The 281,745-nt window shown below is 38.2% G+C and overlaps 1 protein-coding gene across 1 annotated transcript; it reads right to left on the bottom strand.

Moving 5' to 3' along the window:
* Positions 1-42,542: 42,542 nt before the first annotated feature.
* Positions 42,543-266,825, bottom strand: SLC9A9 (solute carrier family 9 member A9). Its single transcript, XM_075031727.1, has 16 exons — positions 266,417-266,825; positions 256,843-257,045; positions 252,685-252,762; positions 251,997-252,073; positions 214,116-214,231; positions 205,413-205,518; positions 178,161-178,299; positions 177,202-177,307; positions 166,019-166,107; positions 146,651-146,764; positions 144,681-144,792; positions 138,987-139,140; positions 110,450-110,498; positions 104,707-104,786; positions 51,012-51,117; positions 42,543-49,347 (listed from the first exon to the last, which is right to left on the bottom strand). Exons 1-16 carry the CDS (start codon positions 266,589-266,591, stop codon positions 49,117-49,119), a joined length of 1,935 nt encoding a protein of 644 aa, XP_074887828.1. The 5' UTR covers positions 266,592-266,825; the 3' UTR covers positions 42,543-49,116.
* Between the last annotated feature and the right edge of the window lie 14,920 nt (positions 266,826-281,745).

Below are 281,745 nucleotides of genomic sequence, written 5' to 3'. Positions count from 1 at the left end.
ATCAGAGCTCCTGAGCAAGATCTTATGAAAATGTGCACGTGTTCTAAAATAAAAAAACCCATGGAATAACATTTCAGCAATATTCATTATGTTGCACACATTTAAAGTAAAAAATAAGTTTATCTGTTTTGTTTGGATTCACTGCTATCAAATCAGTTCTGTTAATTTGTTTAAATAAGAGCTCTTGGCTGTCATGACATCCATGATTCTTCACATAAGTAAGTTATCAGTTCTGCAAAGAGAATGCGTAGACTCTGTACAATACAGACTGTTTTAACTTAGAATGTTGGAAAATTGCCTTGTATTTCTTTTTCTTTGGGGCTTGGGATTCCCTGCATCATGAGATCGTGAAAGGATCACAAGAATGGGCCTGCATTATTGAGTGTTTAGTGTTTGGATCAATGCAAATCCAACGAGAATCAGTGTGAAACATAAGGTGTCCTGTCTTCCCTTGATGCATGAAGAGCCAATGTTCCTCAGACACATCAATACCATGAAAGCTATGAAAAGAAATAAATCATAATATAAATGGCCTTGAAAATGGGAGAACTAGAATTAGAGAATCATCTGCTTCTGCAGTGAAACACAAAGCTGTAAAATGCATATAAAAATATATGGCATATTCCTTTGCAGAAGAAAATTCTGTATGTAAGGGACCCATTTACACCCACTGATGTGGGTGAGATCACTGGTGTCCACTTCAGTGTCTGATACAGGAATATGCTTGTTACGAACAGGGTGGTGAGAAGGGAATTGAGGTCGAGCAGTAGGTTACCATCTCTTTGTTCCTATCAGAGAAGTTGGTGAGTAGCCAGGACAGCCTGCGGGTCTTTCAGTATGAGGTACCACAAACTTGTGTCTAGATATAATGGCGTTATTCTGATGGGGTTTGAATGAAAATAGGACTTTCCTGCTGAAAAACAAGATGAAAATCGGATTGGAGGAACTCCCCAAATGAAAAATTATTAACAAAGCAATCTGAGCAAGGAAGGCTGGTAGAAGCTGCTGAGCAACCTGTTTCTAACAGCATTAGTGGAAGCTGAAGTTGCTAACTGGAAGGGGTCCTGCAGGTACAATTTTAAGGACTCTGAAGATGCTAGTAAGCTTTAAGTGGGATTTTCAAGAATACCTTCACATGTCATTTTCATTGGAATGGGACTATTATGCAGGAGTCAGTGGGGTTATATTTCAGAGTGCCTCCTAAAATCATGGTCTCATCAATTCATATTGAGAGGGGCCTCAGGAGGTTTCTGCTCCAACCTCCTGCTCAAAACAAGGTCAGCTTACGAGATCAAACTAGGTTCTCCAGGCCTTATCCTAGTGGGTCTTGGAAACCTTCAAGGACAGAGACTGCACAATCTCCCTCAGCAACCTGTTGCCGTGCTTGATGGTCCTCGTGGTAAATCATGATGCTTCAGCAAAACTGGCCCCAAATCACTGATTATGTTACATAAATTTCTTGTCCCTTAATTTTGTGGTCTGCCTATGACTACTGATGTGGGTCATGTCCTCACTTCCCCTGCAATAGATGTTGGCTGCAGCTCAGCTGTTGCGAAGGGTCAGCAACAAAATGGTTAATAAGTAGTGATCTCAGTGGAAAAATGTGAATTCACAATTAGAATGCTGCATCCAGCAATATCCCTTGTTTTACCCAGGAGTGATAAAGCGGAGAGTAGAGGGAAGCGAAATTCACTTAGAAGAAAGGAAAGGAATACGAAGTGGAGTCTATCAGAAGTTGCTCTTCTCTGCTATAAGAAGAAATAAATAATGTTAAGGAAAATGGAAAGAAACAGATGATACCATGCAGCGAAGTCAGGAGAGGATGAATAAAGGCATTTGCATGTTAAAACCAGAGAGGATAGAAACCTGAAGGATATAAGATAAAATGCGCTGATGCTGTGTGCTGTAACTATTTGCAATAAATTGTGATATGCAGAAAGAATTCCTCACTACCAACACAGTCTTAGATTCACTGGTTTTGCTTATAATTTCAAGATGAATTTCAAACAGGAATAGTTTTCGTAATTATTTTGGTTACTTTTGGTGTTCCGATTTGTTTTGGGTATAGATAGAATAGCTGACCTTTTGTCTAAATACTCCTTTCTTCAGACCTCTATGCATAAATTCCTAAGAAGTCCCCTAGTCTGCTAAATTCTTGGCACCTTCTTATTTTCCATCTGCCAGATGGTTCCTTCTCCCACCAGTCAGGATTATCAGTAATTATCTGTTTCAAGCCATGTGTGTGTCTCATAACAGTTTATCATGGGGGACATAAAATGGAAAAGGGACATATTTAGTGTTTATGTAACTTCCACAATCACTTCTGGCAGCTTTCAGTATTGGCTTATTTGCCACTGGTGGTTCTTATGGATGCTTGCTATACCAGCCTGGGACCAGCCCTTCAGATCTTACATTATTTGATCCATTTACTAAAATCAGGCACCTTACACACTCAGTAAGTAGGTGTTTTTAGGTGTACTAACTTAGTTGGTCGAGTGGTGACCTGTTTTGTTCTTCAGGACACCCTTATATCTGCTTGCCCTCTCTTCTCCCAAGTAACAAGCAATAGGACAAGAGGAAATGGTCTCAAGTTGCCCCAGGTGAGGTTTAGGTTGGATATTAGGAAAAATTTCTTCACCAAAATGGTTATCAAGCATTGGAACAGGCTGCCCAGGGAAGTGGTTGAGTCACCATCCCTGGAGGTATTTAAAAGATGTGTAGATGTGGCACTTGGGGACATGGTTTAGTGGTGGACTTGGCAGTGCTGGGTTAATGGTTGGACTCGATGATCTTAAAGGTCTTTTCCAACCTAAAAGATTCTATGACATCAGACCCTGCCAATGCCATACTGGGGTGGTTGGAGACATCCAGGGTCTTTCAACCCATAAAGCAATGAAAAAGCTCTGACTGCCAGAGCAAAGCTTGGGGTTGAAGCATGCATTACATACCTCCATGGCGTTATGTGCTTTTCACCTGCTTTGCTGGCTATAGCTCCAGTTCCAGCTAAAAGCATCAGAGCTGGCAGTGGTAAAGGATATCTGTTTCAAAGAGGTTTTGGTACAACGGTAAAGAGTAAGTGGTGGTAAACACTGATTTGTGCTTCTCTGCTCCACTATGGGAATGAGCACAAAGCAGCCAGTGCTTAACATCTGGTCCCTAATTGCACGTTCTTTCATGCTGAGCAGAGGTAAAAATATACAGTATAAAAGTGTAATGTTGTGGCTACTACCCAGAGGATATATGCTGTGTTGTTTTAACCCAGGAGACATCACCACAGGGCACCACTCACACACCCATGAGCCCTCTCCATTTTATTTTGCTTTAAATAGAAAATGTTGTATCTGATAGCACACCAGAGACGTAACCACTGACTTTTGAGAGGCAGTGTACTGCAGGTGCTAATTAGGAATGCTGACACCTGATGTAGAAAAGGGACACCTGAACATATTTGAGGGGATGTGCTGCTAAACCCTTTCATCTCCCAGACAGGTAACAGTTTCTTGGGAATACAGGATAAAAGTGGAAGTCTTCCCTGCCCTCCCGGGTTGCATGGGGCTGAGCTGCGGATGCCCCTGTCCCCACCCCCTTTATTTCTATCTGTATTTGTACCTGTGTCGTGCCGGGTGCGGGCAGCTGCCTGCCCGGCCCAGCCGTCTCCCAGGTGCCCCTTGTTTTGGGCTGGCCATGTGCAATCAGCCTCACAGGCAGCAGCTGGCTGAGGTGGGGGCAGGCAGGGGTGGGTGCTGGGGGAAAGGAGGTCTCCTGAGGGCAGGCTTCAGGGCTGATAAATGCAGGAGAGGTGCCTTTCCTCCTAGTAGGAGGGGAGTGGTTCTGTGGGGTGGTGTGGGTTTGCCTGAGGTAACTCTGAGGGGAAGGAGTGTTGCAGGTCTTAGGTGCGTATGGCTGCTTTGTTGTATTCCCCAGAACTGCTTCGAGTCTGCAGGAAGGAGGCTGAGCAAAAGTGCTTGAGGCCTTGCTGTGCCCCGACTAATGGAGGGAGGTGGTGGGGCCACCGCGCTAGGGCACTATGTAAAAGGTGCACTTCAGGATAAAGAGTCAGCAAAGCACATTGAAGAGTGTTGACTCGGACTGAGGATGCTCCTGAGTGCAGCGAAGCAAGAAATGAGAGTCAGGAGTGATGCAGGTGGCTGTGCGCCATGCAGGAGAGGCAGCTGGATGAGGAGCACCTCGTGAGGCACCTTGGGACTGATGGAGGTGAGCTGTTGCGGGGTGGCTGTGCTGTTGTGGTGGGGAGGATGAGCAGAGGGTGGGGGTGGCCGCAGTGCTGGGACACTGCTTTGGTGAGGTTTGTGGGTAAAGGTGGGGTGTGTTCAGGAACGCCATCTGCTAAACTGTGCTGAGGAGATGAGCACCAGTGGTCTGCTTGTCCTGGTGGCAACAGGGCTCTGGGAACGTTGTTTTGGGCTGGTAATGGGAGGGACTGTAGCTTGAAGAAAACTCATCTGAGGTGGTGTTAAAGATGAGTTAATATGGCATAAACCCCATGCTTTAGTCAAGTGAGCTCTGAAGGGGGGATGAGATGTGCGGGGAAGGGCTTTGCCCACTGGGAGCCCAGGGCAGTTGAATGGTGCTCGGTCAGGCTGTGGCTGTTGGTGATGCTGTGGGGGGTGAGCTGGCAGTCTGGTGGTGGGAGGCTGCTAGCAGGTGGCCGAGTGGTTGCTGCTGCTGGGGAGCCCCAAGTGTATTTTGGGGAACAGCTTGGAGCATGTGAAAGGCTCCTGTGATGGCTGTGGGCTGTTGTCTGTGGCCGAATGGCAGGAGGGCGTTTGTCTGGGGTGTCGCCGTGTGGGGTTCACACACTGTGGGCGCTCCACTGCTGTGTGAGCATTTGGCTCCTGTCTGTGCCGTGGCACGCTGGCACACCGCTGTGGGCTCCATGGTACTGCCATGTCCTGCCTGGTACCGTGACTATGCCCTCCTGCTGCCCTCTGGACACCTGAGTACTCCTGCTTATGTCCATCTCTTCAGGGACGTGCGACAGCTCAAGTAAATCTTCTACAGGTAAGGAGAGGTTTTGGAGTTGGTTGTTTCTCGCATGCGTATGTACGGACTGACAGAAAAATCTCTATGCATTTCTTTGCCATTTTTAAGTCTTGTTGGGGCTCAATGTGGAGTCTTTTAGAGTATCTAGTGGCAGTCCTGTCCCATGCCTGGGGTAGCAGATGAATTGCGGAAAGTATCTGTGTCTCTTCATTCCTCTTCTCCCTGATGGCCATGTGCCCTGACCTCTCATACCTCTTGCACAAGCGAGCTCTTGTCTTCTCACTTCTGTCTCATTCAGAACCTGTAGGTGATCGGGCTCCCTGTTGCTTAATTAGTCATTTCATAGAGAAAAGCACTTACCCAAATAACTCATTGAGTGGTAACCAGCTGTTTATCTTTGTCATTTCTATCCGAAAGAAGAATTATTTTGAAGTTTAACACTTCACAATTGCTGGCTTTCACTGTGGCAGAGCCCATAAACTATACTTAGAAGGATTCCTTTAATCATATCAAGAAATCAATGGACTTTTTCCTCGCTGCAGGCTTCACGCCTTGGTACAGTGTCTAGTAATGGCTCCTCATTTTCTCTTATGAGTCTCTACATAGGAGAAGCGGAGAAAATGCATGTGTGTGGACTCACAGCTGAAGTCCTATTGACTGCTCTGGCCACCATGAATGTGTGTCCCTATAATCTGTAATTCCTGGCTGAAACAATAAATTAGGCTTAAATTGTTATCACATGTAAACCTTGGATTTTCTTCGCTTAAGTGTACAGGCAACACAGGTAACAGCCTTCTGGGTAGCTGGTGAATTTATCCCTGTGGGAAGGTGAAAAGGAAAAAAATGAAAAATCTAAACATAATTTTAGAGAAAGAGGAGCTAACTGCACAGACAGATGATGGATTTAAAATGGTTTGTTTTAAAAAAAAAATCCCTCAATTATAGAACAAAAGTACTAACTAAATAGTCAAGACAATTATCTTGAGTGTTCCCAGCAGTTCTTCTGCATTAGGTTACTGAACCTAGATCAAGATGCCCACTCTTCTTATTTCTTCTCTGACTCATTTGTGAAGGGCTCCTTAATGTTGTCATTGGAGGCTGTTACTGCCTGGGCCTGAGCATTCTGCTTCCCATCTTATGCAGGTGGGCTCAGAGAGAAATGGAGTATCCCGTGATATCCAGATGGTGAATAAGCTCCCTGTACCCACGCTGGCTATGAGAGAGTGCACCAGTGTCCTGTGGCACAAGGCTGTGCCGGGTGCTCTGGGAATCGATGAACAAGTGGGGCAGTGAGGAGATGATAACATGTCTGACAGAATAGACCATGCTATTGTCTAAAAAGTTATTTTGACATACGGTTATTCTGACATGAATGTTAAATACCTCATTATACAAAGCTATTACTGTTTCTAACTCAGCTCTCTGGTACTTCAGTAAAAGCAGTGTATGCTTTGCATCTATTGGACTGTAATAGTGACAAAAATGCAGCACACTGGCATCCTTATGGGTGTGCAGAACACTTTATTTTCCAGGCCACTGGATACATCACTGATGTATTTCTACTTCCCTCCATTGTCCATGTACTTAGCCATAAAATCTTGTTAACTCTTTTAGTGGTGGTGTGACCTGGGAGAAGCACCTCAGGGCTTGTGTGTGACATGTCTTCTTAACCTGAATGAAGCTTCTCCGCAAAGAGAGGTCATGGTGAGGGTGGAGGAGCTCATGTTGCTCCTAGACAACCCTGAGGGTTTGTGACAACCCCAGGTGGTGGCAGGTAGGACCTAGAGCAGCCACGAGCAGCCTGCAGGGCATTGTGCATGGCAGGGGGCCTGTGTCCAACAGCTCCTGATTTCTGTCCCACTGCCCTGAGAATGATCAAGGGTTTTGAGCCAACAGCTGTGAGACAGAAGCCTTAAAAATACAGTGAATCAGTTAAGAACATATTTTATAAGGTCTTTGGAAATGGTCCAGCCATGTTGCTAAGTGCATATACATTTGCATTCCAACTCTCTGGGCCTGGCCTATGTAATAAACATATACAGGGACAGGTGCTGTGGTAGAAGAGGTTGTTCAGTGGCTGGAGAGGCAGGAGATGGTTAGGCACAGGGGGCAGTTTAGCTCATTGATTTTAACATACTCTTAATTTAAAATCTATACTTAGGAAAAAAAATGTTATTGCGTTAAGATTAGAATATAGTCTTAACTCATGGATATTTAATTCTCACATAATCCCCTCTTAAGTAAAAAGAGTAACTGTAGTTAAGGTAATTTAGAAAGGAGGAAGCCTTTTCTATGCTGATGTAAGGCATTAGGGAACAAGTGGTGCATGGGCCGGCCACACAAAAGATGTGGTGTTTGAGGAATGGAAATGAAGATCACTTTCATTTATGTACATAATGGCAAGACCTTATCAGGCTGCAGAATCAAAATAAATTTCTGAAGGCTAGGACTCAGAGCTGAGGTATGGGTAGGACTGAGTTTGGATTTACAACAGAGGCTAGATAAAGAGGTGGCAAATATGCTTTTTTGTATAGACGTTCCTTCTTGTTTTAATGAAGCATGTTGCATAGTAACAACATTTCTTCTCTTCTGTTAAGCTGAGCAGTCTTTGAAGTATATACTCCCCCTCCCTACAGTGGAATTGAAATCCCTAATAATTGCTTTCAAATGTATTTGAATTCTAATGTAGCCTTGCCTTCCTTCTTGGGTTTGGCTTTCTTCAGCGTCATTGGCACTTCATCTTGCCCTAGATACCCCTGTAAGTTGCATGCTTTGCTCTGCAGCTTAGTATAGAGCAGTATGTGCCCCAGTGCTTGCACCAGTCTGGAACTGTGCCATATCCTAGCAACATCTCTGGTGGGTAATTGTTTCACAGTCTCTCATGTAGAGTTTCACTGCAATCTGTGCTCATGCAGTGAGGGTAGTGTTTATAAATTTCCCCATAATGGAGCTTTTGGGGTCAGAGGGACACTTACGGTCCTAGCATAAATGCAGTATGAGGTCATGCACTGAAACTAAGCTGCTTTACATGAAAGTAAGGAGAGATTTTTGCCCTGTATTTCCAGCAATATTTTAATTATTTTTCTCTTTATAAAAGCAATTGGTTTCCTGAATGCTCTTATTATGTCTAAGGCATTGAGGCAATTGGTGTTGCTGATCTGGGACTCTTGCTTTCTTATCTGTTGCTTCATCATGATTTCACTGTAGTGATAGAAAGTCAATTTTTGTCAGAAAGTCAATACAGTGAATCTGGGAAGAGCTACAACTGCTTGGGAGTGGATGCATCAAGCTAAACAGTTGGTCTATCAAGTTCACTTGCAATATTTGTTTCAGTAATGGATTGTAGTCTGTGATCCAGTTAAGTGATAGCCTCACCAGTCACCTCAGTACTAGCTCAGACTGGGTCTGGTAGTTAGTGCTAGAAAAATCTCTTCTGACCGCTGAGAAAATATTGTGCTAGAGTCCCTGAAGGAAAAGCAGGAAGTCAGGCTTCAGATGGGAGATGCAGCCCAGTCCTTATTCCCCCCATACCATTTTGACTGTTCATATGCCTGATACGTGGGTGGGGTTGGCTTTTGGTATCAGAATATGCTTACTGAAGTGCTACCCTGAGGGTAGCGTGACCTGAGGGGTCATGTCTCTTCACTCTTTTTTCACTGTTAAAAACTTGAAAAAGAGCCTTTAATATGCAGATTGATTGAATGAAATGAGTAAAAAGGGTACTTACATTATCACCATGAATCAGTATTAGGATTTGATTGTGTATTATGTTTTTAAATATATTCAGCACACAATGCCTTGCATTTCAGTGTATGAAATGATAGGCAGGGCATCAGCTGTAATGGGCCATGAACTGACTCATTTGACAATGCATCTGATTTTTACTGAGTGCATCTATTTCAATGGCAAGTTTAGTTCTTCTGATGGGAAGCAGAAATGTTCAGTAGGTAATATAACAAAATCAGCTGGCTACTTGATGGGGCTGAGAAAAGAATGGCCGCCTTAGTTCAGTGAAGGATGAATATTTCTAAACAAAGCTCATCAGATTCATAATGATGCTAAATCCAAGACTAGCTAGCTAGCTGGGAATTTTTTTCTGAAAAGCATTACTGGATATTCTAGATAACTCCTGATGTACTGGCTCTGAATGTATGGCTCTGATATGGTACCTTGGTTTAGTACAAAGGTGATGATCAAATGTGTTAGTGGAGTATGTTTAAAAGAATAAATTAAGCTAATTTAAAAAGCTCTTAGGATTAACATGTTTCCATAGGAAAACCTCTGCTCTCTGGGATCAGTTTGTCACAGATACTGTCCCAAAGGTAAAGTTCTTCAACAGGAGGCTCTTGAAGTTATAACTTTAGAATAGTGAATGTTGAAGAGGATAGATACCTATTAATAGGCTATATTATGATACTTTAATTGATTTCCTCTCCTTTTAAAATCATGTAACTTGAATCTGGTCATGTGCAAATCTTTAAATCAAGAATTTTCCTATGGATAATGAAGTTCAAATATTGTGTAATCATTACCCTTCTTAGAGAAGCAGTGGCTTATGGACTCTGTGGCTTACAGCTTTCTAGCATGAACACTTTTTAGAAAGGGTAGTACTTCTTCCAAATTGTTTTGAATTTGCAGGGTTCAAGGTGGCAGTGTGATAGTGCTACCCCCCCCCCCCCCGGTCCAGTGTTATAGATAGCTAAGGTTATTTGAATTGTTTTAGAAGACAGTAAGGGAAAGGAAAAGTGAGATTATGGAACACAACTGTGGGATAAAGCTGTTTCTGACTGACTGTGAGGTACTAAACATCTATGGCAGACTAATGAACAATGCAAGACCAAGTTTCTGTGAAATCAAATGATCTTTAGTGTGTCTTGAGTGCCAGCTACAGGAACACATGTCGTCTTCTAAGAATCAGCAACCATCTGCTCAGTTCATGTTCTTTGTGTGACACACCGCCCCCAACAAAAGCATTTGGTGATGGAGAGCAAAGGAGTTACATAGTCAAATATGTAGATCAGCTTCAAAAGAGGGAAGCCCAGTATAGTGTTATGCTAGTGCTTTGCAGACAACTGTATTTGTGCATAATGTACCCTCATCAGTATGTGGGGCATATGCTGTGTTTCTGGATGCTGAACCAGCAACACAGTTGTCTGTCCATCTCTTTAAATCTTCCATGATTATAACTCTCATTATAGTCACTCATTGGTGTAAATGAGAGGGAGGGTGTAATAAACTTGCATAATTTGTTTTCTACTTATCGTCAAGTTGTCCCAACTGTAAATAACATGAATTAAATCATGTCAGTAATCTAGTCAATGTACACTAAATCAAATCTAACATATGTTTCAGAATTAGGCTACAGATCAAATCAGAATGCATTATTTAGGTAGTTTATAACACACATACTGAACATCACAATTCTTTTGCTTACTGAAAAACATGAAAAACAATGTTAATTTTGGGTTCAATATATAATTTTAAATTTTGTATGTTTTCTGTTTTCTAAATCTAGTAGTACAGATAGCAGTATTTCAGGTGATCCAGTTTTTATTTTTGTCCCTAGATTTAATCTTTATCCTGTTTATTTGCTTTAAGATTTGATTCTGCTGCTTTTTGTACCACAAGATTTTGGGCCAAAGTCACCTAAACTTCAGTAACTGTTTTCTTCCTTTGTAAAACCCAATGACCTAAGACTTCTTTATACACTCTTGGGATTGTTGAATAAAAGAGTCTGTATTTATTTTTGCAAATGTAGTCACTGTTACTCATGCCATATATATTTGTGGATGAAAAGCAATGTGAATAATAATAATTTAAGCAATACCCGTCATTCCAACAGTATCTGAACCTATCAAGGTATCTCAAGTGGACAACACCAGTCTTTTTGCAGAACTTAAGAAATTGCCAATAATTTCCTTGACTAGAAAGATTGTTTTGAACAACACCTGGATAAACATCTGCTGATGTACTAAATAGGACAATAAATCTTCAGGCAAAGGTTTCATTGATATTTGACTTGCAATGGACTAGGTACTCTGTCAACTACTGTCACAAATTGACTTCTTTGTAATAGGCACATGAGATGCTTAGTATCTGTTCAGAGCAGATATGTAACTAAGTCTCTTTTGCTGAAATACTCTGTTAAATCTGGAGGAGGAAAATAATTTTGGGGTTGAACTTGTGTCACCAGAAGGCCCAGGTATTTTTAGTTATTCAAATCATTTAGCCATCTCAATTTTTATTGGAAAAGAACAATAATACATAGGTGTTTGAATAGGACTTCTACTGCTGAATTCTGCTCTTAAAGCTGTTGAGTAATAACTACACAACTGGCTTGACTTTTGGAAATGACCTTTCCAACAATCCATCCCGCAGAAGTAGCATGCAATGTATGAACTTATGCATTATATAGCAGTAGCTTATTAAATACTGCTTAATCTATGTGTACCTGGCCAAGTTTAAGTCTTTTGGCTGTAATTTCAAAAAAGAGGTCTGAAGTCAGGAAACATGGGCTTTCTGATTTTAGATACTTGGAATTCTAAAAGGTAGAAGAATTTAGTTTTTAGGAGGGAAATGCAAATGAGTGTGTTAGAGTAGAACTAGAGCAGAAAGCTTTCACAGTGCCTGACATGGGTGCTCTGGAGAGGTAGTGCTCACTGCTTTCCTACAGGAAATAACTCATCTGCAGTAGCTTCCAGAATAATCCTTCAGCCCTTTTCTGATGGACTTTATGCAAAGTTCAGTTTCTCATTGCAAAGAGCTACTTGGGGGGGCGGGAGGAAGGGCTTGAGTTTTGGGTTCCATCACTGTAATAAGAAATAAATTGGATGCAAGGAGGATTTGTGCTGGTCGTTATGACTTGGTGCTGTCAGATGATGCTGTGTTGTGACTAATGCCTTTTTCCCATTTTATTGTTACTGAAATCAATGGCAAAACTCCATTTATGTTTAAGAGCACAAGACAAGATCTAGACTAAGTGACAGAAGCAGATGACTAATAGTAATGAAAGCAATCGGGAAAGAACAGCCCTGTCAAAGGGCATATTCAGAGTTGATTTAGAGCAGTAAGTGAAGATCATTCAGTGTCTGACTCAAGATAAAGGCAATGGCCATTGAAGGCATATCCACTGTGCACAGAGGGAAAGAGTGTCTTCGTATATTTTAATAGAGGAGAAAAAGTATTTTAATTCCAGATGGTGGTTATGGAAATGATGTTTTAATTGGTAAGCAGGAATATTTCCCTTTGCCCATATTTATTTTTGAGATTAAACTTTTGCTTGTGCAAACAGTGTCCACAAGCTGGTACACAGCAATGGACATCTGTGCTTTTTCAAATCATTAGCACTAGATTAGTAATTTTGGCTCAAATTTTGAGTACTGAGCACTAGCTTCCAATACCTGATTTGAGTGGATCCATATTAGGGTTGGGTACTATCCCTTCTCTGGCCAATTTTCATTGACCAATTTTGAGTCTGTCTTTCCCTGCAGCAGCTTCGCTTTTCATGGGAAAGCTCTGCCAGATGTGCCTTCCTCTGGGGTCTCTTGTCCCTGGCAAGGGGCTGCCTGAGACCTGCAGAGCAGCTCAGCAACCTGCGCTCCTGGCTTGCACACTGTGCAGAGGGATTGCCTCGTAGGTTAGAGATGAGCTATTTAATGACTTGCTCTGAACTTGGCCTCACCTTAATGTAATACCAAACACTACTCTGACCATATGCAGTGGCTGTAGTCTTTTTTTTTCCTTCTGAAAATGTGTACTTGTGGACAAGTGATTGGTGTAGCCATGAAGCTGGGCTGCAAGTGTGGAGGAAAATAAAGCTGGGATGTGAGCAAGTTAACTATTTGCCATCAGCCTTTGGTTGTGTCTCACTTAGGATCTAAGGCAAGTAGGAAGTTCAAGCTGCTGCCTTCCTTGGTGTGACGCTACTGTGTTCAAGGAGTATAGGAAGATACTGTAAGTGTGGGACTGTTGGGTAACCTGATTAGTGTCTCTAACTAGCATGGAGAGTCATGTCTTCTGTTTGATTTATAGGGATGAATGGTCAGAATCCAAACTGCTCTTCTGTGACAGTGTTGTGCAGAAGGAGTTCAGATTTTCTGAATCGCTACTTTTAGCTTGGTTGGCCAAATGCATCCAATGGCTAAATTAGATGTGATGCCAGGATCCCTGATATGATTCCCAGTATTTATATCTGTCCAGTTTGTGAGCTGCCTGGGCACTGCTCTCTGCAGCACTGAATCAGCAAGAAAGTTACATTAAGAGTTGTATGAAGAAAATGAAGTTGTAGAGTGGACAGTTGAAGAGGAAACTTCTGCTTAAACATCAAAGCAGTGAAGAGACTGACATTAGAAAGCTAGAGATGTCAGCAGATGTTGAGGTAAATCTGCAACCCAGCTTACCACTAGCACAGATCTTGGATTTGTTTATTTAAAAACAGTGGTTTTAAACTCTATCTGTGGATCTGAACATGTTTTCCAGTGGAGATATGGACCTCTGACCAGTAGATTTATTGGTACTGACTATGTCTAAAAAGCATGACCTTAGTTTCTTTTGTTGGAGTCCTTAGAAGCAGTCTCTGGACCTCGAGGGTTCTCTACTTAGTATTAGTGAATCACTCTAAATTAGGAGAATCGCTGACTTGCAAGAGAACTTGGTAGAAATAGGCAGAGAGATGTAAACTTAATTTCTGGCTGCTGGTTCATTAGAAGAAACTATCCTGTATCTTGGAGACAAAAAGGGTGAAGCTGGTAAATGACACTGTGGTGCAGAGACCAGCACTGGTGTTCCTAAGGTACTTGGAGCTGTTGTGGGTTAAATGTACTGTGGCAGAGGTTCTTGCACATGTGTTTCTTGAAATCCAGTTGTCTTTTTCCAGCACTTCTCTCTGTATCAGAAAAATGGTGTGTGAAATCCTGTCTCAGTGGGAGGCAGGGACCCAAATTGTGCAGTGAAGACTGCAGTGGTGTCATAATCTTGCTCTGTGAAGCTGTCTTTTGTCACCTGAAAACCAGCAATGTTATTAAGCTGAAGGTGTTGGTGTGACTCCTGGGTTAGGCTGGTGTTATTGCAATGAGCTCAGCAGTGCTGCATTCAGAAAGAAATGGACTATGTGGGCATTTTGCAGGGACATGAGGCTTTCAGCAGCCTGACTGACATGTAGTCTCATCATGACGTTTTTGAAATCATGCAGTATTTTACACCGATATCATAGTGGCTTCCTAGAGAATGCAGAAACATACTGGGGATGGGGGGACTGGAACTACGTGACATGGCACTTGGTCACCTCTGCAGTTCATGGCCTCTGCAGTAACCCTACATTTCCCACAGCTCCAGCTGTTCTTCCTTCCTGTTTGTGGCTCCTTGCCCCACTAGCTGTGTTGGTAAGACTGTTGTGATGTTGTGCTATGAACTAGATCAGTGAGTGAAGAGCCGAGTTAAAAATAATCTGCTTTTAACCTAGATTATGTCACAAATCTTGTGATCATCAATCACATGGCCAGCAGACAGGGATGTGCACCTCAGAGGTGTGGGTGTAGGGAAGAAGGACTGAGTGCCCAGCAGGCAGAGGCAGGGGTGGCAACCTATCAAGCAGGCTTGATGCTGAAACCCTGAATACTGTAAAATGAGATGTTAAGGTGCCCCACATGTTTAAATGTGGGCTGCTACAGTACTGCATTCAGATGCCTTGCATCAGGCATGCAGTGTAGGTGGTGTAGCACTTAAGATGAGGATGGGTGGCCCTAAAATGGGGCTATGCAGCACCCAGGTTGTATGTGAAGGTGTGTAACTACTCCACAGTGGGTGTGAAGGGCTGTGCGAGATGGGTGGTGCTTCAGCAGGCTGGGTAGGGAGGTGCCACCACTACCCCCTGGAAATAGTAGGGCTGAGCTGTGCCTCGCCTCCTTGTCTCTCCTGGGAGCCACATCAGATGTGCATGTTGAGCAGATGCAATTTTTATTCCTGGGGTACTGAGTGGTGTTTACAGTCTGTATTTGGTGAGATAGCCAAGCTGTTGGAGTGCCCATGGGGGTAGTAAGGAGGTGCAGGTTGATCCCTTTCTTCGTTGTAGATTTTCCTAGCTATCAGTCTAAAGTAGACTTTGGAGGGGTTCTGTCATGGTGTTCTCTATCTCAAGTCTAGTTCTTAGAGCTGGGACAAGGCTCAGAAAAGAATGCATTAATTGTGACACCAGGGGGAGGGTGGCCAAGAAAGACCTTGGCTTTGTAGCCTGCTAATTGGAGCATTCAGATTGAAGTGGTCATTGGCTCCTGCTTCAAGGACAGCGTTTGGCACTCAGTAAAATGTAATCATCCTCCCAGGATTGAAGCAGCCGCATCTTCCAGATTGCTTTTCCTGAAGGTGTTCTTGCCCCAGCATCTGTAACATTGCTCTGAGTTTGCTAGTGCTCTGCAACTTGTAAGTGGTTAGTGGATCATGGGAAGGCTGGCAAGGCAGGCTAATAAAAGGCTTTTCTGTGTTAATGGTTAAAATTTGGAAGTCATCTGCAACAGGGCTTCAGATTGACCAAAAGGCAAGAACAATTAAGGTACCAATCTTTTATTTGGAGCATTTAGTCCTGGGATTTGTGGGCACAATCACTTAGCCGGACATAGATGCAGCTGAAACTAATGACATGTACAGCTCTGCCGAGTGTCATATGATGAAGCAGTTGTAAAATATTTCTCTAAGAACCACATTTAAAAGATGGAATATTTAATATTTGGCAAATAATGTGTGGTGGTAATCTATTTACTGTGTAAAGGCAGTATGTACATTATTGAAAACTGATGAAAGAAACCAATCTACAGATGCTGTCTGGAAATACCTTAAATTGTGCTTTAATACTGCAGAAATTAGTGGGCTTTCGGTCTTCCTGGCTTTTGACCTTTTGTAAGTTATATTTGGCTGCTTTTATTTGTTCAGGTTTTAAAAATGCAATGTTAAAATCAAATGCAAAAGTTCAGCTCTGTTCAGAGGCACATGTAAGAGGAATAATGGCTGTTATCCAGAATCATTTAGCATGTGTCTACACAGTGCAGTGCTTAACGAGGTAGGTCCCAGAAACAGCATAACTGCATTAACACTGTGCTCTGCCTCTGCAAACATACCCTCCTTCTCAGCAGAGCTAATTAGCCTAAATAGAAGGCTGCAATGATGTGTTTATACTGTTTCTGGGATTGGGGAGGTCTGACTACATTTTTCAGTATAAACCTAGCCATCTTTTCCTTGAGTCTCTCTAAAATTAATTTTCCCATCTGCAGTGCCTTATACTTTCTATTACTGATATCTTCCTCACTTTCTTCAGTTGACAAGTTTTAACACAAGCTGGAGAAGATGTTTGTGGGTAATGTCAGTAGGAACAATGCTGGTCTTGAAAGTCTCTCTAGACTGTTTAAGCTCTTGGAATAAATTAATGCATTGTGTACAAATGCTGATTTTTTTTTAAGGGTACTTCGTAAATGTGATTACTCAGCCTTGTTTTTATAGCTCAAGAGTTTCTGTACTATTAAAACAGCCCTATTCAAGCTTAGTTTTGCACAGCTGTTCTGTTCTGGCCAGACTGCAAAATGCTGTGGTTCATATTTTGTTTTTTATGCTTTTGAAGACACTGGCATGATATTACATCAACGTCCTACCATAGCTGATTTGAGCCTTACCTGTAGAAAACTTTCTTCTGAAAACTCTTCTGTATTCTTCTACTAGAGAAGAAAACCATGCAAATGTTTTGGGAAGAGGATGAGGTATTTCCTTATTGTGAAATGGTTCGATAGAATCTGTAGACTAGTTTATGTACAATGTTTATCCATATTATTTGTGACTCTACTTGTTCTCCTTGTGCTGCCTGTAACTAGGAATACTCACCTGTAAAATCAGTTGTCTTTCCCACACAGAATATTGCAGCTTACCCAGGTTTTGTATTTTAAGGAAACAATTAATGCTCCTTGTCAAGATAAGTCTGTTGCTGTTGGCTTTTTATGGAAACTTGTTTCATTCGTGAATCCATCTCTGTATATTTGGTTTGTTGTCTTGGCTTATTTCTCTTCAGATGCAGATCCCATAACACAGCTCAGTTGTGGTTGTCACACCTGTGCTCAGAATAAGACAGTGTTGAAGGGAGAGTTTTGCTTTCAGGTTATTGTGAACAGCACTGCTCCTTGTTAAACCTACCAAAAGGCACAAAACTGAGGGGCTGTCGTGGGACTCTGCTGACACAGTATATCCCAGAGCAGTTAGTGGAGTGGCTGCTTGAGTCTGTTGCCAAGTATGAGGTGTGATATTGTGGTGATTTCAGTTCATCTCAGGCTTGTGTTTATTGAAAGTAACTACAGGCTGAGGCTATTCACTGGCCTCTTTCAAGTAAGATGCTGATGACTGCAGATACTGACTGGCAAGAATCCATCCTTACAGTTGATGTCCTTGTTTTCACTGTCAAAGAGAAATCATGTAGCAGTGTCTGCAACAGCTGTCCCACCTTAATATTCCCTATTTTATATTCCTGAGACACGTAAGTATTCAGGGCTGTGAACCTGTCACTTTTCTGGAGTCCTAAATGAACTGTAAAAGGATTTGAATACCTCAGTTGTTGAAATCTAGCAGACACCATTGTTAATGGAGACCTATCTAACTGTCCATGTTCATTGTCCTTGTTTTCCTGCTTAATGCCTTGTTGCTAAAGACACAGCTGTGATCTTTCTCAGTGATCTTTAGTTGCTTACTTTGGTTTCATGCATGTTGACTAGATTTTCTTTTTCTTTCCTGTGCCTGCCTCAGGGAGAGGTAACTTGCATTGCTATTTCTGTTGCCACTGGATTTAAGACAACACCTGACTGAATTGGTCTATGCTTGCTGTGTATCTGTCTGGCTTATGGCTGTCCCTCTAATCTAGGGACTTGGCTGAGAAGTTGCTTCCTGATAAACCAGAGTTGTTACTGATGGTTGTCTGCTGGCAGAGGTCTGTTATCTTTGCTGGCTGTTTTTCACTGACAACAGCTTCCTTCCTTGCTTCCAAAACTCATTACTGTTTTTTTACTTGGAATGTTCTGGGGAGGCTGATATTTATTTATTTGATTTATTCTTTCAATTCACATGAAACTGATAGCTTCAATTAACAGGCATCCATCTGTGCTCTCGGCACCCTGATTGTAATTAAAATTAAGCATATTTGCATTGTCCATAGCAATATATAGAACCAAATTTTTCAAAACACTTCTGGAAGTGTCTAGGTGTGGGGCTTCTCTCTCCTGCTGGCTTCCCTTAGTTTGTGGCATTGGAGTGCAACCATTGCTGTAAATTAAGTATGTATTTTAACAGCTTTGCCTGCTGCTTCTCTTCAAAGCTTAGCAATTTTTTATGATAACAATACTTCACAATGCATACTAGAGTTTACACCCTCTACCCAACGCTGCAAAGTCCATGAGCTCCTGTGAAGCAGCAAGCTGTTGGGAAAGCAAAATAGAGTAACAACATAAATGCAAAAGTTTTGTGCTAGTTTATCCAACAGGCTGTGCCATTAAAGATTGTGGTGATAGTTTGCTGGAGGCCTACCAAAGGGGGCTGTTTCTGGAGCTTGTGGGTTCCAGCCTGCAGCACAACTTCAGTATTAGTGGTACATGATTAGGCTTCATTTGGCCAGTTGACCCCAGTATGGAGGCTGACTGGTATGACTAACTTGTAGAACAGTTGTTTTCCTTCTCTTCAGTGTCTCAAGTTCTAATGGCCTTTGTCTAATCATGAAAAGGAAATGCTTTTCATTAGCTTATTCTCATCTCTCCACTCTCACCCCAAAAGCTAGAAAAGGCTTTTCAGAAACTATTGTTAAATATAAGGGATTATAATTTTTTTCTTTGTTGCCAGCTTGCTCCACCAGTGTTAGCTCATTTCACTGAACTGCTTACCTTTTTACCAGGAGGCATCTTGGCAATGAAGGTGTGGGAAGATGATGGGGTTGTTAGTATGGTGTAGAGTGTAATAACCTCACATCAGAAGCATACTACCTATATCCTGAGGTGCGTTTTAAAGGAAGTGCAGTCTTGAGTGAAAGTTTACCCTCCTTCAATCCAACAGAGGACAGGTTGCAGTACAGAAGGCTGGAGGGGTAATTTCAGGACACTGGTAACCTGTATGTAAAACTGCTGCCTTGGCCTCGAGGCTGGCGTAGTTCACCCAGGAACTGTATAACCAACTTGTATTGTGACATTGCAGACACCACAAAATAAGCAGTCTGTTTAATAATGCTTAATGGTGAATTTTTATCTTGAAGGTCCATGTACTGGTGAATTACTGATAAGGGTAGTAGAATTTATGCTGACAAGCAGATCCCAAGGATTGGGTTTTCTTGTACTGTAGGCTATTGAGATCTCTTTTGAGTTTTTCAGTTATTAGTTTTTCCCTGTCTTTAACATATGTTACCAGACAGAGTATGTCATAACCCAGGTGCCCTCAGCATTATTCACACCAAAGCTTTCTTCTGACAGCCTTGGAACAGTGTGCCTGCTATGCCTTGTATCCATTAGCATTTCTGCTGTCAAGAGTAAGAGATTTTGAGAGTAACAAAAGAGGAGACTGAGGAGGGGGGGGGGAAATGCATTAAATACCTCAGATATGAGCATGTTTCTAAGCTCTTACTGCTTTGAAATGATTATTTAACATGGTGAAAATATTTCTGTTGACATCCTTTAAGCGGGAGCATAGGTTTTTAACAAAGTGTACCGCACAACTTAAGGACAAATATTTTGAAGTTGCTGTTTTGCTAGGAGTGTGTCAAAAGCAGGATGGTAATACAATCTTGGAAATTCAATTTCTTTGTCCAGTTACTTTTTAAAATCATTATGCTTCTGACTTGAAGATCTGGCATCCTTAGTGTATTGATTTTCATATTTTAAAGTATAGATTAGGTAATACTTACATAGCAGTACTAGTAGGTCTGGCATCTTGCAGTTATACAGTTATTCAGATGCAAGATACAAAATTTATAGGTTGAAATGATGTATTTTATTGGAATGGCTGATGCAGTTGGAAAAAGTCAAAGCTTTTGGGCACAAGATCCCCACATTAGGCTTGACAAAATTAGTGCAAACTTCAAGCTAAGGACATTAGCTGAAGAGCTATTGCACTTGCTGTAACCTCCCTCTGTTAATCAACAGAGTAACTTGAGAGAAATGTATGGGTGATTGCAGGTGTGTAAAAGTGGTTTTTTTTTCTGTAAAACTAGTCATGTGACTGTTTTGAAGGGCTGTGAATGTATTCTGGAGGCAGGCATAATTGCTAGAAAAAAGACTTCAGGTAAGTGGATTTTCAGCTTTTTCTTTTTTTTTAGCACCATAGGCTACGTTGAGGATAAGACTGCCTCAGGATAGTTCAACAAAAACAAATTGTTGGCCAAACCTGGGATTCACTGTAAAATAGTCTGTTTAATTTGCCATGGCTCAGAGGGCTCTTGAAGAGACATCTATGTTTTGTACCTTCTGGGAAAATTGCTTTGCAGCCACATCTGAGCCTGTGAATAAGAGCAGGATAAGCACTGCAAGTTGTAATCCCACATTAAATTGTCAGTCATAGTCAATCTTTTTTTACAATGAATTAAGCTGTAGAGTTGTTGGAACGTGGGGCTAATTCCAAAGGGGGAAGCGTTTGGTTGTAAAATAGGATGTATGGTGGGTATAAGGCTTGGGGTCTGATCTGTTAATCCCACTCACAAGAGGAGAGTTTGGAGACAGAAATCGCTTGTTTCAGCATGGGCTTGGAGGGCCTGCTCATTATCAGGGGCTTCTGCCTTTGTAGTTATTTCTCCACCACTGCAGTGAAAACTTTTCTTTTAAGTAGATGCAGTCTGACATGAAGGCTGATAACACCAGAGCTAGAAGTAAGTTTAAAAAAAAAAAATTGTCATTGAGTGTTGATTTATGCTAGACAAATATTGAAATTGGAAGAATACCTGGTTTTGTTTCTTGTGTGAGCCCATTTAAAAGCACGAGAAGAAATATGCTCAAGTATTTAACCAATGTAATCTAAAAATAAACTGGAAAATTTAAAATACTCTTTCCTGATTAAAAAAACAACAAAGCACAGTAGCCTGACACCAGTGTTAGTGATAATTATTAATGCAAACAATTGGTGCTAGATGAAATAGATATGACACTTCCAAATGGAATATTCTCCAGTCCAAACCTAACCCTATGCCTATTTTTGTGTATGCAACTGATTCAAGCTATGTCCTTATGTATTTTTCCACCCTGTTGTACATTATTAGTGCTCAGCTGACTGAAGGCTATTATTCTGTGCTTATAAGGGATTGCAACAGAAGAGTCCCTCTGAGAAACTGGTACTTGAGAAGGCTGATGCAGCCCCTGCAGCAGCCGTATGAGACAATTCCCTTTTGGAGCTGGATCAGACCCTTTGCAGATCATCCTGTGTAGGGTTGCCTGTTCCAGAACCCTGTGTCTGGAGACTCCTGGGAACATGAACTTAGGTCACCCAATATATCTGAGCTCTGGAATCCAGACCCAGTCACTCAAAACCATAAAATTGTTAGCAAGCAGTTATTCACCCAGTGTGAAGTGTCACAGGGGAATCTCTGTATTTGAACTTGTGTTTTGCATTTGTGCATTTTACTCTGTGGAAATATGTAAAACAAGAGAAAGGCAGCCTAGAGGGACAGGTGGAGAGAAGATGGGTAAGGGGAATGAAACAGTGTGGAAGCAACATCAGCGAAGGGAAGAGGCTGAGGGCTGCAGTATTAATAGAATGGGAATTGCTGACTGACCATGAAGTCTTGTGAACAACAGACTTTTACTCCCCATAAACTATTGTAGCTTGCAGTGCACCAATACACTCTCTCCCTTCTCTTTTCTTACCTTCTGTCAATTCTTTGCTTTGTGGCTTATTCTGGATCACTTTAAGGTCCTCCATAAAAGCAGATATTGTGCTGCTGGGTTGAGCAGATGAACTTGCATTATTCTGGATGAATTTTTAAGTCTAATTTATTATTTTTGAGATCATAAGTCTACAGTGTTCCCTTACAGTAGAATAAAGATGTTCAGATAAGAACAGTGTGATTTACTATGCCAATAAATTGTTGATGGGAGGCAACTAAAGAAATAACGTGGGATTTTTCTGCCAATTGGGGTTTAAAACAAAAGAGTTGCAAATACTATCCCTTTATGATACAAAAAGGCACTTCTTCCAGGTTTGTTAGAACAAAGAATATGGATGTGGAATATTCCCCAGACTATTTAAGTCTTGGTTGTGTTTCATTGGAGACCAGGTGGGTACCATTAGCACCATTTTGTCATTCATATCAGTCAACCACGGGAAGGAGAATGCAATGCAGGGAGAAAACTGACAATCCTGTGCTTTCATGTTGCTAACAGACTTTTGGTGTTATGTTTCAGTACATTATCTGTATCGGTCCTACCTCCCTGCTGTGCTACAGAGTCTGCCTCAAAGACGACCTGGCCTTATGGCCACTGTTAAAAGCACTGGGATTAAGGAGGTAGGGTGAAGAGGCTTCCACAAGGCATGTCTAAGTACTTAATACCACAATCCATCCCATGTTCCTTTCTCACTTTCAGTCTTCATTCAAGTATTTTTAAACATGATGAAGGGCATGTTTCTTTGTTTTATCTAATTAAATAAGGTAGTTACATTAAAATTGGCATACAGTAAGTTGGCAAAGTGGTTATTGCTTACAATAACAGAGCCTGGGCACTGAGCACAGCTCCACATCCTTTCCTGAAAAGAAAACCCACTCTTGAACCAGAGAAAGTGAGCTGAATTTGCAAAAATGTTACCTTTTATTCCTTGCTGGACCCTCTGAGATTGCTCCCAAATCAATTCACTCTGCAGAACAATGGAGCCATTGTCTCCAGGCTGGCCACAGTCATTTGCACAGCTTGGCTCAATTAATATTTTGTCAGAATGTTTTTTGCATTGCCAATCTTCTAGGATAACCCCCACCCCCCCAACTTGGAGCTAATTAGTAATTCATAAGAGGAAGTGCTTCTTTTCTTTTCCTCTCCCCCAAAGAGTAATTTTCCCTGCTAACAGATAGCTCTTGGCACTATGAGAAGAACAGGCCTCAAAAATGTTTTTCATATAGTAAAGATGCAGCAGGAGGAATGGACTGTTTTCTGGAGGTTCTCTTGGGTTTATTTGCATGTCAAACATCAAATATACCATAAAAACTGTTATTTAACTGACTGCTTATGTTTCTCAGAACACTTTTTTCTCTGCTCTTTACTGTGTTATGTCAAAATTGGATATAATTATAGCTCTACTATAAAACCAATGGTTCACAAGACCATGCTCTGTCATGCTTGCCATGTGTTAGTTTATTATCTAAAGTTCCTCTTCTTTGCTTCCCTTCCTTCTTCCTCCACCCACACCATGGCACCCCTGCTGATTCTTTTGTGGAGGCTGCTGCTGTCTGAGCCCTTTAGATGAGCTTTGAGAAAAGCTTTGTGAGTGTCCTGGTTTCAGCTGGGATAGTTAACTGTCTTCCTAGTGGCTGGTATGGTGCTATGTTTTGAGTTCAGTATGTGAAGAATGTTGATAATACTGCTGTTTTCAGTTGTTGCTAAACAGTGTTTAGTCTAAAGTCAAGGATTTTTCAGCTTCTCATGCCCAGCCAGCGAGAAAGCTGGAGGGGCACAAGAAGTTGGCACAGGACACAGCCAGGGCACCTGACCCAAACTGGCCAACAGTGTATTCCATACCATGGGATGTCCCATCTAGTATAGGGACTGGGAGGTGGGGGTGGGGAATCGCCGCTCGGGGACTGGCTGGGTGTTGATCGGCGGGTGGTGAGCAATTGCACTGCGCATCATTTGTACATTCCAATCCTTTTATTACTACTGTTGTCATTTTATTAGTGTTATCATTATCATTATTAGTTTCTTCTTTTCTGTTCTATTAAACCATTCTTATCTCACTCATGAGTTTTACTTTTTCTGATTTTTCTCCCCCATCCCACTGGGTGGGGGGAGTGACTGAGCGGCTGTGTGGTGCTTAGTTGCTGGCTGGGGTTAAACCATGACAGTGAGCAATGTGGTGGCCTCCTTCAGGCTGTGTCTCTCCTGAAGATGGTGAAATGTAAATTAGCTATCTTTGTACAACCCAAGATTCATTCCTGTTTTATAGCTAAAAATGGCTCAACTAAAAATCTAATTTTTGACATAGTCTACGGGAAATGCTTAATTATACACCAATGAGGAGGAAGTAGTGAAGGGGGAAACAACAAGAAGCCGAAATAACATACAACCAAATGTATGCTATGAAAAACCACAAGAACTGAAGCAGGCAATATAATAATTTATTTAAAACTGTATAGGTTTTTCCTTTCCTTGGAGGAAGAGAGCCACTGTGCATTAATGTTGCCCTGAACAAAAGCCCTTTCATCTTCTGGGGATGATTTTTGTGTTCGGTGGTATTAAAATAACTCTAATTCAAATTAAGGCTGTCTTGAAATCACCTAAAGATATGGTTGTCCCTAATTTCTGATAAATTATTCTCCACATACTGCTTTTTCATCACTTGGGCATTGTGTTCTGTTATAAACTGCATCATTTTATTCATGGGGAGTCTGGCTGCCATCTCATGTCAGAGTAATTCAGTAAGGTTGCTCTTGATTTTGTCAGCGTAAGTCAGATAAGTCATGTTTGCTTCCTGTATTAAAAATTCCAGCTTATGGTGTTAATTTCTGATGATAATGAAATGGAAATAGCGGTAAACCTAAGCAGAAACTCCTACATTTGCTGTGGAACTTCTCATAATTGTTTCTTGGCTATTGGAGTTCTTGGATCCCTGGAATTTGTTTATTTGTGAAATACGGAGCTTGCTTAAGTAGAAGAATGAATCCTGGAACCCATAGAAGACCTCATCAAATTGGGTGAAACTGAACATGTATGAATTATAAGGGTTTTGTGGCTGGCTGTCATCTCTAGAATTTTTAATTAGTGGATTGATGGACAAGATCTGTGTTACTGTCTAGTTTTTAGTGTAGTATTCTCTTTCAATGAATGTGAGACTTCTATTAACTTGACTGATTTCAATTTAGCATGATTTACTGAGTAAAGGTTCTTGTAAAACACTTAGGAAACAGAACTTTACTGAAATAGCTGTTTGTTTGAACACAACAAAAGGCAATGATGCAGCTACTCCAGAAAATATTTCCCTGAAAGCAGTTTTGGGTTTGCTTTTGCAAATTTTTCTTCAGCACAGCTGAAAGGCAGTGTCAAAATGTGCTTGACTGTTTCAAGTTTGATTTTGATAGGATCAAACTTTAGCTGTACATGGTTGTGAATTATCAGAAAGAGTTAGGAGGTTGAAATAATTATGGTATTGAGAAGGGGTGAACACAAAGTGACTGAGAATGTGATACTTCTATCGCTGATGGGAACTAATATTGGCACAGGAGATTTCTTCTAAAGAACTATATAAGGTGTATATATTGCTTTGATGGCTTCAAAATCGTGATAACTTTTTTCAGTGTAAAGCTTGTCCTGTGGCATTTGAGAAGGTTGAACATAAATTATTGTATGCTCTGAAGAGCTGGAACTCTTTAAGGATCATGTTTAAGCAACTAGAGAGACTTGAAGTCTTAGCCCTGGCATCAAGACCTGGAACAATTGGAGCAGGGTTATCTTTGGTCAGCAGTTTGTGGAGTTACACTTTTGGGCAGAAACCATGTATGGCTTCTGCCCAGGCTCTGCCCATAAGGCAGTGTGTAAGATCCTGTAATTATGATCTGATGAATACAACGACCATCCACCAAAAATCTTGTCCAACCTGCAGATGTCCCTTGTGCAAAATATAGCAAATAATTTGTTTTGCACCTATTACATCTTATTCAAGGGGATCAGTGTGTCTTACAGTAGCTCTGTATACTAATTCTCCTGTCTGCTAGTAAATGCATTTCATGGTAGAATACATGGAGACAGAAATTGCATAAGGTCACATAAGAAAAAAGTCAGACACAGAAGTCAATTCTCCTGTTTTATCTGTTTTTTAATTTTCTAAGCATGACTTTCAATTATGCATAATAGTCAAGAATTTCTCCCCAATGAATGCCCAGTCATGTGAGGCACTGTGCTTTCAGGTGAGGTTCTTCAGTAGCTTTATTGCCAATATTGGCATTTGTGGGAGGTTTTTGAGCAGTTACACAGGCACGTACATAATCTTGTGAGACTGTATGTTTATAAGGAACAGGAATGCATAAATCTTCCAGTAGTTTTCAGGCACAGTTATTAAACTGTTACCTGTTCTTCCAGTCCAAGTGATCAACTGTGGCATTAACGTCATGTGGGAAGTTGCAGCAATGTGTCCAGGGTCAGCAGCTCAGTTTCTCTGAGGAAAAGCCAGATGCAGACTTTAAGGTACTAGTAGGAGTATACCTTTACTGCAGTCCAAGTTAGAACTGATCCCTGTGAAGATTCAAGGATAATATAATAGCTGTGTTAAAGCTCCCCTCTGAAAGCAGCCATACTTTGGGGGCATGGTCTGAGCTACTGAGTGCACACTGGGGATCCTGAATGGGCTTGTGCAGGCCCTGATGGATACCAGGAATCTGCAGTCTCACTGCTACGGATAACAGAGCTGTCTAGCTCAAAGCTAGTTTGAGTGTTTTCTCATGTACCGCAGATACAGTTCTTGACTGCATTGCAGATATACAGTATATATGACTTTATGTATGTACATGTTTACTCACCCTGAAACGGAGAAACACAAAGACAGTATGCGGCATTATCCCTACTGTACAAAATCTTCCAATGGCAATAAGCTGATTTCCAGGGAAGAACTGTGCCTTATTTGCCCCAAACCAATAACATTTTCCAACTGCTTGGTAGGATATCTTACAGTTTTGGCATTAACTTTCATCATCTTGAAGATGAGTATATGCTTATGCACTGCAAAAAGAGTTGAGGAAGCTGTCTGTGACTTGCCCTTCTTTGTGTCCTGTGATACCAATGTAGTATGTGTGAGTTTCTCACTTTGGTTAATGTTGGGTGAACTAGATTCACTTCAAGTAAAAATTGAAGAGCATGGTGTATGCTCAAACTATCAATGACCTTAAAAAATTGTAAAAAGGCTTCCTTTATTATGACCTTCTTTAGCTCTTTGAGGATGTAATTGCAATTTCTATTTATTTTCAATGAAGTGTTCAAGTATGTGAAACTAGTAATAAGCAGTGCCATAAACAATACAGCAATCTGTAACAAAAAGAACTGCTATGTGCACTCCCAGCAACCACGGGGGAAAAAATAGCAATTTAGCCAAATGTTCAGAGCAAATAATCTTGTGCCTTTTCCTGTCTTTTTGAAGTTTCTGTGAGCATACTGCAGAGCCAGACTTAAAGTTCGACATGACTCTAATTAGTGGTTGAGAAAAGAAGGTGTATTTGTGTGTCAGCTGGAAAAACGTGCCTTCAAGGACTCAGTTCTGTTGATCTTGGATCTGATTTCAAATTGGCCGACTTGCAAAACAGCCCTTTAAACTTAGATACTGCTTCAGAACGACTGCTGTCAAAACAGAAGAAAAAATAAACAAGGAAGTCCTATATTTCTAACCCTGCAGTGCATGCAAAAAGCAGCTCTAGGAGCAGCATGGCTGACTGTTATAAATGATGTGCCGTAGGCATCCAACTGTGTAGATGTAAGGCTTCTTCCTCTGGAAATGCATGTGCATCCCTTTGTTTGCTGAGGCATTATCCAAACTCAAATATACAGTACTTTCTTGGGAATTGAACTGCATTTTAAATGCTCTAGAGGCTTCATCAAACAGTCTGGAAGAAATGCAGTTGGCTGCTATATACATTTGAAAATACAGGACCAATCACACCTTTTTCAAACAGGGTCATTTGGGATAGAGATGGGAGAGGTAATGCTTGTCTGTAGGAAATGGTGAGATTTCTGTTGTGTAATCTCCCAAGCTGCCCTATGCAATGTCATCCAGCTGTTCCAGCAACAAATCCAATTTTTTCAGATGTATCTCTACATTTATGAGATGACTTGAGCTTGAAGAGTTTTAATCTACTGCTGTTTTGGGCTTAGCTTTTGCAAAAATTTATTTACCTGCTTAGTTGTTCTACAGTTATGAAGAGTCTGTAGGATTCAGAGAGCAGAGTGGTTTATAGACTGATGCTAGGAAGAGCTGCTCAAAAACTGGAAGTTTCGTATAAAACCCAAATTTAAAAATTGAAAGGTGAACCTGCCAATGTTTAGATTAAGACTTTGTGCATGTACTTTTCAACTCAATGGGAAACAAGTAAACACTTTGGTAGCAACTGATTTTTTTTTCGACATGAAGCAAAGTAGAGTTTTGAATTATTTTACCCTTCCCTCCCCACTGGAACAGGTTCTTAGAAATATTATTTCAGACAAGTTGAAGACTCATTTTGAAAATGTAAAAACAAAGTATCTTGGTATTTCCCAAGAGAATAACTTAATCTGAAAATGTCAAAATTAAGTACTTAAAACCTCTTCAAGAATCCCCATCTACACTTTTGTTTAAAACTTGTTTGTTGAATTTGACATGGATTTGTGAACATTTTTGTTCCCTCAGAACTCCATTTCTCTGAGTTTGGTAATGTATGGAGAACAAATCCTCTATTACAATGTGTTATTTGACTGTAGGCAAATCATGCTCTCCTTGTCTCCAGTGTTTGTGAGGGGACACTGTGCAGACTCCTGTATTCAGTTATTCTTTCATCTAACAAGGCAAGCTCAAGCCTTGGACAAAAGCAGACCTTGTGGATTAGGTCTGCGGGGTTTCATGAAGCTGCACGTAGTGTTTGGAAGCAGCAGAGCTGGAGAAGCAGTCTGACTGATGCTGCAAAACAGAGCTGTTATTCAGAGCAATCCTGCATCTGTGAGTTAAGCTGCAAATTGCTATTGCTAAGCCTGATCTTCTCCAAGTATATACATACATGTCAACAAATTAGAGCAGGAGTACAAGTAGCCTGGCACTCCTGGCTTGGTTTACTCCCGAAGAAATGACCCATCCTCACAGCTGAATTTCTCTTGGCTGCAGAGAAGCAGGACATGAGTTTAATATTCTGGATAATAAATAGAATACTGAATTAAAATCAGGATGATGCACCAGACAGGGAATCATTTGTGCTGCTCTGCTTGACTCTCTCTGGGCTTTTTGCCTAGCTGGCCACCGCCCAGGGAGTGCAAACTGCTGCTGTTCGCTCCAGGACACCAGCAACTGAGGGAAACTGAGGGAATTAAGTCCTACTTCCCATTCCTGATGATGAGAGGCACTTACTGAGTGCAGCAGGGGAGATGACGGTCTGTCTAAGGAAAGCAGCTTGCCAGGGCTCCAGAGGGAATGGCAGCTGCTCAGGGAGGAGGAGCAAAGCATTGGGACGCAGTGGCGCATAAGGCCAAGCCTACAGCTGTAACAAAATGTTATTTTAGAAATCCTGAGCTGATTCAAATAACAGCCTGACTGAACAACTTCAGCATGTAATACCACCATGATGAAGGCACTGCGAGAGACCTGCCTGAAGCACGGGGGCAGTTAGAGGTCAGCAACTAAGGAAGTGAAATGGAGCAGCCTGGGGAGAGGTTCCCAGGCTTGATCAGAGACCCCATGGAAAGGGCAGGACTGTGGCAGCATTGGGTGCCCACCTGAGACAAGGTAGCCTGTACCCAGAGAGAGAAACTGGGTGGGCATCAGGCAGAGGAGGCTGCTCTGTGGGTATGTGGGTACAGCACAGCAGAGTAATGCTGCACGTGAGGTTGTTATAGGGCACTTTAGATGTGTCTAATGGTAAATACATCCACAAGGAAAAGACTGTGAAAATGAAAGCAGGGGGGAAAAAGTCAGGAAGGCTGTTAATATCCAATATGATGTAGCCTAAAGTGAAAGGGGAGGAATGGAGCCTGGAGGGGAAAATGGAGAAATTGGAATATTCCAGCATAGTGGGCAAAAGGGATTTGGAGGCTGAAATTATCTTGTGACCAGAAAGTACACTTGTGGGAGCTGCTTCTACTACAAATGATGCTGACAATCATTGAAAAAATAATAAGATTTCTCTGTGCTCTAAGTTTCTCCCCTTTGTAGGATGGGGACATTAACAATCTTCAATCTAATGTTGGGTGTGTGTGCCAGTTATTCATGTGTGGGAGGGCCCAGAGACCCCCCCCAGTCAGGGTCTAAGTCTTGTTATACCAAGTGTTGTAAACAGCAGAAGAGCCCAGACAACTTTAAAAATAATCTGCAATTTAAGTGTATTTATGTGTCACTGTAGGGAAGCTGTTTATAAGAGTCCCAGCAATATGTTATGGCTTAAAAAGGAGGACATAGGTGGGAAGTGAAGAATAACTGTGAAATGGCAAGAATCAAATAAATTAAGCTCACAGAATAGTAGCTCTTAGTCATAGAGAGAAAATAGTGGGAACAGATTTTCCAATATCTGGCAGAACTGAGAATAGAGTCTTTCCTGACCTTTCAGTGCAGATAAAGATTAAAAATAAATAAGACTTGGGATACTTAAGAGAAAGGGGCACCGAATTAAAATGGATTATGCTGCTTGTGCAGTGAGACTAGAGGTGATTATAAGTTCTTAGTCTAACTTCTGTGGCTAGATAAGGTGCGTACTGTTAATTTTGTGATTTGGAATCATGGTGTTAAAAGGATTATTTGGTGTCCTGCATGCATTTAGCTGGCCCAAATGTGTGTGTGTGGGTGTTTTTGTTTCGTTTCTTTTTTTTCCTAAATGAATAGTGTAGGCAGAGTGCATTCAATCCTGATCTGGTTAGAAGGACGGTTGTTAAATGGGAAGTGGTTTATTGATTACCTTTTTCACAGGCCGTGATAGCTTACCTTTATCATTTTAAGAGATTTTTATTTTGCCCTTTCACTTAGTGCAAGGTCACAGAACAATTGATTAGGTGTTTCGTACAATTTGCAGTTAAAGGGATGGAAACCATGGGTGAGGAAGTAGAATGGTTGCAGTGCTTGTTTTACTTCTTCCCCCTGCTCTCCTCCCCTCCCCCAAACGATTACCTGCTGCATTTGCAAGGAAAATGACTAACCAGGTTTGTCAATCTACAGATTTCTGCTTGATCAGAGGCTCAGTTGGATCCAATAGTTCTTTCTCCATCAGGTGCCAAAGACAGAATGGGATTCTTCTAGTTACCCACATCCTCCCTCCCCCTTCACTAAGACAGTAGCAAATCCATGTTACATGCTTTTATCAAAAAGTGTAATAGAGCATTTAGGGTGCAGTGCATGGTTATTGTTTATTCTTAGTTACTTTTAATCCTTTATAAGGCTCTCATCTAGCATGTGACATAGTTTTTTCTAAGTTGTAAACCAGTGTGATTTGACTATTGTCTGAAAATATAATTTCAAATTTTTTATAAAAAACCCACAACACACCACAAACCAACACCCAACAAACAATGCAGTGTTCTCATATGCAAAGATGCTGTATTGTGATGTTAGATACTAATTTGCAGTCACTATAATCTGCCTCATAATGTAGCAGCAATTTTTCCAGGAGGGATAGAGAGGTGCTGATGTAATTTGAGGGATGTCAAAGCTAGTGGGGATTTTCACGCAATATGGGCAGTGGTTTGGCTTTTGGGTTGGAAGTGCGGTAGCAGCAGCCCTGTGACAACAGCACTGTTTGACACTTTTGCTATGACAAAGTTCCCTAGCAACCGTGGCGCGCTTGCAGGGATGCTGTCCGCCTGCCTCGAAATGCTGCCTTCCGCATGCTGCCAAGGGCTGGGGGCAGAAAATGGCCCGACTCCAATCTGGACTGTGAGCTGCTATCCAGTTCAGGCAGTCTTGCAAATGGCAGGCACACTGAAAAACTGCTTCTGTGTGCCTTGATTTTCAGAGCTATAGTGCTCTCTAGGATGAAATACTTTGTGACAGATATTAGCCAGTGTTTGACTGGTATTGTCCAGAATGTATCATACTGGTTAAAGATTACTATAGGAAACACTGTTCTCAGTACTGGGGACAAGAATAAAATATAGACTGCACAGACGTTTCCTTTTTTTATGAAGAAGGGTTTGTGATTAGAATAATCTGTCATACAGCAGCTGCAAAAAGACAACCAAACCCCTGCAGTCTAGTATCTAAGATCATTTTATTTTAAGGAAATGCTGTAAGGAACAAACTGTCCTTAACCTTATTTTCATAATGAAAATAGAGAGAAATCTAATGAAGCCTTCTGTGATTAGTGATGCTCAGGCACTTAAGGCACTCTGCTGCAAGCAGTAGCCCAAACCTTTCTGTGCAACCTCACTAGATAAGAGATTGCTCCTTGCTCTCTCTTAGGGAATGTTTCCTGTTAACAAGCCCTATCTACAAGTGTGCAGAGGGTTAATTAATCCTGTGCTTAATGAGTTCTTAGTTTCTGAGAATTCCTCTGGCTGAGGTTGAGAACTATTGTCATATTTCATAGGCAAACCATTTACTGTTATCTCTGGCTTGCTGAAAGACTGCAATTGCTTTACCTTTGTAGGTGCTGGTAGTGAAACAGAGGGGTGCCTGATAGGTATGGGAGTTCCCTGAGAAAATTGTACTATAAAACACATGCTGTGCAACTTCTCATGGAATTTTCTTAATTGTTGTAGCCTTGTTCTTTAAAGCTGCCCAGCTTCAGGAAAACTAATTGTGTATAATGAGGGCTACCTGTGCCATGGAGCCATTTTCAGAGGAAATGTGGGAGGAGGAGGTGGTGATTCCCCTACAGCTAGTAAAAAATGAAGATGCATGATTACTTCCTCAGTTTATATGGGAACTGGGCTTCATATTTGAGAAAAGACAAGCTTATTAGTATTGCAGTAACCCATGGTCAATAGAGGTATTACTTCATCTTGCTAACTACACTTCAAGATGTGGGGAAGGCTTAATCTGTTTCTTGTCAAGCCTACCTAATTGTACCACTAATAAGAATCAGCATTTGAGGTGTATTGGCTTTCATGCCTCAGTGAGAGCTGGGGATGCACAGTACTGGACAGGATGAAACCTTTTGGTTGTCTTTAGCTGAAGTAAATCAGGAGTAAAAATCCACAGATATGTTGGCATGGTTATGGTGAAAGAGGAGAGATTGGGCCCTTATGTTTATTTTTTAATGGGGATACTGGCTATTGCAGTGGATGTCTGCATGTGTGAATGATAATGACAAATGAATAGGGAAATGAATGGAGAAGAATGTCTGGGAAATAGTCAGGAAATGGCAGTTGATATTAACTGAAAGGAAAATGAGCTGTGTACAGCACTTACACAGCAAGGGATGAAAAGGAGAAGAGTGATGTAGTTAATATGGCTTCTCTCATCATATTTAATTTTTTTGATGAGGATGAAAGCCTGCAAATAAGCTGGAGGCAGCAGACTTTCTTGTCTAATCCCCAAGTACTTTTCACTTTTCCAGTGTAACTAGGGGAACCTGGCATTAGTCATTACTTCAGGTGATTGGGGAGCAGGAGGGATTTATGGTTGAGAAGTGAAGGGTTTAGAAGTCGGTCACAATTCATCTAATCATAGCCACTGAACTGACTTTAATTTGAGAGCATTTGGTGTGTTGTTGGCAAGCTTTCCATCTATCATAAACAAAGACACCAAACTAACGAAAATACTTGCCCAACCCCCTTACCTCCTACACAAAAACATTAAAAAGGCAAGTGGCAAAGAATTGTCTGATGCTGAATTAATACTGGCAGGGGTGGGAGAGCATCTATTGATCTGCTTCACATAGGCATTTCTATAACTCACATGGCTGTGTTAAGATGAAATAGCAGGTACAGGAAAGTGGTTTGATAGTGGGCAAGAAGGAATCTGCCTCTAATAATTATACACATGGGCAAAGCAACTTTTAAAGCAAATCAAAGTGAAGAGTTTGGTCCAAATTCAACTCTGCTACAACTCTACCAAGGGCAGTAGTGTTACATGAAGGATGGATTTGTCTTTCAGACCTTCACAAAAGGGATGTTATTGAGGCTGATGAAATGAATTGACAATGTAGTGGGTCTCAGGAGGGGATATTCAGAGCAGTAAAAGCCCTGGCCCTTTTTGCCAGGCAGGTACTGCAGATGGTGCAAAGGGCTCTGTGTTCCCCACAGTGCCACAGGGAGGGATCTTTCTTTTTGTGAAAGGGAAAGGCAGTGATGAGAGAGATAGAGCGCAGCCTACCTGCCTATAGGAGTAGTCATTAACATGAGAGGAAATAATCAGGCCTTTGTCTGAGGGGGTGGAAACAGCCAGCAGCCTTGCTGAACAAATGAAATTGTTCAGTCAGGTTATGTGCATCTCTTCACCAGGGCAGGAAAGGGAAGCAGTTGGAAAGACAGGGAGAAGCTCATGTGGTAGTGCTATTCTCTGTTTTATTTACAGTTCATCGTGCTTTCAACTCTGGGTTCTTTGGAAACAGCTAAAGCTAAGCAGTACTAGACTTCCCCAGACAAATAATCTTCCACAAAATGACCGTGTGAAGTGATTCTTTTGATTCAGTAAGTGGCACTGTTCTCCTTGACTCAATCCTGTAGCACCATGAGGCCAGGGGACACTGTGCTGTCTGCCATTTATATCAGCAGTAATCACGAGTTTCTGGGTTCTTGAAAGATACCCGTCCCTCTTTCTGAAAAAATGTAAGAAATGTATTCATGTGGAGGGTCAGCTTCTCCAGCAACAAAAATGTAGGTTGTTCTAAATGAGACTTGTCCCTTGCTTTATCCAAGCCTGTGAATGTTTAAGGGCTGAAAGTACCACTTCTCTGCCTAAATTTTTACTTTTAAAAGTGGAAGTGAAGAGAAAGGCATTCTTTGGTTTATGCTCCAATCTCTTTCCCAGCTTAAGTGAACTTGGCTCAGGCCATTTAAAAAAGCGGAAAAAGTAAACTCATTTTCTGTGAGAACATTGAAGTCTTCAAGTTTCTGAAAGGTGTAAATGCCAAGAAGAGAAAGGCTTCATTTTCATAATGATGAGCAACATGCTGGGAGCAACAGATTGAAATTAAGGGAAGAAAAATTTAGGCTTTATATCATGAAACACTGTCTTTCAGTAGAGCCTATCTGCCATTGGCACATTCTGAGAGATGCAGAGCATGCCAGCAACTGGCTCTCTTAAAAGTGGAAAAAGCTGAAATGCTGAGCTGTGTAGCCACTGGTCCTGGCAGTAGCTGGGAGTTAGCTGGTGATGGCATGAAGGTCTGAGACTTGCATGTTCAGTGAGACTTAGGTTGTCATTTTATTTATGTGCCTTGTGCTCAGTGCTGGCATGCGCGGCAGAGACTTGGGTCATTTCCATGCTCCCCTGCATGAGTGATGAAGTGCTTTCCAAGCTATGGGCATGTGTAGGCATCTATGACTTTAGGTTTAAGAAACAGCCTGAAAAGCTATTGACTAGTTGTGAAATAATTTGTTTTCATTTTTAATGTTAGTATATTTTCCTTTGGCACTGGAAAGCTGAAATACCTAGAGGAGATCTGGAGTCTTAAACTGGTGATTAGGTGCATTGCCTTGTGGCAGAAACAAGGCTACAGAGATGAGGGAAACAGTCAAAACCAGAGTTGCAATAGGAGACTCGAACTGTGATTTTCAAACTTGGGTTAGAGACTATTTAGGTCTTGGTTCTTGGTGTAGGCACTGGCCCCTCCCAGGATTGGTAGTGCAGGGCCTGTTCTGCCCAAAGTGCGACTGTAATGTTGTGTGCAGAGCTCTTGTGATGAGACTAAGCAGTAGTGCCTGGTGCAATCTGCTCCCACCAGATGGGTCAGCTTTTATTTGCAGTGTTCAGTCTTGGCTCTCTGCTAGTCCTAATGTAAACCCATGATAATGCCTATCTGTCTGAACATAGACTCCCCACCCCATCTGCAGGTTGTCATGCAATGGGGTAAAGCAACACATTTTTGTTGCAGTAAATGGGACCCCTTGGTAATCTAATTGTTGCTGATTTGCATGTGATTTGCTTCTGGCAAACACGATTTGCTTTGTTGAAATAAGACTAGATCAATTCAAGTTGTGAATTTCCCTCATTAATTTTTTGAGTGGTGGGGGGGATAGGAGGGAATTAAACCACACAAAACACCACCCCCACCCCCCCACCCCCCCCGCCCAAGCACCCAACAGTGGATATTATCCTATTCAAGAGGCAATTCAAGACCATTCAAGACTCATTCTACATGCCCCCCCCCGTGTTGAAGGCCAGGAAACAAAGCAGGAATACACTAAACTGCATGTTCTCGGTGGTTATGGTTCAGTGGGCAAGAAAATACTGGTGAATAAATCCTGCCTCAGAAATGTTCTCCCTTAACTGCTCTTATGAACTTTTCAGCTGTGTAACAACAGTGCCTTCAAGTCCCTTGTCCTCCTACTTCTTGGGGTACTATTGACTTTTGGTTCATCTTCCAGTTCAGCAGAAAAGATGACTCCAGAGGTGCTCTCCCAGCTTTGTCTCCCTGTATCACAGCATGACTGGGTACAGCTAAGGGCAAGTGCAGCCTTCCCCATGGCTGGGTTGCTTGGTAGCACTGGCAAGGAGGCCAGATGGATGCACAGTGGCATGTGGTTGGGATACCTGTCCTGGTAAACCTTCTAAGCTACATTCCCCAAAATAAGGTGAAGAGGAGGCTCTGTTTATTCATCTGCTCCCCAGATGCAAAGGGAGGTGGTGCTTTAAGGTAAAAGGCAGACAGGATATTTTTGATGGTATCCCCTTTAAGTTCAAAGATCAGCAAAATTATTTGATATTTGCCTTTTGAGGCTTTTAAATTCCTGAATTCAGACTGGTCCCCCTCCTTAAAAAAATAAAAAATAAATAAAAAAAACCAAAACCAAAAACGCAAACTACTTCCTAGTCAGAAGGAGTTATTCTCTTGGAAAAACAAATAGTTCTGGCCATGTGTAAGAAAAATTGGCTGCACTGTCCACATGTATGCTCTGTTCAGTGCTTCAGATTGCTGTAAAACCAACTTTAGGTATTTGAATTCAAGCCATTGATGCAAGACAGGGAAAAGCAGCACCACAAAAAGGGAAGTGTTTACAGGGCAATTGCCACTGTGTGTGGCAAGACCCTTTCTTAGCACAAGAACACTGCTGGGACTAACTTCTCAGTTAGGATTAAGCTTTTTTGCACATAATGATAAACCTGTAGCTGTACTTGTGCACAGATCAAGATTTCAGCAGGTAGATCTTAATTTAAGATCACACTGGGTCCCCATAACCTTCCCCTCTCCCAAGGTGAACCATACCCACTTTGCTTGCATCTGAGAAAGCCCTGTGATACATAAGTTTTAATCACCCTATTGTGAACATTGCCAGCAACATCTGTCTTATCAGTGCTGGAAATAAAGGCAAGAGGCACATGGGAGATAGCTGCCTAGGTCCTGGGTGGCCCAGCTCTGGTGGCAGATGAGTGGGTTTCCCACTGCTGACATGCTGGGCAGGTGGCAGAGCCGCAGTCTGCAAGTGCCGCTGCTCCTTCCCCTCCTCTGGCACCCAGGACCCAGTGCTGGTGGGAGCCCCTCTGTGACCTGGGCCTCCTCTCCTCTGAGTGTTAGAAATGACTGTGCTGGCTCCTTTTGCCTCCCTGAAATGGACTGCCATTTCAAGTTTTAAAACTTCCCAATTGCTCTAATTCATTTAAAGTAGAAAAAAATTGCAGAAAATGGAAAATTGATGCTTCTCAGTTACTGCTACCCTCTCAGCTTCCTCTCAAGCAATAACAGAATTAGATTTTATGGAAAGAAGCAATTATTCCATTGTTTTGAAACTAAATATTGTAGTTTGAATTATGTTAGCAAATTGAGAAAAGTCCAAGGGAAAAACTTTGAAAAAAATTAAAGCATTTTCTTCTAAATGTAGAAGTCCAGACTTTATATTAGCAGAAGTGATTTTACCAGGGAAAGGATTCATATACTTTGTCTCTTAAAGTTTGTTTTCCTTTTCATACAAACTTTCTTATTACATGTATTCTTTTTTTTCCTGGACTTTTCATAAACAAAACACCAAACCAAAAAAACCCCCCAAAACCAACTTTGCAAGCATGGGGAACTTGCTAAGTTCTTCCAAATGTATGATTCTTATTGTAAAGGTTTCCTTTTGACATAGAGATGTGACACTTGAAAATGTATCAATTTTCTCTGTAAGGGGATAAAATGAATGTTTGCCAGGTGGACAGCTTATATGAATGACTTATGATTTTATTTTTTAACAGAAATCTGCCAGCTATGTGCAGCTGGGTGTTTAATTCATACTGTGTAATTTATGCAAGAAATTTCTCTTTGTGTTCATAAATTCTTTTTTTAACATAATCTTAATTTCAGGCTTAACTCCAGTTTAACAGATGGTTTTGCCCATGAACATATTAATAGACAGTTGTCCTTCCTTTAATGAGCGTGAGTTTCCTGGCTTTGTCGTCATGTTCCCATTTAAACCTCTGGGGGTTTTGAGGCCTTCTCATGGAAAAAGAATATTGTTGTGGGATGGAGCTTATTTGGGTGAAGCCGACAGGGAGCCAGTGAAGAGAGGAAGTAAGCTGGTTTGAGAGTACTGGAGTTCATGTGATAAATGACATTTACTACCCTGTCACTGCTGGAGAAGAGAGATACTTCTCCTTTCTTATCTGGAAGCCCTGTGCATGTCCTGCCTCCCCAGTGGGGGCTGTTGGCCATAGTGGTTGGGATCTGGCCTGGAAGTGGCTTAAAAAGACTTTAGCCAAGGTTCAAGGAGACATGGTGTTTTTATAATGGCTAATCCTGGGAGAGACAGAAAATCCTTGTATCTGAAATATTTTCCCCTTTCTGAGCTAGAATGAAAACCTGAAATTTCTTATCAGGACCTGAACCAGTATTGTTTCATAATTTTCATCTTTTTAAATTTACTTTTGAGTTTGGGTGTAGTATACAATGTCAAATAATATCCCTCTATACTAATACTTAATGCAGTAAGGATATAAATGTGCAAAACTTTAACCAAAACAAAGCAACAATCAAAATGATTAATAATAACTTCTGTTCCATGGAGCTTTTAGTAAAATCAGCACAGTATTGTGCAGTGTTTGATTTTGATGTAAAGATGCCTTTTTTTTCAATTGCAAAACATCTGAGCAGTATTTTTGATCAGTTCTACAGCAAGTGCCCTGCAACATTGAGAGCCAATTTAACTATGCCTGAGTCAGTCTGAATTCTGTAGCTTATGGACAACACTGCAGTGGAACAGTAAAGGTAAAGACTGTCCCAAGGGGAAATGATATAATAAGGTGCAGAAAATGGACCATCAATGAATGTCAGACCAGAGGACTCTGACTTTGTCCTGTAAACACTTGTGCTGGCTTTGCAAGCTCTCTGCATTGTTGAGACAAGAAGGAATTTTTTATATATGGATGGAAAAAAAGGACATGACAGATTTCTGAGGGCAAGAGGGTTTATGGCCACCTTCAAAGGGGTGATGCTAGCTGACCTTCACCTTCATATGCATACAGCATTTTTCAAATGTTGTGAGGCAGATCTGCCCCTTCTGAAGACACCAGGAAGGACAGTGGGCCAGTGCAGGACAGTTTGCCATCTACAGGGAAGCATAAAACTGTGACAGGCACTAGGGATAAGCACTGGGATAAGTGATTTGTTTCTCCAATCTTCAGTGGCAGTGGCTTCTTGTCAAATGTGTTTACCTTGGATGAAAATGCAGAAATATAAGTCCCTGCAGGAGGAAAGTGGGAAGGATGTATTTCTTGTCTGCCTGGGATGGCTGTTGTCCATGCAGGTGTGGGCAGGGTCTGGCCGGGCTCCTGCACTGTTGGGAGCTGGTGGAGCAGGTCATCCTTTGGAGAGGCCTTCAACAGAAGCCTGCTCTAGGGAAGCTCCAATGCCTTATCCCCAGCACAGTTACAGGCAACTGGTACCTGTAATGTCTGGGATACTGGGGCAGAGTTTGAGGCATGATTTGTCAAGCAGGTGGAAATGGGCCAAAAGTCAGGAATAAGGGCTGGGAGCTGTACTTTCAGGGGGGTAGATTTAATGCATTTTCTTCATGTGACTATGGCTTGAAACTGTTTAAATTATATTGTAGCCGTAGCTTAACTTGCTAATTACTTGGAGATATTAATTTCTAGATAATAAAAAAACATCTTCAAGGACTGTGTGAGGTAGGTGATGTATTAGTGAAGTTGGCCAGTTTATCTTTAGTTAGAAAATCTTATAAGCCTTAGTTTCAGAGCTTGGGCTTCTACTTAATATTACAGAGCTGCATTATGGCAAATTCATGTAAACCAGAGAATTGTTTCACTGTGGTGCAAAATGAAAGCATTAGAGCTTCAATCCTCAGTTTACATATGAAGGAGAAACCTCATAGATCTTAAGAACTGTTTTTCCCTGTATGCAGTGTATTCCAGCATAAATTGCAGAGCTCATCTGTGTTTGTAGCTGCTTGTGGAGCATATTCTCTTCATGTTTTCAGAATTTGGAAGAACAGATGGTAAAAGCTTAGTCTAAATAAACTGAGTCCCAGTGAGGCTCTCAACATGAGTAAATCCTGGATGTTAAAACCACAAAGAATCAAAGAGTTTCAGTCATTGCTTAGCTCTAACTACTACATCTCTAGCCTTGCACTGCTGTGTCCTGAAGTGATGCCTTTCTGTACAGGAAGTTTCTGAGAAAATCCCCATCAACTAAGGCTGTTATGAGCAAGAGACCAAATGGTACAGAAGGCATATGCTGGAGTGGCCATGGAAAAATAAACTGCAACACACACTGGGCTTTTGCACAAATACTAGCTCTCCTGAGAAGTCATGCAGACTGTTCCACATTGCCTTGGCTGGGAGCTTGAGAGGCTGAACAAAAGATGAGGTCACCACTCCTCATGCTTCCCCAGGTCTTAGCCTGGTCCTCCCTGGGTGGCCTCAACTTTGACAAAGGAGGAAAAAAAAACCAACCCCAACCCCCAAAAACCAAATCCAGCAGCTAATGGCCTGAAGTGGGTCAGTCCTGTTTAGGTCTCCAAAGTATTCCTTACACAGTAGCTGAGTCATGCTGCAATGGAAATAAGTTTCATTCTTGGAGTAGGGAGCTTATTGTGCTGATTTGAGTAAGGTGCATTTTATGCTGCAGTTTTGTCTTACAAGCCCTGCTGGGAGCAATGAGCATTTTGGCACTTCCTATGGGCTAATTCCAGTGCAACTGTAAGGTTGCAATAGGTTTCAGTATGAGCTGCTGGGTATTCATCACTTCCAAAAATTAGAATTTATTTTTTTAAATTAGGAGCCCATGAATTTTAGGAGCTTAAGTTTAGAGTCACTTTAAAGATCATGGCTCAGTTTAACATTAAGCAAACCTTTGGACAACCTTGGACTCTTAAAAAAAAATGAATTTAGTAGTGAAGATGACCTGGGGATTATTATATGCTGCTCCAACCTATCCTTGGTCAGGTTCCTGTAGGAAGTAAAGGGGAAAGTGGTGAAGGGGAGGCTGTGCACTGCTGGCAGCATATGGATTACCCCTGCCCCAATCATCAAGGCTGGAGCAGTGTGATTGCACAGACTGTTTGCTGGCTCAGGTCACCCACTTAGCATGGTGGTTAGTGCAGCAGATTGAGGGATACCAAAATAATTTTCAAAGTAACGAGAAGTCACTGACAGGTCTAGAAATCATCTGGAAAGCCCTAAGGACAGAATTGATTTCTTACTTACCCATTACATACTGCATTGAAATTTTTTTAAAGAAAAGCACCTAATGAAAGTCTTTGAGGTAATTCAGATAATACTCATGATACAACCATTTCTAAATCTTTCCAAGAGCCACATTAAATAGCTGTGGCTATTTTTAAGCACACCAATGAATCTGTTTCTGCTTTTCTTCAATAAACCTTGTTAATCAGGCTTTAAATCGTTTCAGAAAATGGAGCCAAGTGTTTGTGGAATAAACCAGATTTCCTCAGACTTCTGATTAAGGTGGGACATAAAACTGACTTAAAAGTATATTATTATTACTTTGTTCATGCCAATGCATTTAAAGTTTGTTTTGGGCTGTATATTAATGGTAAACATTAAGTGTGTCACTATTTGTTCACTGTGGATATGCATGAGCATAAAGGAATATTCCAAATTACTTTATAGGTGTATATACAGAAGGTGAAAACTTCTGTAAAATGGCCATAATAGTGTTATTCCTTGGGAAGTTTAGTTGGAATACCTGACTTTGGGTACAAACATATGCAAATAGTGTTCCTTATCTGTTTGGTTTTTTTTGAAGTGAAAATTAATTGTTGGCAGAGGTGGCTTACAGTTACCCTCCCAGTGCACCTGAACTACTCTAGGAGTCAAGGAATCTTCATCCATGTTCCTGCCTGTATACTGAAATCCTTTCCCAGTGCTTTAAAATTTCAGTTAAGGGGTAGACCATTGCATTCTCCAATGAACCAGGTCAGTGTGAAACCCTGCCAGATGCTGGCATATGGGGGGGGGGCTTGTGCAGAGGGGGAGGATGTTTGTTCTGAGCCAGATTTAGGGAGTTTGAGTGTCCATGGCAGATTTTCCATTACTGGTGTTCAGGCCTGTAAATATCAGGGTTTCAATGTTTGCAGACAGATCCTTGCAGCAAACAAAACAGTCAAGAAACAGAACAGAGATAATTTTTTTTGCATAGGCCTGATGGTTCTTTCAGCAGAAACTAGAGTACTTGTCTCAAGCACCCACTTCACATTAGCTTCCATTGAAAAGGTGCTCTAGTCACTTCTCAAATCAACAGTGGCAGCAGGGCTCTCAGTACCAGGAAGCAAATGTGCCCGCACCAAATATCTCGACTCTGGTATTGGCTCTTTGCACATCAGGTGAAGAACCCTGTTTTGGGACAATACTGGCACCCCCCAGCAGTAGGTGTAAGCTAGTGTGCCCTAGTTTTTGAAGGTTAAGCTGCTTTGTCCTTACTATAAGAGAAGAACATGCAGACAGATTGCTTGTATGATGTTGCTGACTAGCTCTGAAACCATGTCATGTCTGCCTCACTGAGAATGGTTTCTGTAGCCTTTCTTAAGGGTTTTTGCTCCTGTTGGTTCCTGTAGTTAAAAATGTATGAGCACTTGCTCTTAACTAGCTATAGTGAAGTGCCTAAAGGATAGTGCAATGTATTTGACCCACCTGTCTTTGGGTGTGATCTCTACTTGGGGTAGAAGTCCTACAGTTCACACACTCTTGCATCATACTGGTTTCTTCTTGAAGAACTATTCAAATTGTGTTGGGTGTGCATATTGTGTGAAGGGGAAAAGGACTTGTTACAATTCTGCTAGCCCAAGGGATGGTGAAAGTAATGTTTTCATCTGAAAGGGTAAACCAGAGAAGGTGAAAGAGACAACTTGGTGGAAAAAAAATGAATAGCTGGTATAGGAGGGAGAGATGAAATAAGGAAGACTGAAGAACTTCTATCTTCAGTTGTTTTTCCACACTTCTGCAAATATCAGGCTTGTGTTGCTTTTATTGCTTTGTTAACAGTGCTGTTGAAGGATTAGCCTTTCACCTTGGGTCTTTTTTCTTCATTTTCTTTAAACTTGGTCAACCTTCAGCTGGCAGCAGTGGTTCCCTGTAGGCCTGTGGAATGCCTAAGTTTTTACAGTGCAGTAGCAGTGTCAGGGATACAGCTCTAGCAAAGTTTTTAGGAGTGTTCTTCAAGCTAATTCTTGGTTTCTCACACTACTGGCAAATACTTAATTTGGGTTTTATTCTGCAGTTGCTATGAATATTTTTCTGATCTTCTTCAATTTTAATATCTCTCGGCACTGATTCTTCCCCCCCTTGCTCCCCCTTTCCGTCCTTCGTCATTTGTTTCCTTTTCTCTCATATTTTCACTTCCAGTCAGGCATGTATTCTAAAGTACTGGGTTATATTTAGAAGGTACTGTACCTCTGGAATAAGAAATCTCATTAAGCTTACAGGATATTATCCTATTTCAACTCACTTGTGTGTAACTTGTCCTAGGCCTGCATAATGCCTAATACCATGGCATAAGGTTATTTCTTTTAGTGTTTAGATTGTTGGGTGTAGTGCGCTCTCTAGTTTCAAATCCTTACTGAATGATATACCAGTATTTTCTTTATGTCCATCTGCCTTTGCTGTGGCATACCAGAGACAGACAGCTATGTGGTAAAAATGATGTAGAACAGTAGCTGGAAAACACTCCTGGGTATTCTCTACTGCTTTTCGCACCAGAATTTCAAGCTCTGCCGGGTCCTCAGAAGGATGATGTTAATTTGACTTGCTCAGATTTGGCATCCTCTGAGGCCTGAAATGGTATTTGTTGTTCTGTACCTCAGATCAGATTTTTATAAGGGAATAATGGTGACCAGTGACACTGAATTTGGCAGGGAAAACGTTGCCTCTGCCCTGACACTGGCAAAAAAAGGTTTATTTGTGAGCAGAATCATTTGTTACATGTATTGTGCAGCAGAGCTTGTGTAGCTCTTGCTGCCTCCTGGTGTGGAGAGGGAAGACTGCCCAGAGCCAGGGTGGGTGGCTGTGGGAGGAAGCCAATGTGGTTGTTAACAGTGGGAAAGCTGGAAGGGTGTAAATGGAAACATGAAGGCTGTGGGTTTTTCCTGCAGAATTCCATGGAAGTATGGGACAGTCTTGGCTGGTGGCTTTTCTAGAAGTGCAGCTGCAATGGGCTGATGCTGATGGTGCTAAGGGGCTACTAGGAACAGAGCTGAAGTTGGAGATGGAGATTGGACACCTTGGGCTAACTGTAGGAAAGTCCCTTTGCTTTTCATATAGCGAAGATAAACATGGGCCATTGATTGGCACCACATTGCTGACAGACGTTATATTTTGCTTTTTGAAGTATTTGTGCTTCTTAACACACACCAGGATGTCCAGTAGGTTGTTTTGAATCTGGAAGTGACTAGCACCACTAGGCTTTTGAAGGGGATATTTGCTTGGCTGGTGGCCATCATTGCACTAGGCTAATCACTTGAAAGGGACAAATAAAGACAAGTGCTGCATTGGCAGAAAAGTTTTCTTTCATACTGTTCAGAAACTTGCACTCCAGTATGTGATTATGATGTAAAAAATGTATGTGTTAAAGCCAAACAAAACCCCAAAACAGCAATAAACAAACCAGTATTCAAGGAAAAACATGTTCAGGTGTTTTGTCTAACTCTCCTGAACAGTAATGCCTACCATAAAAACTAACCATTGAGTTAAAGGAAGGAGGGGATTTCATGATCTGAAAATTGACTGGTATTGGGACCAAGGCTGTGGGTTAAACTAACATTTGCTTAGGAAATTTAGATCAACTGGAGAATTTTCAAGTTCTGAAAGACTGTTTATAAAATAAAAATGTTGACAAGGCTTTTACAGTTCATTGAGTAGAACTCATGTCTGTTGGGATTATATTGCCAGAGATGTGCATGTGTGTGTTAAGTTATTTAAAATGCTCAGAACTGGTTTGCTTTAAAATGTTGAAAAGGGCTATTTTCCATTTTGCTAGAAGGAAGTAGGGGAAAAACAACTTTGTCCTTAGAAGTAGTTTGCAATTGCTAAAGTGGGTATACAGGATATTTTCTTTGTTCTCTGAAGTCCATAATTGAGAATTCTTTGTCTACAGATATTAATCTCTGTAGAAACAAAGAATTTAAGGCACATGTGTAATGTTCATGTGCATCTGAAATACTTATGTATATCGCTGCATTTATGTTGTACTCAAATGTACACAGCAATTGGGATATTACAGGGTCAGTATTACTTGATGGCTGATAGCAAAATACAGACCAGCTTTCAAAAGGAAATAAAGACCTATTGTACAGACTGTCCTCAGCCCAGCAAGGCACATAAATTGCTAGGTGGAAAGGGTGTGAACTGCTCTTGTGACTTCAATGCAGTTAGTTTAGCGGCTTAAGTTATGCGTGGAGTTAATCAGTTTGAAGATAGCCCTAATATGGTTACTATGGAAAAGTTTGAGCTTTTAACAGAGCAACATAAATGTTTGCTTCCAATGCCCCCTGCTTTCAGTGAGGTTACTAAATGTTGCACTTCTCTGTGAAAGTTATCATAGTGACCTGATATTTTTAGTACAGTGTCTTTTTGGACTGGCTCTGTTGTATAGCCAGGATTTATTCTGCTGCTTCCAACCTTCACCAAACACTCTGCAGTTCAGTATGAAGTTTCAGTTATTACTTCTGAAACCTGAAAGGTTTAGCAATATTGCAGATTTCCATCTTTCCTAATATTTTGGCCTTCATACTGACTATGCAGTCACTACTTTTTGACAATGTATTTTACATTTCATTTTCCAAGCAGTGTTTTATTAGATTAACTCAGATGGGAAGAATAGCTTCACATTTATCATGAGTGACTTGCATGCTCAGTCAAACACTGTGATATTGAGTAGTTTAAATCTCCAGTGTATGAACTGTAAACTAACATTAAAGGCCTCTCTTAACATCCATTACTCTGTTTAAACAGTTGTGAAGAATTACTAGTTGCTGGTAATTTCTCCTTGAATACAAATATATCATCTGTTCTAATGTTGTTTTAACTCTCTTTTCATGACACACAGATCAAGAATATCTTAAAATTAGGAAATGGCAAGGCTGAATAGCGTAATGGATAATTGAGACTTTTATTGCTGTTTAGTAGAAGTTTCAGGTTTGCTTGCAGCTCAAATTACTAATTTTCCTAAAAGCCAATGATCCTTTGGTTACTGAGCATGGTCCCAGAGGATAAATACCCATCCTTCTGGGACCACTGATTCAGCCTCTTCATAGTCTTAGCATAAAAATCTGACCTGTGAAGATGTGAAGTATGCACTCCTCTGTTGCAAGGGATGACTTTCTTTCTTTACTGAGTACAGTAGTCCTTTAAGGCATCCAGGCAGAACAGTGTGGAGAGTATTCACTACAGACTTTTTTTTGATAAACAGAGAATTTCAGGCCCCAGAGCTTTCCATTTATCACATTGCACAAGTGTGAGAAATTTGGACATAGGCACAATAAATAAATCAGTAAAAACCCCACAGAGTATGCTGCAGGATACATTTCAGAGTAGAATCTAAGAGCAGAACTGTTGAAGAGCTTGTCATTTCCAGTTCATGTAGCAGTTGTGAAAAACAGCTTTGCATCTTCATAATACTTTAGCAGTTCATTGATTCCACCCCCCCAATAATCTAAGGACTAGGATCTGTGCTTCCCGAGTTGCTTAGGAAGCCTGGTGACATGAACTCAATACTTTTGAAGACTGAAATTGGAAACTCTGGCTACTGAAATCAGGATTATTAGCACTCATCCATGATAAAACCTTCTCACTGTGTTGCCACATATTCATCTCACTGCAGTGTGTCCCTACCTGCTTATCCTGCCTCCTGTTATCTTTGCTGTCTGCCACTGCATGCTGTAGGGTGCACAGTACTAGGCCATAAAACCTTACCTCCTCATCCATTCTCCATCCCTTCTTGCAACCTGCTGCACATCTTTTTTCCACCTCATGCAGCTAAACAAGGCAAATTTGTTTTAAACCACATGGGGATTAAGATCCTTTGCAGTATCTTGATTAGTGTTTAGGGGAAAATAAAATGCCAGTTTAAGCTTCTGATCTTTCATAACAGCATATAGAACTCCAGTGTTCAAATTTATGCTTAAAACAGCTGTTCTGGAGTCACATGTAACCAGAAATTAATTAGCCTGGAAAAGAATGACTGAAACTTAAATATAATCAAGTTTGTATTTCAGCTTCCATCTGTGGTGAAATCAAGACCTATTCAGCTTTATGATAGTTCATGGAGATGGCTTGATTTTTATTCTTGCAGATTACAAATCTCTTGCATTCTTGTTGTCTTTGTATATTAAGCATGACCTTACTTAAAAACTTCTCATGGTTCAACTTTCTTAGTAGGAACATTATCATGCACAGTTGAAACTTCTGTGGTGAGAAAAGGCATGTGCTCTAACAACAAAAGCCTGGCTTTATCCCTGTACTTGCACTGCTTAGCTGATATGTGCAAAAGCTGGTCTGTGCTAATGCTTGATAATAGTATATGGCAGCTAGCTGTATGTAGGGTTGACCAGTTGTTTATCCAGTTACTGCGTTTATGCAGATGCAATTAATGCTTTCATACCTGAACTCTCCTCTTGGTTTTTTTATATCTAACCACCACTGTCCTCATCACTAGTGTGATATTGAGTGCCCAGCCTAACTAGAGAGATGTAGAAATTTATCCTTGGAGTAGCCAGTCTTAAGTTATAGCTGTATTGCAGAAATAGTTGATTAGAAACAACTCATTTCCCTTGAACCATAAAAAAAAATGAAAGAGTTGACTACCTAAATCAAAGCATACATTTAGAATGATTTTGCAAAACAACAAAACTTTTCCCAGCATGTAAGCTTTGTGTGCTGCGAAGCTGTAATGATGAATGTCTTCTGGAATAACTGCTGTTTAAATAGTGGTCATACCCATTCAGTGCAGCAAGAAAAGGGGGTCTGTTGCTGATTTCGTAGACTTCAATGTCTCCTACTATCAATGTTCTGTTTGGCAACCTGGTGCAACCCTGTACGGACTAGGCTATAAGTGCATTTAGAAAGCAAATAGTGGGCTGATATCAGGGAAAGTCTATACTGTGAGCATGAAGGAGCTTGATCTATCAGGACTGACAGGCTGTAATGCATGTTTTAAGTATTTTTACATCATGTACTTATTGGACAAAGAATCTTCTGCTGCTTCCTTATAAATATAATAGCTACTGGAGTAGTAGCTATCTGTGGATCTGTTCAGAACCAGCTGTATAAAAAGTGCTGTCATTATGTGAGCATGAGTATGTTAGGAAGCTATTTCTCTCTCTATTCCAGCTGACTAAAGACTATAAGCAACATTGAAAGGCCTGTGTACATGTGAGGGACATGGTCCAGTCAAATGCTGAGGGAACACATGACTGTAATGGATTTACAGTGGGCTGGCAGTGCCCTACATTTTTTTTCTTAATAAAAACTGCTGCAGTCAGAAAACCTGCATATTGTTGTAGGTATATGGATGGTGGTAAACTCTTTCCTGGGGGGAAGCAGGCATTTAGTTGGTAAAATCTAAGTTTTCTTTGATTTTTTGTGCTTAGTACATTTTCTAGCCTCTTGTTCACATAATGGTATATTATTTTTTTGTTTTAGTCTTATTTCTTGTGATTAACATTACACTGTTTGTGCCAATGAATTCATCTGTGTTTGATCTGCAGTGTGTTCAAGCTGGAGTTTGTACCCTCCTAATCCTAGGTCTCCTTCATGAATATCTTCCTTGCCTGTAGCCTGGGTGGAGCCTGTTCTGTCCTGCACTGGCACTGGTATGTGAGCAGATGATTCATAGTTTTCAGTCAATTCGTCATTATCTATGATATAATCTGTGTCATCATCCTTCGGTTGATCCTGTATTCAAACAAAGAAAAAGATCAGTGGAAGGGGGGGTCTTGAGGAGGATTTTTGTTAAAGCTCAAGTGAACAAGTCTGATGCAATTCCACTCTCATTTTATTTCATTATTTGCTTATTTTTTAGGTGTTAATTTACCATCTTGATGTTGATTAAAGCAAATAGTTGCTTACCATGTTCTTCTCTTGAGCAGTGTTGGGAAACATAACCTACCCTTCAGATCTTTAAGATAATTTCAGTGCTTTAAATATCACTGATGGGTAGCCAATACTTTCAGCGTCTGGCTGAATTATTTAGAACATGACTCGTATTTGAAGCTCACAGTATTAGTGGACATTCTTGAAAATGTAGCACTGTAGCTTCTGAGACCTCTTCTCTGCAACCCTGAAGAAACTTTATAATTCTTAGCCTTAAAAGTAACAAGCTTTGGAAAAGGGCCTTTATCAAAGTGTTTCATTGAGTATAGCAGGTTGTATTGGTTTTATGTGGCAAGGTTTTGGTAGCGGGGGGGGTTACAGGGGTGGCTTCTGTAAGAAGCTGCTGGAAGCTTCCCCTGTGTTCGAGAGAGAGAGCGAGCCCATACCAGTTGGCTCTGAGACGGACCCGCCGCTGGCCAAGGCCGAGCCAATCAGTGATAGTGGTAACGCCTCTGTGATAACATTTTTAAGAAGGAAAAAAGTTGGGAGAGTGAGAAACAGCCGCGGGAGAGAGGAGTGAGAACATGTAAGAGAAACAAGCCTGCGGACACCAAGGTCAGTGAAGAAGGAGGGGGAGGAGATGCTCCAGGTGCCGGAGCGGAGATTCCCCTGCAGCCCGTGGTGAAGACCCTGGTGAGGCAGGCTGTCCCCCTGCAGTCCAGGGAGGTCCACGGTGGAGCAGATCTCCACCTGCAGCCCGTGGAGGACCCCACGCCGGAGCAGGTGGGTTCCCGAAGGAGGCTGTGACCCCGTGGGAACCCCGCGCTGGAGCAGGTTCCTGGCAGGACCTGCGGATCTGCGGAGAGAGGAGCCCGTGGAGCAGGTTTTCTGGCAGGACTTGTGACCCCGTGGGGGACCCGCGCTGGAGCAGTCTGCTCCTGAAGGACTGCACACCGTGGAAAGGACCCATGCTGGAGCAGTTCGTGAAGAACTGCAGCCCGTGGGAATGGCCCACGTTGGAGAAGTTCATGGAGGACTGACCCCGTGGGTGGGACCCCACGCTGGAGCGGGGGAAGAGTGTGATCAGCCCTCACCCTGAGGAGGTGAAGCGGCAGAAAATAACATGTGATGACCGTAAACCCCATCCCTGTCCCCCTTGTGCCGCTGGGGGGGTTTGGTGGAGAAATCCGGGAGTGAAGTTGTGCCCGGGAAGAAGGGAGGGGTGGTGGGAAGGTGTTCTGAGATTTCGTTTTATTTCTCATTACCTTACTCTGGCTGATTTGTAATAAATTGAGTTAATTTTCCCTAAGCTGAGTCTGTTTTGCCCGTGATGGTAATTAGTGAATGATCTCTCCTGTCCTTATCTCGACCCGCAAGTTTTTGTTATATTTTTCTCTCCCCTGTCCAGCTGAGGATGGGGGAGTGATAGAACGGCTCTGGTGGGCACCTGGCGTTTAGCCAGGGTCAACCCATCACACAGGTCTTGGATTACACCTTAAATACAATTAACTGAGCTAGGTACTTACGCCATATGCACTGGGGCTGGTCAGAAGCTTGGCAACAGGATTGCACCATGCAGGTAATGTTGTTGTGAGAGGTGGACCAGTGTGGGTTAAAATAGGTTTTAGGTATCTGTGAGGTTTGTTAAAGAATATTTCCCATACAGATATTGATACTAAGATTCTTCTCTATTACACAAAGCAATTTCATTTTAAAGCACAAGGGAATCACCTAACTGAATGGAAATGTAGAAAATACCATCTCTTTACTCACCCATTACTGCATACATTTATCTGTCATCAGTCTTGTCTGACATTTTTCAGTAACAACAAAAAACCCCAAGCCCTGCCCTCCCAACCCCCAAAACAAAACCCAAAACACTTGATGCTCAAACTCTGTCTTTTGAAGGATGCCAGAAAGTGTGAAGGGATTGTCTTGTGGGATGCATAAATGCAGCAGGAGTTGGAAGAGAGGAACTGTGTTCTAGATTATCCTGTTTACTATTGTCACACTTACAGCAGACAGATGACCTCTTATACAATTTCAACAGGAAACAATTTAAGATGCAACTGTATCAGCTACTTTATGTAAGAACAGTGGTGAACATTTTCTTAAATACATGTACTCAGCCTTTTGTGAAATCAGTGCATTTCTTCAATAGGCAAAGTATATTTCATCAAATATTAAGTTTCTTTGTTGCTGGGAGTATATATAGGTTGTTCTCTGTAACACTTTATTTTCAGCATTCAATGCATTTGTTTTACACTTCATACATCAATGTTCCTTTGTATAAAATTATGTAAATAAGTTAGGAACAGGCTTTATGCTATTGTCTCACACCTGTCTTTCCAAACTCTTCATCCAAAAGTGCTTTATTGAGATGAAAGAAAAACCTGCTCATCTTGAGCAATCATTATCATCCTCGTATATGTCAATAACAGCTCTCCCATGAGTCCCTCAAGTTGACTTATCTTTGCTACTTTTACTCGCAAAGTAATTTTCAGTGTTCTTTGGGAAGCAGGTCTGTCAGCTATTTTTGCTGCTAAGGAAAATTCGCTTTATTGATTGTCATCCCACTTTCTCACCCCTGCTCCTTTTTCTTGCTTGTTCTCTCTCCCTCACTCTTTCTCTCTGCCTCCTTAAAGAAGAAAGGACAAACGTAAAACTAAGTAGTGATTCAAGCTCTACAGCAATATTGTAGAAATACTGAGCAAGTAACAGTGTGTCAAATGTAACCACTCCAGTGCCTCCTTTTCTTTCATTATTGGTTGTTTAGGGTATTGCTGCTTTGTACACAAAGTACAAAATCTGTATCCTGAAGAAACTGTTAATGTAAAACACCCTTATGATCTCAGTTACAGATTGACAGGCTAAATAACTTGCTCTGCTGTTCTCTATACTACAGCCATGGAAGTTGTTCTATAGCATCTGGGTTTCTTGTGTGTTTGTATTTTTTGAAAATTAAATTGCATCTGTCCAGAAGCTTGTGTGATTCCTTCATCCAAGGCCATATACTGAGTTAGTGTGAAAAATTGAGTCTACTTCAAAAAAGATTGTAAGATTTTAATGTAAATTTTTATCAGAACCATGATCAAGGTGGGAATCTTGTCAGATCAAATTGTGCAGGGAAGGTGTAGATCCTCTTCCTCCTATAAGATTAAAATCAAACCAAACAATCCTGTTCTGATCACCTCCCAACCTTATTTGGAACCTCTGAAGTGCCAAGCAGTTAAAAGCTATTATTAAAAGGCAATGTATGAAAGCCATCAGAGTTGTTTTGTTTTCAGCACTTCAGGAAAAACCTAATTAAATGGCCAAAAATGGAAGTAGAAGCATAATTCTAGGTTTTTAATCTTTGGAAATATTGGCTTTGTTAGTACAAACAACTTGAATTATTTCAATGGAGTTGCCGGACCTAGCATGAAAAATACAGGCTTGTAATGGAAGTCTCTTTTGATTATACTGAGCTCTGTCTGCTCTGTTCTTTTATTCTCTTCCAGAATAAGTAACCGAAGCTGAATATTACTCTACATTTCCTCCTTAATCTGATGATGTCTGAGCTAGACCTTAATTCTAAGCAGCCTCATAACTTTATAATGAGCTTTTATATCTCTCAGTAAAAGCTTGAGTCCTGTTTTCCTCTGATGTTTTCATGAAGCCCAGCACCACATCAGACAGGAATAGGGGGTGCATGCTGAAACAGGTTATCTACTTGGCTGCCACAGCAGTCTTCAGTCTTTTGAGCCACCACAGCTTTTAGCATAAACTTTTGTGTCTGGTGTGTTTAACTGGTTGCTACGTGTGTATGCTGAAGTTTTGAAGTTGAGTAGTGGCTTAGTTTGGGGCTGCAACAGGTTCTCTAACTCCCCTTCCTGTTGCATTTGCTCCAACACATTCATTGCATATTGTCCATACTTCTGCTTTAAACTGCATCTCAAGAGGCTTTAAAGTGAAGACAACTTTCTTGTGCTTGTTGTGATGCTTCTGAATCTGTAATAAATCATTTATCTCTTCGTTCCTTATTTAACTAGTTATTATTCAGCCCGCTAAAGGAACTTAAATTGCACTGGCCTATTTTTCATTGTTTTAATGACCTATGCCATAAACGTTTCCTCTTATTGTTGACAGAATTGCTTTATAGTATTACAGACATAATCACATCATTCACTGCAGCATGAAAGAGGAATTCTAATCCATGTGCAGTGCTGGCATTTCAAAAATATATCAGACATGGGCCTATAGCATTTTAGGGCTGGAAGGAAGTCTTATCACACTCCAGATGCATTTCCCAGCATCTCCAGGGAGAAATAATTTAAATAGTGTAATAGAAAAAGGTAGATTTTCCACTAAGGCTGCTTTAAAAATTGGAAGAAACTAAGTGCAAACCTCTTAGCGTAACTCAAATTACTGCCGAACAAATTCATGCCTGTCTAATTCAGGGATAGGGAAAAGATAACAGGAAAACATTATATGCATCAACCCACTTCTAGATTTGCACTTCAGTCCTGCACGGGCAGAACAGCCCACCTGCATGTGTCAAATTCTACACTGTACAATATACTGTGTTAAAACATTATTAATATGATCAAGGTGATAATTTCGAAGTTGGGAAACTGAATTCAGCATACCTGTATATGCACATGTGTGGAATTTTAACCTATATACAGTGCTGGCACATTAGCATGCCTTACTTTCGTAACCAAATACCAATTTTTCCATTGATTCCCTGTATCTCCAGGTTTCCACTCTCAGTTTACATGCCCAGAAATGTTTAGCCTGGGTTCCCTCATTGCTATTTGAACATCTCTTTGCCCAGGCAGTTCCAGTCTTCCCTTGCCACTAGCCAGGCACAGTTCCTCTCCCTTCCTGTCCCACTGACACCAGACTCAACATCTAAATCTGTTTACCCCTTCCTGATTTAGCTTCTGTCTCTGCAGAGTTTGACTCATGATATCCTTTTCTGTACTGCCCAGCAACAAGCAAAGAAGGCAATGCCACTGCAGACAAGACAGTCAGCAAGTGTCTGAACAATGTAGCCTGAAGTTGAACCACAGGCAGGTTGTCTGTTGGGACTGATGAGGCTGAGCAATTCAAATAGGGCCTACAGGGAGGGTACAGCATGCTCAATAGCAACAGGACCTTCAGAATTTAGCTTTTGAAATTGAAGAGTGGGTGTTTTTTTTAAAGTCTATGAATAGCCAATTTTTCAAAGTTTCACAATGTGATCTAGTTTAGAGTGGAATTTCAAAGAAATGGCAAAAGGCATCTCCAGGGTGGAATATGAAGTTTTTGCTTTAAGTATGGTGCATTTAAAAATAATCTCATGAGGATTTATCAGGAACAAAACCATGGAATTGCATGATTTCTATGTTGTTGGTGTTTTTTTTTCCCCCAAAGCACTATGCCTGAAACAAACATCTATTATGGAAAATTTCCTCTATATAGTTACCGCTTCACAAACATACAGGTAACTTAAACCAGACTTTTCAAGTGAGAAGTCTCAGGTAATCTTGATGAAACACTACTGCCCCTAGCCATGTAGCAGAACATTTAGGATTTCCATTATGCAGAAAATTCTGAGATAGCAAAATAGTTTTTGTGGCATATCAGGATGAAAAAGCAGAATATCAAAATTTCTGTTCTTGCAGCAAATAAGCATCACATGAGCACACTTTGTTAAATTGACATGTTCTGATGAAATTTTGAGAATGTTGGTAAAAACCACTATCTTTTTGATAAAATGGCATTAGCATGTTCAAATAAGAAAAAAATATTCTGGTAGAAATGTTGTGGCTGTTTTGACTCAGACTTAAAGGAAGCTCACTTTGCTTTTGTTGGAGGAACAAAGTCCTAGTCTGTGGCTCTACTAAAAAGCATAATAGTAAGAGAAATAACTTGTAGTTTCGGGGGGCAGGTGCAGAATGAGGTATGACAAAAACCAACCACAAACAAACCACAAAAACAAAAACCCCAGAAATAGCCCCTCCCTGCCCCGCCAAGCAGAAGATGGGGCCACAGAAGTACATATGGCAGCTCTGCTTTAGCTCTGTAAAGCCCTGCATTTGATTTAGAAGGTGTTTTGCCTTTTGCCTCATTGCATAACAGGGGCTCTGTAACTCAAGCTAATCTTACCCTCCCCAAAGGCAAATATGCTCACAATATAATTACTATTAAAAAGCCCCGAAGTACAGGGATTATGGTGATGCTAGTCAATTACAAAAAGTGATTTTTCTAGAGACTATATTCTTATATCAAACTGTGCTATAAATACACATTTGTTAGAAGTATGTTACTTAATATTCTATTGCTAGGTGCTGTATTTCTGCTGTAAGTGTAAGTTGATAGAGGTAAATGTCACCACTCCCAGAATCCATCCTTTGTGCAAGGTTTTTAAATTTCTTAAGGCTTGCAGGCTTTTATTTTAAAGTGTCCCTTTTGTGAATATTTTTATATAAGTCTGAGTTGTAAATCAGTGATGTCACAAGTTTAATATTACTCTTTTTTCTATTTATGAAGAAACATACATAAGAAAGGTATATAAAAAAAGATATCAATTCTGTTCATTCAATCTATTTTCTGTAGTAAGGACAAATGATGTTTTGTTCCTTGGCAGAGTTTTGTGGTTTTTTTGTTTTTGTTTTTGTTTTTTTTAAGAGAATGATTTTGGTATTAACTATGTGATAGCCTAAAGAGCAAACATTTCCATTTCAGTAGTGTTTGAGTGGGAGCAGGCAAATCATGAAACTCTGATTATTTGGTTAAGTTCTGCACGTGGCTAACTCCTGCTAACAGCTGACTGAGATTATTTGGTTACTTTATACAACAGCTTGTGTGCATGACTGAGCTGGTGAGGCACAGAGACATCTCCAGCTCTTAAGTGCATGCACAGCAGATTAAAATCACCTAAAGGAGATATTTTTTTTTTGGGGGGGGTCTTCTGACTCTTGCAAGACAGCATGATGTTTTCTCATGTCCTGCAGAGTTTTCTCCACTAGATGAGGAGTTATCAGTGTAGACTGGCTGAAAAGTGCAGGGTATGATTATATTAATTCTAATTGTTAGAATAACAGATATCTTTTTGAAAAGACTATGAGATCTACAGTGACGTAACATGTAAAGATATGCACTGTGGAGAAAATTGAGAAGGAATCACTAAATCTAGTACAAATGATACTTTAAGAGCTGTTACTAGTGAATTCTGCTCTAGTTCTTTTTGACTCTTTCTTCTTTTTATAGGTGGTTAAAAAAAAAAAAAATCCCACTACTATTATAACAACTGAGGATAAATGGAATTATACCGTAGTCCTGCAAAGTCAAATAATCAGGTCTGTATTTTATTTTAAGAGTCATTCTTTTTGTCTTCATCTTTCTCATGTCTGAGAACAGGGAAGGTGGATGAAAATCAGTGGTAATAAAAACTAGTTCAGTGCATCCTTACAAGAAAGTCTGTCTGTCAGATTCTAGAGCCAGATGTAGTGTCAGACCCGAGGAATTGACTCTGGCTTTTATGCAGAAATGTGTGTGTAAAAAACAAACAAACAAAAAACCAAAAAAACCCAAAAATAACCCAAACAAAACCACCCCCCCAAAAAAAACCCCACCCCCCCAAAACCCCACCCCCAAACAAACAAAAAAAACCCCACAAAACAAAAACAACCCCCCCACACCCCCCCCACCCCATTGCTGCTTTCAACTCTGAAACTGGAAGCATTGCGGAGATGTGGGCAAAAAGGAGGGAGTTAATAGAATTGATCTGAGTCAGGTCTTTTTATACAGAAGTAGCTGCAGACTAAGAAGTGGCTTGTTCTGTAAACAGAAATGGGTAAAATGGGATATTTGCAGACCATGGTTTTCTAGTTGTGAGCTCACTGAAGCAGAGAGGAAAATTGAGACATCTTAGTCAAGTTATTTGAAGTATATTATATCCCAAATATAACAACTCCGTGCAAAGAAAAAATCTGAGATGTAAATGGAGGCTTGCTTATGTAATTGATAAGTGGGTAATGCAGTACTCTTGAAAATAGGATAGGGCATGCAAAAGGATAGAAGAATATTCATATAAGATTCAAAAGGAATATATGAACAGGCACTAATGTCAGACAAATTAACATTAGAAGGAGCTTTGGAACACACAGACTATGTGAGGCAGCTAAAGAGAAGAAGAAACCTTTCTGACATAAGTTGTATAATAACAAGGAAATGATTCTCATGTAATAAACCCCCCCCAACCAACCAAAATACAACCAACTAAAAAAAAAATATGCACCAACAGTGACATAGGAGTCAGCTACACACACAATGAAGAGATAAGACTGTGTTGCACTAGTGACATCGGCATTGATGATATGCATGTGACTTCAGAAAAAGGTGTGATTCAGTTGATGTCATCGGTAGGATTTATCTTCCCTATCTTCAGACACCTTATAGTAGGTTATCTGAAAGAAATCTAATCTACTTGTCGTTCTTTTTCATCAGTAAAGAGGAATGGCCAAATCCCAAGGCAGTTAGTCTTATTCTGCAGTGCTGGAGTTAAATGGAATGAATTGAAACTAGAATGACTTACTTTCCTTTTTATTAACTATAAAAGAGTCTGAACAACTAGATTAGACTTAGGTGGCTAATAATTAAGTATCTGAAGTTTCGTGAAACAAATTTCACTTCAGGACATAAGAAAGTAGAACCCCTGAGGCAAAATATAAGAAACCAAACACAATATTCTCCATACCAAGGAAACTAGGAGTGTATGAAAGGCATCTGTTTTCACAATTAGGAAATACTATAACAAATGCATTTAGAACAAAAAAAGATAAAAATAATATAAATTTCTGTGTAATAAATATAGCATCAAAGCCAGCAGCGGAATCAAAACCTAAAATTATTCAGCTTGTGAAAACCTGAATGACTGTGGAATTCAGAAAAAGAAATTTCACCTCAGATAACTTGAAGATTTCCTGATGCATTTGAAGGCACAGAAAATTTCTCAGGACATTGCAAAACTGGTCTACATGTGGCTTGGCAATAGGGTTTCTTTTCCTGCAGAAAGCAAACTTCTGCATGTGGTACATCGTCAGCATGATTACAAAACTGGAGATACCATTGGCATGAGTAAGCTAAATTATTGCATTAGAAAGGATGAATGCTGGTGTGACCTGGCTGTGCATAGACACTTAAGGCCTTAAAAAGACACTGATGCCAGCTGCCTCAGGCGAGATCACTTTCAAGCTCTTCACATGAGGCACATTCATTGTATAAAATGCTTCAGCCCTGGTACTGGTAAAGGGAATGAAAGCAGAAGAGCAAGCAAGTTAGCAGGGATTTCTGCACTCCGTCTGGAAGAGTGTTTCATGAGAATGTCCTTGGCATCATCCTCTGCCTGAAAGGTATTCCAGAAAACAGATGTGTGAAGAATAAGGACTGGTAGTGGTTATGTGCCTTGCTAACAACAATCTAATACCAGTAGCACCACAAATCTAATAATTTGCAAGATGCAGGGAGAGTAAACCTTAAAGATTAAATGCAGTGAAGTACAAGTACCAGTTGGTTTTGATCAAATGAATACTTCAATCACATCACAGAATAAAAGAGAAAAGGTCTGATCCAAATAAAGTGAAAGCTATAAAGCTTTTAAAAACCTCTCATCAATAAATTATATCAGGTACAATGAACTTGTACCCACTAAGGTACCAAGAATAGCAATGGTTGTAGTGTCTCTACCCTGGGAGAGGAGAACTTGGGGACCAGAAGGGTGGTGGAAGGAGTGGGCAGCAAGAGAGTAATGTGAACAAGACTTTCTAAACAAGGGCATCACTCTGCTCAAATTAAAATAGTACAGTGAAAGCAAGGCAATAAAATGTCTGCTTAAAGAACTTTGTAAGCAACAACTGGAATAATATTCTTGCTATGGCCCTCTGGTGATATGGAGTGAGAGCTAAAGTCAGTGCACCAAAATAGGAAAACAATTATTTGGGATTTTTTTCAGGAAGTCAGATATTTTATCATTATATAGCTATAGCTGCACAATAACAGTTAAAATAGTTCACAGATCTGTGGAGGCTGTTTTTGACAAATCTCCAGCTTCTGCATTGCCAAGATTCAGAGGATGCTATCACAGTTACAAAGGTACAACTTGAAAGGGAAATATGATCCCCTATGAGAAAATCCTGTAAAGTACTACTTTTCTTGTGCATTTTATTGAAGGATAAGCTATGAATGTGGAGGAACGCTTCGAGGAACAATGTCCTGTATTCTGATGCTTGCTTGTGTTTGTGAAGATGCTAACAAAAACAGAGAAATAAAAGTGATAATTCATTGTATCTCTTAGAAAACCCAGGATGATCTGTATAAAAATAACAGAAACTCTCTTCCCCTATCAGAAGGCTATGGAATAAAAAGTAAATTAGGAGATGGGCATCATGCCAGAAGGAAGAGAAAAGAAGCTTCAAAGAAAATTAAAATTCTGAAAAAGTTTTTTGAGGATTGGTTGGTATAGTAATGAAGATAGACCAGAGAGCTATTCTCTTGGCCCAGTATGAGTGTACAAACAGAACTGTGATCAGGGATGTGTGTATTCTTATGGAACATAAAAAGCAGTGTACCAAGGTGACCTGTGCTGGGTGAAGCCCATGACAAAGCAGACAGTTACAGGAGAACATACAATGTATTTGTGAAAATATTATTGCCTATTTGTACAGTTGTGAGAAACCATACTCATTCCAGATATGAAAGTAGATTCAAAATCTGTGTGACAAGATCAGGACATGGTTTAGCACTTTTGCGGGAGAGTATTGTACTTGGTCATGTGTTGTACTGATGGCCAGTTAGGTGATGAGTAAGAGGGCACTGGGAGTGACTTTAAAAAAAAAAAAGGCAGTCTTTTAATATCCCTATGCTGACCTGAGCTGATGAGAGCAGGATAGTCTTTGTAAAGCCTTGTTAATAGAAAGCTTGTTTAGTTTAATATATCCTCTGAGAATCTCTAGTCCTGTGAGCAGATTGGTCCAAAGATTACGTCTTCAGATTCTCCAGCTGCTTATTCCAATGTGTAACCCATGTTATATGCACAATTAGCTAGCTGGATGAAGCTGGAAGTCTCTAATAGGTTTGTGAAGAAAGCACACTAAGAAGTGGAGGGCTCAGTGTCGAGGAAGGGAAGACTTATTGCACAGCAATAGGTTCTGCTGTAATCCAAAAAAAGCAGCCTTCTGGCAAGCCAGGTCTTTGCTTTTGTAAAGATATTTTAAAACAGAAAGACCACTTAGAAAACCCTTCTGATATAATGTTTCCCAAGAGGTATGTAAATTTCAGTGCAAAGAACAATTGAGGGTAAGGAACTATGGCAGATATCCTAGCAAAAAAAAGAAATTACTGAACAAGGATAATAGCAGCTTTTATACTCCTTGGAGTGAAAGAATTGTGAGGTATTTATCCTAGTATTACATTTTAGGATTCTGAATAGGTAAAACAGGATATTTTGTTTAGGAACAGTGGCAGATTAAAATAACAGTACATAAGATATGTATTAAGAGATCAAACTGCATTTGATCAGCAGAGAAGCTTATCAAATATAAAACAGATACAGGAAAAAAAATAGCACTGGATTTCCAGTTGTGATAGTTCATCTATCCCATCCTCAGCAAGTTTGCAGACGATACCAGGTTGGGAGGCAGGGTTGATCTGCTTGAGGGTAGGGAGGCTCTACAGAGAGATCTGGACAGGCTGGATCGATGGGCTGAGGCCAATTGTATGAAGTTCAACAAGGCCAAGTGCTGGGTCCTGCACTTTGGTCAGAGCAACCCCATGCAGTGCTACAGGCTTGGGGCTGGAAAACTGCCCAGCAGAAAAAGACCTGGGTGTGCTGGTTGACAGCCGGCTGAATATGAGCCAGCAGTGTGCCCAGGTGGCCAAGAAGGCCAACGGCATCCTGGCCTGTATCAGAAATAGTGTGGCCAGCAGGAGCAGGGAAGGGATCGTCCCCCTGTACTCGGCACTGGTGAGGCCACACCTCAAGTGCTGTGTTCAGTTTTGGGCCCCTCACTACAGGAAAGACATGGAGGTGCTGGAGCGTGTCCAGAGAAGGGCAACCAAGCTGGTGAGGGGCCTGGAGCACAAGTCTTATGAGGAGCAGCTGAGGGAGCTGGGGCTGTTTAGTCTGGAGAAGAGGAGGCTGAGGGGAGACCTCATCGCTCTCTACAACTACCTGAAAGGGGGGTTGTGGTGAAGTGGGTGCTGGTCTCTTCTGTCAGGTGGCTGGAGATAGGACAAGAGGAAATGGCCTCAAGTTGTGGCAAGGGAGATTTAAGTTAGATATTAGGAAAAATTTCTTTGCTGAAGGGGTTGTCAGGCATTGGACCAGGCTGCCCAGGGAAGTGGTGGTGTCACCATCCCTGGAGGAATTCAAAAAGCATGTAGACAAGGCACTTCAGGACATGGTTTAGTAGGTATGGTTGATGGTTGGACTCTATCTTGAAGGTCTTTTCCAACCTAAATGATTCTATGAATCTATTCTATGATCTCACTGCTTCTATCACCATACATATCTGGAGTGGGATAACCAGTGTGTCTTTGCACAAAAGGCTTTCCTGTGAGTCTGTGAATGCTAGAAAAAACTATGAGTGAGGACAGCGTGCTGTGATGGAGAAAGTTTGAGACACATGGGGTGGGAGGGGTAGGCAAGGTGGGAACAAGACAGACTTCTGCAAGTGTGAAAAGTGACTTTTATGGCTTTGGTAGAAATACAGTTGGGCAAAGGTGGAAAAATAAGATTATTTTTGCTAAAGTGAAGATTTGAAGGGGATAGAGTTTTGCAAAGCTATGGTATTCCAGATGAGAAGCTGCAATGAGAAATGCTAAGCTTTTCTTCTGTTTTACTATATTTTTAAAGGCATGTGGGAACTTAATAAATTAGGCAAATGGAAAGATGTATAATTTTACAGCAGGTATTCACGGCACAGCAATCATTGCCTGAAGAAATTGTGGAGCCTGTGATAGAGGGAAGTGTAATCTGATTCTGTAAAACAATTACAGTTGTGCAAGCAAAGGCAACAGGGGGTGCCAGACCTTAGGCCTCTGGGAAAGGTAAGGGAATTCCCCCACTCTTTTCTGTACAACCCCCAAGGTGTACGTGGAGGGTTTTGTTTTTTCCATCTGCTGCTGGAACATCAGCATGATGGTAAATAATGGATCTGCCACAGTACAAGAAAATCTGTGCCCTTGTAATGTGGCCATTGCTTTGTTTGGCTAAAGTATAAAATGCTTTTGTAATTCTTTTTAATGGATTATTTTGATGTTATTTAGATGTTGCAGGTATTCGTCAGGCATCAGTTTCAGAGAGGTTAAGCCAGTCTCTTAAAGCTTGTCTACCTCATGTCTGACAGTTCATTATGTTTCTAGTGAAAGATTCTGGAAACAGATTATGAAAAAATTTTTGTTTTAATTTGGTATCATTCCCTTCTACTTACTGGCGTAATACACTGCGCACATATACCAATGGTGGCACTGACCCAAATACAGGTGATAATAGAGGTGGGGAAAAGTACAGTGCAGCATGAATGAGCATGAGGTTTTCGCATTCTCAGTGTTTCATTACAGATGGAGAGGTCAGCTATTGGGGTTTCAGTCACGAGTTGCTCATAATACAAAAACTAGCTACACTGTGCATGAGCAAGTGTAGCTGTTCTGTGAATGTGATTTGGTTAAGAAACACATTCATTGAGATCACTGCTTTTCTTTCTTCCCCATCTCTGACAACTCCTGCCTTCCACTCTGAATCCAGATGTGATTTCAAAACTGCCACTCAGATTTCACTCTAATGGCTCATTTCCAAATACCTTCACATTTTAATTGATTTATACCTAGATTTGTATTCAAAAGCCTAACTCTATGCAAGCTTATGCTCACTTCATTTCCTTTTTTTCACAGCTATTTTTTTCCCCTGCATAAAACTGATGTAGTCACTTTTTTGTAGCAGTGGTATGGCCTGTTCTGATTCAGTGAGCGTTAAAATTATTGCTTGGCTGTTGATGACAGTTTGGTTGGATGACAGCATTTGGATAGCTGAGCCCATTGATCTGTTTTACTCCTGTGAGAGAGCATAAGAGGGAATTCGGTCACTTTGGAAGGCAATTGACTTCTCCAAGTTCTTCCAAAATTTTGTTGCATGTAGAGGAGACCTGTTTTCAGCAGTGCAGTTAACTCCCCCCAGCATGTTTACCTAGCTCTGCAGTCTGCTGTGGCAAGGAGGCAAAGCATGGTCCTTCAGCTTTCCGGATTTGTTAGCAGCCTTGCTTGCTTTTGTTTCCAGTAATGCCTATGACTAAGACCTGGCAGATACCAAAATGACTTCTAAGCCTGAGAGAGGAGCGTGCATAGCCTGGCCCTATAAATAACCAATCTTCTGCAATGGCATGGCTAGAGCTAATTCAGTAACAACCAGAGCACTCCAGTGTAGAGGACAGAAGATCAAGCAAAGAACAGAAATCTTGTCTGGACATGCGTGTTTCTCAAAGTGTGAAAGAGCTTTGAGCAGCAGTAGGTATGACATGCCTCCTGCTTTCCATATTGAGCTAAGGCAATGGACCAGACTCACTGTGTGTGAACTGCAAGAGTCCTGTAAGGTGTTTCGTATTCAGATTTTCACTTCCACATAGGTTAGTTTGATTTGCCCTTCTAACTGAGGTGGTGTCAGTTACGTGTGGTCTAAGGGCTGAGTTGTTCATGTTGAACTATAATAAGCTTTTGTCTAGAGCTTCACCATTAAGAATCCCAAGGCAAGGCATTCCTTGCCATGTCAGCCAGTGACTGAGGTCACGTAGTCCTCCAGGCTCCTGTCAGAGGCATGCAGTACTGTCGCAGGCACCTGAATTAGCAAGGCTTTCCAGTATGCTGGTACGGACCACTACATCTAGATTTCTGTCTTGATTAATAATACAAATTGAAGGTCACCTAATATTTATTAGGAGGATGATAACCTCTAATAGTTTTTTGAATCAAAATCCATGATGGTACCTTAAAAAAAACCAAAATCCAAACTCACCAAAACAAAAAACCCCTTACCTCAGCCAGACCCAAAACACTCCCCCCAAAACTGTAGAAAGTGTGGAAATGTAAAACATACTGCTAAACTCACTGGGTATCTTAGCAGTAGCAGTCATATTTTTGAGTACTTAATGAATTTTATGTAATACTGCAGTATAGAAATGGCTGTCATCAAGGTACTCTCTTAGAAGATACGGAGCTTGCAGTGCTGTACCAGGAAATGAGCTGCCTGAAAAGTTGAAGGCAAATTCCTCTAGAAAAAAAATGAAAAAGTAGTAGGGAAAAGGGTCAAATGTTTTGGTTTTGCCAAAATTGGAAATTGTAACTATCTTGCACTAGACTTTAAAATAACTTCTTGAAAATTTAACTAAAGTAGACTACATTTATTTTCACCCTGTTTACTGTGGAATCTGGGGACTAAGTATCAAATGGGCTTAATATTGCAAATTGTCAAAAATTATATATATAAAAAAAAGACCAGCCCAGTGTTAGTGAATCATAATTAGTTTAAAATCACATATAAATTTAAAAAAGAAACTTCTTTTCTGGTGTTTGGTACTAGAAATCTTTTCCAAACTCTGTAATATAGCTCTTGGAGATAGACCATTTTAGGCTGTATTTGGAACTTTTTTCCTGTGGCTTTCAAGGAAGAGAACTAACACAGTGACAATAACATCTCTTTGACATATATAAGGCTGTTGAGAATGTTTTTATGGAAAATAGATCTTGTCAGACAAATCTAATTCTATCCTTGGATGAAATTACAAGTTTTATAAAAATGACCTGCACTTAACATGCTTTGTTAAGGCATTTGGAATGGCTTTATGATAAAAAATTAGCTTGCTACAGTATCAATAAGATATGCATTAAATTGATTAAGAATTGGCTGGTTGATAGACCTGAAATAGTAATTGCCAGTGGAGAACTGCTATGAATTGGTGAATGTTTCAATGCAGGTTTTAGAGGGGTCAATAAAAAAATCTAATATTCAGTAATTTCACCGCTATGAAGTTGCTGATGATAAAATATGTGGATGGTGCAGACTAAATCATGATAAGGGCAAAACAGTCATGTAGACATACCTTGATTGTCTGGTAAGCTGGTATTGCTCAAATATATTTCCTCTAATTGCATTCCTGAAAACAAATAAGCAAGGAGGGCCAAACTTCCCTGCAGTGCTTGTGAGTTGTAGTGCCAAGACTTTTCATGAGCTCTGAGGAAAGCGATGCATGCAAACAGTGAGTAGAGAATAAAACTAGTGTGTCAATGCTTCTGTATTAGATAGTAGTGAGACCAGTGCTGGAATACCATGCCCAATGTGGTGGTCCATGTTTTAATGTGGTTTTCAAAAAGTTGGGAAGGATGTAAGAAAGAAAGAGCACCCTCATTCTTTCCTCAAAATACTAAAAATAAAGGAAAAGGTAAAATAATGACTTAATGAACCCTCTAACTACCTTTTCATGAAAAAATACATAATACTGGAATGTTTATTTTTAAAAAATAAATTAATGCAGGAAATAAGCTAAATCTGTGCTAAGACACAAAACAGATGTTTTAAGAGTGACTAACTAGTGAAAACTATTCTTAAGGGAAGTAATGAACTCTTCATTGATGATATTTTCTGGTCTGAAATGGATACCTTCCTGATACCTGGTATCCTTTAGCTTGCACAAGTTTCTGAAATGAATACAGGATGAAATTTAAGAGTCTAATGTCCAGGAGTTCAGACCTGATAATGTAAAAGGTCCTGTGCAGCCTAAAATTTAAGCTTTATGAATTCAGTTAGTTAACACCTTAGAAGCCCTTTGACACTAGGGAAGTCATAGAAGTGCTCACTCAAGTTAATTCCCTCTGGAAGGAGAATTGGCTTAGTATCTGAAAAATATTTAAGCTTTAAATTGTGGGGGGGGTGTGGGGGTGTATTTTCTTAATTTCTTATAACCTGGGACAACTGGACACATGTTTGTACAACTACATTTGTTAAATGTTGTCTTTCTAGTTACTTAGCTCTGCTTCATTTAGCTTGCTAACATTCTATGGAAGCACATCATCTAAGCTCCTCTTTGTTCTCTACCAGTGGAATAAATATTTCATTAACTTTGTGTGTGAACCTGTAATTCTTGAATGAGTTTTACAATACTCTATTGGCTTTGTACTCAATTATAATCACTAGCTTCAAGTTTGTCAACAACAGACTGCAGAGGACACTTAACTCATTTAGCATCTTGAGAAAATTGCTGTGTGCAAGGTATTTAGATTTAAAGTAATTTTGATTTTTTTAAACTTTTGTCCCCAACATACCTGAATACAATTGCAGTAATGGACTATTCTCTCCTATTCTGGAAAAACATCTCCAAATCACATCAAAGATCTCATGGAAATTGACACCAGTTCAAAGATTTGTCTACCTCTGCAGAACTGTTGTTAGTATACTGTGGCAAGGCATTTGATGGTGCATAGGGAAAGCACTATCCCAGCCAGGATATGAATAGTGATGGACAGCTTTCACAGGGTCAAATGTTTATTTTGCTGCAGGTGTCACACACAATAGGTGTCCCAGGCAATAGATACCTTCAGTACCGTCACAGAAGCAGACTTAAAGCTGTGTTAACTAGACTCAATCTTCATGAACATCATGATAACAAATGTCTGTGACTGGTGAAGAGTAGTAAAATTACCAGGTTGTGGCAGTATCTACAATACCAGTTTTGTGTGTGGCCCTATATCACCCTGGATAGCTGGGACCGTCCTCTCTCCAAGCTGTGTCTGTCTTCAACCCTGTGCTATCCTGTTCCCATCCTAGTGTTTTGCACAGCCTCTGCTTCTCCTGGAGAAGGGCTGGTTTTCCCTCCTTTTTGCCCGGCCAGTGGTGCTATTTCCTCTGCTCCCCAAGGAGCCAGAACAAACCTGTGTGTGTGGGATCAGCGGAGCATCTCTGGCCCTAGGAAAACAGCAGCAAAGAAGGAAGCTGTGTTGGGGCAGGGTGTTCCCAGTGCCCCTGCCCATGACCATTTCTCTCTGAGGGACAGATGCTCATCCTCTGGGGAGTCAGTGAGATGCAAGAGAGAGATACTAGGTATGGTCTCCAGAAACCCGATTAGCTCCTTATTCAGAAGGCTTAATAGTGTGGCAGTAGCTGGTAGCTAGTGTGTGATGATTTGTGGGTATCAGCATTGTGAATGACTTGAATGAGGTTGCCTCTCCTTAGTTTCACTTCAGCAGCCCAAAGGAACACCTGTAGGGGGCAACTTCCTTTCATCCATTTGGATCACTGGTACTGCCATAATTTACATGAGAGATTATGACACCTTTACTAAAAAAATATTTTTTGCCTCTCTAGCTAATAATTTTCTTCCATAGCACCATTGGAGCAGCTTCCTCTGCTATTTTTGGCATACACACCTCTAAATTGCAGACAAGAGCTCTCTGTGTCTGCCCCTTCCTGAATTATGATTTTCTATATCTGAGTGTGATGGTGGGTGTTGTTCTGGATTCTGTCATAGTAGTTTTTGACTATTGCACATCCAGGAAAGCTGTTTTTGATCAGAAGGAGGAACTCAAACTACAATTTCTGTGAGATGCTATATTAACATTTGTAATGGAAATATCTTTGATTTCTCAGATGAAAATGTTTCTGGGTTGATGGCTGACACTTCAATGAAAAGTCAGAATTTTCCAAGGGCACTTTCATTCAGTTGAAAGCTGCTTTTTTCTGTGGAAAACAGTTTTGAGGGAAAATATTTGAACAGCACAGTTAAGGCCCAACTATATATACAAATACAGCTTTGTCTGACCTGGGATAGTTAAGGACAGAGGATTACAATTATTTTGGGTTGAGGATGGCTATATAAGTCTGACCTCAGTACTAAGCAAAGTCTTTGAACACCTTTTGAAGGAAAAGAGTAATCCAAGGACATAAAGGTACATGGAAAATTGGATAAAATGCAATGTGTTTTAGCCAAAGCTGATTGTGCCAGACTAGACCAGTATTTATCTTTGATAAGGTAACTGATTTGCTAGACAAGGTTGAAGTAACAGATCAAATATATAGGTAGGTTTAAGTAAAGCATATTAGGTACACTGCCTCATGGGAAAATATTATTGAAGAGAGACAAAAGGGAATAGTATGCATTAGAAGATAAGAAATTAATTTCCTGTTTAGCCAGCTTGGGTCATCTTAAAAAAGGGCATTTAAGAATGGAGAGAGACTATATGGGGTGTGCCTCAGGCCCTAGTCTTGGGAACAGTCCTGTTACACAGAAGTGAGGTTGATGCATGAAGTAGTGTTCTTAAGCAGATTTCATAAACAGGTGCAAAACAAAACCAGGATGATATCTCCAATACTGAGGAGGATTAGATTATTTGAGCAAAGAGATAGTCCTGAGGACAGCAATAATAGAAAGGGAAGAAAATTAATAGTATAAAATATAGTCAAGCACCTAGTGACTAATAAAATGAGAACAGACTGCAAAACACTCATTTAATATATTTTTCTCCTTAGCTGGCAAGTCCTTATTTTTATATAACCAATAACATTACCTTATATGGCAAGGAGAGCTGCTTAGAAGTTGCAGTGCAAAAGCAGCATGGCTTTGAGTGTCAGTAAACAGATGCAATTTTCTCAAGAATTGCTTAGATAAATTACTTAGGCACAAGGAGATTTGTCATACCTCAAGAACAGCTTTTCAGGATGTTTCTTGTAATTTATAGATTTGGTTATGTGAAGACACCACTTGAATAACATGGACTTAGTTTTGTTTGCAACCCTGTGGATGTGTGTGCACATATATTCACAAATTCTCTTCTTTTCAGAGGAGATCATCAAGCATTAGAGTGGAGAAATGGAATTAATTTGATCCATCAGGCTTGTGACACATTTTTAAAAGCAAAAGCATGTAAAAAAAAAAGTGTCAGTTTGTTTAAAAGCATTTGATAATGTTTTCCTATGTTTCAAGTTTGGTTCTTGCTTAAATGTTTGGCTTTAATCTTATTTTATTCTGACAAATTTGTCAAGTGTTTAATTACTAGCAGTTGTTTGCATACTTTTCACTAGAAACTATACTGATAAGTTATAGTCATACTTTACACTTCTGTCAGGCACCATATTTCAGTACTTCACAAATATTACCTGAACTTTACAAAAATATATCATCTTCTGAGTTCAGGAGATGGAAATCCTAGCTCAGCCAATGATTTGCCCTGTAAATGCATTTTTCAGTTTATCATTCTGTAAAGGATTACTAATGTGATATTTGACCTACTTGACAGGTATGTTGTAATCTGCTCTGTTTCTGAGAATTTATTAGTGCAGCTCTCTGGTTCTGATTTAAAGTATCTTTAAAATATCTTCAAAAAGTTACCATTTGAAAAGCAGAGGCTTTTGTTATCCATAGTTCAAATTCTAGATAAGCAGACAGTTCTTACTAAGTACTGTGGCCTGTAATGTTAACTATTTCTAAGTCACACTGTGACTGTCCAAAAAATGAGATTTTTTTTTTAAGGGGCTATGTTTTAAAATCTTGGTGTTAGTTATTTTTGAGACTGAAAGAGATTTGAAACAGGAAGAAATGAAGATCAAAAGGAATTTAAAATAGGGTGACTTTTTATAAAAACAAAAGGTTCTCTAGCATTGGAGTGACTTAGTTCCCATTTGAATGACAAGTTTTTAATATCATCATCAGTTATGCTGATGCATCAGTTATGCATCAGATTTACAAAGCAGACAGGTAAAATAATGCAGGTAGTGTAACACTTTGGCAGTCTTAATCTGAGACAGCATTTGAAAGGAAAATGTGTTTAGATGACAGAGTCATTTGCAGACTATGACTTTTGTCTTTATCTGTGGTAATGCCATCAAGCTAAATAAACTTAACTTACTCATCTCATTTTACTCAACTCTTTAAATTCACTTTACTCATCTGACTTTTGCCATCATGGGTCTCAAAGAGCTTAATCCTAAACCAATGTATTGAGAAGACAGTAAGTGGTGCTTTCTATTAAAACCTCTAAAAAATGTTACTGGCAGAAGTATTATCTGATTAGATCCTTTTCATGAGGTCACTTCTGACAGCAAATTAAGCTGTGTGTCATAAGATTACATTGTCACTTAAAGAAAATCCCCCTTCCTTTCGAACTGTGTGGTCTTGTGTATTTGTGTGATGGTATAAAAGAAATGGAACAATACTAGAGGTTTGAAATTAGCAGTAGTAGATGAGTACCTAAAGGGAAGGGATGGGAAACGAATCATACTGCAATTTCAACTCCAGTTTGTCACAATTACTTCAGTTTCCTTATTGTAAGAGTTCATCCATTGTGGTCATTGAGCCTGCTTGTTCTTAAATAATATAAGTGATACTTGGATACCTACGCTATTATTTTAATGTTTCATCCAGTGTTGGCAACAGGTTGTGTGTACACACTGAGGAATGGTATTTGATACATAATCTGTTTTAGCATTAGGAAAAAAATAATCTGAGCCTTCAGTAAAAGCTAGACATCTTTAGCTTTGAATCTTTGGCCTGTTTGCAACTGTCCGTATTGTATTTTGTTTCCTAGCATTGTGTTCATGTGCTTATGCAGTGGACAAAAAGAAGCATCTTTCATGTGCCTTACAGCCATAAAAATAAAAGCAGCCAGCCAGATGTCCAACATATAACATTGCATTAAGGATACTTTAGAAGTTAACCTTCTAAACTGTTTTGCTCTTTTCTATAAGAATGGATCTACAGTATGTGGAGTTTATAGGCTTCCACATTTTTTTATGGATCATGGAAAAGATTCATTAATCTTAGTTAATGTGGGTTTATGTATATACCACCAAGGTTTTATGCAGCAGTTTTCTTCCAATGTCTGAACCTTCCTAATCAATACTCTTTGGAGGATTGTGTACAAGACACTTTTTTGGACCTACTAGAAACTCTATGAGCCTTCTCAACTTTTAATTTGCTTGTGTCCTAAGGAACAAAGTCCTGAGTTACTGTAAAATACCTGATTTGATTCTTCATCCTCTTTACTCACTGACTCATGAATTAATTCATGCACGTTTGTTTAGGTTAATGGTATTATTGCAGATGTGTAGACACAAATCATTACACGCAGCATATGAATCTGTCATCTAAACGTATTTTCCTTTCAAATGCTGTCTCCTTAAGACTGCCAAGGTGCTATACTGCCTGCCTTATTTTTCCTCTATCTACTTTGCAAATAGTTTTATGGGATGCCTAGACAAAGATTTACCAGTTATGTGTTATATTTTTTTTTCATGTTGCAAATGATTTCTCTTTGCCTACCAGGGCAAAAATGAAAAAGGGAAAATTGATCATTAATTAGCAATTGTAAATGACAAATTCTAGAAAAGTGCGTTTAAAAAAAACCTTAAAATGAAAGGGCTGACCCTTAAAATTCAAACTTCCTCCAGCCAAGTTACTGTCTAGTGAGGCTGTCTAGTAGGAGGAGAAATTGACTTCCTAAAAATCTGTAGACTATGGTCAATAATTGTAAGTTGGTGGCTTTCACTATTTTTGCTAGTAAGGTAATGAAACCAGTACTGCAATAATACTAGAAACTATGGAAATAAACTGTTGTGTTAAACTGTTGGAGGCAGTTATTGGAGTAATATGACCCTGTGCTAATACTGAGACATGATGATATTTTGGTGTCCTGTGGTAAACAGTTTGGTGACCTCCCATGATTTCCAAGATGACAGGTCTGCCACATTAAAAAGAAAACTCAATCTGACTTTTATATGGTTCACAAGGCAGTGAAGTGTGTTGGAAAGTATATGACATGAGAAACTAAAACGTCTATGTTCTTCCAGTCTTCTACTGACTTTTTTCTGATATTTGACATGCCACTTAACTTTTCCTATCTTGCTTTTTTTTTGGTCTCTGATATTAGTGGTGAAGAGTCATCTCATCAAGCACTTTGAAATCTATGGGTGAAAAATTTGTCACATATGATTCATAGGTATCCTTTTTCAAAGGTACTTGTGGAGTTCAAGGGCTGAACTGGGGCAGGGGGAATTGAGCCACTCTTGCTGCCAAACATACTTGTTCCAAGTCAGAGCTGAGCATAGGGGGGTGGTGGTGTACTGTAACAACGTATGGCTGTCCTTCACCGTGTTTGTGAATATTAGTTACGATAAAAATAAGTTGCACTCTCTCTGTGTAATTCCCTCCATGATTTTTTATTTCTAGTTATTTCTCTCATAGTATCAGGCTGATTGTCACTTACAGTAAAGCACTCTGACAATGTGAGAAAGGTGCCTGAGAAGTGCATGTTTCCACTCCTGTCACTCTGGAACACTGATGTATTCTCCTGTGAACCTTGTCAGGTGAGCAAACTGAAAGGAGCCTGTGACATATGAAGTGGAAGGAATTTAAGACACAGAAAGGTTTAATAGCAGAGCGCTGTCTTGACCTCACAGTTTTGACAAAGAAACTCTTACAACATTATCTTATCTTGAGAGGCAAGCAGAAGGCTTTTTTTCTGAAAGAAAAGATGACAGCAGATTATCTTTTTATGGCTGCAGTAACATTGTCTGAATGGGTGAATCAGGCTCCTGTGTTTGTTTAAGGATGAGACAGAACTCTGAACAGACCTAGCATTGTTCTGAGATGCTGTGTGTCAGGTAGTTTTATTTGCGTGCATCTCAGTTCCATCACTGAGGAAACTGAGACAACTCATTCAGTCTTTAGCCATAATCTGCTGAGCTACATCAAGTTCTGTCCCTAGCACCAACAATGTGCAGAAAATATCCTTCAGTTCCCTTGAAGAATTGAGACTGGGAGGTACCAACTTCCAGGTAGTGTTTGTGGCTCTGCTTATATGAAGTCATTCTGTTTTACTCTATATTGCACGGTCTTTACCTGCAGTGTTTGAATTTCAGTTAAGGTCTAGCAGTAGGTCCCTGTGGGTGTGTATGTGGGATAGCATTTATGGGATGGCCTAACAAAGGGTGAAAAATTCAAATACACAATACCAGTACTAAGATTATTTTGATTTTCTTACTGGCTGTATAGTGCTACCTAAAAGCACTCAGACTAGACAGTGTGTTGTAATCTAAATAGTATGTGTTATAAAACACTTCATGATCAAATGAAATATTATTTCAAGGAAATTAATATCTACACAGTGGTAAAAAATGAGCTCTGTAGTACTTGTAACAAGTGCTGGTTAAGTTTTACTTCATGGTACTCCTGTGACAATAGGAAAGTAGTTAAATAATTTGAACTCACATAGACATTTCCATTTTGATAATTTCTTTCAATAACCAACAGATGATTGTTTTAGGAAAGATTTGTGATTCACTTTCCTCTCTCCTCCATTTCTGGACCTGCCCTGATGATCTTGTCTCTCAGATGCCAAGATAAACTCTTGTACATACGCATTTGGGCTTACAGCATAAAAATTAATGGGAGCTTGGAGGGATTTGGAGGTAGTAAAAAGGGATGAAGAATAGTGTAATTGGATGAATTTTGCATTTGGGTGTCTGTCAGGTAAGCTAGATGGAGAGGTTGGGGGAGGAGGCTCAGAATCGGGAGGTGAGCGAAGTCCTGCAATGGGAAGGTGGATGGAAAAAGGACTAACATGTGCACTGATCACTGAAACATGAACAAGAGAGGTTTGAGGAAAAAAATGGGTTTTGTGGAAAAACATTAATTTGTATCATAATGAATGCTGCATACACAAACGGCTGAATGACAATAGTAGAGAGATTTTCTAACTTTTGAAGCTGTAACACTGCAGCTTTAAGAGAAGAGCAAAGTGTTTTGGTGTGCTGCTGTTAGTAAGAGTGAGATCTTGTTACAGGGTTGCTGACTCATCCACTAGATTTCAGACTTGGTGATGATTAGTCATGCTAAATCCCAGGGGTGTTAGTGTACATAGTCTGTCCTCCCTTTTTTTCCCAGTTCCTTTTGGACTTTCTTTTCTGTTTCCCCAGATTTTCTGATTGACATAATTTTCATGGATTTACCACACCCCATCATTCATCTCTCACTCGGTATTAAGAGTTGTTGTTCTCCTTCTGTTTGTCAGCATCCTAGCTCATATTATCTACCTATTGAATTTTCCAGAAAGCATGTTCTTTATGTTGTGTTGCCCCTCATGCTTCCGTTCAGTGTACTTAGAAAAATACTTAACACAAACTTTAAGTAGTTTAACTTAAAACTCTGCTGCTGTTATGTCACAGACGCCTGTCTCTACCACGTTCTCTACAAAATCAAACAAATCCTACCCCTAAATGCCCAAGTAAGATGCAATGATTGTTAATTATCAATGTTTGAATATCCCAATTTATTCTGCTGTCGTATACTGTCTGATAATTTCCTTCTTTATCTTTCTCTATCTGTATTTCTGTATGGCATTATATCTTGCAGATTGTTGTCCTGTGGGTGTGGGGGAGCTTTCTGTTTGGTTTCTGTGCAGTGTGGATCACAGTGGAGCCTCCAGTTTGTTACTGAAGGTTCTAAGAACAAATAGTATAGAAAAATAGTATAGAAATAACAATAAAAACATGAACATATGATTTTGCATTTATATTGTGCAGGAGTTTTCTATCACAACGTTTATGCACACACTCTCCTTCACACCCCACCCCCAAATTTTAGGTATAAAATAAGATTTAAAACTAAAATGATGCCCATTTGTATGGTTTTACATTCTTCAGTTAATCAAAATTAAAACTAGAAAAAGTAAAAAAAATCAAACCCTAAGAAATAATAAAGAAACAATATGTTTTTATTGCTTTTCATTTTGTCTTTCAGCTTGCTCTTATTCAGTACCATTTTACCCAATGTAGGAGTGATTTCTTCAAAATAAGTTTCCCTTTTGGCTTTTGGGCATTAATGTAGTGATTTTTCTTTCTACTGCTGAATATTATCAGATACTGAAACTGGCTACAATGAATTATAGAATGTTTCTGTCAATCACAGCTGCTTATCTGAGTTTTACTGGGGCTGAAATTAAAAATTCCTTAGTAGCCTGATATTGGAGCTTGGGTACTTTCTCACAAGGGCCAAATTGTGTTCCCTTCCTCCTTACCCCTCTGCATGCATCAGATCCATGACCAGCTGCAGCAGTTATAATCTCATGTAAAGTGTTGGGGTGAATCTCTACACATTTTACCTTGTGAAATGTGGGGGATGCAATGGTAGGAAGGAGGCGTTAGCTGAGGTTGGGAACTAGCTGAGTTCATCAGCTATTCTTAAGCACTGCAGCAACACTGTTGATGCAGTAGCTGTTGAAAAGTGAAGCTATTGCTGCCCTACAATTCATGAAGGAAGATTCTGACTCAATGCACGTAGACTCTTTTCCTAGGTGTTGCAGGATACTGCTTGCTTCCCCTCTACCTGCCCAACTCCCAGGAGATATTAGAATAACATCATGTTCAGATATCTGTCCCCAAACTACCAACTGCTATTAATAATTAATAGTTTTGTTAGCGAAGGTTGTGTTTACAAGGGCACTATCACTCTAAATCATGAGCAAAATTTAATGAAAACCCTACTGGGAAAGAACAAAAGGAAGCATAAAGGTTTTATAAAGCAATGGTAGGAAATTAATTTGTAGAAAAGAAACTGAAACAAAATGCAGTTGTGAAGTATGGAGAAAGAACCCAACACACTAAACTCACCATTTTCCTTGTCTATATGATAGAGCCATGTAAAGGCAGTATTAATTTTCTATTTAATCTCTGTGTGTTTGTGCATAATATCAAATCTAATTTCTGTCCAACTAAAGTATTGATCTCTGCTTCTTCAGAGAACTCATAAAACAAAGATAAAACATCATTTTTGCAAGTTGTTTCATGCCCTTTCTGTTGTATGTTTAAGTAGGTTGTGTCATATACTTTGTGAAAAATTTGGTTCAAATTGATGAAACATAGTGTAAGCTAAAGTAGTCATATGACTTCTAGCTCAGCACAGTCTTGGTGTTTAGGAACTCTCAGGGAGTTTGCAAAAAAGCAGGACTGCAAAAAATGTAACTGGGGGAAATATTCTGCCTCAGACAGGGTTTCAGACTCCCTTCCCTGTTTGCATTTCTGAGTAAATGAAACATCTTGGGAAAATAAGTAAGCAAAGAACCTCTATGTGTTAATGAAAGTGTGGTAATGCATTAGCACAGCTGAGCACAGTACTTTCTCATGAGACTGTAGGCTGGTGCTGGACATCCCTGAGAGGTGCCTAGCAAATAAAAGGTCTTGGCAACTATCTGTCATGGTCCAAAGACACAAGATAGTTATTGAAAAACACCTGTCTAACAGTCTCTGCGAAGGGAGAATACCTTAGTGTTACAGGCAGAGTTCACTCTATTCTATCCTTTGGAACACTGGTATTTATGGTTTTTTAAATATTTTTTTTTAAATGGAGTAAATCCCTTCCTTATTTGCAACCAACATGATAAAATGTCACCTAGTCTCAGAAGCCTTTAAAAACATTCTCAATCTGGGTAATTAAACTTCATTTATATGATTAAAGGATTAATGAAGTAGCTTTGCTTACAGGCATGGAAAGATGGCAAAAATATTACTGAAAACACAGGAATAGTCTTGGCTTTTGATTCTAAGGACTTAATATAACTATTCGTATAAAACTCTTTGCCAAACAGGTGTAAGAAGTTGTCCAGTTTTTCAGATAAACTTTTGGAGTCCTGTTCACATCAGTGTTTTTGATGAAGGCATAGTGTGCTGATGGGTATTTGAATACACAGAATCCCCATCAGGCTATTCACATATGCATGTGGATGAATCTCTTCATACCAGGAGTCAGTGTGAAACAGATGTTACCTTTGAAAAATTGATTTGTTTGTAAAGCTTATTTATTCTGTTCATGTTATTAAGTTTTGGCATTTCTCCAAAGAACTACTAGAATGCTCAGACTTTTTGCCATGTTTTGCTACTTAATTTGTTAGCTCAGGTCATGTTTATATTCAGAGCTGTACTACTGAAACTTAAATTAGGTAATTCAATCATAAATTAGGTATGTTGAGTATCTAGTGCACTAAAGGTGTCCACTCAAGGTTTTGCACCACTTTAAATAAGTCAGTTTTAAAATATCACCATTGAGCCAGCATGACTTTGAATAAAGATTGGGTGTTAAGTTCTCCAGCCTGCTTAATTGGGTAATGCTGAGAACAGGGGAAGAGAGATTTTTCTTAAGTAACACTAGCAGACCAGCAATCACATTAAACAAACTGTCAGCTGAAAATAGTTAGCAGGCTTATGCAACACAGTCCTCCAAAGATGGGTTGCTTCCCTTTTTCTTATATCCTGTCTAGCCGGTGTGTTTGGGCAGGAATTTCTGTTCTGAACCAGGAATACCCTGTGCCACTGCCTGGGCTGGAAATATCTCTTTTGAGAACAGAAAAACTCACTCATTTTTGTAATCAGCTGTAAACCAAGTGTGGTGGTAGTTACATAATAATTTAAAAAACAATGTTAGTGAAGATTTACATGTAGTTAAAATACAATTTTGTTTACCAGGTCAAGGGGTTCAGTTCCATAGCCCTTGCTGATTATCTATTTTCTCACCAACCCCCCTGACTACTACTCATTTGTGTAGGTGCCACGTAGTGTGCGCAGGACTTACAGAACTGCATCTGCTGAGGTGCTTATCAAAACTGTTTCTGAAACTGATTCTTTGGGGTACTTGGGTGTTGTAACACTCAGCACTGTGCCACCTAACTCCGGGATCCCAAAGTGCCTGCTGGAATCATGAGCTTTGGACTCTATAATAAGACTTAGGCATTGAAAGACTTTGGAGTTCAGATGAGCAAGAAGCTACTGAAGTTGCAGAGGAATGAGATGCCGAGGGAGGGTGGGAAGCACAAGTACCTCTCCCTGTTCAGATCTGTGCTCTGGCAGGCACTCCCATCAGTGGATCTCTAGCTCTTCTTGAGATCTTGAACAGCCTCTGTGAAAATAATGCCTTCTCCCCATAACTGTGGACATTTAATGGCCTGGGGGCTGGAGCACATTTAAAAGACTTGGTTCAGACTTACTCTGCCTGATCCAGAGCTGCAAGTTGAAATGCAGCCAGGACTACATGGCATTCTGTGGTGGGTCTCTTAGTGTCTCATCTATTAATATTCATATATTTGGACCTGGCCTTGAGCCTCAGTTTTTCTCAAATAAGGCACAGATGGGGTTTAGAGTCCATCCTTCTCTCTGCCTCATGAAATATTTAACTACTTAGGCAAGGTAAAGTAGCTGTAATGGGAGAAACTGACAGATCTGCTCTTGAAGGGATTTCCAGAATTTTTTAAACACTGAGATTCAGTCTCTGATGCAAACATACAGCTTTTTTTTGTACCTTACATAGCCAGTGAGTTCTGCTGGGATGGGGAAAAGCTGTACTCGAATGGTCTTGTCATCTTCTGAGCATGCCTAAAGAATAGGAGCAGACATAGGCAAGGGATGCCAGTTTTGTGAGACATGCTCTAGGATGACAGCAGCAGTTATAGTTAGGTTGGTTGCTTTGCCCACTGGTGGAAATACAGACACCTGGGGCAGAAATTTAGCCACCACAAAATGTAGGTGCTTCTGTGGATTGTTCACAAACGAAGAGTATCATGTCTACCATTTAGGTTGATAAGCATCAGCATGTGTAACAGCTTGGAAGCTTCTAACTTGTTTTGGATACTTTTTGGTGAGTTACAGGACTCTCTGGTATGCTGCTTCTCATGCCCTTGTACATTTAGTTGAGTATACTGAAAGTATGTCCTTTAATTCAAAGTTTTTGTTCATTTGGGTTTATCCTGTATATTACACTATAGCTATATGAAACAAGATTAGAGCCTAAATATACCAGGAGCCTAACACGTATTTTATTTTACTTCAGCACTGCAACCATTTGAGAAAATTATTTACACGGGGAAACACAATAATGGAAGTAATTCATATGAGACACCTATGTAAATCGTCAGCATATACTAAAAAGCAACAAGTAATTGATATCCTTGGGTGACAGACTAAAGAGGAAATAGAGAAGTGAGAAATATTCTACTAAATTTAAAAATTATTGTTAGAATTAGAATGTCTGTTTAGGACATCTGCCTGCAAAGTGGAAGAATAATTTATGGAATTTCATTTATACTAGTTAGCCAAGAATAGTATTTATCATGAAAAATGCCAGCTATTCTTTAACCTTGGGTTGGTCCTATCTGCTTCCAAATGCAGCACAGTGCAGTGCTGAGAGATGTACTGCTTTCTGCAGGCTTAGATCCTTATCCAGAAGATTATTGTCTAGTCACACTAAGGATTTCCTGTACTGAAAAGCCAAGTGTGTGAGGCATAGTACTTTTTAACAAAGTGGGCCCTTTTCCAAGTTTATAACCGCTTTTATTTTAGTATCCAGATAGATGCATCCTTGGTGTGTTTGAGGCTGGACACTAAAAAAAGAGGCTGATGGACTCAGTAAGAAAGGTGTTCTTAGCAAATACAGAAAAGAAACATAGCTAAATGAGTATTTTGGAAAAAAATTAGCCTAACAACTAGGGTTTGCCCACATTAGGCAGTTCTGCTGTAGGACTATTTTTGTGTAGTCTAAATGTCATCTTAAAACATTAGGCAAAATAATCATGCCTTACTTGGTATCTCATTAAAGAGGTGGTATAGTGCTCTGCCTATTAAGCAAAAAAATCAGATGTACCTGTCCTCTCAAAATGTTCTTTCTCTATAAGTTGTCTTGGACCATTCCTTCACCAACTAAATGTTATCTGCCTCCTCTGGTTGGGATCCTCCTCCCCAGTAGCTAGAGCTATGGAAGGACAATCACCTTAGTCTACCAGTGGATTAAGCCACTGAGAAAAGCAGTAAAGGAGACAGCTGGTGGCATGGGAGACTTTCAGTGGGAACACACAGACAAGTGGGGAGGGCTATACAACCTGCTAATTTTCTTCCCTGGTGTCTCTGTTAGATTTAGATTCACCTAATATTCTTAATTTCATTGCTGATTTGAGGTAAGGAAATTTATGTGTATTGTCAGGTCACCATTTTAGTTACAGATAAAACAAACGTCCTGTAATCTCAAGTGAACCTCCTCTCCACTAGGCTTTTGCCTTTTTATAACTTCTGTTCCAGGTATTTCTCTCTTCCCCCATGAATCACTTACTAATATGAAGGTAATAACTCATCCCCCCCCCCCCCCCCCGCCCCCCTTTTAGAACTACATTCAAAATCCCTACATTTAATATACTACATTGTAACTCAGCATCAGTAACAGCTGTCTTACTGTTTTTTTCACTTTTCTTTGCATCTAAACCTGTAAATACTTTAAAAATACCCATCATGTTTTGACCTTTGTGATTTACTAAGCTTGAAATTTGATTTTTGGCATTTTTGCTCTATGCTTTTCTATGCCAGCTGAACATTATGATTGCAACAGGTTTGTGGATTTCATAGCAAATTTCTTGTATAGTACTGAATACAAGTTGTTATTGTGGATTAGTTATAATTTACTCTAGCTTTTTGAAAAGCAAGAACTAATGGTACTGCTTGATATCTGCCCAAAGAACAGCAGGAAATGTTCAAGTTTCCACTCTTTAAACATAGTGTTTAGTTGTGACCTGAAACATGTTTACTAATCTGCTCTGCTGAAAGCATGATCTCCATTGAGAAAAAATTCCTTATTGTTGTTAGACAGTTATGACCGTATGAGTAAAGCATGAAGATCTATTTTATTTGTCATTCTAGCTTGCATTTATTATTAGACATTAGATTTAATATTAGGGACTGAATAGTTTGTTCATTAGCCTAGTATAAAATTTTTATCTAGTGTTATGCATTTATCATGTAATTCGATGGTTCTATGAGGAACATTTAAATACTTCTACTTAGTAGAGAGATTAGTACAGTATTTTATCTACAACTTCATAAGAAAATTGAGTTTCTAAAATGGAAAATGATTGCTTGATACTTCATGTGGAATGATACTATTTATCCATCCTCTGTTCTGAAGTTCATGAGATGCACGTCTTTCACACCTATCAAAGCAACAGAAGCTCATTCCTCTGTATATGGCAGATGCTATTGCAGCTACAGACATGTCATCATGGTATGGTGTAAGGACACAGTGTCCTTAAACTTTAAAGAAAAAAGTTTGTCTCCAAGGAAGTCTTAATCTGGTTGGTAAATGTTACTAGATCAACATTGCTGATGGTATTTTGTTTTAGATTGGCAGACACTATTATCTGAAATATGACAAAAGAGGAGATGAAGACATCATTCTGAGATTCTCATTGTGATCTTTGATGAAATTCAGAGCCACACCAGAAACTTCAAGATAAGAGAACTAAATCTAGCCTACGATAAAGATACCTAAAGGTCACACATTATGGATATAATGCCCTACTGGTAAACATAGAATTTTTTGAGACAAGATTCAAAGATAGCAAAATAGAGAAAATTTCATAAAATGCAGATTAAAAGGAGCAAAATATAGGGCTGTTCCACACTTCAGAATTTCGTTTAAGGCTAGGGATGCCAGCTAAGAACCAGGTCTTGGATCTACTCAGTTTATCTATGAAGCCTCTATGTGGCAGCTTGATATGTACATAAATCAGATTCTCAGAGCAGCATTACATAGTTAATATTTTTAGTCATTTGAACAATGTAAGAAGGTGTATTTTAGTCCCATTTTTACCACCTGTAACTGGTGGTATAAAAATATAACTGTTTTCCTCAAATTAGGTTACTGCAAAGGTAAGTAATATCACCCGATAAGAGCTGAAGTGAAAGAAATGCATGGCACCTCTCAAGTAACCATATGTGCTCGTCATGTGCTCATGGTTTTCCAGTAATGGCCAAGGTTGGCACTCCAGCTGCAGAACCAGTGAATCATTCCTCAGAAAACATATACATCAGTTTTTTTTCCCTTACAGGGAAAGAAGGGTGAGAAGAAAAACATAATAATCATCCATGGAAGAGAAAAAAGTCTAACACGAACTTTCAAACAGTAAATCAAATGGTTATGTCAATTTTAGGGAATCTATATATTTTTAGTTGCTGCAAGGTGTTTCTTTGCATAATATTAAAATGTATTTTTTATTGGTGGTGGTTAGCAAAATAAAAATATAGATCTTTTAATATTGGCAGGTGTGTGCATTTTGGAAGGGACAGATGCTATTACATCTCTTCCCAGTAGGTAGTCCTCTGAAACCATCAGGCTTCCACATATAAGTAGGTCAAGGAAGACTTCTTCCAAAATTTCTACTTTTTAGCTGCAAATGAGAAATTATTAATCATTTTCATGTCCAAAAGGCCATATTAAACCTGACCTCAAGCTTATGTACAGTTTTGCTTGACCTTTATTTAGAATCCTTTCTGCTAGAAAATTGCCTTTTGTTGTCACTTAAAATATATTTCACTGTCAATGTTAGTCAGTAGTCAGTATTAAGAGAAGAGCTTTCAATCCAGTATAGAGGTACAGTGGAATCCTGACTTCATTGATGTCAGTGGAAATGTTTCCACCTATTCTGATGGCACTAAGACTTTCTTCCACCTACCTTATTATATCAATTGCTTTCATTACCCCCGCCTCTATTTTTCTTTGGATTACAAAAAAAGCATTTTTTGGCAGAACAGCATATGTGTTTGTATATTTAGAAGCATTCAGTTCTGCCTTTATGCAATGACAGTAACATTTGTGTAACTGTGGTATTTTCATGTCTTCATCACTCTCATCTTTATGAAAGAAACGTTTTTTTTGCTTCTCTTCAGTTGTATAACATCTGCACAAAAGCAGAATTCTCAAACATGCTTCTTTTTCTGTTATTTCTTCTAAATATCAACCTACTTTTTTGTAGCAAGAACAGTGACCCTGCCTGCAGACAGCATGCTGATAGTGTAAGAAATGCTCACTAGCCAGATTTGTGGCTTGCTTCTCTCATGACAGCAAATATGATGAGAAAGTTTTGATAAGAGCTGGAACAATAGCAAAACAGGGATCTATCAAGTTACTGTTTTCTTTCTTTCTACCATTTTTAAACATTCTAGTTTTTTCTCTTCAGACTGTCTACCATAACACAAGCATTTTTCCCATTTCTTGGCAAGTACTGTTATATCCACAACTTGTAAAAAAGAAAAAATCCTCATAAAAAGTGTGAATCATAAAAGTGTCAATCATCTTTGATTGCAAGTTACAGGTGCAATTTATTGTTACTGCATCTGTAGAAATGTCAATAATTGGTACCTTAACTACTGTATATTGTAGTTCATTCAGCTGCAAAAAAGGAACAGTAATATTTGTCGTAGGTGATTTTGAAAGAATAAATATTGTAAGATGCTTTGAGACCTGTGCTGACAGGCTCCACTGATACATGCATTATATACCTTTGGTTTGAAAATTGGGTGCCAAAAATGCCCAAATCTGCATGTATTAAAATGGATGGAAAAGCTCTCCTTGACTTCAGTGGTGCTGATCATGGCCCATGCAACTTCACAGAATTCACACAGTGAAACTGTTGTAAACCTGGGAATAAAAGCCTAAGATCCTCTAACTTACAAACTTCTGTCATATGCTTAAATAGGTGGTAAAGCAGGGGCTTCCTTAAGATTCTTCTTAAAATGTCAGGGGATTTCTAATTCCATATTTTGTGACATTTACCTCCTAAAATTAGAGCCACTTGTAAGGAAAAAAAAATCATAAAATTTGTGTAATATCCTTGGTTTTTATCTCCAAGCAATAATAACAAAATAAAGACATAGCAGCATGAAAGCAAACTTGCATACTGTTTTGACATGTGCATCTCATGGAAGGATTACTAATTGATGAAAATGCCATTCATTACAGGAAGTGATTCATTCTCAGGAGTGGATGATATCTACTGATGCCACATGGCATAGAATCAATGGTGTGGGAACCAGTCATGACCAACATTTAAAGTATTTGGGAGAGATTTCAGTCTTCAAAATAGGTCTCCCACAGAATGAATTGCACTTTTAGCCTGTTGTAAGCACAGAAAAGGAAAAGTTGCTTTTAGGGGAACAGTGGAGTAAAGAAAAATAAGAAATTGCTGGAGGGAAAAAAAAAAGTATCCATATTTTAAATTTTGCTCAAAAGGAAAAACAGTGCCTCTGACCCACTCCACCCTCATGTAGTGGTGCTGGAGAATGAGCAGCGACAGTTACAGGAGTGATCTGGTCTGAGCACTCTAAGTGCTCAGTTGTTTCCTGACAGCTAGAGTAGGTGGGTTTTACTAAAGCCTTGTACTGGGGAGTAGGGTGGTGCTGCCTCTGGGGGCACATAGCCACAGGGCACAGCTGCTGGGGTTTCACTAGCTGCATGTGCTGTGCAGAGAGAGGGTAAAAAAGGGAACGGGTGAGCCTCTGTTCTGCCCTTTTCTTCCTAGATACTTGCCTGAATCTTTCTCTGTGCCCTCAGCAGTGAAAGACCTTACTATGTATCTTACAAAAGTCATGTAGTCTTTTGCCCGTTCTTGCCTCCCAAGACTGGAGACATACCTTACCTCAATATTTGAAAAGCTGTCAGCAGTGTGAGGCAGGACATTGTTTTGTTTATGAAATGCCAGAGTTCATTCTTCTGATTTGTCACTTATCCTCTAGATTCAATGACACACTTAGTACTGCTGTCAGAGGTGCAACTGCAGCTTCTGCAGGCTTCTCCTGCTAGCTGTTATGTTAGCTAACTTGGGCTCTGGTGGCAATGCAACAGCAGGAGCAGTATGGCTTAGCATGGGCCAATTATTAGGGAATTTCAGGACAGGCGTTGCACTGCTAGAAGCAAACAGGCAAGAGTTGTCATAGTCATTAGATTTAGTAAGATACAGAACATGCTGTCATCTTTTGGGAATAAAGAGCAAGTTAAGTTTCATTAATAGGGTGTTTTCAAATGCTTATGAACAACAGAAAATAGGTATCTGTTCACACAATGTTATCAGTTTGCCTTCTCCAGTGACTGTTAGTCACAGCCTGTTGGTATTATAGCTTACAATTTCCTAAGCAGTGGCTGTGCAGTGGTATATCTAAGCGAGGAATGAGAAACCTCAAGAGACTTGCACTTGAATGTGAAGAGCAACATCTTTTAAAAGTCTCTAAACAAAATACAATCTATTAAATGTATTGCAGCAATGAAGTGCTGATTTGCAAATAGAGGATAAGTTAGTGCTTTTGTCAGAAGAAAAAAAAAAAGGCGAAGATTTCAGCTACTTTGGGAGTTTCATAGATTACCAAGAGGCAATTTTGTTAATGGAGCAGTGGGCTGTACTTTTCCTTTTCTTGCTGTATCAAAACAACCATTGCAGGGAAAGACATTTTATTCTCTGCTATGGAGATTTCTCCAGGTACTGGAGAAAATACCACAGCAGGCTTTTCTGAATCACAAGTTTGCTGGCTTGCAATTTTCAGGCTCAAGGTGGAGAGCTACATTTAAATATGTGATTCTGTATTTCTTCCCTTATAGATCAGTTCAAAACACAGCAATTGGTCCTTGTTGGGAAGAACAGGGATAACTACAGTGGTGGTAGACTCTGTGTGTAATTATGGAAATAGCCTTACCACAGTAAATGGAGAGGTTTTAAATATCTCAGTTTAAAGTTTTATTATATTGTATATGGCTTAACTAATATTTATGGAAAGGGTTGTGCTTGGTTTTTGCATATATCTAATTCATGTCATTTAGTACACAATCAAAGTAGTTTAAAAATACAGCTTGTACTATGTATGTACACATGATAAAAACTGCACGTAGCTCTTTAAACATACCTTATGACTGGTTTTAAGTCTGTCGAAAATGCCATGCTAATGGTTTGACTGAGAAAATGGATGATTCCAATAAAACTAATGAATCTATGGAAATAATACCCATCGATTCATGCAGACCTTTAACTTAAAGATTGGAGGTCATCAGAATACTGTTTCTTCTGTGTAGGTGGTGTTATTAAATAATGGTTGACATGCAACAATTTATATCAATCAAAAAAATCCTGTAGTGTGATCAAAAGGAAAGGATCTTGCAGATTTTTAACTAGATTACTAAGGAAGCCTGACTTACAATGTTTATCAAAGTTTCAACTCCAGGTTTTATTAGACTCCCTTCAGACTCTTCAGAGAAAAATTATTGCCCATAGACAATAGTTGAAAGAGTCTTATGGAGGCTGAAAACATCAGGTATGGTATCAAGTAGTTGTGTTGCCATCTCAGTCAGTTTTAGCAGCAATTTATTAAGTAACCTATAGTCAGATATTCTAGGTCCCAAAGGATTCTGAAAAGATGCTGGGTTTTACAAGTATGCTCCTAGAGGATTAGTATTTATTGGAAGCCTACTACAAATACAGAATATTAGACAAGTACTTATAGATGGTAGAATAGCAGCTCAAAACCATCTACTTAGAACAAAGCTCATGGGGTTGTTTTTATTGTCTACAGATATAGGGGGATCCAAAAGGCCCAGTACTTCGTGCCTTGTTGATTTTTCTGATCTTTGGTGTGTGCTATGATTTTTTTTCTTCTTTTCTTGTCTCTGCCCAGCAAAGCCTCATTTCAATTCCCAAATTCCTTTATAGCTACCACGATTGACCAGAGTTTCATCATATGGAGAGCATGTAATCTCCCTTTGTAGATTTACTACAGTTTCCTCTTGTTCTGTCATGTATACCACAGATACATCTTACCAAATAGTAAGATATATTCTGATTTTGCATTTTCTATACTTCTTTTGATACCACAAATAAAAGTTATCTCAATGTCATCAACATTCTGTAAGACTGAGGGTGTGCACATCCTCACTAAAATGTGCACAAAGAAACCTAGATCTTATGAGATAGCAAAACAAATGATTAAGTTTTCATCTGATCTTTTGCTGCTATTTTTTTTTCTGCATTTAGATAAACAGGTCATCTCTCCCAAATGCAATAGCATATTACAGCAGAATGCCTTACCAGTAACCATAGTCTTTGATTTGAAAAAACCAAAACCCTAAACACACAACCCCCACCCCAAACCAAACCCCAAAACAAAACAACTTACACAACACCTAAAAATAAGATTTAGGAAAAAAACCCCAACCCTATTAAAAAGTAATGAGTAGAATTAATAGTTCTAACATGAAGACATCAGGGTCTATTGGAAATTTCAACTTGATTTGAGCTACAGATTTAAGGGTCTTTCAGAATCAGGTGAAGATGAAAGAAAAACATAGGTAGGGAAACTGTAAAATCATGACTGAATACTGACATAAGTGGAGCAAGAACTGGAGAACTGAAGTGGTGCAGTGCTTCACTGAGGATGAAAGAGCTTGAAAGGAAAACCTAAATACTAACTCAAAACTCCTGTGCAGAGCAACACTGAAGAATTTCAATGAAACTGTAATGCTGGTAGTAACATATGGTGATTAGAGTTGAAGATTTATTAGATCACCAGGGAAGAAAGTAGATCCATTTTCAAGCATATGTCTTGGAAAGAATTTGGCCATCCAGTGAAAAGGCTAGTGCTGTGATGAATGCAGAAATATCACTAACCAGTCTTAGAACTGAAGGAAATTTTGGACACATTAAGGTGTGGGTATTTTGGTTACATACTGAAACTCATTAGATGATTAATCTTAAATCAATCAGTGTGAGGAAATAAGCATGTCAAAGAGAAATGTTAAATGTATTCCTTAGCAGGGGAGGAAACCAGTCCCCTCAGCACCTGAGAGAACTGGAGGAAGAGGTTAACTTTAATTCTGTAAATGCCAGCATAGGAAGGATAAAGTGAAATGATGGTTAATGATTTTTCAAAGATTGATCTATCATTCATGACTTTTATGCAGATCTACAAATCATGATTAGCTGTTTATTTCCAACTGACCAATGTCCTCTTCCTTTGGAAATTGCAATAGGAAGGCTCTAGAATAAACTTTCTGCTGAAAAGTGGCTGTTCTCATCTCACACAATGTATCACCTTGTCTTTGTGTTGTTGCATTGGTTGGTCTTGGCTTGTAAATTGCAGGTTAAGTTTGAAGCCATAAGTGTCCTCAGCTTCCCAATTGCTGCAGATTAGCATGGTTTGGCATTTCAGAAAGAGAGAGTTGGGTCATGTATTATTTTAAAATGCCATCATATCTGTAAATAGAGCAAATATAAATGAACAAATACAGCTTTAAATGTAGGCTGCTTCCCCCCCCCAATATATCAGTAATAATTTGCCTTAGATGTTGTTGTGATATATTACTTAATAATGTAGGAATCTTAAGGGGATACTGAGGCTGAGTGAAGTTTTTACTTGTATTCTCATTGACTACATATGTTTTACATGTACACTGATGAAATGTCACTCTCCTTAATATCTGCCTGATCCCCCTGTATTGCCTGTTCTCTATTCTGCTTGTCCCTACAACTTATAAATAGCATATGCTTGTGAGACCATTTTACATCATGTAGCTCTCTACTTGGGTTACAGATCTTGAAGATGGTCCTTCTGCTGTGAAAAGACACATGTGAAGGTTGTGCCCCTACTCTGCGTAGCTCTGTAGGGAAGGATGGTAGTGTACGCTGGGTACCCTGATGTTTTCAGGTTCCTCGTGTTAAGCCTGGGTTTACTCTGCCTTTCGCAGCAGACAGTTGAAAAGCATCTCAGCCTTCAGTAGGAATGGACTGCAAATGCCGTTCTTAGTCATTTCAGTGCCAGAAGAGCTCATTTAAGCTTAGTTTCTATGATTTCTATTGTGTTCTGGGGCAAAAGGGATCAGGAGTAGTTTTTTTCAGCACCTGCATGTAAAGGAGGAGCAAGATCTTGCATACCAGACTGCTCAGGTGTCTACCCTTTCACTTGTCAGCATGCAGGGTACCTGTAACCTTGGCTATTAATCCCAGTTAGTGATAGTTATTGATAAACACTAAAATGTATGCTGGACCAAGCACCCTTCAAGACTAGCTATACTTGCATGGTACTACTATTACATCAGTCTTCACAACCCAGTGAAACAACAGCAAGGAGTCATCAAGGAAAATTCTGCCCTCAGTTACAGCCATGCTAATGCAGAATAACTAACTCCATCTGTGCTGGATTTAGCACTTGGAGCAAGAGTTAAGTTATGTCAGGAGTCATATCAATTCCATTCATTCCAAGGGGCTTATTTTGGATTCACTTTTTCATTGGGTTGTTTTATTGACACAAATACAAGGTGGCAGTGAATGAGTGTGCTATTTTTGCATGTAATTCACCTATATACTTTTCCTGTATGCCATTTTCACAACAACTTGTGTAACTGTAGTTTTAGAATAAAAAAATAAAATAGACAGCATAAACACAGAACAAAGAAGTTACCTCTATGCTCAGATAACACAACTTTTACAAATGCAATTAATGCACAGTCTAAGGGGACTAGCTGAAGTTCTGTGCAGAATCATTATATGCCCCGACCTTCCAAGCTCTCTCTCTACTGTGAAATTTGTTGCTAGAAGCTTTTTCTCTTTCTTCTTTTGCTTCCATTTCCCTCAAATGTGTGCATTCTAGCAGCAGTCATCAAAACTGCAGGTATTAAGACATAGGGTACAGAAATATAAGAATTCAATAATCTCCTGACTGTGTGTGATCGTAGCTCTTTAGAACTAATCTTGAACATTGTTTGATAGTTCAGTCTTGCACACAGTAGCTCTAAAAAATATTCATAGCTGAGGAGCTTACACCCACCTCTGTAAGCAACTAGAATCCAAATTAATGATAATGAGAATTGTTCATACATCACAAGGAAAAAAAGAAGGCAAGAGAAGTCATTTCTCTCCTGAAGCAGCCTGTCTCCTTGACTCTTGTCAGAAGAAGGAACGCATACCTTAGGAAATCAGTCTTCTCTTGTTAATTCCAGCTGAAATGTCTCAAAAAGGTTTCTTGCAAGTGTTTTGACAGAATGTACAGAGAAGGATAAGAGGCCTATTCCTCTGGTATTTCAGCTGGAACTAACATAGGAAGGCTTTTAAAAAGGAATATAGTGAGGGGGCTCCGCAGCCAAAATGGGAGCGTATGCATTAAAATTCAAGTTAAAGTGAAACTTCTACTTCTGAAAAACTTCTGAAGAATTAAAAGCAAAACAAAATAAAAAGCAGGAAAACTTTGCTGAAAAACAGAAGCCTCTTAACAGATCAAAAATATTTAACAAATAGAAATAAGGACTTAGACCTCTTCTCCAGTGTCCAAAAGAAAAAAAAAAGTTCAAAAAGGCTAGTACTGACAGCATATGATATCATAAGAGGGAGTCAGGAAGGGCCCCATGCACATCAAATGCAAAGCAAATAAGCATTTTAATTCAATCTGTCAAAATTAATTAGAAACAAGATTAAAAAACCCCTCACAATCAGATGAAGCATTAGCTTGTTAACGTTAATTCCTGTTCTGTTATTGTTTGTGATAAACTGAGTCATAGCTATTTGCTTTGCAGCTGATGAACTGCTCTACAGAATCTGAATTTTCTTTTTATTTACCTCTGAAAGTTTGAGTAGAAAATATCTATCTGTAGTGACAAGCTCATAGTGCACCTCCCCAGCTGTGGAGAGGGAGGTTTTGGGGGCAAGGTCTTCCTGAGGCTTCTGCTGTAGGAACTCCCCTCCCCATCCTAGGGAACCGCATACTTTTCAGGGAAGAGTTATGGGAGCAGGTTCCGGATGTACCTTATGAGGAGCTCCTGAGAAAGCATTTGTGATGCATTTGGTCTGAGCTTCCAACATGATCTGATCCATGGCTATTTGCCACAGTTTCCTAGCTGTATTTCACAGCATACCTACTTGGTCTTTTCCTGTCATGTGCACTCAGGAGATAGAAGCTCCGGCTTGGCACTGCTCTCAGGTGCAGTGTAGCTTTCAGATTGCAATTACCTTGCACATGGAGGCAAAGCAAGCATATGTCTGCTTGCTAGTGAATGTGTAGCCATTTTTGTTCATTTGCATTGATTGAACCTGCCACTCTGTGCATGAAATCACACCCCATACTTACTTTATGCTTTGTGTAAGGTTTGATCTGACCAATTCAGTAGGGATATTACTGTAAATCCCACTGTGTGATGAAGGGGTGTTGTGCACTCTCAGAACTGCTATGTGCCTGGACTGAGTGTGGTAAGGTTTGGTCCAGGAGGTGTTTATTTTGATCAGACATATCTAATGTTGGGAAATAATTGTAAGTGTGTCATTATTAGAATAGGTAACAAATTATTGTTCTGTACTGTACAAAGGGTGAATACATAGATAGAGGAAGACTGAGAAAGCAGTCCAAGATATAATGCTCATTTTGTAGTTGTACCCATAATGTAAGCATCCATGTATTTATGCTTAAAAACCCCAGGATCTAGCTCTTCTATGTGCAAAAGTAAAAACACCACCATAAATATATGGCTGTCTTGTTGAAGCTGTAGTAACAGAGCCTAAAGCAAAACCGTATAGAGATGTAGATGTATTACTATATAAAATGCTAAAATAAAAATGTAATTTTCAGCTATCCTTTATGTTCTTGGAAATATTGGTGATGATGATGCATAGTCCAATAAAATGAGCAGAGCTGGTATTTTATACTGTTAAGAATAAACCACAAGTCACCTGCATTATTAGCCACAAATCTCCTTAGGTTCCTAATCATATCCCTATGCATGCTAAGCAGCAGCCTGGGCTGGCAAGAGAGGCTCTGAAGAGGCAGACATCTTAGTATCACTGTAATTTAGAGAGGGCTGTGGATATATTTAATTTCTGCCTTATTTCCTAGAGTGACATGATAAGTTAGGTGTCCTTGTACCATCCCTAACTCATTGAGACAGCAGTGAACTCAACCAAAAAATCTCATCTGCCAGGTGAGTTACTGGCCATTTTTTACATAATAGCCTAGGTTTTAAAGCACTGATCTGGGAAGTGAAAGATCAGGATTTTTGGTTCCTCTTAGCCCAAGAGGGTTTGAATCAGCTGTTTCTATTTCTTAAAAGAATATCCTAGCAGGCAAGGTACAGACTAGCCTCTGTTGACGCCATGCTTTCTCTATTGAATCCTGCTGCTGAGGCCGCACTATTGTGTGAGAATGAAAGTGGGGGAAATTACAATTGAAAAATATTCTTATATTCAACATGGATTACATATGTATACATATTTTTTCATATTATTTTTATTTTTTCCTTATTTTTAAGATTTAAGGTATTACTGAATTGAGTATCACAGATAATTAAGCATAAAAACTGTATCTTTATATTGCTGCTTTAAATCTGTGTAGCAACCCGTGGAACAATCGGATCCAAAGTTGCTTTATCTGTGTTTTCATGGACCAAACAAATAGCACTTTTCTGCATAGCATAAAGTATAAGCCTCTAGTTCAGCTAGAAGGACCAAGCCCTAAAGACCGATTGCATCTTTATTCATGCCGGTTCCCACTGATACTGGCCATGATACAAAGTATCAATAGCAGTTTAGCTATGTCTTAGCAGACCATATATGTATTTTTTATGTCTGTGTTTTAATTAAATGTGAATGAACCTGATATGCAGTCATTTGTGCAGCAAGTGTAATCATATTTTATGCATTCAAAACTTTTGGATGCCTGGAGTACATGAAAAGCACTTTATGGGTACTTGCATTATTGCATATTTCATTATAATGTAATTCTATATTAGATATTCTATTTATGCAGAAGCCAAAAATAGTTTGTGCTGTGTAGCAATGCAAATTTCAGTGAATAATCCACAGAGAATTTCAAAGCCTTAACCATTTGTGATATGCAGTATTCTGTATCTTTAATGAGGACTCAACTTTTGAATAAATCATAGTGGGCTTTTTATGAGTAAAAACCATTTCTGTGCTTCCCCATTAAAGAAGCGTCTATCACTACTTATCTTAATCACACTGAAAATATTAGGGCTTATCTTTACTGTTCAAAATTCTTCAAACTGGTTTTAGATGTTCTGTTAACAGTTAAAGTGTAAACCAGGTTTCTGTACTCTAAGGCTGTGCTCCCCCTTCCCACCTGATCACTGGAGAATGAGAAAGCATAAGCAGTTTCATGACCAAGGCTATGCAGGATAGTGCAATAGCTGAGGAAAAATCCACTTTCCCTCTGCTTTCTTCTCAAGGAATCTAACTTAAATCAATGTAGAATGGAGGGAATTTCTTTCCCACTAGTTTGGGGGAACAGTGGACGTGAATAGGGATACTTTGTTTTCCCTAGTGTAACTGACACTCTTAAGATACTGAAGCCAAAGACATGTCTAATGAAAGGCTTGAAGGTTGTATGCATTGACAGCTTCTCTTGTACTGGTGTAAACTTAAGACTAATGGACTATGCTTAGGTTAATGATTTTACACTGGTGTAACAATTGCAGTTCAAGTCATCTCTGAGTTTAGACCACAGGTCCTTAGCGGTGTACCAAACACAAAATGAAACAAGAAAGGAACCTCTTCTTGAACTAAAGCTGGGGCTTTCTATTCTTTAGAATAGGTAGTACAGAGCAGGAGTTTGGCTAATAAGAGTATAATAAATAACATTGTACTGTTTAAAATTTCAAGATTATAGTCAATGTCAGGGAGTTATTTTAAGAAATCCCATATTTCAAAAAGTATTGAGAAATGCTTCATTTTTTTAACTGTTTTCTCCTACTTTTGCAGCCAAAACTAAATATTTAAAGTACCATAATGTGGTGAAGGATCAGTTCAGAAAATCACCAGGCTGCTTTTAGCAGATTGAATAAAACACCCCCTATAAATTGCTAATAAAGAGACAGCAAAATGCTCACAGTCCATCAGCACTGGCTAAGAACTTCACAGAGTTTGGGTGAGATTTTACCATTCATAGCACAACTATGTTCTCAGTACATAATTACGTGGAAGACCAAAAAAAAAACCAAACAACAAACCCCAACAAAAAACCCACCAAAAAACCCCTGTAAAAATTGTCTGCATAAATGATATCTCCTTTTGCAATAATTTAAAAATAAATCTTTAACAATTAAAACTGTTTTCATCAGGTATAATTGCATGAGTTAAAAAAAAATAATTACCAAAATAATCAGACCAAAGTACTTATTCCATTCCTTCATGTAATTAAGTACGCATTTCCTAATCTTCCATGACAGTATTTCTTGCTTTTTGAAATATCAACTCTAGGACATTGAACTCACAGAATTTTGGTGCTATTTTCATGATCTTTTAGGTAAACTATATATACTTTGTCAAAGTTGTTAGTTAACAATCTATCATCATTCCTTTTCCACTGCGCACCTATATGACCAAGTGAGACCAAGCCACAAAGGAAGCATCTACAAATCTTCTGTGCTGCCACCTATTCCTCTACTGTTCACCTTAAGGAATGGCTCCTTTTTCTGAAAGTACAAGTAACAAAGTTCAGAAAATAATTGTGCTGTCCTGTGCTGTCAGAGACCAAACCCTCTAGGTCATAACATTTTCCTATGCCCCTCTGTCACTAAGAATGGAGACTAACAGGTTTTATGGTAATGATGCTGGTATCAGAATAGTAGAACTGGTGCTGTGATTGGAACTGCAGCTGATTTTCTTTATCTGTACATCAAACTGGACTCTGTTTATGACAACTAGATGCATACCGATAAAGTTCTAAAAATAGTCACCAAAATTTCTTCATCTTCTGGGCCTGTAGGAGAAGATTATCTATGTTTGAATGGTGTTTTTACTATGAGTAACTAAGTAGATCACACCGTGCAGAGAAGGTCAGAAGTTCTGTCAAAGAGCCTTCACTGAGAAGCCCACAAACATGTTCAGCTAGAAGGAATGGTGCTAGCCTTACAGAAAAAAACTGCTAGGATGACTTGAACCTACAGAAATCAAGAGGTTCCTGAGTTCTAGGTCTATATTTATGAAAAATAAAAGGCTACAGCCTTGATTTTCAGAGGTGCTTTGCTGATGTTTTAGGCATCTAAATTAAGAGACTATGTTCCTATGGGCACTATAATCTGACTTCCATTGTACCTGAATCTTGTAGTATAGCTTAAGATGAAAGGCAGCCTTTGTTTCCCCTGTTCAGTACTTTTGCATCCTCTAACAATAGTTAAACTGAGCTCATAAGATGTGATGACCTGCTGCAATACTTCATGCAAACTTGTAGTCAGCCCTGAATCAGTACTTTCATTCTTCTGCTTTATCCTCTTCACCTTCCTTTAGCATCCCCTTGAGAAGAAGTGCTGAATTAAGAACTGGTACTAAGATTGGATGATTCACAATATATTTGAATGTGTGATGATGCACATGCTCTAGTGAATCAGGCACCTATTTCAATATCAGAAAATAGAAAATGTCTCTTGAGTTTCTCTGCTGCTAAGAATTGCATTATTTTGAATCACTGATTGCCAGGGAGCTCTTAAAATTAGAGTCAAACAATTCCCCCCCCCCCCCCCCCCCATGTGTTTGCACATTTGCCTCAGCCTTATTGGTGGTTCTGTGTTAGGGTGTGCTAAAGCAGTTTAACTGAACTCAAAACTATCATAGCCAACACAAACTAAGGATACCAACAGTGCTTCTTCCAGAGCAACCATTTGAAATGGGAAGAATGCCAATCTACAGACTAAGCTTCCAAATAAGACCTGTATTGAGGGCCTCATCCACACTCACTGAAGGCACAGGAACATGTCAGTGACTTTAAGGGTTTTGTATCCAGATATTAGCTTTCTGTATAAGAGTTCAATTCAAGAATACTTTCTAATGGAAAATCTTCGATGTGCCCTTTGGCATTCCTGATAATAACCTTAATCACACTGAATTCCTTTAGTCTCACAGCTTTTACAGGAATACCACATTAATAACAGACCCTTACTAGGAAGCATTACTAGTTTCTTGCTTAGGTGATGTTATAATTAACAGTATCTTGCTGTGACAATTGCTGCTGTAAAAGAAGTGCCATTTATAGGTGGTATTACATATGCAGCATATGCTGCATGCACGTCCAAGCATTCTGATATGTGCTAAGTGACTGGAAAGGCAACAGTGGAAGATGTACATGCAGAAGAACATTTAAAAACATTTTAGATGTAATGCAAAGTAGCTTTTTGCACATACAGGGCTGTAAATGAAATAAGAGACTTGAAAGAAGGTTATAAGTTATGCTTGATTAAATATGTGTTACAGGCTTCCGGTACTTATATCATACTTGAGTCTCCTGGGTGCTGTTAAGTATTGTCAGCCAACAAACTATAATTTCTTGCTTGAGTGGACTAATACAAGAGTAGACTTCTGCTTCTTTGTACATTAAGATTACAGTATGCTGTAACAATAAAATAAGAAGGGGAGAAAAAAATAAAGCAAAATAAAAAATTGCCACACAGAATAATGATTAATACTTATCAGCAGAATTAGATGCTAAGATGGCTTGAGCTATAATTTGTTGAGATCAATAAACTGAGTCCATTTACTTCACTAGGCTTTAGATCAACTTCAGACAGTTAAGCAGGTAGAAGTAAGCTGCAGAACTGGAAGGTGTTTCTTTAAATGTAGCAATTTTTCTAGTTGTGTCTTTTGTTCATGCTGGAACATTTGGCTTTTGGTCAACAGCTATTAATATAGCACCTCTGTATAAAATAGGCTTATAAGAGGAATCCTCTGTACTTAGTTCTGTCTTGGTCGCATACGTGATGAATTTCTCTTGTGCTAAATTGTAAATCTTGATGGTATCTAGTTTTAACATGCTATAGCTGTATATGGTGGCTTCATACAGCTGAAATCATTAAAAGAAAAAATGAAAACAGTTCTGTAAGCTGGATTGCCTGACTGAGGCCTTCATTGTATGGAGTGCTATGTGCTCTTCGCGGTACTTCTAGGATTCCACTGGTCTGCTGAATAGCTTCAGAAATGGCCCTTGGTAAATCTGGGAGGAATGGCATGGATATTTCAGCTCTTGGGTGTATTGCAGAGCTTCCTCAGGTTAGCAGGACTGGCCACTCACCCACAGGCAGTGATGAAGCACGTAGTGGTGCTTTGCAGAGAAAGGGGCTGCTTTAATGAATGCCAGCCACTAAAATATACTGAAGGAAATTAGTCGTACCCAGTCAAAAATTTTCAGATGTGTTATTTTTGTGTCTAAAGTGCAGGCTTGCTGAAATAAAAGAAATCACTTTCAGCACTGCTGTAGGCAGAAGCTTTACCTGTTTCCTGCCCCCTTCCCCTTTACTCCCCTGGCTCTGGCAAACGATGTGGAAGGCACATTAACAGCCTCTGCTGAAAGACCTGCAAAAGCCAGTTTTCTTAGGGCTCCAGAGGCTCCAGTTCCACTTCTCTAATTTTTGTCAACTTTCTGACCTACTTGGTGGGCTGCCAGACTCCTATGCAGTTGATAAGCCTCGGAAACATTTCAGAAATACTATTTAAAAAAAAAAAAAAAGTTTTGAGTTTTAAAATGAGCTTTGGAGTTGTTTTGTACTGGAAAGATTAAAATGTTATATTTCTTCTATGAACAATTTTATTTTTCAATTTTAGAACTCCTTGTTGCATGAGGACTGTAGTTTCTAGCTATTGCAGATTTTAATGCATTTTAATATATTTTTACATGAAAGAAAGTGACATAGCTGCATGAAGACCCACGTACTTATATTGGGGCCACTGAGGTCTGTGAAACAGTCTTTATATTCAGTTGTAGTTCTTGTTAACAGAAATTGAGAGAACCCCTTGAACATCACAAACAAAAGGTATGCTACATAAAATGAGCTAGGATGTTAAATAGAAAAGCTGGTGAGATTCTATGCTGAGTTGTCTAGAATAAGCTGTAGGCTAGGTTCTGCCTTAGATGCCATGCAAAACTCTTACGAAAACCAATGACCGTTTGGTGCAAAGAACAGAAAATAGAACCTGGCCCAGCATGTCTCCGATGGATGACAACAAGGATTCAATAACAGCTTACAAAACACTGTGGTTTGTTTGTTTGGTTTTTTTTTTTTTTTTGGACTTTACTGTGAATCTCTTTTCATATTAAAGCACTTCCCCTTTTCTCAGATTGCAACAATAATGACATGCTCTCCTTCTCTACTTGTCCCATGCCTGCACTGTTTAACCATTATTTTGAACACTGCTTTTTTTTTTTTTTAAATCCCATCGTTTCCCCCATGTGTCTCTTTGTATCTTCCTTTAAAGGTAAAAGCACTGCATACTACTATGGAGGCTTTAAAGAAATCAAGAAATTTGATATAATGGCTTTGCTACCACTGAAGTAAAACCTTTGGCAAAAAAAGAGTCCTCTTCCAGAATGACTTAGTTTCTGTATTATTTTACATAGCTAGAAGAGATAAAATTAGATTATGAAAAAGAATCCAATTTTCTAGTGTCTTCCTTTGTCAGTTCCTTTCCTTCCTAACTTCTTTTTTATTTTTTTTGCCTTTTTTTGGTTTTGTTTTAAACATGTAAATAGACCTTTCTGCAATGTACTGAATATTAGCGTCTGGATGAAAAATCTAAATAGTAAAGATTTCAGACTTCATCTCTTTTTGATTATATTTTGTGGAAGCAAAATTCCTGCATTTCCCTTCTTCCTTCAGGATCATGGTGGGAAATGGTGGGTTCAAAGACTTATAGTTTGCAATAAAAATATCAAGACACTATCATAAATAATCGTTACATATGTCTCTCTGTAAAGGAAGGGTGAAAAGGATCATATGTGAAATATTGGAAAAGAACTAGGGATTTTTCATTTAACGCTTGTATTTAACTTTGTATTCATACTTGTGATTTAAATCATGTTTAGTTATCTTTTCTTGTAAAAATACCCGGACATGAATGAGATTTTAAAAGAATTGACATGAGAGAAACTTTACAAATGAGAATGATTTCACTTGCATATTCAGCGTGGCATTGTTTAAGAATTATTTATCCAGGATTCTTTCTGTGAATGGAGGACGAACTGAGGTCACTTACTATTCTGGTTAATCGTTAGCTATGTTTATTTATTAGGTTAATTTGCAGAGTTTCAACACTCTTGTGTCCTTGGAAAGGGTCAGGAAATAGCACCAAATCAGATATACTGATTATTTGTGCTGTAAAAAGAACAATGAGTTTTTCTAGATCGTGTCCTTGAAAACGTGGTGTTGGAATGACTTTTGAATCAAGTTCAGGCAATTGTTGCTAATTATAAAATGCCTTCTGTGGACCCTGTACTGTTCAAGTTTGCAGTGTTTGAGAACGTCTTATGATATAGTCAGCTGCTCTTGTGTCTTGTTCGTGTTATGATATCCACTATAATTCATTTACTAAGATTTCTGCTTTCAGTTTTTATTAGGATCTGCTTGTAACAGCTGCAAAACTGATTTTTGTGCTCTAAGTTCTGGTCCAAAACTAGGACACTGTGCTATTTTGCTGTTGTCACTGAACTGATAAACAATACCAATCAGAATATTAGTAATTAAGAAACTTTTAATTCTCTAGCAGGTAGAAGAAAACAGTGTGCACGTGCATGCTCACAGCCTCTTGTTTTTTTCTTCCAAAGATGTCTGTCTCTGATACGAGAGTGGCAAGTCATACCATAAGGAAAAATCAGCTGAAGACCACAAAACTCTGAATCTTTCTTTGATCATCAGTTCATCCTGGAATGTGCTTTTGCTTTTAGTAGCTTTTCTGTTTTCTCACAGGCACAGAATAGTACTTATCTTACTTCATAGGCAGCCATTATGTCTGTTTTATCAGTGTACAAAGCACAGCAGAAATAAAATGATAGGTGCCCTGATAAGTTAAGGAGGATAAACTTTTGAAGTCTACAAATAATGCAATTCCTTTTGGCTGATTGATTTCAGGTAAGTGCAAAGGACACAAACTTTTTTTTTTTAAACTGAAAGGAATGCATCTGAATGATGGATAACTGCAGTTCAAGTAGAAACACTTTTATAAGTTGCTTTATGGAGAAGTGGCTCACTCTGTCAAAGACTCCTGCTTTTATTCAGTGTAACTGAATGTTAGTTCATTAGATTGATAAGAAATCTGTAAAGAAGTAAAGAAACTCTCCTTCTACAACTCTATTTGTGGCAGTGCGCATGTGAGCTGCTTGAAAAGAAAAGCTCTGTGCAAGTTAGACAGCTACATTGCTATTTGGTAGCTTGGAGCAGTATCAAGGATGCAGCAGACCTGTCATTGCAATACTTATAATACCCATACTAGCCAGCTAACAACAATCATCATATCTCTCTTGCTCCCTCTCACCCTCATGTGTGCCAGAAATAGGCAGCATTGGTGCTCTGGTCATGTTGTTTAGTCTTGGAGGACCACATCACGTGCAATCTTATCCTTACTCCATTGCCGGAAAATTAGACTTGGCTGCAGGTGGGCCCAAGGCCTGTGTCTTGCAATTAAACACTTATTAAGTATTCAAAGAAACTTACCGTGCATTTGAAGTCTTTGTCCCTCTTCCTTCCCTTCTTGCTTGCTTCTATTGTAATATTGCATACATTTTCCTGTTATGCAGTAACTATTTTTTTTCTCAATGCTATTTTCAGTGTGTACCATTAAAGTACATATCCTGCAACATAATGTAAGCTTCTCCTTTTGAAGATGGTGAGTATTTATGGATGGAAACATTTTAGCCCATACATTATGCTCTCTTTTTTTCATCTTTGGTTTCAGTTATTTTTGCACTTTTGTGTTTTAGTGCAGCAATCCTAAATCCTTCCTTCTCCTCTCAGTATACAGTATGAGAAGCCAGGATCACATTGTAGTCTTCCTGACTAATGCTACAGAACAGCCAGTGAGAGCAAAAATGCCCCCGCATGAGGAAGTGAGAATTATGTGAAGAGAAAGAAGCCTTAGTGGACAAAAAGCCTTGTGTAAGATCATGTTAAACCAGGAATGTGTTAAACAGGTGAAGATTGTTTGCAAGATACTTCTATTGTATTAATTTTACCTTCATTTTTAGTGGTAGATTGTAACTTGGAATACAGACCTATGTAGAGGAGGAATTCTAGCTCTAGTCAGGAACACAACGTCTTGGGACTAGGCAGGCAAAATCCAGAGATATTTGCTGGATTAAGCAAGTGAAGCCTTTGGGAACTGAGAAGAGTTAAAAGCAAATTGCTACCAGCTGGGAGCAAAGCTATAATTTTGTTGTGGGATGTGGTGGAAAGGGACAACTTTGCTTGCCATTTGTTTGAGCTCTGCCCTTATATGCAGAGGTTCTTGCCCTTGCAGGATGAAATTTCCACCTATTTACTAATTTGTTAGCTAAACTTGGCTACATCTGCCGTGAAAAAACACAAACAACAATATAAAGCCATATATTATTACAATTTTAAAGCCATGTATATTAGTGCTGGATTATAGATCTTGGTTTTTTTCCCCTGATAAATTCTTGAAATACCTTTGTTTATTCCCTCACTTTTCCACTAGCCTTAAGTAGGATATTACAGCTTCAAACAGTAATGCATTGTAAGCTGTAAAAACAAAGAAATTGAAATAAATTCACTGGAATTTACCCACTGTCAGATACTAAGTATTTTATTTTGCATTTTCCTTGTTTAAATTATTGAGATGCAAATCCAAGAGGATATGTCTAAGTACTTATATGATCTGATCAATAATTTTATTATTCCAATATTAACATTTCTTAGCCTAGAAATTAGAGAACGGTATGTTTTTCTTAGGTGTCAAGACCTGATTCAAAGATAATTGCTTAAAGAGAACAACCCTTATTGAATCCATCAAGGTCCTACTGTTTCTTTCAGAATAAAAATTGATTCTCAAACAGAATTTCAGGTGGTTTTTTTTTTTTTTTGTATAGTTCTACACTAGCGTGGCACGTTACCATTGCCTAAGACCACTAAACTAAGTAGAAATCATTCATAAGGACAGTAAGGAACAGCACAACTTTTTGATTTTCTCAGTGATACTTCCTCACTCTTGCTTCTCCCTTGTGAAATAAGTAGGCATAAGAGATGTTATTGCCAGAAGAGCGGGTAGATTTGTGTTAATGCCTAAGAGCAAATGTCAAACTAGAAATGTCAAAGTCTTGTATGCTTTCGAAGTATATAACCTGATAGATTATTATTTTGCTGTATCCTTTCTTTGAAAACTTTATCATAATCCTCTATGCAATCTTGTATTGGGAACAAATACTGTGCTACATGACAATTTCTTCTAAATTTAGCAGCAAAGCTTTGTAACGTTAGGCAGGCGAAAGCAAAAGAAAGTTTGGGTGGATAATTTCTCTCTCCCTGAAAACAATGTCTTTCAGAAATAGTCATACCAAAGAAATGCTTGGAGTTGTGAGTCACAGCATTAGTGGGCTGAACCATCATTCTGTCCAGGTATAGGGGCATACATTTTCAGGATTAGTCAAATGTAGAAGTATTATTTGTAAATAAAAATATATTTTAGGATATAGGGCTAAAATATCTGAAAATATGAATTCTAAAGAAAAATCATGACTTGACTGGAAGAGAGATTGACTTATGAATAACTTTTGTTCTTGTTGAGAATAGTTTTAAAACTCACTTAAAATATTTTCTTGAAATGCAAAAGAAATGGAAACCAGACTTTCTAGAATAAAGCATCAGGCACCCATATTCAAGATCTCCACCATACAGATAATGTCTGAGAAGTGGTGCTGCTGGTACCTTCTACAGTCCTTTCATTTTGCATGTACTGTTGTCTGACTCTTTCATACCAGCTTCTGTCCCTTGTTTTCTAGCTCTACCCTTGTTGTCTCTTTCATGTCTTTTTTTAACTCATGCCTCTGTCCTGTTCTTGCCTTCCACATTTTTTTGCTTTCTCTCTCTTTTTTTTTTCCTCTTCTTTTTCAGAGCAAATTCCCCCCCCGTCCCCCATCTGTTCCTTCTGACTTACAGTTTCTAAGATATATCACAACCATAGGCTATTCCTTCTGAAAAAGAAGTGGGACTGGATGGTAGTTAAAGCCACTTATGCTGGTACTTAGCATTAACATTTAAACATTATTTTTCCCCTTCACACAGCATTTACCTACTATTTCTAAGTTTTCTTGAAGAATTATCCTAGGGAAACATTTTGATGTTAAGTGCTTTTTGGCCCTTAAAACTGCTCTGGTAGATGAATTAGGGCAATACATTCATTTTTAACCAAAAAGATGTTTTTTCCATCAAAAGTCTCTTTGAAAGATAACTTCACTTGAACTCTCTAAGGAAGCTGTATTCCCAAAGAGTTACATTTTATCAGCTGAAATATTGCATCCTAGTTTGCTGCAGCTGGTATCAGAAAAACAGACATGTAGCCTTAATGTTACTCTTTACTCAGCACTGCAGGGTAATGGACCAATAGATGTGCTATTGAATAATGGAGACTACTGGTAGAGCTTTGCCCGTTCAGCTCCTGAGCCAGCATACATGGAAATTAGCAGACGGGCTTCAATTATATTCATCGTATATCTCTGTTAAACGCTTAGGGCATGATTGTTATTGTGGGATCTCATTGATAGCTACGCAAAGCCTTTGCAAAGTCAGTTTAAAATGACAATAAATTAGAACGGTAGCTTTTACCATCTTCACACAGGCATTAGTGACAGCATGAGTGTTAAAGAGTGTATGTTCTACCTTGGCTTTGGGAGGATGTTCTTTTTAAGAATATTTTAAAAAAAATCACTTAAAATATTTTCTTGAAATGCAAAAGACATGGAAACCAGACTTTCTAGAATAAAGCATCAGACCCCCATATTCAAGATCTCTACTATACACGCCTCAGTAGGAATGTGAATAGAAGCACAAAGGCTCAGGAATCCAGGGAATAGGAAGTATGAGCTCCAGAGAATTCCTGGGAGCTACATTTTCACAATGGGTGCATCTTTCTGTGTTTGTAAAAGGTGTGGGTAAACCAGTGTTGTCTTGTTTTTACTTTCTGTTGGGTAGCTACTGCTTTTGGAATATGTGGGCAGGCAGCAGCCATTGGGCTGCTTCAGTCTTCCAACCTCCAGGTTTCCCAAACACAGATTTTACACCCTGATTAATAATTGGATTAATTTTATCCTGGAATTTAAAAAGGTTAATTTATTTAAACCTATTGTCTCTATACTACTGTAGGGCAGAGCTTCTTAAGTGGTTCTCACTCCCCATAGCCTCAATCAGGAATGTACTACCACTGCACTGCCCAGCTTCTCTAGACTTTCTGTTTCTTTGAACTTACAAAATTTTTTTCTCCTTACTAAAGACAAAAGCGTAGGTTTTTTTAACATGTTTGGTTTTTAAAAGCATAATCATTTTTGGATTCTTAAATATTTTGAAGGTGCCAGTTGTAATGCAACTATCATCTATAGCTTATAACAGAAAAGGATACTTATGGTCAAAGCCATACCATATTCTGAAGAGCCAGGCACTCTCAGCTTTGGTTGTATTTTTATCCAAGTTAGATGCGCTCTGCAAAATAAATGAATAAAGTAGAAAACATTTTTATAACATAAATAAAACATGGAGATCCAATATTAAAAATACATGTCAAACCAAATTACAATTAACTGTGCGGGGGTTTTTTTTTTTAACTTAAAAAGCTTCTTTGGCACACAAATGTCGTCTCTGTGAATTGGTTCAGGAGGAAATTCGCTCATATAGCACACTTCTCATTGCTATATACTCATAGGAAGAGTGCAGCATTTACTTTTATTAATGATTCCAATTTTACTAAGAAGCTGAGAAGCACTATATTCTGCAATCAATAAAATTATATTTCGATTTAATTGCTATTGTGGGATTACTTCAGTTTACTCCTGCAAGATCAGATGCTATCTGTGTATGTCTAACAAAATTTCATTCCCTAAGGGATCGTGATTTTCTAATAATTATGACACTACTTTCCTTTCTGTGCTTCTTTCCAAGGGGAGGGGAACACAACTTGAGTCAACAAGACTCAGAACGCTGTGTTCCATTCTCCAAGCTAATTCGGGGGCACGCTGCACAGGTAGATAGACGGACTGTCCTTTTACTCAGGGTCATAATTCGGAATAATATGCTAGAAACAGTCATCTGTACAAAGACAGCTAGTCGTACTCCAGCCATCACATCAGTACTAGCCGAAGAATTAGCGTCAGGATAGAATTAGGAATGGGATTGCCAGTTCTCTAAGGATATTTCATTATTGTCTTGTTTGTGTTTTGCTGCAAGTTAGATTATTTTTTAGTGGGAATATTTTTCTCTATGCAATTTTAAACCAATTTATCTAATAATTTTTATATTTTAATCCAATAATATATTAAGAATGTAATTTCCTATTATACATAAACATACATGAAAATGGGCTGATGATAATAATGTCAATGGTCTCATCCTCAAAACTGCAAGGTCTAGTGCCAAGCCAGCCTGTACATGGGAACTTTTACATTGATTTCACTGAGTTTTGAATAAGGTTATATGGAGACAGAAATCATATTGTAGCTGTTACAATTTTGCTAATGTCAAAGGTAGTCACAGTGAATTTACAAATGCACCAAATAGGCCAAATATTGTTCTTGTAACCTGTTTCCTTGTTACTGACTTGAGTATTTTAGTAACTCCCCCTAGCAACTGGGGAGGCTGGAGGAGGGAAGAAGATGGTGCTAATCCCTAACCGATCAGCAGAGCATTTTTCTAAGCCTTTAATATCTAATAGTGCATTTTGTCAAAATAGATACAGATTGGGAAAAGGGTTGAAACATATAAGCGGAAGCTTGATGGTAGGTAAAGTCTATGTTGGCTCAGAACAACACGAACACTGAAAGAAAGAGGGTGAAGGACTAAAGTAGACAAGAATGGAGGTGAGAAAGAGGAGGACAGGCATGGAAATAGACATATCATGGAGTGGGCTGCAGCAAGCAGTCAATGAGTGCAACGCGGAGGAAGGCTAGTTAAAAGCATAGAAAGCTCTGTAAATGGCCTGTGTGTCCTTGGTTTGACTACCAGTGTTTCCAGAAGCCATAGTGTTGTTGGTTAACTCCTCATTCCAAACTCATTGTATATCTAGCTTCCTCTTGCGGGAACAAGATTTCTCATATCTCATATGGGAAGATGAATTGTTCCCGTATGAAAGCAGTGGACAAAAAAGCCTACACCAGAGTATAATTCTCCAAGAATTTGCTGGTCCTGACCTGGGCCTGCTTTTATTTCTTGCACTAATGTTTATTGCTGCTTTGCTTTGTCCCTGCTGTGGTGGCCTGTAACTCTGGCTTGTTTGAGCTCTGCGAGTTTGACATGTGTTGCACCTTCTTCCTTTTGTATATATAATCTGTGTTGTGTCACCAGCTTTTGTGTTAACAGGAACCTGGGTAGTTGTCTGTAGTGCAGCTCCTGCATAAAAAGTACAGTCAGAGGATGGCAGGAGATGTCGGTGTGAATGCTTTTGGGCTATTGCACATCCTTGGATCCTATGATCTTAAAGTAACTTTTCACTTTCCCTACAGTTCAGAGAGGCAGAAGTAGGGGAAACAGTCCACCACCTCTTCTGGACAACAATTTTCTCTCAGGGAAGTGAGAATGCCAGTGTTTCTCATCTCTTACTTGGGAATTACCCATATGGAGATTATTTTCATTAGTCACTTGCAATAAATTCACCAACCAGCTGGCAGATGAAACTGATGGGGAAAGTATAAATAATTTCCTTATTATACTAATAAAGATAAAGGGATGGTTAAATAAACTATGAACATTAGTTTGACAGAGATTATATTAATAGGTGTTTTGCAGGCTATTTAGTTTTCTCTGGAGATCAATACTATATCTACAACATTTTTTCCAAAATGCTTGTAGAAAATATATTCTTACACTGTCTCAATAGAGACTAACATAGCAGAATGTCTGAAATATGTAAACCATCTGAATAAAATATGCTATTAGATATCTTTGTTTATGGAAAATTAGCTAAAAAGCCCACTGCCATAAAAGCTTTTGTCTTTTTTTAATAGATCAACTTTGTAACTCTTAGTGTTTAAGTATCCTGCATTCTACTTACCAGAGTTAGCTTTTGGTGTTTATACTCTGAATATATGTGATATGCAGTAAACTGCTTTTGTTTATGTTTATATGTTATTTTCTATACAATAATATATATTATCTGTAGTACGTATTATGTAATTCAATTCTTTCAGAACTGAGTTATAACAGTTCATCAATAAATAAATGGATATGAATATGAGGCTGTTATTTCTTCTGTTTATGCTTATGTTGTGATAATGATTTAATGATAAATACATTTAAGGCAAGGCAGAACTGACACAAAGAAACTGAGAGATGCTTTTGTTGGATGAGGTCACAGTATGGTGAAGTCCAGATGCTAATTATACATTAAAAGGCTCTACACCTTTGCTGGGGAAGAAGCCCTGGGTTCCAGGTCCTAAAACTTGACTTGGAATTTGTTGCTAGCTGACAGCCAGAATTACTGGTTGAGGCAGTCCGGAAGATAGCATAATTAGGAGTCCAGAAACAATGGTGTACATGGAAGTCTTGACTAAATAAATCTAATTCTTTCAGAGAAGAGAAAATTAAATTTGTGGAAGGGAAGAAGGGAGATCGACATGAAGAGGTAGGAAAGGGAAAGGGTTATGCAGCCATATAGCTGCTATTGCCTCTGATAGTGCTCATGAGGTGGCAGGTGTTTAAGGCTTTTTCTGCCTCTAAAAAATCCAGGTCTGTTTACAGATATGGATTCAGAGGTTCCCACATACAGATACCCTGTGTGCCGGTAGTTAGAGTGGTCACAGAGGAGATAGATTCAAATCTCTGCAGCAGACCTTGTGGCTTCCCTGTTCTGGCTGAGTACTCTGGCTGAGAAGGGAGGAGCCTAGAGGCTTATTTTCCACTAATTTTGCTGTCATTTAAACATCTTATTCTTGAGATGTTATTCAGTTCTTATTTCTGGTACAATCCCCTTGAAGTTCCAGTTAACAGCACTGAGAGCTGGCATGTGGTTTAAAGTTCATCTGGGTGAGAGCTTTAACTGGCAGCGGGAGATATTGGCACTTGATATGTTATTTGTCCAGGAATATATGCAAGAAAAACAACTGCTTTCACTGTGAAGACACACTAACATAGGAAGAAAATGAGAAGTAGGTAAACTAAATAAAAACATCATATTAGAAATAAAGGGAAAGAAAAAAGACAACAAAGAGGAATGAGAAAGGGATGAGATGAATGAGAAAATTAAAAGATATAACCTGATGTAAATTGAGTAACTGTGATGGGTCCTGAGTTAAAACAAAGATGGCTATAGAGAATGCAGCAAAGGTCTGAATTAGTAAGACATTGAAATGTCAAATACAAAAAAGTCAGACAAATGAAAATAGAATACTATGGGGGGTGGGAAAGAATAATCAGAGCAGCAAAACTATCTTCCAAGATAGCATTCCTTATAGTAGTAAATTTTTACTTGGACATGATAGGGCATGAAAGGTGTTATATTTATTTACACCTGCTGTGTTGTATTGCTGAGTTTTGTCAACAGAGATAGGTGTTAATTCACATGGCACAGCTGGGCCATTGGATGTGTTATTGTTATTCATAAATATGATTATTTTCATTTTTAATAAAAGGAGAAAATTAGGTGCTTATAGACTTTTGAAGAAATCAGGTTCTCACAAAATGTGCATTCAGTCAATTTTATACTGCATTCAGTGTTCTCTGATCTTTGATAATTAATGAATTCTGCAAAGTAGAAGATTTCTGAAATGATATAACTTTAAAATCCAAAAAAGAGCAGATTAAGATTAAGGTTCTGTGTCCTGGCCTTGGGCAGAGGCATTGCAGGAATTCTGACCAAGACACTTAGGAGAGTGATATTAGCAATTAGTCCCCTCAGAATAAATCAGTATCTTGGCATGGTGCAATGGAGTGTTATGCTAGACCTTTTAATAGCAAGTGAGTTGTAAAATTAAGGATATGGTCAGATATGAATAATTTTATTCTTCTTTTTTCCAAAGAAACATTAGGATACTTAGGCACCTGAATTCAATTCAAATTCAATGAAAGTTGAGACCCTAAATGCCTTCAAATACATGCAAATGTGTAAATGTTAAGAATACTCAGTGTGTAAGATATCATTTAGGCAGAATTTTGATGTAACTTTAATGTATTTTCAAGTGAATACAGTATCTTATTCGTGTCTTGCCGGAACTTATTTTCTACATTTTATATCACTGTTGAGTTATTTCAATTTCAGTTCCAGTTGTGTGGTCTGAAAGACTGCATGGGATGGTATTACCTAGAAACAGCAGCACAGTGTTAGGCACTTTTTTGCTTTGGCAATTTATCAACTTGTAGCATTGCTTCTTCCTAGTCATACTGAATGCAGTATAAAATTGACTGAATGCACATTTTGTGAGAACCTGATTTATTCAAAAGTCTATAGGCATCTAATTTTCTCCTTTTATTAAAAATGAAAATAATCATGTTTATGAATAACAATAACACATCCAATGGCCCACGTACTTACCGTGCTGAAACATGTTACATCTGTGTATTGACTCTCTATAGATTTCTACTGTTCCAGGTAGTGAGGCATTTGAAACAATGCGTATGACAAAAAAGGGTGACAGATGAACAGCTGCAGCTTGTTAAATAGCCTGCTCTAGTTTAAAGTTTTCAAGTTAATAATGTACGTAGGTTTCCATGTGAAAAATACGTGAAAAATATTTTCAGAAACCTGACCTACTAGAACTGAACACTACACATACCCCTTTTTTATTCCAGGGGATTAAACATTGTTCTGAGATGTCTCATTTCCATAAATGCAGCGCTTGGAAGGTGATAAATATTTGGATATATCAAGGCAATACTTCTATTATTTTGTTTATTAGACCTCTCAAGATATCTTTGCATTTATTTATAATTTACTTCAAAACTCTAACATTTTTAGTTACAAAATTTTCATGAGTGCATGCACATTGAAAAAAAACCTCATCTCTTTGTACCTTGTACAATAAAGGTACTTTGCAGTTCCTTTTTATTTTCAACCCACCTGTTTTAAACATTTTCAGCTATAACACTATTTTTGACAAACATGATCTGCCAACAATTGAACAGTTTTTAATTCGGCACGTATGTCTAAAATCCTGACATACCTGGCTTGCAGCTTCTGTTTTCAGATCTTCATCTGGATCTATGCCAACTCTGTTAAAAAAACAAAAAAAAAAAAACAAAAAAAAAACCACCAAAGACATACAGTAATGATCTGATGTATATTAGAGGGCTTTGAGGGTAGAAATGTTTCTCTTGTGCCACTCATTTCCTACTGGGTGAGAAATGCAGAAAGGAGCTGACAAAACATTGAGATAATTTTTTTAATCAAGGAAGTTCTTAAGTTTTTAGGAAACTTGAGATTTTTTTGAACTGCCACTCATAACACCTGAGATTAGATCTTTACCCTGGCTCTGATCCATATCTGGGGAGAGACAATCAAGTCATTAACCTTTGCTATGAAATTCTTAATTACTGGCAGAAGAGAGGGGTTGAGGAGGAACTGGAGTTAGGTATGTGGAGGATAGGACTGCAGGGCTCTGGCATTTCTTGACTGTGCTGCACTATGGGTAGCTTGTAGCATTTGGAAAGGGCTTTACTTGGTGTACAAGGTAGGGGGAAGCAAACTGGAGGGGAGAGGAAACTGCAGTGGGTGATGTGCAAGATGATGAGAACCTGGGTGGTGTTTTACTAATATGGACAGGAAAAAAATAAGATTGGCTGTTAAAAGTGGTGTGGTGGAAGAATTGACATTCTGAATAGAGCTGATGCTCAGTTCTGAGGAGAAATGCAGCAGAAATGTTATGAGTTGAGTGACACAGGCTTGTGCTCATGTTCACACCAAGAAAGGAAGGAGAGCAGTGAGGGATGTTGAAAAATGAACCTTCTTATCACCAGAATTTGAAGCCCACAGCTAGGGTGACCAATAGCCTCTGAATGCCTCACAAGCTCCCATATAGCATCAGGTCCACTGAGCTAATACAGAATTTATTGATGCAAAGAAAATGTACTCTTTCACTAGATATTCATTTAAGGCTACTTTACTGTTTTTCTGACAGTATTCCTTCTTGACTATATTTTTGCTTTTGGTAATAACGCATCAGAATAGTTTTAAAAATAATATTTAATGCTTAATAATAATTAAGCATTCTTTCCTGTAAGTATTATGCATATACTTTTATTCAGTCAGAGACAATGACAGGAACTATATGCAGAGTAGATGCTTTTTATATGTAAATACTGAATGGAAGAGAAAAAAAGACTTTTTTTTCTATCATAGCTCTTGAGTTTCAACAAATCTGAGTCCTTCAGGCATAAATATTTGTATCTTTTTATTAAAAATAACAATCCCGGTGCTGACTCGACGAGGAGGCAGAATGAATAGCTGTTTCTTTCTCTCTTTTTTTTTTTTCCCCCTGTTGTTCTTTAAATTGCTAGAAAAAGATTCTGATGGTACTAACCTGTTCATTACTTTGGAGTAAAGCAAGTTAGGTATTTTCCATTTCATTAAAATGGAAACATTTACATGGGAAAAGAAAAAGAAACATTCCACAGAGGTTTAACCATCTTTCTGACATTGGATTTGTTATTGTCATATACAGAACAGTTGTGTCTAGGGCCTTACCTGTGCTCAGCATTGTAAAACTACACAGTGTGAGACAACCCTGCAGAGTATACAGGATGTGAAGGCTGAAACAATGGCACAAATGCAGGTGTGATGGTCCCAAACTCATAAAACAGGTCAGAATCAGAAAGACAATCCCAGTCTCCTAAATGCAATTACATGCCCTGTTTATTAGACTACACTTATTCAGTAGACGAGTTCACCAACACCACTACTTGGCCAACACAGAAAAGCATCAGCAGTACAATAGTTAAGGGTCTGCACAGTTCTGGAAATAAAAAAAATTCAAAGCGTTTACGCATGATAGGTGCAGCTGAAAAGCGAGGCTACAGCACAAACTTCCCCACACTCAGTTCTCCTTAATGAGCTTGACTTGACCTCAAAGAATCAGTCTCCTGGGACAGAAGTAATTTAGCCTTCATGCAGTTCTGAACTTACTGGAGTTGAGAAACTGCCAGTTCTGACTGATTGCGTGTGTTGGAGTTGTGATGTGTTTATTATAGAATGAGCTAAGACAACAGAAAATACTTCACCCGGGACTAAAAGGACTGTAATAGCAAATGTGAAAAAGGGTAGGCAATGGGGCCAATAGGAGCTGGAGTTTCTGGCTGTGATATCATTTCAGCAACAGCGATATAACTACTAACTAATCACACTGACAACGGGAATCCATCGGCATAGAAAAAAATCTGGATTTACAGAGTTTTGCAGAATTTGTGGTGTGCTTAAGCTTCTCTGCATATATAATTTCTAATCCTTATGGTCACAGAGATAGCTAGTTGGTTTGCCTTGTTTATTCTGCAGACAATAGATTATTATATGGCACATATGAAGATACTCACATGAAATCTTAACAGGAGTATTACATTTAAAGCCAGAAAGAACCAGCAAGAAATATCTAATGAAATCATACTTTGAAAAAAAAAAAGGTTTCTATGCCACGTGAATGCCACAGAGCCACAGATGATGCTTTCCTTTGGTCTAGTCTCTGTTCTTGTTTAAAACACTGGGTCAGATGCCATTGCTGTTTTTCTCATGGAATAGTATCTTGCTACTGGAAATTAGTGTGGATAACACAATCTTACCTATTGATTTAAAGTCCCTTGGGAAAAGGACCAGATGATTCTTTGCGTTCTATGGGAGAGTTTTTTAATGCATTAAAATAGTGATACATTTTTGTAATAAGTTGAACATTAGCAACTTTAAGTATGCACTAAGCAGACTCTATTCAGTCATTTCTGAAACTGAAGCTAATTATTTCATATCCAAACATAGGCTTGGGAGCCTAACATCAGGCACCTAGCATTGAAAATCATGGCCTGCTATAATTAACTCTGATACACTTGACATGAGCTAGAATGCTATTTTTAAGTTGCAAATGTTGAAAAAACAAAGCATAACAAATTATACGAGACAGTCAAGACAACTGAAATTAAGCACAGATATGCACTTCAAGTTTACATCCTTGACTTCCTCAAAAGACCTGCTAGATCTAATGCTATTGTCTCTAGAATTTGCAAACTTAAAATTTGTATAGATTACTATGAAGGCCTCTAAGAAATACTCTGTTGTTAACATTTGTATAAACATCTTTCCCCTTTAACCTTCTCAGTTTTCCATTTCTGTGAGAAGACTTAATGCATGGTCAGAAAAATATTTTCATAGTATTTTTTCTCCCTTCTTGCTGTCAACCTTGTCTCTTTCCTCCTATTATGTTGTTTTACTTCTTGCAGTCTCCCTTTTCCATGTTTCTCTATCCCACTTTCCTGGTTGCTCTCTATTCCTTGTTCATTTCTACTTGGCTCTTCTAAATAGTGTATGCTTTTATTTCTGCCTTTCTATTTTTGCACTTTTTTATTCTATACATAAAACACTTAAGATGACTTCTCTTCCATAAAAACAAATGCAATGACTTTTTAATCAGATCTATATTGCAGCGGAGTTTATTTACTCTATGTATTTAGATAGGCTTTAGAAATGTTTTAGATTCAAATATGCTAGATATGAAGGAGTTAAAAATCCTGAAAGCTGCTCTGTGTTATTCTTTTTAATTTGGGTCTTTTTTTGGAGCCCTGTGTGTGTGTGTTTGTTTTTAAATAATGGCTATATCAAAACCTGGATTCAGAGATTGTTCAAAGTTGCTATATTCAAAATCTGGAAGGGAAGCTTGTGACTTCAGCTCGTCTCTAACAATTAGGCCCAGGCATTGCTAGGGACTGTGCATTAGTCTGCAGAAGTACCCTTTACAGTTGATGGTATTTAAATCCCCATGTGCTATCAACTGCATCATTTTTTTTAGCAACAGTCAGAATGCATTTGGTAATAAGAGGAGGAATTTGTCACTGAATACAAAGCAGTTGATAACATCTTTTCTGATGTGGTTTGAAATGAAAATGGATGGAAAGATAAATCCCAAATTGTCAGGGGAACCAGTAGTAAGAAATACAAAACCAATCCATAGGAATACCAAGTAGTAAATCACTATTCAGGCATTGCAAACTTTTAATTCCCTCACTTCAAATCACCACAAAGTCAACACTGTAGGATAAAATCTTTGCTTTCTACAGTGAAGCCACAGAAAAACGTATAAACTTATGTCTTCGTAAGGATCTAGGCATGCAGAGCAGAACTTTTGGTGTACATACTTAAAAGCGTGATTCTCAGCCCTTCTGCAATTTAAGTGCCAAGAAATCTGTAAATAGAGATATTTCTCTGAAATCTGAATTCTGATTACTGAAATTCTACTTCTGGGCCTGTATAGGCTTTCTGTATTTGCAGAACAGAGCCTGGTTCATGCAAGTTTAATCTCACTCGCAGTCCCACCTAGTCTAGTTTGCACCTACCATATACTCACACTGGTTAGCTGTGCTCCGGGTGAAGCAGCCGAGACTGTACTTGAAAACATGTCCTGAGAGCACATAGTTGATTCCATCCCCTTTTTATTTAATGACTGGTCAATTCAAGTGTCTTGCAAAGAACTGGGAAGCCTGGTTTCATCAGTCGCCTCAAACTGAGGTGATTCCACACCACACCTTTCAGAAGTACCAGAAATAGTGGCCTGAGAATGATACGGGTGGAGGCACCATCCTGATGGCACCTGTCCTGCTGATGCTGCCTTCTTGTACCAAACACCTTTCAACTTCAAGCACTGATGAAGCCCCAAGAAACAGTTGATTATATGTGTATTATTTAATGTAGCTAATGATTTAATAAACAAAACATCAGGCTTGCGAAAATTTTCAAGTGAAATATTTCCTAATGTGAGTAACAATCTTCCCTGATCTAAGTGTATGATGGTGAATGTGTACTTGATAGAATATGATGTCACAGATAAAGGTCAGAATTAGCCATGCCTCCTCTACTTCCTTTTCTAGATCAGTGGGGAAACAAAGGCAATTCAAGAGGTGAAAAGTCTGGCATCTCTTTCTGTTTCTGGCCCCATACTATAAAATGGGGTTAATAATACTTCTTCCACCCCATTGCTCATGTTTTGTGTATTTAACTTGTAAGTGCACATCCTTCATTATCTTTGTACAATATCCAGCTTAGAGCTATGGTTTTGTGTAGAGCGCTAGGAGTGCTGCTGTAAAATAATTAATAGCAATATTGGTTTCTTGCTTGTCAAAGGTTTTACAGGAAGAACTCAGCCTTCTCAGTGCAATTGCATCACCCTTCTACTGGCTGTCTCACTGTAACTAAAACAGTCTTTAAGCCTCAGTTTTTATCTCAAAAACTGCACATACCAAGAAGGGTTTTCTGAGTAAGTGATTTATAACCCAATTTTCATAGATGGCCATTAAACAGCATTTGCAACAGGAGTCTTGAATATTTTTGCATGAATAAATCTGAAGCTTGTAGCTATCCATCATCAGCATATTGCATTCAGTACAGAATTATTAACTGTAAAGACTAGAAACATGAGCAAAATCCAAAAAAGATTGTTTCACCACCTCTAATAAATCATTACAATTGAAATTAAAAAACCTTCAGGATAAATAATGATTACTCAGGCCATTATTCTTGTCCATGTGGCAGTAAGTGTGATGTGTATTCCTAACAAACTGACACCTAAAATCTGCCTTTGCTTCTAGATTGCTATGTTGCTGCTATATATTGCTATTGCTGTGGACTGATGCTGTCAAAACCACCTGCTTTTTTACAGTACAATGTTTTGATTGACATAAATCCCATGAAGAATTACAGTATAAGTATAGATCCTCAAAGTCCAGCTCAAGCTCATTTTTTTTAATAAATAAAAAACACTTTAAGGCAAGAATAATCACTTGGATCCCACAGCAGAAAGAGCAAATCAGTTTAATTTCATGCTGAGAAGGATTAAAATAAATTATTAAGTAAACAATGCTTCCTAAATGGTTATGACAGTTGTTTGCCACGTGGCTAGTGCTTTCTATCTTATATCCACAATGCACTGAAATAGAGCAAAGAGTATGATTTTAAACCTGTAGAATCATGTGAGAAAGAGATGTGTGCCATAGTTTGACTTTTGAACTTGTAATTTCATAAAACTGGTGAGATAATTTTGTTGGGCAATGCCACTGCAAAACATTAGTCCTACGGTCAAGGTCTATGGACCATTTTTGGTGGACATATGGACAATTACTTGGTTGCAGAGTGGGCAATTAAATTAATATAACTGTATAAATGCTTTCCAAGTAAAGAAGGGCTGTGATGCATGAAGATAATGTGTAAATGCAAACAGACAATGTCTGAAGAAGGAACTGTAGTGTTCTATAAGAGATTCACAAGTTATAGTCTCTAGATGTGATCTTAATTATCAAAAAGATTGTGAAATTGTGGATAATGTCACTGCATAAAATTTTACCAATCGCTTCCCTATAGCTGTGCAGCTGTGTGAAGTAAAATGCTAAAATTTAAAAATAGATGATGGCTTACATTTACATCATGCACTTATGCAGATAGTAACTAGAATGATGAACTGGATCTTTAGGTATCTGGTATCTGATTCTCTGTTCTGTTAATCCTATTTTATCTCAATATTGGGGGGCTAAAACAGTTTGGTCACTTTGAAGTAACAATGTACATCTATCTGTATGGTAGAATGCAATGTGAGATGTCTTACAATCATGACAGCGTGGCACTCCAGCTCAGGAGTTCTGAGAAGTGATTTATGTCCCTGTAATGCTTCTGGCACATGCAGTAGGTTATGAATATCATTGTGCTATGTAAATATACCTGTAGTGAGGAATCAGGCCTCTTGCTTACAAATATGAACCAAATTCGACTAAAATTAGCATCATTTAACTTCTGTGGAATTTTCAGAAATCATCATTTGTAGTAGCAGCAGTGCATGTGAATAGAATTGGACTAAAATCAGAGTGAAGGTTGGCAGCAACCAAAATAATGTGAACTTCCATGTGGTGACAATGTAAGAACTGGGACTTGTTTTCAGGTTTAAGGAAAGATCATTGTAGTAGATTCTCAGTCTAGAGTAAGAGGTGTTTGTTAAATTGTTCATTACATTATGACACACAGGCTTGTTACACCGAAAATTAGCAAATCTAGCTGGATGGGAAATGCAAGTTGTGTGTTTATGTCCATAGATGCTGTAATTGCATGAATTACATTGCATTCCATGGCAGGTTGAAAAAATAGCAGCTGCTGGCTCTGCCAAGCCCACTCTGCACACTTACTTTGCCCTAATGGCATACTACTTATAGCTAACTAAGCAGATCTAACTTGCAGCACATTGCTGCAAGTCAGTTCAGGAATTTTTTGCGTACAGGCAGTGGGCTGCATGTGATTCCCACTTTAAAGCTTGATTCTGAAAAATGTAGGGCAAGGCCATTTTACATTCATGCGTATATATGTACATGTGTGCAGTCTTTAGGGTTCCAAACTCATAATTGCTTCCTGCCTCTGATACTAAGTGAGTGCGTGAGAAATTTGATTTCTGTACTTTCTCTAGAACTGTTTTCTTGGACTTCACAAGAGTTGCCCAATTAAATATCTTTGATGTGTGGCCCATAAACAGCTAGTGAAACCCAAGGACCCTTGGCAGCAATGTTAATCATCCACTTGGGACATCAGCTGATCAGCACTAATTTGCTTCTTTTCTGCACTCATGTCTCTTCTGTGAAACTCTCCCTCACTTTACTCCCCCCCCTTCACTTTTGGTTTTCCTATTTGTATATATGCTTATAGTAATATGTTGTAAACGTACCTTTCACTGCACTGTGCTATGTGATCTAGCTATCACCTACTTGGCTGTTTATAGCTCTGCTTTGCTGAGTAACATTTCACTTGCATGTTTTATTTTCCTACTCCTGCTTTAGGGAGAAGAAAATCTTTTCATAAAAAGGTATTTTTAGTAGTTTGAATTTAGATTAATAAACTTCCTGTTTTAAAGTATGTGGAAAACTCTACCACTCTTCCCCCCTTTTTATATCCTTATCTGGAAAACATGTATCTCAAATGCAGTTGTTTTTCTAGGAACCTGGCAATGTTCAGATCCCTCTGGCAGTTCAGCAAAGCTTTGTTCTATTCCCTGTTCCTTAGTAAGGACTGGACTGTATGTCCTGTGCTTGTATGTCAGCCATTCCCCTCACCCTGCCCCAAAAGAGCAGTTTTTCTTCATCCGTCCTTTTTCTAAAATGCCCCCCACGTTTTTTGCATAGAGTCTGAATTGCAGTGTGAGGGGAGGTTTCCAGAAGGCGCTCAGCATGGGCCTAACGGCTCCTATTCAAGCCAATGTCGCTGGTGTCACTGGCTTCAAAAGGAGCAAAGTTAGACCAGCACCGAGTGTTTCCAAAGAGCCTTTCCTTAACGTTTTTGCCATCTCTCAGCACTCCTGACCTATACAGGGATGTGGCGGTCATGTTAATTTTCCAGTGATCATTGTACTGCAATCGCTTATCTGACATAGGTTTCATTAACAGATTGACTGGTTCAATGGCACTTCCTGGTATTGCCGTCATTTGCTATTTTCTCAGTGAAAGAAATAGATAGTTTCATGCAGCTTATTTATGTAAAACCCAAGATCTATAGAACAAGGTAAGCACTTTACTGCCTGCTTTTCAAGCATTTAAATTCTGTCTATAAGCTCCCTCTTGTTTTGAAGAGCAGGAAGTCCAGAACAGTGTCATAAGGTTACATGGCCATAGTCATTTAATAGTCACTGCCCTTCTCAGTTACACTCTTCGCTTATTCAGAAGGTATGTGATTACTGGTAGGCAATCAGACATAGAATTACGGGCAAAGGATGGGAAAGCTTGAAAGGACTGTAATCCTCCTAAATTTTTATTTTTAATCTCAGCTACAGAAAAACCCCAAACACTCAGCAAATCTAAAATTTGGATAACTCCATTGCTACAAGAAGCCTTCTAAAATGAAACCCTTATGCTAACACTAGAATCTTTAATAAAATGTTACAGAATTATTAAAAATTGGGTTTGTTCTAAATTGGAAAAAATCTGTTCAGACTCAATTGAGATGCAGATGCCCCTGGAGAAAGATGTGGTTACAAGGTCACATCACTCAGGAATAGAGAAACTGAACAATAACAACACATGAAAAATAATCTGACTTGAAAAAATTTCTAAAATTGCAAGAGAAGTTTAGACATGAGGAACGTACGTGATAGTAGCTGGGATATACAGTGCAATTATCACTTTCTCAGGTTGTGTTTTGCTATTTAGTTTTCACCTGAGTTTTATGTCTCAGATGAGAAGTGAGACTCCTAGAATAAGAGGATCCCTTGATATCGTTTTATAGCATTGGTGCAGCATTGACTTAGGAGAAAGGATGGGATGTTGTACCTCTTTGGTAGTAATGAGGTTTGTTCTTTTGAGTGCTAAACCAGGAAATCCCAACAGAGTTGAGCTTTTGGAATATTGTTGGATCACAGAATATTGTTGGATAGAGTGGTAAGGCTGTCCCAAGGTGACTGTGATACCTCCCATCCAAACTCTTTACCCTGTTACTGTTTTTGAGGAGAGAAAAAAAAAAAAAAAAGGTATGTTGTGATTTCCCTTACTTTAAGCCAAATGGTCTTGTATTTTGAATAACACTTATTGGGACTGATACCAGCCTACGTGTGTTAAGGACAAGTGATCATGCAGAGAGAAGGAGCTACTGGTGATGGCAGGTGCTTTTTTGCTTCTACTTAAGATGTTGCAAAATGGAGAGGTATAGACGCACAAATGCACCTCAGCATCATCCTTTCAATAAGAGGCAGCACACAAACCACAATATTCATGAGCCTCCACATGCTTTAAGAAATTCAGTATTGTTACCATACCTCTCCCTATGCTGTGAGCAAGTCTATAGATCAAATGCTCTGTACACAATTCTGAAACTGTATTAATAAAAAAACCCCTGGAACATTATTAAAAATGCATTTTCCATTAATGCAAAAAGATAGAAACACCACTGCATTAAAAGAAGTATCATTTTTGCACATAACAAATGTCCTAATTGCTACTTTTATGAACTCTATGGAGATGAATACAGCTTTCAAAAAAAAAAAAAAAAAAGAGTCAGGAATTAGGCCATTTTGTTGGCATCTTACTTAGACTACTAATGAGCTTTGCCAGCCAGGAAAAATGAGAACTGATTTTACAAAAGATCTGTATGAGGAAAAGAAACTGCACTCAGATGTATTTCGACAATTTCCTACAGATGAGGCTAGTTAATTCTTGGCTCAGAAATAACAGTTCCCTCCAGTGAATTATGTCAATGATTTTTAGAGCAGTAAAATGTTTGTTCTGTGAATCACTTTAGGTGTCTGTTCCTTTATTTTCCTTTAACATAAACAGCACAGCTTTGGAAAGAAGCCCAGGCCATTGTAGATGCATTACATTATTGCTAATGTGATTAACCCAAAGTAAAACATTTAATGCTCCTGAAGCGTTAGTCTAAATAATGAGAGGACCAACTCTTAAGTTCCCTGGGCTCACAGCATGGGAAAAACGTATCATGCACTTCATCTTTTGCATTGACATTTGAAATTTATCACACAAAGCTGGTACTGGGAGCAATTCTGTGCATAGCCATTTTAAGTGAAGAGTAATGCTGGTCAAACTAAATGCACACTACAACCAAAACACGCTGAGTAAATGCTTGCTACTGGCTTTGCTGCTGAGAACTGGTGACAAGGTACCTGGCATGAAAGCCATCACTGATCTTTCCGTTTAGGCTGCTCTTTTCACAAGCAGTTTGTAAATCAGCTGCGTTGCTTAAGTTCATATTTAATTCCCAGTTTGAAATATGTTCACCTAAGTTCTGTCTGAAATGCTCAGAACAGCAGGAAATGATAGTAAGGACTTGTGTGGATTGTTTGACCCAAGGCTGTATAAAACAGATATATGGTATATTGGAGACTATACCTTTAAAGATATGCTGTACAGTTGTTTTACCAAAGGGTAAATCAAAATGGCATTTCTGAATTCTTTAAATAGTCTTAACCATGCAGCACAATGGCCTTTAGAGCTGAGGTCACTACATTCATAAGCAGATACATTGCAGCTGGTAATCTGAGTAAGCATTGATAGGATTTTTTAATGTTTCCTCATCTAGAAGTAAATATTGTAGGACAGAGTGCTCAGCTGTAACTTAGCCATATAAAAATAGAAAAAAAAATCTGCTATGAAAATTAAAAAATGCATTTAGTTTATTTTTTAGTTATCTATTTTCAGATCAGATGCATAATCATTAAATTTTGCCAACTCTGTGCATTCATGTTCTTTCTACATTTGAAATGACAAATCAAGCTTGATAAAGGAAGAATCTAAGGAAAAGTCTCAGACTGAGTAAAATGTTACATGCTAAAATGGAAGAGTTTTGCCTAAATTTTCATTGTCTGATATGTGCACTGTCAACAATTATTACCCTTTCAGTTTTAATGGCAGAGAAACACCTATGCACATATGTGTTGAAACACTCACTTTAAAGCCACTTTAAATACAGCAGGATAAACAGTAGTGTCATTTGTGAAGACAAAGTTCTAAAACACTGCTTAATGGAAAATTTAACTTTTCATTTCTTTTAAAACTCTCTGCTTCTCAACAACAAAGAATAAAAAAATACTCAAAGACAGCCATTTTATTTAATTTTGCTACTCTACCATTAAAAAAAACCCTACATAGATTATATGTTCCTGATACAGTAAATATCAATTAAAGTGTAATAGTCTTTTTGATATATCGAGGTGCTGGAAAAGTATGCTCCCCTTCATCATCTAGTGTTTATCTCATTCTACGTTGGTTTTTATTCATGAATTGTTTTATTCCACTATAATCTCGGTCTAATAATTGCACTGTTTAGTTTAGACGTGTAGATTTCAGTTGATTTTAAATTTGCTTTTGTAATATAATCCTTCCTTCAGAAACTTGGCTATCTTTACCAGTTTCAGGCAATATATTTAGATCTCATGTGGCTCTTTCAAAAAATATTTAGACCATTCATATAAATACTTATTGTCTCCAAAATAGATACTGATCTGTAGTCACACTGTTTACAATGCTAGACAATGCAAGAACTATTATTGATATAAATGTGCACGTGTGCATGCTCACAGACTCTCCAACTCTGTACTACAGGGGTTCCAGAGGGGAAAAAATATTTTCTTGTGCTGTTTACAAATTTGGACCAGATGTCATCCCTGACAGTGTAAGTTCTGCTAGTCACACAGTGATCATGGAGCAGTATATAACTTTGATACAGCGTTATTTGGGTTTGGTTTTTATCTTTTTTGGTTTGTACAAGAGATTTACTTGTACAACAGCAGCAACAAAGACAGATACTTTTACCTTAGTTGCTGTATTTATCCAGAACTATAGAAACTGTCTTTATTTCACAGTATGTAAGGTTCCTTTCTAGACTTCAGGAAGTACATTAAATACAAACGTTAGGCTTGTTTTTTTACTCTTGAACTTAGTAGTCTCACATTTTTAAATATGCATGACTTGGTAATAACTTCATTCATTTGGAGAGAATAAGAGCTTAAGTGGAATGTAAATAATCCAGAAGCCCAGGTCTGGTGCCCTAACATAGGTGAAATTCAACTTACATACATACATTTGCGTTATGTCATGTTGTATTCAGAAGAATTTAGGAAATAATCAGGCACTGATTTTGCATTTGCAAATACTTATTCTAGGAAAGCAAAGGTTTCAAATGTCAATGCTAGCTTTTTCCTTTTGTGTCAACAACTCAAATGTGGCTACAAACCTCTTGATTCTGCTAATTCCATCGATCTCAAAAATTCCCTAATTTTCTTTTTTTTTGGTAATGAACTGAATTGGCATTCTTCTCTGGTTTGCTGGGGGCTCTGTCCTAAGCATGTGCTGTTTCAAGATTTTTATGCTGCCTGCACCAGTACTTGCAAGTCTTTTATGAGCACCCTGGAGGAGGGTTAGTCACCCCCTTGTTGAATAGTACATATTAACTGTGACACTGTAGTTAAGGTTGATAAAACACTTTCTTTTTAATTAAAGCCTTCATTTTCTACAAGAGCACTTGGAGACACTCTTCAAAGCTTCTAGGTTTTCGTGGTTTGTTTTGTTTTGTTTTGTTTTTTTTAGTAATTTTTCTTCTTCTTCTTCTAACCATATTCAGCTTGAGCATAAAGCCTGAGGCACCCAGTTGAAGTTGGCTGCCATTGAAAATGAGTGCAGTGGAAAAGGAGTACTGGGAGGATGAGATAGGGAGCGTACTATTGCAGTGTGTTGGGAGGTGTTTGCTGCATTATGGTTCAGAAAGGGATTCCATTCCCATTGTGTTTTTGCCTGCTTGTAAAAATAAGAATAAACTACTGTATGTAGCAACTATGGGCCAACATATGAATTCAAGCAGTGATGACAATGAAAGCAATAGCTTGCATGAGATAACGAAGAGGCAAAGTGAGGAAATAGAGTGAGAAATTGCCTCAATCAGGGAACCCCAAAGCATATTATACTTCTGCCTACAGGCCAAGAAAAGAAATGAAAGTTACTATGACAGCTTGCACCAGCTGAGGATCTGTCCCCGTTTTTCCATTGCCACTCAGCTTCCCTGGGGCTCTAAGTAATTCTCTGTGGCTAGTGACTTCAGGCATATGTGATAGTTCTGTCAGTGTATTCATAAATATGTGATACTTCGACATTGGCTTCAGGCTCCTACCTTACTGAACAGAGCAAGAAAACTTGATAGCTGAAAGGCAAGTCTAATGCTTAAAATTCTACATGCTCTGCACCCTAATGAATCAGTAAATACTGTGACAGTACTTCTTAAATCTAAAGGATTTGCCTTGTGTTCGAGGTATAACATTGGGATCCAGAGAGAGTATAGATATAAGAGTTGAGTTGTAAACCACAAAAGCTGTTTTAATTTTTTAAAAGCCCTATAAAATATAACTTTTCCTCTTGTCAGGAGAGAACAATTATTGACAAAATCATCAATAAATCAGGCTTTTTAAAAAGGATTTTGTGTAGTTTTTTGTTAGGATGATTGCTGACAGTCTGTTTATTTTGGTACAACACAGTGTGGTAGAAAATACCCCAGGGAGCTTGCTATCTAAAAGACAAAACGGGGAAGACAAGAGACACTGTGAAACTCAGAAAAGATTAATTGATTTTACATTCTAAAGGTATCACTGCTCCTTTCTGGGACATGCGTCTTCTTTCTCTTGCTTAAGTGTAGTGCATGTTGAAGTATACATAATAAATTGGATTGAAAGCTGTGACATTTGCTTAATCTAAATTGGAGAACTTGTCACTTGTTTATAATTCAGATTTTCAATGTAAGTGATAGCAAAATGGCACACAGCCATTATGACTTAGATTTCAAAGCGATAGGCAATACAAAGAATTGCTCTGACAGAGAATCCAATACAATGTTTCTTTTTCTAGAATTGCACTGAGCCTCAATAAGAAAGGATGTAGGCTATAGAGTGTGTTTTAGAATTAAGTTGGGCAAATAGATGATTTTATTACTTATCATTGTGAAAGCTTTAAAATAGTATTTCTGAAGATGTGAAAGAAGGAGATAATGCCACTTTTTTTAGTCACTAAACTAAGACATAGCAACTGAACCAGATTTGATAACTCATTTTATGGGCTGAGAAGTTTTCTTAATACTTTCAGAATCAGTGAAAAGTAAAACCATGCCCAAGCGTCGGTTTCAAAAGGAACATAAGCACTGATGAGCCCAAATGGTGCCCATTTAAAATGGGAGCTAGTCACACAAAGCCTGAGATCTTCAGATCAATAAAGGTCAAATCAATGGGAGGTAATGTAGCCCCACTGATTGCAGGAGGAAAGAAAAAAGATCTTTGGTCTTTTTAAAAAGCTTGATCTTAAGTAAATTCAAATATGTGCATATGTAAGGGTCAGTAGGTGAGAAAGCATATGAGCAGTCATTCTCCTGTAGACTACTGAATAGGGTACTGGAAGTCCTGGATTCTGATCTTTACTACACAGAAGATTACTGTATTTTAGTTGATGACTCATTTTACGTGAAACAGAAACACTTATTTGGACAGGAGCTGAAACCTCCCGAGTGAACACACTACCCACTAGTCTACAGAATAATTTTATCTCATTTTCTGGTTCAGTTTATTAAAACTATTTTCTAACTTCTTTGCTTTCCTCATGTTATGGATATGTATGCGTACATGTGCAGAACTGGTGAGGTTTGGGCTAGAATTCATCCAGAAAGGTGGAAGAAATACATGTGAATCGAATGAGGCAGAGGAAGCAAACCATCAAGTCCATGCTGCTAGTTGATGTAGCAGGCAAGAGGGAGAGCAGGGCCTCTTCTGCTGTGTCTAAAATGAAAACTGAGGCTGCCACAGTGTTTGTAGGAATCCCTTTGGCTGGAGATTAGAAAAGCTCAGGGACTGATCAAGGCTCAGGAGATTCAGGCAGACTACCTGAATCTACACTGCGATTCCTGACCAGGCTTAATGTTCATGGATAAGTGAATAGCAAAGGAAACTGGGAAGTTCAAGGTCACAGTGTACAATACCTTGCCTACTTGTAAGTTTAGTTCAGCAAAGCATGGGTTTTTAGAGTTGCTGTTTAGGGTATTTTACATAAACAGCACTTTGTATAGAAACTTCTATAAAACAGCTGTTCTATCTATTTACACAGAAAATATGTTGGATTTCTAAACTCAGAATTTTAGGTATAATTTCAAGATTCTTTTATATGTTATATGTCATTATGTAACAAATGGTGTATCTCTCTGAAGAAGTAAAAAATGCCGAAACTGATAATATATTTTTAAGTGCACTGAAATCAATTACTTGCTGAGATAAGAAGTAATTTTCTCACTTAAATCTCATAGATGTACTGACTGGCAAATCACTGTTGGGTTGTTTCTGCACTGATAATACACTATAAAAAGCCTGTGTTATAGTATAATTAGCTGTTTACTAAATGCTAAAAGCCCATTCTGCTATACAGAGCCTAGGTTATTTAATATCTGCTTTAATTAACCTTTCCCATTCAACTAATTCTGGAATAATTTGATAGGTTTGTTATCAAGTGTGTCAGAGCTTTCCTTCCACTCTATGTTTTAAAAAAGAACAGAAAGTTCAGAATTTCTGGAGGAATGTTTCATGAAAGTTGAAGTCATGCAGTTCTCTTCTGTCACTAAGTTCCTCTGCAAACCTAGATACCGCTGAGTTACACCAATGTATGCTTTTATTTGTTTAGATTTACAAGAATATTTCTATCATAGCCCATACAGTGTATAAGATCATTAAGGCCTAATTCTCTTCCCAGTTAGCAACTTTTTTCTTGTTGGAAGACAAAAGATATGTGGGTTTTTTTTTTTTTTTTCCTACACTTCATGTATAGTTTAAAAATGGAATGTTCTTGCACTGCGTGAAATACTTGCTAGCAGAAAGGAAAACCACAGGAAGGATTAAAAAAACCCAAGAAAGACTGAGAAATTTAGTTTTTTTCAGACTGAAATGATATTTTAAGTCAAAATGAAATGAAAACTTTCATCCTTTCAAAATGAAACATTAATTTCATATTTTCTTGCTGAAGAAATTCCAGTATTCTTTGTCAAGCAAAAAGGGAGAAGAATGAACATATGCACTTTGGAAATTAAGAAAACTAACAAATGTGAAAAACATATTAATTCAATACCCTTCTATTTTTTGGGCCAGCTGACAGTATTACACAGTTCTTAAAATATCACAGTTCAGTGAGTTTCCAGAGCAATTATTTTGAAAAAAGCAACAGTATCTTATCAATAATAGAGTTAAGAGGTATCTTGATCAATACCTATAAAGCAGGGATATAAGATTCATCTCAGTAAATGTGATTGTTATTTTTTCTAGAGCCAGGATTTCATACCACATATTTATCTCAAACTTTTAAAGGCTCAAATTCTTTTTCTCTACCTTCTATTTACCCTCAAACAACACAGTTTTGGCATATGCTTGAAGTCAACTGTGTTTATGCTTGCACCAATTTAATTTTGGTGGACTAGTTAAAGATAGAGGTTCAAATTAATTTGGCATATTTTGGTAGAAAATAATAAATCATCAGTTTTGTTCTAAAGTCCCAGATAATTAATTAAGATGTTCCCTAGCAGTATTTCCAGATAGCTTTGTTTGATTCCTTATTTGTAGTTTGAACAACTTCATCATGTTGACTGCTGCATAGCAGCTAGCTTTTGTATGACAGGGAGATGCATTTTAATGGAAGAAAAAAATGATTGCATGAAATGGAAGAAAACTTTTTTTTTTTTGCATATTCAGATATATCAAAGCAACAGTATTTTAAAAGATAATAGAAGAAATATTTTAATTGACACAAATCCTGCTAGATGGATTCTATTCCAAGCTATAGGTTTATTTATCATTTTCTAGAAACACCTATAAACTATTCTGGGTTTTTGGCACGTGGGAAATTCATCCTATCGTTTATTCCTAGTAAACGGAAAGGCATGTATCTTTCTTACTGCTGTGTAATATTCCCTCTCTCCTGTACCAAATATTCTAGCAATAAAAGTGTATCTTTCATTTCTTCTTTCCTGTGGAGCTAGAAATACAAGGTATGTGAGGTGGGATTTAATTGTCTGCCATGTTAGGAGACTGTGCCCCAAATTAGACCCCTCTGGCCAAAAAAGACCAACAGAGTTGACAGCAGAAGTCAGGTACATGTTGTGTGCAAGTTGCAATTGCAACGCAAAATCTCCCATTCGACAGCTGCCCAGGACTGCCTTTCACAGCTGGAGTCAGAAAGCCCAAGTCCTCTGTATTTTGGTCTTTTATTTTGTTATCAAGCACAAATGTTTATAAACCTTGTTTAGTATCATTTGGGCAAAATGCTATGGTGAATAACTCTGAGAGATCAAATGTGCACCTTATTTTAGCAGAAAAGTACCTTGTAAATAAATGATAGGCATTTCAGGAGATCACTGAGATTCATTACCTGGACAATTTCTCATTTTTGGTTAGAAATGAAAGGAAATTATCCAATTTCTCTTTTTATAAAAACATCTAATACATTTAATGTCTAATTTCATACTGCTTCTTGATTTATAGCATTTACTAGGCTAATCATGCTCTAGCTACTATCATAATAGCTATTATAGTAACCCTTTCAGCATGGGTATGCCCCAAAAAGCATTTTCTTTGCTTACAGATAATTTCATGTGTGATGCTGAACATCTCAGGGTTTGAAGCAGAATGCATTTCCCTAATATGTCTTTATTCAGGAACACCAGACCATTTCCTATTTCTTGTAGATACTACATACATACTATGTAGTATCACAAATCCCGAACTGGTGGCAAAGACCAGCAGGCAAAGGGGAAGTATCACATCTAGCAATATTTTTGTATAAAAAAGATCTTTAACTAGGATCTAGACCAATATTTTAGCTTGTGCTACTACAGGAGATCAAAGTGAACAAAGTGATAAACCAGAATCTGATCTTATGCTCTCTGTGACCCATGTCACAATTAATCAAGAGATTACCATGCAAATTACTCAAATGCTTAATCTTTAATGTGCTTGAACAAACTTGAAATTGCTGATATTTATAGCAGCTAAATGTCTTATAGCTGAAACTAAAATTCTGCCTCTTCCTCTGTCTTCCTGCATCACCCATCTACTAGTGGGCAGAGAGTGACTGACAGCCATGCAGTTTTCAAAGTCAACCCTAAACTACTATTTTTCTGTCATATCTGGAGTACTGTGTGGGAGCAAGGATAGGGGTCATCAGCAAGTGTCTTGAAGATAACACTCCTTTGATAATCATGGGACAGTGTCTTCTCTGAGCCATTGTTTTGGACCGTCCACAAACTCACATAAACTCTTCCTTGTTAGTTTAGTTTTATTTGAATGATTTCCAAGGTGTTCTTTGCAATTGTGAAACTTACCTTTTAAATACCAATGTAGATTTTGTGACCTAAGAGTCTGCACATAAATCAGTAATATCCTAATGCTGAGGAGAGCCTAGGGAGTCAGCAACATGGTTTCTCATGTATATATAATTAGTGTTTGTTAGCACAAGAACATTCAAACTATCATCATTATAAAAGATGCTAGGCAAAATGCTGTCCTTTAGGTGTTCACAGGTGCAGATAGTTGGACAGCTGAGGACAGTAGTAATTTTAAAATAACTGCAGCATTAATGGTTAGACTTATTACATTAAATTACAGGTGTTTCTGGATTTTGGAGGGTTTTGTTAGGATTTAAAAGACTTTCTAGGCAAGGACAGTGTGATCTCTGTTGAAAACGTGTCTGGGTTAAAAGGAACCCAGTGGGCTGAAGAGGCTTGGCTGAAATTGCGCTCTCAACAGAAGTGTTTATTGCAGCATGATTTAAAATACTTACTGTACTATGGTTAAAGAGGAATATGACCCTGGAAACAAAGACTGAGCTTTGTTTATTGGAGCTATTTCTGTCACTGAGAGGGAATACCAATTAGACTGATTATGAGTATTCTAAAACCAAAACAAAATAATAAACAGTACAAAGTGCACAGAAATATAACAGTACTTGAAAACATACTGCCTTTAATTGAACTGTTCATCTCTATGTTGTGGTCACTTGCAAATTACAGTTGAAGATACTTAGGCTGACATTCTGTTTTCAATAGTAAATCAACAGATCCTTCACTTTGACTAAATTGTTTTCCAGGACTCTAGAGGAAATATGACCCAAAGGAATATGGTTATAGAGGAGAAAATGTGCCAAGGCCAGGAGAAAACATTTAATTAAACCTCCTTTTCTAAACTGACTTCCCTTCCTCTTGACAAATGGTGAAAGGAAAAGGTGTTCAAAGGAATACAAGCAAAATAATTAAGGTCAGTAATAATTTATAACTATTGAATTATGGATCATCTGAAGATATGAACACATGCTCCTGGCTGTTGCATTCAGAGTATCTCAAGGACTAATGTTTCAGGAGGGATAATCCTTGTGCACCTATGCGAGGGCGAAAAAGGAAAACTAACATGCATTTACTCGGAGTAAACCTTCCACTTCATTTAGGAATAAACGAGGAGCAGTAGAAATCAAACTCCTACGTGAATCTAGTTCATAACAAATAACTGTAAGGAGATGTACTATCGCATGTTCTTTTCTATGAGCAGAGCAGAATTCAGCAATGGAGTACAATATCCAGATGAGGTTCTTAACCAGGCAACAGGGTCACTCCTCGTTGCCTCAGCTGCCTGCAGCTTCTGCCTAGATCAGCTGTCAGGACACCATGCTTTCCAGCTCCACAGCCACATCTTACCCCAGTAAGATTAGAGAAGGCATCACTCCACTTAGTATTACACAAAACTGTCTAAATCAAACTTTTCAAAGTGACTTAGGAGCTTCACCTCCATTGAATGTCAATGTACTTGAAGTTTCTAAGCCACAGGACTTTGCAATATGGCATAGAACATGTGTTTAAGACTTACTATTATTAGTTTTACAGTTTGGGAATTTACAGAAAATAGTTACTTTATCACTCTGAAAGTTTTATATGGTTAGAAGAGTCTCAAGATTCTCAATACTTGTATTTACAGTAAGAGATAGTGTCTCAGGAGCTGAGGGGGCTCCATCGCCTGCTGGGAAGCAATAAAAAGGCCCCAGTACGGTTTGCTCATAAAGCTCTGGGGCAGGAGGTTGTCAAGCATATGCAAATGCTTTCAGATCAGCTGAAGGCTGAGACCTATGTGACCTTTGCCTGAGTTTGTTGTGCTTGACCACCTTCTTAAAGCTCCAAATACCAGGGACAGGTGCTGCCTGTCCTTTACCCACGCAGCAGAATACTGCAGGTTGTATCCATCCTCAGTATCTGAAAGGTTTCTTCCTCGTTATCAGGTAAAGATGCAAAACCCCAACCTGGATAGTGATGGAAGAAGTCTTACATGAAAGGTGAGCAGTTTCTGGTGATGGCTTGATCACTGAGTACAGTGTTGAGTAACACACAATTCTAGCCTTGTGCCCACAGCACAGCAGATGCTGCAAATAGAGGCTGTTAGGAAAATCATGAGTTTTAACATTGCTTATGTCTTGTTTAGATGACTTCTAATCCAGTTCGTAATTGTCCAAAGACTTCTGTTTAGCAAACACAGTGGGATTAAGCATGGTAATATAAGAGTCCAGTTATATCACCACCTTTCCCATAGATCCCATTCATACAGATTTCTACAAATGTGGTCTTGAAGAAGATAATTTTCTCTTATAACTGATTTGACAAAGGAGAGTAAATAAAGCTATCCAGATGCTACAACCATATGATGGCAAATCGGAAGTTAACTCTGGCAGAACTCAGAAATAGGTAGATTTTTAATAAGAAGGACTTGTATGTCATTATAAAACTGGAAGAAAGTATCAATCTTTCTCTATAACTGGAAAAATATAGTAATGTAGGAAGCACCATCCACCTTGTCTAAAACAGTCTGTTAATCCTTTGATCTGAAGTGCATCCTTCTTTGTTCTTAGGCTGTGGAAAAGGAAGGTTCCTGCTCAGCACTTCCATTATGGAGCCCTGAGGCTCAGTCATATTTTTACCACCATTTCAGTCCTTGAGATTTCTTACCACAACTGTTGCCTTTCTAGATAAGGCAGAACTCACTCTTTCTAAAGCCCCTGATATTGATTTTTTTAAAATTTGAAGTGCCTCTTCTGGGAAGCAGAAAGAGCAACTTTGGAAGCTTAAAGTACAGACCAAATCTGATATAAGCTTCCTATGTGGCAGCAACAAGTGCTACTACTGTGGCATTGTAAACTGTCTTTCTGCAGCACCTCTTTGAACACAGGGAATACTACTACAGAGTTTGGGAATAATGAAAAGAATATTTATGTTACTGAAAGAGCAGCGCTATAATGCTGGCCAAGGCCATGTTGTTACTCTAGTTGCTCTATCATAAAGTTCTGTCTTTCAGCAGTCTATAACCTGTTGATAAAGGGCTGGGGGAAGCGCAGAATCTTACTCTACCAACCAATTTTTTTTTGGTAGACAGCCATGGTCACAAGCAGTCAAGCTACAGCATTTAGCCCCGCTGCTACCTGCATCCCTAATGCGATATTCTGGTAAACATGCACCCTACCTTAGCCTTTGATATTGGAGAAATGGATTAAAGTGTTGGATACTGAAGGAACCAAAATCTTGAATTGTTGAAAGAATAGCTTATCTGTGATCCCTTTATTGTTAAGGGATATACTAGCATTCTCAATAATATTGAACTCTGCTGGCTTGTGACTTTTGGGTGCTGATGTCTGTTGAATGCTCATTTCCTATTGCATTCAGTGGATCTGCAATATGGAAATAGGTGGGAGTTTAGGAGTTAGCAGTGTTTTGATCTTCCATCTTTTACACTGTAACACTGAATAATGTTATAATTTTACGCTTCAGATGTGATGCAGTCAAATAGTTGGCCTTATTTCAAAAGCATTAACAGCTAAGCCAGATTCTCAAAATGTTTTGGATACAGCCCTATCATGTTTTTCCCTTTTTCATTCAGAAAACAGTGCTGTAGCCTTACCACAAGGAAACCCCCACAAAAGAATCCTGTCTGCTTTATGTTTTATGGTGGAACTTCTAAAAGTGGAACAACAAAAACTCAGCATAAAACTTTAAAAACTGTCTTTAAAAAATTTACTTTGCCAAAATACTTATAGATTATATGAGTTGGTAAGAAGTCCTCCAGTAGGTCTTTCTGCAACTTTTAGTCTAAGTTTTTATGTTCTGTTAGTGTTAGTCAATGCAGATTTACTATCAAAATAGATACAGGTAAACCCCTATAAGGAGTCTATATTTGGGTTGGTTGAATGTTTCAGTGTATGAAGAATAAATAGAAGAATGCTTGAGACAGCTCTTTTGACTTTGGTGGCTTCATATCGGTGATAGAGATACATCTATGCATAATCTGTAAATGACTTTTCCTTTACTTCATTGCTGTAGATGTGGATGGGGGTTACTGCATGCTTGACCCTTGTAAGCAGCAGATTTTTCTTCATGCGGATAACAATATTGCTCCCAGTTTACCTGCAATCAACTCCTAGCCAGTCAGCATTGTTTCCCATATAAAACAGTCGAGTCTCCACTCTTTTTATTCTTGTTACATGCATTAGATTGTTTTTTGAGTTATGTTTTTTACTCTTGACTCATTTCTGTTTTGTGTTCTCAGAGATCACTGACTATATGAAGGTATGCTGTATTTATGCTAGTGTAGTGTGAATGAATGACCAGCTGCTGCTCACCATCAGAGACCTTCTGGCTTCATCAATGCAAATAAAGTTTTGGAAGTGTATAACCTTGACATTTTTAGGTTTAGTTTTGCCTAGATGGGCAAAGAGAAATAGCTATCTGCAGTTATGAAGCTGGAATCTGAACAGTAACAAGAATAAGCAGCGCTCTGGAAACCTCTGGAAGTGGATCCGAAAGTTTGGGTCAATTAGAAGCTAGGGAAGGCAATATAGCTGAATATTAGAAGAATAGTTTGTTTTGATTTATTTCATTTACTGGGTTGGTGCTTTCTCATAGAAGAGTGCAATGAGGAGATACTCCTGCTGAGAATGTGAGTTTGGACAGCCTTGGTCGTCCCCCAAAAATACGGTATGCCAGGCCTCTGGCATTAGTATTTACAGGAAGTTGGAGGTTTGGAACTGAAGTTTTATGTGAAATAGAGATGGCATGTTTTTAAGGGCAGCCAGGCACATAGACATAGCCAGTTTCTAAAATACGTATCAAAGGCAATGGCCAGATAGGCACAGTATTGACAGTTATTATTCAACTAGTATTTATTTAGAATATGGAATAAAAATCTCCTTATTCACTGAAGAACTGCTGCAAAGAGATGCACAAAGTCTGGAAATCCCTTGACAAACATTTACACTGGAGGTGATGATAAACAAACAGGACCTAATACCTAGCACAATACTTTTATAGGACATGTTTTATTAACAGCTTTGTATTTTTGCTCTGCCTGTCAGGAGAATCCTTTATCCCCAAACCTCTCATTGCAGATCTACTGTAAAATGTAGCTCTCTTTTTTTTAATCAGAGTATGGGGAATGGAGACATATATCCAAAAGCATTAGCAGGTAATACTCAACATCTCTGAAGGCACATTTATTGAACACCTCAATTTGACTGTGAACTCATACTTAAATGGCTATCTTTGTTTTGTTGTTGATGTATCATGATATTGTTCTCACACACTGATGCAGGTTTATTCATTGTCTGTCAAGAGCAGTATATTGTAGTCCTTTCACATGGGGAGTAAAGGCAATTTTTTTCTAGTTATAGCTCTCAGATAAACCAAAAGACAATGTATTATTTAGGAATGTAGCGCAACCAATTCTGCTCTCAGAATTCAGCTGATAATGCTGTAACAGACTGTGCATATGTCTCTGTGCTCAGAAATGTTATGTTACCATGCCAGACAACTGGGAACATTTAAATAGGACCTGATTTTCAGAAAGCGAACACTGAACACTTCCTGAAACTCAGTTTCAGGTATCTAAAAAAGGAGGCAGATAAAACAAATAAGGCATTTTTGAAAATGTATGCCTCATTCTTTTAAAACAAATTTAAAAAATGTTCAGACTTTGCCAAGAATTTTAAGACTCATTTTGAAGACTACTCTGTATGGGTAAATATACTAGTAAAATAATGAGAATGATCAGTACGTATTTCTTTTAAAACTGTATTTTGACATACAGAGACATGTAGATATAAATTCTGCCATTAGCAGGTCAGATTTCCAAGGCTTTAAGAACCTTTCCTAGATTCAAGCTATAGTAAGTAGGAGCATATGTTTCAATATAACTCTTTTGTTAAATGAAGAGACCTAGAACTGTGAACCTTAATAAAACTGGGTGAACTCCTGGGATCCATTTAAGCTTCTTTTTACAAAGCTCTCAGCACAGCTGGCCTCTGCAACCTTGTGAGATAGTTGAGTGATATTGCTGCATTAAATGGGAGATGGAAATGGAGCCTTTTTCAGTAGCACATGGTTAGTTTTGATAATGTATCTTACAACATGTTTTGGCAACAATTTGCAAGTGTTGTATAAGCCATACGTATTCCTGGAATAAATCAGCTGGTAGTTATCTCTGAGGACACGTCTTCATCTTTTCTCTAAAAATAGTGTGACAGATTATATTTACATTAAGTTGAATTTTAACTGAAAAAAAAGAAAAGCAGATCTGATGCTATTGCTGTGAGGAGAGGTGGAAGATTATGGAAATTGCAGTTATTATGGAAACAAAGATTGATTTTTCAGAAGACTATTACTACCATTATTTAAAAATTGTCATTGTTATGTTCCCTTACAGTCTGTTGATATACGAGGAGTCTTGGTCACTGTTATGAGAATTTCACAATGTAAATTACGGAGAGTGCAATAAATCATTGAAATATGGTATGATATGTAGACAATAATATAAAATAAGAAGGCTGTACAGATACTGTCCTTTACCTTGACTAACACTGTAATGCATTATGGTAGAGCAAATGGTAAATATATTAGCATTAGTTATTTGTAATTTATGTTATTTTTACATATCTTCAACTTAATGGATGATAGACTTATTTATGTCTTAAAACCAAAATGTGGATAAGTTCATCTGTAACATACAAAATAGCACAATCATCTCTAGGATAAGATTGACTTGATCAACCTTGAGGAGTTAAGAGCTGCATCTCCTGAACTATTGATAGGAACTGTAGCCTATTCCACGTAACTAGAGTGGGCACAAGTTAAAATGTATGTGAATAAGATTCAATTCATCCAAATAGTCTCAGAAATCACATGTTTCTCTTTATTATATTCTAAATGCCTCCTGTTCAATTAAATATGCTACCTGCTGGATAATCGTTTTATGATGAAATGGTTAATTGGCAAAAAAGCACACTCAGCTTTAGGCTATTATTTGCTGATTCACTGTATTTTTGACTGTTCCTGTCTCCTGAGAAAGTTACCTATACAGCAACTCATAGGTTACGTAGGGAAATCCAGTGTTGTCACGGTGACCTTAAAGCAGCCATTCATATGTTTTTCATTGACTGTAAGTACTTAATTTTAATGGGAATGACTTTATTTCTGGTTGTTTAGATTAACTGATCTAGCGCTGTGCTTTGAATTTGAGCGATATTGGTAAATCTGGTTCCCTAAAGCACTGGGGAATCACCCAGAAGTGGTCAAACTGCCCTGGGATGGTGCCTGGTATTAAGTTCCCATCAACTGAACAATTAAGGGCTAGTGTAAGACCAGTCTCCCTCTTCTATACTTACAGAAATAGTTGCAGCATTTCACTGGCTTCATCACTTTTTTTCTGTAATTGATGTCATACCAACCCATTCCAATGAGTCTCTTCACAGACAATTGTATAATTTTTGTACTCATAATACAGTTTCCCTTGGCTTTGTGAGCTGAACCCTCTGAACTAGCATGAAAAATACAATCTCTTTCTTCCAATTTTATAAAAAAAAATGTGGGGGTAGAGGCAGCTCATAACTGCCATTCAGGCACAGCTGCAAGCATACTGGGGGTAGTACACCAGCAAAGTGGTATAATTTGGAGCAGTCCCATAACTCTCTCAGCAAACCCATACAAGTATCAACTGACATGAATTACCACCACCTTTAAATAATTACTTAGCAAAATTACTTGAGACTAAAATGACAAATGCTGATAGCTAAGGACGAAATTCCATACTGAGGTGTAATAAATTATAAAGACAGTTAAATATATTCACTAGAAAGAGAAATCAGAGCCTCAAGATACATTTGTAATTAAAGATGTCTATTTAAAGTTTTATCTCAGTTTGGCCACACACTCATAATTTATGAAGCTGTATGTTCTGATGTCAAGAAATTAAGTGGGAATTGTGAACCTAATAGCTTTGTAGTAAGAAAATCTATATCCCAGCTACAAAAACAAATTATTTGATTGGTAAGTCTGCCTGGCAGATCTGCTGGGATTCAGAGGAGATCCCCAAAGAGATGAGCATTTCAGACCAAAAATCACTGTCTGCTTTCAATGTCTTTGGTAAAATCTGTTTGTTGTACAAGTGGGTAAAGAAAGAAACACATGCTTGCATTGAACAGTATAAAAAGTTAGTATGAGAGTCAGCCCCCTCACTTGTGGTCTTGTGGGCCTTCCTACCTCTGGGTACTACTAAGTGGCAGAAGAAATGCCATTGCATCCAATTAAATTGCTTGTGTTAGTGAAAGCACTTGACAATGTTCATTTAAAAACTACCTAGAGGGCTAGACTGGGACAGCCATCTAGTGACCTAAATCCTTAGCCTAGACACATGACTACTGCCCACCTCCTTTTTCCCTTACTGTATTCTCAGAATTGTTCCTTAATCTCCTATTATAGTAATCCAAACCGATTTGGTCCACAAGATCTAATAAGAATATTCCTTCTCACCCACATTTCTGTTGCCATATAGAGTGACTCTATTGCTGACTGACAGTGAAAAAGTGGCAAATCTCAGAAAGATGGCTGATAGTGGCAGAGTGTATCCACAATTTGATTGACATTATAGGTCATAAGAGAGTTGTTATGAAAAAGAGTCAAACTGTTACAGAAATAGAAAGCCCCCACATTGCATATGGATGCCTGCATTTTATGTTTATACAGTATATTTGTCCACTAGTCCTTATTTTGTCTGTAAGCTTTTATCTATGCTCTTTGTTAAAGCTCCAATTTAGGTATCTTCTGCTGGTATTTTATAGCAACAGTCTGATACGAAGGCTTATTAATCAGACATGATTTTGTAAACAAGGAAAGCATATGCTACATAGAGAATAAGTGATAAGGAATTGTGAATTATAAGCCTACCTTGATACTGGGGTTTTCTTTGGTGACCTTACAAACCATGGCAGTGAGTTCTAAATGGATTATGAAGTAACCAGAACTCAGCAATAATATTACACTCTTATTGTTGAAAGCGGGGTTTTGGAAAGCACACTTGGCAGACACTACATTTAAATTAGATACTCTTTATTCCAGCTTCCTATTTCCCTCTCTTTTCTCATTTAACCTCCCTTGTCATTCACTGCTGTCTGTGAATACAAGTGACTATGAAGTAATTTAAAAAATAATATAGTGAAGGAACATATATAAAACAATGAGTAATAAATTAATGGCTGAATGATGCACCAATGCAGGTAGATTTTCTCATATATTCACATTATAATTAGAAATATATTACTTATGACATGTTTGTGTAATAAATACACATTTTTTAGATGAGGGCAAAATATGCCTTTATAGCTCTTTCTTCAACAGTGAGGAGGACACGGCTAATGTTTATTCACAGTGTTTAAAAGGAACAGTAGTGAAACAAACTCTTAGGAAATAAGGATGGGTCTGACCTAGGTCCAAACCCATAACGAACTTGGGAAGAAACTGTTCCTTGTGGTCTGGAACCTCTATCAGGTACTCAAATACTTCTTTTGTGCTTGTAAAACTCTACTAAAAAGCATATAAGTAAGCCTTTGAAAGCTATAGGAATATAGTGATCCATAGTGATTGCATTCTATTTTGATGCTTAATGTTGTAAAGAGAGTACTAACCTGATCTGAAGCCACGTAAGCATTGGTGTTGTGCCCCCACCAAATACCCAGACTGTGAAAAACACAATAAGCAGTGCTGTTGTAAACATCATTTGTTTGGGTTGGGATTCTGTGTCTCGAATAGCCAATGCAAATGCTATTGCACCACGTAAACCTAAAAAAAAAAAGACAAGAATGATGAACTTAATGTGATGGAGAAACAGAACCTTACTCTTTTCAGCCGAAACCCAATTCCAAGGGTAGAGAGAATTTTCAGACCACGACCATGCTATTATAAAATGTTGAATTGTGCTGATTGAAGGGATGGTGTTTCATGCAATGTAAGCAACTTTGCAAAAGTGGACAATGAAGCTACTCTTATATTCACATAATAATCACACATTTGTTTTACATTCACTGAATTCTTTCTTTTGAATAATTGCAAATTAAACAGTAATCTGGACTTTATTCATGTTAAAAAAGAAATCTGTTCCCTCTGTTGTTTTACTGACTTCACTGGGACTACTCATGAAATCAGGTGCAAGTGAGAAAGAGGGTTGGCATTAACATCTGTACCCAAATAGGCTATCCATTTATTGCTTGCAAAAATAGAAAATTTCTTTCAAATCTTTCAATGTGCTAAGAACAGTCAGAAAAATTATGAATTAAAAACAATGAATAGTTTTTAAAAGATGATTTTAAGTATCTAAAAAGGAGATGCAGAATAAATGTAGATTTGTAGCTCTTGCTGTACTTGAAATATTATAATAGTTGCAAAATTATACACCTACAGAGACTGAATAAACAAAAACTTACAAACGTGGAGAAAACAGCTAACAGTGAGTTTAAAAAAAGCTCCATAGGTAGTAATAAGCTAACTAAATAGGTCCTTACAGAGTGACACATTTAAAAAAAGAGGGGGGAAAAAAAGCCCACTAATGCCTCCAGCCCTCAGGTTGCATAATACGAATAATAATCTATATTTTCCAATGCTTTTTATTTATCTGTTTAAATTTACTTTCTTGTTTTCAGAAAAAAAAATCCAGAAAATTAGTGTAGAGAGCAAGGCTATTACATGTACACAGTACACACTGAATCCAAAAAGTACTTTGCAAGTATTGAGATTAAACCTAATAATCAAACCTCTTGTAAGGCATTGATGGTATAGGCAGAATCATTTAATCAACTGCTAAATGCAGCTATTTTTGTAATAGAACTCTAAAGTTCTTTAAGATTACATAGCTAGAATGTGAATTATTTGGTATAGAAGGTGGACAGTTTATCCAGAGAACAACACAAAGCCATTTCTGCAAGGAAGTACCAGACCGTAGTTACGCTAGCTGAAAATGGTCAGTGGCAGCAGGTTTAAAATCTCTGCTTTTATGAAAATAACACTGCAGTCAACAAGTGGGCTTGTCCTTGATTTTGCTTTTATATAAAAGACATCTCTAAGGATGCACATGCTTTACTATTTTCTTATGGGAAAAAAAATATTAGCTCATGTTAAACGTGTATTCGAGGAGGGAATGAACCACTATTGAAATGGTCTTTTTCCAGTTGTTATAGTGGTGATCTAGATGACTAGCCGAGATTAAATGCTTAAATTATTGGTGGCTACATTCTGGTGGAAAACAATGATGCTTTCCGCAACTGCATCACAATGGTATGTGCAATATTAAATCTAGAACATCTCTTTTGGTAAGAGGGAATATTAAAAAGAATTTGTTAATTAATATGTCATTAAGACTCTCTACTTCTTGAGCGCTGGCCTGGATATTTCATCAGTTTAGAGAAATAGTGAGTGCCTTCACTGCATTTTTCATTTATAAAAAGGCTCAACATGGTCTATAAGAGCTAATTAATTTTCAATTAAAAACATGTCTAAAGTAAAATAAATAATCAAACAAAGCATTTGCTTCCAACTTAAAGCAGTGGGAAGCAGAAGGATATAACCTAAAAGGTAAAGACTCAGTGAAAAGCAAGGAACACTATATATATCAAAATACATTCCAGGTAACAACACAAATGAAGGAACGGAATTTTAACAACCTCAGAAGATGGTAGGATACTGAAATAGACTGAAGATAAAGAAGGATAGGTTTTCTCTAACACCTCAGGGAAAAGTACTAACAAAGCACAATGGAATGATTGGCTCCAATGGACATTGGTACCTCAGCTACACCTGGAGAGAGTGGCACAGTAGAAAGAAAATGCTCTGATGAACCACTGGCAGAGATTCTCTTCCCTCAGCTTTCAGAGATGCCGCACTGCCAGCAGCTCCACAATCTGTGCTGTGATCCATTGATCCTCTGAGCTCTATCACAGATTTCCTACTAGATTTTTCTGCTAGCAATGCTAGCCATTAGGGATTCATCTTTATGAGATATTCTTTAATGTGTCAGGGCCTCCAAAGAAAACCACCTCCAGGGTTAAGCTTCAGAGTCCCACAGGATAGGAAAGGTGTGTCCTATTGGGCTGTTATCCATCCTTTGCTCACACTCCACAAACACACACACTCTCTGAAGAGCCTTTGAGGGCAGTAGTGTTTGTGAGTAGTGTAGAGAGAATCTGCTAGGAAAGGAGACTTTCTGTATGTAGATCTGGTGTTTTGGTTTCAACTGTAGTTCTCTGCTCTTTTCTTCCTTGCTTTCTTTTCTCTTTAGCTGATTTCTTTTCATATCTATCTTCTTGGAGAAATTCACTTTGACACTTCCCACCACCATGTATATATAAGTGTGCAGATGTAAATGCCTGCACAGCAGCTACCTGTACACAGGCATTCTTTTTCATTTTTCTTCTGCATTTGTGTTCCACCCTTTCAGACTTCACTGCTGCTGTAATGTCTTATATTAACAGCAACCGCCCCTGTAGCACTGTGTCCCACAAGCCTCTCTCTTGCTGATTTATATGCTGTAGAGAAGAGGAAAGCACAGTAAAAAGTAAATAAAGATATTGGAAAAAGAGTGGAAGGTGCAGTACTGTACCTGTGAAATAGTCCCCTCGTGGTCATGTGGCAGCAATGCCCAAATATCGAATGTTATTCCCATTAATAAGTCCATCTGGATCCATTTAGTTTCCTTCTCTTTTAATTTTATTACCAATTAAAGGCATCACAGCAGGGTATGAACTGAAATGAGGCATTTTTCATGCAGCATAGACCACTAGTGTATAGTAATACCTCCCTTACAATTTAAGACTTCAAAACATTTCTTTTTCACGTGAGCAGAGGCTGCGGGCCTGCTCATTTAACTGATGTTGAACTTAATTTGAGAAGCTCAGGCTTAATTATACAAGGACTAATCTAGTTTTGTTTTACAATGGAATATTATCAGGAGTCATGATTAAACATAGTTGTAAAAGTGAATCCACCCTCCATAATGTAGTGTTAGAGGCAGAAGCAGATGAAGAATGTAATAAATCAAAATGCTACATAATCCACTTCCAAGCCTAACTCTTCCACCTTTTCTCAAATGTATTAATACTCACCAAAAAGTAGAACTTAATGACCTCAGTAGAATTCTTTGCAGAGTAAGGTATACTCAAATGCTAATCAACAATGTACTTGCCTGACCTTAATTGCTTTTTTCAGACTTTGATATTCATGGTGATTATGGCAGTAAAACTCAGTAAAGAAAGCAGTAAATGTTTGGTGCATTTGGTAATGATAAGATGGAAAACAAAACTTGCCCCAAATTCATTGTTTTCTACATCTGAGTGTGTGATGCTGTGGTGAGTGAAGCCCAGTTTTCCCCATGTTTGACTAGGACCTGATGCTATACCAGAATATTGCTGCTGATCTTGTGTAGGCAATAAGCATCTTCCTCCAAACTCAATTTCAATGCCCTGTTTACTCATATCAGAAATGTCTCTCTCTTCTGGCAGTCATTGTCTTCTCTGTTTATCACTATATACAGTATGATCAGTTTATAGTAAATGAGAATGTTATTGGTAACTAAGCATAAATCTTAGTGCATATTAAAAAGTACAATTACGCAGAAAAGCCACATATTGTAAGTGTTCTGTGAAGTGTGAAGCTGCTGGCAGTGTGAGAGGCAGTCAGTCCTTATTGCTCTACTTGCAGATGATGCCATTTACTTTTCTATAATGTTGTGAAGACATTTTTCTCTACAAAATACAGTGTTTCTTTGAAAACAGTTAAAAATTACTTTTCTGAGTATTTTAACATTTACATTTTAGAAGTTTTCAATACTACTATTTTCAGTTCTCAGCTGCCAGATTGTACTGGAAAGCTAATGTGTGAGTTCTCACGTTCACTTGTTGGCTGCAGGCTACTTTCTGCTCCTAGTTCTGTGGAGAATGAAATTTGACTAGAGAAAATGGGGACAGAAAAGTTGGAGAATAAGATCTATTTTAGAAGATTTTTAATTCTGTACTTTATCCGATGGAAAAATAAAAGCAAAAATGGAGCCTGGAAACTAGATAACTAATGATACGAAGCTATTTTTCATGCTGTTGTCTAGTTGGCCACCTGCTAGCTTTACTAGTGTGATCTGCATATACATCTTACATGGCTAACAACTGTAGGTGAGCAGGCAGTCTGAAAGCCAGTTCCTAATGGATGTACGTCATCATCTCTTACTACAATCTAGCTGGTATTAGCTGACATTTTCAGTGGCAGCTTTTAGCAGAAGGATTGAATGGATATAGAAATGAACTACTGTGTTGCTCTCTAGAGACATGGAATCATATAGGCATAAATGAGGCACCCTGATGTGAAGTACTCCTGATGAGGAAGCTTGAAATGTGGTGCATTGTAGTTTACTTGTTATTTGGCTAAATAGATCAGTGTACATTAAGGCTGTTAATCAAGAACTTTGATCCATTAAAATTTGGAATAGTTTTTTTGTACAAAAAGCAGGAAAATGAAGAAAAAAAAAGTGCTGACTTTCCAATTTTAGAAAATCATTTCATAAATGGCATCGGGGGACCTGTATTTCTGTCTTTTACTGAACAAATATTCTTAGCTTATAAGCGAGTTTTTCCTAACTAGTATCAGAAAGTCAAGTGGAGGTATTTCTAGCTTGTGCAAGTCCAAAAATAGAGAATCCAGCTGAGATTTTAACAGTCTAGGGGATGATGCACAAATCAGAGTAGAACATGGCTCCCTCTTCTGGAATTTTTTTTTTTTTTTTTTTAATTCTACAATGTTAAACAGAGTTTAAAAACAACAAAATCTGAATTTGGAAAATAAAGTACTCAAATATCAGCCTGGAATACATATGAAAAGGTCTGTAGAATTAAAGTCTCCTAATCTCAACTGGTAAAACTGTTCCTGAAGTTCAAGGAATTGCCAAAGACTGTGTCTGATTTGAGTATCAGTACTAACACCTGCAAAGTTGGACATTTATTTGCCAGTATATAAGCATACTGTCAGGTATACTACAGGTGCCTTTAAAACAACACAACATAAACCCATGGTATTGCCAAATTGTCATGGAAGTGTAGACAGATGAGGGACAATGGGTTGAAAGACCAGCTTCCTGGGTGGTAGATTTCCAAAAAGTTAATTTAAATAGGTCCAGAGCACAGTGAAGCTGAAGAGAATACATCCATTTGCTTCAGTAGCTTTGAAGGGACTATCTTGAGTTTTAAGATAATGACTTCCGTGTGATAGATGTGGCTTTTTCTAGTGATAGTTGGCTGTCTTTGTCAGTTGTTAAGTGTGGACAGGAAAAATACCAAAATAGCACTTACCTGAAAACATCATCATGTGCTGAAAGTTCCTGGGAATCTTTTGTTTTCGACCCAAATTCAAAAGGAAAGAAAGTGGGTATATGTTGCAAGCTCTTGCTACAAAAACTGCCACCTAAAATGTAAGATGTTGAGGAAAACAGTGGAGGAACTACTGACGAAACTAGAGTTAACTTAAACCCAGTGTTTCTCCAAAGTTATTTTAAAAGTGTAATTAAAATGAATATGAGATTATCTTCCTTCATATTTTACATGTCAGATCCTTCTGGTTCCAATTTCATTATAAAACTATGCAATGGCAGAGATTGTCTTCCCCAGACATCCTGGTTTTATATTCATCATTATATATCCCACTACAGTTACACTGCTTTTACTCATCACATTTGTATCACATGCGACTTCATCTTCAGTCCTTCAGTAAAATGCCTGTCATCAATTGCAGAGATGGCATTATCTCCTTGAGAAGCAATTTGCAAAGAATAAATGTGCTTTTGGACACGATTACTTTCTTATTTCCTGACAATTCATATTGTCTATATCCAGCACACTTTGCTTTTTTTATTTTTCCTGTTTCTTTGGAGATTTTTCAAAAGGAATTCTTTATTACTCCTCTGTGGAACAATCACAAAAGTTGCCTTAATTAGAAACATGAGGCTATTTCAGATTTAAAACAAAGACCATCAGAGCTCCTTATACGTGCTTTTAGCACGATCCATCCTCCCGTCTTGTGACTTTTAGGGCTCAATTACGGCACTCTTAGCCTGAAACATACTGTGGACTGTAGAATAGATGAAGTACGTGAGTGGCAAGGTGTGTACGTATCTCATCTGCTGGGCCAAGAGCTGCTTAAACCTCCTATGGACTTGGGAGAACGTGCATTAGCCGGTGTTGCTGCACATGCCCTGTCCTCAGCTGTCCAGTGCAACCCTGTTGCAGTCAGTTGGCTGTTAGTGAGAGGAAATGAAAGAGCCAGGTCCCTACAGTGCTCTGCCGCACAGTCCCCATCTGGGGTGCTGAGTGCTGCTCTCGTGTTCAATTGGCTTCCCATGCTAGGAGTGCAGGACACAGTATTGCACTTGGCTTGTGGCGGTGGTGGGGTGCAATAGGCTCTGGGGGTCCTCTCTGCCATTTAACCCAACCTGTTGCCAAGGGAGCTGTGATGCAGTTCTTATTCATTTGGAAATTACATATAAAAATTACTGCAAGTAAACAGTATGATCCCAACTTTCAAAGCTGTTACAGTTCATCAAAAAGTTATAAGCAAAGGGCTGCTGCTCTGAGCCAAAAAAATAATTCTGTAAATCGTCAGTGTGAAAAGAATCAATACCGCTGTACAAGTAAGCAACAGATTTGTTGAGAAACCGTGGCCGAATTAAAGACACAGTCTCTTAGGCACGTGATGGTGTAAATAAATCCATGTACACTAGGGATATCAAATACAAAGAAGGAAAGATTTGAGCAATGCAAAACTGTTTTCTTTTTAAGGACTTAATATAATTTCAGTAGCTTTGGGGAAGTTCTGCTTATGGCACATATCTGTCTGGAGGCAGCTCTACAGTTTGTGGATCTGCACTGGTTCTGGACAGGCAAAAAGATTTTGTGTGCCTGCACCTGTCCCCACAGATATGTCCCAATGCACATCCCAATTTCCCACCCCACTTGTAAACCAGTGGCAAAAGTTCCCCAGCTGGTTTAAAGCTATCTGCCTTGCAGCAGATCTGCAAAACAGTGACTGTCTACAGACCATGTGCTTACATGCGTTGAGCCATTAAGATATATGTAATACATATATTAAGATATATGTAATAAATATGATTGACTCTGGACTTGACAAAAAATTGATTTTTAGTATTTAAGGAACTGATTGGTTTGCTTGTTGACTTTTTTTTCCCACATGGAGCACAAATTCTTTATATATATATATATATATTTACATACGTGTACTTAGATATATACTTTAAAGCAAAGGATACAAATGCACCAAATATAAAAAGAGGATTGAAGAGATGATTTTGAAATGTGAATAGTGCGAGTCCCATGTAACAGAAGATGACGTTCTCAGCCAAAAAATTCATGAACTCGAACAACTTAAGAGAGAAAGAACATAATTATGACTCATGTCTGTAACTACTGTTTATCACCAGGTTCCCTTGGAATACAGAACTATTTAGATGAAAGGAACAGAAATTGCACCTATTTCAAGGGTGGATTTTAAAACCATCTAATTTGCTATACAGTACATGTGGTGTCTTTTAGCTTTAAAAATCATAGTTGCTTGCATGTTTTTCTCTGATTTGCGTATGAAAGCTTGACATAGACAACTGATAAAATACATAAACAGCAAGTAAGTTATACAAGCTTCAATGCAAACTGCAAGGAAGCTGGGGGAATTTAACTTCACTCATGTTTACACAGGTGAGCCTGGGAAATGGCTCCTGGTTACACAAGTGGCTATGCATAGTGCAGTACTGGGTATGGGTACACTACTGCCAAGAGAGAAAAAAAAAGTCCCTAAATGGACTTTTAAGAACCTGTGCCTTTACAATACAACACAATCTTTTTTATTACCATGAATATTATCCTGCAGATGAAAACTTATATTGCACTGTATGGACATCAATATCAGTTACTCATTTCAAACCAAACTACTTAAGATAACATTTTAAAGTATTATAAAATAAGCCTAAAATACATGATTATGGTAGGATTTCTTCTGTGAAAAAACAAGCAAAGCCAAAATTCATTTGCCTTGAGGGGATGTTCTTGATTGTATTTGCAGCTGATTATATAAAAACTAATAAAATAATTTTTCATATTTATCCATATCTGGAAAAAAATCAATGATTGCTGCCAAATAACTACAGAGGAGAGCAAAAGAGGTCTTTTCACTTCTGAAGTCACTTTTGGGCTCAGGAGACTATGCTAACAAATCCTGATGCAGAATTAGGGCCAAAGTTTGTCAGTCTGTCTACAACCAGACATACATCACTATCCTGAATGTTACTATGGAGGTATTTTATTCATCCTCAATGGGCTTATGTATTTTTTGTAACATGGTTGTGCTTTTAAAAATAAATATCCAATAACAGTCACTAATATCTAACAAAGGAAAAATGAGAGCTGTCAGAATCATTATTTAAAACAAATTTCAGAAGCAAAATGGCATAAAACCCAGTAGTATATGGCAAGATACTTCAGACCCCAGGGCAGCACCATCAATTATCCCAAGCACACATTCCATAGCCCCCATTTTGTGATGCATTGCTGAACAGCATGAAAACAAACACAAGAAATATTTGCAAGTTATGAGGCTTAAATTACTTCAATTAAATTTAAATGAGAAAAACCAGTTGTCAAAAAACCTGAAATATGGGATCTTGTGACCCGTTGAAATTATTATGATAAATTTTTGCATTTCCATTTTGGGAGCAAAGATGATCCCACTTCTTTTTGGGAATGTCATCCAACACATTTTTCTAATGCTTTAAACAATGTATCACGAGTGTCATGACAGGTTCTACATATATATATAAAATATATATTTGTGTATATATAAAAATCTTTTGAGGGAAGGGTACTGCTATGAGGAGCCACAACTTCATACTTTAGTTGTTTGGATGAGATAAAGGTGGTCCAGAGGTTTTAAAGCTGAATGATTATTTCACTCTCCATTTACAAAATCTCATTCAAGACTTAAAGAAATGTAAAGCTACTATTGATACATTTTAGAAACATAGTTTCTGAAACTAAAGTTTCTTTCTTGTATTTTCCAAACTTTTTGTTGACCTACATTTTTGGAAAGAAAACAGATTTTGCTATATTGTTGCTTTTGCTATATATTCTTTGTCAATAATCTTTAACAGTAAATAAAAAAAAAATTTAAAAATATCAACTTCAGAACTAATTATCGTCATAAAAGAAGTAATATCTGAATGCCTTTGCCTGGAACATGACACTTGTAGATATAACATGAAACTTATTCACCCTCCTCCAGACTTCATTTTTATTCCTCTATTCAGCATAGTGTTTTATTCAATGTTTATTCAGCTTCTGTGTTTTGTTCAACAGTAATACAGAGCCCATGGAGATACTCTATTAAGGACTTAACTGTCAGCACTGTGCAGCATAAATCCCATCAGAACAAAAAAATTTATTCTGAAGAGATCTTCTGGAAACCGTGTTACGAAACAGCTTCCATAGAAGCATTTTCCCAAATTGTCATGCCTTTCACTCAAATGTTTCTGTCACCATTTTATAGATGAGACATCAAGACCTTTTGATGAGAAGCAGAAGAATAGGAGGTTTTAATCTGCAATTTATAATTTCCTGGGACACCCAAGCAGTTCCAAGAGGAGTTGCACCATACACATTAGCCTCTGAAAAACATCCTTCTTTGAGTGGCCATAAGCCAGGTCCATGCTATGGTCCACAGTCTGCTTAAATGCCACTCAAAAATATCCCTTATTTTGAATATATGTACTTGCAATTAGGATTACTTGGGGGGGGGGGGGAAGTTAGGATTAGAATCCTACATACTGAGTCCTTGAAAGTGTTTTGTCTATAACCATAAATTCCATTCCCTTGCCTCCCACACAGATAACTGACCTCTTTCTACTCTAAATGAAATTGGCATTAAATTGCTCATATGCTGCCATTAGTTCCCCGAAGGCTACCAGAAAATTATACTAGAAACCATTTTAATATACACATAGTAATAAGAGATTTTTTTCTGTATAAAACTAAAAACCCTCATTGTGCCATTTCTACCTCTCCACAAAGTCTATAAATCTGCTTATAGCTTTAGAGTAAGAGTTGTAATAAATCACCAGTGTCAACACATTGCAGAGTAGAGTATTAATTACAAAAACACTGGTTCAGAACCAATCTGGGCACTTGGTTTAGGTGTTTAGCTCAGTGAGTTACTGAAACTGGTATTTGCTTTGCTTTGGTTATTTTCTCTGTAAAAAGTGGATATTACAAAAGTTTTATATTAAAAAGTTTGTTAAAGTTGACATAATACTTAGGTATTTAAAAACACATCATTCACCAAATATGCTTGGTGGTTCTATTGCTTTCAGCCATTGTAAGTGCTAAGAGGGCTGTGCAAAAAATCAGTTTTAAGCTAGGACATTCTTCTGGAAAGTACCACTTCCAGTTCAGCTCTCACTGGCAGAAGAAGGAATCAATCCAGGTTATCTACACCTTAAGCCTTGCTGTAACCACTAAGTTTATCTTTTACCGATGTTTTATTTTAACCCAAGTGAAAAATTTTATATGATATAAAAACTGTATTAGTTTTATCTTTTAAGCAAGATAATGAAAGCGCTTTCTTTTTTCTTCTCCTTCCTTCCCTCCACCTTCACAGTTAAGTTCAAGCCAATTAGAGAAACAAGCTATACCAAAATGGGTTTTGCAACTTGATCCCTTTTACAGAACTACTTAAATTTTCACTGAGTGTTAGAGAGATTATCTAGGTAAGTAATTAGTGCACCTGGAAGATGGAACACACTAAGTTCCAATCTCAGCTGCAATAAAAATAGAATTCTTTAAAGAAGCATCAAAAGGAGAAAATGAACATATTCTTTGCACAGTTCCCTTCGGTTGGGGAGATGGAAAATGTAAGATTTCTCAAATCTTAATATTTTAAACAGCATTTTTGATCTCAAGGGAATAAAGTTAGTATGAGAGTACTGGGTAAGAGCAGAATTACAAACAGCATTCTTTCATCTCAAGGGAATAACATTAGTATGGAGGTATTGGGTAAAAGCTGAATTACATCCACAACTTATTTCCACCAAAACTCAGTGAATTTTACTCACTGATGGCAATATTACAATCTTTCACTTAATACCTGCTGAAGGAATGTCATCCACCTCTTGCAGGTACCTGCTAGCCTTCTCCAGTTGTATTGATTTCGCTAGCAACGTGGAGGAATGCTGTCTATCTAGGCGTTACATCTTACAGAGATATATTCTTGCATGATATCAAAATAGGGGGAGTTTCAATAGTCCAACAGCAGCTAGGAAACTAGGATGTAAAACTGATTTTACTTTTTAAGAGAGATTTGAAGGTGACAGAGAGCTATTAAAATCCCAAGCAGTCAATGTTAAATGATGGTTATAAAATTTGTTATATTTGAATAATGCTATCTAATTGGAATACAGCTATCAAAAATGTTCCATGAAGTCAAGGATATTGATAAATCAATAGTTGATGAAAATTGCTTTTCCCTAACTATTTTGAATTAAAAAGTCAGAATTCAGACTACCATAATTTTTCTGAGATTGTAGAAGCTTTTATTATAGCCTAATTACTTTATTTAATCTTTCTCTTTTGATTAGAGGTTTCAAAATCAGAAAAAGGAGGTTTGAATTTGAACCTCTTGCCTGAAATCCTTTATACTGTTATAATGAATCTTCACAGCATAGCGATATAATGCTCATTTCTAGAATAACATGTGTAGATGAAAGAATCAGCAAAAGTAACTCAAATTCATGATGGAATATAAACTTGTTTATGGCACTAATTTTGATCTCCAAGCATATTTGACTGTAAACTTACAAACACACCAGCAGAGAGAGAGAGATTCTTACAAGACCTTTTATGTCCTGGGGCAAAATTCTGGCCTTTTTTATCAGTAGGCTTTGCTACTGAATTCAATGAATTTCACCCCAACAGATTTATGGAAGGCAAACAATAACTTTCTATTTCCCTATAGAGCTGGGAGGTTTAAAAGATTCATAAGGCCTGAGGAAGAACTGGGAAAGTAAAAGGAAAAAGAAATAAGGAAAACAGCAGCACCAATGGAGAGGAAAGGCCAGCAATATTTTGCATTTATACAGTATGGATTATTATTTCTGGCATAATCTACACACCACCACCACCAAAGTTCAGCTTTGGGAGAAGCTGGATAAACTACTGGCACAGAATACACTTCTGACTAGGAAGAGTAAAGAAAAAATGTTGGTCCCATCACCAAGGCAAATCCTTTCTATTATTAAAAATGCCATACGTCTTGAATGGCTTTGCTGGACAAAAGAACTTTAAACCAAAAATGTTGAAAATTAGGCAGCTAATTAAAACTTTTTTTTGTTCTAAACTACTTGGAGCAATGAAAATCAGAGGGAGAATGACTTAAAAAGTAAAACAGTCAGAAATTCTAAAAAATTTTGACCTCAGGTGTGAATGGAAGCTTAGTTTGGTTCGTATTAACAGTGAATCTATCAATGTCATTGATTACAGGATTCAAATTAATCCTTAGAAAGAACTTTGTTATTCGATTTTATCAATTAAATGACAATTAATTGACTCTCTTTGAAATCTAAGACTCAATATACTGATTTCTTAAATGTGTAAGGCATGGAGAGCAGTAGAAACTTGTGGTAGTATAGCCGGATTCAGAGCCTCATGAGAATTTATATGTTGCCTTCAACAGATTTTGGATCTAGCTGTAGAAAAATTAATTATTCTACCATTAGTCTTGCCAAGTTGCCTACAAAAGGGGGTTCCTGCAAACTTTGTTGTTGGGTTTTTGTTTTTTTTTCTTTTTTCAAACGTGGATCAGTTTGTAAGAGAGGAAACCTTTTTAGATCACTATCTCCTTTCGCTGCAGCACAACCAACTTCTGCTATTACACATCAGGCATTAAGTTGTACCTAAAAATAACCCAAGAATCACACCTTAATGGCAGGTATCACCAAAACAGAGAGGACGATGCTGTTGTTCCTACAGCTTGTCATCTAAGCTATTATTTGGTTCACAAACTAGAAACAACCGTTTTCAAAGTGCTTATTTATCTTAAATTCCTGAACTGAGATGTTGCAGGCACAAAGGAAGGAGGAATCATCAGTGTTCTGTTGTATCAAGATAATGTGCTCAGGGATTACTGCAGTTAAAACTCTTTACGTTTACTTTAGCAGTAGTGTATTATTTTGTATTAAGGAAGGATTCTGTTCAAGATGGGGCATAACAGAACACAGCTGGAAAATTGTTTGAAAGGATGTAAGGAACTTTTGACTGGCCAGCAATTAATGGTGTTTAGGGATGAATTTGGAAATTTTGGGGAACATTAATGGCTGTTCCATTTGCTGATAGAGGGATGGTAATGGAGAATGAAGAGGTTATGAACAGCCTGTGCTGTCTAGGATTAAGTCAGTATTCTTATAAGGCTGGAATCAGAGAATAAACTATGTGCAGAAGAAGACGACTAAAAAACCTGAAAAATAATAATAACATCAATAAAACTGAAGTCTAAGTTTGTAACCTATTCTGAACAACTTGAAAGAGACTTCCTTGGAAGGTATCTTTCTGGGGCAGTAAATTGCCAGTCAGGTGGAAGCAGGGACATTATGCACTGACAGTTAAGAGCTATATGGGACAATGGTTAAAAAAATAAGTAAAAGAAAGAAACAATTTGTGGCTTTGCCAAAGCCAATTTCAGCTAACAAAGGAACTTAGGTGCTTTAAAATATGAATGTTCTCCTTCCAGTCAAAGAAAAATAGTAATGTTATCAATGTAATTTGCTAGTCTTTAAAACTGCAATGAACTAATACATCTTTTGTGTTTCTGCATTTATGTTAGAGGAACTGCTGCTGATTTTTCAAAAGTAAAACACAAAATCAATCTCATCTTCCTCTTTTCACCGCTCTCAAGTGGTTTTTTTTCTGTGACTTGTCATCACAGTCCTAACTTCAAGTGATCAATTTCTAAGGAGGACAAAGGCAATTTATTCTGTTTCAATTTGCTGAGAGGAAATATTCTCAAATATTAATTCTTGAAGTGAGTTCATAAAAACAATTTCCTTCCTTGCCAGGTTTTGGGTATTGGAAACAAATTCAGTTAGACTTTGACATATTAGGAACTGGTAACCAATATGAGGGCCTTTCACCTATCAGGAAAAAAAAAAAAAAGGATTCTTATGAAGTCTGTGGTGTCTTTTCTTCATGCTTTCCAGCAAGAATCAAGACTGCAAAAAATTATCTGATGCTTATGAATATAAGACTTCCATTTCACTGCAAATCCAACATACTACAAGACAAATGCTTGCTCTCTTTGCACCTGTTCTATAGAAATTATGTTGCAGCTTCTATTTACCCATATGGATGCTTCCCTTTACAGTCTGTAAAACTACTTCTGTGGAAAAATGCTGTAGAACTGTAAATCAGGAAAGACTCTATTTTACCTTAATCCAGAAAACAGTAGCAGGATTTGCATGTGTTTTTCTGATGACATGCTTGTTTGTTTTTATTCAGTGCCTAATCTAAGATAAAAGAGTGTTTACTACATAACCTTCTGTGCCACAGTTATTTGTTCAGGGTTTTCCCCATATATACTGTTTTGTTATAAGTCTGTTTATAGAGGCTGGAGGGGAATGGACACAAAACCTTAACTCTTTCTAAGGGAGAGCATCCTCTCTCTGAGAACTGTTCTTGTTCTAAGTGGTGTTGAATAGCATGAGATCATGATGACATTAAGCTCCATTTATTATTCTTAAAGACCTGTTGCTGATGAGACAACTTCTAACTACATTACCTTGGCAGAATGCTACCCTATAGTTATATTTGGCAGTATTATTTGCAATTACTCTGCAGATTCTAGTACCAGTTTTTGAAGCAGGATACTGGATTAGTAGGTCCACTGATCTGCTGTTATGTTTAGGGTGGGAATCTGGGGAATTCTTCCGTTTTATTTCTACAATCATCTTTAAACAGCTTCCCTGCCTCTTGATGTAGACTACTCTTCAAGAATTGATGATTCATTTGGACAAAAAGATCGAGAAATGTGAATAGCAACTATGTTTTTGTGTGTCGCATTTTTTTCTTAAGTATTACAGTACATGACTTTTCTCATCTAACAGTCCTCTACAGTTAAAGATATAATCTCTAGTGCAGACTGTATGGAGATGAGATAAATAAGACATAGAATGTGAGGGGGATTTGCCTGAACATTAAGTGGGAAAGGTCCAGTTTCTTAAATACAGCAAATGTCAGATACTTGCTGGTGGCATACTTTTTGAAAACAGTACAAAGGACCATCTTGTGGATAAAGCACAAGAAAGCTGTCATCAAATACAAGTTAGCTTTGAAGTGGCTGCAACCTTGGTACTTCCACTGTGAGTAAATAATTGCCTGTGGTGAAGGGCTACCTAACACCCTGCACTTGTATCTGTGAAATACATCCAAAAATTGCAGATAAAGGATAATTGGAGAAAATGAACTTAGAGGAAATTATCAGTGCTGTTTATATGTGCCTTTTATATAGCACAGAGTGTATGTGTGCACATATATCTATGTGTCTGCATACACTAATAACACCTGCAAAGGCCAATGGAGATGAATATGTAGTATTAAGTACAAACAGAGCAAAGATTAATATGTCAAAACTACAAAAGCTACAGCAGTTGGATGTTGTTAGGGTGCAAAGATTGAAAAGTGAAATCTCACCCTCAAAGTAAGTGTACACAAACCTGAAGTGAGCCCATGGCTATTTGAATTTAAATGATAGTTTCATAATTGATTTCAATGGGGCAGGTTTGCATCTGGCTATAATGTGAGTTTGGTCGAAACCAATAGAATAGAAGCTGTTGGAGAAAGTATTGTAAAGATTTCCAGTGTTTTCAGGTCTACTAAATTGGTAGTGGTCTCTTTGGTGATGTTTTACTAATCCCACAACTGATATCAGTTGGGGGGCGGGGAAAAAAAAAAAGAGATGCACGGTAAAACAAGCAGAAATTAAAAATCCTGAACTAAGATACACCTTCAACTGTACTTAAATCTGAGAGTTCAGGACGCTTTTTATTTTACATAAAATTAAGTATTTGTAGTGAAAAGATACAACTAGTCTTTCTTTAATGTACCTTAAAAATAACTTCTGATAAGAATCTGTAGGAAAGCAGAAGGTGGGTGGACTAAGGAAGTATCATCTGGCACCCCATAGAGAGAGATGTTTTTTCAAGTAAAGTATTAGTCACTACATGACTGTGTGCTTCTGAGGATGCTGAATGCCTGTTTGGAACTCTCAAACACTGGGAACTCTTCTCAAGTTCACTGGAGGCAAAGGGTGGTCAACATCCCCCTAAATTAGTGTGGCTGAAGCAGAATTGAAAGTCAGAAGTTTGAAACAGATGCTCAAACTTGCATGCTATTTTCATTATTTTAGGTGAATGAAAGTAGATAGATACCAAAACACGTGGAAAGACAGGGTGCTTATTTGAATCATAGTCATGATTTAGATTTGAAAGATTTTGACAAAGGGCTTTTTAGGCCTTAATTATTTCCACAGACAGCACCATGAGAGAGAGATGGCTATAGTCAGCTGTTTAGTATTTCTTGCACTGTGCTACCATTTTGTACAAATGTCTTTTTTGAAAGTAGAAAATCCATTAATCATGTAATGGAAACACAGCTGTGCAGTCACTAAAAAGATGGGATGCTGGCAAGTGCTTTAGACTATTATAGTGCCTTATTTATATGTATTTACTTTGTTCTTGCAGCTTATTGTGCGAGAATTTTAGTTTTAGCTCCATACTTCTAAAAAGTTTTGACCAAGGCTTTTGTGCAGTCTTTTAGCTGATCTGGAATTTTGCAGATTATATCCCTAGAAAGAGAACTGCAAGGGATCAGCAGTCATGCAAGAATCATATAAGTTAAAAAGGAGGGATATATAAAACATATTTCAGATTGCAAGAATGGATCTTTGTCAATAGCAGTTTGGTAATGTCAGATATCACACAGCAGCTCAGATTCCTTATGGCCTCCCGTTGCCCCAAGGTTCCCTGGGCAGGGTAAAAGCATTGCCATTTGCAGGGGAAGCAGAGGCCTCAAAACATCAGTAAATCTGCTAGCTCCCAAACCACACAGACTGCTTTGTGACAAAATGCTTGATGCTCTATAAAGATCACAATTTAACCTATCTAACCATGCAAGAAATAGCTAGATTTCTTCACCAAACACAATGTGTCCTCATAGTAAGAACAATAATGAACACATTGACACATAGGCAAGTGTAAGACAACACAGGGTTATAACAAAGGAACCTCTTAACAATACCTTCAACATCAAAAGCTATGTAAACCTATGTGCTTAAAAATTTTACTGCATTCCAATTTAGCAGTATAATGTACTATGCATAGAAATACAAAACAGATGATGTTTTCCAGAGCTTCATTCTATAATTGGAGAATTTATTAATAAATCCTGTACTAAAATCACCTAAGACAATAATGTGAATTGTCAGTGTTTCAGACAAAGAAAAAGTTAGATAAAATTATTACGCTTAGGACATAAGTATGTTCTAAGAAAGAATCTGAGTGTTTTTACTTATCACTATATTTGGAACCTCTCCATTTATAGTATAAGCCAAATCTCATTAAAGTCAAGGGGCTTTGGTTCATGATATGAAACTCTATTAAATTAGATTACCTGTATGAAAAATGAAGAAAGGCTTAAATGAAGAATCCTACTTTTATTTTTTATCTCTGTCACAAATTCTTAGATGAGAGAGTTGTGACTGACTAGAGGTTTAAGGGAATGTTGTAATTGTCAGCTTTTACAAAATGTGAAGTTGAATAAGATATAAACTAAAGGTAATCATATATACTCTAAGTATGTGATGTTAAACTGTACTCTGCTGTTTCAGCACTACATATTGGTGATGCAAGAATATGTTCATAGCCCAGGATTAGATTGATTTTAGTTTCCTTTTTATCCCTATGCATTCCACAGTTGCAATGATGAAAAAGGTGGCAATGATTAGGAGAGCACTTGATCTGACAGCCTACATACTTAGATGGAATTCTCTTCCTAAAACTAGATGTGCTTTACAGAGGTGGGGTACAAGGCTGGATATTTGCATGGATGTAGACTTAAAAACTAGGGATAAGTGTTAGTTACCCACAATAAGCAGAAACGATTCAGAGGTCACTCGTCAAACCTCTTGTGAGAAGACTGGGAGAGACACTATAACATGATCTGCATAGTTATATAAAACAGCTTTTTGATTCTGCAGTAGCTTACATAGCCCCATACAGTTTGACTCCACTGTACAGATGAAGACATACGAGAGTCTCATTTGTGATTCAGGGCACCTTTCAAAGAAACTACAGCATGTGTCTTAGTTTGGAATTTCATTACATATTTCTCCATATGTCAATGAGATTTTGGCCTATAGGTTTTAATTTCAATTGGTATATGTTAGCTGACTGCTGGCATCTGCTACTCTGCTGTAAAGAGTAAACTATAACCTTAACAATCAAAGAACTTTATTAATATTTAAAGAAAATTTTAATGTTTAAACAGATTGTAAAAACTTTAGTGAAGCATTTGGAAACTAGTTTGCATGTGGCATTATGCTCCTTAGCCTACCAGCATCAAAAATGACAGCATTTTTCAACAAGATGAGCTTCTCTGTAGAAATACTGCTTTCACTACCGTTCCAGGTTTCTTCAGGGTATGAATTATATTTAAGCATGTGTATTTTCCAGTTCCTGTGCTTAAGCAAAATGAAGGAAAGTTGTTTTCCTTTGTTTTTTAACAGAAGTTCTCCTTTGCATAGGTCCAAACTACTATTTTTATTCATAGGGGGTGCATGTGTAAGATACTAGAATATGGTATTCCTTACAAAATGCTGATGACAAAGGGACACATGCTTGATGAGAACTAACAAGGCCAGAGTAAATCTGCACATTCTCAGTTAAGGAATCACTGAAGCAGGTATGCAAAAAGAGAGGAAAAATGGAGATTAAAGAATGGAGTATATAACTGAATATTCTAACATGATTTCTGTATGTGTACACCCAATATTTTCTGTATTATAGATATGATAGCAGCTAATTTATGATACAAATCATAAATTATGCAGCTAATTACTGATATACCATAGTTCTAAAGTCTACTGTTATCAGTTTACTTGTAGCAATGTTTCCTAGCTGTTTACAATCCATCATGTAGCTCACAGCTAAAAGAGAAGAAACAATTACAGCATTTCCACATAAATTTAAGGGGAGCCACACGTAAAGGGACTGCAGATTAACATTCTTGTAGTGTGGCTAAGTGATCAGGAACATCAGTCAGATAATGAGGGATTTTGTTAAGAAATTCAGTTTGAAAGACATGGTAGCATAATTCCTTTTGCAGAAATCAAGATTTTCTTGTGTTGTTATGATTCTTCTTGTTAAACCCATAGAGTAAGCAGCTTTAGCTTTCTTTATAGCATTATACTATTCTACAGGGTTCCATAAGATCTTATGGTACATCTGGTCAAACAATGCATCTGGCATGTTTCCAATCTTCAGCTTTTTCTGCTAAACACAGAAAATAGCTGTGTAGAGAACTGGAATTCGTTGTACACTTCCTGTCAATTGCAATCCGTTTTAAAGGTAATAATTATTACAAGCACTATGTATGTGGTACGTATTCAATTAGAGATAAGAAGGCAATTTATAAACGAGGGCAGCCTGTTTGTAACAGACCCAGTGGCTCTGTAGAGATGCATGGAGTTAGCACGCTATGATGGTCCAGCTCAGGAATACATGGCTTGGCCATCATGCCTGTGATGCAGCTAGAGCTCAGGAGGCAGAACTGGCAGTTATGAGGGAAAGCACAGGACAAGCATGAGGGGTTGCATCTCTTCAGGGTACTTAGGCTAGAGCTGTAATGATAGCTAATATCTGGAGACACATGAGCTTTTGGACTTTTAGAAGGGTCTAAGACTGTGACTTCTGTTGTTTTCAATATAAGTTAGGTGTCTCAAAGTTAGCTTAAATTTTGACTTACGATTTCAGGTATCTATTCCTAAAAGCCTTATGCTAAATGCAGCATAAGCCATTCTTCTTTTTTTAACTTGTGCTTATAACCTTTTTATGTCTGTATCATTTTCTTCTCTCAGAAAGTAAAAGAACAGGGACATTTCTATGTCCTCCCTGATCATTTTGAACAGCTACCAAATGAAGGTTTTGCTATAGGCCTTGTCTCTCTCAAAAAAACCCCAACAAACCCAAACAAAAACCAAACCTGGGTGAAATACAAAAAAACATGAGCAAGTTTTTTCCAATGTAGCTAACTTTCAGACTGTTTAAGCAAAACTGTCTAAAACAAGGACAAAAGTACACTAATACTATTCCAATACAAATAAATCTTCCCAAATGCTATGTTTTCTTATTCTTGTTATCAGAAATAGCTGCTTCTTCAGACTTTTCTACTGACCACTGTAATTTGGTCACTTGGACTCTTTCCTGAGCAGCACTGCCTGAAGCCCCAGTATTATTGCTTTTGAGTCTGAACTTGCAGGAGTTCAAGGAAGTTGGAAATTAGGGTTTTTTGGTTCAGCTGCAGAAAGGGAGCCATGAGACAGAAGGAGACAGTGCCAATCAGAGCTAACTTTTATACTCAGTCTCCACTTAAATGGAGGAAAATACTTCATGCATGCAACCTGTTTAATGCTAACTAGGAATTTGGACTTTATTGGATCCTTCAGGCAAGGACCTGCTGTACACTTTTTGAAGAATGCCAGACCTGAGTGCCATGTATTGGTTAAAAAGAATTTCCAGTTTATCCTCGGACAGAGCATTAGCCATCAAATACATTATCTTATATCAGACAGCCAATGGTGCTATATACCTCAGAAGATAATGAAAAAACATTCTAGTATGAAATTTTCCTGCAGGCACTGTGATTGTAGTGTGCTGGAAGAACAGATTCCTCCCGCACAGCAGATATGCAAAGACTGATTAGAATCTGGTACTGGTGGTAATCTTGTTGGAAAGATAACTGCCTTTTCTCTCAGTCTTTCTCTCTGCCAGTCATTTATGTGGAAACATCTGACCTCTTGCAGTGCCTTAAAGGTAATTTTTTCCTAAGTTGAGGTCCTGAACAAATGACAACAACAGCTGCCAATTAGGCTGCTCATTTAAAAAGGATGAGTTACCTTTTGTGGTGGTTGCCGCTTTGCTAATTGTCGAGGATATTTTGCTGTAAGTAGGGTTTTCCTCAGTCTAGAAATACTCTCCAATTTTTTGAAAGTCAAGAGACTGAATTGTAAGAGCCATTATATCCTGACATTTGTGTGGCCTTTTCTTCCTAAAAGTGTAAACTAATTATCTATAAACAATCTAATGTCTGATAACAGAAAATAGTAGGCCAGAGATAAATTTAATATAGGCTGTGTGCTTTAGAAGTAAGTACAGCTCTAATTGTTCGGTCTCTTAAACACTCATACAAATAGAAGAACCAAAGCCACAGGGCGCACGCACGTCCTGTGTGACTGTGGAGGCTTTAAGATAAGGGCACTAAACCCATTTCATTTTGTGCTGTTGCTCCCTATGATTTTAGAGGGCTGCTTCTCCCAAATACAATATGGGTCCTAGGTATCTGGAGTGGGACCCCTCGCAAACAGCAGATTGACGCAGTTTTGGCAGTAGTAGTACATAGCCATCTCTACTCAGCCACTCCCCTTCTCTCACAGAAAGATAAAAACAGTATCTGCAGTTCCCGGCATGTGCTTTTAACAACAAACTCAGGAGAAATCATTCTGCTACTGAAGCAGAATTTGCAGTGTGTTATTTTCTTACAAAAAGATAGCTGATGGCAGAATCCTATAAGGTAGTCATTGTATCACGTACCTAGAGAAAGGAGATTTGTTGCTTCAATTCTGAGTGTAGGTCTCCTTGTAACTTATTCATGAGATGTTTAGGCCAGCAGAAAAGCAGCAGAATGACTAGATCACAGCGATGGTGCTTCATTGGGGTATAGTGAGATAAAAACTGACTTCAACCACCTCTTTGCCTTTAGTCCTGCAATGCTCTTTCTACTAAACATTGTCTGATGCTGTTCAGGAACAACTCCTTTGATTCACTGATTATCCCCCCCCCCCCCCCCCCCCCGCTTTCAGTAGATTTGGACATCTCCATTGCCATACTTTTTAAGTTATAGTCTCCTGTTCCTATTTGCTTCAGAAGTGAGTTTATAATTATGGATGGAACAGCATCAAGTATAAAGTCCATACTGAGGTTATTTGATGACATATCAGGGTCAAGAGACTATAATGATTTGATTTACAGTTTTTAAGGAATTAAATAAATGTTTCATGACTGTTTTGTCAGCCTGTTTCAATTAATATGATTAATTAGCATTAAATTAATATGCTTATAAACACGACCCTTTTACACCAAACTGTCTTTGGAATACAGCTCCATTTATGATCCAGCAATCAGCTGATTGATTCCTAGCCTGTTTCTTTGTTGGAAAATGTATAGCTATATCATAAATGAGCTAAGAACGTTTTGAAAACTTAATGTATTTTCAAGGGATTTCCAGGAAATATTAGCTGCTCCTCTGCAAAATGATGACTTTTAATAATCAGAGATAATCATGTCTGCTTTACAGTGTGGAGATTAATATTTGAAGCAATCACTACTATGTCCATCAGTGAGCAAAGACCAGTCTGAACTTTCAGTCCTTCAGTGTAAGTTAATTAGCTCAAGTAGTCCTAGTAAGACTACATGCTTTGGTAAAGTTACTCAGAAGTTATGCAGTACTGAGTTCTCTTGTTTTACCTTCACCCTCTCCTCAAGCTAATGTAAAACCTTGGACGCAAAGGGCCACTGAAATCTTAATGCCGCATCTTGTGCATACTGCATGCCCAGTGCAGCTGAACAATCAGGCCAGAAGCTTTTGTCTATAAGGCCGGTATTCCCTAATGGGTTTGTTATTGGGATCAGCAAAAAACTGAGTAACTGTTTAACTAGTAAAGTGGTTAGAAAGGCTATTACACCTCATTTGAGAAAGCAACCTTTACAAGCTCATTAGACACAACTATTTCAGAGATGACTGTGTAAACAAGGGTCAGACAGGTGGAATGGAGACAGGCAGGGCAGTGTGTGGCATATCCCCCTGCTGGACGTGCTTTCCTGTGCGTTCTAGTAATTCCCTGGCTCTACTTCCCTAGGAGATGCGTTTCAGAATTCCCCTTCCAGAATTTATAACTTGCTGGCAGTATTTTGTCTGAAAGCAGAATTCTCCATACCCTTGCACACTTAACCAAAGAGAGGTATTGTCCTGTTCCCTGGTTTCTTTGTTGTGGCTTTCCCTGGAGTTAAAGGAACATAACCAGAAAATGATAGAACTCATAAGTATGATGGATAACATTTACAGCCGTTAGAAAAAGTGAGAAGCCTCTTTTAACACTCCACCACTAGGAAACTGTGCTGGTCTTAGCTTGGCATTTGAGTGACACTGATAGAGGGCAGAGAGAAAAAAATAGCAATGAATGTTTTCTCTTCCTACAGAAAACACAGTATTGTCCATGCATCCCTTTCTAGACCTGACCTGTAGGGATTTACAGTCTGCCTACTTTGAACAAACCAGTAATTTCTATTTATCTAGCAACACACTGCCCAGCCACTGACTTACTGGCAACTGTTGTTTGCCTGCAGCATAAAGTGAAGTTTTACTGGCAGCAGTAAATAATTCTAGAGAAAGCTGCACAGAATCAAAAAGCTTTTGATCAGGTCCTAGCAGTTTCGTCTTCCCCTTCGCTAAAGATATATTGGATAAATTAACCTTTAAATGTACGAAACTCAGGAGCACTCTGTTTGACCTAACCTTGTTGCCAGATATGGCAGTGTCAATTTTAATGTTAAAATCACTATCACCATAGTCAGGTCAATGATGATGACTTAAAAATACTGCTATAAAACATCATTCATGTTAAAAAAAAACAATAAAACCACACAGAGAGAATGTTTATAAATGCTTAGTGAGAACTGCAATAATTGGATTGAATGAAACCTCTCTAAAGCCTGCATTTTCACTAAATCTTTGTTATCTTACTTTTCTTATGACAGCGTTAAAATAATCTGTTGTTTGTGACAAGATTCGTGTTACTTTATACTTTCAGATTCTGTAAGTTTCAGATGTTTGAAATCTAATATTTTTCTTTCATGGAATGTTAAACAGCAATTGACTGAATAATAAAGGATACATGAAGACTAATAATTACATGGCATCTTTTAACAGGCATTCTTAATAGAGGTTCTTAAATTCTCATTTAAGAACTGTAGATAAGTTTTCATTTTATATCAGTATCTGAAGAAAATCATACTGGTCTTTTTCTTCCTTATCTATTTTTTTAAAGCAAATGATGAAGTATTATGAGAAATGCAGAACTCAGCATCATATCCAGAAATACCACCTCCATCACTGTGTACTGAATTTTACCATCAAGCTATGAAATTTTAACAGCCACTAAAAAATGTAAAGAAAATTATGCAAAGCAGCAGAGAAAAAGCATGTTTAAAAACAGCTAACAATTTCACAATCTGATTTACAGTTTTAAATCTAATTTCCACGTTTTTTGTTAGCTTTAGCTTCAGCCTTAACTCACTGTTTTGTCAGTGTGCATTACAGTTCACCAGTCCTTATTGAAAGATCTGTCATACTGTAACAAAAGGGAGAGACTGCTTTGGAATAATTCTATAAATGAACTGAAAAGCCCTTGATTTTGGCCAGTAATGAGTAATAAAAATGACTTAGATTGGGAGCAAAGCTGTCTGTCTGAGCAACAATTTTCATTTAAAATGCACTGAAGTCATATATGATTATGAGATTGCCAAGTGTGTGGCTTAGTAAATTGGCTTGAAGAGAATTCTTGGGGGGAGAGAAAGAAGGAGGCAGTGCAGGTCTTGCTGAAACAGCTGCATATGAAAGGGTAATCTTTGGATTAGAAAATAAATTAGAAGAATTCAAATGAATTTAACAACAATTTTTGAACCATATTGTAAGGGAGGCTGAGGATTAAGAGCTTAGGGGGGAAGAGAAAAACAGAATAGAAGGGGTACATAAAACTCATAGCTTTATAGAGAAACACATAATCCCTTTTCTGTGTGTTCAAGGGTAGATTCAGTTTATTTTCACTATTTTGTTCTGCACTGTTGAATGGGAGGGAATAAAAGAGTAAACATGAAGAAAACCAGTATGCATTTAAACCAAATGTTAGTTAATTCTGTAGTTGAAAAGGTTCGTATGTAATTAAAAATACCATGGCTCTTCTTTTTCTCTTTCTCTCTCTGAGGTTATGCATCACCAAATCAGGCAGATGAATCCCTGAAAAACCCTTGTATTCAAATTGTAACATTTATATGCAAGGGTAGTAATGGCATATGCAATTCAGTATTTCTGCAAAATAGAAACAATTCTATAGTAGATATAAATGTTATTCCGTTACGAAACAGTTATCAGAGAAAGGTTCTCTTCTGTGGTGGAATACTTTTCAAAAGCATCAGCCTCTGCTGGTATGAAGAAATGCAACTGAGAAGACTTATCCTGTTCAATAGCTAACCCTTTATTCTGGAAGTACTGACCAGAGACTTTTTTGTGATTTAAAATCTGAAAAAGTCTGACAGTTGAACTGATACTGTGGCCAGTACTTTTTCTATCAAACTGTTTTTGATAGAAAATCGGATTTTTGATTAAATTGAGATGTGCAAGAAGCGATGGCATTTTCCACATAAAATTTCCAATGCCTATAACAGAGGAATTGCTGAAAAAATGTACCAGCTTGCATCATGAAAATTATAGTCTCAGACCATATATTTCCATTTTGTTCTAGGAGATAGATTTTCTACAACCTGGGGTTCTTGGGACATATGAGTCAACATTAAAAGGGAAGAAAACTGTGTTTAAATGACTTCTCACAGGATCTAGGTACTGGCAAGCTAGTCTAAAATTACTCCTTGTGCTGAAAAGTATTTTGAACATTGCAGTGCCATATATCTAGCACTGAGAACAGCCCCAAGTTTTAAAAAATAATTACAATTGTACTAGTCACCTGTTCAAACAAAAAACAGATGACCAAATTTGTCGTCTAAATTCTAGATAACACCATGGAAAAAATTTCACTGTCTTTCTAATTATGTCAACTTTTTAATGAGGCAGAAATGAATTGATGTCATTGCTCAAGTCTGCAGGCCAGACTGCAGTTCATACAGTCCCTTTGCAAAAATCCACGTGGATCCAATCTCTCAGACCACTTCTCTCTTATTTACTAGAGCTCTTCGATTTCCTTAGCTTTGTAGCATTTTTGTATGGAAGCAAGTGTAAACTGTTATCTCCTTACCCTTCATCTCCTCGACTGCCATTTCGGGTCTCTTGGGAAGAATAGATTCTTATATTTTTCACTTATCCAGAGAATTGTTACTCTTTTCCTAGTGAAATCTCCAGTCTTTCCCCTAACAAAGACGTAAGCCTCTTCCTTTGCATTAATGAAATCCTGTCCAGCTATATTCCAGTACCTCTGTCTATTCCTTACACCAGCTGAAGACAAAAAGACAGTTATTTCCATGCCCTACCTGTTTAGTTCTCATTTTGGAATCTGGTGACAGATTGTTGTAGGTATAATGGGCCTGTGTGACTCCACAGAAAAGGACTGCAACAATACCTGAAATTCAAAGAAAAAACAGTTAGCTGCTTCTATTTTCTTACTGAGGTTTGTGAAAAGGCTGCAGGAAAAAAGTTAATTAGATGGTTAACAGCATTTTACAATGCTTTGTAAACAAACAAACTTTAAGATATATTTTATAAGAGCATCTTTCAAACAAATGAGATTTATTTTTCTTTGCTAAAACTCATGAAGGTCTTGAATCTTCCACCTGGTCCATCGTGCATTCGTAGCATTTCCACTGTTGTGTATTTGGCCAAAAACTGTAGAAATTTTGTTTGAATTAATACATGGTAACATCTGAACATAATCTGACTGACAGGCAAGACTAGCATAATTGTAATATATGAAGGACTTCAGATTATTTGAAAATTTTGGCAGAGACTGAATAGGAAAGGAAAAAAATATTTTATTACATTTAAATGGTTTGAGAGCACTTGGTACTGAATGACTGCAACAGGGGAAAGTAATTTCAGTCTGTGCCTGATTGTTAGCTTTATCATAAGCAGTGTGTAACAACGTGCAAGGTGGACAACAAAACAAAAAAAGTTGATGCACTGGTAGGTGCAAGCTGCATTGCCCGAAATGACTATGTCAATGACTATAGCCATGTGGCGCTAATTATACTTCCCAGCCTGTGGAAGGTCTTAAGGAGCAGAGCAGCAGGTTTGTCAGGAACAATAATAATAAATTTGTATTATAGTGATATTTCTTTTTTTTTAATACCTCCTCCCTGGCCCTGCTCCTAACTCACTAGAATCATTGAGTAATGTCACTGTAATGCAGCATTATAATTAAAGTAGCTGATAAGATTGTAACCGTGCTTTCCTGTCAGCTCTGGACACAGATAAAGCAGAAGAAACCCACACAGGGAGAAAATGGAAACCCCAAAATAAGTGTCCACTAGTAACCATATGTAAATGCTCATGGAGTAAGAGAGCTCTGTGCTTTTCTTAAACTTGGGGCATGTCTTCATAGATAATTATTTATGCAACAGCTCAGGGCTTGTTCATGTCCATTCTGATCATCATTCCCCTGAAAAACCCCACACAAATTTCCTGAAGCATGTGGAACATGCAAGTTCTGCTCGGTTTCTAGATGCACAGCACATGAGCAACAACGGGTTTTGCACAAAGCCAGCCTGCAGCGTGATCACTGCATGCCTGTGATCTCTGGGGCTCATGTATAGGCAGTCTTCCACCACCCACCCCACAGTGCTTTAGTTCTTGTGCCTTTCAGCCCTTCTACTCACTGCCTCTTGTCTAAGAGCTACAAAAAGTGCCCTAATTAGCATTTTAGTTCTGCTTCCTCATGGGCTGCTCTGCAAATTGCTAGGTAATTTTTAGCTCTTAGGCTGCTCACATGTACTGAAATAACACTGATGAATCCAAGGAAACATATTGAGGCAACAAAGGAAGCAAAAAGATACCTGTCCAGCTTTAGGAAATATCCATCCTTGCAATGTGACTGTGCAGCAGATTTCTAGGCATTTATTGGGTTAAACTAGCATGAACTGAAACATATAAACCAGTTCTACTGGAAGCAAAGAGCATGAAGTAGAATTGTGAAAATAATCCCAGTCTGTGTCTTCACTCCTGGACTTGAAACAGGGTAAGGCTTTCTCCATGTTCTCCAGGATGGTGTCTCTCCTGAATTTACAAAGGTGTATTGGTTTTGTGTGGCGAGGTTTTGGTAGTGGGGGGGGGGTTACAGGGGTGGCTTCTGTAAGAAGCTGGTGGAAGCTTCCCCTGTGTTTGAGAGAGCCCATACCAGCTGGCTCTAAGATGGATCCACTGCCGGCCAAGGCTGAGCCAATCAGTGATAGTGGTAACGCCTCTGTGATAACATTTTTAAGAAGGAAAAAAAAAAAAGGTTGGGACAGAGAGAAACAGCCGCTAGAGAGAGGAGTGAGAACATGTAAGAGAAACAACCCTGTGGACACCAAGGTCAGTGCAGAAGGAGGGGGAGGAGATGCTCCAGGTGCCAGAGCAGAGATTCCCCCGCAGCCCGTGGGGAAGACCCTGGTGAGGCAGGCTGTCCCCCTGCAGCCCAGGGAGGTCCACGGTGGAGCAGATCTCCACCTGCAGGTCCAGGGAGGACCCCACGCCGGAGCAGGGGGATGCCTGAAGGAGGCTGTGACCCTGTGGGAAGCCGGTGCTGGAGCAGGCTCCTGGCAGGACCTGCGGATCTGTGGAGAGAGGAGCCCACGGAGCAGGTTTTCTGGCAGGACTTGTGACCCCACGGGGGACCCACGCTGGAGCAACCTGTGCCAGAAGGACTGCACACCGTGGAAGGGACCCATGCTGGAGCAGTTCGTGAAGAACTGCAGCCTGTGGGAAGGGCCCACATTGGAGAAGTTCATGGAGGACTGTCTCCTGTGGGTGGGACCCCACGCTGGAGCAGGGGAAGAGTGTGATGAGCCCTCCCCCTGAGGAGGATGAAGCAGCAGAAAATAACGTGTGATGACTGTAAACCCCCATCTCCATCCCCCTGCGCCGCTGGGGGGGTTTGGTAGAGAAATCCGGGAGTGAAGTTGTGCCTGGGAAGAAGGGAGGGGTGGAGGGAAGGTGTTCTGAGATTTGGTTTTTTTTCTCATTACCTTACTCTGGTTGATTTGTAATAAATTGAGTTAATTTTCCCCAAGCTGAGTCTGTTTTGCCCGTGACAGTAATTGGTGAATGATCTCTCCTGTCCTTATCTCAACCCACAAGCTTTTTGTTATATTTTTTCTCTCCCCTGTCCAGCTGAGGATGGGGGAGTGATAGAACGGCTTTGGTGGGCACCTGGCGTCCAGCCAGGGTCAACCCATCACAAAAGGCCAGCAAGAAGAGGCTCAGTAAGGGGGCAGAATCTACAGTGCTGCAGGCTTTAGCACAGCAAACCCAATATAAAACAATCTGCTATTTCAAAAGGATTAATAGAAGCACCTAGGCTTCACACAGTCACAGGAAAAAATGGATGGTAATGTACTGAACTAGTGTCAGGTGAAAGTGCCAGTGCCTCCATAGGTTCTTTAACAGGCTTATCCAAACCTCTAAATGTTTGAATTTTAGCAGCAAGAGGGCCCTGGAGGTAGGTGAAATATCCTCCTCCCCTAAAGCACGGTATAGATAAGGAACCATGGCAAAGTAAAAATTTAGACAATGCTTGAAACTATTTCTGTTGGGGGAGTGTGTGTGTGTAGGGGGGAACAGTACATTGCCACATAAAAGTTAAAATAATTATTAACTTACCATGTCTTTCTCAAGTTTCTGACTCTCTCTGGATTGCTAACCATGAAAATATTGTCCAACAAAAACCAACTTTCTTTACTTGCAAGCCCCTCTTGTTTCTGGGAAGAACAGAGGCCTGGCATCAATATGCCTTTGATGGAACAAAAAAGTATGGAGTAATAAATTTTGAGATGAATTGGGCACACAAGATAACTGCCATCAGAAAGAAAATGAGAAAGCAAATCTTCCCCCCCCCCCCCCCCCCCCAAACCACTGTGGACATTTTCTTTGCTTCTGGGTTCTCTTTATATTGTAAACTTACCTGTACTACTTCTACAGAACACAGTCTCTGTAGCCAAGAGAAATTCCACTGAGCTTTAACTGCTGTGTCTTTGTTTTTTAATATTTATTTTCTTATGTCTGTTTTGATATTTATTTTTTCTAACTACACTAAGACTTTTCTTTACAGTAAATAATGTGGGGACTAGGGAGATTGTCACTGCCTAAATACATTCCAGGAAGTTCATGTTTTTGTGAGGTCTAATTGTTCTCTTAAATGTGTCTAAGTTGTTTTTCTCAGTAACTGTATTTGATTGTGCTGAACTGATCTGGGGAGTTTAAAAATTCTCAAGGCATTAATAATACACATTGGGATGCTCAGACAATGAAATTTCAGTTAAAATATATAGCCAAGCAGTAACATTGCTAAGTATCACTAGCTCCAGGCTCAGTAACAGAAAAGGAGATAAGAGTTTCTGAATCACTTTCTTCTACATGAATAATCATCATGCCAAGTGTTGCATTTTTAAAATTGACTATTAAATTCAACTATGATTATAAATTTTTTTTTGACTGCTAAAAACCTGTTAATTATGGGAAGTGAGAGAACTGAGAGAGTGACATGAGGAATAAAATGGCCTAGCTCTGATTGTACAATAGGAATAAATGATCTGAACCATGCAATCATGCAAGTGGAGAAACCAGACACCCTGTTTCCAGGGAAGACTGAGGGAATGCAGTGGAATATTTCAATTGCTACAATTGAAGACTTAATATGTACCAACCATGCCTCTTGCAATGAATGGTTCATTAAAACTCTTGGATAAAATTGTTTGCAATGCATTTCCATAAAAATGATTACTTAAGAGTAATGACCAATTACATGTTAATGTAACTACAAAGGAAAGTGAAGTACCTAAAGAGGCAAACAGAACTTTTTAGTTAGAAGGAAATAGCAATCTGGATTTCTTTGTAGGACTATTAAACCTAGATTTTGAAGTTACCTGGGTAGCAAAATACTGTAGGAACTGTGTATGGCACGTAAATTAGGTTGTTAAGTTTTTGTAGGGTTTCTTTCATGGAGAAACAGGTAAGACCAACTATGATAATACTGGAATTGTAAACAGAAAGTATTTATTGGATACAGGGAGGCAGATAAAGTGAGATGGTCCTTTTACCAGTCCTTAGTGCTCAGTGCTTTAATGTCAGGGTGTTGGGGACTGTTACGGAGGTACTGCCACAGGGACTCAGCTCCCTTTTTCAGTGCTGTTACATTGTTTCATTTTTAAGTGGCAAATTTAGCAATTACTGAGATACTTAGTACTACAATTGCTAAACAAAATGTTAACCTAAAGTAAACAGAACGTTTTGAGTTGAAATGGGTGATCGGTTGTTAAGTGCAATACAGCTCCCTGTGTTTATTAATAAAGTTACTGATTTTTTCCCCTTAATATAAAGAATGAGAAACCTCACAGTAAAATGTTTATAGTCACTAGTAAACTTTCAGCTGCAGCTCAACCTCTTTGAAGAGGTTTTATAGAAATAAAATCCTTTTTTTTTTTTTTCTCCTTATATAACAGAGAAATAGTGATAGCTTGTTAGCTGTTAATACAATTAGAAAACTTATTCATACATTAGTTTTGCTGAACACTTGTAGTTGAAATTGTTGTTAGGACAAAAGCTAGTAATATCAAAAGATACTATAGGATAAAGGAGTAACATATCTTTAAAAGTATTTTGCTGACAGTGTGAACATTAACATGACAGTGTGAGCATTAATTTGTAAGCATTGATCTAAAAATATTTCCTATATTGTCACTGAAGGAGTTTTTTTTTTTTTAATCATTTCACAAACAGGCAAAAGGAAATGTAACCTTGCTTTTCAATATCTGATTCTAAGAGAAAAACTGAAAAAAGTCTCTCTTCTGTCAGAGAAGGGTGGCATGCGCAGTGTGCTTTTAGTGCAAACCTGGAAGTGACTAGCTACAATTTAAACTTCAGAATTTGCTAATCTGAGAGAATAAAACTAACATTATGTCTCCAGCTGTCAGGTCTTTTAGTGGTGAAAAAAGGAATTTAGAAAAAAGACCCCAAACCTCTACCTTCTAGGGAAACAAGGGAGTGGATAAAATGTATAACTTCATTTGGAAAGATCTGTAGGTAAACTGACAGGTTTTCATCCCAACTTTGAAGCATTCCAGAGCTTCAGGGATGCCTCTCTAATGATGCACAACTTACTGCAAATCCCACAGTAAAACAAGCAACGGGAACTGGTCTTTCATCAAAGGTGGTGAAATATGTAGAAAAGAGAACAATGAGGACTGGGTAATAGAGAAATTATTTAAATCATGTAATGTTTACTTCGGAGTCATATTTATGTCTGAATATCTCCACAGCACCTACTGGGCACATCCCAGTGCAGACTGAGTATATGAGTGGCAAGAAATGAGGCACTGTTTTCTGCATCAAATTGTTGCAGTAATAAGGCTATAAACCCAGTAGCAACTGTATCCCTATTCAGTCTGTTTTCACTGAGGGTATGAAGTGTGACTAATCATTTTCTTGATATTAAAGCCAAGATTTAAGGCTTCTTTCACCAGACCTGCACCAATGCAGAACCAAAGCTGGCACTTTGTTCATGAGCTTTCATCTCTGGAGTTGTCTGAGGTTGATTTTATGTTGAAGTGACAGAAAGCAACAAAAGACAGAGCTAAGGGAATTTTTTAGGCCCTCATCTGAGGACCAATCATTGGTATTGCACCTGGCTGCTTCAAGTGAGACCTGAGCTTCAGTGTTGTACTTTTGTAATCCCAGATGAATCGCTGAATTCAATTTAGATTGGAACTCCTGTGGTGAGACATAACAGGTTTTATTCTAGACATGCTAAGAGAGCTTACCCTGTTTATCCTGAGCCTATTCACTAGCAATAAGACTCCACTACCCTCATTTTATGCAACTGATCATTGATCTCAGCCTAATGCCACGCTAGAATATGTACTTTTCTCTAAAAACAATCACCTTTCTCTTTTTCCCTTACTGTCTTAAAAGGCTTTACCTACAACAGCACCTAAATTAGCCAGACCCAAGCACTGACTCAAGTGTGTGCATAGTCTGATCAAGTGATGCTGTTGAAAGGGCAAATAGGATAACCGAAACTGCAGAGTGTTGGATCTAGCTTATATGTCACCAAAACACATCTAGAGCTTCCTCTAAAGTACAGGATCCACTTGACATTCCCCATCTTAGAATACCACATAAATCATCCAGAGCCATCTCTGAAGTCCTGCAGGCAGGTAATGGATTAGTAAACAAACTATCCCAATCATCATCTGTCTCTGCACAGCAGTGCAAATGCCATCTTCTTATCTACTATGGGTCTGCTTTCCTAATTAGACCCAAATTTCATCCTTTCCTCCTAGGAGTGGCAGAACTACAGTTTAAGAGAGTTGAGTTCATCTTCCTTTTGACCTAGAAGCTAAGCTATCCCTTCTCCCTCCTTACTGGGAGGAGACTGCTTACTTCTCTGTATGACACACCATGGCCCATTACTTATGAATAAAGGAAAGAAAATCACAAATTTTACAATTTAAAGCCCGGAATAACCTCCTTTCATAGAATAATGTCAGCTCAGTGAACTGAAGCCAATCAGGTACCAACCCGCATTGTGCTCACAGTGCTCAGAACTGCAGACAGAAATGTTTTGGTAGATCCCTTCTGAGAGTGATACAAGAAGAACTGGTCACAATATTTTAAAAAAGCAATGAGGTAGATGGTGGATCCAAGACAAATTACAGCAGATAGGAACAGTGAGCAGCTATGAGAATAAATGCACTTTGTCAGCAGTACTAAAGCAAATGGAAGTTGGTGATGTTCTTGCTATGTCCTAAATACAAAGGTAGCAAAAAACTGCCCGAGTGACAGACCAGATCTTTGGACTTGTCCTGAGTACATCAGTCATAATAAGCTGCTTATTTATTTTTTGCAGAAAAGCTTTCTCACTAGCTCTCCTGTGAGCTCCTGAATAAGAAGGCAGGTGTCAGACATATCACAAAATGTTCAGACAAGAATTTCTGAGGGTAAGGAAACAGCAGCAATTTATTATCACAACCTATTTCCTTTATAATGATCAGAAAAAAATAATTTTGGGCTGGGCTCTGAAAAGCAGTAAAAGAACAAAGATGATCCCCTCCAACATTTTTTTCCTTCAAGATCTATTGTCTTTCTTAGCTTCATAGCACGTGTCTTTGGCATGTAAAAATCAGAGGTGGTTGGCTGTAATTTTGATGTTTTTCCACTGATAAATTCTATATGACTTTGAAGTATGTGTTAATTGAATACATACGTGCAAATAAATTCACATACATATATTTGAGTGCATTTTTGCAGGTATATTAATCTCTTTTTATCTGAATATCTACTTAGTTCAAATAGTTGTAGATAGAGAGGGTCTAACTGAGGTGAACACTAAATGACCATATACATCATGGAATCTTTCACAGACTAATGCCTGAGTGATCATTTAAAAATTAGCAAATTTTGTTAATTATAAAGCAAGAGAACAAGCAGTTAATAAATGTAAGATGTACTTTCCTCATTTATTTTGACAAGTGTTTAAATTATTTATGATTTTTTTTTCATAGCCTACTAGTAAATACTCCATAATGAAGTTTGAAAATGAAAGCAACTATATCAACGCTGACCTTACTATCGCACTCTGTTATTACAACTTTGCTCAGCAGTCAGAAATGATACACTTCAGGGCAAATCAGAAAGTGCACAAATTAGATTCTACTGTATATGAATCAATTTATCATGCATATGTCACAGCTTGATGATATAGCTATAAAATTAAGAACCATAACATTAATTTATAATTTACAGTTATCAGTATAACAATAATTGTGTAGTCATCCCAGATTTTTATTTTGATTTGCTGGTTTGATCAAATCCATTCTTCAACCAGGGTCAGGCCCATACATTGTGCGTTATGTATCATGGGATAGATATCTTGAGGTAGAGGAATAAATATTTTACAAAATGTTGACCTGTACCACTCTCCATTTACATTTCATTTAAAAAATCTGCAAGCTGAACAAGTGAGCTCTACCACCTACTATACCTACACAAAAACATTATAGCCTGTTATTTATAAATTATGACATACTTCAATTTTAGACTACAAAAGGCTCATAGTGATTGAAGAACTAGTGTGGAAAGCATTATAAGAATAAAATCTTTTGCAATTACATTACTTGATAGCTACAGGGAAATACTGATGTCTATTGTTAATCCTTTGAAGTTCATTTAGAGGGAATGAACAGAGGAAACACAATAACCAAGGAAAACCAAGATGAATATAAGTGTAAATGTACAATGGATCAAGTTAATTTTTGAAGCAAGTCTACTGAAGTCAAAGACTTCAAACTAGGAATTTAGTTCATTGAATGGAGTGGTCCAGCAGTGTCACTGCATGGTTATGATGCTCTCTTAATTCTAATGATTTCTTCTGAGAATAGACACACTTGACTGTAAAACCAGTGGTGTATGCATTGAGACAGTCAAAGGGCAAAGCAAGTAAGCTGGAAAACACTGGGATAGAGTATGGATTAAGAGCTGAATGTGTTCTGAAGGATTTTCCCTGGGCTCCCCATGCCTTCTGCAACAGGTGCTTTGTACATAACACGCCCATGTGGGAGACTGCACGCAGTAACTGCATTTTACACAGATTTCCTTAGCATGGGTATGAGAAATCAGAGCCACCTCCGAAATCTATACCTCCAACAGAACCTGAGTTGGCTGAAAATTTCTTAACCAACCCAGTAACTCTCCTGCAGAACTGGACGTTAAAAGTCATATTTTGAAAGGAGGGGAGTTGGAGCTATTTCAGATGAGACTGAGAAGATGAAAGCAACATCATAAATGGTTAAACCAGACAATTAAAAATATCCACTCTCAAGTATGATGTTAGCACAGTACTAATAAAGTCAATGCATTTACAAAACACAGCTTTGAACTTCTGAAGCTACAAGAAAGGCTCCATGAGTTTTTTCCACTCTAACAGCTTCTGACAAAAGCCTTTCACAGAAACTAAATGATAAAGATGCAACTGATAAAACTTTCAGGATTAAACTTTGCCTCCTCATAGCAGTGTAATTAAAAAATTTCCACCTGAAACTCAGAACACACCCATGAATAAAAGCTAGTGACAGACCTAAAAGGGCTTGATATATTTTCCTTGGAATTTGTGTGTTGGCAGAGCAATTCTCTTTTACATGCCCATATTAATTCCTTTATTTGTAAGAAATAGCTGAATTTCCCAACATTTTTCATCTTTTCCCCTTAAATTGGAGCTTTACTTTGTTTCCACTCTCTTTCTCTGGCGCTCTCTCTGTCCATTTAAAATTCCTCACCATGGCTACTGGAAAAAACCATCTGTGGTGTTCAATAATTAAGTCTTTTATTTCAGATATTTTATATATATATATATATATATATGAAATCAGTACCTCCAGTAGGAGGTAAGTGATTAACTATCATCCTCCTTTGCTTCCATTTTTATGTAGCAAACATGTCACAGATTTAAGAGCTGTTAAGACACAAAATGGACTTTTATTCCAGCTGGTATCTGATTTTCTCCATGTGATGGAATACCACCCTTTTGTTCCATCCATGTGCCCCTCATTTTATTCATTGGCCTGAAGGTTTTGTCAGTAAGCAGGATGCAAAATTGTATATTTAATAAGCAAAGATGCCAAAAGATGCAAATGTTAATACCCATTTGGAAATAGTTTCATTGTGTGGCTATTATTAAAAAAGTAACATCCTGGCTCCACAGAAGTCAGTAAAAATATAACTGTTGACTTCAAAAGGCTTTTCACAATTATACACTCTACAATAGATTGCTGTCTAGGAAAACTATCCATTTATAGTTTTTGCCTAAACTTCTGTGGACAATTTGATGCAGTCCCTGCGTATGTACTTGATTGTGATTGTACAATTTCTTTCTCAGGGTTAACTAAAACCCAATCAGATCACACGTCTCTCCATCTGTCACTGGGACATGACTGTACCTCTCCTGTTGCAAAAGGTGTTTATGTAGGTGCACTGAACAAGATGCATTTTTTTTTTTTTTTTAAATCCAGAGGTGTCTGCAACCCACTGGCAACACTGAAGATGACCCTGTCCTCTGTTTAGTCATTGATAGTTGGGAAAAAGGAGGCGGGACCCGGACATGCAGTGCATGCAGAGGAGCACGGTCTCTGACAGTCACATGGTACTGTATGTTTGCTTTCTTGTACTTACCGTCATCTTTGGTCCTATAGCTGGGCAGAAAATAGTGGGATTAATAGCGGGACTAATAGGGATGGGACAATGTAGGGAACGTGAGGAAGACTGAGGACTTTAGCCTAATAATAAGTCTTTGTCTGGAAAGACACACTTTGGTGTCTCTACAGATTTGTTCTTAAAGATGAAACCGTCTCCCATATAGCAACTGACTTTTAGAAGCTTTATATATGATGTTATGCCCAAAATAAACACGCCATTTTCCCATACTAGGGGCATGCTATAAAACTGCTTTTATTCAATAAAATGTGACACATACCTGTAAGACCAGCGGCTTCTGCTGATAAGAAGGCACTCCAGGACAGGAGAAAAAACAGACCTGTCTCCAACATTGGAAACTCACACAGCTTTGTAAATTTTGTCAAGTGCTAGAAGATTACTAAGGAAAAATAAAGCTCACTTGTTTTGTAAGCTAAAATTGCCCCCAACCTAATAAAGGATGAAAGCAAGCAAGCTCCCCCCCCCCATACTCATCTATACAAGTTGAATTCAGGAAAAACTGCACAGCTTCTAAATTATCTCAAACAAGGAGGAAAATTCAGCACAGGTTTTAAACAGGTGAATTCTACAAGTCGGCTATTTCAGGTACTTTTGTGGTTTTTGAACTAATGCCTAATTGATTGCATTTGATATTCTTTGCCCAGAAAAAGGGAAAAGAAAGTAATTTTGTCCAGTTTTGTAAACAAACTGGCATTTGTTTACATTTGCATCAATGCAAGAAAGATGAAAATTGCTGCTCTTTCTATAATAGTATTTTACATGAAAAACTGTAAAACACAAGAAAAAATGGAGGGCAACAGATATGCCTTTTATTTCTAGTTTAGGTAAACTGACTGACTTGATTTGTAGTCGCGTTTGTCTTGTATTTTTGTATAATTGCTGCTAGGCTGTAGTTCATAAATAAGTTGCTGTAGTTCATAAATTCATGTTTTAACCTCAAAATACTTCAAAACACTTTCCTAAAAATGTAATTATTTACAAATAGTAAAATAAAGATTAGAGTCTTGCCTAATGTTAAAAAGAAATCTGCATATGAAGTTCTTTGTGGATTCTGACAAGTGACATTTCCTGTCAATTTATGATTTGACTATTTGTTTGCAAAGTCTTTAATCAACAGTGAAAATGTTCAGATTCAAACTAAAGATGGTCAGTCTCAGATATCACACATTTTTCCAACATATATAGATTTTCTCTCTGAAAACAAACCATAAAGGATATTAAAGCTGTGACAACAGCATAAGAGGATCCCATGGCAAATGATCCAGCAAAGATCCCCAGGAAATTTCCCACTGACTGGAAGAAAGCAGCAGCATCAAACACATTAGGATTCTCCTTAGGACTGTAAATGGATATAGAGCTGAAAAGAAAACAAAAGGATGGGGGAGAGGGAGAGAAAAAGGAATAATGAATTCAATCACATTGTTATGATTTTCAAATCAATAATTGAAAATGGACATTTTTAGGGACACAAAATGCAAAACAAGGCTTCTCTGAGCTGATAGCAGATGGAAGAGCAAAGCAGATGGAGACTGGGGGGGAACGGTTTATTTTCAAGGTATCACACTGGAAATCAATAGTCTACTGCCAGTCAGTAAACATTTTTATACTAGAAGTGCCATAAAGAATATCGTTTCCAGGCCAACTAAACATTAAAAGGTGGTAGATGTATAAGAAAACTGCAGGGAAGATAGATAACTTTGAATTATTTATTGGCCATATGTCTTCAGAGCAGTTATATATTCACAAATATTCTTGATAAAAAGTGCAGCTTTATGGCTGAGGCTCAAATGGGTGACACAAATCACAGTAGGTACCAAATCTGCAGCAGCAATCTTGTCATAAACCACCTAGTAGTTCCCTTCTTGGTGTAACCCTTCATAAATAGAGCTGAAACCATATCAAGAGCTCAATAGGAAACCTTGTAGACAGAATTAACATTGTCCCACAGAAAGAAACTGCTGCAGTTGTCAAAGGTCATTTCCTGTATCCAACCCCTGAGTACAGCCATTAGGAGTATTTTTGAATGGGAAATGCCACCACCAAAGGCAAGGCCGTGCACTAAAGCATTTTTGAGAGTTTCAGGGTTGTTATTTGCTACTAGTCAGTTATTGCCCAGGACACTCATAATACCAAGTATGTATGCCTTTTTTCTTGTTGAAATATTAAATTTAACAGATACAAAATAGCTCTAAGCCTCCCAAACTAATTAAGCATTTTAGATCTTTGTGGTTCTGTTGCTTGCAGTACTGTAGGTCTTTTATGTTCATTGTCATAGAAAATGTACTGAGCTTGGCACTGGATTCCAGAAAGCAGCTTGGATTGCTGGAAAATGATTGGTATTTTAAGCATTAAAAATTTAGAATTTTTAAAATGTTTTGAATATTTTAAGCTCTTGCATATTAAGAATGTGATCCCTGCAGTCTGATGTCTTCCATCTGGAGATGAGGCTTAGAGGTGAAGCTCTGTATGGAGGATTTTCTAAACAGTTGCATTCATTTAGGAATCTCCAAATAACATCAAGATGTGTGAAAACAGATTTCATGCTTTCAGTCTGTAAAAAAAGCACAAGGATTCTAAAGGCATATGGTGGGGCACCACTAAATATGAGTGGTGAATACTTACCCGCTACAACAGAAATTACTAAGCACCAAAATCTGTTATCTCCAGTTAGGCTGATTAGCACCACTACAAAACTAGCAAGATTATTTGTAGTGGAAAGTGCTATTAATATAAGTACACAAAATATTGTTCCCAGAGGAAATGCTAATTGACAACATGTTGCTATCTAAATTTTCAGTCTTCTTTCAACTGTGACTCTTGTTAGACACAGGGGTCAGTTATAATTCTTTGCTTTTCTTGCCTTCAGATGATTCTTGAAACATTGTCATCTCTGGCCTACTCAAAATGTATTGTTTTAGACTCCATATGAAACAGAGAACTATGTTAAGCCATAGATACATTCTCTAAACTGACGGAATAGTTCTATCAAAGGAAATCCTACCAGCTATGATACCGTACATTTACAGTCTAATTTACTAAGTGTATTTTGTATACTTAGGGAGGGCTTCGGTTTAGTTATTTAAAGTTGAAGCTATTTCGTAGTGTAACTGGAGCTGTTAGATCTAAAACTTTTAGGTGTGTCTTGACAGCAAAGCAGCCATTTGGTTCTCTGATATTTGCCCCAAATAAGTTTACACAGACTGCAGCTGCTGTTCTGTGTTGCTTACTGAATTATAAATCAGGAAATGATCTTTTGTGCCACTGGTGATGCTGCAAGCATTGAGTGGTGAATTCAGAGTGGTCAGCCTGACTACACCCTAAAATCAAGGAATACTGTTCTATTATATTGATAGGCTCTGCCCACAGAAGGGATGCTCAGTAATAAAAAGTAAACCAAAAAAATCTTGACGTGGAGTGAAAGTTTAGTAGTTAAATGTAAGCTATAGCCATTAACTGACTTTTTATTAAGTATGTTAACCTTAAGGCAAGAAAAGTTGACTTTGTTAAGACCAGTTAGGATTTCAGTTTGCCCTCCAATTTACCAACAGCTTTTGGGTATGGAGAAAACTAGAAGAAACCATCCTATTCTTAATGTAGTTATTTCAGGAACAAATATGGAGTGACTCATTCTCACTGGGAAATTTTTCTACTCAATATGCCCCCCAAGCCCCACGATTTTTTAAAAGCACCATAAGACAACATATGCTCATTATGCTAACTGTGGTTCCTGGTCTAAATCTTTCCAGAACTCAGGTTTCCCTGCAGCTCAAAGAGTATTTAGTTTTATTTTTCATTTTGTGTTATTCTGTACTAGAGCTATTATTTCTTTTTCTGAATACATTTCTTCTTTAACACTAACTTTTAACCCTTTCAAGGATCTAAAATACATACTAATTTATGCAGTAATTTTTCTATGTAAGCTTTATTTCAACAGAACAGGATTTTATTCTGTTTATTCCAGTACTTCCTGCCAAGCCGATTATTTGACCTAAAAACAAACTTGCAAAGTTTAACTCTGGGGAGAACCATAATTAAACTTACAGTGCCTCTACTCTCCCTTTTCCTCAGACAGCAATTCAAGAAACATTTTGGCATGACTTGCCATTTCTGCTATCTGCTCTCTGTGCCTGATACAAAAGTGGTTCATCACAGTTCATTAGCAAGCAGTGTGTGGGAGTTTGATGCTAAATTTGAAACTGTTTTAGTTTTTAAATATTAGAGGCTTTCTAATTGTTGAACTAGTATAAGGAAAAAAAAAAGTGTTTATTTCTGTAAATTTTTATCAGAGGGGGATTAAGCAAATCCTGAAAATAAATGCAGTAGAAAATTGTTTTCAGAGATTGATAAATGAACAGAACTAATGGCAAAGATATGATTTATCTGCCACCCATAATGAGATAAGGTGGAGGGATAGGAAATAAGAGATTTTTGTTGGGTCCTCACTGAATGCTTGACAGACATATCTCACAAACACCTGCCCCTGTGCCTACTATCTACCCATATGTAAGTCTGGTAACCTCTGCCTCCCCTTCAGGTTGAAGTTAGGAATAATAGCTTCCTTGCTGGTTCTTATAAGGATTAGCCAGCACTTTCTATATCAGAAAACTATTTAACAGATCCTTTTTTCTTTCCAATTCTGTGCTTCCTTGACCAAACAACAATGGACAGAGTAAAGTGCTTTCACAGCTTTCAAAAAGGAAATACAGGCAATATTTACTTATACAATAAATTGCAAGTTAGGAAGGTAGCTTTTGCTTGAAACCGAAAGAAGGATTAACAGTTTGTGCCAGTTGTACCACGCTGATCATTCTGCTTCTTCCCTTCTCTCATCTGTTAAGATCATTTCAGGATGAAAGCTCAGCATGATGAAGAATGTTTCTTTCTATGGACTTACATAGGGATATAATACTAAAGGTCTCCATGACAAGCAGAAGTGCTATTGCAATAGAAAGTGTGCTGTCATGTTTCCAGTTACATCTTAATTGATTACTTTTTATATCTTGAGTTATTCTCAAGGAAAATCTCATTTATTCATAAGATCCTTTTCTTCCTGTAAGTTTTCCCAGCCTGTGACTACAGCACAATATATTTTCCTTTTAAAAAAACCTGAAAGCATTTAGGATTAGAGCAAAGATTTTTCAATAAGTCATGGAAGTTTTTTGAGGAAAAATCTGTAGGTGAAGTTAAATCTTGTATCCTACCTTTTGTTCCTATCAAGGCCTGATGTGCCTAGGGCTAGTGTGGCAGCATCAAATAGAAAGATGTTAATCAGTTGTAATTAGTGGAACAACACAAAGATTCTTGGTTTTGATATAAGCCAAAGTGATGCAACACATGTGTCAGAAGAATGTTAGAAAAAGGCAATATGCTGAAGAAAATACACTCAAGCATCAGAAGGAAAATGTGTGCAAACAGCAGAAAATTTCTAATAGAATGATGTGGGATCAGTGATTAGAAATAACCAGTAAACAAACTGTTTTATTCCTTTCTTCCTTCTTCTGTCTTTTTGACTGACATGAAGACAAACAGCTTATTATCTTTGGAGAGAAAGATTTCTTTCCACTTGGTAAGTCAAAGGGTTTCCTCTTGCCCAGTGGCCCCATTCCTATTTGCCACACTATCATGCACCAAATAATACTGCACAGAGGAGAATCAGGAACAATCTAAAGAAAAAAAAATAATACCTGAAAATACAGGAAGGTCAGATATTCCTTAACATACCTTCATTGAATGAAGTGGGATCTCCCTCAGGTGCTAAATAATTATAGAACTACATGGGGATTTCATCAGCTACTAATTAAGAAAAATAAAACAGGGCAGGAAAAAAAAGATTCTAGAGTTAAGGTTATTTTTTAAGAGGGAAAGAAGGTTATTTTTTCCTGACATTATGCTTATACAGAAAAAGGTAGGTCACTATACTATGTTAGAAAACTTGGAGCTTTCAGAGAAGTATATTGAACTGAGTAATTTCTGTTCCCACACAACTTTTTAACTATATAGTTTTCCTGAAAGTGTTGGAAGAAAGCCAAAAAGACAGAACTGTAATTTTCCCAAAATATAAGTGTTTGAACTAGAAGCTAGATGTGAAAGCTTATGCATAGCATCAGACACATACACCTTCTCTTGGCAAGTTTTCGGTTGGTAAAGCCTTCCAGTCTTCTTCATAAAATAGCTCCTTACACAGCAATAGTAAGTAGATGAACTATAAAAATGAAAATAAATGAGACAAGATTGGGATGTGAGTATGCTAAGCCAATAAAGGCACATATGAATTAGAGAAGGTTTGCAGACAATTAAGGGAGACTGAAAAAGAGACATACCAGTGCAGGAAGGCTTTAGGACTTGCAAAAGCAGCCAATTGTAACAGTAGTTTGAGGCAAATATATAGAGATCCTCTAGATGAAAATTTCCAACAACAAACAAACTTATTGTATTTTTCAGATGTGTTTAAAACAGTGATCAGTAAGCAACACAAATGCACCGAAGGTGCATAAAAAGAACATAGATGAGTCTTCCGTACATCCTGTTGTGTAAAGAAATCTGTCTCCTCATAATTTATTCCTGATAATATTTGCAAATATTTAGAGAATTAAGGCTCCAGAAACATGCATTTCACAGAAATATACATATTAAGCTTTCTATTTATATGTGTACAAGAACTGCAAAAAAAAGTTACTGGTGGCTGAGTTACTGCTCAAGTGGCTAGCATTTGAACCTTCATTTTTCTGGATAGCCAAAACTTTATTCTCCCTGGCAATACATCACATCATCGTTTTTATTCCACTCGCAACCTGGTTTCAGCACACTGCGAGCAGTGCTATTGGTTCTAATTCTAGAAAAAAAAGTCTAGCAGTTATTTCAGAAACTATCTTCTATCTGGGATTACACTCTGTTCCTTTTTGTCTGTATCATGGCATATTTGCTTCCTCTCTTTTCTGTCCTTACTTTTGTTCCTTTCTAGGCTTTTCCAGACTTTATAAACTATTATTGGAGATTTTATTTTGATTACTTTAAACCAGACTAACACTTACTGTTGTCGTATATAAGGCTTTTACTATTTATGGAAAACTTTCTCAAAATGGATTTATTATCAGTTCCAAAGGGGCTAGCTGATGGCAGATGTCAAAGCACCAGCCATGCCGGAAAGGTAAAGCTGTCACAGACTTTATGGAAAAATCTAAGTTTTCCCATTTATGAGGAACAGCAACATCTGCACAAAAATAAAAAAAGGAAATCAGGCTCTCTGCTAGATTTTCACTTAACATAAAATATCATAGGCTAGTTTACTGATAGACTCAGGCTCCTTTTTAGGTGACACAAAGCATCCTCAGATCTGATGTAACTGGATAGCTTACTGTGTTTGTCAGCAGTATTACAAAGCAGCTTCAGAATTTGAGTGACTCTGTCCCTTAACTTGGGCAGTCAGAAATCAGTTTAGCTCATCAGGAATCATTTTTGGCAGTTACTGATAAATATTTTCTACACTGGTAACTATTTCTGTTTTCTTCTGTGTTCAGGCCTGAGCTGACACACAGCAGCAGCTTGCAGTGCAGTCAGAGAAAATGAGTAGTTTGTGTTGTTCCAGGTAGACTTTCTCTAATGCAGATCTTAGTTCCCATCTACCCTCAGACATTGAGGACTGCAGAAAATTTGTCATTCTCCTTCCTTCTCTGGCTCCCTAGCCATTACCCTTAGGAAGCCTGCTCTAGCTCCTTAGGGAGCCTTGGAAACCATCTCTTTATCATGGTGATCCTATTCTTACCCTGAAAATTCCACCACCTTTGCCTTAAAAGGACCTGGTAGCTCACTCACCTCGATGGGGCTGAACCCAATATCCTGGTGCCCAGGAAAAACCTCTGCCAGCTCCTCCTGACAGGAGTGCTAGGAGGTGCTGGGAACACCCCCTCCTTCTGGTCCTGATTAGAACTCGGTCACTACAGACCTGTAGTCACTACAGACATATAGAAAGGAGATGCGAGATGATAGTTTTGATGATGAGTAATGACCTAATGGGCCTGCAGGCTGAACAAATTCAAGTCTAAAGTCATATCTGATCTGGTGTGGAGCTTCTCTACCCCTATGCATCTGAGAAATGGTATGTGCTACCCTAATGTATCTCTGTACAAGTATCTTAACTTTTCATTACCTCGTTCTAGGCAAATACTACCCTATTTTTATCTTTGACAGAAAGAAATCCTGATGAACAGCAACCTGGACTTAAAATTCTTTGTAAATGTTTGTATTTATCTGAGGCTTGGTATAGGAATGTTTCATTCTTAAATGACAGCTATTGCTTCTGAATGTCTTATTTTCCTAAATCTATTTGAAAGTATCACAGTCATTTTCTAGTAACAAACCTTTTCCAAAAAGACTGTCTCATATCTTTGAGAGGAATGAAGCACATCAGCAGAAAACAAATGGCTGATAGTGGGTCATCTATGACAGCATTTGCTGCATTCTGTTATGCTATTACCAGTGTCTGACTGTCCTTACTTACGAGCTGATCATATCAAAAGGCACATAATTTACAGATTTCTGTGCCTGCAGCTATGATCCTTTCTCATTTGGATATCAGAAGTGTAATCCAACTCAGTGTTTAATTTCCATTCTTTTCAAATGTTGCATGAAGAGAAATGGTCTGTGTATCTAGAACAGCTTGAAGTCTGTCCTCCCAGTTAGGGAGCTCTTAGTGGTTTCATCAACTGTGAAGATGGATACAGTGCAAAGAAAGTAGAAACAAAGAATCAACCACCAAGGAACAGATGTCTGTCCGTCTGTCTGTCTATCTATCTAAATTATTATTGTATTAATATGAAGAGCTGGATTTCTCCTCTGCCTTGCATCTCTCTGTAATCACTTATGCCTATACAAAACAGAACTTATAAATTAGAACAGTACTGTAAAAAATATGCAGTTTTTCTGCATAGAAAACACGATTGTAAAAGTTACAAACCAGTGATGTATCAAACCACTAATGTCCTGAATTAACAAGAAACAATGAATGAGGGAAAAATTCTCCAGTCAGTATCTGGAGGAAAAAAGAAATAAATTCCTGTATGTTGTTTGAACCAAATCTGCTGCATCATGCTAATTAAACAACCCAGGCAGAGTATATCCAGTGAATAATAGTACCTCATACTTTGTGAAGGCATCTTCGGGCACCCAAGAAGTACAATAATCCCCAAGATACATTTCAGCTAAAACTGTTTCCTGAACAAAAAGTAAATGGTAGAAACCAAAAAGAGAACCTAAAATTTAAAGATATGTATTGTGCCATTAAGGGAATTAGATGTTCTGTATGTGTTAACACTATTACTAACGTTTATCCATGAGCCCGAACTATCTTTTTGTCTCCCTACTCCTGATACCTGAGTTGGGAGCTATCATCCACTCCCAGCTCTCACACTTCTAGACCCAACCATCTGAACTTGTAAAATGATCTAATGATTTATATTTCTCTAATAATAAAATAGTGTGTAGCACTTACTTTCTTCATATATAGCCACATCTTTATCTCCTATCATCTTTGTGTTATTTTTGTTCATTATAGCATTCCTGACCTTTGTATTATCCTTCAATTTCTTGCCTTTGAGCCGCTAGCCTCCAAACTTACTCAGAGCAGAGCTGATAAATATTTATCAGAAACATTTACAAAACCTTCCATTTATGTGACAGTTCTTACCATTAGTCCAGGGTGATGAGACCCTGGAATAAGGATTTTCAGTGAAAATGATACATCTCCTTTGAAAGACAAAAATTGAATTAATGTGTAATTGCAAGTGATCTATGAATGTAGGGGAAAGGGTTTAATGCGCTCTTGGAGGCCTAATTCCATCCACAGCTTGGGTTTATTTGTACAAAAGTGGCAAACGTGATACTATGGGACTTAATTTACTCTATGCACACAAAGTGCAAAGAATAAAACATCAGAGCACCCTAACAAGATGCTGACTGATGTGTCCATAAGATGTAGGGAAGGTGATTACTGGAAGGATGAGTGGTCTTAATTAAACCCCCCTTTCGTACTAGAATTGTTGGGATAACTCCAGGATGAGATAATGAAGCCTTTCAACCACCCTGGTCTTTTACAGTGACTGCACTCTTGCAAATAACTGTGACATTTATCTATGTCAATTGAATTCTACCTCCCTGTTGATAAAACGATGTAGCCTGATGGTTGCCTGCACCGAGCGATACATGTTAGAACACTGCAGCAGATTACCACTAAATGACTATGATTTACTGTCATTCTGCTTGAGTGCTCTAGATGAGAAACTGCCTCAAACTACCATTACAATGATGAGTATTTGAAGTAACTCCACTGATTCAACGCAGTTGTTCCAGATTTACACTAGTGTTACAAAAAAAGTAAAATATGACACAAGCACTTTAAGGAACATTTCAAGGAGCTTGGTTAGCTATGAAAAATCCTTTGCCCTTATGGGCAACTACTAGAGATTCAGCAGAAACAGTTTGCACTAAACCTTTATTGAACCGTAATTTTATTAGAAACTCACAGTCCATGATTTTACTCAGGAAAAGCTTAATACTGAAATAACAGAAAATAATGTATATTTTATGCCAGACAGTGCTCCCTTCATTTAGTGTTTGACTCATCATCATAACATTGCAGCAGAACTCACTAGACCTGTCTGCCGTGTGAAATACCGAGGGATGAATAGCAGCCTTCCATTTGTAATAATAGGTAGTCCTTACGCTTCACAAATGCATAGTCCTACTCACATCCTGCTCCTCTGGGGTTTAAATCAACTTCTCCCTGAGAGTTAGATAGTTGAAGAGTACTACAGTACACTACAATCTTCTCTGAAATCCCCTCAAATGAACCTGAACAAAGGGGTGGAGGGGCAATATTAGATTGCTTAGTTGATCAATGAAAGAACATATACAGCAGGTTCTTATTTAATATTCAAAGAGGTTTTCTCTTCTGTGCCCTCTGCTTATGAAGATCGCGAGACTGATGTGTTCAAGAGTGGTGCGTCCAATTTCTGTTCACAGACGGCATTCCAAATTCACAGGAGGCCTGTCTGTAGGCAGCTCAATACTCCCAGAGACAGCATGAGGAAGCTCTAATTGCCCAGTTCTCCTCATCTTGATGAAGGCAAATAGCTTGTTCTTTCACTGCTTCTCTCCTCTTTGTCAGTAAAACAGGAACAAACCCCATTCTTACTACTGTTCTGTCAAGCCTCAACTGTTCCATGTAACTGCCCTGTTTTAAGTGTAACAGAGGATGTAAATCTTACCTATGAATGTCGAAGAGGAAGGGCAGAGTTGGGAACATGCTACTGGTGATATGCTACAAAGAATTGAAAGCATTAAGCGAGGGAGCAGGAGAAAATGAAAGGAAACTTCAGTTCTTCAGTTCAGATTTCTACCAGATCTCAGTCTCTTAAAAATATATGAACCACATGCTTTCATAAATTTTTCTCAGGCACAACAGAAATAGTTCAGTTTTTCCTCTGTTACCTCCCTGGAATAAACAGTCCATGACACAGAAGTAATTTAAGAAGCTGGACTAAATGATAATCTTTGTTCAAAACAACCTGGAGTTTAGTGAGGAGTCAATGAAGTATGGGTACTCTTTTTTAAGAGATCTGTAAGCTACTGTTTGTGTTTAAAATATTATATCCTAGACAGAGCTAAGTCTGCTGCTAGAGGATGCAGGTAGTCACTGGAGTGGATGGATAGTCTATTGCCAATACTAAAGTGCTGTGCTAAATTTCTGGCCTATCAACACCCTTGGGCTTTTTTACTTCCAGAATGTTTTCTGTTAGAGATTAAGAAAGAAGCCCCCAGTCTCCCTTCACACAACTTCACCATCTTTAGGAACTTGTGAACAGAGCTGTATGCTGAGGGGCCTGATGCTGAATGCAATTGACGAAGATAAACTACATTAAATCCCACAAAAATTACAGTGAAAGGAGTCTGAAAGTCTGTCTAAAGTTTTTTTTCTGTTTCAGTGTTCTTCCTCACTCCTACCTAAGACTCTCTAATGTGTAATAAATAGGAAGAAATGTGATCCTTGGTATGTGTCCACAACATGGTATGTGGTCCCTGTACAGTCTGTCCTTGCAAAACACATTTTATCATAGTCGGAAGGGGTTTGAATAGGAAAATAGTTTTACATTTCATACATATTTTCAACATTGGGAGTACAATTTGTTGATCTTCTACCTAGATTCTTGTGGAGATTGAAAAAAAAAGTTTAATGCTCTGAGAAATATTGGAAACAGATGCAAACAAAATGGGCCACATGATTTCTAATGTACCTGGACCATACATTGGATGACCCTACCTCAGTCCTGACTTAGAACAACATGACCTTGAGGTCAGTGAAGAACTTCCCTCTTTAGCCACGTTTTAATAGGGAAAATCATACACTATTATCTCAGGTAACATAGTATGTTGCAAGTGATATGAAGCAAAATCTTAAGGGAAGGATAGTTCATTTTGAACTATTTTGCGTTAACATTGGAAACTGCCTATGAATTTTTCCTTTGCATTAGACATTAACACTTTTCAAGGACAGGTCACAACTTCCCCCCCGCCCCCAGTGAAGACACACCCTGTGTACTCAGTTTGCTGTCTCTGTGCTTCAGTTAAGAACATAGGGAATGAGATTTTCAAATCTTGGTACCCCTATCAATTTTGTTTTTCATGTGCCCACCAAACAGATAATTTTGGCTTCTTGCTAATCTGGATTTGAGATGAGTCAGTAATCTAAAGAAGAAAATCTTTTTAATCTCCTGAGCTGTTCAATGCCACCTACATTTCATTATTGAAAATATTTTCTATATTTTTCTTATAAAAAAAGGAAAGGCTAGGGAAAAATGACAGGCTTTTTCTGAATGAAATACTATTCCTAATAACAGAGCTTCTCTCACAAATATTAGTTCCACTTCTATTGCTTTATAATAAATGGTTGCAGCTGTTGCCATGGCAATTTTCATTTTTAAAAATGTATCCAAGTGAAGACAAGAAATGCAGCTGTTACCATGAGAAAGTCTAAAATAAATCCAGATGTGAATTGTATGCTCTAATGTTGGCAGTAATAATGTCAGAAACAAAACATGTCACGTGTTTTGTCTTCTTGATATACTGGAGCTGAGGATGGGGATTTAGGAATATTCTGAATTGTAGGTCTCTGGTCTCTGTTCCTGATCCAAATATAGCAAATGAACAGAATGATATTTCACCTTAGGGAAAGGCACTTCACTTGCTAGAAAAGTTGGTCAGCCTTGCATAGAGAATAGCAGTAATATTCCTGTAAGAGCAAGGTAGGCCTGAAGCTCTCCTCATTTACCTTTCTGATAGTATGCTAACATTTTGGTTTTTACACCTTATAAAAAGAAAAATCCAAGCCATGGTAGAAATTTTAAAATTTCAGTCTTACCTATTAATTGTTGCCTTATCACTCTGTAGCCTGAAGTTCTTTAAAATCACTGCTATACCTTTAATGTTAGACACAGAACATTAAAACAAAATTACTGGGCAGCGGTCTACAAAGGCGGTGCAATTCAACAAATCCCAACACATGTACTAATAGTCATCTGCTGGAAAAATGCACTGTTGGGAAGGTATAGTCCATTTAAGTCACTTTAGAGAAAAACCTATTTAAAGAAAGAATTTCTGAGAAGGTGATAGAGGAATAGCTCTGGACTTATTTCAAAGTGAAAAAAAAAGACTTTGGAGTTATATCTCTAGCAAATGCTGGCTGAAAAGCAATTGCCCAAAGCATGAACAAGAAAGGTATTTAGAGACAGACTGTGTAGTCTGACAGAGTATAGGACTTGGGCAGGATGGCAGGTGGGTTGAAAGGTGGCTTTGCATCCATCTTGTACCTTTTCTTCTTGCCTAGGAGCTGCAAAAGACTACTTTAGCTGAAGCTATTCTAAACTGTAGCTGGCTACCCACAGCCTCAATGGTTCATTTCAGCAGCTTGGGGCTGCTGAGAACAACAGAGATGTGGCTGCTGAACCTTGTGGAAATTGTTTTGCTCAAGCGTTAAGTCAGTGGTGATTATGACACCTGCAAACACCCTTTACTCTGGAGCATTACTCAACTTCACTCATGGTAAAATAAAACAAAGAGGAGAAGTCGGCAGTTAGGCAGTGAAGTTGATGTGGATAGAATTTCAGTCCCAAACTCTAAGGCAGTCACAATGGTAAAAATTCTTTTTATCCTTAAAGATTATAGCAAGAAGAGAAACACTAGAACACACACATTCCCTATTTCTGACTTCCATCTTCAGGGACATTTTTCTCAAAACTCTTAGTACAGTCTTTATTTCCCTTTCCCTGGTACCAGAGTTTCAAATGATAAGCCAGCTTTAAGCAGTGCTACGTAAACACATGCCACTCTTGAAGAACAATCTAAAAGCTAATTGGAATCTTGAAAATAATCTAGATAATAAAATCCTACACACACACTCCCCCCGCTTTTCCAAAATATACTCCAAATCACTTAATCAAAGAGACCTTATACCAAACATATTGGATGGGAGTTCTTGCTTTGATAAGAATGTATTATTCATAAATACATATGATAAGGATTTTGGACACATAACTGGCAGCTGGTCGTGAACTATTCCTCAACAGTAAGATGAAAAGAGTTAAGTAAGATCTCCCTTTGTTTAAAATTAATATATCTGCTATTACCTGTGGCCTAGATCCAATGCACTGCGGAAAATCTCACACAAATTGTAGGCAGCCAAACAGACAGTTTTTCCTTCTGGATTTGTAAAGACTCCATTGATTTATGGATAAACATTTTAGTATAACGCACTAATTTCCACCACTTAGTTTTAAAATAGATACTTTTCCTAGACAGGCAGTTCCATGAAGCTTAAACACAGCTATCAATAAAATGAAAATAATTCTGAGTAGCTTGATTACCCTCATAATTACTAGAATGAAGGAGTTTTGCCTCACAAACTTTTGCATTCACCTTACTCTAACAATGCGCAACGAAAACGCTCTCCTAGCTATGGGCTAAGTCCTGCTAACTCTAGAAATAGAATGTAAACCTGCGAACATCCTAAAATGATGGTTTAGAAATACCTTTAACATTACTCTGTAGGAATAGAAATACTGTAATAAAGATGTACACTGTTAAATGGCCCAGGAGGCTGAAATATTTTCTTCAGGAATATTTTAATCTAGCTATAACCCTTTCCCAGTGTGTCTGAGGCAGAGAATAGCAGCCTGCTAGGCATTCTATTATTCTCATCTCTCTCACTGTTGTTTCTGCCTGTGCTTGCTACAGATCAGTAGAAAAATGTAGAAAGGAAGAACTGTTTGATTTCTTCTAAGTGAGTATAATTATGCAATGAATGGGAATACAAAATTAAAATGCTGTACGTTTAAAAATGGTTTCACTTTTGTGAGATTTTGTAATGGAGAAATTACTAAGGGAAAATTGCAAGTATCAGTTTATTCAATGTATTGTTGGGATGCTATTTTATTCAAAGTTTTAATTGCATTTAAACCTTCCTTTTCAAAATCCAAATTCTAATGTCACTAAGTCTCCCCAGAAATGTACTGAAATTTCATTATGAATCCAAATAACATACACATATGCATATTACATTCAGAATATGTAGATTATTACAATTAGCAGTTAGTTAGGGAACATCAAAGTACCAAATACATTAAGAGGAAACTGATAACAAGACTGGATTTTTTTCTTTGGTGCAATGGTCTTTATAGGAGACATTCATAAGTCCCATTTCCCTAAACGCAGTAGAAATGAGCATGCTTTGTCACACTGTCCTCTCTCAGGGCCACTCAGCACAACTGCTGACCTGGGTGTTTCCTGTCTTTCAGCCTAGCTCATACCTGCAGCATGCCAGGCAATGCCCTAATTTTATTCGGGTGTTGTTTTTTCATGGTTTGTGACTTTACCAAAATAACACCATTTAGACTACATTTCCATGTTACATTTGCACTTTTTTGGAAGACTTTTTCTTTTTTTAAAAATTCAGCCATTTTGCAGAACTAGTATAGAGAGAATACATTTGTGCTTATCTTGGACAGAAACCTTACAACCACATAATAACAAAGCTTTCTCACTGTACCACTTTGAAATTCAGACTTGCCACTTGTAAGGGGAGGAAAGAGGAAATTACCCAGCTGTTACTCATGCGCCTTTTGCCCTTGTGAAAATGTGCCAAAATCAAGCAATTTTTTAAGGTTTCTGAAATGTTTAGTTGACAAATCTCAGTAGAGCTCTGATAAACTTCATCAGGTAAAAATCTTCTAAGATCTCATTTGTGTTAGGCATGTGCCATCTAAAACTTAAATATGATTTTTTTCCTGCAATTGGTGCTCCCCAGACTCTGCCATCTACTGTTTCGCCAGCCTTCAGAACTGAACCAGCAGCATCACTCTCTCGTCCTCATTATCTCCTTTGTTTGCCACAATGTAATATGGAGGATAACAAAGAGGAGTGTGTATCAGAAATAAAGACAGGGTATCTCTTGGCTTTAGGGAATGAAGGAGATTGGATTAAGAGTTTAGAGTCCTAGCTTATCTTTAGAAATTATTTCTTTCCATCTCAGATGAGAGACAAAAGGACTGGTGACTGCAGCAGCAGTGGTGCAGGTCATGCAATTCAGGGTAATGGGTAAAGCGAGATAGAGATGGTGACCCTTATCTGTTGAAAAGATAAAGGAGAGAGAAGGAATAAGTTCGAGACCAAAACAAAAGCAGGTGGAAACAATGAGAGAGTGGCGCTTTATAACCATTGGAATAAATTCTAAGAATAGAAATTTGCTGAGTCTCACCATTTAAGTAGCTACAAAATGCAGTAGCTAGAGGTATGCAGTCTCTCCTCCTGGTGTGCTTGGCACTCAAGGAAGGCAGCTGCATGCTACTTATATCAATTATTCTCTTTGGTCAAGTGACAAAAGTAAATTCTGAAAACACTGAAGTTCCTAATCCAGAAGGTGAAACATGCATACTGAAATAATGTCTTGGATATGGAGAGATGGAGGTTTTTGTGTATGAAAAAATAATCTAAAAATTACGTTTGATTAAAATGTTTATAGAAGGTGCCTCTCAACTCCTCTTCTGTAAGACATGAAAATCTTGGGGCATTATGTAAATTTTGAGTACTTGATAACATTTGCATTATTTTGATGTGCTTTATGGATGATTCTGCATGCACACAGAAGTATATATGTACACATATGCATACGCAAAAGAATTTAATGTAGAGTTATGTCAGTTAACTCTAACAGATTTGGTAGCTTAAGTAAGGATTTGAGTCTTAAAAGATCAAGGCTTGCAGCGGGAACCAGTTTACCCGATGTTGCTGTTAGTAAAAAAAAAAAAGCATTTAGAGCAGGTTAGAATAATGAAATACAAATTAAACTGTACAAAGAGCATGTAGCTTCTGGAGAGGTTCACAGAGGGATCACTAGAGACTTCAGTGTTTCCTAGTGCTCCTGGGTAGCCATTGGAAATATGCAGTCCATTCTCCCACAGAGTGAATGGGTTCTTCTTTCATGTAATCACAACTTCATCTCCAAAGAATAAAATAATTTTGATGGGAATTTATCCTGTTGTAACAAAACCTCTGTCTCTTTGAGATAGCTGTACTCTTCAATACTGTATTTCTGGAAAGGATTTGAACAGTGAATAGGTATTGGTGGGTACCCAGTGAATGAAATGGCAAGCTCTCCCTCACCTTTCTGATACATACTCCTCTTCTGTCTTCCCTGCCAAGAAGACTTGAAAAATATGTTGATCTACTGTAAGTACCTGACAGACTCTTATGTACAGTATCTCATCCAGAGAGGATGAAATGAGCCTTCTTTTGGAACACTTCAAGGGAAATAGTATCAATACATTCATTTTAAACTAAAGGGGAGTTGTCTCTGTAAGTAGAATTAGACTCTGTATGTAATTATCTTGCTCTCAGAAAATCTGTCTTATTCACTAGAGGAAGGTTATTTGGATAAGAAAAAACATCTGGAAAAGCTCAAAAAATAAGCTGACTCGTACCGGGGTGTACTTCAGTTCTGAAGAGTTCCCAATAGAAATCTTTGAAATGAAGAAGCTTTGATGCCAATTCAGTCATTAGTATGGAAAATGTAGCTAAATAATTGCCTCTTAGATGTGATTTGCAAGCACTGCAAGCAGTGTTCTTAATTCTGAGCTTGCATTTCATATTTTTAAATGTTATCAGTTTGTTTGTGTATAAGTGGACAGAAATACCTGCAGCTAGTCTGATTTGATTGGATATGACAAGTACAGACATTCCCAGCTGATTTGAGCTTAGCTACATTTTCATACATCCCTGAGGGCAATCTCCGTAACAGTACTCACTGAAATCTATTCTAGCTTAGCAGACTGCAACTGAAGGCTGCCTATTCAAATAAATTGCATAAACAAACCAGAGCCAATTAGATAACTTATAGCTAGAAAGACCTTTAGCATGTGTTAACTAGAAGCGAAGCAGAATTTTAATGTGGAGCTGATATTGGAAAAAGGGATATGAAATATTAAAAAGTGAAAAAAACAGTGATGAGAATTACCTCCTGAAAACATCATGTTCCAAGTCTCCATTTTCATACTGAAATTCCAGCTATAACAAGCTTTACAGAAATTCCATAGCATTTTTCCCCGATTTAAGCACAGCAGTGGTCTGTACAGTAAAGCTTATGGAGAAAAAAGAAAGGAAGTTTTATTAAGCAAGGACACCATCACTTTATGTGGGATTTCCTCTATTCTGGGAAAGAAGCTCTTTTACAGTTCCTGTTAATAGCAAGTTTGGTTAGTTTCCCAGTGCTCACATCTCCTGTTCCAGATGGTCAGTGACGTGAAACACTAATTATCATCAACAAAATAAGCTGGGACTAAACCCTTTCTCAAAGGTAAAAAGAGCAGATGGACAACCATAATTTCATTATTATAGAAATAATAGATGGAAAGGATTCCTCATTCACCTTTTAAAATCACTCACTAGCTTATTGCACAATTAACTCCTTGCTCTATTCATTTATAAGTTACTCTGTTATTTGACTGGTTGAATGGCTGCTTGGTACATAAGCTTTTCTAAGAATATTGGGAATAGTAGCCAAATTCATCTTGTCTAAGGAGAACCAGTAAGTGAAATGTTTGGGTTGAGCTTCCATCTAGCATTTTGCTTTCCTTCAGGTTTTCAGGTAATTCTATTTCATTCCCCTCCACAGTGTTACAGCCATCCTTCCTCAGGAATCTTTGTGGGTATAAAATCACAAATAGTATTTATCTGGAGTGAGGCAATGGCTGACTCCAGAGAACCAGTTAGTCATTTGTCCAGATCTGTAGCTTACAGGCATTGAAATCCCTAAGTCTTTGTCAAGGATTCAAGGTCATGCAAGTCAGTACCATGGAGCAACTCTTCCTATGCCTGTTATAGTCCTTTGCTGGTCTTACTTTGGTCTGTGAGTTCTAGATCAGGTTTTGCAAAGGCAACCACCCATCTAAGCCTGCCACTGTTCAAACTGAGCTTATAGAAGACTCAGTTCCTCCAGTTCTACCAAATTAACTTATGTAAGAACGTCTACAAAGAAAGGGTCTGGGGGCAGCTCCCTGAGTTTCTGGCAGAATCTCATCCCTTTTTTGAATTCAGATTCATTACCTGATTGCAGCACACCACTCTTCAGAACTGGCTGTCCTAATTCCTATACTTTTCACAGTTTCTTTACAGTTCAGGAGCATGTTTTGAAGTACTGCTTAAAGATTTCAAACACAGACATTCCTAACAAAAGAACATAAAACTGTGAAATTGTACCGGAGAAAAATAATCAGGTTTTCCTCTGCATCCCTATGAGTAAACAAGCTTTTCTTCCCTCTAAAGAGTCCTAGCTACAGGTTTATGTATCACTGTCATGATCTGTATTTATACAGTATGCCTTATCTTTGTTTTCACCATGTCTTGTCTCTTCTCACTCTTTTTTCTAGCCATGCCTTCACAATCTCCATTTGTTTCTTTCACTAGTTCAGTTTCTTGCTTTCTGTTTCATCTCTGTTTCACCATCTCTTCCCACCTGTAGAAATCTACATGCCACCTATTTTCTTTAAGCAGGAAAATGTTGCATGTGTTAATCCTTTTTACTTTTTTGTCATCTGTCTGATGGCACAGGTGCTTCTATTTCCCTCTTCCTTGGCGAGAAGCATGTCTCTCTGCACACTTTGTACAGTAGTTGGCAAGGAATGAGGCTTACACATTTTTGAAAAATAAGTATCTAGGCTGAACAGTTTCATGTGTGGGTACACTAAAGCTATTAACTGTATGCGCATAAGGGCCCACTTATGAATAGAAGTGGTTTTTTACACTATTACTTACATACTGCCATGCCTAGGATGCATGAATAACATCTTGTCTGCACTCAGGTACATGTTGGAAATAAATAGAACTTAAATGAGTTTCTTTTTCACTCCAGTTGCTGAAATAGTATGGTAAAAGACACCAAGAAATTGCATGAATACATGGTTTAAAAAATGGCTAGAAATACAAGGGCAATAGAGAAACAAACATTCTTTTTTGATATGTGATGAATACTGAAGCAATTATATTTTTGCTATTTGCTAACAGTGCCTAATAAATCTCAGCAGGAGGTATAGGATACAGGCTGACAGAGTTCACCATGTTCTTAGACTGAATGAACTCCCAGTTACTGACAGATGAGGAGGAAACTGAAACAAAGACAAAGTATTGGCTGATAGAAAAGTCTTTGTTTCTTAATTGTTACACATGATACAAAAGGTTTTGAGACAGTACATATGGAAGCCCACAATGCCACTTTTAAAGGCCACATTCTGACTATAACTGCAGTTTAAGCGAAAAGTATGATATGAGAACATTCAGCTGTCTTTCCTCTCCAAAATTTGTTATTCAATGGGTTCAGGGATCAAAGCGTGGAAAGTCTATACAGAATAATGCTCAAAGAATGGAAGGTCAAAGGATCCAAATTAGAGGCAGTCCATGACAAAAGAAGAAAGCTTAAAATAATCATAAAGGGAGCCTCACATCTACTGAGATATGCATCAAGGAGACACCCATCATAGCTTTCAAAGCCAATATTATTTCCTGCAAATCCCAGCTCCCAACTCCATTATTCAGCAGCACAGTTACAATATCTTTTCATATCCTTTATAGAACTGCTGATTTTAATATAGCATACACAAGGAATCACAATGAGAAATTGTGAAAAGTAGGAAAGTAACACTTGCAGATAATGGATAGTTACCTCACTAGGCCAATCACCCAGTGAAATATAAACTGAATATTTGTACCTATATTTGGTATTTGTCAAATGTCTGTTTCTTCAGTCTCTGATTACATTTTCCTCCTGTGTAAACTACCTTCAGATTCAATGACATAACAGAATTAAAACCACAGAAGTAATAAAAATACAGGCAAACAAATAACTAAAACCAGAAAGCTTTAAAGATTCTTATTAATTTGCTATTTGAGGTCTCTTTGATCAAAAGAGCTTCTTATGTTTTGAAGAGATCTGAACTGAACTAAAATTAGTAATATCATGACTGTACTTACCAGTAAGAATCACCAGTGTGACAGAAGGAATTCTTTTGACTTCCTAAGGCAATTATAGGGATCACTGTCTAAGAAATGTCAACCTTAGAAGGTTCAGCACAAACTGAGCTAAACTCTGGCTTCTGAGTTATTTCCTCTGGAAATGGATACTGTTTTTCAACAAATTTGTCTCAGTTATCTTTACTGTGTTATTATAGAAAGCCCCATACAAAATTCCATGAGAACTTCTGCCAAGAAAGAGTGGTTTGAGCGTGATATGAACTTGTATAAGGTACTACTAGACTAGAATGAAAGTATTTTCTGAGCAGAGAAGAGTTATGCTATGACATGTGTTGGTACATGACCATCCTGGAAATATTTAAGAGGAGCCACGAAACTACTTTTACAAGGGATTTCCTCACTGGGCACAGTAAAGCTGGCCATCGCCTTTATCAATTTGCCCTGACCCTTTTCCCCTCAATACTATGCCTTAGTATCACAAATACATTGAATAATTAGAGTTCCTCCTTTGTACTTTATCCTACTGTAGTGGATAAGCTCTATTTATGCTAAAGAAGGAAAGACAAAAGCAAGAAAATGGGCAATCTCTAACTATTTGTCATAAATCTCAAGCCTTTTAAATTATTAAAAAGGGGTCTGGATTCTATGGACAGTTAATTTATCAAGTACAGATATGTTGTCATATGCTGTAACTAGATCATGAAAAATGGACTTGAAATATATCTACTGTTAGAGAAAAAATATATTCCAAGAACTTTGGAAAATGAAATTTCTTCATCATGGTAAACTGCTTGATAAATCTTTGAACTAATCCATAGAAGCTTATTATGTAGAAAGGGGTTGCAGTGCTCTTCTACCAGCACAGAATGTTGGGGGGCAAAAAAAAAAGGGGAGGGGGGAGAAGGAATGTAACCTATTTATTTCAGATCATCTTACCTGGCCAATAGAAGCTCACTGAATTCCTGAAACAATATTGCATCTGTGAGCATCAGTGGAAATATGCATCTCACCAACAAATACTGTTCTTATCAGCAAGGGGTCTGTGCTGGTTTTGGCTGGGGTAGAGTTAATTTTCTTCACAGTAGCTAGTATGGGGCTATGTTTTAGATATGTGCTGAAAACACCGTTGATAACACAGGAATGTTTTGGTTATTGCTGAGCAGTGCTCACACAGAGCCGAGGCCTTTTCTGCTTCTCCCCCCACCCCACCAGCGAGCAGGCTGGGGGGGCACAAGGAGCTGGGAGGCGACACAGCCGGGACAGCTGACCCCCACTGACCCAAGGGATGATCCAGAGCATACGGCGTCATGCTCAGCATATACAGCTGGGGGAAGAAGGAGGAAGGGGGGGACATTTGGAGTTACAGCATTTGTCTTCCCAAGTAACCGTTAGGGGTGATGGAGCCCTGCTTTCCTGGAGATGGCTGAACACCTGCCTGCCCATGGGAAGCAGTGAATGAATTCCTTGTTTCGGTTTGCTTGTGTGCGCAGCTTTTGCTTTACCTATTAAACTGTCTTTATCTCATCCCATGAGTTTTCTCGCTTTTACCCTTCTGATTTTCTCCCCCATCCCACTGTGAGGGAGGTGAAGTGAGTGGCTGCATTGTGCGTAGTTGCAGGCTGGGGTTAAACCATGACAGGGTCATACAAGAACAGGATCTGTTACGCCTTCAGTTCTTACCTAGTTCTAAGAATTTAGCCTTTTGGCACTGGTCCTAGAATTTTTCAAAGGGAGCCTTACAGCCCGACTGTGTTAAATCTGGGCATTCCATTGCCTAATTTTTGCTAATCGGCATGAATGAACTTTGTGGAATCTGTACAACCAATAGATACTTTACAAAAGAGGCAGATATCTATTTCAAAAGAATCCAGTATTTTTTGTTTACCTTCCTCTTCACCTTTTCCCGAACCTCCTAGGTTATCGCCTCTTCCTTTACATACAATTTAAGGTACTTTACTTAAAAGCGGAAAGCCAAACTTCACAAGAAAACTATGCTTGCAGTATCGCTTTCCTCTCTGCCTAGAAATATCTATACTTGTAAGCCTTCTAAGGCAATTAGCACTTTGACATGGGAGGTCTTCATTTCATATGTCAGCCAGTTTCTGTGTTCTCTGGCTTCACTGCCGTGTGATCCTCAGCCATGCTTTTTATCTCCAGGATTTCCACTTCCTTCATGTATCAAACTGTTCTTGATTGCATATAACAGAGCTAGTAAATCTATTCCTTGCCACATGTCACAGTGTCACATGTCCTGTGTCCTCTGGCTGCCACTCACTTATTTTGATTACTCATGAAAAACACTGCCGAATGTTGATGTCCCTGCTGTCCATGTGACTTCCATATTATCACCTCTTCTAGGAAGGGGATGAAATTCAGGCCCACTGAGCAATGGTACAGAGCCAGCAGAGAAATGAGGTCATGTCTTACACATATTGACGATACAAACACTTCTGACATTGGCTACAATAGAAACATCTCTCGTGTAATGTTCTCTTAGATAATTTGTTAGCTGGGAACACGTATCAGTATTCATTACTGCTTTCCATATCCTGCACTCACTGAGCACTCAGCATGAGAAAGATTAAATAGCTCTGCTAAATATACTGTCTCAATGCTAATGACCTGTTCAGCTACTTTTCAATCACATCTCAAGCTATTCAGTGCTTTTCTTCCATGCTTTCTTCATCAAATTTCTCTGCAAATGTGCAAAAACCATGCTAAGTCCAAACCTACAGCATGTGCGCTCAAAATATATGCGGATGTTTTCTTCAGCGAGTGATGCATCATATCAAGACAGAACAATGAAAAAGGAATGAAAATGAAATGAGGTTGATCTTATTTGCTCAAAAATATCCATAAATTATTATTTTTCACCCAGATTCTACAGTCTTCATCACACACAACTCCAACTGAAGTTACTGGGAAGTTTCTCAATTTTGATCTTTAGAATGTGGACCACAGCTAGTAAGTGCTAAGTACACACAGTTCACTGTATTTGTGAAGTATTATCTATGAACCTAAGCAATGATAAACATTCCTGGGTCTGAAATCTATGAATTAAATAGATCACCTTCAATATTGCGTCCTATAGCATGAATGCCTATGCATATCTGAAGCTGAACAAAGTGCTGCTTTATGATGTTCACAGAAATGGATGGCAGAAGGTTAAATTTATAGCTAAGAGAACAGCCTTATGTATGCTGGAGCATTTGTATGCTAGATTTTGTTGTTAATATTTTTGCAAAAAAGCTGAAGAAGTTGAAAACCCAGGGGTTGGAGAATACAAACAGTGGTAAAAAAAGCTATCATCTGGAACCTTTTATGAAACCAATCCCCAAGAAAGCAAACAAAGTCATTCCACGCAGTATATATTATGATACAGTGATACAAGAAACAAAATCTTAAATTATAGTCTTTCATTCTGGAAGCTACAGAATAAATTCAGGTAAACTTCTTGGTGATGAAGTACAATGTATCTGAAGAACTGAGAATGATTTCTTTCTTAAAAATTGTAATAAAAATATGATTGGAAAGATCTTTTCATAAAAGGTTGCCATAATCTGTTGTCTAAAATTAAATTCCAAATAGTGAAACAATCTCTAATCATAACGACTTTAAGCATATTTAAACACACTCAGAAGGTCAGATATCTTATTTTTCCTACATATGTTTTATTTGTTTGTTTTAACATTAGCATATATAAAATACTTCTACAGATAAAGCTTATGCCGTAAATAGACATAGAAAGCGGACACAGGTGCCAAGTCAATCTCCTGGAAAACAAAGTACGTAGGAAATATTTGTGGCGTTATTAGTCATATAGGTTTTTCTGGGTAAAAGCAGACATGTTTAGTCATCTAATAAGTATTGTTTTGTAGGGCTTTGTTATAATTTTTCTTAAATGTCTTGAATCCTTGGTACAAAACAGGCTCAAAAATTACTAATTTTGAATATTTAAACCATTGTTTTCTTCCAAAATGTTTATTTTCTGTAAGAATTCTTACAGACTTTTTATTAAAAGGAGACTTTTGTCCTAATAATAAAAAGTTATAAGCAACTCTGCAAGTTACTTATATAGGAGAAAATCCTTGTTACATCTATAATACCCTTGCTTATAGAGGCCCCTGTGTATATGAGCTCTCCCAGATGCACAACAGCTTGTCAGCTGTTCTGCAGCCACTACTGCCAATTTGATTCACAGTATCCCTCCTGCATGGGTTATCTTAAAATAGCACAGTAAATGAAATCTTGCAATTATTACAAACACCAAGGTGTTTGGTATTGTAAGATGGCCTATAGGAGAGTTGCTAATTTGGCCTGGAGAACTTGTGTACCTCATTGGTATTTTCTGAGGGCAACTGGCCACAGTGTCTGTACATACTGTTGCAGCAACACACAGCTCATGTGACTTACTAAATCTATATGAAAAATGTAGGGGTAGCTGGTCCTGCTGCTCTCCTTCTTAAACTACATGATAAACAGCACAGGAAAAATAGAGGTTGAAGGGAGAAGCTGAAGGAAAAGAGAGGCATCAATATAAAGCCTTGTTGGCAGACAGCCATACTACCTTGACCTTGCTAAATTGCCACAGCCAGCCATAAGGGCCTTCCCTCTTTTCTCTTCCTCCCATTCCTGCAGTGAGTTGCTCCTGCAGATGTTAACTTGGTTATTCTGTTAGTTGATGAAAGACACTGTATATTCTCTTACTCTATTTTCTCTTTACCATTACATAGTGTACAAAATGACTTATTATTGCTTTTCCAGATTTGTAAACGTTATTCTCACACCTTTTAAAGTAGTCCCTTATTACTGTAATTACGAACATGTTGTGCTTGCACCATCCTGAAAAGTGGTATGTGTTACAGAGAAAAAAACTAGCTGTTGTTTTGTAGTGACAGAAAAATAAAATTCTTCATTTAAACTTGGTTTGGTTTAGTGGGGTGTTAATGCACTTAAGCTGACATTATTAACAGTATATCTTTACTTAAAAGGCTACAGGAAGGAAGATCATGTCAGGTTGCAGAAACATTGTATTTGTGCAGAAGTTGATTATTTAAGCCAGAAATTAATGAAATGTGAAACTAATGATGCTATATATTCTCTTCAGCCTCTACAAATGACTAAACATTTCAGAGAAATCAAAGTATTAGTCACACTGAATATACAGAAAAATACACTACTTTTCCAGTCACAACAGATCCTATGGTAAAAAAGAGTTGTAATCTCCCATGTACAGCAAAGAAAACATGAGCAGCAGATAGCCAGCATTTGCCTCAGGCATCCTTCCTATAGATTTCTGTATCCATGTGCAGGCTGAGGGTCATAACCTAGACTTGAGTACTGGGAAGAGTAGAGGTTAGAAACTCATCGATCATGTACTATCTGATAGTACTTTTCTTTCTAGATTTGCTTTGCAGTTGAGTTGCACCTTTGAAGAGATCCATGTGCTTTGACATCACAGCGACTGAAAACTAGAGAATTAAAATATTCTGCATCTCCTTGAGTTGCTTGTAGTCTAACTGTTCCATAGCCTATAGGAACCTTGCACTAACAGATGAAGAGTCTAAATGAGCTAATAATGTCTAGGCCTTTATTAAACAAAGCCAAGTGAGAAAGAAAAAAATCTGACTTTCTGTCACCTACATGCTTCTTTCCAATTCTAATAGCTGCTTTAATGCTTTTCTACCTGTTCTCTCTACTGAGATTTCTATTCTTTGTTTAGTTTTCCTTTTGCGCATTTTATTATCTGATGTACTAGATGCTCTCCTAAGTGATGCATTCCAACCACAGTCACTGAATGTGACAGCTGTGCTGCATCTAATCATGAAATGCTGTGCTTAGACACTTGACAGTGTTTGAAAATTTTACTCTTGCTCTAAAAACAATGTGAGGAGTTTAGTGTAGGTGAATGTAACTAGACTGATAATTGGAGAATGATAAGTTAAATAGGAATACTATTTTTTTTGTATTATGAAACAATTTTGTTTGGGTTTTTTTTTGCAATTTGACTACTATAAGTTTCTCCATGGGGTTTCAGACAAAATATAAAGCTCATTTTTTAACGACTGTAAACTCTGTAAAAGTCTGTTTTTCTGAAGGATAAGATAAATCCTAGTTCAAGGAACTGTACTTTAAGGAGAAAGGTGGCACTGAATTGAGGCTTACTGTGAAGCATCTTCAAGCATCCTGGAAAACTGACTTTGATTTTGCAGAGTTCTGTTACTTTTAAGATTATCTGAGAGGATTATTTGTATTTCTAGCAAAGCTCTAGGAAGCATATAATACATGTAGAGTGGAGTTAACTTGAGATCCTGTTAATCGTGTACTTAGCAGCTGTGTTTTTAGGACAGCACATACTTGTGTGATTTTTGGCCTATCATTTGTGATATGTTTGAGGATTCCCGAGAATAAAAAAGCTATATATAAATTTAAGATAATATTATCAGCTGAAGCTCTGTTAGATTCAATAGGCAGAATTAGATAAACTGAGCTGCTGTGTACCACTTCGTGGTTTTAATCTTGGAAAATAATAGATTGCAAAAAATAAAAAGAACTTGTCTCCAATTTTCTGGTTGCCCTGTCCTAGGTGCTCATTCAACATCATTTTTTCAAGATATCTTGTTTAGATAAGAAAAGAAATAATATTAAATTAAATTTACACATTTTACAGAATATACTGCTTTCTAGGTTGAAGAAAATGAACTAAAATTGCATTATGGATACACAGTTACCACTAACAATACTGGAATTCTGGTATTTAGCAAACCAAGAACAGAACTACAACTCTGTAATGAAATCTTCAAATGTTATACCTATACTTGCACAAACTATATCAGTGAGAATTATATCAGCAATTAAAGCTCATAATTATCTCACCAAGTAAAGAATGGAGGTGGGTGTACTTACTATGTCAGCACAATAGCCACAGCATCATTTAGGACACTCTCTCCAAACAAGAGTGTGTACAAATCTGTATCCACATGCAGCTCATGGAAAATAGCAAGGACTGTCACTGTATGGAGACAAAGCAATGTGAGTTTGTTATTTTCATATTCCTCTGGCAGTTCAATAAGTAAAGCAGTGTTAGAATATGGGTTTTGAGAGGTCTAGTCCTATATATTACCTAAGTGGATAACAAAAAGTTAAAAGGGATCAACTGCAGTATATAAGATCCTTAAATCTAGCAAGTGTCTGAGTTTTGGTGCTTCAGCTGAGTTAGGAAGAAACTTTCCCTCTCATACAGAGAATCATGCATAAATGAAAAATGTCACAGCATATTTTACTGTGCATAAAGGACTGTGATGTTGTGACCAAGGAGAAATAACGGTGCTGAAAAGACTTGGGTTTTGCTATGGACTTTGTGTGTGATGAGAGTGGCAGTTTACCTATTTCAAGAAGGATATAATAATGCTTATCCATCTGTTATGCATGTTCACTGAGGAACATGCATAATAACCTTATACTCTGTACGATCAAGTCACCCCCCTGTCATGTCAAGTGTAGCATATCTGTATTCATGAAGGTCTCTCATCCAGATCAGGATATCTGATACTTGTAACCCATTTTAAGGTTCCTTCAGCATATCATTAACTTAAGTTTCTTCCTTCTGAGTTATATGCTATATTGGATTTTTAGCTTGCCAGTGTAATAGAAAAAAATAGAGTATGTTGAATTTAAATTGAAGTTGGCAAATCCTTTAGACACACATCCTCAAGGACATTTAGACACTTGGCTCATATTCAGGAGGTTAAGTCCTATAGACATTAAAGGACACTTCAGTTGTTTTATGCCTCAGTTTCCTTACCAGTAAGCAGGGGATCACAATCCTTCCCAAGGTCTACCTAGCACTTCATGATCTCCAAATTAAGAAGGCTACCTATGTTCTGTGTTGATATTATTATTCTCTCTTTATATGGACAAAGCAGAGCTTTCTCTTTTCAAACAGAATTTAATGTAAAGGCCTACAATTATTTGTATAGTTAAAAATTACACAGTAACTCACTGCTTCACTGGTGCTCATTCTAGTACATAATTGTGCAATTGACTCAATCCTCATAGCCCAGGAATCCCAAAGATTAGTAGTGCCTCTGGGATGCCATGTTAACAACTGACATTTCAGAAATGAAAATTATATACTTTTACATTGAGATGACTGCTGATAATTCACACAAAAACATGAACAGGTGATTATGCTTTGTCTTAATAACATTTCTTGGAACTTCGAAATGATTACTGATAAGATTTTCTAAATGGCACTTAAATATCTGTGTAATCTTAAAATCAGTTTACAAATCCAAAACAGATTCTCAGTTCTCCTGTGAGATTTTATGTCAAAGTAATCTCTGTTGATGTGTTATCTTTGAAGAATTTTGGAAGTGTTATTCTACAGAAGGCAATTTAGAAGATGTGTGTAGCGGAACATTTGCTGATATAGCTATATTTAAATTAGCTATTTACATTTAACCATCCTGGTAACCTCACCCATCTACTCCCAGTGCAGTTATAATTTAAACTAGGAAAAGAGTTCTTTCCCCAGAACAGCTCAAAGGTGGAAGAAGAAGTTTTATTGGCAACAGATATTTTCTTGGTTCACCAACATCTATATTCAAGTTTTTGCTCGATTACCAATGCTGCCTTAATATGCTAAATGTGGACCCAATTTAGTCTCCCATTCTTTGATGTTATTGGCATAACAGCAGACTTGTTTTCTAAAACTATTTGCCACTTCCAGCTTTTGCTTATTAGGTAATTAGTTTGGGCTCACATTAATAGTCCCTCCGATAATGATAGAAGGAAAAGAAAATAGTAATCAAAGTCCAACGTTGGTATGCAAGTGTAGCAGGCCAAGCCAATTAGACGGATGCCTACACATTCCTCTCCTTCCTCTTGCCTCCTAAGAAAAGAGCTTTCTCTTCTTGCTTTCTCTCCTGACTCTACCCAAAAAATCTGACTTAAAATCTTTTCAAATGAAAGCAAAATAATAAAGCAAGCACAGTAATGCATCAATTGGCTCTTCTGGGAGAGACTCCCCAGTTCTCAGAAAGTATCTTCCCTTTCAAATGTTTCTCCCATTCCCAATGGAGGTTATTGGGTCTTCTTTACAGTATTGCCTGTCCCTGATTGAAGAATTCAGGTCTCTGCTCTGTCCATATGTTTGTCTGTCCATATGTTGTCACAGCAAGCTTCAGCCATACCACTGCTAACAGATATTTACCTGGTTTGTTTTTAAAGAACTGAAGTGATGCTGGTTCCACAAATCCCAAGGGAGACTAACCTGCTCTTTCCTATTCATATAATTTATAAATGCAGTTATTCCTGAATGTCTAACCTAAATCTTCCCTCCTGCTCTTCACTAGCCTAATGAGACATGAATAATTTGTCACGTTTATTCCTTTTTTCATTCCAGCAACATTTTGCCTATTCAGGAACTCATTTCAGACATCTCGTCCCTAAACTGACTCACTTCTTTCAATCTCCTCCTTTCAGTAATGTTTTCTAGCCCTCTAATCACTTCTAATCAGTCCATATCCTTTTTGAAATACAGTGCCTAAAATCAGATCCAAGTGCTGTAGTTCACACTAGCTGTCAAGAAATAGAGCAAAAAGATGCTGTAGAACACGTTAATAAGTCCTGTTTTCCTTTTTTTGCTATGTATTAGTACTGATGACTCATTTTCATGTTGTAAACTTGAAAACCTTTTCAGTGGTGAATGCTCACTTCTTATCTTCTATCTATGAAGTTGATTATTTCAAAGTGTAGCATTTATCCTTATTGATTTTAAATCACTGCAAGAATCATACCGAGTTCTAATTGTGTCCTTCAAAGTGTTTTCAATCTCCTCGCAGCATAGTATTATACATTAAACAAGCATCCTCTCTTGTATTAGCCAACTCATTAATGAAAACATTAAATAGTATCTGTATAAGAACAGAGACCTGCATAATCTTTAGCACATTCAGCCCATTTAAGAGTTCAATAAAACATTTTCACCTCATTTTGCCAACCACCATGTGCTGGTTTTGGCTGGGGTAGAGTTAATTTTCTTCAAAGTAGCTAGTACGGGGCTATGTTTTGGATTTGTGCTGAAAACAGCGTTGATAACACAGGGATGTTTTCGTTACTGCTGAGCAGTGCTCACACAGAGCCGAGGCCTTTTCTGCTTCTCCCCCCACCCCACCAGCGAGCAGGCTGGGGGAGGGCACAAGGAGCTGGGAGGGGACACAGCCGGGACAGCTGACCCCCACTGACCCAAGGGATAGTCCAGACCATACAACGTCATGTTCAGCATATACAGCTGGGGGAAGAAGGAGGAAAGGGGGGACGTTCGGAGTGATGGCATTTGTCTTCCCAAGTAACCGTTATGGGTGATGGAGCCCTGCTTTCCTGGAGATGGCTGAACACCTGCCTGCCCATGGGAAGTGGGGAATGAATTCCTTGGTTTGCTTTGCCTGTGCATGCGCGGCTTTTGCTTTACCTATTAAACTGTCTTTATCTCATCCCATGAGTTTTCTTGCTTTTACCCTTCTGATTGTCTCCCCCATCCCACTGTGAAGGAGTTGAGTGAGTGGCTGTGTTGTGCGTAGTTGCTGGCTGGGGTTAAAGCACGACACACCATCTAGTAATTTCCTCAAGATCACATTTGCCTTCATTAATTATGAGAATCTATGCATATAGTTCAGAAGGGGCCTATTAAAAGGGATGTGATACTGTTCTATGGAAGAAAGTTAATTTAAATTACTCTCTGGATAGGATAATACTCTAGGAATAATCATTGTCCAAAGTAGTCACATCATGTTTTGTCTGATGGATGACTTTAAAACTTAAGGAATTTAATTTAAAAATTCAGTATTTGCTATCATATACCATAGTAACATGTCTAATATTTGAGAACTTTCATATCTAAGTAAAGATTATAGATACTACATTGCAGTACGTATGGCCTCTCTGGCTTTCTGAAGGCACTTTTGAGGAACAGTAAGTAGGGCTTGGTTTTTGTGTGGTAACTACTCAAAGGCTTGTATAATTCATTAGATACAGTATGTGTTATGAAAATACCAAACTACTTTTCATTAAAGTACACAGCATCTCTTCATCTCTTATTTCAAACTAAGCATACGAGGACACAGATAGAGATAGGTAAAGAACTAGAACTAGAAGGACAGGTAATTGGGGGACAGCAAACAAACATCTTTTGTGTTAGTAGAAAACTGACACAAATAGAAATAACATGTATCAGAGCTCCTGACTCAGAAAAGGTTGTGACCTTCATTAAAAAATACAGTAATGGGAAGCATGAAATAGTGAAACATCTAAGATTTTTGCAGTAATTGTGCCAACAGAAATCTGATTCACTTCTTCGTTGACTTCATGGACTGAGGTAACATCTTTTAGATGCTAAGCTTGAGGTAACATCTTTTAGATGCTAAGCTTAGCATGATTTTGGTTGTACCCAAGTCAGAACAAGTGTCTGTGGAGCTGGTTTGTGAAGGGTATCTTTTGACATACATAGGAACAAGTTCGCTTGTTATTAATTCCCATAAAAAGCATGTATAACTGAAATATAGCAAACTACAACAATTCTTAAGCTAACTGTATCCAATACTTCTTTGCTGTTATGTTTGGAAAGAATAAGGAAGGTCAGAAAATAAATGAGACCATCATATAAAGTACTAGTATTATTGTACCTCAGTCTTCTGACTAGAACTATCAATATCTTTCACAGCTCATGGGCCCAATTCTTTTAGGGGGGCAGTATCAAATGGGAAGAAAATGAGATGAGAGAAATCTCACTTATATTTCCTATAAATTTTTCTCTAAAAATAACAATTCCAATTTTAATTACGGTCTCCTTTCCCTACTAATCAGTCACGCCACTTACAGATTAGTTCAGTGGTGAATAAGAAGAAAGCATAAAAATATTTTAATTAAAAAAAATTTATAAACACTCTTATATAACCAGTGTATAAAATGTATTAACGTGCTGAATTTATAAATTATGCTTCTTGATGCAAAATCCTTTGATTTTATGAGAAACAGAAACTGCTCTTTCTCATAAATATCCAATTTTATCAATAACAAAAGCAGTGCAACTCACATCTCCAGTTCCGCTGTAACCATAGTAACTTCAAATAGACAAGAGCCTTGTAATTATTCATATGACCAAAGGTAAGGGAGTTCATATAGCTCAGGAATAGCTGTGCTTCAGCAAACCTTGTGAAGGTAAATCTGTTTTCTATGCTTGAAATGTCAAAAGTTAAAAAAAAAAAGTGCTAAAGATACATGAAATGTCTTTGGATTGGAAGGTCATTGCACAGAATGTGTTAATAACAACAGCTAAGATAAACTGCCAAAGTTGTACTTTTCAGTTATTTTTTGATGGCGAAGGCAGAGGTCAAATCTTTTCATTCATGTGCCAGTTTTGTTCTGTCATTCACCTTATTCCATTACAACCACTGGTACCCTGAAGCAGCCTATTGCTGGGGCTTGTTGCTGTGTCTGCCTTTCAACCACAGAGGCCAGTCGTTGTCAGAATATCCTTATCCACACTCACATGTGAGGCAGTTTCATTTTGAAGGTCTCTGATGCTCAGAGACCAAGAGCTGGGGGCTCCACTCGCCACACCAGCAACTTTTCCACAGTCTCTTTGCTGCTCTTGATGAGTGATGCGTGTACCAGAACATAGGGAGGAACTGCTCCATCCCCTTTGAAAGGATCACACCAAAAAAATTCCAGAGTCAGGTAATATTAGAAATCAAAAAACAATACTAACACAAGGGAAACCCTTTCAACATTTACAGAGATGAAATAACAGGAAGATAAAAATATAAATACTGGTCTGTCATTTTAAATCAAAGACTAATGAAGGGAGAATTTGGGAATTTTAAAATTCTATAGCTTAGAAATTAAACCTCTCACCTGAAGTCTTGAAATGAGAAGCTTTTTCTGCTGAAATGATAAATTATTGGTGGGAGATATTTCCTGTAAAATGAATGATTCACTTGAAAGTAACCTTGCTTTGTCCCTGAAGTTTCTACCTTTTCTTTCTAGAGACCTGAGAGTTTTTTGAAGCATCCTTATGTATCACAGATATTTAGGGATTACAGTCTATAATGCAACAGTCCCAAGCATATCCAGTCATAAATTCATTTCTTAATCTTAGTTCAAGTGCTAGTTTTCTATATAAGTGAACCTATAGCATATAAGAGCAGTTTTTCTGAACTAATTTTATGCGAAAATCTCTATGTTAAAGATCTTCAAATACCCTTCAAAAATAAAACCTACAGAGTGCTACGACATTATTTCCTTCTTCCTAACAATATCAGCAACTTTTAGCAGGCATATATTTGTTTACTGCCCTGGTAAAAGTCTTCATTTAACATGTAAACATCTACCAGTCATCTTTACGATTACAAATAAGGAACTCAATCAAAACAACTTCTGTCAAGTCAACAGATCAGTTTTTAACATCTTTTGAGACTTAATTGCTTTCCACAGCCAAGGGAAATTAAATCTCTTTTTTAAAATGAGCTTATAATCCTACACAGTGAAGAATTAAATGAAAAATCAGGTAGCAAATCTGACAGGAATTTATTATTTAATCTTAGGACAGTAATTTATTATTCTATCCTATTTCTATAACACTAACAACATTTTACCAGAGATTTCTTTTTTTTAAAAAGCTAGATATTACATATAAAATCATTAGACTGATTATTTTATGCTATAGTATGTATCAGTCCTCCAGGGGAACATGTTTTAACTGATTTTGGAATTCCAATGAGCTTTTTACATGGCTTGAGATTATAATTCACTAGCAAATCCTACAACACAATGAAATATTTTCATCAATGTCTACCATTTAATTAAGCAAAAATTTCATTCAAAATTATCTAAGTCTTTGAGGGACTGAATTTTACATATAAGATTAGTAAAAACATGAAACAGCTTAGAATACTGTGAATAGATAGGAGAGGGAACAAGACAACATTAAAAAATCTCTTGGAGATGCACAGACACTCTATATAAGCAGAAGAGTAACTACAAACAGTATTAATCAATGATAGTTTGTGACACTGAAAGCAGTTTTCTTAACTGCAGTGTTAGCTTTTTAAGCCTATTTAAAAATCTGGGAAAAGTAATCCTTGTCACTTCTTATTCCTTCCAGGGCAGGAGGAGCTTCTCTTTTTTTTCTCAAGATTGTTCCAGATTAATCAGTGGTGGTTTAATACTATTATAATCAAAATCAGTGCATTTGTCTTACATATTTCCCCTCATAAGTGAACACGTTCATTTGTGAAACTAAATAGTGTTGGACTGGAAAATGGGAAAAGAAACTAAGCCAACTGCAATGCTCTTATTCATGGCACAATCAAGAAATGTACTTGGAAGCAACCTTTTGTTCCATAAGCAATTTATTTTCATAGGTTTCCTTTGTGCTTTCAGTTTCTGTTTTTCTCTCTTGCTCTGAGGATAGGCTCCAATCATGTCCTGAATCTTATTAAAGTAGTTGGCTGATTTTATAAGTGGTAGCATATTGGATGCTTGGATTAATTTGGGAACAACAATTTGATACAGCTTTTACAGCAACTTGCAACAACCAGTTTTGTAGAAATAAATTGTTTTACACCGTATTTTTAAACCAATAGAATGACAAATCACAAGCTCAAAGTCGTTTGTTAAATATTGAGGGTTCGTTTAAAAAATGGAACAAATTTGTAGAACAGTGTTGCTTTTTGTCATTTCTTTTAATAGCCAGGAATTTGAAAGATTTATTCATAAGTTTCTCAGAGAAGCTTCTCAAGGCTAGTTAACACTAATGCAGCATGTCATGTGCATCACAAAATGCTTTCTGTTCTACTTCCTGTAACAGCTCAACTGAAAATTTTGCAAAAATCCAAGGTACCCTTGCAGACTTTGTACTTTCTCTCTTTGTAGATAACATATAAAACCATCCTTTTTTCACCTCCTCCTTCACTATTGTCCCATAGATGCAAAAAGCAGTACTTTCTTTTTAATATCAGAGTACTCTTACTAACATTTTCAATGTAACAAACCCCAGGCAAATCTATGAAACCTAGGCTAACTTTGAGGTTAGCCCTGTTTCAGTTAGGAGGTTGGACTAGAAGACCTCCAGATGTCCCTTCAAATCAAAATGATTCTGTAGTTCTGTGATTCCAAAATTCACTGAGTCTGTTTCCCACACTTGGCAATTTACTGTAACTTTAGGCTTTAAATCTCGCATCTGTGAATTCAAGTCAACCTGTTGGTATCTATTTTTTTAGTGTTGTATTTATCATGAAACACTGCATTCAAATTGTAAACTGATACCTTAAATCCAATATTTATATGGCCAAATCTGAAAGCTACGTTCCCCATATAATTTATAAAATTCATGAGCTAAACATAGGTAAACCAGTTACTAAAACAAACACAAGGGATCTCTGGAGCCAGTTTGACTTATGATTATCAGAATATCAGAACAGACATTTAACAGCTATGGGAATAAAAAATCAAGAACAGAGACTTTGAACATTTCTATGGCACATGCAGTTGTTATGTTCTTATTTACTCTTCTGACTTTTGAGAAAGTAATTTATTTTAAACAGTTACCTGGGTCTGTGGCAGACATCAGCGATCCAAAAAATAAACAGTCAGTGAAGTGGAATTCCCATCCTTTCAACTGGCCAATGTGTACCATGGCCTTCACAAAACCATACATTATCAACCTGTCAGGGGAAAGATAAGACAGGTATTCAGACAGAGTATGCAACACTCATGCTTAATTTACAGTACTAAGCAGGTTCTTATTCTCTTCAGCTTCTTTTAAACAAACATATCGTGTGAATACTGAACATAAACTGCTATCATATAAAAATTCTAATTCCTATTCAACTGTTCAAGTATTGTATTGAAATGTCACAGACAATTCCAAAGCAAAGACTTTTCTGAATAATTGTCATCTGCTGGTAGCGGAGGACAATGCTTTTAGCTGTTTATTTTTCAAAAGGAAAGATAATGCAAGCCTAAGAAGACATTATTAAGACTAACTTGTCTAATGTTGTAGAACATTTAAACAAAGGCAGTTCTACTATCAGGTCTGTGGCTTGCTCTAATATTTCTAAATTAATTGTTTTATTCTATTAGCTTTTAAATGTTAGCTGTATTCAAAGTTCCAGATAAGGTCTCCAAGCGAGACAGATATTTAACAACTCAGAATGACAGTGAGGCAATAAAGTCACACTTTAAAATGCACTGTTAAATCCTCGCTAGTTTCAACAGGAAATGTTATCGGTTTATATAACTAGGTAATGCCATCTGAGATGTGTATTCTAACAAGAATCTTGAAATACCTTGAAAAAAGGAATTCACTTGTTAGAACTTCTAGTTGATTTTTAAATTTTTGTACATTTCCAATCTATTTATTAAAAAACTCCATTGCATTCAATACCTTTTCCATAATCACAACACGTAAATTGGTAACTATGCTCTTCTAACTACAGACTTTAAAAAAATCATTTAAACAGGGCTACACGCATTCACATACCTAGCCACGTTTTGCCCTCAACTATACTCCTAAGATGTTTCTGAAGTCACATAAGTACAGAAGATCTGAGTGACAGATAAAGGGCTAATAAACAAACAGCCTGAGAGTTAATTACAAATTGTTTTCAGATACTTTACCACGCTGTGGTTTTTCTGAAGTATAGTAACCTTATTACATTAAGAGGGAAGCAGTTAGTTCACCACAGAATTCCCCAATGGTCCTAAGTATTTGTGTCTGTCTTTACATAAGCTGCCTAGCAAACAGTTAGCCACCAGTTGTTCTAAAACAATTTATGCAGCTGTGGGTCTCCTTGATTGATGAGCTCACTTTCTCTCCATTCCCAAAAAATAATGATTCAAGACCCTGCAGTGAAGTTAGTCTTTTTATCCTGAGCACAAATATGTCTGCTTTAAGGAATGAGTTCTTCAAAAACTGACTGTGGTGCTGCTATCCTGATTTGCAATTGTCTCAAAAGTCAACAGTAATGGAAGTGAACATACACATGCCTTTTAGGAATAATTGCCCAACCTGCTTGCCGTTTTGACCAGAGATACTCTTCTGACTCAGTTAAAAATATTTTAAAATAATAAATAAAATTAAGTTTTGACTATCTGGCAAATTTAGTCATGATAATTCTTTAAATACCCAGTGTAGACATCATCCTGGTCTTTAGCCTTGTTTCTTATACATTGCTAAATATTTTCAATATGTCTCTGCTTACTGTCTGTACAAAGTTGCAGATGAACTGGACAAAATTTGATTCAGGAGTCTTTCATGGACACAGGAGGTCTAAATTTGCCATAAATTTTAGTACAGTTGAAGACTGACAGAACTTGGTCTTAATTCACATATCATTCAATTTTTGCCTGCACTGAAAAGGCAAATAAAACTGAAGATCAGACTAAACAATGGTGCTGATTTAACCACTGAGGTCTTAACCCTCATCCACCAGAGAAAAGAGAACCACAAACTCAGAATATTATACTTTCTTTTTTTAAAAAAATTCATGAACTACTTAATAAGTTTTGGTAATGCTAAAATGGCAAAGGTCCAATTTTTCAAACGTAAACCCAACTAAGTGCAGACATACATTTGGATTATATGCGAAACTGCTGGCTTAAATAAACCACAAGAATCTGTACTTGTACCTCCTCCATCTAACACATATGAAAACATGCAGAGAAATAATTTCCTATTGCAAATTAACTTTTAAAATGCACTGGTTTATCTTTTCTTTAAAAGCTGTATATTTTTAATGAAGGTAATACATTGAAATGATCATTAATCACCGTTTATCAGTGATTTCTTACTAGACACAGCCATACAAAATGCAAACCTCCCTTCACTTTAAATAACTTTAAATAACTTTAAAGTATCTTTAAATAACTTTAAAACAGAAAATTTTATTTCATTTTCAATTATAATTTTCTAGTCATCTCAGAATTTGATTTCTCATTATCTTCTCCAAACTACACAAAAAGTCCATCTAGAGGCTATTTTGAAAACTAGAAATCAAAGGGCAGTTCCGAACAGGAGTAAGTTCTCTGATGTTTGTAAAATTAACAGAACTATAGCAGTTTATACCAGCCAAGAGTTTGCTCTCAGGAAAATAATTTAATATATTCATTGTAATACTGGATATATTTTCACATCCACTAAAATAATTGGAATTTACCTTTACTGTATTTCTCTAGATATATCACAAGCTATGTCATGTGTTTAGTATTTTTTTAAAGTTACATTTTAAATAAAATTGCTTTTGTTATCCTGTACATGACATCAGATCCTGTTCTCAGTTTTACAGATCAGAACTAAGAGAAATTCCAATTCTAAATCACAGGAGTTAATCTGCATTTTAGACTGGTAAAACTGAGATCAGAGTCCAACCCTGTGTATTCCAGCTTGTAACTTTTTATTATTAAAAAATTTCACTGTGACTTTATCATTGTTTTCAGTGACAGAGATTATTCAGGTCACACACTCTAATATATAGTCAAATTTTAAAAATAAAGCTATTTGTCTATGAGAAATGTTAATAACTCTCTTTAGAGTACTAGTTGATGATGTAGTGTGACTTTTCCACTACATATTGAAAAGTTGGATCTCAGCTGGTTACCTGAGCTCTCGATATTAAACATCATCCAGTACTACACAACATAACTGTTCTTAATGGAAATCCAATGAGGAAAGCATACCCCAATGACAGCAGGAGATTAATCCCAAGGAAATACTCTGCACTGATGCCTCTATTGCTATTACAAACTAGAATTGAAAAAAATAGTCTTATTGATTTTTTAGGGCTGGTGTAATTTCATTTGATACATTTAGGTTATTTTTAGCAAGTTTACATCCACCAAGTTTCAGCAAATCTGATTGCTTTATTCATCTTCAACAATCCACTTAATATATGTTAAAAAAAATATATTAAAATATCTGTTAAAAAGTTGTAAATAAGACAAAGTGTCAGTGAGACTGAATTTCCTCCAGAATGTTCCTGTCCCACTAGAATGCAACCCAGTGCTCACTGTTGACATAGAGTAGGCTATTGACTCAAATCAAGTTAACAATATTAGGAGCTCTGAATCTGTTTAGTAGGATGATAGTTCGATCTTTTGGATCCCTGTCTGTGAAATCATCTTTTTTACTTTACTTTTGTACTAATCTAGAATGCTAAATTTTATTTTTTATTCTTTTAGAATATCAGAACTGAGATCTTCAAGGCTGCATAAAGAGAAGCTGAGTTGCAAATCAATGTAACCCTAATTTCCAATGTGGCTTTGAAAATCTTAACTTTAAAATACACCTACAAAGTAATTTTTGTATATTTCATATACTTTTTAAATTCTTGTTTTTGATCTATATTTTAAGTTTTTTTGGAAAGTGGTTGCCCCTTATGGGACCTTTATCTCCAATTTCTATGTGATACTTCTCTGATAACGAATGTTACAAAGTAACTGCTATTTTCTGTATATGTCTGGATTTTGCATGTATACCGTGAACTGTGCACCATTTAGAATATTGTATTAGCCACTTGAGATAGTGTTCTTTTATTTTCCCAAAATGAATCAGCAAGTAGTATTCTATGGAACAAAAAGAATGAGGCACAGATCTATGAAAGGGTTTAGATAGGAGACTTCTACTTACGTTGGAAATCTGAATCCTCAGAGCTGCTGCCTTAGAGTCTTAGTACACTTAATTTTCATCCATAAAGCCTCTTAACTCCCAACAGGTCTTTTTTGGGGGGCTTGTCCAGCACTATATAATGGACGTACTGCTTGTCTAAAGAACCTTTGGGATTCACAAACTAGTGAATGACCTGTCTTGCCAGTGACGTCTGTTAGAGAGATGCTGAGACCTGGCCCTCACAAAACCCAAAGCTGAATGAAAAAGAGGTGGTTCCACTTCGCAGTCCCTTTTCATTCAACTCTAATAGAGCAAGACATGTGAGCCTCAGATTCAAACCCCTCCTTCACCTCATTCACCTTCATTTTTCCTAGATACTATGAGCATGCCAAAGAGAGACTCTAGGTTCCCAGTGCCTAGAAGCTGCTCCACCTTGCTTATCATTTGCCATTATTCATTAAACTAAAGAGCTGGAAAGTGCACGAATGTGAAAGTGTGATGTGGTATCAGGTGATTTGGGTCCTCATCCTGGGTGATGGAAGCCTGAGCTTGAGCCTACACTTTGAAGTCTAATTCTTTTCCCCTCTGTGCCTCTAGCTTTGTATAGGTAACTTGAAGCTGTGGATCCTGCTAGGTGACAAAGCATCCTAAACCATGTCTTTTTTGGCATCTAGGAATATATGACTGTTCAAGGAGCTACATACAATCAATACAGAGCAGAGAGTTGATTTGGGGTTGCCCTGCCTCCTTATCAACTTCCTATTGTCATGAATAAATATGCAAATTCAGCAATTTATTTGTGCACTCAGAAACTAGATGATTAGAAACATTAGAAACAATATATGAACATTTAGAAAGAAATGGCAAGTAAATTGATCAGTAATAAACAGTCGCTGAAGACTTCTAAGTTGGACTTAGCAATGGTTCAGCACTGCAAATAATACTTGTGAATAACTGATTTGGTCATGGATTTGGAACATTAATACAATAGTACAACAGGAGAATGAAACTCAGATTAGCTTTGCGCAGGAGAGCTGACATTTTCTACACCCAAACATATGTTTTATTGAAAGTGTGGGGAAGAGCCCTTCAAGCTAGAGCAGGTATTTTGCCACTTCAACAGGAAAAGAAAAAACTGGTAATGTAATGAAACACAGGAGAATTCAGAATTTTCCAGGTGTCCTGGTTTCAGCTGGGATGGAGTTAACTGTCTTCCTAGTAGCTGGTACAGTGCTATGTTTTGAGTTCAGTATGTGAAGAATGTTGATAACACTGATGTTTTCAGTTGTTGCTCAGTAGTGTTTAGACTATAGTCAAGGATTTTTCAGCTTTTCATGCCCAGCCAGGGCACCTGACCCAAACTGGCCAACGGTGTATTCCATACCATGGGACGTCCCATCTAGTTTAGGAACTGGGAAGGGGGGGGCAGGGAATCGCCGCTTGGGGACTGCCTGGGTGTCGGTCGACGGGTGGTGAGCAATTGCCCTGCACATCATTTGTACATTTCAATCCTTTTATTACTACTGTTGTCATTTTATTAGTGTTATCATTATCATTATTAGTTTCTTCTTTTCTGTTCTATTAAACCATTCTTATCTCAACCCACGAGTTTTACTTCTTTTCCTGATTTTCTCCCCCATCCCACTGGATGGGGGGGTAGTGAGTGAGCGGCTGCGTGGTGCTTAGTTGCTGGCTGGGGTTAAACCATGACACCAGGTAATGCAAGTCTGGCACTTACTGCCTCATCTCTAAAAAATGCTACATACAATGCTGTCATTACACAGTAGAGGAGATACCACATAAATAGTTGACTTGCTGAAGTAAGAATCATCTGTGAAACTGAGCTTTAACTACGTAATTTCCAGTATGAATTGGCAAGTAGACCACATAAAATCTCAGTACAACAATGCAAAATAAACTTTAGGCTGACAAAAAAATTAAAGAAAATAACAGACACTGAAGAACAGAAACAAAATCTCTGCAAGGCTTTAATGATTCTGAGCATTGGGCTGTCCTTACATTTTTGAAGCTGGACTGAATTAAAGCTTGCCTGTGTGAAAAAAGGGGGAAGAATCTCCATATGTAAAAGGACCAGGTTTTTCACTACCACAGTTCTGCTGCTACTAACCTTTTATTGCCATGCATTGAGGAAAGGAGTTTGGAAAGCACATTGTCTGTGTGGGTACTGCTGGAAGTTTCCAGTGAATTTATTTATAAAGCTGCTCTCTAGCTGCTTTGGGATTGGGACATTCTTGAACTAGCTGCTGTTTAAATGTAGAGGGGAAAAAAGGAGCCCTCTCCTAAGGACTTTACAGAGTAATTACTCCACAAGACACTATCTAAATGCTCAGGAAAAGCTTTAGATGCAGCTCAGCAGAAGCCTATTTTTTGCAAGAGTTTCCTTTAGCAACAGCTGGTTTTAAGAAGGGATCTAAAATGAGAGAGTGAAATTGCTTTGGGGGTTTGGGGGAAGCTCTTGTCAGAAAGTTCTAAATATCTAAAACTCTATCCAGCATACTGCTAGTAGAAGAGAGATAATTTGTAGTTTTAAAGTAGGGGCAAGCTGGGTATGTCTGATGCAGAACAGAATGGGGAGGCTGGAGGAAAGATGCAAAGAAAGAAGCTGTCAAGGAACTGGGAGAACATTTTTAACAGAAGCATTGTGAATAGCCACAGATGGGATCAGACCACGTCCATGAAGGAAGAAGATACTGGAGTCATCAAGACAGGAAAGGTGAAAGCCTGGCAAGAGTTTTAGCCATATAGGTGGATGAGAAAGGCCATATAAGAAACACGTCAGTAAGCATCTGACCTGTAACCTGACATCTAAACACATAACAAAAGTCTGTACTATACCTAAATGCAGCTCGTTAAAAACCAACCCAAGTCACCAGCATTTCTGCGAATGCAAGATAAGATGGTGTCCAAAAGAACTGTTGAGAGGGACTATATATGCATGAACAGTGAACAAAGGGGAACAAGATGACAATGACAAGCAAGCTACCTTTGCATAAGGTAGCTTAGGTACATGTGAGATGAGACAATTCAAGTTCAAATAAATCCTACAAATCCCTCATGGTAAAAATATGCCTGAATGGTGCAGTCACGTAAAAAAACTTGTGCTGGGCTTTGCTTTCTAAAAAATCCTGGCCAAATCTTCAGCTTGCAGAAACTGGCACCACAGCACCTATGCCTCTGCGTTAGAGCAAACTGAAAAAACTATGACAATAAATATATATTGGCAGGTTGCTTCATAGGATGCTCCTTCTTTGATAAGTAACTGCATCTTCACATCACATGCAAGGCAATGGGAAAACCTATCAGTTCTAAAAGAATCTACTCTTAATTTAAAGTTGTAGGGGACATAATTAGAATGTAACAGAAACTGCTAAGTGAAGATGTACAATACACATACCGTATCCTCAATACAGCTAGCCCCATCTGCCTGATGATTTTATCAGCAGTTGTATTTTCTTCAGTTTTGTTATCCATTGCAACATCACTGCTGAATCTTACTGCTAAGGGTCTTTATTGTGTTAAAGGTTTAAAAAACATAATTCCAGATTTAAACTGTTTGTGCAGTTACGCTACGTAGCATGAATGAGACTTGTAATGTAAATCTTTCTTGCCAAATATGTTTTCTAATCTGCAGAGAATTTTTCATCTCATGTTCTAACTCCCTAAAGAATCTTACTCTATCTAGACATGATTATCTTGTAGCCTGAAGCCAGTTTAACATAGCTACGGATTGTAATCGTGCAAGCAAAAGACGAAAAAAACCTGAGCTGCATTTCTTTCTTTTCACAAGGAATAGCAATATTAATAAGCCAACAATAGGAAAAGTAGATTATTTTATTCTTGCTTGTGTATGAAGTAACATAGTGATTGACTGATCAATATCACAACAGTAATAAAAAGTCACTAGTCAGAATTTAAAATGTGTGCTGAAAAACAAAAATAGTAGAGATGAAAATGAAATACTCATTCCTTTATTCTGATCTTTCTATTTCTACCATGCCAATATATTCCTATAACTTTTTATATACAGTGGAATGCTGCACATCAAATGTTTTGGCTACAGTGATTCATCATTTCAAACTGCTCTATGTACTATTATATTCTTCTTTTTGTCATCTTTTAAATCAGTTTTGTCACTAGAAAGGGTATTATAAGTTTTTTTCCTTCAATAAATCATTTGCTAATGAATCAAAGCAAGAGAAAAACTCAGTGAAGTGTCTCAGGTAACCATAAACCGATAATAAATTTACCTTTAGCTATTCTATATAAATCACACAAGAATAAAACCCCTTTTGCTGTAGAAATAACTGGAAGAACAGAAAAGAAACTGGCTTTACAAATCCACTGCATACATAGTTACCTGAGGCACAATGACTGTTCAACAGCTGAGTATTAGAAATATACGCATAGCTTTAGCATCCATAGATCTGACAAACAGTTCAACTGAGCACAGCGGTGCTCCTGGCAGGAGATTAGGTGATGTAAGAAGTGCTTTTGCTTAGCATTTCCCAATGAGCAATGGAAAAGATCTACCACCAAAATTTTTTTAGTAGTCACAGATTATCTTCTGTTTGCTTCTTAAAACAGAAATTTTGATGGGAAGGCCTAATGAAGAGAAACACGCTTTACACCTCAGAGGTATGACGTATGTGGGTATTAGCAAGAAAGGCTGCATTTCAGTAACTATGGTACTATAGGTAGCTGGTGCTGGTTTTAGCTGGGATTGAGTTAATTTTCTTCATAGTAGCTAGTACGGGGCTATGTTTTGGATTTGTGCTGAAAACAGCGTTGATAACACAGGGATGTTTTCGTTATTGCTGAGCAGTGCTCACACAGAGCCGAGGCCTTTTCTGCTTCTCCCCCCACGCCACCAGCGAGCAGGCTGGGGGGGCACAAGGAGTTGGGAGGGGACACAGCTGGGACAGCGGACCCCCACTGACCCAAGGGGTGGTCCAGACCATACAACGTCATGCTCAGCACATACAACTGGGGGAAGAAGGAGGAAGAGGGGGACATTTGGAGCGATGGTGTTTGTCTTCCCAAGTAACTGTTACGGGTGACGGAGCCCTGCTTTCCTGGAGATGGCTGAACACCTGCCTGCCCATGGGAAGCAGTGAATGAATTCCTTGTTTCACTTTGCTTGTGTGTGCAGCTTTTGCTTTACCTATTAAACTGCCTTTATCTCATCCCATGAGTTTTCTTGCTTTTACCCTTCTGATTTTCTCCCCCATCCCACTGTGAAGGAGGCGAGTGAGCAGCTGTGTTGTGTGTAGTTGCTGGCTGGGGTTAAACCACAACAGTAGCTTAGCTCATTAGGTATTCATGTGGTGTTGGACTTTTGGGAAAGTGATGGCTGTTCAGAGTTATTCGAACAATCAAGGAAACACATACTGAATGTGGATAAAAAAATCCAGCCCAGGTTTCTGTATCAGTCAGTTTGGTGGCCACTGGTAACAGAAAAAGTGAAGAGATCTGAAACATGCTTTAAAATATTTATCTTGGGTTCTACAACCCACCTTTATTGATACAGGACCGAAACAAGAGACTGTCCTTAAACTGGGAGAGATCAATTGAAACACATGCAAACATATCCAGTCATGGGCTTCAGCAGGGTGTGTGCATGCTAGTTGGTATCAGAGGCCTGTGCTAATCTGTCATCAGTGTATCGCTGAAAGCAAGCTCAGAGGTTACCGTGTTTGCTATATTTGCGCCCAATTGCAAGGCTGTCATGCCCGGGTAAGTTAAGTCCTTTGACTTTAGGAAAGACCAACCATATTTGTGTTTGATTCTTTAGGACTGGCTTGAATGAGACTATGCAGAATGCCCAAGTGGTCAGAAAGCCTGACTGTCTGAGCCTTTGCTTACTTAAAAACAACCTTCTATGGAGTCGTGCTCAAGAAAGTAAAGAATTGCTACATGTCAGTATGAATTTTATTTTGGTTAGTTTTCTGTAGTACATTTGACCAGGGAAAATACCTATTGAGATACAGAGATGCTTTGCTTTAAATTGGAAAAAACATTTTGCCCAAGTTCAAAATTTCAAAATGCAATTGTAGATTTTGCTAAGTAATGCTAACAATGTAGCAAAAGTAAATGAGGAGTGAAAAAAAGGGAGTAAGATGTGGACCTACATGAGCTGAAAGAGGAGTGAAAAAAAGGGAGTAAGATGTGGACCTACATGAGCTGAAAAGTTAGTTGAGGTCACCAGACATAATTGGAAACTGTCAATAAATGGTATTTCATGTTCTTTTTTTAAAAAAACAAACCTCTTTTTTTCAGACTGACTTTCAAATAGCCCTTACTGTACTACAGTTTTACAACATTTTGCATTGAAGACATACAAACCAATTAACCACAGCTCACAACTGCACAGTATTATTTAATGCATTTTTAATATTCCTCTAATGAGCATAACACAGCTTCAGGATCCCCGTGTTCCTGAGCTCCATTTAAATCAGAGCCATTATGTGTTACATACATAAAAACCTAACCTCTTTGCAATGAGAAAGCTCCACTTGATCTTTGAGTGATGACTAAAATCTCACAATTACTTGGGCAAATGAGCCATGAAACACTGTCAACTGTACTGTGTCCAAATCATAGTGCCACTGAATAATTTATTGCACTACAAAGATTTAAACATTGCATCAAGATTTACTTTACTCAGTATTATTAATTGAGAGAACCTCCAATAGATACTGAATAATTGACAATCTTAGACACCTATTTTGAGACAGATATCCTCATGATAGTACAAATAAAATCTAAAAAAATCAGACATAAGATTTTCCAGATACAATAACAGTAGATTATTTTAGAAATGCCAAAATCACCATTGTACAGAAGGTAGTGGAATTCTAAGAATAATATTAGTGACACTAAGAGACTTCCATATGAAAAGAGAAGGGCTGAAAATACCTAGTTTACAGAGGGAAAATAAGATAATGATGGTATTACCTACAGGAGTTAAAAACATTGTAATTAAATGTCAATTCTGAGTTCTTAGATTACACAACTGTTGTCACATACTGAACTAAAACATAAAGTCAGTCAGGGTGTCAGGTAAATCAGATTCACTAATTAATTGGCTAATTCATTCAGTCAACAATGAATTCAGTTCACCAATGAGTTATTTCAATTACTATCATTATTATAGCAATCATAACATGCAAGGTTCTTTCTTTACCTACAACATGTCAATATCCTGAAGAATTTAGCCTGGTCAAAACATTCAAGAGTTTTCTAAGTTCAAGGAAACCTGTTGCAGTCAATTATAAAACTGCCTTCTGTAAGAGAAGTTTCTTTCTAGTTCTCTGCTGAGTGGGTGCTTTGTATTCTGAAATGTGAAGACCCCTAATCCTATCTCATTATCAACAGAAATGTCTGACTTTATTAAAGACTTTGCTAAATCCATGGCTTTAACAACATCTCATTGCATTAAGTATCACAGATTACCTGCGGACCAAGAACAGAAATTTGTATCTGTTTTCTTCACCTTTGAAGCTTCAAATGTGCTAACCTTTAAAATCATTGAGTATCACCTCATTATTATATTGACAGAGGGATATATGAGGATCACTTTGTCTTTCCAACCTCAAGAACATTCCCTGTGTCAAAAAAAACTTTTGTATGAGTTTTCTTCAGAACTCCATGTAACAGCAAAATCCTACTTTCAGAAACAGGTTTCAGGACAGTTGAGAATGTTAGTATAAAAGACCCGTCTAGGGAAAGTCTTCAAACCTCACAGACCTGAATGATTAGAAGGAAGAAAAAGTCTGATCCAGCAGAAATTCAAAAGAAAAGTATTTTGAGTCAAGAAAGTGAGAACCAATAATGTTTTGAACTCTCTCTCCAAGTATAGAAACATTGCTAGATACTAACCTGCTATCAATTTATGCAGAAGACAGACTCATGCTTCTGGTTTATTATTCAAGCTGAACTAATTCATGAATAATTCAGCTATTCTCTAAACTTCAGAATGACCCCCCCCCCCAAGATTCTGAAACAGCAATATTTTTGCCCCACATTTAAAAATACGGTGTAAACATTGAATTTTACATACAAAATATGAAAATATTTTCATTTAATATTTCCCATCAAAATTACATAAAACCCATGATCTTCTTTGCAAGGACCTGTTACAGCAGGTTTTCACTGGAGCACCTGTTGTTCCCTTTAAATGAGCTTGTATTACCATTTAAAGATAATTACAATCAGTTTGTGATTTCAGAATAATGTAAATTAGATTAGAGAATAACCTGCTGTAAAATAGGGCATGAAATGAACTATAGAGAAACATGTTTGAAACCATTTTAGCATTTTTATTGGATTAGCTCAGTCAAATAGTGATACAAGTGCTTAAGAACAAAAAAAAGAGGAATTCATACCCATACCATAAGTGGAGATTGTCAGGCACCCTAGAGGGACATTAAATTTATAGTGCAGTTTTGAAATGTAAAATATATTTTGATGAAACCGTTGAATGTTTTTAGGACAGACAGAGACCTTTCTAAGGCTTGAGAGTTTTCATGTATCTACCTGGACTTGGTTCAATCTCCCATAGAAATAAGGAACACTTAAGAATATCAACCCTGAGTTTCATGTTTCTAAATTAGGGTGTGGTTACCTCTTGGGGTATGGTTCAGTCTTGTGCCAGATTTTCATCCTTTCTAATTGAAATCCAAAAATTAGACCTCTGAAAGTCTGAGAATCACTGTAAGTATGTAGACAGGAAAAGAAACCCATCCAACCTTTAACAAACATAATAAGTTTTGGTTTATTTTTTAAACAGCATCCTTGCTATAGCAAACAAGGATGGAGGAGAATGACAAGATTTCTTGCGTCCAGGCTAGCTCCTGTTTCTAGGGATATAAGAGTATGAATGCGTAATGATGTTTATGGTCAAGTGAAAACCATGATATTTTTTCTTGGAAAAAAAATTAAAACATTAAGTGAATGACAGGCATACACATAGGTCTAATGTGACACGAAACTCGGGTGATAAACTTTCAGAAATAGGAACCTTCTAGGCCAGTAAATAACTTCTCAGGGTGAAAATATTTGTCCTGATATGATTCAGATTAAGTCAGCAAGACACGAGCTTCAAAACACTTATTTAACTTGTGGCAAACAGGTTATCTTCTGCTTATACTGCTATCCTTAATTGGTGTGCTGGATAGAAATGTTTTTTTTAATACATTAAATATAGCAGCAGAGTCCCAAAGAAGCCTACTATTGTGTTATTTTAAAACGCTCTTATTTAACAGGTTTGTGGCTTCTGAAATTGTAATAGTAAAAAATCTGACAACTATCAGTATCCTGTGAGGAAGCTGAGTCTGCAGTTATGAGTCTGCAGTGTTATGCGTTGTACCTTCCCCAACCTGATTATATTACTGTATCATAGAGGTTACATTGTTCAGTAGGTACACAAATATTTTAATCAGATCTTTCACACAGTGTTGTTGGTTCTGCTCCATAAAACATAGCTCTTTCTTCATTACAGGTTTTTTATATATCAAAATGCATCACATATGATTCTGTTCCTTTAATTATGGCTAATTATGATAGTGACAATGTTGTGCTGAAGATCTGACTTTTTCTTCTCTCTGATGTTGCAAAATGTCTATGGCAAAGATGGCTCAGTTAGTTACCATACCTGAGGAGCACTGGGAATGGGGGAAGAGTGAATACTGGGCAACTAGATGGAAATAAGACAACTTGTGTTTCTACATTCCCTGTCTATTCCAGTCCCTACTCCTCTGGCAGCCTCAGGGAATGGTTTATGCCAGTGACTGGCCTGAAAGAAGGTCCCAAAAACTTCTGCCAGTCTGGTTGCCAAATATATCTACCTTCAGCTTCAAGCAGACTTTAAACTAACTTGCTCCAGCCTTTTCACAGAAACTCCCTTGGGGCAAAGACAAATAATAACCAAACATATTGCATGTTAGGCAACTGCTCTTTGTGGAGTGTGAGGGATGGGATTAGAGAAGTCACTCCCTAATCCTCTGCTTTTAAGTATGTTTAAAAGCAACTGACAAGTTCAAGGTAGTGAATGACAATGCAAATGAAAATCTCCTGTCCATGCTACCCAGAATATACTACATATTCAGAGTACACACTGCTTTTTGTCAGATCTGGACCATACTAGAGTGATCCATAAACTTCTGCCTCACAGGCTTTAACCCTGTAAAAAGCCCCGTGTAGAATTTTTGTTTTCTTCTTTTAATGGGGTTCATACTGCATGAACCCCAACCACTCAGCAGTACATTCTGTGGCTCTATCCTATACCCATGCTCCTCACTGACAACAACCAAGGTCCCATTTAAGCTTAGGAATTGCCAGAAAATTTGGTTAGTTACTGCTAGTAGAAGGCAGTAGGTGGAAGTTGTTGCTTATTCCTTCTGGTTTGTGGGATATAAACCTATAGGATCCTGTAGGATATATGATTGAACCTCCAGCATAATCTACAGATGAGTCAAGTTCTACCTCACTCCCTCTCCAGTTTTTCATTTCCCTTCCCCTGAAGGCAGAACAACCTTCTAAAGAATTGTATTTTATTTTACTAGCACTAGGATCTGATTAAGAAGACTTACACAGGCACAAGTCAGATGTATAAAAGAGAGTTTTACCACAGCATTTCTGAACAGTTTCTGGAAGTAACATCTTTAAGACAGATTGACTTGATGCATCTCACGAAGGGCACTTTTCTAAACTCCAAGGCTTGCAAATACCCAGTTACAGGACACACCATTCCCATTACAGGGTCTCCATAATGGTTGTGTGTCTTGTTTAAAAAACAGAATTTCCCATTCTACAGGATGAGGTTTGACAATCTTTAAAATCTAAAGTTACTACTGTAGCTTTTAGTTGAAATGATTAAGTGGAAAATTGCCTTAAATGTTTCCTGGGTGAGGCAAATGAACGATAATTAAATTGATTAAATGGAAATGTAGTTGTGAGGTATTGGCTGCTTTGACATGGGGAATTTACTTTGTAAATATATGAAGAATAAATGTCTTTGATAAAAAAAGATTGAGATATTTGTATAAAAGATTTTAACTTTGGAGCAGCTCTAACACAGTGACAATAGATTACAGGGGATATAATTCTTAATTGTGTATGTAAAAACATCAAACCAGGGGATGACTAATTTTTGTCTAACTCATGTGAATTACATATCAAATTAAACACAAACATGAATAAGGCAAGCATATGGGATTTGGCTAGCTGAAAATAACACTAAAAGCTGTTGCGTCTTCTTTTCTTCACTTGCTCAGATTGAGTATCGCTCCTAAACACTGGTTCCTGTCAATAGGGTTTAAATGCAGAATAACTGTGGACTTATATTGCTACTCACTGGGCATGACTGTCAGTCCCTGACAATGCCCTGAACATATTTTATTGATCTTTGAGTATTTAAAGAGCTTGGAGAAAAAGTCCCCTTTTCTTTTCTAGGCGTGAACAAGTCTGTCAGATGAATCATATAAACATTTGCCTATCGGTAAACCAAATTCATGTGATACAATGCTTTATAAGACACAGTGTTTACTAACATAAATTAACTGATAATAAAAAGGAGGAAAGTAAACTCAACTTCCCTTGCAAGAACAAGCTGATTATTTCATTGCAAGTTACACTTTTTGCTTTTTTTCACCAAGTCTATGACAACTGATTGAACATTTTCCTTCAGCTGAACCAAGGGCTATCAAGGACTGAGCAGAGCTGGAACTTAGGAATAATGAATGATCTGTCCTCACCTCTAGCATGTCCATTGCTCACATGAGCAGTTCGACAGGGTGCCAGTTCTGTGCTGTTCCAGCCACCTCCTTTTCCTATAGGGATCTTTAACCTGGCCAGGTTACAACACTTCCATGCTGGGTGATGGAAACAAAGAGACTATATCAGACCTGAGAACTGCATACTAAGCTTAAACTGACCTTAAATTTCCAAGTTTGTGAAGACAGAACAACACTACTGATTGGTAGAAAAGCAGGTCCAGTTTACTCAGATTCAGGGTAAATTTACAAATGTTTGTCACCGTGTGGTTACTTTTGCATCAGAATGTAGCAGTTGCTCAATAGTGCTTATCACTCCAATAAAGCATGTAGAACAGGGAACGAGAAATACAGCCTACAATCAAAACTGCAGGGGAAGTCTGTGTGAGAAAAACACAATGTAATTATTATGGCTAGTAAGGACATTGGGGCAAATGTCACTATTCCTGCAAAAGTGTGCAATGGGATCTTTTTATATGCATTACTCAGAGTTTTTCAGTTCTTCTAGAAGCATAGTTACCCTTGCATGTTATGCAGGGCAGTATTCTATTAGAGGTGAAAGAAATATTTACTGAACCACTGACACTACTGTATTATGTTTCATACACACCAGCATTGGCTTCAAAAATTCTCACCACAGCCCTCTACTGATGTGGGCCAGGACATGGGTGCAGTTAAGTGGCTATGTGGTAATGCAACGCAATCAGACACGGATTTGACAAAAGGCTGGAAAATATTTTTCCAGCAATAGGACTGATTAGACATTCACAGCTAGAGCTGAAGCACTGTAGAAATGCAAATAGATTTGTTCTCTATAATGGCAGCAATTACTGCTTTGCTTCATCCTATAGCTGGATCAAAGCAGAGAGAAAAGGACTGACATTTCTGCACACTAGAATTGCTCCTTCATTATTTCCATGCTCCCAGGTTTTTATGTATACTGGACAAAGTACCCAAGAATGCACTGCAGAGTAGCTTTTTAGGGATGGAATAATGAGCTATATGGTCTAATAGCTCTTTTCTTGCTCTAATTTCTGTGCCTCCATGATCATCTACTTCATTTCATCACTTCAAAGATCAGAGAAAGATTATAATCCTAAACGAGCAAGACTGAAGAACATTCCCTTCCTGGGAGGGCACTGATATAAATTAATTGATATTACATCACTGAGCATTGCCTACTGTGAACCATGTTAACTGTTGGTTTTGATATTATACAGCAGCTGTAGCCAAATTTGTTTAACACTGTATTGGGTTTGCATGGCAAGGTTTTGGTAGCTGAGGGGCTACAGGGGTGGCATCTGTAAGAAGCTGCTGGAAGCTTCCCCCATGTCTGATAAAGCCGATGCCAGCCGGCTCCAAAATGGATCTGCTGCTGGCCAAGGCCGAGCCTATCAGCGATAGTGGTTGCACTTCTGGGATAACAGATTTAAGAAGGGAAAAAAAAGTTGCTGTGGCACAGAAACTGCAGCCGGAGACAGGACTGAGAACATGTGAGAGAAACAGCCCTGCAGACCCCCAGGTCAGTGAAGAAGGAGGGGGAGGAGATGCTCCAGGCGCCGGAGCGGAGATTCCCCTGCAGCCCCTGGGGAAGACCATGGTGAGGCAGGCTGTCCCCCTGCAGCCCAGGGAGGTCCACGGTGGAGCAGATCTCCACCTGCAGCCCGGGGAGGACCCCATGCCAGAGCAGGGGGATGCCCAAAGGAGGCTGTGACCCTGTGGGAAGCCCACGATGGAGCAGGTTTGCTGGCAGGACTTGTGACCCCGCAGGGGACCCGTGCTGGAGCAGTTCATGAAGAACTGCAGCCCGTGGGAAGGACTCATGTTGGAGAAGTTCGTAGAGGACTGTCTCCCTGTCTCCTGTGGGAGGGACCCCATGCTGGAGCAGGGGAAGTGTGAGGAGTCCTGCCCCTGAGGAGGAAGGAGCGGCAGAGACAATGTTTGATGAACTGACCCCAACCCCCATTCCCCATCCCCCTGTGCAGCTGGCAGGGAGGAGGTAGAGAAAATCAGGAGTAAAGTTAAGCCCGGGAAGAAGGTAAAGGTGGGGGGAAGGTGTTTTAAGATTTGCTTTTATTCCTCATTACCCTACTCTGGTTGATTGGCAATAAATTAAGTTAATTTTCCCCAAGTTGAGTCTGTTTTGCCTGTAACAGTAATTGTTGAGTGATCTCTCTGTCCTTATCTCGACCCATGAGCCTTTTATTTATATTTTCTCTCCCCTGTCCAGCTGAGGAGGGGAGTGATAGAGTGGCTTTGGTGGGCACCTGGCATCCAGCCAGGGTCAACCCACCATAAACATGCAAACACACAAATACAGTTTTACAGAGTATCTATTCAGACTTCACTGTAAGCTGTAAATTGCAGAAATATTTTTTTATTTTTTTAATCTCATATGGACAATCGGCTACTCAAAATGCTTGCCAGTAGCAGTTTGTACCATAGGTTGAACCACAGTTCATGAGATACTGCTCATTTCACATTAGAGAAGTCTTTCTTAAATCAGGACAGGCCTCCACAGATGGGAAAAAATTTTTAGACTGTTCACAAAAGTTAAAAGTGCTTCAGAAATAAGTAAACATTAATTGTTTTAGGCTGCCTGTTGGTATAGCTCCAAGTAATTAACTTAGTATTTCTTGAATTTCTTGACAAAACTTTAAAAATTAGCCTTAAGATCTCTACTTCCTTCAGTTTGGAGTTCTTGCTATGTTAACTTATATATTATACTTTTCATATTACATTTCAGTTTTTTATACACGTGCACACATACAGCCTTCTTTTTCCATAGCGCTTTCTCCTGTACAATAACCACTGGGCTACGTTTTGGAGCATTGAAAGGGTTAGAGACATTACAGAAATACTCACACTTGTCAAAGTCCTACTGACGTCAACAGACATTTGGGCTTACGAGGAAATAATGACAACAATGTTTTTTCTAGTAACTGAATGTACGATAAAAACCAAACAGAATATGAAAGACAAGACAGAAGAGCACAGCAGAGCTGTCTGCAGTTAAGCAACAGCACTAGCAACAAGAGATCAGGGAATAAATCTTGATCCCACATGACTGATGAGGAAGACTCCAGGCTGGAAATGAATGTTAAATACCCGTCCAGTCGCACGAAGCCGCACGGGCTGCAGGGGGGGCGATCACCAGCGCCCGCCAGCATCCCGAGTCCCTTGGTGAACTGCGCTCTGCCACCCTCTGCTGTCCAAAGCCTACACAAGCAGCAGGTAGTCATTTCGCCGAGCTAAAACCTTATTTGAAGCAAATTGTGTTTTCTGGGGCCTAGAACTAAAAAAGTGGGTATCATCTTCCAGTAGCCTTTTACTTCACAAAATGTTACATGAGCTTGGTCCTGGGGTGTTCCCAGCTCCCAGTACAAACCCAGAAAGGGAGCGCTAAGTATAGATTTGGTACATTTGGTTTGCCACATCTTTTTCAAATACTTCAGCTGACTGCAAGTGGGACGAGACACAGTGTCAAAAGGACAAGCAGAATTCTGCAGCAAAGCTTCTGGCCCAGAAGCCAATCTATCGCTACCATGCAGTGTATGACTTTGACCCGGCCTAAGGAGTCCTCTAGGATGGATTGTTCCCAATTTTCCTGCTCTTCCCCATCCTGTTGCAGCTTGAGCCTTAAGAATACCCCAGCCTTGTTTGTCCTAGAAAGACTGTTTCTACCTGCTTTTGCTGATTGAAAATATTTTCAATCAAATTAATTTTAGTGAGTGTTAGAACTTCTAAAGGATAAAAACCAGATCCATTTACATTCACTGAAGCTTGAATCTATTCAGTGGCATAGAAAGCAGAACTGCCTGCAACACCTTGCCAGGAGAAAAAGCTCAGATGAAAGGAGGAGTCACAGCACTAAGGATTTTACATTTCCATTGCACTTTGATGTTCAGCTCTTGCTCCCCTCCCTACCCGAAGCAAGCTAGCACCACGGTGTGTGACTACATGCTTGTAAGTGGTTGAATCTGCCTCCAGGCACTCTCCTCCTAGTCTTCCTTGCTACATTTGAAAGATCATCTGCCTCCCCAGCATCTGTTCATGAGTGATGACGATTATGCTAAAGGAAGAGAAAGGGCATCCCAATGGCAATTTTATTAACTGGAAATCATACATGAGGCTTTCAAAATGGGCTAGCAAGAGGAAATTAAGAATAGGTTAGACTATAATGATCAAGCAGATCAAAGAAGTGAGAGAAAGAGGGGAAAGTAACTCAGATGTCTTTGTAGAGGCAGAAAGCCCTGCAGAAAAGGAGGTATGAAGGCACAAATATCTCAGCACAGCATCTTGGCACTGTACTGTTACACATTCCCTTGAGACAAGGGCTTACATAGTATCACTATGGAAAGAAGAGAGCATTCCAGCAGGGATATTGGCTGAATATCACAGCAGTGTTTCCATCCCCAACATGTTAAAAAACCACAAAAGATAAATAATAAGTCCTAAAACAAGATTTTTATTAAATGACATAGCTTGTATTCTTTGGATTGTTCAGCTTTTAGTTTGCAATTGGGTCATGTTTTCCAGTTTTTCTTCATAACGAGGCATTAAAAAATAACTGAATATAGGTTTTTGAACAACAAGAATATCCTTAATTGTGGCACTTTAATTAAAATATCAAAGATAAAGAGGTTTGCCAATAAAACCAGGTTTGATAACACAGAGGTGTGGCACACCTCTGAAATGTGTTGCCTGGCTTCAGCCATCTGTCCTGGCTGTTACCAAAGGTTTTTGTCCTTGTAACACAATGGATTTAGTTGTTGTCGAAAAGAGATATGTACGCAGAGTTTGAATAATTAATTTTTTCAAAGCAGAAGCCACCCAGAGGCCAGTACCTAATGAACAGAGGAAGAACACAGAGGAGAAATAGCTTTGAATGGTGTGGCTACAGACACCTTGTTTACAGCCCATGACAAGCTAACCTCATGGTGTGGCATTTTTTTCTCCTCAGCCCTTCCTGAGGCTCTTTAATCAGGGGGAATATTATCTGAGAAGCTTTGTGGAAATGTGTCCTTCATAAAGCATTTGTGGGAAATGTGTTAAACTACTACCAGTGTGCTCTACTGATGTGAAAGCAGCCTGGCTGGATGCTCCACAGCTTTCCCAGGTCAACCTAAGGGAAGAACAGCCTTGTTTAAAGAATCTATGAGAAAAATTGGAATTTGTCCTTACATTATATTGAACATTTTTACCTTTAGAACCCAATGCCTGTTTGTCTCTACCCTGCACTGCAAGCCTATGAACTGACAATTCAGCCAGAGAATGAGAGTGAATACTCTGAAGGAACGAAGTCTGAATAGCTTATGAACCTTGGGTGACCATCGCCAGCTGTCCTATTAGGCTGTGTTTTCTCCCGGCCAGACCCTAACACACAAGGACATGTGTTTAAGCCTTACAGATTTTACCAACAGGCACCTCTTCTCAAACACTGAAACCAAAGATACCCTTCTCTCACAATGAGCTTTGATCACCAGTTGATAATGCTCTCCTTGCTACTGTAATAGCACATTGGTTTGTTATCCTGGCTTTGTTACTCTTGTTACTCTTTTTTCCCCCACTCAGTCACTCCACCAGCAGTGGAAAAGCCTTGCTACCTTCTTAGCTCCCAGCCACAGTTAAGAGGTAATAATGCTTCTTTACTACATGCATGACACATGCTTTCAGCCAGACTGTGGTGTGAGGGACACATGAGGGAGTGCTTGTGGACACTTGTGACAGACCTATTCCTAGTTACCTAAATTTCTTGTATTAGTGGAGTACATGAACAGGACCACCTACTGCGTGTCCGATAACAATTGATACTGCCCTATAGTAATGTTAATGCATAGCAGGTCAATATGTCATTAATAGATTAATCTATTCTTTCATTTAAAAAACAAAATTACACATCATCATCCACACCACTGAAGAGACAGTTTTGCGGGGAGAGGAAGTTACTTTATGTTACTTTATGTGTCTTGGCTCACCAGGAAAATATGACAAAATTTATATGCTTACAATTATCATTAGATCTTAATTTTTGACAGGTTTAACTACTACCTTCTCTTCCCATTTATTTTTAAGTGAGTTGTGTGATTGTGAATGCGCCAGTTTGATAGCCCCAAAGACAGAGAGCATCTGTTTGCCTATAAAGGAAATATATTTACAACATTCACTTCCCGAAACTGCTCCCGAAAGAGCGCTTCAGTCACACACTTGAGGGGCTAACAAGAGGATCAGTAATGTAAAACCCCCATCATCTTGCCAAGATTACTAATGAGGCTGCAATTTGCCAGTGAGAGGTTGCAACTGTAATGGGTTTTGCAGTGTATTCCTTTTACTAGAAGGGCATTGTAACAACAAGTTCTGGCTTCTGAGTCACTTCCAGTCCTGCAAGTGTTCCTACAACTAATGTAATTTTGTTAGTGATGTCCTTAAATCATTGTGTCACGATTCCAGTAACTAAGTCCATACATAGAAAACTACGTGAAAATATTTGAAAATCAGGCTGATTATTAACATTCTGACATTTAGGCATACTGGACAACAATTTTAGCTAAAAGACTCCCTCGCATCCGTGACATCCCTGATTTTCTAGTAATAGTTCACCAGAATTGTTTCATTTACTGTGTTATTCAGAGTCCTTGGGTAGATCAGGGTTTGAAGAGTGACATTTGAAGGATGATGCTTGTTTGGTAACTTGTAGTATACCCTTACAATCAGTGCTTGAAGTTGGAGAGAAGAGAAGTGAGTGTCCTGGCTCCTGCAGACTTTGGAAGTTATTCCTGTCACCCAATAAACAAAAGAGCTGGCACTGTCTCTTCCTGATTTGGAACTGGAGCATTGCCTCACTCCAGTTATGCTGAATCTGGATGCCCCAAACTAGGCCCACCATGTGGACAGGTGCCCCAGCACTAGCCTAGAGAAGAGCCCTAAAGAGAAACCAGTCACTTGAAAAAAAAGTTTTGGCTGAGAAGTGAAATGTTTCTTTCCCTCCTTAAAATTCTTCTTTAATCACCTAAAAACTAACACAAAACCTGCCTTCGGATCAGCTTGACATTTCTCCTCCCCGCTCTCCCCGCTCAGCCACGTACGTGAGCTCACAGGCAGTGCCGAGGAAACCCGGGCTCTGAAGTTTTAGCTAAATCTTGCTTTTCTCCCGTCCGTGCCGGACTGCCGGCTGGGGCGCTTCCCGCCCTTCCGAGCCAACCCTTCGCCGCCGCCCCACAACCAGGACGAGCAGCGATGGGGAAGGGAGGAGCGGAGGGGAGGCTGCCACGGCGCGGCATTTAAGGCGTCTCTAGGCGAACAGCATATGAAAAAGACACTCCCCGCTGCCGCACCGCCTCGGCGGGCGCTTTTCTTGCCCGGCTGTCGGGGAGCGGGGCGGAGCGGGGCGGAGCGGGGCGGAGCGGGGCGGAGCGGGGCGGAGCGGGGCGGAGCGGGGCGGAGCGGGGCGGAGCGGGGCGGAGCGGGGCGGAGCCGGCCCGGCGCAGGCAGAGCGCGGCCGCCACCTGCTGGCTGCCGCCGGGCCCTGCCGCCGGGCCCTGTCCGCCGTGGGGGCGGCCTGCCGCCGGGCCCTGGCGCTGGGGGCTGCGGCCGGCGCCGAAGTGAGGTCCGGGTGGTGCCTGTGTGAGGCAGGAGCCAGGCCCCCAGTTCTTGTGAGCACGGCTCCCCAGGCAGCCGTCCCACGCAAGAAACCGTGCATTGTTTGTACTTCTTTTCTCACTGCAGTACTGAATGCTACCGTCGAATACTTCTGTTTGCTGTTTCTCTCACTTTATTTTTATTTTAAAAGTAGTTAAGGTGCTTTTTTTCCCCCTCCTCTCTGACGTGTGTGGAAAGAAACGCTGATGGCCTGTATCTTTAACAGAGAAAAGAGCTTACAAACAGTACAACCACACGTGCTGCATGTTAAACATACGACAAAGTTCAACAGCGAAATGGGACCATTCAGGGCCTTAATAAAACCTTGAGTAAGGCTCTCGCACTGAATGTCTGACTCAGGATCAAACACAAACGTTCCTTTTGGCCACAGCAGAGGGCTGGTTTGGAAAAGTGCCAAAATGGGATTGTGATTTGGACAGGAAACCAGATCCTGAGTCACCCAGCTGCATCTGTAACGCTCTGGCAGTGCTCTGTGATGCTGGCCTCACCGAGGCTGTTCTCTCTTCCACTGTACATTAATTTTTGAGCCACCTGAATGATGATGGCACAAAAGTGCTTTTCAGATCCTCACATTGGTACAGCAAATGGCGTATCACAGCCCAGTGATTAGAGCAGGGCATGGGGCTTTGCAGTTGTCTCCCAGCTCTGTCACTGACACTGTTTACGGTCACATCCCTTAACCTGTCAGCAAGTGAATTTTTCCACATCTAAAGTGAAAGCAATATTCTGCTTCCTAGAAATCAAGCCAAACTTAAAAGGTATTTTAACATCTTTGAATGAGAAGGTCTATGTAGCAGAAAGGTTAGACAGGTAATAATGTTAGGCTATAGCACAAATTGTGGATTTCTGTATGGGCCAAATAAGATAGCATTAATAGGAAGATTACTGAAAGCTGGTTAAATCAAGTCACTCACCATGGAAGGACTTGTGGGTGGAAAAACCACTCTCCTGCTGGGCTCAAAAAGTAATGAACATTGGTTTGAAATCCAGCTGGCACTTGGTTACTAATGCTATTCCTCAGAGATGGATACTGAGATCCGTTCAAAGCTTGACCAGACAAGGCTCGGAGTAACCTGCTCTAACTTGTAAAGTTAGCCTTGCTTTCAGCAGGGGATTGGACCTGAGGTCAATTCCACCCTAAATTATTTGATGACTGTGACAAAATCACTCAGAATGTTGTTTGAAGGGAGAGACACAGAAATCAGCTGTATTCATATCCCAATGAACAATGGAGGACAAGTGCATAAACCGCATGACGTGATTTGCAAGAGGACTGAACAACATCACATAGATTCCACTGCTTTCCTAATTTCATTTTATGATACTTATGTTCCATAGAGATTGCATAAACACACACTCTTTCCCCTCCCAAAATCAAATAAATGAAGATCATTCTCATACCTCATATTTTCATGTGCAGTCTCACTTGGATTAAATCAAATAGGCAAAAAGAACTCTGAAAATAATCCCTATTCCTCAGCAAAATGAGTCTTTCCTTATTTTCACCACTGAGTGGGTTGTAATGATGGGTGGAAGGAAGGTGAACAATTTAAAAAAATACTTTGTTTTTCATTTTCATTCTGAGTAATAGCAATCCTCTCATACAACATAAGCGGGCTACAAAAAGGCATCGACGGTGCAGTATGTAGGTCAGTCAGTGTGCCTATATATGACCTTACATTCTTGTTGCAGAGTTTCACTATTAGTCATTGTCTATTTACAGATCAAGTGTTTTTTAGCGGTGACATCATCCTGCTCAAAATTTGCAGCGTGCATATAAATACCACATAACAGATAAAAGCACCCATGCTCCCAATAAGGGAGAGGTCAAAAAGGAGTGGCGATTGTGGTCTTTTGACATTTCAGTTTTGGTTGCTGCTAAGCTTCAGAGAGAGGGTGGTTAGCTGGGGGGAGGTGATGGTGCAAAGAGCAAGCAAGAGCCCAATGAGTATATTACAGAAATGAAAGTGATTTTTCCTTTTTAAGGTATGGAGCTGGCTATGAACACAGGCTAATTAGCATTTTAACAGCCATCTTCATGCATAAAGTCCTTGCTGCAGCAGGAAGTGAAATAATCCTAGCAATTTTTCTTCAGTTAAGACTTTTTTATTGCAGACTCCATATTTCAAAAAAAAGTGAGGAGAAAGAAAAACTGCCTGGGAAGCTAATTGTAGTCCAAATTCCTACTCAAAGCAGGGTCAGCTATGAGATCAAACCAGAGTGCTCTAGGCTTTAGCCACTTAGGTCTTGAAAACCTCCAAGGATGGAGGTCGCACAGCATCTCTGGACAACCTGTTCCAATGCTTGACTGTCCTCATGGTGAAAATGTTTTTGCTTATATCAAGTCAGACCTTTTTTAAATTACAATTTATGTCTGTCAATTTGTCCTACCACCATGCACTGCTGTGAAAAGCTTGGCTTTGTCTTCTTGATAACCTCCTCTCAAAGCCTCTCTTATCTAGACTAAACAAGCTCAGTGTCTTCAGCGTCTTATTATAGGGCAAATGTCCCAGCCCCTGTCCATCTTGGTGGCCATCCACTGAATTTGCTGCTGTTTATCAACATAGTCAAATGTATAGAGTATGGAGTCAAATGTAATGGCGTTCTTCTCAGACAGAAAGTATTAAGAGGAGAGCCAAGACTAGCGAAACACCTTAGATAGTTCATTGCCATCTTAATACTCAGGAACAACCAAGAGCTGAAGAAAAGGTCTGTATGCTATTTAAATGTCATCTGTCTTTCACTGTGGAGAGCCTGACTATCTCATCAGACCAGCTTTTGTAGGTTCTGTCTCCACTGAGCGTAGCACCTATCCCAGAGCCATCATGAAAGCTGGTGTGTTTACAAAACATTTCAGCCTAATAGCAGTTGTGCTCCACAAAAGATTAATCAGAAGCAAGTGTACTATTTGGTCAACCGGCTCAGAAGAGGGATATATAAAATCGTGGTGGGTGAGTGAACAAAGCATCCTTTGAGTTGGCATATTATGAAATTTTCATGGTAACAGGTAGGAGATCTGTGTCACCTTCTCCCTTTTTGCTCCAAGTCAAGCACACCAGTGAGCTACTACTGCCTGTACACTTCCAAATGTTGGTTAGCGTTTTATCTGTCTAACAGTAAACTGGTCAGTTTGAAGAGACTAAAGGTTGCAGGCAGCTCCATGATACTGAAGTAGAATAGGATTTTCCTCCTCTGTTTTAAATTTCTATTACACCTTTCACCCTGAAGCAGCTCAAAGCACTTTGCAACCAATTTACAAATTCCTGTGTTTATGATAGAGGTCATGTCATTGCCCATCTCGACTCAGAAGGAAGCATGGCATGGCTCACTACCTAGCAAAGCTATACAGTTATGTATGGCCTGAAGCAATGCATAGCATGGGCTGAAGTAGAGATATCTTCCTCAATCATATGCTTTATGTGCTGGTTTGTCATGCAGTGTGGAAGAATGTGGAAGATGGAAAAAGAACAAATACACCAGAGTCAGTATACCTCCTTCTCCTGCTTTTATTCTCTTCTGTAGCCTAGAATTGTTCTGGGAAGAGGGTATGTACTTTAGAGAATGGCAGTGGACTGTCAGGATATGGGGCCTGAAGGGATGTATATTTTCCATTTTACCAGCTCTGTAAAGATGTTTTCCCTGAAAGTTAATATAGAGACTGTGAGAGTAGTCTTGCAAACTTGAGACTTCCAAATGCTGCCAAGGCAGGTGGGTTGCACAGGTGTATGGGTGGTCTACAGCCAGAGAAATAGCAGATGGCAGTCTTTGGAGACCACATTGGGTGTCAATTCTTAAAGGATCCATGAAGATCAGGGAAGAAGACATTAGGAGATCTATCCAAAAGTACTCATTCCTGCAGTAAAAAACTTCAACTTCCAAGGCAAGTGGGAAGAAACTTTGTAAAAAAAAAAATCACCAACCCAACCAACCAACCAACCAAACCCCAAACAAACTCTTCCCTCCAGTGTGGGATTTCTTCTTGGGAAATACCTGGACTCGAGTGTTTTTCCTGTTTTGCAACAAATGCCATTTGCATGTTTTTCAAAGAGTGCATGATTTAAATTTTTTGCTGGATTCCTGGAGAACCTACTGGGTATCAAACCAAATTAAAATTAAACGTCCTTTTGATTTTAGATGAGTCTCCTGGTATTCCAGGTCTGTTTATCTCTGCAGTCCCACACCTTTGACGTTCCCTATAATGCAATTCTTTCAATATCCTTAGTATGCTGAGGGGTTCCTCTGGAAGAATACAAATAATTACAGCGTGCTGTTCACCACATCTGTTTCTGAGAAGAAAAGCTGTGTTTTCTGCATGATCAACTCTGCTGCAGTAAACAATGTCAGATGTTTATTGCGAAATAGCTACAAATTCTGACTGAACTTGCAGCAACACACATAGTTGAATACATCGAAGTACTCTTGGAAGAACTTTCATCACTGCGTGGGTGTTAGTGGTCTAGGAAGCACTATTTTATAACATTGTCTTGATTTAACACAGCTTCTTATCCATAAGTCATGCAAATTAGAGGGGTTTTTTACTACTTTATAGCTTTTAGAACTGCTAGAACTCTCTGAGACTTATGTCTACGAGAAAGCCTCTTCCTGTTTTTACTCCCTTTGCAAAATTCCTACACCCAGGAATCATAGCAGGCATATATTTTCAAGGTTCTCTAAACTCACACTTTACTAACCCATTTTGGATTCACTGAACACCTTTAAACAAAAGTGATAAGCAGGAACTACCCCTTGCAACTGCAGCTGTGAGTTGCAGTTTGCAACTGCGCAGGCTGCAACAGAATTACTTTAGATTTGGACTGACTAAAGAATCAAAGCTACTGCATTGGGGCACTGACCTGCACATTAACAACTAAACACACCAATTCTTTTACGGCTGGGGCTCAGTGTTAGGTTGCCTTCTTTGGAGAACACTGAAGAGACTTTGCTTGATTTTTCAGCTAAATCATGCTTTTTGAGTTTCCTGAAGTCAATGCAAAAAATGGTGCAATACAGCCTCATGACTGAGAGAAAATGCCTGCATGCATTCCAAGATAGGACATGAAAGCAGCCAAAAAACCAAAAAAGGGTACCAACACAGGTACTATACTCTTAGAAAAGTTACACTATATTCAAATGAATGTCTATGTACTAGTTTTGCCTTTATTTCCAGTCATAGGCTGAATATCTGGCTTCGTAAGATTAATAGAAATTAATAAAGCCTGACATCTGAAGTTCAGGGGGTTTTATCACTGAGGAGGGCAAATAATCTATATATAATTTTTCCCTCTTTCTCCCTCAGTTAATCTCTATAGCACCAAGATACTTTAACACTCCCCCTCACCAGTTTCTGTTTGTACCAAAAATCAAGCTTTTATTCTTGCCTGTGGGAAGGTTAAGCATTTGCTATTTACAGGTGGTGTGTGGAGGAAAGATGGACCTGGGATTTTTTTGCGTCATTTGGTGGGAACATGCAGTAGAAAACAGTATTTTAATTAGGAAAAAATTACTACTTTTTCCTTGTACATGAACTAATTCTGAATTAATACAAAAATTATCATCTGGGAAGGCAAGAGCTTAGTTGGTGTAGCAGCAGATAATCCTTGTATAGATATTTGCTTATACCTATGGAGTTTATGGAGACCTCTGTAACAGAAGAGTTTTTTTCTGTTACCCTTAACCTGGCCCCATTTTTCCTTGCAGAAACAATTTCCAAAATCCAGAAGAATCCCATAGTACTGTAGAGTAGATTCAAGCCAAACAACAATTGGTTTTGCTCTGCTGAAGCACATAGCTACAAGTGTTTAGTTTTGTCATGGTTTAACCCCAGTCAGCAACTAAGTACCACGCAGCCACTCACTCACTTCCCCCCCACCCAGTGGGATGGGGGAGAGACTCAGGAGAAGAGAAAGTAAAACTCATGGGTTGAGATAAGAACAGTTTAATAGAACAGAAAGGAAGAAACTAATAATAATAACAACAAGAATAAAATTACAATAATAGTAATAATAAAATAATAAGAATATACAAAACAAGTGATGCACAGTGCAATTGCTCACCACTTGCTGACCGATGCCCAGTTAGTTCCCAAGCAGTGATCCCCCCACAGGCCAGCTCCCCCCTAGTTTATATACTGGGCATGATGTCACATGGTATGGACTCTCCCTTTGGCCAGTTTGGGTCAGCTGTCCTGGCTGTGTCCCCTCCCAACTTCTTTTGCCCCTCCAGCCTTCTTGCTGGCTGAGCATGAGAAGCTAAAAAAATGCTTGACTTTTAGTCTAAACACTACTGGGCAACAACTGAAAACATCAGTGTGTTCTCAACAGTCTTCTCATACTAAATCCAAAACATAACACTATACTAGCTACTAGAAGGAAAATTAACTCTATCCCAGCTGAATCCAGGACAAGTTTCCAAGTTGTAAAGTCTATCCATAGCCCTCAGATGAGAAAGAATAGTCAGATTGTAAACTTAATACTGTTTCACATCAGCAGACCCCATTTGTATATTCTGTTAAGCTTCAGTGAGAAAGTAATACAGAACGCACCCATAACCTAACTAAACATCCCTCCAGCATTTGCCAAACTACCAAAATATCTGTGAAAATAAAAAAAAAAATAATCCCCCGAGTCACGCAATGCTTAATAAACATAACCATCGCATGCTGAACCTCTCACACATGCGCTGCCGCATGCTTAATGAGAGATGGAACCTGTGTCTAATGAGAATATGTCAATATATCAGTATATCAATAGTCCTGTCTCATGTTCCTATGAGGCCAGAGCAAGCTACTTGTTGTTGAGGAGGTTGTAAAACAAGCTAACTTTTCAGGAGAAAATGAATACACCACACACACAAAAAGTCACGCCTTCTTTTTTGTTTTGAAAGACTGTTTTCTACTAAAAATGATTAATGATAAATAGTCTGTTTAAATGGTATGCCAGTGGAAGGAATTTGTCTCCTGATCTTTAGAAGTAGATTTTGATAGGTATACTGATGAGAGAACTAAACTTTGACTGTATAGTTATATCAAGATGCATCATATCCGTGTAAATTGTGTAAAGAAAAGTTGAACATTTCTTGCTACTGCTGCTTATTAGCAACACTGTTATTAATTCAGCCCATACCTTCCTCCTTTAGGAGGCACAAAGAGTGGCTGTTAAAAGTGTGCAGTTAAGAGTGAAGAAAAAACATTTTCATGTGATGATGGAAACTCGATACCACAGACATTTGAATGGAAAATGTCTACTTTCATAGAAAGGTTATGATGGAAAACCCAATCTCATGCCTTTTTTTTTCTTCAAAAATATCTGGAGTAGTATTTGATATTTGTTGATATTTCCTTCTCTCTTATAAATTTATATTTATATATGTGTATGTCTTGTGTATAGAAACAAAAGATTATTCTGGTTTTCAAACAAAAACATTTAAGATTCAGTTTTTGAAAGAAAGAATTTAGAAAATATTATATTATATTATAATCTCAGCTCTTAGTGATAATATGCAACAAACATTTGAATATTCATTTGTAGAATGGTGAGGAATGGCAAGGGCAAGGATTCTTGACTGCCTGTGAAAATCAAGTATGATGACTTATTCCTCACACTTTAATTTAAATGTCAGAAGAGACTTCTTTGTCCAAACTGTTCATCACTGCAGTTAAACACAGAGGTACAAAAGAAATACTTTGATTCTATGTGGATTTTTTAATTAGAAGTTCACTTTTAAGTGATCACCATGAAACAATCTGATATGCTTATTCTAAGCAAGCATCCATATGCTCACAGACTTGCACTGGAATTAATCAGGCCAAACTAACCAACTTTGGCTCTAGTTGGAAAATGGAGAAGTCCTCTCTCTCCAGCCAGAGAAGTCTATGCAAACTAAATAGCTATCACAAACACCTACATCTTTCCCCTTAAAACAGTGATGATCTCAGAATGACTCTTCCTAACACCAGTATTATCAGCTGTTTGTATTTTATAACTTCACTGTCTTGAAACTACAATTACTCTATTTTTTTCTGATCCAAACCTTATTTTTTTCTCTCAGCTTTGTTCAAGCTCACTGCAGCCACAAGGATAGATCAAACTTGGCCTAAGTTGTCTGCAAATATGTTTGCTATTTGACTTGCACACTCAGAGCACTTTAAATTCCAGAAAAATCAAGGCTTGCCAAACATACTAGGCAGGCTGGAAAAATATGAGTAACTGACTGCAAACATGCTGCATTCTGAATATCTAAAATGTGGTTTTGGCATTGCAATTTGAGAGAACCCAAGTGAAACTGAATCAAAAATCACAGATAAGGGCAACTTTATGATGTCAGTGTGTCTGTGCATAGGTATCTTGGCCCTTGCTGGCACTGAGAATGCTGATCTAAGAAGCCAAGATGATTTCAAGTGCAGGGAAAAAACCGCAAATCTTTCTACTCTCCCTGCCACTCAGTACCTCATATGTTGCTCTGATAGGTTGTTACCATAGTGTCAAGATTTTTTCCAAATACTTGAGCACTCTCCCATTATCAAAATTGAAAATACCTATCACAGGCATCAGTTCTGGAAGATGCATCCCATCCGATAACACAGTTTATTAAAAATAAAATCTAAGGGAAGAGAACACTATTCCTTGCAGAAGCTGAAGTTAGGTCCTTCTCCCTGCCTCTTCCTAAAGGGTAAAAAAAAAAAAAAAAAAAAAAAAAGCAAGAGGGGGTGGATGTTCATTTAATTTTTCAGCAGCTCAGTTTTCATGGGCTCTCTGAGTAGCATCAGCTCAGTGCTGCTTCAACTTACAGTCAGTCATCAATACACAGCTAATATCCAGACACATATTGCAAAGATAGAATAACCCCATGCAACAGTCACACAGGAGCACAACTGGCTACATAGCTATGTGCAGAAAACTCCTGGAGTCCTGGAGGATACCAAGTTGAGCATGAGTCAGAAGTGGACTTCATAATTGCAGCTATGAAGGCTAACTGCAAGCCAAGTACCATTCATGGAAGCATAGTGAGCAAGTCAAGAGAAGCCATTAGTCTCTTCTTGGCACTTGTAAGGTGGCATCTGGAATAATGTGCTTAGTTTTGGACCCCCCGTACAAGAAAGACTGACAGGAGACAGTCCAGCAGAGAACCACCAAGGTAATTAGGGGGCTGATATAGGCATGATGTGTGAGAAGAGACAAAGGGCTGAGTTATTTCAGCCTGGAGAGAAGCAGCTTAGCTTTCTCTTGTAACTAGGAGGGGAGTTAAGTGCTGTCTTCAACTAATAGGTGGTTATAGAGAAGATGAAGCCACCTTCTAAGGGGTACATAGTGAAACAATGGGAGGCAATGGTTACAAGGTGAAGCAAGGGAAGTTCCAATTGGATATGCAGAAAAACAATCTTTGTAGTGAGGGCGGTTAAGCCTGGAACAGGTTTCCCAGAGAGCCAGTGGAATTTGCATTCTTGGAGATACTCGGAACTCAGCTGGACAGGGCCCTGAGCAACTGGATTTAAATTTGAAGCTAGTCATGCATTTATTAGGAGGCTGGACTGCAGACATCCAGACATTGCTTCCAACCTAAATTATTCTGAGTCTATGAAACTCAAGAAGTCTGCTACAGCAAGAGACTGCCCACCCTATACCAGAGAAAGCCTCAAAAGAGACTCAACCTGTATGATTTTTCTTGGGAGTCAAGAGCTGTCTCCCTGATCATCCCACGCTATTCTTCAGGAGATGGGAAGCTGGGACCACTGGCAGAGAAAAGATCTGTTGAGAGACTGGATCTTGTATGATCTTATATCATGCAGACCTAGAGTCAGCAGACTCTGTTCACCATGAAGGGGACAACTTCAGCAATTCTGCAAAGTCAATATGTCTTGGAGTGGGGGAATTTCTCCTTTCCCTCATGGGATGTCTCTGCATGGATCCTTGCTAGTCAGACTCGGTGCAAAGGGCATAATTTGGCCTAGCTGGGAGAGCTTGGAAATTACTATAACTTGCATGTATGTTAAGTGGCTGAAGACAGTATTACAGCTAACATGGGCAAGCACTCCTTAGAGCAGTATTTAGTTGAAAACAATTGCACTGCTGCACTGCCTTCACTAAAAAAAAGCAATCCCTCTTACCTCTCCCTCCCCTGCCCTCAGTGGGAATATCTGATTATAGCCTTTTCACCTAAATTCCACACAGGTCCTCTTTCCTGATGCCAGAAGAAAGCATTTCACACAAAAGCAAAGATTTACAAAGAGGAGACAGGCACCATTGTGTCAATGTGTTCCATGGCAACTTTTTAGCAACCTTAAGAGTTTACAACAATCCAAATGATGTTTCTGTTCTTTATTAATGATATTTCCCAGCTGTTTCTGGTTTACAATGAGAGGTCTGGTCCTTTGTTATAGGCTGTACCCTGTCACTACAGCAAGCCCCACAGGAGGAGTTCACAATGGGGTGCTTTGTAATTCACTCAGGCAGGAAGAGCACAGTCCCAATGAGAGGCTGCAGATACACAGAGTTTAAGTCTATGTATACTGATGTACAGTACATGTATATGTGTTGTGTATATATAATAAAAAGTAAGTACATGTTTAATCATACCTATGCACAAAATATTTGTCTACAGCAATACAACCTAGAAGTACCTCAGGGTTTTGTCCTTTCTTTTGTAACGATAGTTCCCTTCAGTAAAGTTTTTATATCATCTTTATTCTTCATGCACTCATTATCTCATTCTTATCCTGACATGTACATTATGCAAACATGCTTCACATTCACATAAGCCCTATTCTGGATATATTACTGCCTCCTCTGCAATGATTTCAGTGGGGGTTGTGGGTTTGTATGGGACACAGTACAAGGCCCAGTGCTGCTCAGTGCTTACTCCTCTACCTTAGGGTTTCTTTTGGATCTTTATCCCTGACTATGGGCTTGAACTTTGAATTGTGAGTAGGAATTGTTTCTAGTAGGAACTTTCTGTAGTAGTTTCTATCTGCAATTATTCTGTTTTAGATAAAATAACATGGATACAGGAATGGCAGTATTTGGACTTTAGGCTAAACTCCATATATTATGTTGCTTTTAACAAGCTTATCAAAGCTGCTCTGGCATTTTCCATTTACAAAGGGCAATGGCACATGTCAGAGCTCATAAACCAAAGGCATGTTTAAGAGCATCACTGGGCTGGACAGCCCTACTGCTTTTCTGAAATCTTACAGAGCTATTAGCAATTGATTTACAGGACAGAAAGGTTCAATGGCTAAGACAAGTGAGAGGAAGCACAGGAAGAGTCCTAATGAGATCCAGAACTACTGTCACCTCAGTAATGTGCTAGCATTCAGCTCAAACTGTTATCAGGATATAGATTTTTTACTGACTTTATAATTCCAACCTTAGAGGTCCTACTAGCCATATAAATGCGTATGAAAAGAAGCAACTCCCAAGAGCTAGGGTCATATGGAGGTGTATATTACTGCAAATAAAGATGGGGGAAAAATATGAGCAATGTAGCTGTCCAAGCTGTGATCTTCATGGATCTATGAGCAGGTATTCACCCCCCAAGTGACAATGCTGTGATACTGATGTTTCTCTTTCACACAGCTAAGTGGTTTTGGAGCTCTGCCACAAGGTGTAGAGCCTCACAAAGAAATGAATAGACAGGTTTAAATGTAGGCACATCAAGCAACCAGGCAGGAAATTATTCTGATTGTTTAATTATGGCATTTTGTGGAATCCTGTATATTCTGGGTCTTTAAAACTCCATGCCTGTTCCCATTAGACAAGAAGGATCCCCAAGATCCAGAGCTTTCTGCCTCACATCTTTTTGCAGAGGAGAACAAGCAATAGGAGAGGTGAGAGGATGAGATGCCATGTCTCAAGGAAAGCAAAATTTCAGAAAGAAAAGCAAGATTAAGCTTTTCCTCTCCAATAACTGAGACACATAGCACACTGTATCCTGGAGTTACAGATTTGTGTCTGAAATTGAAGGTATCCTTTCTCCTTAGCCCATAGATGTTTAGCAGTTTTTCTCACATGAAGGGGAAACAGCCACATACAGAGCTTACACTTCTTTGTATTTCAGCACAGAAGGTGATCATACTTTCATTGTTGCTTTTCACTGTGGAGTCTAAAATTTCCTGACATTTGGACTGACCATTGCTTGCAGAACATTTAATAGCCACAGTGCCTCAGGTATGTTACGATTACTAAGCTACCTGATTATTAGGAAACTAGGATGTCAAGATAGATATGATGACATACCCATAAAAGAACAATTTTAAAATCATTGAACTATAGGTTATAGGTCATGCATGTGTTTTAATATTATCAAAATGACATTAAAGGTTCCATCTCATAATAATGCCAGCAAGGAGCTTATACCTTGATGCAGCACATACATCTTTACTTAAAGGTCCATTATAAAGAAAGGGAAAAGACAGAAATAAAAAATTAGTTGCTTCTATAATTTGAAAGTGCTGTTCATAGGTACAGAATTTGGACCAGTCTTAAATTCAAGTACTCTTACAAAACCTGAAGTGCTTCCATGAATCTTTCCATATCATGCAGAGATGTAAATGGTATGTTTCAGAGTTCTACAGCCCAGGACATCAAGTAAGGCCTACAAGATGCAGGGTGCTTCCTAGTCTAAAACCTGAATACCAGAAAGTTCCATGACTTTCTCCCATTTTGACTCTGCACAATCCCAGCAAGACCAAGGCCTCTCAGCAAGACTTACTTATATGCAACACTGCTCCATCACCTCCACAGACCATACAGACTCAGCTAGCTCAGCTGTTTCTGCACCACACTGCACAGAAATGCCAATGGGATGCCTAATGATGCTAAGGTCAAACTATGAACAGTGCACTGCTTTTCTCAGTAAGGCTCTGTGCAGGTACAGATACCCACTCACAGCAGAATCCAACTCTGGTCATTCGTTTTCACCTGCATCAGGAATTTTCCCAGAACATGAGAATTGAAGTGTATGTGTGATATTCATAAATACTGTGAAACACATGCACTTTTAAGATGCAAAAGGATTTTTAAATGTTTTTTTTTTTTAATTTTGATTGAGCTAACCAAACAGACAAACAAAAGTTTCACATCATGCCAGCCTGGAAATATATCATCCATTTCTGACTAGCGAATCTTTTCTTTAATTAGGCAAATTTTGAAACAAAATTAGAAACTTCACTAAGGAGGTATGGAAATAAAACAGGATTTTTTGCCCCTCTGATTTTTTTCCTTTTTTTCTGCAGAAGCCGTTTAGTTATATCCAGGCTAAATTCACACATAGTTCCAGACTGAGGCGTTTTGCATGATCTTCAACTAAAAAGTTTCACTTAGCCTTTGAAATTACTCCAGTTATTTTACATATATGCCACTAGGTATCTGTTCCTCCCCCTTTTTAGATTTAAAGCCCTTCATTTTCTGTTACAGATCTGCTCTCCTCTAGAAGGAATTCTGGTTAGAAGCATAGAATTTCAATCGAGAGAATGGTTCTATTTGTCAGGACACATGGTTAAAGCTACAGGGTTGTAAAAAGCAGTTCATGCTTACATCAGTCACAGACCAGAAATGAAGGACACGATTTCCTGAATGCCCTGGACATTTCTTGATATCCAAGAGTTTTGCCTTTCCCACTGACCACAGTTCAGCCCCAGCCAGCAACTAAGTAACATGCAGCCACTTGCTCACTCCACTCTTCTCCCAGTGGGATGGGGAGGAGAATCGGGGATAAAAAGTAAAACTTATGGGTTGAGATGAGAACAGTTTAACAACTAAAATAAAATAAAATAAAACAATAATAATAATAATAATTGTAATTGTAATGAAAAGGAACATAACAAAAAGAGAGAGAAATAAAAGCCAAGAAAAGACAAGTGATGCACAATGCAATTGCTCACCACTGGCTCACTGATGCCCAAGCAGCTATCTACCCCTCCTGGCCAGCTCCCCCCAGTTTATATACTGAGCATGACATTCTATGGTATGGAATAGCCCTTTGGCTAGTTTGGGTCAGCTGCCCTGGCTATGCTCCCTCCCAGGTTCTGGTACACCTGCTTGCTGGCAGAGCATGGGAAACTGAAAAATCTTTGACTTAGAATAAGTGCTACTTAGCAAGAACTAGAACATCAATGTGTTATCAACATCATTCTCACACTAAATCCAAAACACAGCACTGTATCAGCTACCAGGAAGAAAATTAACTCTGTCCCAGCCGAAACCAGGACACCATCTCCTGATGGTGTCCTGATAAGGAATTACTTTACCTGTTACACAAGGTATTAAGTATATTGACAATATAGTGTCTGCAATTCTTTTTACAGTTTAGTTTTTAATTGAAAAAAATACCAAGCACTAATAATGACTTCAGCAATAATAGCAGAAGGCATTCACTTACCCTATGACAATGCAGGAGATGGCAGTTCCCAAAAAGGCGTAGGTTAAAATTGATCCTAAGTTACGAAAAAAATGTCTCTGGGGAGGAAAGTTTGAAAAAAAGTCCTTTGTAATACAGTCAGTAAAAGACCTTTCAGACAAAGCTGAAACACTGCATCTAGAAGTGCCATTTGTTACAACCCATACCTCAAATATAAGATGAAACAATATAGGCTACATCAGTTATTCTGGAAAATACAATTTAAGATGATTAATTTTTTGCCTGGTGGAATGCCATCAAAATTCCCCCTTTTATGTATCTGGCCAAATGCTTCAGGATCGTAACAGAAGTTCACATTGAAAGTATCTGATGCAAACAGTATTATAACCCCATTCCTTGAACGAAGAAAGTCCTAATCATGCACTAAAACACAGATAGGCTGCTGCCTACATGCAGTACCACCAGATTCAAAGTCATCTCTTCTGAAAACAGGAATGCCCAAGTGTTATAAACCACACAATCAAATCTTTGCACAGATACGGAAAGGGAGCAGAATGAGGTCTATGCACCTTTAATTTTCTTCCTTTCCTGTCAAGTTCTTCCCATGCAATATAATCATTAACTGACTCTTCTCTGGCACTGGCCTGTTGGATCTACCAAGTAGCAATCACATTCAGTCACTTTTGTAATACAAGAAAGAGACACATACCTTCTTTAAACTATAGCCAGCATGAAATATAATGGGTGGCAGCAAAATGTTGAAGAAGATGGAAGGATCAAATGTCATCTGCCAGAAAGGACAAAAGAGAGGGTAAGGACAAATAAAGTAGCATTTAATTTGATAGGATAGGCTTTAATTGTAACTTCTTATCAGGATTAATCTCAGGATCAGCTTCAATGTCTGCAGGCCAGGACGTTGTTCTGAATTGTTTTCTTACAAGTATTAGTGTGTAGTTCCTTACTGCTTATATATGTAGAATACTACTTGAGAAGTATTCCTTAAAAAAGGAAATCAGTCATGCACTATCTTACAGGGAACACATACAAGCAGTGTTACCTGTCATAGTATCTGCGCTACCAAACACCCAATTTGTCAGTCCCATGGCTTAATTCCTGGTTCAGGCATGGACTTCCTCTTCAGTTTCAGGAAAGACACATCATCAGTATTGTGCCTCAATTCCCCATGTACAGAATGGTGATAAAAGGCCTACACTACCAAAACCAATGTAATATTTCCTTTGAAGCATATCTATTTAGGCACAAACAGAGCTTGCTAATGTTGCTTAATGAACCACTGCCTGTCAGCTAGTATGTGCTTTCTTGAACTACTGCACATGAAAACTGTGCACACTTTGACCATCTTCATTACTTCAGTTGAGTTAACCTAAATGTGATAAAAAATAGATTTTACCTCACATTTTTAGCAGGTAAGGAACATTCATGTGGCTAGGTAATGTAGCTCAGATGCGACATAACTCATTAAACTATAATTGTATAATCACTTCTGCTAACCTGCCAGCACAAGTTTCTGTTGTCCTAAAGTTTCTCAGTAAATCTGTTGACTGCTTCTCTAGCATCATTTCCATTGTAACACATCTAGCAAAATATAATCAGTCCAATCCAGTCAATCAGTTTTGGCCTGACTGCAACAAAACAAGCTCTAGAATCTCCACAGTAACTAGATGTTTCTACTTCCTACCAAAATGTAATTTAGCAAAGCACAAATTGTCCTTTTTGGCAAAAGGACTGCCTATACAGACATGAAATTCACCAATGGCATAAGCCTTTTCTTCCAGATTTTTATTTGAGGGTTTTGTGATCACCTCAATTTTTAGCAGCTCAACTAATTTACCAGCAACATCCTCAGTTCCTTGCTGTTTTTTTTTTATTTCTATACATGTTGACATTGTAAGTCATATTGTCACGACAATGAAACTGTAATTGGCTTCTGGTGACAGTTATCTGTCTCTGTGTTACTGAAGATGCAACATATCACTGTTATGAAATCTAAGAGGCACTGATGCTGTCCTATTGTCTACATATCTTGTATCTGTTTTATAGGCAAAGGGGGTTCCTTATATCCTCAATAAACTAAGGACTAGATTGAGTCATTCTGCAAAGACTAACTGGATTTTCTGCAAAGACATAGCTAAGGTGCTTTTTGCTTTCAGAACTGAAGGTATGCTAGTGGGTTAGTCTCTTCACGGTTCCTGTTCCAAACCACTGGCTGGCACAGCAGGAGACACCACTTGGTCCTCTGTTATCCAGTTCGTTATACTCAAATGCCTGTGTAATGTCAGCCCCGTTCATGTGAAACACACATTTTTGTTTCTACAACAGTTTATAAAATATCTGTTAAAATTTTTAAAGTAATGCTAGAGTGAGGATGATGTTAGGTAAGGCAAAAAGTTCTGAGTCCAGCTGTTGTCGGTACACTGTTCCTATTTGCCTTCAACTTCAGGCACAGAGAGAGACCAAGAACAATGTTCAGTCACTGCAGTTCATTACAAGTAGCTTTCAATAAAATAGTATCCTGTTTAAAACCACAGCATTGCTGGAGAAAAAAATATTTTAATAAGTCCATGTACTGTTTGCTGTTCTGTCAGTGGGCTGTATTATACCAATAATTTTAAAAGCGACAGGATGTAATTAATGCAAAGGCTCGCAGCTCCTTTGTCCAGATAAAGTATATTTTAAGGCTACAGTATTCTACATTAAGTATTTAGCTTCAAAAGAGTAAGACCTGACTAAAAAATTACTTCTATCTTCTTACTAACAGATAGCTTGATTTGATAAACAAGAAGTGACAGCTCAGCCTTTTTTTCCATTCTGCTTACTTTGAATTATAAAGTTGAAAAAAACTAGCTGGCAGATAACATGCCCACAACTTTATCTATGCTGGTAACTTCAATGAAAACACGATAGAAAAAGGATTTTCTTCACTTATGAACTAAAAGCCTCAAATGTTAATTTTGGAATTAATTAAGCAAATACATTAAAATATTTTTTCCATAGGCATCACAAATCCTGACTGCATGTTTTATTATTCAAAACCATGTTCTAAAGAATACATGTTCGTAAGTCATGGCACAGTCTATTCTTTCTGATAAACACACTTAGTAAAATCTTATACTGAGGTCAAAAGGGAATTACAGTTGTACAAAAACCAGAGCTTGGTGTGATCATGTTTTCTGTTTTTTACGTTAGTGCTTTTGCCAGTCAGGAAGGCTGTCAGGCATTGTTATTGTTTCCTAAATACTGTTGAATTCCTCCCCCTTTCCTTTTTTATTTATTTTCTTTGTAAGGGGGGCATTTGCCAGATGATTTTAAAGGAAAAAGGAGTGAAAATCCAGGCAGGCTGAGGCTTCTCCAGTAATATGGAGAAACACATAATTCACAGTCGAGACTTCTAAGAATCTTCCAGCAAAGTGAGACTATGGAAAGAAGATTGGGCAATCCCCTGTCAGGGCAACAAAAACTTCTGTACAAGTTAGTGCTCCTCCTTTCTCATAATACAAGTCAGCTTCAGTATATCAGGTCTGACGGCGATGTTCAAATTTAATGCATTAGTACATATGCCTTGGAAATTAAACACACACTTGGACTAAGACAAACCTCTTGCAACCAACTAGCAGGAAAAAGGATGAAGATTCAGAAAAATCTGACTAGTCTGACTGCCACAGTATCTTCCTGTCTCCACCCACCACAGCTCTAATAGCCCTTAACAGTCTAGTTCTTTCTGAGAATGGCAAGTCTGGCAGTAATGACAGACAGGCACACAATGGTGCTGCATCAGCAAGGAATTTGGGCAGATGGTTAAGTACTAACATCTGCTGAGTTCCCCGGTGTACATTCTAAGCATAACTTAAAAGTTTTTATAATGATAACCACTATAATAAACAGGAACATGTATTACAGTGCTAGATAAACAATAATACTTGGAAAAAAGCAAAATAAGATATTGCAATATTGTAAAAAAAGCAATGGTAAGGGCTTAGAAGCTTCATGTAAATATGTGATGTCTTCGAACATAAAATCCAGGTTTCAAAAAGTCCCTCTGCACTCATGAGTTCTTTAAATTGCTGTAATTTTTTAATAAAGTGAGCGTTACATGAAATAAATATTGCAAGGGTGGGGAGAGAATATACTAACAAAGTAAAATATTTCAATATATACTGGAAAACAGAAAAGGCCATGACATTGTAAAAGACTCTGTAAACTTCCTCCCACACTTCCCATTTTGCATCCAGCCTGAATTGCCACAATGCTGTCTCCCCAAGCTTGGGGATAGCCAGCGAAATCCCTGCTGAGGACCACTGTAGTAGTGAATGAATGTATGAGAACATTGTAATGCACTTAAGCGTTATAAACCCCCCCCACTTATCTGTGGAAGTTTACATACTTACAAGTTTGTATTTTGTAAAATGTTTAGAGTTTGTAGTTACCTCTGCTGTATACAGGAGGTAAACCTCTCTTGCATTATGCTGCCAGAACAAGTCAATTTTAAGACAGAGGACAAATAAAGGTATCAGTGGGGTTTATAAAGTTTTGGCGGTGATGAATCCAAGCTAACAGCTGCATCTGCAAGTGAACTTGGTGTCTGCAGAAGGTGGGACTGTTATCAAAAAGAGTTCTGGCAACTATTCTGCAAGCTTACAGCCAGTTGTATGCTAAATGATGGTCAGGTTTCTACCACACCTTATTTCCCTTCCTGTTCTCCTTCCTCACTTACCCTTCTCACCCTAAATTCAGAATAGCTTCTCTCTCCCTGTGTCACATTTTAGCTTGAAACTTGTTTTCCTCTCTCAAGGGTGTAAATAAAAGAAATATCTTACACAGTTTAGAACAAAAATAAGACCGGTTTTACCTTTTGAAGCATTGCATTGCCCTGGTGACCATTGACATTGTGGTGGCTGATCTCTCTTTTGTATTGATATTCATAGACCTGATTAGTTATATTAATAAGTAGAGTAGGCAGCCCAGATTTCAGCTTTTCACATTCATAAACAGTTCCACTTTCAACATCTGGTGCTTTTGTTGCATATCTTATAATTAATCCCATTACAAGGCCTGGAGAGGAAAAAAAAAAAAAAAATCAAAACAAGCCAAAGAGATTCAGGTACTTTTAACTATCTGATGCTACACAATTACTGATTTGGAGAAAAATGAACTTTATTAAAGCTAGGACACACCTTCTCAGTGTTCCCACGTTCACAGAGGTACACCTCACTCAACACTTCATGGATGACCATATTCTTCCAAAATGGTCATTTCATTAGAATACAGATGTTGGTTTGACATATGCTCAGTTGTACTCTTATTTTTGTGATCCAGTTGCTGGAATCATTCTGATATACTTATTAACTGAGTTGCTCATCCACCGCATTTTCAATAGATATTTAGAGAAGGGGGATGCCTGTATAACCAATGTGCTCTACTAAGCATGTAAAAATCAGCTGTGCTTTTGGTGACTTTACACACTTCATTCATGGGGGCAAAACTCTGACACAGCATTCTTAGGCACATTCTGCTTTCTGTAGAAAACTGTGTGTGGTTTTGAGACTGTATAAACATGGGAAAATAAATGCAGGAAGAACGAAAGGAAGATTAAGACTGGGATTAACTGGTTTGATTATCTACAATTTAGGACTCTTATCTAAGACAGACATTTTGGCTCCCTTTACAGTTAACAGAGAGGAAAATGTACTTCTGCGATTGTCCTCTGGAAGGTACACTTCTTTCTGTTGGCTCTAGTGGGAGCCTGCATGATTACTTCAGGAGAGGTGACTAATATTTAGCTAGATAACATTACTGAGATTATTTCCACCCTCAGAGACTTGGGTTTGGTTTCAAATTTAATTTCCATGCTTCTTTTATGTCCTATGTGCTTTAAGTCCCATGTATATGATGAACAGCTTTACAGTTACTAATTATGAACACATTCATAAAATGCTAAGAATACTCATATTAAATATTGATGGAAGACATCTAAACATCTACATAGATACACTTACTAACGAAAGATAAGAACAAAATTAAATTACAGGAAATAGCTGGTAAGCATCTGAAAAATATGTTAAAGTTTTATCCAGTAATCAGATGCCACGGTGATAAAAGTGATCGTAAATGCCTAGAGCAATAGCATGTCTTTGTTATTGCCACAGTTTCCCATAATAGAGACTCTCTGAACTGCAGATTTCTAGCCTACATGTAAGGCAGCTTCCTGGACTGAAGCTCCAACAGAGTAACAGCTGTAGTGCTTGTCTAGTATGCATATGCATGTACGCTTGTTTTTTATCTATTGTTTAGTATGGTTGGTTTGTTTAAATGGTAGAGGATTTAGATAAGCAGTAGAAAATCCCAAGGCCACTTTCTTAAATTATACAGCATTTGTGAATAAATCAGGTAATAAATGTCGCTGCAGTAAAGACAGAATTCTGTGAAATTTTAGAGGAAAGCATGTACGGGGAAAAAGGCAGCAAGCACTGCATGTGCTAATAGGAAATATGACTTCTACAGTGGTCAGCCCCAGATGTCCAAAATTGTGAGTCAGAACCCAGGAAACCATTAATTAATTAAAACAGTCAGGGTTTTCATCTTATTTTTATTAGATTTCCTCTAGAAAACCACATCTTTAATTTTCAAATTCAATTTCAAGTACATTAAAAATTCAACTTCATTTGATGCTTGGACAAGACTTGATGTTTCCTTCTCATTCTCTGGAATAGAAAACTTCTAGTTTTCTCTTTACCATTTTTGTTCCTATCACTCAATGTTTTAAACCATAGCCTCTGTTGCACTTCAGTTACCAGGTATTACATAATCAGCTCAGATAACAGAAATATTTTGCAGATGTCCAGCAATGCCTGTGCAAGGACACTGGCAGGAAAAGATTATTCAAGAACTAGAGTATTTGGCAACACAGTTTGCTAGAATCAGTATCAGGTCACAGCATGGAATAGGTTTCAAATAGTGAGGAGAAAGAAGTGTTTGGTTAGATGAATGTGCCATTACAACCTGTTCACCCATCCCATCATCTCCTCTTTATCTTCCTTTTCTTTCCTTCTGCACTCTCTCTGTCTGCTTACCAAATTTCCCTGTTATGTCCCTCATTATCTTTCACATGATTCATCTGTGCTTCCCCAACTTCTTGTCTTGCTGCATTTACTGGTCTCTAACATTTACCTGTTCGTTTACAGCACCTGTCATATTCACCTGCCTTTTTCTGGATAGATTTACCTAGACCCTCACACTATGTCTTCCAGAATTATGTAGGACAGTAATCTTTTTTCTACTAGCCTTGTTTCTGTTACACTGGCAACAGTGAGCATCATGCTTATTTGTACAAGTAACGGTCGTCTTGCTGCATACAGAAGACAAGACTTTAAGGAAACAGTGCTATTTTTAACTGAGAGCTCAAAAATCATGAATGAAGAGATAAAAACATGAAAGTGATTTTAAAAATAAGAGTTTAAATCCTACTATTCAGAGTTCTTCGTCTGTTTTTAGCCTTTTGTTGTGGTTTAACCCCAGCCAGCAACTAAACACCACACAGCCGCTCACCCACTCCTCCCCCCCCCTCCCCTCTCTCCTAGGGGGAGAAAATCGGGAAAAGAAGTAAAACTCGTGGGTTGAGATAAGAACGATTTAACAGAACAGAAAGGAAGAAACTAATAATGATAACGATAACACTAATAAAATGACAACAGTAATAATAAAAGGATTGGAATGTACAAATGATGCGCAGGGCAATTGCTCACCACCTCACCGATTGACACCCAGTTAGTCCCCAAGTGGCGATTTCCCCTGCCCTCACTCCTCCCCGTTCCTATACTAGATGTGACGTCCCATGGTATGGAATACCCCGTTGGCCAGTTTGGGTTAGGTGCCCTGGCTGTGTCCTGTGCCAACTTCTTGTGCCCCTCCAGCTTTCTTGCTGGCTGGGCTTGAGAAGCTGAAAAATCCTTTAGACTAAACATTACTTAGCAACAACTGAAAACATCAGTGTTATCAACATTCTTCTCATACTGAACTCAAAACATAGCACTGTACCAGCTACTAGGAAGACAGTTAACTCTATCCCAGCTGAAACCAGGACACCTTTGAAGTTTAACTGTTTACATGGCTTGTACACATAATAGCTTTCAGTATGGCAACATGGAACGGCTCCAGGGAGATCAGTGGAGACCAGCTGACTTTGCCTTTAACATCTCTGTCATACAGCCAGGTGGACTACTGTGTCCTACAACCTTCTGAGACTCCTAGTATGTCTGTTATATTGGCTAATACAGCATATACTTTGAACCAAATTATTTTTGATTGTTTTAAAAATGGAAACAAATGTTCTCAACTATAGTAACGCAGTTGCATTGAATTGTTAAAGGGCAAATTATTTCAACCTGTAGTGTCAAGTTTAGACTAGGAGTAGAAGGCTGTTCTTATTCTGTATTTTGAGAAGATATGTTATCTTCAGCTGTAGTCTCAAACTGCTTTGAGGTCCCTGTAGCTCTCAAGGAAATTCTATAATGTATTGAATTTGAACAAAATGTGGACGGGATCCATAATGATAGGCTAATTCAGAATATTCTCGAATGCTCTATGGAAGGTTCAAAGACAATTGCTATCACTACACTATATTGCAAGAATCAATATAAGTGATGGGATTGTATTCTTCCTTCAGAATTAATATATGTGCCAAAGACCCTATATAAAACCCCCAGTGAATTAAAAATCTGGGAAGAGAGTATTTAATATTTTAGTAGGTGTATCATTTATGGAATGTGCTTTATGCTTTAAATCATTATACAACATTTCTTTCATGATAGAATTCAGGAGCCAGGATCATATTCTAAAAGAAAGAATTCATTTTTAAATAGGCGTATAATGTACTCTCCACTACTCCATCCTCCAAACTGAAATCATGCTTTTGTAATGAAACATTCTTTATAGTTCATTTAAAGAAAAAAAAACCCAACATTTGGGAAATACCATTTGGATGTATCTACTATGAAAAAAGACTGACTTCTAATTTCCTTGCAATCAGTGTTTTGTGGCAGAAAAATTAAACATCAAAATTTTCTCACAAAGTTCTACGGACTTTGGTATGTAAAAACATACCTTTTGTACAAATAGTTCTAGTTTCATAGTGGCATGCACAGAAAGCCTGGCTTTACCCTGTAAGTCTAGGAATTTGGCAGTTAAAACTCCCTGAATATGAGTTGGGAATGATGCTGCATCTACCTGACATCACAAGTATGTATTATACTAAGATACTGGTCAGCATGAATAAAAAAGTTTCAAATAGTATTACATCAGTTAAGGATGTAGGTAATTATAAATGCAAACTCTTGTGCAAGGCAAAACTTGAGTGTACTAGCACAAAGTAGAGAACCTATCTTGTATCCTGGGAGTCCAAATCCAATTATAAATGTTTTCAGCTCAGCTTCCCCTTATTTAAGACATTTTCCTTCAAAACTAGTACCAAGGCTTCATTTAATTCATGTTTTAAGCACATTATTTAAATGCAGGATTGAAACAGAAAAGGGTGTAACATTACAGATTTCTTTTAAAAAGTCTCAATTGTCCTTTGAAGTAAGATCTTGCAGCAAAATCTCACTAACTAGAGCTCAGTCATATTTCAACTGAAGGCAATGCAGGTTTTCCAGCTTCTTCAGTGAAAGCAGGATAAAATCCTTAATCATAGATGAGAGCATTGGAAGGGATTTCTTAAATCATTCATGCCAAACTTCTGAGCTAAACAGGACTGTTCTTTCCCCAAGATTTTATCTAGTCAGCTGTTAAATGCATTCCTTAATAATGACACTCGGGGATGCAGTTTTAGCCGCTACTTGATGTTCCCAAATATTTTAGAATTTCTTCCAAGTTTCTTTGTTTGCCTCAAGAATGCTATTCCTCTCTTCACCTACCCACTACAAAATGTCAGTTTCTGCCTTGATCATGATTTTCCCATGCTTTCCTCAGAATCCTGACAATGTTTGTTCATTATAAGTGTTGTAGTCAGGAAGACAATGAAGTACTCTATTTTACTGAGGGCTAGAGATTCCTCTTTCTGGGACTTGTTACATGCATTGCTGTCTCAGAATTAGGGGAACTCAGAACACACAATCAGAAGGAAACTACCATTATTTCACAGAAGAGGCATAATGGATTTAGGAGGTTTAAGAATCATATTGCCTAATCATTAGACACCTCCACCAAAGCTGAATCAAGAATTCTGATTGTGCCTCACTTCCAAAACGCTCTGCATGGGATCCTCAGAAAAGGCTGAGGAAGGGCTACTGTGAGTCAGCTTTCCCATTGCACACCTGTCAAGAGCTGAACAATTGGAGGAAAAAAAAAAAAAAAAGAAAAAAAAAAGCGGTAGACCTCCAATCCCACCCCTCCAAACCCCTCAAAACTTCAGGAAGCATCTCTAACCACTACAACACAAAGCCATTTCTTGTGAGTGGTTCAATGACTGTGTCCTGTCATTCATCCTTTTCATGTTTGTCTTTCAGTCTGATCAACTAGTCCCACAGAGCACAACTTTGAAGGCAGGTACATCTTCATTCAGCCTCACCTCCACCCTAATGGGTATCACACATTCCCTAAGGGCAACAACTATTCAAGCTGAGAACTATTTCAAGCAAAGTTGCTAATTAACCTAGTAGATAAAAGGCACAGATTGTATTAGTGGGTTGATGGTGGAATTTTTTTTTGTTTGTCTGTTAGTTGTTTTGTTAAAGTTTACTTCTGGCTCCCTACCTGCAGGAGTGCTTTAGCATCTTAATCAGAGGTAACTAGTGGCACCTGTATGTAGCTCTGATACCTAAATTCTGGGGAGGATGAGAAATTTGGATACTTGCACTCAGTTTTTTCTTGTGCTAGCTTTGGGCTATTTCTCTGCTAATGTGGAGGGCCATGACTTATGTATTATGTCGGGAATTTGGCATCTAAGGTTTTATCACTGAGGTATCCAAATAAGCCAGGCCCTGCAGGAGCTGGCTAATAGGCACTCAAGTCTTTTGTTGTCTAGCTGTCTATTGTCTAGTACTGAGAGGCCATCTTCTGGGGTCTGCTGCTAAGAGAGGCTATTAACTGAGAGAAGTGGCATTCAGTTTTCATTACCGTTTGTGTAGATAATCTACCACACTAATTCCAACTATGCTGTCATATAGAAAATTGTGCTGATAAGTTATATAAAGGATGTTTTTTCCTTTCTGGGTGGCACAAGTTACTTTTTCATATCCACCTGCCTGCTTGATATACAGAAATCAAGAAGTAAGTTGAGTTTACTATTTGGGGTCTGTTTGTCAAACCAAGCTCCAGTGTTCTTGTTCTCTGATATACTGGAAAACAAAGGAATGAATAAATAAACAGGTAAGTCTGTATTCTTCTTCACTGTTTGTGAGTAATTTTTCAGTCTGGTGTCAAAACCAATAAACAAAATGTGTGTTTAAATACTTTCAAGCTAAATGCCTCGAAATGTATATAGACATATATATGTACACTTTTTTTGTGTGTGCGAAATAATGTTGAATTCCTGTTGAATTAATTCTTATGAACTGATTTTGGGTTATGCTAAATGCTTTCGGTTTTTTCATTGCAACTGCAGAAAGATTTTTAATTTAAATATAGCTATATTTAGTGTTGAACCATTGCTTTGATAAAAAAAAATTAATACATCTCAGTTTCTAAATGGACAGTTTTCAGTGTGGGCTTTTTTTTTTAGCTGGAACTATTCAGCCTAAACCTGCATTTTCCTACAAAGTTTATGCAAAAAAAAACCCCAAACATCCCCTTTATTTGTTCTATACTTTAAATAGTCTTCAATTTGTGGCTGTTCAGCACTTTGCAGTAACTGTAAAACTTCTTCCTGTTTTTGTATTTCTGTGGTTGTTTCCCCCCCCGGTCTTCCTTATATTTCACTTTCTCTATCCTTTCTGCTGCTATACCCCTAGTGACACACTGTCTTAATAAGTAATACAGACCCATCTACCACACTGTGGGACACCGTCTGCAAATAAGTGGCCATATTCTTCTATCACTTGCAGCAAAATTACTGGTTTCTTGTGCTGCTATTCATATATCTAGCAAATAGTTCAAGGGGCTGGAATAAAGCAAACCGTAGGGCAGAGACTTTTGGTTTGTACAAACAGGTATAAACCAGAACTGTTCTGATAATGAAGACAAAAAATAAGTGAGAGCAGGATTTAGCTCACTGTCAGTGCTTGGTGACATGAAGATTTTCTCCTGAAGCTGCTGCCTGTTGATCTGACACCTCTATCACGACCTCTGAAATTCCACTTTCTTTTCATTATTGCTATTCCACAATGCTAAAGATACCAAACCCCATATCCAAAATTTCTAAGGATAAAAAGGACATCATCAGCTTTTTGGATCATATGAACAAGCTTTTTTCCATGTTTGAAGGCTGCCATAAATAATGCAAGACTAAATAGATAGTTTATTTACAATCATGAGGAATATTTCCTTTGTTCATGAACATTTTAATAATTCAAAAGCTCTGTACTGCTGGAGCACTAATCTTTTAACTTATCAAAAGAATATCATGAGCTGGTTATCCTCGTGATGTGCAGATTATGTGCTGTGCAGGCAGCAAAATAGAACCAAAACACAGATAAAACTCTAAATACTGATTTATTTGTGTAATGTTGTATTCCCCCATATTTCATTTCTATTTTGATAGACTTTTGTCTAAATCTTCAGCAAATGTTGTCAGCTGCACATGGGAAACAGCACAATAGTGTAAAAGAAGCTACTATAGAAGAGTCAGCCACGCAATGGGAAAACCATCGTAATTTACTAGCTGATCATAATGAACATACTGCACAGTGTTTCATGGTTTTCCTTTTGAGAGATGCTAGTAAAAATGCAACAAGCAAATGTATTCTCAGTGATGCTATGTAGCTTGTACCCCGTAAAACTGTTAAACAACAATCTAGGCGATGCCTGACAATGAAAACCATTGCATTTAATGAAGTATTTTGTGATGTGCATTTCAGTCTCAACTGATTCAGTTGAAGTGTGTTTTCTATGTGCAACAGATTTCAGGATTAGAAAAAGGGCATATTATCAAATAAATACTTTTTCACAACTTTAAAATAAACTCAAGGCAGATAAGAATTAAGAGATCCCACAGACCCAGGTGTTAGGGGCTCAGTGACTGGCTTTATACAAGGCTTTCTTGTTTACTTGCTTTCCTTCAAAGTATCAAGTCACCTGTGAAGATAGTAAGTAAGCCAAGAAGATAAAATAGCCTGTGTTCTTGAAATTTCATACAGTTAATTTATCTAAGGAAATAGTTTGAAAGGGATACAAGGAAGACTGTGATCTTCAGCTGCAGTCCGCCTATGGAACTGAGATGACCTTAAAATTCTTGATATAGAAAAAGCAAATGAAACTTTTATCTCAAAATGTAGGGGTCAGTTGCCTTTTTGTTGCAGGCTTGCAGCTGAACCTCTACAGAGTTCTTTGCATGCGGTATGCCATGATAAACAAATATTCTTCCGAATATGCAATTTTAACAAAACCAGTTTTGGGTATTACACTGCTAGGATATGTGATGTGCATAGAATGAGTCTGAGTCAAAACAGGCTGGCATTTAGATACTTAATGATTGAGCTGTTGATTTTTATCTTCCATTTTGACAGTGTTACCCTCCTGTAGGTGTTTTATTGTAACAGAAATGGCAGTCACACGCTTCTCTCAAAGTGAAACAACAGTAAGAGAGAATGACAAGAGAAATCATTATACATGAAGTGTATACCATTAAACTAGTGAATACTTATCAGTGGACAATGCAGAAAGTTCTACATTAAAGTGATACACAATATTGCAAAACTTCATAAAAGAAGATTAGAACTAGACAGGCAAACTGAAATTACAGTACAATGACAGCATTCAGAGAAGACTTGAGAGAGGTATTCCTCATAGCATGTTTTTCAAAGGCACAGAGAAAAAACAAAAGAAAACTCTCAAGATAGTTTAAACTTTATTAGACAACATGGCTGTATCCACAAGGCTCCTTAGTCTAACACCCTCAAATGCTATTAAAAAAAAAAAAAAGCATGGAAAATAAGCAAATTAAACAGTCTCTTTCACTGAGTGCATTTCATTCTTTTGAAAACAGTAAAGTCCCTAACTCTCAAAGTGTCATGCAATGGCCGTCTGCCCATAGAGGAACATAATGTGCACATCGTGAAGATAGCCAGCTCATGACAGTTGCTCCCTTAAGAACTCAGCCTCTCTCTGCTTCATGAGAGATGCTATTACATTATTATTCTTTTACTGTACAGTTATGGAGCTGACGATATTTCATTCAGCACATTTTCTGAGCTTTGTCAGCACTTGATCTCAAGTGCCTGATCATAAATACGCGACTCGTCCCATGTTAAGCTGGCACTTGAATTTATACTCACCATAAAGCATAGCTCCTCCAGTTTCATGCAAAAAGCGGAACCGATGGTTTTTAAACAACCAAATTGTTAATATTGTAAGAATGAGCAGAAAGTTAAAGACTAGCAACTCCACAGCTCCCTGATGATAAAACTGATCTTCATCTTTCACTGATACATATTTCTTCAACTTCTCCATTTCATTCCCCTTATGGAAAATATGTGCAAAATAAAAAGAAAAAAAAAATCGCAGGAAGGAAAGTGTTACCACCTTTGGTACAAAAAGTCCAGATACTACAGAAATTCACAGCGAGCACATCTGTTTCATTTACAGCCTCATGGTAAAGTGCCCCAGCTCAGAATTCAGCTGGATTCTAGTTACAGCTTCCTGTTTCTCTCTTAAAGCTGCCCTGTCTCATTTTTAATGTTAAGGTTGCATCGCTGGACTGCACTTGCTCCAGCTGTAGATGTACAAAGCGCCTCCAAGGCTCGGGCTCTGTCAGTTTCTAAAATTCTGTTGTAAAACTTAATCTGTGTTCATAATGTTTGTTCCTGTAGTTTACAGCATAATCTGAATCCTAAAAATCATATTTTGTCTTGATAGTTTAAGGTGAAAAAAAAATGACGTTAAAAGACTGGCATAGCAACCTTCACCACATTTTGGAAGTTTAAAAATCTTTCCTCTTTCCCAATTTTAAATGTGAGTAACATAGAGTAAAGGTGGCACTTTACTATGGTGCAAAGACAGAAGAAGAAAACAAAACAATGAATAAGGATTTCAAGATGTAGGCTTTGAACTTATATTGATCCTGTGTGAAAACTGAAAGATCTCTGTAAAAGCAAGGGTCCAATTACCTAGAATTAAAAGCACTTAAAAACCCCTATCAAACTGAATAAAATGCAGTGAAATTTACTTTCCATCATTTCTGCTGTTCACATGTTTACATTTACGTTACTCAGGCCAGGAAAACAGTAGAAATTGTCTTACTATTTATAGCTAATACTCATGGAAGCTTTTCTGTCTGAGCCCAAGGCTGCAATACATGTATTATACTGGAGTATTCCAAATAAACTCTCATCTTAATCAGAAAAACCCCCCTGATTCTGCTTCTCATTAAAAAGGGACAATCTTCTCATTATTTTTTTGTCACAATCTCATAAAATGTATTTTTTCAAAACATTTTGGGCCAAACTAATCTGTATAGAACCCATTCAAAGTCAGGTATTTGTCAAAGGTGAATAAAATAGAAATACCTAGATATCCATGCGTTCAGTAATTTCAGGGCTGTAGCTCATAATAAGATGAATGTTCCCAAGAAAGCACTATTGCTTCAATCTACAATGTTTTAAAATAATTTTTGCTTGGTAAACAAACAATTCTTTCTTCTGTGTAAACTAATTACATCACATTTTGGAAGTTTTAATTTTTCTTTCACTTTGTATGGAAAGCAATTTCCTTCTATTTTTTTTAAATGAATGCTTTTTTTTTTTAACCAGATTTTTTTTTTTCAATCTCCATCACTGGCTTTAGTCTGTCCTCTCCACTGTTTCACTATCTTCTCTCCTTTGTGTTTCCCTCATTTTCTCTTTCGTTTTGTAATTTTACCCAATAATTTGCAAACATAGTCAGGATTATTTAAGTCAAAACTGTATTTCTGAACTGATTATCAATGGAGTCTCTGTGAGATGAAAAGTTGGCAAAAAGCAGCTGATACTTCCCAAATTAATGAACCATGCAACTCATTTTCAAGTAAGGATAAAACTTTGATGTTAACCTGTATTTTCTGAGAATTATTCACTACTTTATTCTGAAAGACAAAATAATGTGTAAGGGAATTAGATGTAGCAATTTCATTATACAACTGATGCAACTCTTTTAAAAATGTTAGTTACATAGCCAAGGATTATAACTTTTATAAAGGAGAAAAATAAAAATGAAGACTTGATTTGGATATCATATTCACAGTTTAGAAATGATAGTGACTTTAATGTGAGACTGATCATCCATCTCCAATGTGCAAGTATCAAAAGCAAAACAAAAATAATTTGAAAATAACCACATTCAATATCTATCACAATGAAAAACAAAGATTTATTTATTATGAAAACCAGAGTTCCTTGCTACCCTTGTCAAATAGGTAATTTGCAGGTGCTTATAATAAAATCAATGGAAAAGAAGCACAAAACAGTGAAAGGAGGTCATTTTATACTGAGAAACTCAGTGATTAGACTACTCACCTCAGATTTGGGAGACCAGGTTAAATTCCCTTTTCTATTTGAATTTACCTAAACCTGTATGTCTCACCAGACAACAAGGAGTTCCTCAGTCTTACTGCTAGAACAGTTGCAGTATGAAATATTTGAAATGCGTGTTAAATTTCCCAAAGCTGCATTTCCCCTTTTGCAAAATAGGGTTGTAATTCTGCCCTATCTCACAAGATAATCTGATGCATGTTTGTGAAATGATCACATGCTATAGCAATTTGCACTATGCCAGAGCTTAAATGGAAACAAGTAATTTTAGATTTAGTATCAGATTTGGATAATAAATGTATTTTAATTTATTGACCCATAACAGGAGGTGGAAATGATGGAAATTTCTGAGTTATTTTTTCTCTGTGTGCTATCCATTTGCATACTAGTCACATCAGTTACATTAAAAAAACCCAGTATGTGATCATATTAATAAAAGGCATATTGCTTAGGAGCAAAGGGGAAAGAATTTATATTGCATAAACAACTTGAATTCTTTATTTTCCAGGCTTTTGCACTCTCTTTTAATATGAAGTATTTTCAAGTGTATTGAACATCCTGAGAAAAATATTAATATGCTATCACATATACAGTACAATTGCTAGGCAATATATTAGTGGACAAAAAGTAGTACAGTTTCCCTGGCTTTGATTCCCCAGTAAAGAATTTGACACAGAGCTTTTAAGTGTGGTGGTTTTGGGTTTTTTTTTTTGCTCGTTTATATGGAAAATTATAATTCAAGGGGAAAAACCAAAAATCTAACTTACATGTTTGTTAGATAACCCAAGACCTGACTTTGTTCAGGAGGAACTTTCTAAAAAATGGACACACTGTGAAAATAATTAAATTGTGTAGTGGTTAATCAGTCATGTTTCTGTGTGTGAAACTGTTTTAGAAAGAATTATAAGGTCATCAGAGAGAATGGTGTTTAGTGTGGGTTTTTTTCCTTTTAGAGAAGCTCTGAAGGCATTTTCAGACTTTTATGTAAGAAAAGACACCTGTGTCAGGAAAAGTTTTGCTCAGAAAACATCTTTGTCCTCAGAAATAAAAATTTAGACACTAGTAATCTTGCTTCAGACATCACAAAACCTTGTCTTTGTTGGGAAAATGTTGAGGTGTTTATGTTTAACTGGTTTTGTTTGTTCTTTTGTTTCTACTGAACTAAAAATCACAGTCTTGTTCCAAGATTTACTTTTCTGGTAGGTTATAAGATTCTGAAGTTTGAATCTTAACAACATAAGAGCTTTAAAAAAGACTCTATCTGAAAAGAAAGACTGCATGTCCCAGCTCTACAAACTTTTCAGCATGTGCTTAAGTCAGTTAAATCACTGCTTCAAGCCTCACTTACTGAATAGGTTTTGGACTTAACAAATTAATCTAGACACATAACAAACTTTTTCTTTACTGATAGTTAAAGGGGTATATTTCCTTAATGTTGGCATAATAAAAAGATGCTTATAGTTCAAGAGCTTATTGCTGTAATGGATGAAGGATAAATTACGTATTCTATCACTTTAACTGCTTCCACATTCTGGGTTGCATAGAAGTGAATTACTTCTTTAGTAGAAAAAACCCCCACACCTCTACAGAAAATAGCTAAATATTTCAAGGCAGACTTTGAGGATATATAACCATAGTTTTGGATGCTGAGACCAAACCTCTCTCTTTAAACTGTTGGAATACCTGTGATAGCCACAAAAAAGTTGGGAGAAATGATGTGAATTGGTTTTTTACCTCTTGCAGATAATGGCTTTAAACACTAGGCTAAACAGTTCTGTTCCTTCATACACTCTGAGTTCAGCAAGTGATTTTTTTGAATGCTTTCCTTCATGCACAGAAGTACAACACCAGACACTGGGGAACCATTGTAATCAGAGTTTTCCATTAGGTGAATGAAAGTTTTAGGCTTGCAGGTGTTAGACTTGGGGCTTAAATTCTGCTAAAGACTCTGCTCAGCTCCTTATATAATTTTGGGGAGATCTGGTTCTAAATAGCATTCATCATGTTACAGGATTGGGCTTTTAGGTATTGCTTTCCTCTCAGAGATGCAAGACAATTTTAAATCAGCTTTCCAGACACAGCCACCCATCATAGTTGCTGCTTATCAGGAATCCAGAAATGACATCCAAAACTGTTGTTTTTCTTCACGTTCTCAAACATTGTATTAATCCTTCACAGAGCCATGTATACTTGTCTAATTCTATAATTGTATCCCTGTCTGCAACTGGCACGAATAGAATTTTTAGCTTGTGTGTCCATTATGCCAAACAAACATTTTCTTTTCATTTTGTTTAAAGATAAATTTTGATTATTTGAAACTAAGCATTTATCTTCCACAAAATATGATAAAATCTACTTTTTTTTTTTAACTCCATGTTGTTGTTTTTTCTCCTTTTTACATTCTAATTTCTTCAAATGGCTTTTTGGTCAATATTTTCAATCTTCCATTTCATTTGGTGCATAGAGCATTCTCTGTGAATTCCAACCAACACATAAGATTTCTGATTCCTGGTCAAAGGTATTTCTCCAAATTATGTATTAAGTTTTTGGGTTTTTTTCCTTTCTAAATGAAATTCATAATTTATGTGGATTCTATCTTGATGAAAGATTTATCATAGATAATAATTTTCCAGGGACTTTGTCCTAATGATTTTAACAAAGTTCTGTTCCCCTCCAACCAGAACAGTTTAGCATTCTTAGTATGTGTTTGTACTGTACTGTTCTAAAGAAATTAATACAGGTTTGCATCAGTGGACCTCTTTTCCACATATTGAGTTAATCTTACATTTTGGGGGAAGGAGGTAGAATAGGCTCATGAGTGAACTTATTGCCAGTACTAATGTTCATGAAGCTTCTAAAGAATCAGGTATTTAAAATGGCCATGTTGAAGCAGTATAAGCTTATCCACAGGTAGATCTTGGAAGAAATTCTTGTACTGTGCTAGCAAGTAGAAAGCTGATGTTGCAGACTTTTTTAGTGACTGAGTAACACAGACTAGAAACATGCAAATACTTTTCATCAGGTGATCTGTGCTAAGGGCCTGGGCTCAGGGAGAATACTTTATTTTTTTTTTGATACAGAGAAAAATCTATCTGTGTATACAACTGAAAAATATCAGGTGTCTCACAACATGGTTGTTTCCTATTTGACAACATGTTTACCAAAAGTAACCATTTTTCTTTCTAACCTTTCTAATTCAAGGTCATCATTCATTCACTATGAAGAAATGCTAAAAAACAAGAGGTAGCCTGTTTTGTTTTTTTTCTACAAAACACAGGCTACTTGTTTTCAGCTAACTGCCACAATTTATATCTGTAGAATACCATTGCCTTAGCTTGATTCCTTACAGATAGTAAAATGCTTTCTAATTTTAGGATTAGGAATAGCAATGTTTACATCATTCACAAGACTTTTTAGGAATTCATTAATATTTGTAAATGGTCTGAGATCATTGCATAAAAAGTGCTATTTGAATAAAAGGTAATCTTAGTATCAGCTTTTGGCATTCACTTAGTTATTTTAAGTTTCCTTTACAAATAGGAACTGGTGCTTATTTCCTATTCCTTCTGTATCAGATATGGCATTTGAAAAATATCGTAATGGTTGAGGACATAGAGAAACAACATTTTCATATCTGATTTTTAAGTTACTAATATTTTCTAAGTGGGCCAGATGCAGCAATCCACATAAGAGTTCACTACTATATTATTGCTATACACTATCTGAAATACACAAAAAATATGAAGATATAATGATTCAGGCAAGCTAACTATCTGATGCAACATGTTTGCAAGTGGGTATTTTATACATATGTTACTGGGGGAAATACACTGGAACTAACTGGTACAGGACCTTAAGAATGTTTTTTTTGCTTTTAATAATCTCATGACATTTTGGCATGTATAGGTTACTCAGAAGGATGCCCCAGATGTTCAGGGTCATACACGGAGAATAGCTAATGTGAAACATATAAGTAATAAAAAAGCCTGTATTAAAAGTTTCAATCCAATTAGTTTTGTTATGTTTTGTGATGAATGGTATGACTGTATTGTTATTCTCTGTATGCCATATTATTTTGTTAGAAACAGAAGTACAGAGAATCAGATATTTCTTGAGCTAAATTAATCCAAATCGCCTCTCTGGTGTTTCTTCAGGAATGTTTTGCTAAGTACAGTTCTGGAAAAAAAGGATGAGGGTAGGAGAGAAGCAGGTCTACTGAAAAAGTAGAGCCATCTATGAAAAATACACAGAAACACAGTATGGCCTCAGAAAACCTTATCAGTGCTTGAAGTAAGATCTCATTTGAAAAACTGTTGGCAATGCGACCAGATAATCTGTTTGATTCTTTCTGTGCTCAGGTCTTTCCATGTTCTTATATGTAACTATGTTTTCAGTGGTATCCTGGCCCCTCATCAATTTCCCCTCCTAAGAGGAATAACTTCTCTCCAAGTTTTGGTAGGATTGCAGATCAGATCAACAGTGTTTTGCAGCAGCTGCACAATATTTGCAATATTGATAACAGATGATAAATCAAGAAGGAAGGGATCTGGATAAAATGAAAAGTTACATTTTGGTTTTCAGAACAGGCTACCAGGTGAATGAAGAAAGTTTTCACAGGGAAAATATTTTGAATATCACTTAACAGGCCAAAGGCAGAGCTAAAATAATACCATGCTCTTACTACAAATAATATTTGCTTCATCTCCCTTGGCACGTCATTTTTATGAACAAGAAGTAGCAGTCTTGCTTATTTTCTGTGTTCACCTTATCAGCTCTACTTCATGAATTTCACAGAACAATAATCCTTTCCTCCCTTAGTTTGGCAGATGTAGAAGTCTGCTCTTACAGAAACTATCAAGATCAAATAGAAAGCAAGAAGAGTCTTGTAAATCAGTAGAGATTCTCCTCTTGGAAAATATAAAGTCAGAAAAGGAGCACAATGTAAAAATTGTAATTAATTATAGTAATTATAGTTAGTGGGCATTCCAAGCAAAGAGACAATGCTTTATCAAGGCTGGCAATTATGCAAGCATAGGAAAAGTACAGCCAAAAGTAAAAACAAGCAGTGAAAACGAGCACATCTCTATGTGTAAATAAAAAACCAACCAAAACCAACTCTGAAACTGAGACATCAGCCACATTGCCAGTGCACAGATAACAAATGTTCTGTCACAGCTCACTTGCCTAAAATACCCAGACAGACTGGAACAGGATTAGTGGGATCACAACAGGTTATCCTTCTCTAATCCATTCCAGTCAAGAAGATCTGCCTTGCTAGCTCCTGTTCTGATACACAACTGCCTATGAAATACTGTGGGCTAAGGCCACTTAAGGTGGCTAAGGCCACTAAGCCTACAGTGGTGGGCTAAGTGTCAGTTTATAAACTGGCAGGCCTCAACATATTATGAAATCTGTTCTTCTACTGCATAGAAGAGCCTTCCTATGAAATCAGTTTATTTGCTGGTTGCTCTTGATCTTGTCCTGTCTTTTTTCCTGAGGTCAGATTCTGGTTTTACTATTGCTTATTCGGTATTGCTGGTATTCTACCTACATGGGTCACAGTCTCTAGTGACAGAAATAAGTCCACATAATCTATATATCTAGTATGTTACAGCTCTTACTCTTAGCCAAAAATTAGCTTTAAAAATTTCTGCTTACTGGAATACATCTTTCTATCCAGAAGGCAGTCTGGTTTGGTTTGGGTTTTTTTCCTCCTTGGTTCAGAGCCTGTTTTACTGCCTAATCAAAATACAATACTAATTACTATGAATATACATTGAGTTGAGTGGAACTGGACTTTTAATCTTGCAAGAGAGTTGTGATATTTCTGCTCATACGTCACTGTCTCCAGGCATTGTATCAACACAGGAAAATCTTTTCTCCCTTTTGAGCACCAAAGAATTCAATGCACCCTGTGATGTAACGACCAGCTCAACACACGGTACTCGTCATGCTGGAACCAAACTTTACAAATCAATTTCAATTAGGAGAGAGTGGAAATGCTCATGTGCATTTTTCTGCCTGAGAAGACAGAAATGTCAGCACTTCTGGAGAAATTAAAGCTCTGAAAGAGAGAACAGTTTGCTTATATGAGTTATCAAAGTACAGTTGGTCTGCTCTGTTTTAGACAGTTTTAGCCAATAGGTTCAGAACTAAGATGAATTCTTATGAAATTCTAAGAAACTGATATTACCTATTTATACAGTTTAAATTAATCCACATCATTAAATGTCAGGATCATGAAGGAGATATTTCCAAGATTACTTCTGTGGGCTTAATGTTCATTTTCAGCTTGAACTGCTGCCCTACTGTTTTGTTTTTTTGTGGGTTTTTTTTTGTTGTTTTTTTAATATATTTTACTAAACTGAAAAACAGCCTAGATAGCAAGATTTAACTTAAAGATGTCAATTGTAAAGATAATTTTTACATTATAGTTTCCTGGTGGGAGACTACTATGGGGAGCTAAAAAGGGGAGAGGGGTTCACTATGAAATGTAATGTTCATCCACTGAAATCTCAGCACACATAATGGTTGATTTGCTACTTATCTCAGGCAGTCCATTTTTGGAAGGACTGTAGCACACTGCTGACTCATGTTCAATTTATGGAACCTTGGACTTGTGCATATTCACTGATTTAAGTTTGTTTCCTATAATGCAAGTAATGCATCAGTCCCACAGACTGCTGCAGGCTGGGAGGTGTGAAGGCAAACCTTACCCGTAAAAACTGAGGCAAAAAGGTCATTGAATACCTTTGTCTTTTCCATGTCCTTTGTCATTAGTTTCTCTGCCCCACTGAGCCATGGGTCTACAGTTTCAACAGCCACTTTTGCTGCCAATGTACTCATAGAAGCCCTTTTCCATAAATCCTTAGCAAGTTTCAACTCCAACTGTTTAAGCATTTCTCTGTATGCTCAGACAATGTCTCTATATTCCTCCTGGGTTGCCTGTTCCTGCTTCCACCTTGGTTGTGCTTCCTTTCCCCATTTGAGCTCAGCCAGGTGTTCCTTCTTCATCCACACTGGCCTTCTGCCATGGTTGCGTGATTTTCTGCATGTTGCGAGGTTCTTGTGCTTTGAGGCAGCTATCTTTGAAGATTAGTCAGCTCTCCTAGGCTGCTGACATTAATAAAATCCCACCCTTCACATAAACAGTGATATCACGTCACGGGTTCAATTGTGTTGGGTATACAGCAACTACAGAAATGCAACCGAATCCATGACTGGCATGCTACAGGAGCAAACATCCTGACTGTAGCTGACATTTAAATCTTAAAAAAAAAAAAAAAAAAAAGGCAAAAAAGCAAAAAAGCTGCCTGACAACATATATTGATTGCTACGGTGATTTTTGTTTTTCTCAGGTACGTTGTTCAACAGTATGTCATTTGGTGACTTCTGTTTCAGATACAAATTATATTACATTGTACTGTGTTGCAACAAAATGGTACTAAGGAAAGTAGGAAAAACCTGATTTAACTCACTTAAATGACATGGACTATTCTTTTTCACGAGTCGAATCTGAAAGTATATTCCACTAGAGGGCTCTCTTTACACGTGAAACAAAAATCTGACCAGCAGTACTGAGTCTTATATCAGTTCTTTAGGTTAAAGACAGGGGGTTTGGTTTACGTAAGAAACATGCATCAGTATACAGGATAAGACCCTGTTTGGAATATATAATTAGTTTTGTGACTTCGTTTTCAAAGGAAGCATGCTGGTCCAACTGAATTATTTTCAGTCTGTGAACATGACCATTTTGGCAAACTCCTAATTAAATTAAACATCTCACCCAAATTCAGACCTCCCTGAGGTCAGTAGGTATCGGATTAGGCCAAAATTGTTATTTTATAGGTTGACCAATATCATTAAAGTATTTTTTTTGGCGGGGGCTTATGTTTACGTACGCTGACCTTTCTTATGTGAAGATAACCCTACTATCTTCCTACCTGAGAGCCTAAAAACATATTTTACTAAAATAGACCTATGATGAGCAATGCTGTTTTCATCTCTACCAGTATCCAAACAGCAGCTGTTCCTTTTTTCACTTGAACACTGTTTAAAAACTTGTAAATAAGAAACATTAAGATCAGTTAACCAACATTTCTACATAATTGCACAGTGGTATCAGCAGCAGCGTTTCAAGAACACAGGTTGCATTCTTCCAGACTGAAAAGAAATAGGGCTATGTTTGTAAAGATATGTAGGCACAAGTGCAGACAGGTGCTTTTGAAAATCCCAGTGGACTTAAACTCCTATTGCAGACAAGGTACAACCCTGCTTCTCTCCTGTAGTAACCAATCTTAAATATAAGAGAATTATGTCCAAAACATAACTATTTTAGATGTGGGAATATCTGTCTGGAGTGCCATATTGCTTCCCTTACCCAAGGGAAAGCCTCAATCGCTCCCTTTCCCATCTCCAGTCTAGCCCTTGGCCTGTGCTCTTTCCTCCTTTGCCATTGTCTGCATAGGTTCTGGACAATCATTTCTCTTCACTCTGAGCCATGTTTTACCCTTATGTTGCTTTTGGTTCCAACCTTCTTATTCACAGACCTCTTTTCTTCCAACTAACGGTTTTCGAATATTTTTCTCTTGTTCTCTGGAAACTCTAGTTGCTATAGAGACACCTGATGATTACAGAGACAGTGACTACCTTTGTTAGAATCTCAGTTGCTATAGCAATGACTGTTGGCTATGGGTTCAATGAAATCTGCTACACGGTTCGTGCCCTTTTACACAGCAATACAGCTTGTAAAAGCTTCTTTTAATTGTTATGCTCAGTAATGAGACTGTGAGCCAAATCCTGTTCTAATTGAAGTCAGTGGGAGTTTTGCCATTAACTTCAGTGAGACCACAGTTTGGTCCTAAACTCCCATGTGCATAAATAACAAAAGGAATCTACTTTCAGCACAGCAGCAAACAGAGTATGGTTTCATTCTAACATCTGAACCCGGTAACAAAACTTGGATGTCTGTGACTGTATTTTAGGAAAGACTGACTGAAATGATAATCTCTTTTGGAATATTATAGAAATAGTCAATTCTCAGATCAAAAATATCATGGTCCTTGGGGGTGTGTGTGTATTCTTTTAAAGAGAGGAATTGTCAAACAAAAATGTCATCTTTAAAATTCTTAGATCATTTCTTTTTCTTCAAGGAGAAATGTTTCCCTGTTGTTGCTTTGTGGAAACAGTGACAAAAGAGTAAACATTTTCAAGGAAATATCTTCACATCACAGAAGGGGTAACCCTACTGAAAAGGTAGATATAATGCTGTTCTTCCAAAGGCCATTATTTCTTGGCAGTCCCCCTGAATTTTTTTTTGACACTATAGGAATGACCTCTGAAGAATGTCTTCAAGCCAACTTTGCCTTTGAGTTATTTCTGTTCTATTTAAGGTATCCTGGAGATAGTTTTAAAGTTGTGAGGATCCAGTTCTAGTACAAGTTGAGATTGGAAAGCACTATATTTGATATGCCCTTCCACTTATGTTTGTTTTGCTAGGTTATACCCAACTTATCATATATTATGACTGTTGTAGTCACTTGTTCCTTCATCTGGAGGCCTTTTCAGGAACTCATTACTGTTCTCCTGTTTATCCTGGTTTTTGTGAAGCTATGTGGAAATCTGCTGTGAATGTGTGTCAGAAGAACAGAAGTTCTTCCCCTTGATCCCCTCAATAAGGTCTAAGTTACAGGCAAGATTATAAAATGTCTAATTTTCAGCATGCTCAGAATAAGAACTGTGACATGCCCACTTCAACAGCTGCTGCAAAATTAAAAAACTCGGAATTCCTCTTACAGACTTCTACCATGCATATTTTGTACGAAAATCTGCTCATTTTAAGCAGTCAGGAATAGATAAAAAACAATCATGAAAGTACCTGAAATAACTACCATTGATCCCTTTCTAAAGACCTAGGCCAAAATGATCACAGTGGAGTTTTTCATTTGCTAAGGGAAAAGTATGGGATGGAGAAACACTGCCATTACAACAGAAAAACTGAAGTCTTCCACAAATCACACCTTGTATCAGCATACATTCTGTATAGATTTCTACTAGAGTCACTCCCTAGGTACTGTCAGATACAGGCAGAACACCAGAACTCTGTGTGCACTCCCATGCTTTTGGTGTGCTTACTGCTCTATAGCAATTTTTCTGGATGCAGGCCAAGACTCTGAGGGAATCCAGGCTCACTTATCTTTCCTCTCCCTTCATATAATTTCCTCAAAATTTGGCATTTCTTCTTGCTACAGCAGTCATTTCTTTCTCTCTCTTCTGCTTTCCAAAGATAAGCTGTGGAAGATTCCTGAAATAAATAATGAAAAAAATCCTCTCTTATGAATTCTGTACTCCTCTGGTGATCAGTCTCATCTGATGATCAAAGTCTGTATTAGGCATTTCTTTGTTTTGATACTAGCCTGTTGGGCAAACTGGTTGTTCTTGCTATTTACACATGCTAGGTTTTTCGTGGATAGAGACTCATGAATTGTTAACAACTGTCTATTATGAATCCTGTGCAATTATCTTTTGGAATTTCTGATTGATTTAGCATCATAAAATCAGAGTGAAATAATAATTCAGATTTGAAGGGACTTCAGGGGCTCATCTGGTCCAAAGTCTGAGCCAGCTTAGATCAGGCTCCAAATTGCTCAATGCCTTGCTGGTTTTTTTTCTGGGTGTTTAAGTTGCAGGTAGAGAAGAGAGGAAGCAAACAAGTACAGTGTTCAAATTAAGTGAACCATTTTGAAGAAGTTATATATATATTAAAAAAACATTTACAATGTAGAGCTGAAATTCAAGTTATCCATAAATTCCTTCATACTCAAAGCATCATATGGTGAGTCCTGCATTTTCATTCGTTTTTCAGTCTGGTCACAGAACAAGATTAGAACTATTGTTTTTGTTGCTGAAGTTTCACTTTCTTAGGCATTACATGGACATTTTCCACCAGTCTGTTATGGGAGACACAGGAGACTGAAATACTGAAAATTCTTGGGGACCACTAATTTTGATGAGATTTTCTGCTTTGCAGGAAAAAGCTTTATGAATTATGTACTGGCTAATCTGTTCCATTTCTAAGGCACGTGAGGAATTCTGTCCTGTCTTCTAACAAGCATACACAATGTATTTTGCATTATTCACATACTCTGCTTGGATGCCTAGTGCATTCTTGTATGATTTATGGACAAACTATATTCTGGTATTTGAAGAGAGATATTATTTTCCATATCCTTCTAGCAAGAATACACTATCTGAAATGAGCAACAAACAAGCTTAAAGCTATGTCTGTTGGTATCTGAGGGAGAACAGATACTAATTCCCTGCTTGAGGATGTTCTTTCCATCCATGCCCCATATTAAAACTTACAGCAGTTCTCTGGCACTGGTAGGGAGAATAACTACAGGGGCTCACCATCCCAGTTTACCAAAGGCTTGGAACAAAGCTAGATTTGTGTGTCTTGAAATCACACATGTTGTTCTGGCAAGTGTTCCTTAAGTGCTTAACTGATTAACCAGTGAGCTTCCAGGACACTGAGACTTCTGTGGATGTTCATGTCTCTCACAGCTTAGGTGCTTCTTAGGAAAAACAGCATAGCTTCTCAACATCCTTAAAAGTAAAAGGAAATAATTTTAGGAGAAATTGGCTAAGTATCCCAGACAAAAAGTGGTAGGAGGTTATTCAAGCTGAGCCAGCACTTGTGGTATTGCTGCTTTGTTCTCAGACTTGCTGCTAGCAGTGTTCTTTATCTACCTTGTTGTCCCCTCTCTTGCTAGTCTTCTTCCATCTCCATTGGATGTAGGCCAGGAGAAACACTTGTTCCTTATAAGGCAGCTTTAGCAAAAAGAAAGAAAAAGGGTGTTGAACATAGATTTACATATTGTTGTTGCTTGACTTCTCTCCTCTGGAGCACAGCTTGAATTCTTCCATGAAGACTGTTCTCTCCACCATGTGTGACAGTCTAAACCTGGCAACAGTCTACCTGCTGAGTAAAGCCCTCCAGGTGTGTGGCAGTGCGCCCCCCCGCCCCACCCCCCTGCAGGAAATGAAACTTCTACAGACAGGGAGGAGAAAAAAAACCCCAAACCCTAGAGGCCAGGCTGCAGGTTGAAAGTTGAATGGACCAATCGAGACATGCCGGGTACACTGAGGCGACCTTCTTGGCCAACAGGGATTAAAACGCCCACAGATCAGATTCAACAGGGGTACAAACGGGGTCCTGCCGGAGGACGTGTGGGAATCAGTCCTCCTCGGAGCAGCGGGTCTGCAGTCGGGGACTCCCCCTCGGGTCGGGGCACCGCCTGAGGTAACTGCTCGAGGGGGAGAGCCCTCAGCTTTTAGGTGAGTGATATGTGCATTTTGAGTCATCACTTTTAAATCTTAAGGATTCTTAAGTTGACTGTATAGTACTAATTCCCCTTACATTATTGAACCTGTAGTTCACTAATGCTACCGGAGTTCTAACTAATGTTTTACTGAAGAATAAATCTGACTTTTAACACCTGTTGGATTTGATTGTGCGTGCCTCCATAACAAGGTGTACAGAAGATAGCAGGATAGGTCCTCACCTACCAGAACCACAATTCTCTAAAATGAGAAGAGCCATAAATAAGGGATTATTAGATCAATGTCTCACAGCAATCCTTTTGTTTGTTTGTTTTAGTAGCAGCAAACCCCAGAACTTTTGTGCGTCCACATATTCTGTCACTCCAAAGTGGAGTGAACTGGTCTTGGAAAACAGGAAAAGTTGCAGCTTCCTGACCAGCTGGATTTTACTGGGTTTGGAGACGCAACAGTCATAAAGATTCAGCACTCCTCTTCTTGTTGCTTCTGTCTTCTTCCCACCTTCTAAAAAATCTATAGAGAAATAGCCTTTGGATGTAGTTCTTCATATATTCCACAGCACTCCACATGGGAAAAAACAGGGTCTTTTGAGGGTGTTAAATGGGATATATGACATCATGAAACATGTTTGACAGGTTGAGTTAATGTGGAAGACTCTGCCAGTGAACCACAGGCTATTTTGTTTGAGTATTTGTTAAGTCTGGTTTTGAATACAGCCTTTTGTGGAAAGACACAATATAGGTGAGCAAAAGGTCAGTTAC

This window comes from Buteo buteo, chromosome 7 (genome assembly GCF_964188355.1).
Source record: "Buteo buteo chromosome 7, bButBut1.hap1.1, whole genome shotgun sequence".
NCBI lineage: Eukaryota > Metazoa > Chordata > Aves > Accipitriformes > Accipitridae > Buteo > Buteo buteo.
This window is presented reverse-complemented; position numbering and strand designations above follow the sequence as displayed.

What these genes read in the sequence shown, in the direction of transcription:
- SLC9A9 (XM_075031727.1), bottom strand. Translation starts at nt 266,591, where the DNA reads ATGGAGAAGTTGAAGAAATATGTATCAGTGAAAGATGAAGATCAGTTT. An exon ending in AGAAGCCGCTGGTCTTACAG is followed by an intron (nt 166,108 to 177,201) that starts GTATGTGTCACA and finishes TTTGAATTTCAG; the next exon opens with GTATTGTTGCAGTCCTTTTC. An exon ending in AAACAGAAGCTGCAAGCCAG is followed by an intron (nt 104,787 to 110,449) that starts GTATGTCAGGAT and finishes TTTATTTTGCAG; the next exon opens with AGCGCATCTAACTTGGATAA.